This window comes from Aythya marila, assembly GCF_965140915.1.
Source record: "Aythya marila genome assembly, chromosome: 3".
NCBI classification, from domain to species: domain Eukaryota; kingdom Metazoa; phylum Chordata; class Aves; order Anseriformes; family Anatidae; genus Aythya; species Aythya marila.
Window position 1 is genome coordinate 4,861,620 of NC_139044.1, and position 234,623 is coordinate 5,096,242.

General features: G+C 37.5%; 5 protein-coding genes and 1 long non-coding RNA gene across 20 annotated transcripts; 2 read left to right on the forward strand and 4 right to left on the reverse strand.

The window, feature by feature from the left end:
* The first annotated feature begins 8,072 nt into the window (after positions 1-8,072).
* On the forward strand, positions 8,073-49,042 carry XPO1 (exportin 1). Of its 2 annotated transcripts, none has more exons than XM_082757153.1 (26): positions 8,073-8,210; positions 8,753-8,776; positions 12,253-12,384; positions 15,867-15,968; positions 19,839-19,911; positions 27,947-28,008; positions 28,086-28,130; positions 28,219-28,400; positions 28,865-28,913; positions 29,005-29,124; positions 29,218-29,346; positions 32,457-32,615; positions 35,136-35,333; positions 36,137-36,275; positions 37,434-37,615; positions 38,459-38,615; positions 38,728-38,891; positions 39,664-39,798; positions 40,338-40,521; positions 41,987-42,093; positions 42,502-42,696; positions 43,352-43,520; positions 44,574-44,708; positions 44,835-44,994; positions 45,077-45,173; positions 45,827-49,042. In XM_082757153.1, exons 3-26 carry the CDS (start codon positions 12,259-12,261, stop codon positions 45,971-45,973), a joined length of 3,216 nt encoding a protein of 1,071 aa, XP_082613279.1. In that variant the 5' UTR covers positions 8,073-8,210; positions 8,753-8,776; positions 12,253-12,258; the 3' UTR covers positions 45,974-49,042. The 2 variants fall into 2 exon arrangements, with proteins under 2 accessions (XP_082613279.1, XP_082613278.1); XM_082757152.1 differs by having other exon boundaries at positions 8,075-8,210; positions 8,706-8,776.
* A 5,068-nt stretch (positions 49,043-54,110) lies between these two features.
* On the forward strand, positions 54,111-181,208 carry USP34 (ubiquitin specific peptidase 34). 11 transcript variants are annotated; one of them, XM_082756720.1, is made up of 82 exons: positions 54,111-54,642; positions 73,853-73,940; positions 75,668-76,088; positions 76,349-76,390; positions 81,218-81,268; positions 81,485-81,634; positions 85,792-85,859; positions 92,777-92,969; positions 98,346-98,407; positions 106,398-106,479; positions 106,576-106,668; positions 108,366-108,491; positions 108,889-109,018; positions 109,607-109,642; positions 110,275-110,405; positions 110,909-111,525; positions 112,106-112,320; positions 114,117-114,232; positions 114,318-114,445; positions 115,343-115,432; positions 116,261-116,356; positions 117,104-117,186; positions 117,523-117,677; positions 118,527-118,640; positions 119,523-119,622; positions 119,766-119,925; positions 120,409-120,535; positions 120,632-120,779; positions 123,922-124,022; positions 125,463-125,672; positions 126,317-126,442; positions 127,266-127,388; positions 127,527-127,610; positions 127,831-127,917; positions 128,907-129,107; positions 130,445-130,527; positions 131,887-131,927; positions 132,869-132,993; positions 134,003-134,155; positions 135,303-135,407; positions 136,509-136,564; positions 136,668-136,788; positions 139,058-139,241; positions 144,743-144,906; positions 145,989-146,054; positions 147,198-147,344; positions 147,433-147,489; positions 147,586-147,663; positions 148,401-148,495; positions 149,505-149,677; positions 150,269-150,422; positions 151,767-151,845; positions 152,694-152,747; positions 152,843-152,938; positions 154,508-154,572; positions 154,666-154,741; positions 154,847-154,894; positions 155,630-155,761; positions 157,249-157,329; positions 158,606-158,691; positions 159,537-159,705; positions 159,790-159,864; positions 160,199-160,350; positions 160,810-160,858; positions 160,959-161,063; positions 161,185-161,229; positions 162,653-162,757; positions 165,188-165,335; positions 166,279-166,913; positions 168,280-168,437; positions 169,646-169,724; positions 172,460-172,586; positions 172,926-173,033; positions 174,129-174,233; positions 174,358-174,482; positions 175,543-175,695; positions 176,641-176,764; positions 177,971-178,050; positions 178,424-178,564; positions 178,690-178,836; positions 179,472-179,631; positions 179,946-181,208. In XM_082756720.1, the coding sequence occupies exons 1-82, from the start codon at positions 54,600-54,602 to the stop codon at positions 180,554-180,556; spliced, it is 10,917 nt and encodes a 3,638-aa protein (XP_082612846.1). In that variant the 5' UTR covers positions 54,111-54,599; the 3' UTR covers positions 180,557-181,208. The 11 variants fall into 11 exon arrangements, with proteins under 11 accessions (XP_082612846.1, XP_082612853.1, XP_082612849.1 ...); XM_082756727.1 differs by having other exon boundaries at positions 150,347-150,422; XM_082756723.1 differs by having other exon boundaries at positions 130,466-130,527.
* Positions 181,209-181,350: 142 nt separating this feature from the next.
* Positions 181,351-194,388, reverse strand: LOC309876451 (activator of 90 kDa heat shock protein ATPase homolog 2-like). Of its 4 annotated transcripts, none has more exons than XR_014317177.1 (10): positions 194,240-194,388; positions 193,937-194,127; positions 190,611-190,696; positions 189,875-189,989; positions 189,153-189,238; positions 188,515-188,637; positions 187,780-187,881; positions 186,954-187,005; positions 185,382-186,686; positions 181,351-184,808 (listed from the first exon to the last, which is right to left on the reverse strand). XR_014317177.1 is itself a non-coding variant. In XM_082756732.1 (9 exons), the coding sequence occupies exons 1-9, from the start codon at positions 194,317-194,319 to the stop codon at positions 186,511-186,513; spliced, it is 1,011 nt and encodes a 336-aa protein (XP_082612858.1). In that variant the 5' UTR covers positions 194,320-194,388; the 3' UTR covers positions 181,351-186,510. The 4 variants fall into 4 exon arrangements, 1 of the variants encoding a protein (XP_082612858.1); XR_014317178.1 differs by having other exon boundaries at positions 181,351-184,811; XR_014317179.1 differs by having other exon boundaries at positions 181,351-182,824; positions 184,548-186,686.
* Positions 194,389-194,597: 209 nt separating this feature from the next.
* LOC309877071 (cadherin EGF LAG seven-pass G-type receptor 1-like) lies at positions 194,598-209,858 on the reverse strand (the record flags this gene model as incomplete). The annotated part of the gene is made up of 16 exons (XM_082758150.1): positions 194,598-194,969; positions 195,418-195,589; positions 195,991-196,113; positions 197,406-197,603; positions 198,526-198,681; positions 200,073-200,167; positions 201,208-201,405; positions 202,069-202,205; positions 202,759-202,890; positions 203,598-203,707; positions 203,983-204,227; positions 206,267-206,410; positions 207,123-207,259; positions 208,594-208,813; positions 209,437-209,616; positions 209,793-209,858. The coding sequence occupies 16 exons, from the start codon at positions 209,856-209,858 to the stop codon at positions 194,826-194,828; spliced, it is 2,457 nt and encodes an 818-aa protein (XP_082614276.1). The 3' UTR covers positions 194,598-194,825.
* A 2,892-nt stretch (positions 209,859-212,750) lies between these two features.
* Positions 212,751-220,808, reverse strand: LOC309877072 (protocadherin-11 Y-linked-like; the record flags this gene model as incomplete). The annotated part of the gene is made up of 9 exons (XM_082758151.1): positions 220,589-220,808; positions 219,462-219,610; positions 218,324-218,631; positions 217,516-217,785; positions 216,632-216,769; positions 215,945-216,158; positions 214,732-214,890; positions 213,399-213,550; positions 212,751-212,783 (listed from the first exon to the last, which is right to left on the reverse strand). Exons 2-9 carry the CDS (start codon positions 219,604-219,606, stop codon positions 212,751-212,753), a joined length of 1,419 nt encoding a protein of 472 aa, XP_082614277.1. The 5' UTR covers positions 219,607-219,610; positions 220,589-220,808.
* A 9,617-nt stretch (positions 220,809-230,425) lies between these two features.
* Positions 230,426-231,758, reverse strand: LOC309876026. The gene is made up of 3 exons (XR_014317108.1): positions 231,662-231,758; positions 231,229-231,318; positions 230,426-230,487 (listed from the first exon to the last, which is right to left on the reverse strand). It is a non-coding gene; the product is annotated as an uncharacterized lncRNA (long non-coding RNA).
* Positions 231,759-234,623: the final 2,865 nt, after the last annotated feature.

Below are 234,623 nucleotides of genomic sequence, written 5' to 3' on the forward strand. Positions count from 1 at the left end.
CACATTTGTTTGTACAACAGAACTCACACCAGGCTGTTTTTTTAACACGAAATGTGCTAAGTTCATTCCTGCACTCCTTTTGGTGACAGTGAGATGCACAACCACAGCTGCTGAGCCTACATTACCCCTGCGAACCCAGTCCGTGCCCTAAAATCACCCCATCCATTCCCCACATACAGCAGAAGAGTGCTCCTTGCTCGATTAAAGCCTTCTCTCTCCTCTGTGCCAGGCAGCTGTGCCTGAAGCAGGCTGTGGGGCACAGAGATGCCGCAGAGAGCCGGACGCCCAGATACGTGGGAAACTCCCTTCATCCCCCAGAGGTCTTAGGGCAGGATAGGGGCTAGCCAGGGGTGCCTGAGGCAGCACCCTATGCCTTCAGAGCCCAGCCTGTCCCCTGCTGCCAGCCTGGGACCACACACTCAGAGGGGCTCCCTCAGAGGTGTGGAAAACAGATTCCACTATCAGTGAGATCGTACAGTAGGTATACTTACTGGGTGCTGGGCAGCACGGGGGGCAGTCCCACCAAAGTCATGCATGTCCCAACACGGCAACTCACCTTGGTTATATGCAGTAAAGAGTTACATGTGCATGAAGCTTCCCAATGCACCTATATATATGCATGACCTATCCCCGCTTCATATTAAAATTAGTTGCCAGAAGTCATTTCCATAAGCTCCTCCCATCTGTGTTTGAGCAGTGTCTCCTGGTGGTGGTCGCTGGGGATCGTGGGGATGAAGGTTGATGACTCTTTCATCACCTCCTGCCTTTGTGCAGACCCAGCTGCTCCTTGGCTCTTGTCCAAACCACAGGGTTGGCCTCAGATGGTTCTTGAGACAGGAACGTTTTTGTCAGGAACCATCCTTTGCGAGGGGCCCCAAGACTTCTTGTTTCAGTTAATTTGCGCAGTAGTTAGCAAAGACATTAAGCAACATCTACTAGTTCAGTACAACAATCTAGGTGTTCATTAATCAGCATCCTACCTACTAAGATTCTCTTAATTCCCCTCTCTTAGTCCCCCCTTTTCTAAGAAGTCAGTAAATTCTTTACTACCTCTAACCTTAACTCAGTGTTTCCCTATCTAATGCCCCTTCAAGATATTTGTTAGACTTAACTTTACATCTTAGTTGGTTCTTTTTTGATTCACTGTAGGAAACTCCTGTACTCTTAAAACACCATAAGGTACATCGGATCACCACGCAAAGAACCATGGACAAAACTATGACCACGATTATTATGATAAACAACTGCTTCATTTCATGATTGTGAAATCCTGTAGGCCTCATCACGAGAGGGTTATCCAGAGCCGTATGTGTTCTTCTTCATAAAGTTCGGACTATTCCTGGAGGCGGTCCAGCAAATATACCCCCTCGAGGACTGAGGTAGCCCCCTACACAGTGACCCTTCCAATCTGAGGGCCAGGTTTTTCTAGCAAGCCCATCTCCGCATAACCAACAGAATCCTATTTGTAACTTGCAGGTTTGCGTGAGAATATTGAGGCCATTAGATCCTGAGTTCATATTATCTTTTTTATCGAAGAGGAGGCTCAGGGGCGACCTTATCGCTCTCTATGGGTACCTCAAGGGAGGCTGTAGCAATGTGGGGGTTGGCCTGTTCTCCCACGTGCCTGGTGACAGGACGAGGGGGAATGGGCTTAAGTTGAGCCAGGGGAGTTTTAGGTTGGATCTTAGGAAGAACTTCTTCACTGAAAGGGTTGTGAGGCACTGGAACAGGCTGCCCAGGGAAGTGGTGGAGTCACCATCCCTGGAAGTCTTCAAAAGACGTTTAGATGTAGAGCTTAGGGATATGGTTTAGTGGGGACTGCTAGCGTTAGGTCAGAGGTTGGACTCGATGATCTTGAGGTCTCTTCCAACCTAGAAATTCTGTAATTCTGTGATTCTGTGATATCGTGACTTCTGCACCATAACCACCAATTTTAGTAAGATTAAAAGTTCCTACATATTCTGCCATATTGCAGTTGTCTGGTTCCTGGGCTAAATGGCTAAGTGGACCTGTACCTACGCATGGGGAGCTATCATTAAACATCTGGTGTATATGTTAACATTCTTGTGTGGGAGTAGTTCAGGTCTTTCCCCTAGATGTTGATGAATGTCATTGCCAAAAGGACAGGTTCCATTTCTTGGGTGCACAAAGCTCAGTGTTCAATCCATACTGGGTATACCCCATACTAGGAATTCTAGGTTGCCTTTAGGCAGCAGCATGCACACCCAACAGTCAGAAAGGTTGAAACTATCACTCGCTGCCTGGGTGAGTTTCACATAGGTATTGTGCTCCCACTGTCCTGGTTCCTTTATCAATGATACCAATAAGACCGTGAAAAATGTAACTTTCCTGGTTGCACCTGAGTAACCTTCCATGGAGCCTTGTGTGTCTTTTTCAGCCTGGTGTGATGGATCCAGGCATTCTGCTCCTTGATTCTGACCATTGTGAAAAAGGTTAGGAGTACCTGGAATGGTCCTTCCCACTGTGGTTCCAAAGTGTTTTTTTCTACAAGAGACTTTACATACACATAACCTCCAGGTTGTATATTGTGCACTAGTCCATCTCCAGCCCTCTACCCTGAGTCCCATTCACGTGCTTTCCAATCTTGTTGAGCTGTTTACCTAATGCCACCATATAGGAGGTCATAATTTCACCCCCAGCTTGCATGTACATTAATTTCTGTATTCTGTAAGGTCGTCCATACAAGATTTCAAAGGGGTTTAGTCCTTCCTTCGCCATTGGTCTAGTTCATGTACTGGTTCATTTTTTCTACTTGGCCACTCGACTGAGGTATGAAGATGCCAGTCTATACCCAGATGGTGGCTAATTTGTCGTACCACTTTTGAGATAAAGTGTGGTCCTCTGTTAGAGGATATAGCTACTGGAACCCCAAAATGTGGTATTATCTCTTGTAGTAATATTTTAGTTACCTCCCAAGCCTTGGATGTTCTGGCTGGGAATGCTTCTGGCCATCCTGAAAAGGTGTCAGTTAATACCAATAAATACCAATACTCCCCTTTTCTTGGGAGTTCTGTGAAATCAATCTGCCATTGTTGTCCAGGCCCATTACCTTTTCCAATTTGGCCTATTTATGACTTGGAGGTATTCTTGGGTTTAGTCTGGAGGCAAAGATCGCATTGCTGAGTTACCTGTCTCACTGTGGTGTATAAGTTTCTGGCCACAATTTCTGTGATTAGATGTTTATACAGGGCTTCTGCTCCCCAGTGCCTTTTCCTATGTTCTTCTCTTACAAAAGATTAGGCAGGAAGGAATAATTAGCTTTCCTTGTGGGGTGTGAGCCCACCCTTCTTTGTTATACAACCCTTCTCAATCCAAGATGAGTTTCTGACCCTCTTTAGTGTATTCTGGCTTACCTTCTAGGGAAATTCATCCATCAAGAATCAAAGCCCCTTCTATATTTACCCTGGTTTTAGCTACTTGTTTTGCCTTTCCATCTGCCAGCTCATTTCCTCTTTCCAATTCTGAGCTCACTCTCAGGTGTGCCTTCATGTGCATAATCACCACTTTCTCAGGGAGCTGGACTGCCTCTAACAGTTTCAGGACCTCCTCTGCATGCTTGATGTTTTTGCCCTGAGAGTTTAATAATCCTCTTTCCTTCCAGATTGCTCCATGTACGACCCTGAAGGCATACTTTGAGTCTGTATAGATGTTCACAGTTTTGCCTTGGGCCAATTCCAAGGCACGAGTCAGAGCAATTATTTCCACTTCCTGTGCAGAGGTATTCATGGGCAGAGGCTTTGACTCCATTATTTCTTGGCTGGTGGTCATGGCGTGTCCTGCATGCCTCCTACCACTCAGAACATAGCTGCTTCCATCCACAAACTAGTTCTACCCATCTTCCATAGGACTGTCTCTCAGGTCCAGACGGCTTGCATATGTTGCTTCAATAGTCTCTGAGCAGTCGTGATGCACTGGTTCTCCTGTGTTTCCGCTGAGGAAAGAAGCTGGGTTGACAATGTTAGTGACGATCTCCACATCGTCCTGTTCTACCAGTATCGCCTGATAACTCAGGAATCTTTGTGGAGATAGCCAATATCCACCTTTTGCTTTTAGTACTGAGGATACTGTGTGGGACACTAGTACAGTTGTCTTCTGGCCCAGGGTAAATTTTCAGGCTTCTTGTATGTTCAATATTACTGCTGCGACTGCTTGTAAGCATCCAGGCCAACCCTTTGCATCCAATTGCTTGGAAAAGTAGGCAACTGCTCAGCACAAGATCTGGGCCCATATCGACAACATTCCCAAAGCAATCCCCTGCTTCTCATGGGAGATAAAGAAAAATGGCTTACTCACATTGGGAAGCGCTAAGGCCAGGGCCGACACCAAAGCCTTCTTCAGTGACTCAAAGGCTTGCATGGTCTCCTTTTGTCCCATTTAAGGTGTTTCTGATCAGTGGTTGTTAGTGCATATAGTGGTTTAACAAGCAGTCTGTAGTTACAGATCTACAGTTGACACCACCCAGTCATTCCCAAGGAAGTCCGTAACTCCTTTACCATCTGGGGTCTCTGAATTTGGCACATTGCCTCTCTACGGGCCTGTCCCAAAGTTCTTTGTCCAGCACTAATTTCATAGCCCAAATAAATCACCTTACGCTGTATTACCTGAGCCTTCTTCCTGGATACTCGGTACCCTGGGAGTCCCAAGAAATTTAGCAGGCTCACCGTCCAGCCATACAGCCACCCTCCATCTCAGCAGCAATCAGGATATCGTCCACATATTGCAATAGCTTCCCTTCCTCAGACGGGGCTTCCCAAGATTCCAGGTCTTCTGTGAGTTGATTACCAAAGATGGTAGGGCTGTTCTTAAATCCTTGTGGCAACATCATCCAAGTGAACTGAGCCTTACGTCCACTTTTAGGATATTCCCATTCAAATGCAAATATCTTCTGGCTAGCTTCATGGAGAGGGAGGCATCCTTCAGGTCTAAAACAGTAAACCACGTTAGTTTGGGTGTCAATACAGTTAAGAAGGTATATGGATTTGCTACTACTGGGTGAAGGTCTTCAGTGATCTTATTTACAGCTCGTAGGTCCTGGACCACTTGATACCAGTCAAGTTTACGAACAGGTAATATGGGGGTGTTGAAATCAGACTCGCATTCTTTTAATAATCCAAATAGTAAAAATTGTTCTATTACTGGCTGAATTCCTTCCCTATCTTCCTTCTTTAGGGGGTATTGTTTAAATCTTACTGGTTGTTGACCTTCCTTGAGTTTAATCTCAAGAGGTGGAGCGTTCTTTGCCTTTCCGGGTACATCGGTGGCTCATACCCCAGGATATACTTGGTCTAGAATCTCTTCGCTGATTTTTCCTTCGGTAGGAAGACTAGTTATGGATAGACTCAGAATTTGAATGTACTGCTGATCTTTTACCTTCAGAGTAACTTCCCCTTTTTCAAAGGTAATCTTTGCACCCAGTTGTCTCAACAAATCTCTGCCTAGAAGGGCTTTTGGGGAGTTGGGCATAGACAAAAATTTGCGGTTGCCCCATTGTTTTCCCAATTGCTATTTTAGAGGCTCACAGAAATATTCCTTTCACTTTGGCCAGTTGCTCCTTTTGCCATGATATAATCATTTCCCAGAGGCATCAAGGCTTGATTCAAAACTGAATATGTTGCCCCCATGTCAATTAGAAATTCTACTACTTGTTGTTTCTTCCCTAGCTTTATTATAACCAGTGGATCTGGTAGGGTAGATTCCTGAGGTCCCCGCCAATCTTCCTTCACATGGACTACTATTCCCTCCATCTGGTGGCTTCATCCCCTTTATTTCTTGGACATTCCTTTTTCCAATGACCAAACTTTTTACACAGAGCACATTAATCCTTGACTAATCAGGACTGTTCTCATCTAGGCCTCCTTTCCTTCTCTTCCCTGAGAACCGCCACCAGTCTCCTTTGCCCTTGTCTATATCCTTCCTCTCTGTTACTAAATACTCTCCATGCTTCATCCCGAAACACTTCCAGATTTCTACTTTCTGTAGGACGCAACTTCTGGAGCTTGTGCCTGATGTTCCTTGTGGACTGACCCAGAAACAGAGAGACTAATGGTTGTATTCCTACCTCTGACCCAGGATCCTGCGGTGTGCTACAGTGCATTACAGCCCTCCGTTGATCCAGGAATTCAGATCGGGACTTGGAAGGACTCTGTTTAACTGCATATAAAGCTGACCAGTTTATGGTTTTTGGGATGGCCATCTCCATTCCCTTTGAAATCCAGCCTTGATACTCCTGCAATTTTTTCATATGCGCAGATTTATTAACTTCCCACTTTGGGTCTTGGAGAGGGAAGTATTCCTTAACGTCCCCTCCTGTAATCCAATAATGGTCTCCAGCCAAATTCCCTGCTGTTTTGAAAATCAGTTGCTTCTCTGTCTCAGTCATGTACTCATTAATAATAACTGTATGTCCTTCCAGTCAGGGTTATGCTGTTTTACAATGAAATGAAAATATTTGGTTATACGTACCGGATCACTCCTGTAATCCTTTGCAATCCTTTTCCATTCCCCTGAATGAGCAGTGGAAAAAGGTACTTTGATCAGCATTGTCCCACCATCAGGCCCGACTTACTGCCTTTTGGAGAGGTGTTTGTAAGGCTGCGGGGGCAGATTTCTTCCTCCTACGGGAAGATATAGGACTGTCCGGGTGAGCGGATGTTCCATCCAAGTCCACACCCTGTTCCTGTGGTCGAGGGGGAGGCTTAAACAGATACATTAGATCTTGCTCTGGTGCCTGATGAATTTTATCTGCTTTGGTACACCTTCATCCAATACTGCATGCCGAGCAACGCTGCCTCAGTTTACCTCCAAGCTCCTTCTCTAAGCCCTTCTCCTGTACGAGGACTATGCTGCATGCCAAACATCTCTGTGCGATTTACCAGCTGCCCTGGCCACACGTATGACTTACTTGCCCTTCTTATAACACATACCGCTGTATCCACGCCTTCAGGAGGTTGTTGTCTGTTCCCACAGCGAGCGGCTGGCTGCAGACCCTCCTCCGAGGAAAATGCTGGGGGGGCACCCAGGGGTGTCTGCTCTGTACTCGATCCCACGGTCAAGCAGAGAGCCTCCTGGCTGGTTTTATGCACTGATATGCAGAAAACAGACCCCACACCCAGTAAGGTCGTACAGTAGGGATGCTTGTTCACCACTGGGCAGCACGGAGGGCAGTCCCACCAAAGTCGTGTGCACTTCAGTGGGGCAACTCGCCTGGGTTATATGCAGTGAAGAGTTACATGTGCATGAAGCTTCCCAATGCACCTATACATATGCATGACCTATCCCCGCTTCATATTAAAATTAGCCTCCAGAAGTCATTTCCATAAGCTCCTCCCATCTGCGTTTGGGCAGTGTCTCCTGGTGGTGGTCGCCAGGGGTGGTGGGGATGAAGGCTGCTGACTCTTCCTCATCACCCCCTGCCTTTGTGCAGACCCAGCTGCTCCTCAGCTCTTGTCCAAACCACAGGGCCGGCCTCAGCCGCTCCTTGAGACAGGCTCCCCGCTTTTATCAGGAACCATCCTGAGGGGCCCCAAGACTTCTTGTGTCAGTTAATTCGCACAGGAGCAAGCAAAAGGCGTTAAACAGCACCTACTCGTTCGATACAACAACCTAGGTGTTCGTTAATCAGCATCCTACCTGCTAAGATTCCCTTAATTCCCTTAACTCCCCAACTCCCCCACTCCCCTCACAGGGACCCCCTCACAGGGCGCCCGCACCCCCTGAGGCGCGAACCCGCCGCCCAACGGCCGCTTCCTTTCCCCCCCCCTCAAGAAGCCCACGCGCCGCTCACGTCACGCCGAGCCGCCGCCCAATCACAGCGCGCCGGCACCTGCGCCCGCCGTTTGCGAAGCGGAGGCGGGCCCGGCGTTGAGCGACAGCTCGGCCCGGCCACTCAGCGCGCGGCGGCCCGCCCCCCTCTCCTTCCCCCCCCCCTCCGCGGCTCAGCGCCGGACGGACAGCCGCGCCAACCAATCAGCGCGGAGGCCGCTGGCGCGGCGGCCCGCCGGGCGGCCAATGGGAGCGGGCGCTGGGCGGAGGCCCGAGGTTTCCAAACGCTCCGCGGCGCCATGGGCCGCAAACTCAACCGAGATGGAATCTCCCGGTCTGAACCGGTTTGAGCCGGTTCCGCGCCTGTGGCACTAGGAGGGGGAGCCGCGCCGCGCTCAGTCCCTGCCGCCGCCGCCGCCTCGGCCGCCGTGCGTGCGACCTGCTCACAGGGGGAGCCCGCGGGGGAGCCCGCGGGGGGGAGCCGCCGGGGGGCGAAGTTCGCTGCGAGCCGGGGGGCGGGCGGCGGGGATGGGGCTGCCCTGAGCGCCCGCCGGGCTGAGGGGAGGGCGGCGGCGGCAGCGGGACGAGCGGCAGCCCCCGGCCGCCAGCAGCGCCGGCACTGCGGGGCCCGGGGCGGCCGGCGGCGGGGCAGGGAGCCGGAGCCGGCGGGGCCCCGCGGAAGGTAGAAGCGGCCCGGGGGGGCTCGGCGGCGGCGGGGCGCCCTCACGGCCCCTCACGGCCCCGGGGACCGAGCGGAGAGAGGCAGCCGCGCACCCTCCCCTTGATTTTTTTTTAATTCACTTCGGGGGTCGTCGTTCTTTTTTTTTTTTTTCATTATTTTTATTTTTATTTTTTATCGTCATTATTATTTCTTTTTTTTTTTTTTTTTTTTCTCCATTTTATTCCTTTCGGCGTGTGGTTAGAAACTTGGCTCACCTTCCCCCCCTCCCTCCCCCCTTACTTTCCGAAGGAGGAGGCTGCGAGGAACACGGAGGTGAGGGCGCGGAGCGGGCCGGGGGCGGGGGGAGGGCCCTGAGGAGCCCCCCGAGGGCTGGGGGCTGAAGGGAGGGGACGGGGGGGGGGCTTTGAGGCCCGGGGCTGCGAGCACCGGGGGGCCCCAGGCCGGGCACGGGGCCGCGGTGCTGGGCTCGGGGAGCTGGGGGGGGGCCCGGGGGGGCCTGAGGGGGCCTGGGGGGGGGGCCTCGGCCTCGGTACGAGGGGGGCGGTGGGGCCGGGGTTGGGTCCGCGCGGGGGGGAGAGCCGGGCCCTAATCTGTAAATTATTAGGAGTGGAAGTTTCCAGAAATATTTTTTGTGTGTCTGTGCAGCAGTATTGAAACGTCCGCCCGCGTCACGTGGGGGCCCTGTATAGAGCGCAGGGCTGGAGCGGAGGCAGGCAGGGAGAGAGGGAGGGAGGGAGAGAGGGAGGGAGGGGAGGCAGGCGGGGAGAGGGGGGCAGGAGGGGGAAGGAGGGGCCCCGCCGCCAGCCACCCGGCCCCCGGCCCCCACCGGGGCGAGCCCGGGGCTCGGCGGCCCCGCAGGAGGAGGATGGCGGGGCCTGGGCACAGCCTGGGCACCGCTGGGGGTAGATCCCCCCCCCCATGCCCTCTGTGGGGCAGGGAGGGAGGGGATGGGTGCTTGGCCATCCCCGCCGTGCCAGGTGCTCCGCTGAGCAGCGTGGGGCTGGAGGGACATCCGAAGGATGCGAGGCAATGGCTGGAGGAGGGTGGCTCCCTCCCCCCCCTCCGGCGCTGGGCTGGCGTGCGGAGGGCAGAGCGGCTCGCCCAGGGTGGCCTCATGGCTGCCCCCCGAAGCTCTGGGTGCCTGCGGTGGAGGTATGCCTCGGGCTTCCCTGGGAACGCTCTCAGTCTCGCTGCTGCGAATCAATGGTCTCGTTCCCGGGCACGACACGCTTAAATGAATCGGGTGTGTCTTAAGGAGCTAATGGTTGTTTCAAACTGAGGGTCCAGGGTCACGGAGAGTTGGGATAACTGTGTAAACAGTTCTCTGCAAATGCAGTTCTTTTGACCTTCGGTAGATGTCATGTTCTTGCTGTGTTGTAGTTTAGTTTTTTTTTTTAAACTTTCTGTTACCCCGCTTATTGCCAGTGTTGAAGAATTGGTGGTGGTGGTTAGAGGTGAGATTTAAAACTGCTCGCATTCAGGCATGACGGGGAAAGTGTAGGGGCATGGTATGCCAAAGGCTGTGAGCTTCGTGTGGGTACGGTGCTGGGAGCAGGAGATCAGGTTGGTTGCCGTTGGTATTGACCACAAAGCCGCCATTTCTGTCTTTCAATTTGCAAGCAGGCAGGTCATTTTGAAGATAATGCTGGGAGTGGCAAAGGGCCCTATTCAAAACATTTCCTTTTTGCCTCCATGTGGTTAATAACTTCTGCTTGTCACGTGGCTGCTCGTTTGTCTTCTTAGGACTGCGTAAAGACCACTGAAGGGGGCTCAGATCTAAACTGAGTGGCCCTACCCAAAGAATCACAGATTGAAAACGTTCCTCGTAGGCTGAGGGCTGCTTTCCCAGCTCCCGCTTCAGCCATGGAGGGCAGATGCGAAAGGAGAGGGGCGTGCCTGCGAGTACGCGCGGCTGGTGGGAGCGATCGTGCTCTGCGCTGCGCAGCGCATTAATTGGTTGGGTTTCCTCCTAGCAGCGCTGCTCGCTGCCCCTCTGCCAGGTGAAGTCTTGAAGTACCCTTTTAAGTTAGAAGAAGGAAATCATCTTTCCCTGCTGTTTTGTTCCTTGCTTCCGTATGTAGTGATTCCCAAAACTTTCCGAGCTGGGTGGAGGACAAATGCAGGGTTTAATTAATTTTGGTTTCTATTTGATGTTTATTTCCTCGTATTTTTCCAGGGAGATGCTGTAAAAAGCCTGACTGGATAATGCCATGGACCCCTCAAAATGATTACACTAGTGCAATAATACTAATTGCACGAGTTATTTATTCAAAATATTACTAAAATATTATTTTTTTCCCCAGTTAATATAATTCTAAATAGAAGCAGACAAAACTGCTTGATTCTACTTGCAAATGTACATTCTAAACAAAAGATTTTCCCTGTCTGCATGTTACTGTAGGACTTTCACTTAATTAGCAATTGCTTGGGTTGAGTCACAGGTTTGTCTTGCTCTTCACTTTTAAGCGTAAGACTTAAATATGTAAGGGATGAAATGAGTTCTTATTTCCCCATGAAGCTATCCAGTAAGAGCAGAACTTTTAGCTTGCCCTAAAGAAGGGGTGGGCTGGGTACGTTGATTTCTCTTGTTTTCCATGTGAATGCATGTGAATTTGTTTCCAGAAGAGATGGATTGTATTGCTTTGAACACGCTGATAGCGCTCCTGTAACTTTTTGAATGACCTTGCAGTTTTCCAAACTTCGGGGCATTTCTCAAAAGAGTGGTTCGGTGTGAAGTTTGTATCTATATGGAGGGCCCTGAACAGGAGGGGGAGAGAACTGTAGATAAGAGGGTAGGAATGTGTTACCGTTGCTGTGTGAAGAGGGGAATAAACTTAAGCTATTCCCAGCAGGGGTCTGGTTTAAAAGGAGTGGAGTGTAGCTTCTGATCCGCACTTCCTTGGGTTTTGGCTTGTCTTGTTTGGGGGTGCCTTCATCTTGTAGCAGTTTCTGGCTCGTAAGCATCTTAATGTGCACGGTCACACGTGCTCCATCTAATTTCCTTTGCAAAATGTTGAGGCTACTAGATCTAAGGCAAGGAGTTGGTGTGTTATGGGACCTGAAACCTCCAGAGGGCTTTTCCATTCCAGTGTGAAGTTCTCTGAGGTGGTGTGCTGAATTAACTGCCTCCTTACTTCATCTTGAAATGCCTTCAAACAGGCAACTGCCTTAATTTCAATGGCAATGGCTTGCTTGTATGTAGATAACATGTGAGCTCTACCAAGCATATGAAAAATGACCTCTGTGGCTAACTTCTTACCAAGTTTGTAGATTGTTTCACTTCCATAATGGGTTGTTTAAAAGCTTTCAGAGCCAGATGTGCATGTTGGCCTTGAAAGCTTAAAATCCTACTGAGATGAGTAGGATGGGTATGGGTCGTGTTCCAGAGTCACGGAATGGTTGCTACTGGGTATTTCTACCAGCAAACCTGGTAGTTTTTAAAAATTTGTACTGGTTAACAAATGTTCAGGGAACTGTAGGGGCTGCTGCCTGCTTGGAAAGAAGTTGCTCAACTTGCTTGATAATGTGGCCCATTGATTAGTCAAACTGCTATTATGGGTTGTGCCTGCTGAACACCCTGAGAATTCGGTTGGGGCAGTAATGTGTGAGTTTTAAGTATGGGTTTGTCCTTGTGTTTAACAACGGTGGGAGTTTTGTGTATTTAGTGCTGCCTAGTACTGCTAATGTAGCTCATCTCAATCAAATGAGATGTTTAACTTGAAGCAACTACTTTACAACTGCACCTAATAAGTTCCTATTAATTGATCAAAAAATTCTTTATTTTTCAGTAATCTATGCCAGCAATTATGACAATGTTAGCAGACCATGCAGCTCGTCAGCTGCTGGATTTTAACCAGAAACTGGATATCAATCTTTTGGACAATGTGGTGAACTGCTTGTACCATGGAGAAGGCGCACAGGTAATGTGGACTTTGAACCTATGTGTATGGACTGTGTTTGACCTTATAGCTAATCAGTTGAGCAAAATTAATTAACTTGAATAAAAATCAGTAATATTAACAGATTTACTTGGCTATTGACTAGAGTATCCATGGTGATTTATGTGCCCTTGTTTAAAGCAGGCCTTTATGCCCATTGAAATAACAGAAAAATGATAGTTTAATGTGTGTTTTCATTTCTATCATGCCTTTGGCTATTATAAGAGATGAGCAAGTACGACTTGGTGGGGGTGTTGTTGCTTGTAGCTCGTCTTCTAGGCCTTTGTTCATCAGGAAAGTCTGAGCTACTGTTCTGGACAGGATTGTGAAGCCATAAACTCAATATTGGCCACACTGAATGATTGCATTTAAGAGAAAAAAAGTGCCCTTAGAACATTTATACTTACAAAAAAGTATATGTATTAAGAGAAGATTTTGTCCTTTTATCTATTTTTTTTCCCATTACTGTTTTCTTCTGCATGGATTCTTCTTGTGCTCTTCTCAGGACTTAGTGCAAATTGTGAAATTTGAGTTCAAATCAGGGGAGTGTGTGTCTGTGAGCATATGTTGTCTTGAAAGTGAATTTTATATTGCTTTTATCTAGTTTCCAACTACTTGGGGAAAAAGGCTTAATGTTGAAAGCAAGTATTGCTACAAGGGTGTTGGCATAGATCCTCTTCTGGCGAGTTTTAATTGTCCATGCTTAAGAAATTGGGAGTTTCAGTGTCAGGCATCTTACTAAGATACTCTTGCACAACAATAAAAAGTGAATTAAAATGAGACAAAGTAGCTGATGCTTTTCTATTCCTTCCTTCCAACTATTGGAATAAAAAGAAAATACACTTCCTTGAACTCATTTTGTGTATCTAAAAAAAGTTTGTCACAAAGTGGCTTGTAGCTTTTGCCTTCGGTAGCATGGACTTCTGAGTGCTTGTGTTGTAAGTGATATGCTTGTTTACTGACTTACAGAATGGGCGCTGTTTGTAAAATTTTTTGGTCCGAATTGACCTTAAAACATAGGAAAGAGATATAAGGAGAGTAGAGGATTAACACTAAATGCAATGATCAAATGGCTATTGTTGTATTGGGAGAAATTTATTTCATATAAATCAGCTGGGGATAGTTTTGTGTATTTAGGAAATCAGTGCAACAAGAAACAAATGCAAGAGGAGGCTATTAACTGGCAAAAGGGGATCATGATATAAACTTACAAATAAATGGACTAATATTTTTCATGTAAACTTGGCCTGCTATTTTAGTATTTTCCCAAGGGTGTAGATGTTTTTCAGTGAATGTCTGTTAGCTTTTACCTCTTCCAAGAGAAGTTCAAAAGTTCCTGCAGGAAAAAGCACTTCATTGCAGAGTCTGCCAGTTCAGAACATGCTTTAAAAGGTGATGGGAGTAATAGAAATAGAGGAATCTAAATATTGGGATATTAACAGCATTGTGTCTGGAACAGGATATAGTAACATGGAAGAAAGATTCAGGATGCAGTCTGGCTAGCCCATGCTGAACTTACTTTCAAATTCACCTGACTTCTTCCCCATAATTCTTAGCTTGCCTCCTCCTGCTTAACTCTTATTGCAGCTTGCAAAACTATCTGCACATCTGTGTTAGGCAAGTAAGAAGCTTTGTTCTGTCCTCGACTTCTAGATTTTCTTCTGTTCTTAGCTTTTTTGGTGTACTTTCTGAAAAGAAAGAATGCCCCTAACAACTGAAGTAGCTTTGGGACAACTCAAATGGATGTTTAGCTGTATTCATCCCAGACTCTTTAATTCCATGGGTCTGTTAGGCAGTTGCATGTTCGGAAGCTTCGGTCTTGGTTAAGCATTACCGTTTGTATGAAACTATGGGAGCTGATGTCCAGCAGTGTAAGGCATTGGTGGGTATGAGAGTGAATTTCACAGGGCCTGGGAGAAGGATAGTGAGCATATGTGTATCTTCTTGGTATGTGTGTTTGATCCTGTGATCTGTTACTGGTATTAGAAGCACCAAGGCGGGTCAGTGTAAAAACGTACCCAAGTTCAGCATGGCTGTAACACAGTGATTCTTTCCCTCTTGAACGGAACTTTCAGCATAGAACTGCTGGATGTTTTAGCTCTGTGGTACTGTGAGAAAACGGTTATGCTGCCTTCTTAGGTCAATATAATACCCAGGTGGTACTGCTCCATGTGTAACCTACAGGGACTTGGTAGTCCAAGTCAGTAACAGACTGGGGAACATTCTGCTGCGCTCAGTTTTCTTCACTAGCGATGTCAGTATTGTATAGATGCCTTTAGATATCTTTTTTTATGTGCTCTCTTAGCTTTGGATTTTAATTCCATAAATTCCGTACACAATTTGGCTGTTGCTTGTGTTATATGTGTATTGACTTTGAGTCTTGATGGGGTTTCTGTCTTACCGAACAAGTGTGTTTTTTTTATACTAGTTGATAATTAGCTGAAGTATGTTCTTGTAGCCAACTAGGGGTCTGCATGGCTATAGTAGGGTGTAACTGGTGAAGTTAAAGCTTTATCTGCTTTGTAATTCCATTGAATTGGCTCTACAGTGCAGTGGGAGAATGAGTTAATCTATGCTAATCGCCGTGTAACTTTTTCTCATAACTTTGAATATGTTCATGCTGTTGAGAGAGAGCATCTGGTGCTTGTAGGTGATGCAATTTGCTGCAGGATTTGTCAGTACGCTGCATTTTTGGAAGTGGCTTACATCACTTGGCTTCTTAAAAAGATGTTTATGCACATCTAGGCCTGAAAAGGATACCTAAAATGAATTCACCTGTTTCAATGCATAATTGCTTCAGATGAGGAGTTTTGGCAAGTTATTGAAGCCATAGTACCTAGTATAATGATTGCTTGTGGCAGTCCCAAGGAGGAACAAACTGTTAATGTAACCAGCTGCCCTGCTGCCCCCCAGTAAGTAGTTACTGTTTTTGTAAGCTATTGGATATATCAAGGGATTCCTCACAAGCAGGGATTGGAGAACTTCAGTTCTGCTCTGTGATTCTTCAAAATAAAATCAAAAGTTCATATATCAAGAACTTTGCATCATGGTGCAGTACTCCTTAAAGCTGGCTGGTGTATTATATAAATGCTTCCAGTAAAAACTAGAAAGTTCGGGTACCCTAGAATAAAATTTTATCTAGAAGACTTCCTTGGATGGCAGAAAGCTTCTTGCCCTAGTGTGTTGTGTGCTTTTCTCACATCTTCACTGTTGGTCTAGAAGAACTATTCAGGATTGAAGAGGGAAGTAAGTCAATGACCATCTTGCACTAGTGTGTTCCTTGAATTTGATTGTTAAAAGACCTTAATTGACACACAGAAGGAGGTTTAAGTGACCTGTTGCTTCTGATTTAATTCTAATTTGTGGATACATGGTGACATAATACATGAATGTCTTAGCTGATAGTATGTTTTTTCTAAAATAACCCAATGCTAATGCTGTTTTTTTCCCAAACTTGTTTATAGCAAAGAATGGCTCAAGAAGTCTTGACTCACTTAAAAGAACATCCCGATGCATGGACAAGAGTTGATACTATTTTGGAGTTCTCTCAGAACATGAATACCAAAGTAAGCAAATCAACTTTTATTTATTTGGTTTTCCTCCTTCTTCCATTCATAAACTTTGAGGAAGGTATCTCATTTTTAGCCATAGTCTTTCTTGATTCAAACCACATTTTTTTATTGTCTTGTTCCCAAAGTTGGCTTTAGATGAGAACCATAAATGGACAAAATATTTAAATCTCCTCTTCCGTTGACAAGTTTTTTCTCCTAAAAAAAAAAATAAATAAATTGGAAATAGCATTTTTCTTTATTTTCTAAGCCACATACATGCATAATGCCAGTTCCAAAGATTGGTGTGTGTATACATCGAGTAATGGAAAGTCTCCTAGAGCCACATTTTGTCCTTGGGTAAGTGCTTGGCTGTCTTTGATGTTAATGAGAGCCATGTGCACGTAACTGAGGAGAGAATTTGTCCCTAGGTATATTGAAGACCAAATAGAAACCTTATTAGGCCAAGATTTTGAGCAGTCAATGAAAGTGAAGCACCCCAAACTCTTTGTATTATGAGATTAGTCTTGACTAATATGCAGAACGCATTTGCTTTGTACTGCTATTTAAAATCCATCCATCATGGTAGAGACTAAAGGGACAGCGTTCAGTATTGGTCTACCATTTTCAAGGCTTTACCAAGATTTCTGCAGTTTGAACAGAAAAGTTGATTGAAATGTATTTTCACTGTCTTAAGTTTGATGATTACCTTAAGTAATGGACATGCATGTTTTTCTGCTTGATACACATTGTGTTCGAACAGAAAATGATCATGGTTGGATGGTGTCTGAATTCAGGAGGTTTTCATGAAACCAGTTCAGTTCAAATTTTTTTAATGCTCTAAAGTTCAGGGGAAAACAGTTTAAAGAACTTCCTCAAAGTGCTAACCTATAAGTAACAGTGTTTGCCTGTTTGCTTGCCTGGTAAACTTTGCTTTTTATACTGACAGACATTACTAATGTTTAAGTTGATTTATCAACAGTATTTTTAAAAACTCAAATTTGTCTTGTGAAAAATGAGATGATTAGAGGAACAGAAAGAAAGCAACAGGTAAAGAATTCTTCAATTTACATAAATTGCAAATGATTTGGTGCTAAATTTATGCACTATGACATTTGGCTTTTATGCAATCATATTTTTTTCTTTAATTAAAGCTGTTAACACTACCTGATATTAATCATAATGTTCCATTATGTTGATTGCTTGTAATAGGAAGAAAAGGGGTGTCTTCCTGTGCAACTGACACAGCTAGGCTTTGACGGCAGGCCTCCACAAGGTCTACCCTTTTGATTCCCTTTAACTGAATTCTGTTCATCAATTGTTTTTGTTTCTTGGGAGGTGGGAGGGAGGGGATTTGGTGCATAGAATAAGTAATAAGGGTTCCATAGAAATTTCTACCATAGGGATCATTTCATGTTTTTTTTCAGTCTTTGCTGTTAACCTGTCCCTCATCTTCATAACTTGGCAGTGAATCGTTGTTAGATGATTAGAAATAAACCAAGAGCAAAATGCATATTGGAAAGACTTCTGTTTTGTGCTTGGTTTAAATGTGATAATGTGTGCTGTTTCACTACTAAATAAAAAGTACACCTCCAATACTTTAGATGGCAAAACTTACAATTGGCATCAGTGACTTTTTTGGACTTTGTGTATCTTTTTTTTTTTTTTTTTATCAGGGAAGTACCAAAAATAATTATAACCATGAAATCAAATAAAAGTTAAATGGAAAAAAAACAACATGGCCCCTTGCAGTATGTTCAGGCAGTCACACAAAACCTTAAAACAATGGTACGGCAAGAAAGATGCATAGGTAAAGACTGTATACAGTAACTTTATTACTGTTGCCATTTCATTTCACGTGCAAGTATTAGAGAAAAATGAATATTACTAGTGCTGAGGAAAAGATGAGATGAACACGAGGCTAGCAGAGGGCAGAACTGAGATTGCGTGTACCAAAGAATGAGTAGAAACCTAGACAAGATGAACCTCTATGGCTTAAGGTACATGAGTGCGTATGGGGGGTGTAGGTGTGGCAACTTGCATGCCAAGGTGTGTTGGGGGAGACTGAAGATGATTTCTGCCCATAGTTTCTGTCAAGGTTTTCCTCTAAGTTGTGTTTGGTCATCTGATGTTAAAATGAAATAAGGTTTGCCATTCTGATTTAGAGGCTGAGGAAGTTGACTTGGGGAGGGCTGGAGTGGGGGGGGAAAGCAATGTGGAAGCAAACATAACCTTTTCGGTTCGATGAAAAGGCTATTAATAGGTGTGCCTGTACAATCTGGAAATAAAACTATAGGAAACTTCCGGAAACTATAGGCTAACTTCAGGAAAGTTAGCACTGTCTGGTTATCAATGGCCATACTTCCAATGTTGTTAGAAGCTTTTCTAAGTATATTTAGTTTCATTAGCCTGGATCAGGTGCAGATGACATCTACAAATCTGTGGCAGTAAGTGAAATAGCTTCTTGTGAGGCATTTTACTTAAATCGTTTCCATACATTTTCCTGTATGAGCATCCCCCTTAATTTCTTTTAGTTTTTGTGTGAGATGACTATTGTAAATTTGTAGATTAAAATCTAGTTGATAAACTTTTACTGCTGATAATGAAGAAAAGAATACCCTGCCAATTTTCTGTTATTACATATTTTTTTTCCTCTGTACCCAAGACTTTGGAAGATGACGCTATTCTAAAGACACTATTTTGCAGATGCAGGATCCTCACGTGAAGCTGGTGGGAGCTTGGGTCACAGAGGGAAGCGAAGGGGGAGGGAATGTAGGTTATGTTAAGATGAGAACAGCAAAAATGGCATTAAAATGCAATGTAGTTTGGGACAGCCTACATTGTGTTCTTTTAATTAAGCTGAAGTTTATATGATCCCTTTGGTTGAAATGCTTATGATCCTACTTTGTATAACAACTAACCATTTTAAAGAAGAACTCTTATTCTCAGCCAAACTTTTAACTGTAAAAACGTGAGTTTACCTTTCAGGCATTGATATGATACTTTTTTCTTCTTCCTAGGCTGCTGCTGTTTAAAGCAAATGCAAAATTCCCTGTCCAATTTTCTCTGCTGTCTATTCATGCTAACGGGGTTTTACGTATTAAAGCTTTTTGATCACATCAAAACTTCTTTCCCTGTTACTTTGAGTTGGCAGTAGGGATAAATGGGCAGAGGGACTGGCCTTACTGATTACTTTGCATACGTAATGTTTTCAGTTAAGAAACTAGGAAGGAATTCCTGAAAGGTAAAAAGATTTCCAAGAACTTAGTCACATTTTTATTGTTCTTTGACTGAGCACAAAAGTTCATCTTTAAATAGTAGAAATAGCTGCCATATTGGGGTGGGTATTGAAATTGAATAAACCTGTGGGTTGTCTTGCTGTTCCTAAAGTAACACACCAGTGAAGTTTGGGAAGTACTTTCTAAAGAAAGTGTCAGAACATGTGATGCTAAGACAAGATTTTTTTTTTCCAGCTCTTAGAGGAACGATAGGAAGCTTGAGACCATCCAAGCTGCTAAATATTTTAGGAGCCTGGTTGTGGTAGTACTTGAACATGTGAGCAGTCATTTATGATGCAAATTCATATCTGGCTGCTACTTTCTCTTTTCCAGATAGCCAAAATTGTCTGCCAGAGGGCTTTTCTTTTTTCCTTTTTTTTTCCTCCTGGTGTGAGCATGATCAAACAGCAGGACTTAGTATAGCAAAAATAAAACAAGAAAAAATGCATGAAACCTCAGTAAATGGGTGAATAGACATGTTTAATAAATTTGTTAGTTTAATGTTCTTGAAGTCTTAGATATTAAGCGTGAATGTCTGATTGAATGAGAGTCCTGATCGTTAGGTAGTCCTACAGTAACGTACTCACATTTTGCTCTTCTCCAATTTCAGTATTATGGACTGCAAATCTTGGAAAATGTGATAAAAACAAGATGGAAGATTCTTCCGAGGAACCAGTGTGAAGGTAGGGAGAAAATTTTTGCCTTGTCTTCTAACATACGTATGCTAATTGAGATTTAGGCCATCAGTCCCCACGTAAATAACTTCCAAGTTCAGACACAATTAGGCTAGTAGCTTTTTGTAATAAGATGTCTGTGTTTCCAGATGATGTTTCCATGTCTTGCCCCTTTTGCCATAGTGGTTTCAGTAGAATGGCAAGCACCTGAAATTCTAAGTGTCATGGGAAGGTAAAAGGTGGACTGATACTTTTAAAACATCATCACTTAACATTGTATTGATTTGTAGGCCAAACTTAATCTGAAGAGGCTTCTGGGGCTGGCTTCTGGCTTTGAAGTGGAGATGTGGATTCTCTGTGCTTGGCAGTCTTCAGCCTGTCTGGGCTGTATATACAGCCCCACCAATACACGCTCATTTTTCTGATAGACTGCTGCCTCTTGTAGCATATGCAGATTTGACTCTTTTGAACTTGTAAGCAGTCAAAATTATTTTAAAATAGAAATGGTATGTAAGTAGAGTGTCCTGTTTGTTAATGGTCATTCATTCTTTAACGCAGTGAGGTACTATGAAGTCTTTTAATTTGTGTACGTGTATGTACAGGTAGACTGCAAATAAACTGCAGTGTAGGGCAAACTCCAGTCTTAGTCACTGCAATGAATTTGCAAGCCCTAAAACACAGGGTTCTTATTCTTTCTTCCCTTATGGCTTGCAATATGTGCTGAATTTTGGAGGTTTGTTAGTACAGTTACAGTAAACAGAGGTACCTCAGTAGTACAGAATTACTGCACGTTCACAAAGCTTTCTGTCAAGTCATGAAACTTAGCTTTCAGAGCAGTAAGTATAACCGCTTAAATTCTTGACATTTCAAAACTTGAATGTTGTCACCATTCTATACTTGTCTTTTTACTAAATACTGGCTTTGGAACTCATTAAAGTTATTCCAAATTTCCGTGTTCTGCTGCGAGCTATTTTTAAAGTGTGAAGCTGTGCTTTGAAGTTTTACTGCCAGTACTTAAGTTCTGAAACTATATTGATTAAAATGCACTTGTAAATGTTGATGAAAACAAATGTGGCGAGGGAGGTTTCCACATCTTTGCAGTTATTTTCCTTACCTCACCCCAGTAGGCTGACAGGTATAGCGTAGCTCTTGAAGTCAGTTTGGTTTTGCATTCATTCTTTTAGCGGCAGCATTAGACTTGTATGAAACAGCTTCAACTGAGGCTTAAATACAGCTTTGTCTTTTTAAGAAACAAGCCGAGGGGTCACCCTGAAGTTAAGTCTTCTGTGTGCGTTTAGCTCATATATCCACGTTCCTGACTAAGAGCACTTTGTTTCAGTGTTTGGAAGTTGTTCTCTAAGATTTTGGTGCAGGGCGGGAAGGCAGTAAGGAGTAAGTGGTTTTGAATTGGTTACAAACTCAGCTTACCTAATGTCTGCTGGTGGAAGAAGCTATAGTTGAGTAGGAGGAGTAAGAGGTAGACTTGCTTGGTAGTTTGGGGCTGGACAAGTGCCAAATAGAGAATATAATTCAATAATCACAAGTTGTAAAGATACTCAATGCATACACAATAATTGGTGGTAGTATGATGAGGATGCTGGCTGTGCTTTGGCACCTGCTATCCCATCTGTTCTTCAGGTGCCAAAGCACCTTTAGCAAAGTACCAAGGCTTTACACGACTTCAACAAATTCCGGAAGTGATATATTTGAGTTAGTGTTTTGTACTTTTATTTTGCTGTCTGCAGTCAAGGTAATATTGTTTGACTAGTTGCCCTCTGAGAAGATGGCAACATTAGATATGCTATATATAGTGTGTATATATATACTACACTATATACATGTATAATAGATACAGTACAATGGGAAAAAAAATTACTGTTTTTCTGCAATCATTCAATTATAATTTTAGGAATTCTGTTCTTACTTTGTCTGATTTTTGCCCTTCTGAAAATGGCAGAGGAAAAGATGATCCTTCATCCTAACAAATGAGTATCTTTAGTTCAACCTTTCAAAACATTTGTACTTGTACAGAGCCAAACTGAAATTGTGAAATTGACTTAATTTAGGGGAAATGAATCAGATGGCTTTTACTTGTCTGGTTTCTCCAGTGCATTGATGGAAGAGAAGCCAAGTGTGTACCATCTCATTTGATCCATCTCGGCCTCAATAGTAAAACTATTGGGGGGAAAAAAAGATAAAAGTAGCAATAAACCTATCTTGATGTTTCATTTCTGATCTGGTTTAATCTGGACTGTGGCCATAGTTGCAGCTGGCTGGTAAAGATTGGTGCTGGGTGGTACAAGAGAAGTTGCTCCTAAATTCCTTCCAGTGGTTTAATTACTTGGGAGCTGAGAAGACTGGTTCCATTGAGGATTCTGACCCCAGTATTCCCTGTTGTTGGCAGGAATTTCTTATTTAAAGTGTAACTACTAAAATACGGGTTCAGGGAACAGAAATGTAATATAACAAAGTAAAGCTTAGTAGCAAAGCTATTCATGCAGGTTACGTCAGTTGATTTCTAATTGTGCCTTTAAAAAACTTGTTATGCTTGATTTGTGTAACAGTCATAGCTGATGAACCTTACTTGCCTTATGAAGGAACTAAATCAATTTATTAGAAAAGACTGTTTTTCCCTTGTAGCAACAGCAGTGTTTAACAACTGAAGTCAAGAGTAGATCTAACTTGAGCATCGGTGAAATAAAAAGTTACTGAAGCAACCTGTCTGAAGGTTCTCAGACCAATAAACCAATGCCATAATTATGGAGCCTGAGCCGTAACCTTGCTTCTCAGATTTTTGTAGCTGTACTTGAAGTTGTGCATCAGAATGTCTTGCTGGGTCTTGAGGCTAGCCAGGGTTTATTGCTTCTGACTGTGTTTAGGAGGTTTTAGCTTCCAGCCTAGAATTCCAAATGCAAGAAGGGAAATGGGCTTTCTTCAGAAGATGTGTTCTTTGGATATGAACCTTAATTCCTAAACTTACTCTTATTTTTAAATAGCTTTTAGCTTTGAGCTCTTCTGGTCCTGTGGCCTTTTAACTTGTAAAAAGTTACTGTATTCCTCAGGTGTGTTTTTTAAGATTTAGAATTGTAATCACACAAGACGAACTCTCCAGAAATGTATACAAATGATGTGGTGTGTGGTTTTCCTTCAAACCTTATTGAGGCTGCTTCAGTATAAGAAAGCCAGGCATATTCCAGAACACCCGATAAGGTGGTGAACTTGTTTATTTCTGGACCATTTTACTATTAATCTACAGGAAAAAAAAAAATCAGTTTGAGGTGATGCTACACTGTTTTAAGCAGCGATACTCTGTAAAGTTGGTTGTTTAATAATGCTTTCAAAGGATGTCATTTGGTCAAAGTGCTATGGTCTTGATAGGATTTTCTCTTTCAGTGTGAAAACCTGCCTAGAAATAAAAGCTTCTTGGTCTTACAATTTGGAGATACGTTTCATTAATCCTGCAATGTGAAATGTAATTTTGTTCCTGTGAACAGAGAGAGCTTGTATGGAGTGTTTTGAGTTGGCATGGATAAGCACTTCCTCATTATGAAACCTGAATTGCTTGTACAACTTTTCTCATTTTCAAATGGAGGGGAAAAAACAAACCACTGAAGTGTTCAGAGAGATGCAGTTTTGTGGCTTGTAGGAAGGTCCTGGAGTTAAGTACACAGCTTTTGATGCAGTGGAAACTGATGTGGAAGAGATTTTTCGGTGGAGTGATTAGATACCTTAATGGAAATTTCTGGCATACTTACGAAGAGATGTTTTTTGATGGTGTCTGTGATGAAGGGGCAATTATATATATAGAACTTCTGAGGAGGGAGAACGGGCAAGATCTATCCTTTGTGCTTTTTTAAAGAATTTGAATCACTTTTTTTATACTTGTACTGAAAAAACAAATAGTGAACCCAAACAAAAACTGTTTGGGAAGGATGGCCTTTGGGACAGGAGAGGAATGCATTGTCAAAAGTAAAAATAAGATAGTGCTTAAGCTGCATAACTAGTCTTAGAACACTCAGTTAAATGTGAGCTTGTACACATACAAACCTCTCTGGAAGGAATAATCCAGCTTTATGATTTCAAGCTCTATTTGTGGTTGCAAGTTAGTTTTCATTGGACTGTCCACCTGTTCCACTTCGGTATTGTCTTATTTAAGCAAAAAATGTGCTCATTGTAGCAAAGTAGTGTAAACGCACATTTGCAGCACCAGCTATAGCAATTTTAAACACTTTGGAAATGTTGTTTGTGCTCCATAATTGGATAAAAGGATGTGCTTGTGCATCTTAAGTACAACGCATGGTTTTGTCTATAGGTGCGTACTTGCTGACTGTGTGCGCTCACGATAACATGCTGTAACTCTGTCATGATAGGAGCTGCTCTGAGAGCAGATTACATAGCTTAGATGAGATATAACTGCTTGTACAAGCACATGGAAAGATAAAGCTGAAGGATATTTCACACTTATCACTTTATACTGGCCACAGAACTTAGCGATGTTAGGGAATGTGATGTTCCTTTCTCCCCTGTCAGTGCTAACTTGTACAGATTGGGTGACCTATGAAAACATTTTTCCTTCAGGAAGTCTTGCGATTTCCCTTAAGTCTGTAGAAAATGAACTTCCACATAAGGACTACATGTAATGCTCGTCCAGAAGCTTTGTGAAAGGCCTTCAATCGGAGGAGTATGGTTGCAGTGTTCTGCTAGTGTCCTTGCTCTGTCTTCCTTCTGTGCGTTGCTTACCAGATAATTCTAACACCAGTTCTAGACCAGGCCTTCTGACAGCACCCTGGCTGGACAGTCTGTCAGTGAACTGGAATGTGGTCTGATGTTGGAGCTAGGCTGATGGTGTAGTTGTCTGCTGTGGGATACAGCTGAGAAGGAACTCCGGCTTTGAGCAAGTGCTGGTGCTTTCTGGCCCTTCAGCGAGCAGGGTTTGGGCAGCTAAGCTGGTGCTAAGATAGCTCAGTTTCAACATGGTTTTGAAACTTCATTGGTAGTTTTCTACTAGCTGAGCCTACAAACCGGTCTGTGAGCAGGAGCTCTGTCTGCCGGTGCCTTCCCATTGATGGTGGTGGAATGCAGAACAGGGACCTCCCCTTGGTCTGGGTTGTCATGAGATGAGTGTAGTTGTGATGTCAAATGGTCCTTGAAGGATGTTAAAGGAGGGGTCTGGACTTGGCCATTGTTCTTGCCATCTTCGGGCCTTGTTAAGAGCTGCTGTGATTGAAAGGGATCTCCTAGGCTTATGTGGCTTGTACACGTGCTTTCCTCAGGTCCTCAAAACACATTGATTTTAGCAAATACAAGGGACTGTTACCCTCAGTTTCTTGGACTCGTTCCACTGAAAAACGTCAACAAGCATATGTGTTGATTTCTGTAATGATATAAAGATAAATTACTCTTTCTTCTACTCAGAATTATTTCCTTTTTCCTATGGAATGGTTATAAAAACCAGAGCTATTAAATATAGAGTAGAAGCTATAGTACTTTTTTTCTTTGCAGAAAAAGGGTAATTATGGAGAAAATGCAACTTATGCCAAAAAAAGCATTAGAGAATTGGATGGCTGCTATGTTTGAGGGATTAAGAATGTGACTGTTCCCTGGATGGAAGACCTTAGAAGCTTGCAGCATGACATTTGAAAACTAGTGAGCTGTTCAGGTTGTCTGAGCTGTGGTCACTGTTTTTTCAATGGAGAAGGTTTGGAGCTGAGCAACTGCTTCCATTTGCAGATCTCACAGTGAGATCAACAGTAGCATGGCATTCAAGTTGCAACTGAACAGCCTAATTCTATCAATGCAGCAAGATAGAAAATAGACAGTTTGGAGTAAGAACAGTGTTCTTAAGAACAACATTCACTTTCTAGTTCTGTTTTTAGAATGAAAGGAATTGCAGCAATAGTCTTCCCTCAGTGGTTTGGCAGACAGTTAAAATAGTTTAGCTTCTGGCACTGCAAGCCTCTTTCCGTACTATTTTGGGGGCTTTAACATCTCACTTATGAATTACTGTAATGCTTCATCAAACTGTGGTATGTTTTTTTTTTTTTTTTTTTCTTTCTGAAAAGGCCTCAATTGTTAGGTCAGGGCAATGATGTCAGAGCAAGTCCGGTGCTTGATAATAACTCCAGTGGTTGACAGTGATATGCTTTGTTAATGAGCATGCTTCTAGAGTGGTGTGGGTTGATCCCAGCTGATAATGATGAAAACTTCAATTTGTAGTTGGAACTACCTGCAGGACAGCTACTGTGTACTATACATCTAATAGCTTAAAGTCCAGACCTACTACTTCCAAATTTCAGGAGAGTGCAATTAAAAAACTGAATGAGCTGTTCCTTTTGCTCAGGCTAGAAATGCAAAAAAAGGCTAATTTTGGCCAAGTAAGTCCTAAAAATGTTTTATAATTTAGTGTAGTGGCTGGGGGGAAAAGAAATGTCTTGAATATAAGGCCTTTGTTTTGCTTAAATGACAACTTAATTAAAAAAAAAAAACACGCTTCTAAGTATGCGTTGTGTCTGTATGCGTCAGTTGACTGTCTTGCTGAAGAAATGATTAAAAACAGATTTTGGTTCTGTTAAGCTTAATAGTAAAATATATACATGCTCTAAAACTCTTTCCTGTGGCAAGAGAATTCTTGTCTGGTTTGAAATGTTTAATCCCTGATACATTCAGTTTGATCATTGTGTCAAAGCTATAATGAAGTAGAACCATTAGTAGTGCTCATGTGGTTCATGACTCTAGATCCTCTGTACAAGCCTTTTCTTGAAGTTGGACACTGTAGAGGATGGATTTTAATATGTATATTGTGATGAAAAGTCACTCGGAAAGCCATTGTTCCCGTGTCTTCAGTGCTTGATAGGTTAGTGGTGGGGAGGGAATTGAGGATTAGGTGGTAAAATGGGACTGTAGGCAGTATAGCTTCCTATGGTCTTTTTTCTTGTGGTGAAGCTGAAAATTCAGGTTATTTTAAAACACTTTGTGGAAGTAATGCAGTTAAACAAATGATACAAATGCAGGCTGTTCCCAGTTGACATGATCTTAAGCAAAAAAGGCAAAAACAAGCTCCAGTTTAAAAAAAAAAGTGTTCTGTAATACATAATAACCTTGTGTGACAAAAAGAACATGGTATTCCAGATGCAAATGCAACAGGCTGCAGTGGTGAATACAATTCGAAGTAGTATTCTTGCAAAGCTGTGCAGGCAAAACTTTGTAAGCTGAGGCATGCTGTTCCACTGGAAGTGTGTTGTGTGAATTCCCGGTGTCAGAATGGATGTGTACGCCTAAGTACACTGGAGCATCTCAGAATCGTTACATACTGTAGAGGGGATGTCCCAGACATTGGCTGTAATTCTAGCCAAGTTGTTGAAACTGGAGACATGCTTAGAAAGCTCTTCTTATTCTTGGAGTTTGTTTTATTAATAAGGTGTTAGTCAGAGATGCTGGTGAAAGGACTATCTTATTGTAGTTTGTTTTGCCATTGGAAGCATTGGGCTAAAGCTGTAAGAATGTATTTGCCAACTTTGGAGTTGTTAGGTATGACCTCAAAGTGGTAATGGGGTAGAAATGCAGTTGGCTGAGGGAGCTCTACAACAGCACTTGTAAGAACTTACCACAACACGTGTTGTGACGGGACAGTGCTGAATGCCATCTTTCTGTCTTCAGCCTAATGCAGTGTTCTACAGTGCTACCGATGCAGGGTTCATTACATTTTCTTGCAGCCTTTGGGAAGCTGATAGGTTGATGGGGTGTCAATTACTATACTTATAAATCCAGGAACTTACTTTAGTCCTTAGTCTGATTTTCTTTTATGTCAAAATAGCTTAATCTGTAAACAATTTTGTACATCTGAAATTCTCTTGCAGAATTGATACAAAGGTGAGTTTTTGCTATATAGCATGCAAATCAAAAGCCATACACACTTATATATGAATATTTGTTCCTTAAAGGTGCTTATTTTTAAAGATGAGAGAAGAATTTCAATTCAGAAGTATTTATTATTACATTAATGTCATTCAGAATAGTTGAAAATAAATCCTCAATTCTTCTGCAGGTATAAAAAAGTATGTTGTCGGCCTAATTATCAAGACCTCTTCTGATCCAACGTGTGTAGAAGTAAGTGAAGTATTTTCAGGGGAGCAAAAGGGAGGCAAATGATTTGCATAATCTAACTTCTCTTTTCTGTTCTCCAGAAAGAGAAAGTGTACATTGGGAAACTGAATATGATTCTTGTTCAGGTAAGTTAGACTTCATGAAGTTTTGAATCTTGTCAAAAAGTATTTGCTTTTGCATAAGTACCTAATGTATGGGCGTTTCCCTTTTCAGATTCTGAAACAGGAATGGCCAAAGCACTGGCCAACTTTTATAAGTGATATTGTGGGAGCGAGCAGGACTAGTGAAAGCCTTTGTCAGAACAATATGGTGATCCTTAAACTATTGAGCGAAGAAGTGTTTGATTTTTCCAGTGGCCAGATAACTCAAGTGAAAGCTAAGCATTTGAAAGACAGGCAAGTATATATATATTTAGTCCCTCGTAAATAGTGTCTACTTTGTGCCTGCTGCCAAGTAGTTTTTCTCGCTGTGGGGTTTTCAGTAAACACCTACATCTGTCTAATTTTATTGCTGAGATTTGTAGAATACTGATTTTTCTTTTAAAGCAAGATTGTTGGGTGGTACCAAACTTCGTAAGTATATTCCTGCATTATTGCAAGTAGCCTCCTTTGACTGATGGTTCTAGCCTTTTAACAGAGATTTCAGTGTTTTGAAGACAGAATTTCTAGGCACAGATTTTGTACCACTTCAAAAATAGAAAGTGTTGTTCTCATCAAAACTTCTAAGAAGTTGGGTGGCTTGTGAATACCTCCATGGATGTAGGCCTTCAGAACCTGTTCTCTAAAAACAGACACTTTGGTTAAAATGGATTGTTTATGGAATGTGGAAATGATTAATTTTTGACTTTTGTTTCTTATAGTATGTGCAATGAGTTCTCTCAGATATTTCAACTGTGTCAGTTTGTGATGGTAAGTTTTATTTTTAATTTTTTAACCTTTCTTCCATTCCACCCCCTCTCCATCGTGCCGAGTAACACCAGACTTGAATGTGTTCTTACAGGAAAACTCCCAAAATGCTCCCTTAGTTCATGCAACGTTGGAAACCTTGCTACGATTTCTGAACTGGATTCCTTTGGGATATATATTTGAGACCAAGTTAATCAGCACACTAATATACAAGGTATTTATGTAATTATTGATGGTTCTCTAATTCAAAAGTTACAAGAATGCTGCATGCTAAGTTTTTTAAAATGCTTTTTTCTTTTCTCAATAGTTCTTAAATGTTCCCATGTTTCGGAACGTCTCTTTGAAGTGCCTCACAGAGATTGCAGGTGTCAGTGTAAGCCAGTATGAAGAACAGTTTGTAACACTTTTTACATTGACCATGATGCAGTTAAAACAGGTAAGGTTCTAGTGAATCTGTTTTCTTTTAACAAAATCAACTTCTGTAGAACCTACTTCAATTTATAAATTAATATTCATTATAGAGATCTTGATAGGAGAAATGTTTCTCTTCATTGTGTCCTTTAATAGTATTTTTTGCTTGATCAGAAGATGTTAAGTGTATTTTTTAGAACTCTAGATTACATCTGTATTTCTCATGGACCGTTTGATTTTGGTTAATTCAAGAGCTGCATTGAACACTTGGGTTGTCTGCTGAGGAAAGTTGAGAGAAATGCAGCAAACTTTGTTCTACATGACACACGAGGCCTAAACTGTCTTAACCTCTACAAGCTGCTGTTTTAGTGTTAGAAAGTGGTGGAAGTTTGTCACATAAATCCCTACTTCTAATTATATAACTTGCTAATTCCTCTGAGCAGTTCAGATTCTTCAGGTACACGAGGTTGTATCTAGTTGTATTTGCATCTGATGTGGACGGTTACAAGTGGGGTGTTCTGTTTTTTGTTGTTTTTTTTTGTGTGTCGGGGGGAGGAGGTAGGTTGAACTCGTCCATGGCAGTGTTAAATCGTCCTTTGATCTTTTTAAGCATCATATAGGACAGATACTGTCTTTCTAATTTCTATGAGAATGTTCATAATGTTAAAATTATGGATGTTTCTGAAGAACATTCTGAATAGTGTTAAAAAGCAGTTATTTTTGAACAAGTTCCCTATAAACATGTCTACTGATTTGAAGGCAAATTAGCTTGCTCTGAGAATAATTCATAGTAACGTATTATTTTGGGGATTAGTGGTATGCTTAATAGCTTAAATCATTTTATCATAAAAATGCTGCCTTCGAGACTGTGGCTTCACTTCAAATCTGAATGTTTGAATAACTTTGACTTCCAGTACTTTTATTCTGAAGATTACAATATTATGGTATTACTGTACTTCCTCTTCAATGATAAGTAGTATAGTTTTCCGTGTATCTGGTAAGGATGACTTATCTTAAATTTCAGAGTGGCTTGGACTATACAGCTTACCCTTTCTGGAGGGTGAGGACTGTTATGAGTGAAATTCTATGCTGTTCCATGTAAACAGTTTTTTACTTTAATGAAGTAACTGTTAGATTTGCTAGAGGATACAAATGTTTTGTAATCCAGTACTCTTTCAGGTGCTTTGCTTGATTAGCAAAGGTACCTGGCAGCTTTGTGTATTGACTTCAATCTCTGTTGAAATGTTCTTAAATACTGTATGTGACAAATGACGTGGAATTTATGAAGAAATGCTGTATTGTCACTTCCAAACCTGAAGAAAAGCAAGGCCATTTTAAGAGCTACATTTAATATTATGAAACTCATGCCTCTCAGCAACAGATGTACTGAATTCTTCAAAGAAGAAATTGAACTGTTACTTTATTAGTGATAACCACGGACTATAAGTGTGTTGCCACAATATAAATTTGTTTACTTCAATGTCAGAGAAACAGAAGTATAAAGATGAGTTTGTGATACAAATGAATCAACGTGTGCTTGATCCGCATTTTGGGGAATGTGTAAGAATGTGTTTCTTTGACCTCTTTTCCTTGATTTTGTCCAGTTCTTAATGTTCTGTTCAAAACCATGTTTCCCTGTAACTTCTTCAACAAATTCTGTCCCCTGAATTCTAAGTTTTAAGTCTTAAAGGTGCAGGAGTTAATTCTGCTGCCAGTGTTGCATGCCTTGTTTCTTTTGGCCTATTTCTGTTCTGGAATACTGGCTAATGAGGGGAACCATGATTATTTTCAACATGTCATTGGCTGCCCACAGATAAGTCTTCTAAGATGCAGGTAATTTTTGTCAGGAATACGACAGCAAGCTATAAGCAGACACTGGGCTCTAAAATTATCTCGTTTTCAGTTGTACCTTGCAAAAGGAGATTGACCAAGGGTAAAAAATAGTTCTTACAGAAAGTATTCTGTCATCCTGGGGTTACATATAAAAGCATTTATCTTTCTGAATCTGGAGAATTAGTAATTCAGTGGGCTAGCTGCTACCACTAGTTGCTTCTGAAGCCAGCAGTTTATTAGCAAATAGTACGCTAGGCAGGGGAGGTGCTGCTGTTGGCTCAGCACACATTAGTTAAGCTCAAGCAGATGCCACAAATTTGTACTAAGCTTTATTTTTGAGGATAGGGGGAATAGAACATGGTGCTTCACATTTGCCCATCTTAATGGAAGATATCTTCATGCCAAACGTTTTTTTGAGTGCTTCTTAACAATTAGGTTGTCTATTCTTTAACTGTCTATTTTTCCTGTATTTATAGTGTTAGTCCATCTCTGAAGTGCTTTAGGAAAGGCATATTGCTGTTCGTGTTGCATCTCTTTCCTGATCCCCCCTGCTAAAGACTTCAGCTGGAGCTATAGGTTTTTTATTTAGTTATAATTAGACTTAAAGGAAGATTTTTTTATGCAGACACACAAATTACTGTGTGTTAAGTGTTTGAACGCTGTCTTGTTTATTTTTTTAAAGATGATGCTCTTGATTCTAAATGCAAATACCCATGGCCTAACTTTTTTTCCTTAAAAGAAAAGTTGAATGCCATCTTGGGTATTTAGCATGTTTTGCAACTTGCAGGTTTTTAGTGTAATTGTTGCATCTGAATTTGAAGCAAACTTGCATTTTTTTTGCCTTAAAGAATCAGAACATTGAAAACTTGTTCTTTACCTCTGAAGAGGCCCACCAAATCTTGAATATTTTCCAAATCTTTCCTATTAATTTGTAAATATTATGGGAGAGGTCTTTCATGTTGTTTTAAAGTTATGACAATGTAATGTTACTGGGTATAGGTAACACACCATTTTGTGGAATGGCTTTGCCCAATGCCAGCAGAAAACGTCTCTGAATAGGGTAATATTACCCTTGTCTCTGCTCTTAGAAGGGGTAGCATGTTCAAGTATATGTTCATGTTTTCATCCTACTGTCCATTTTGGAGACAAGTATGAAGTGAAGGAGTAGGAAGACATTTGGAAGAGGGGCCTATAAAGGGGATGTTATGAAGGCTTTTTTTCCAAAACAGTGAAATAGTTGTTAATAAACAGTATTTCTACTTGCTTACAGGACATTATTGATCATGTCTATCTTTTTATTAGATGCTTCCTTTAAATACCAATATCCGACTTGCATACTCAAATGGGAAAGATGATGAACAGAACTTCATTCAGAATCTCAGTTTGTTTCTCTGCACGTTCCTCAAGGAGCATGGTCAACTTATAGAAAAAAGATTAAATCTGAGGGAAACATTAATGGAGGTAAGTTGCTTAGTTTATCCAGTTTATAAATGTAGTGTGTTCTCATACTCAAAGGATATGATGGTATAATCTCTCGATTTCCTTTGGGAGGAAAAAAAAAAATTTTATAATTAGTAAATCACATGAATACAAGAAAGTTTCCAAAAATTTTTCCCACTGTGCTTCAATGGTGTTCTAGTTTCAGTGATTCTATATTAGAAATTAAGCCTAAAAATCATAGGTTTTTCTTTCCTCCTTCTTAATTGCTCCTCCTTGAGAGTGTAAATACGTCTTTAAAATAAGTTGAGAAATACAGTGTATTCTTTTCCATGGGTCTTTACAGATGATATTTGTTTAGCACACATACACAGATAGTTGTTGCTACAACTTCTGACAGCTTGTGTGTGAAGTAAAGTAACACGCTTTCTCTTCATTCAACATCCAAACTTGTTTTCTAGGGTACAGCGCATGCCGTAGTTCAGCTCTCCTGTCTTGGTGTAGCTTCTTACCTAATTTGCCACTTCCCAAAGTTTGACTGAAATGCTTAGAATGTTGTCCTTGAGGATTACATTCAGTTCCTGTGCAATAAGCGTGACTGCTATACATTGCCTTCAGTGCCAGAGCTCTAGCAAATTGCTACTTACTGAGCACACTTTATTATAGTGTTACAGGTCTTGGCAGAGGACCCGTGATCCGTGATTATCAACTATCTTCCAGTTCCTGAGACTTAGTTATCCTTCCTTTCTGTTTTTCCCTTTCCTTTTTTTTTTTTTTTTTTTTAAACTGTGAATAAAAGATTTGCTGAGGATGAGCTGTTCTGTGGTGACTTCTTTGCTAGCTCCCTCCCACTACTGAGCTCCAAGGGGATGAAACTGGCTCCATAGCCCCTTGAAGCACCACTTCCAGTGTCCCAGAATTGAGCCTTCCGCAGGTATGGAGGCATAGGGTGAGGAACTGCCCTGACACATGTAGAAAAACAAAACCACAGTTTAAACCTGGAGACCAGGTGTCATTGGGAGGGTCCATCTTTTGCAGGTGCACTACTTCTAATCCATCTGAATTCTAGTCAATCTTCTATCTATAGTATTCTCAATACATTTCTCCTCCAGATAGTTCTCTACCCAAAAAAAAAAAAAAAAAGTTTATTCATAAGCTTGTTTAGGAAATAAACTAGAAGAGAATTCTTAGTCCATTAATGAAAAAAAAAAAAAAAAAAAACTGTTCCTGAATAATTGCTTAACTCAAACTTCACAAACTTTCACAAAATAGCTGTCAGTCAGGGACCACTGCTCAAGTTTTGGCCTGTGTTGAGGCTTTGTTAAGAAGATAGTGTAAACAGTTGAAGTTGTTGCATGTCCTGTGGAAGTGTTTGTAAGTTGTAGTGCAGTTTTTATATCTTGTCACCTGTCCTGTTCAGTGTGACCAAGTTAAAATGTTTAACATCTTTAAAATAGATGTCTACAAAATTCAGTTCTAAATGAGTTTGTGTCTTCTCTAGGATGTTAAAATGTTACACCAGAATTCTTAGGGTGGCTTGAAATTGTTGCAAATTTGACTCTTGTAACCCACGCTGTAACAGAACATAGTGAAAAAGCTTTTTAAGGTAGCTGTGTAATTCTAACCTATTTACTCTTGCACTGTGGAAGTAGCTGACCACCTATGAAACTGTTTCACAGAGTCATTGGTGCCTTGTAGACTAGTGAAGGAAGGTAGTTATTCAAAGTGAAATTGCCAAGAGAAATTGACCTGTATAGGGCTGATACAGGTCAATTTGAGTCCCTCTTTTGATGTAATCTGATTCAACATCTTTACCTACTATTACTATCTAAAGTGCTTTCAGTTGCTGTAGTGTCTGAGCTTTGACAATGTATTCAGATTTCATTGCTTCATTCTGTTTTGTTCACTGGTGGGGTATTGGTTTGTATTTTTCACCAGGGATTTAAAAATAAGCTGTGTTAAAAATGTTGGCATATGTAGTTGGTATCTCTTTCAGAACAGCATCCTTTTCAGTCTGCCTGGTGGCTGTTTTGTCAGTGAAGTAGAAAATGTTCTAATAGATCTCTTCCATAGAATGCAAATGAGTAGCGTGGCTTTGAAGGTTGTCTTCAGGATATAAGGATCTCCAGAATAAAGTAGCAGTAACAGTCTTGAGAGTAGCAGTTCTTGAAACTAGTAGTTGAGGGTTTTTTTAAGGCCTAAAACAAAAGGTCTTGCAGAAGCTCAGAGGGCATGATTTTGATAATACAGATAATGGGCTGATGTGGCTATTGCATTTTTTAGACATCTAGGCTATTTTAGGTTTAAGAATTGACGTATGATTTCCAAATAACAGCAGATGACATGGCGCTTTTTTTTGAGTTCTTCTGGTTGTTACTTGGACTCGTAAGTAGTGTCACTTACATGTAAATGCACCTTGTTCTAAAATTTTACACCAATTCAGCATTTCATCAGCACTTGGATAATTGAATTCAGAGCAATATGGTTTTGATATGATTCTGTGTTCAGAAATAATAATTAGGTGTTTGAAACACACTCTTCCAGGCTCTTCATTATATGTTACTGGTATCAGAAGTTGAAGAAACTGAAATTTTCAAGATTTGTCTTGAATATTGGAATCATTTAGCTGCTGAGCTCTACAGAGAGAGTCCATTTTCAACATCTGCTTCTCCATTGCTTTCGGGAAGTCAACACTTCGATGTTCCTCCAAGGAGGCAGCTTTATTTGCCTGTATTATCCAAGGTAATCTTTGCTGTAAAGATACTGTAAAGGTTTAGATACTGTTCCTAAATTTAGAAACTTCACTTTATGTAAGGAATGACTTCAGAAAACTTGTTAGTTGATTCAACTCCAGTTATTTAACATGGTGCCATTTCCAAAATTATTTTAGGATGACACCAGTAGATGACTGGAGTATTAATACAGAGTTAATTTGCTTTAGACACTGTGTATAAACATAAGACTAATTAATAAAAGAAAAGGAAAAAAGAATTTATTTAATGACTAACCCTGTTGTCTTCCATGAAAGCACTAAAGAACTTAATTTTTTGTAATAGACCTGCTATATAGGGTTTGCGTAGTAGGTTTACTAGATCCTACTGACAGTTTCTGTAATTACTGGTTTCCAGCATGGATCTTGGTGGGGTTGAGATTTCTCAACTAAGTAAATTTGTCATAGTATTAAAAAAGGAATTGGTTTTATAAGAGCTGACGTTAAAATTATTGAAGTCTTGAGTGTTGGAGTTGGAGGAAAAAATGTTTGTATTTAAAAGGTGCCTAATGCTACAAACACCTTTGAAGTTCTAGAAGGTATGGTACTTTAATTTGAAAAACAAACGAAAAACAAACAAACAAAAAAAAACCAAACAACTCTTGTTCGTGTAGAGAGGGAAATCAGCAGGCACTATTCTTAATGGCTTTTTAGTTAGCATTAGAATATCTCCTTCCAGGTTGCTGGTATATGAGGTGACCTCATGAAGTTCTGGTTGTACCCTTTATTTTCATGCTGCAGTGCAATTCAATTCAAACTGTTTTCTAACATGCAGGTTCGATTGCTAATGGTTAGCCGTATGGCTAAACCTGAAGAAGTGCTAGTTGTGGAAAATGATCAGGGGGAAGTAGTACGAGAATTCATGAAGGATACAGATTCCATAAACTTGTATAAAAATATGAGAGAAACATTGGGTAAGTGCACTAGCTGGTGTTCTTGTTCTGTAAGTCTGTGGAGCTGCACCAGCAGCATGTACGTGTCAGATGGATAGCTCAGGTAGATCTGAATTACATGGGGAGGAAAAGGATCATCAGTGAGTAGTAGTACATACACAAATTGGAATGGTAGAGGCAGCATTGGTCTGAGGCTTTCAGTTTTGAGCATGTAGTGCTCCTGTATGACTTCAGTAAGCAGTACTATACTACCCATTTTTTGTTGCTTGCCTTTTGCCATTGGAAAACCTTGGTTTCTTTGCCAAAATATGTCAGATCCTATGAAGCATGCATGTGCGTCTTGCATTTATGCACGCATATGTTCCCTTTGTTATCTTTTGAAGCCTCATGCTCAACTGTCGACCTTGTTAGCAGTGAATCAGTAGTCCGTATGTATTGTAGAGAACTTAGGGGTGTGTGTTTCTTTTAATTGTATTAAAATTGCTACCGCATGTCCTCATCCTTAATCATATTTCAGATACAGGTTGATATTTACAGGTTTAGTTAGTGTTTGATTTCTGGTGTTAATTATTGGTTACAGTGTATTAATCTTAATGGAAGATTCACTTTTTAAAAAGCAAGAGCGCAGTGAAACCTGCATTCTGAGGCATTGTAAAAATCTGTCGCCGAATATGACCTTAAACTGCTCTTGATTTCTGGGGATTTAGAATTTCATATTACAGAGCTGATGCAAGTGTATGAGTTGTGATACCTGAATCTTCCCATCCAGACTTGTTCAGGAGTACCATCTCCATTTTAATGGCAGATTTAATGACACAGGAAAATTGACTGACTACTTAACACAGCATAATGTCCCCAGTAGCTAACCAGTCCCGTATTTTCTATAGCCCACGAGTATGAATGTCTTTTGTTAATAATTCAATTTAGTAACTTTACTGATTGATACACAAGACCTTAGTTAACTTAAATTTTTGTATTGTTTCCATACCTTCTTTGAATAGGGTTTAAAAAAAAAATTGGGTTTAAAGTTCTAGTTTGTTCTGTCATAAGCTCACAATAGAAGCGTTATGCTTAAATAACATTTTCATTGTCTTTTTCTTAGAATACAGCTTTGCCTATGAAGATGTGATCTGGCTTGTTGTTTGAAAATGCACCTGCTTAATGTTAATTGTCTTTCAGTGTATCTTACGCATCTGGATTATGCAGACACAGAACGAATAATGACTGAAAAACTGCACAATCAAGTGAATGGGACAGAGTGGTCATGGAAAAATTTGAATACCCTATGTTGGGCTATAGGTTCAATCAGTGGAGCAATGCATGAAGAAGATGAAAAAAGATTCCTTGTTACAGTAATTAAGGTATCATGGTGCAGAACTAATAGCATTGTCACACTTACTTATTTCTTGAGCATAAACTACATTTAAAAAGATACTGCTTTAACATTTTAGCAAGCTACCTTGTATAGCAAACAAGTTAATTAGAAAAATGTAATGGGAAGTGTCATATCCCGAATTAAAGGCTGATATTTTTTTCAGTCATGAACAATGCCTTAGTCCGAAGTCCAAATAACCTTTTTCCCTGTGAAAATTGGAGGGAGAAGATTCATTCTGATGAAATCTTTGGTATTTCCAAAGCAAAACATAAGGAAAAGGATTAATATTGAAACGAGCGGCAAAATAACCCACGTTATTTTTGACCAACAAGAACCCTCCTTTTCTGCCGCTTTCTTGATACTCCTTGATCAAAGTGAATTTTAGGTAAATATGTGCATGAGAAGAGTGCAGGAAGAAAATGTTTTCTACAGGACTACCTTGCCTCACTCTTAACACGTCATACAAATTTGTACAGGGGATTTAGTTTCCTCTATTTGAAGTGTGGCATCTATATCTTTGTTAATATCAGCTGGCTGGCCAGTATTCAACACTGAGGGTTGCTGAAGTCTACCCTGCAGAAAGTATCAGTTACATCTAAAATGTGGATTTCATGGCTGAAAACATGGCGTTCCTGATTTAGTTAAAACTTAAATAACAGCTCCAGCTGTAAATTATTTTTTTAAATTTTTTGGGTTTTGAACTTGATAATGGAAACTACTTTCTTGTATCTTTGTTACAGCTCACTTCAGCCTTTTATACTTATCTTGTAGTGCTTTTAATTGAACTGGACAAGCCTGGGGAGGAAACTAATAATATGTTATATTGTAGGATCTCCTGGGACTCTGTGAACAAAAGCGAGGAAAAGACAATAAAGCCATTATCGCATCAAATATAATGTACATAGTAGGTCAATACCCACGGTTTCTGAGGGCTCACTGGAAATTTTTGAAGACAGTAGTCAACAAGCTATTTGAATTTATGCATGGTAATTATCTTTTTCATTTGCTCTTAACTTTTTAAAGAGAAAAAGTTGATGCTCATACATATGCATGTCTAGGGAAAAATACTAAACCAGTAATTGACTTGACTTAATTTAGAAACCCATGATGGCGTCCAGGATATGGCTTGTGATACCTTCATAAAAATAGCACAAAAATGCCGCCGACATTTTGTTCAGGTTCAAGTGGGAGAGGTCATGCCATTTATTGATGAAATCTTGAACAATATTAATACAATCATCTGTGACCTTCAGCCACAACAGGTATGTTGAATTCAGGAGTGTGGGTCAATTTCTAAAGCCCAATAAAAATTTACTTGACTGAAACCTAGGAATGGTTTTTCAGACTTGAACTGTATTGCTTATTTTTTTCATTACTGACAGTGCTATGATGTGAAGGGTACGTTTGGTTTACATTATTAATATCTTAATTAGGATTCTTGTAAGGAGAATGAAAGTGTTTAGTTAAAATCCTGTTTTCTAGAATGTTTTTACAAGTGAGTAACATGCTGAATCTAAGTTTGAGGTTCTGATTTGGGAAAGAAGAGTATCTGACTATAATAGATAGGTCTTGTATGTGCAGGAGTGAGGGGGTACTTCTAGGGAGGATGCACTCCTTTAAGAGAGCATAGTGCACACATGATGTATTTCAATGTACTGAAGCCTTTGGTAGAGTAGGCATTAAGTGTGAGCTTGCACATAAATATTATCTTAAGTTAGCCCAATGTAAAAGAAAGAAATTGAGATGTATCCTGAGAGTTAAAGGTATATGCTAGAGCTTCTTCACTTCAGGATATGGTGGCAAAATGAAGAAAGACTGCAGGATGTACGTAGTGACATTTGAAGGGACGGGAACGGAGCTTTGCTTTAAATGTGATGAAAGTAAGAAAAGAAGAGAGGTCCTGTAAACTCAAGTGGGAAGAAGGTGTTTGGACAGTGGAAACCCATTTTCAGTCTGTTACGTGCTAGTTGAGAACAATATAAACTCTTCTGCATTCTTTTAACCTTCCCCCTTTGACTTCCTTTTTCCAATCAGGTGCATACGTTCTATGAAGCAGTAGGATACATGATTGGGGCACAGACAGACCAGACTGTACAGGAACATCTGATAGAAAAGTACATGTTGCTCCCTAATCAAGTATGGGACAGCATAATTCAACAGGCAACAAAAGTAAGCCCATAAATTTTAAGTGCATTCTGTGTTGAGGTAAAGAAAACCTGCTGTTTTTTTCCCCTGCTATTAGGGTATACATAGCTGTGGTGGACTTCTAGAAAGCAATGGTGGTGACGTGATAGTAAAAGCGTTGTTTGGAGAGAGCATGTTAAATGACAATACTGAATTATATCTGATTTAAAGGACAATTTTTTATTACTTTACAGAACATGTTGCTTTGCATGTTCTGTAAAGGAGAAGGAGAATTTTGAGGAGAAGGGAATTCTATGCAAATGATTACTTCTCATCAGAAAAATGGCTTTTTTTTTCAAGACTCCCCTTTGCCTGGGCCACATGTTCAACTGAAGTTCTTATGAAATTAAAACTTTTATGAAATTAAAACCCTGAATTAAACAGCAGTACATATAGTGTGTAAATTTCAGTGATATGTTCTTCAATGCAGAGTAAGATAAGTTCTTTTAAAGTGATAGTTGTTGCACTAAAAGAAAAAAGGCATTCTTATTCATTAAACAAAATGAACTCCAATTTTTTGACAGAATGTTGATATTCTGAAGGATCCTGAAACTGTTAAGCAGCTTGGTAGCATTCTGAAAACCAATGTGAGAGCGTGTAAAGCAGTTGGCCACCCCTTTGTGATTCAACTTGGAAGAATTTATTTAGATATGCTGAATGTGTACAAGTGCCTAAGTGAAAATATTTCTGCAGCTATTCAGGCTAATGGTAAGAAATTCTACGTTGTTCTTGAAAATGGGACTGACAATGCATGTAATCAGGTTTCAAGTACGATACAAGGAGGCTAATTTACTGTGTGTTTTTAGTGTTTGGGCAAGTGGAGAATGGCTGAAAGTGTGCTTGCTTAGATGATTTTTTTGTTGTTGTTGTTCACTGAATGCTTTATTCAAATAAAGAAACTCTGTTTCTGGAGGGAGGAAGGCTATATGCAAGAAAGCTTGTGAAAGATGCAAAACACTGTAGGCGCTTGCTTAGAACTAATACCTGTCTTGCTGAGGCAAGTTGTAGCATGCATTCTTCTAGCTTATTCTGGTTTTTGAATACGAGGAAACTATCTTTGAGTTGAGTCTTAATGTTGGCAGAGTTATAGCCTGGTACTGCTACTAAATAGCTTTAGTACAGAAATGCAGTACATAGAACTACAGTGAAGATGCCTCAAAGTTGTCATAAAGCAGACCAGTAATCACTGAGAAGGAATTGTCAATTACCTGACCAGTTTTTGCTACATAAGCTCGGGCCTATGGTATCCAAGTAGAATGTGCTGCTACGATAGTTCTTGACAAGATTAAATGAGTCAGTTATTGGATTAGTCATCTGTGTTATGACCAATTTCCTTACCCATGCAGATGACGCTAGATGGAAGTGTGAATGTTAAGTAAGATTTTGTAAGTGAGCAGCTGGTTGACCTTGAAGGAGCTTCTCAGAGTTTGGAATAAAACTGGCTGTGAAATCAGTGTTTTGATTCTGCAGCTCTAATGGCCAGAACTTTTTTTTTTTAATATTATGAAGCAGTTGGTAGGACTTCTAGTATGGACATGCTCCTAGAGCAGCAACTACTGCGATTGTGCTTGCCTCAGCGTATGTTTTCACAATTGCCTCTATTTTGCCCATGATGTCTCTGGTGCCAGAAGCAATTCTACTTGTTTCCTTGGCTGCAGTCTTCCAGGGTTTCCCTTGGATGTACTGTAATGGTTGTATGGCTTTGCACTCAATCAGAACAGGTTTTACCGATGAGATTACATTGACTCAGTGTGAGAAACAACTAAGAATGAGGCTCCTTGTGTAAACATCAGTCTGAAGGATTAGGTCTGTCTGGGGAGAAACGAGGAGCTTGCTTTAGAACACTGCGTATTCCCCATGTCACTTAACGAGAACCAGATGTAAGCTTGGTCCAGATAGTAAGATGAATGTGCAAGACTCCTTTACTTAAAAAGTGAGTTGAAGCTTTGTTTTGGATCTGTGCAAGTAGGGTATTGCCTGTAGCACTTCTATAATGCGAAGTAGCAACTTGGACCTATGGAGCTAGAACAATGGGGAGGTAGTTCTTATCTGCAAAATATGTGTAAGTCTTCATGGGTATAACAATGAAGAATTCTGAGTTTATGGTATCAATTGAAGTGAAATCTGTTTGGTACGCTTTACCCAGATTAAGTGAAGCTTTAAAACTTTTCAGGTGAAATGGTGACAAAGCAGCCTTTGATTAGAAGTATGAGGACTGTAAAAAGGGAAACTTTAAAACTGATTTCTGGCTGGGTGAGCAGGTCCAATGATCCTCAGATGGTAAGTAAATTTATTTTATACAAATAGCTCATAAGACAAAACTAGTAAGAACCCTGTCCTTCTGTTGACTAAAGAGCAGTCAGCGTCAGCACTGTTCCTGTTCACAAGAACTTGTTTCAGGAGGACTGTAAAATACGGAGGATGAAGTGTGATCATACAGAGGTAGGCCTGAACTGTTCGAGATGCTTCAGTTAATTTTAGCTGAGGGTGATCCTAAGAGGGGAGCAAGGTTTAAGAGAATCGTCTTGCAACCACTGCTGGATGGATGCAGTGCGTGGGAAGTTTGTGTAACATATTCCTTTGTTAGGAAAGGTATCTCTGTAACTAAACAATTAAGCTATAAGCTGTTCACTTGAGACTCTGTGCAATAACTGCATTGTTATAACCATGGCTTGCTTTTCTATTTAGGTAGCTGAAAACTTTGTTCCTCCCTTGTTGGATGCAGTTCTCATTGACTACCAGAGAAATGTGCCGGCTGCTAGAGAACCCGAAGTACTTAGTACTATGGCTATCATCGTAAACAAGCTGGGTGGACACATTACTGCTGAAATACCTCAGATATTTGATGCTGTTTTTGAGTGCACATTAAATATGATAAATAAGGTATTTAAATTTAAATTTTGGATAAAGCACCCTCCCTAGAAACTGAAGGTAAAAAGTGGAGTTACAAGTTGCTTTTCTGTTCCAGGAACTTGGAATGTCATGCTTCTGGAAGCAGAAGTATACTTAGTGTAGGGCTAACTACTAAAATTAATAAAACTTTAACATTTATGAATATAAGTATTGATCAGCTCTTTGAGTGTTTCCTCACTGAATACCAAAGCTGATGCAAACTGTAGCATAAAAATTGCAATATGTACTTGCATAATACTTGAGTGCTACCAGCTGCTTTGCAATAGGGTGGAACCAGAAATTGTACCCCTGTAGTAACAGAGGTGCTTAACAAGCGTTGAGACCATCTGTCTTAAATCTGTGCAGCGAGTAGTGCTTAAGGTTGTGTACTGACAAAATGTAGCTCAGCCTGTCAGTGTTGTGTAATGCTAGAAGATGGTTTGATCAAGCTTGGGTCATGAAAGCAAGGGAGAAAAAATTATTCAGAATTGTAACCTTTGCTTTGTATTCAAAGTTATTTAAGCCAGGGGCCTAACTGCTGTTCCATATTGGGTATTGACTCTATCTTCTTAGCAGGAGATACCCTGATAGATCTTTCATCTGTTCAGGATTTTTCACTTTTTTTTTCCCTCATTATTTTTTCTAGGATTTTGAAGAATATCCTGAACATAGAACAAACTTCTTCTTGCTACTCCAGGCTGTAAATTCTCATTGCTTCCCAGCATTCCTGGCCATTCCACCTGCACAGTTCAAACTTGTTCTGGATTCTATTATTTGGGCTTTCAAACACACAATGAGAAATGTTGCAGATACAGGTAAGCTGAATTTTTAAGTATGAAATATGCAGACTTCGCTTGCAGTATCAGATGATATTTTGTGGTAGACTACGACTTCTCTGTATCTTTTTCTTTAGTCAAATACAGTGTTCTAGTTGCACAATGCTATATTGCATTTGTACAGAAATGGTATTTTCCTGTCTTGGTTTGAAGCTGACAATCAGGTATACATGGATGTGCTGGAAGTTGGAGGGGATTTCTCTCCCACAGCTGCAAGAGTGCCCTGGTAGAGTTTCTGCTTGCTGTCTCTTCCAGATGTGAGGGTTCTTCTTCTGAAATTGCTAAACTGACGCGACAACTAATTGCTGCTAAAGCTGGTGTTTTAGCTCTGCTTTTGTTGTGCTGCCTGTGATGTTTGACTTTTTACCTCAGTAAGACAGTTGCTGAGTAACCACTGAAAAACCCAACAGAAAAATAAACGCCTGGGGTGAACTCAGTCCGGGAGCCAGCTTTGGCAAATGGAAACACCTTAGATTGTGAAGAATGGTGCTTCCTTTGGACAACAGCAGGTTAAACTTGAGGTGAAGTTTCACTGAGCAGATGTATCAAGGGAGGCTAGGAGAAGCTGCGTGTATGTGCTCCATTCTAACAGCATCTTGACTACTGTATAAAAAAGTAGCTGTAAAGCCACCTAGTTTTCAAGTCAGTAGTAGAGTAGAAAGGATTGGAAGAAAAGATATCTTTTGAGTGTCATTTGAGCTAGTAAGCTATCTGTGTTCATGTAGTTTTCCTTTCTTAAATTTGAAAATACTTCTTTGCCACAGGGTTTTTCACTTCTGCTGGCACCAGTAGAGTGGTGCAGTTGTTTCTTTACGGTTCTGCTATCTAACAGTAAAAACGAAGTCAGTGCTGCATATGTAATGTGGCTACAGCCCTCTAGCGGCTACCCGAGAAAATCATTACATGTGTAATGCTTCTCAATGCCTATCAGAATTTCCTGGGACGTTTGCCCCGCTTCGGAAAGGCAGAAAGACACATGGAGACTTTAATCCTGTTTTGTTGGTCATCTTTGCTTTTACGCATATTTTCCAGGACTTCAAATACTTTATACTCTACTACAGAACGTTGCGCAAGAAGAGGCAGCTGCCCAGAGTTTCTATCAGACATATTTCTGTGATATCCTCCAGCACATTTTCTCAGTTGTAACAGATACTTCACATACTGCTGGTAAGAATGCATATATGTGAGCCGGTTGATAAAAAACAATCCTTTTAAGTGTCAAAACAATGTTACATAACCTGTTCTTGAATAATAGCAATAATAACAGCATATGTATAACTTTGATCCGTTCAGGTTTGACAATGCATGCATCAATCCTTGCATACATGTTCAACTTAGTAGAAGAGGGAAAAATAAGTACTCCATTAAACCCTGGAAATCCAGTGAACAACCAAATGTTTATTCAGGAGTACGTTGCTAACCTTCTCAAATCTGCATTTCCTCATCTGCAAGAGTAAGTGTGCTGTGGTTATTTTATCCTTTTGAGTGGTTTCTTATGTCCTGAAATGCTAACTGATGTGTTTGTTTACTGTTAGTGCCCAGGTTAAGCTGTTTGTAACAGGACTCTTCAGTTTAAACCAGGATATCCCTGCCTTCAAGGAGCACCTAAGGGATTTCCTGGTCCAAATCAAGGTACGTTCAGCATGCTTTATTTTAAGAGATTTAAAGAGATTATTCAGCAGGAAGCTGATCTTGGAAGTTACAGGACAGTGTTTTTTTGAGGAGATAAAAGTCTACTGCTATTTAAAATGTCAGGAGAAATCTCTTATGACTTGAGCATCAGTGGATGGTGGATCGTGCAATCTATTTCAGCATGACTTATGTGTATAAATTGGGATCAAATACTTGATACTGCTTGCACTTTGTGTATACAATTTGTCTAAAATGGCTGCAAAACAGATTGTTTCAATTCTGCTTGGGACTGGGGCATGTTTTGAAACATACCGTAGTAGTACTTTGCCTTTTGTTTTTCCAAAGATGCTAGAATTCAGGATGATTGTAGGAAAGCGCGTGTTGAAGTAGTGTCAAGACTACGGTAGTCAGGTAATTGAAAGTAGCAATGATGCTGTTCTAGTGACCATGTGCTTGAAAATCTGATGTGAGACGTGGTGAAAATCTTACAAAATTTTGCATTCCTTTATATTAATTCTGACCTTAAGAATGGAAGGCAAAGCAAGCAAAAAGTCTGACAGGGAACGTGAAGGGAAGGTGTTTCCTGCATTATTCTGGTATAGTCTTCCTAAAGCGCTTGACAATAAACTAATGATTTCATGTGAATTATACAGGAATTTGCAGGTGAAGACACATCAGATTTATTCTTGGAGGAAAGAGAAACAGCCCTTCGGCAGGCTCAAGAGGAGAAGCATAAACTTCAGATGTCTGTACCTGGCATCCTTAATCCACATGAAATTCCTGAGGAGATGTGTGATTAAAAAATAATAATAAAACAAGTTATGCAGTTTTCTTTCTGTACAGCTACTTTGTTGTGATAGAAGAAAACAGCACTTGGATATTTGTTGACCAAAATGATGCCAATTTGTAAATTAAAATGTCACCTAGTGGCCCTTTTTCTTATGTGTTTTTTGTATAAGAAATTTTCTGTGAAATATCCTTCCATTGTTTAAGCTTTTGTTTGGTCATCTTTATTTAGATTTGCATGAAGTTGAAAATTAATGCATTTTCAAAGTAATTACTTCATGCCCATTTTGTGGCTAAGGGGAAAATAGGCAAAACATAAGTTGTAAAAGACTATATTGCAAAATTATACAATTTCCTGTAAGAGTATCGATTTTTAATTTGGGATCACTTTCTTTCTAGCCTGCCCTGCAGCCTAGGAGAAAAGGTAATGAGTAAAACAGATTTAATTAATCGTTATGCAGAGGATTATAGTGCTGCATTTTTTTGATCAGTTAGCAGCTTTTTGGACTTGAGTGGTAAGGCTAGGCTACATGTATTTGCAAGTTGTATGGCAAGTTTGCAGCAAGATCATGTGCATATCATCCCATTGTAAAGCAACTTCTAAAGAGTATGGGAACACAGTACAGTTAGTTATTTTTACACAGTTCTTTTGTTTTTGTGTGTGTGCTGTCGCTTTGTCGACAACAGCTTTTTGTTTTCCTCAATGAGGAGTGTTGCTCATTTGTGAGCCTTCATTAACTCGAAGTGAAATGGTTAAAATATTTATCCTGTTAGAATAGGCTGCATCTTTTTAACAACTCATAAAAATAAAAAAAAAAAAAAACCTCTGGCTTTTGAGATGACTTATACTAATTTACATTGTTTACCATGCTGTAGTGCTTAAAGAACACTACTTAAAAGCAAAATAAACTTGGTTTACATTTATTTTTCTTTCTTCGGCTTATTCTTTCATTGGATGAAAATGCTGTGATCGTATCAAAGATTCCTATCCTGAAGGCATAGGAAAAGTTCTTTGAGGTCTGGATAGCTGTTGCTTCTGGCTTCCCTAATCTCAAGGACTTTGGCTATGCTCAAAAGTTAACACAAAATAAGTTGGGTTCTATTTGGAAGTACAGTAGCTGTTCTGACTTACCTCCATGACTAAAAATATTCCATACTACATTGCTATAAAATGCCATGAATAAGGTACTCTTGCTCTCTATATGGACTCTTTGTAATTTATTTCAAAGAGTTTCTGCACTGTATCTTGACTAAACAATTGATACTAGTACATATTAATAACACATATAGACAAGATCTGCAGTTATTTTTCTACCTAAAGTTTTGTAGTTAAATGATTTTCACAGATTTATGGATTACAGATAAGAAAAACAAGCAGTATGAACACTAAGATGGTGTACAGTCTTGGCTTCCCCATGTTTGTAACGTCTTTCCTCTGTTTTCTAACAGTTGACATTAAAGTCTCCCAGTTTTTTCCATTTCTTTGGTCTTGTAGTCTTAGGATTGTTACTGTGATGCAAAGTATAACTGTTCATGCAGAGCTGTACAACAAGGTTAGACAGATGTGGAGATGTTTTATGTAAGTTTGGATACTGTAGTTAATTTTGTACTGTACGTTCATTTTGAAGTAGAAGTGCATGAAGTAGCAGTGTTCATAGAGAATTTAGCTGTGACCAGAATGTTTCCAGCCTTATAGTACTGGTCTCATTCTGTTTGTGAACATCTCTCCATTGTTCAACTTAGCTGGCCTTAAAAAACCAAAGCTCCTACTGCTGGAACATCATTTATCACAAATACTGTGATTTGAAAGTGCTAAGCTGTAGAGAGAAGGTTCCTCAAACCCTTTATGACTAGGACTTAAAATATAGCCTACCAAAATTGTTAATTACTCTGCTAGATGCAAAATTCCATTTTTGTCATACTTGTGCTTTAAGCTTTTCCATGTCTTCCTGTCCCATTAAGTACGGCTTTCTGATCTCGTAAGGCAGTATGTACTTTAATAAGCAGTTTAAAATACTTGAAGTACTGTTGAAGGACACATTTGGAATGCCCGTTAAAATTGCTTCTGACCAGGCTGAGTCGCAGCATTATAGAGCTACAGATTATCAAAAGCTGTGCAGACCAGTAAGAAATTAAAATGGAAATGCCCCCAACAGTGTGACTTCAGAATGACCGTATCCCATGAGTCACAGAACAAGATTAGTTCTGACGTGCAGTGACATTAGCAGTACAGAGAAAAGAGCTTTTAATGAAAAATACACATACGCCTTTATGTACATCTTTAATGTTCAAGACTGAAGCAAGTCCATGAGGCTCATGGTCTGATGTTAACTAAAGGATTAAACCTGACCTACACCTCCAAACAACATCTTAAATGTGTTTTTAAAAAGGCGATTCAAATAAGAGTTGTTCCATTATTTTGATACCTTTTAGATCATCTAGTAACAAAATTTTAATGTTAGTTTTCACTTCCCTTTTAAATCTAAAAAAACTGTGGTGTTATCTTCAGAACTGGTGCCTTTTGCTGATCTCTGCAGATGCTATAAAAATTCAGCTTATGCAGAGCTCTTGATACCATTAAAGACTTGGGGGGGGGAAGGGTGTGTGCGTATTTCTAGTGAAGTTATCCTGAATGTGGAAAATAACTATAATGTACAACTAAGAAAGTTCCAGTTACTAGTTTGAATGCACACTCTGGAAATGAAAATAAATGGATAAAAAGCATGAACCCATCATATAAATAACTACAACTTGTAATTATATGTAAACCAATGTTTACTTTGTGCATATTTCTATACAGATTTTAAAAGAAAAACAATAATTCTATGTACTCTAGGTACACTCATTAACAAAAATATTACAGGGTGTTTTCTGTGTTTACATGACTTGATTGCCTGTTAGCTGATGAAGACACCCCCAAGTACTTGTTTTAGGCTACCATGTGTTTGCTACTGTAACTGAAGCAGATTATTTTCCAAAGCATTTTAGGTTAGTATTTTTTTTTTTAACTTGAATAATTTGGTGTGTGTTAATCTGATTGGTTAAGTGAACTATTTTCCAATAAAGTTAATATTTATGCAAAAAGCTTTAGAAATGCTCATCACTCAAGGAATGTTGAAGAGTTGCTTCCAATAGGTTTTAGCACCAGAAAGGCCATAAAACTGTGGGTTTCCTCATGGGGGGGAAATCAGGAAAAGATGCTGCGTTAGAATGTGTGGAGGTTGACTTACGTGAGGGACTCTCATCAGCGTTGTTTCTGCCTCAGAGCCCATATGTTCCTTTAGATAACTGATTATTGACACAGGTATTATTTATTTGGTGAAAGTATACCTAATTTTTTCCCTTTCTCTGTGCACGTGTCTTCAAATACAATAGAGCAAAACTATAGAAAAAAAAAATTGCCAAACTTGAGTAAAACAACATACCTCTCTTCCTTGCCCTTTATGAATGCACCTGTGTATTTCTTGGGACTGAAGTTATTTTTTGACTTTTACATTTAGGAGATCCTTGTTTCATTGTCCAAGGCTGACTAACCAACAACGTTCTCTTGGAAAAAAGCTTAGCTGTTCCAGTTGATGAGGGAATCATTTTTCACATGAAGTTTTTTAGGGATTTTAAGTATAATGCACCTTTATTACTTAAAGTACCTGAAGCCACTAATCATTTGAGTGTGGGGGGAAGATCCTGTTTATATTTTAAAAATGAAAAAAAATAATGAATACTTCTATTTTCAGCAGTGCAGATACTATAGAAGGAAATGGGTAATTTCAGATTTTTCTTCTTTCAAGCCTCTAAATGAACTATTTTATAGTTTGGGATCCTAATTGGTAGCGTTCAGAGAAAGATACTATGTAAGAATGATAATGAGTCAAAAAGCCTGGCGTTTCCTGGGGAAAACACATTACACAATTGACGCTTTGCTTCAGCTTAAACTTTGATGTTGGCCGGATGGCAGAAGACCTTTTCTACTACTGTTGCTATTGGAGAACAACAAAGATGAACAACTGAACAACAGCGTGGTCTTGGGAACAATTTTTAACTAGGTTAGGACTGTGTACCTTTCACCTGTTTCTTGCCATTCCCTGCTTTCAGTATTTAAAAATTTGGGTAAGATTACTTGGGCTGCCTGATGGAGCTGTTAGTGTGATGTAATAGATTGCCTTTATCAAGCTGGCATAGCAGCAGGCAGAAATGTATACTTTTTAAAAATAGAATGTAGCTAACTCAGCCTCTTTGCCAGCAGTCTCTTCAAGAACACTTTCTATCTTATCCAATTAGAACTTGTACCTGCAGTAGCATTTTTTGTCTGCATACATACCTGCACTGTGTCTGGTCTTGCACTGCTCTTGGTTTTCATATGTGTCTACCTGTGAGTGTTTCTTTATGCTGTAAGTGGGTAAAAGAAGATAGAGCACGTAAAAATAAAAATAATTAAAAAAAAATGTGGTTAAGGGAGGCACACATTCAAAATTACAAATACAAATGAGAATGACAGAAGTCAAGAAGCTCAAAGTGACACTCGTATTTTCATTTCATTAAGTTAAATAGCAATTTTTCAAGTCTCCCATCAGAATATGTAAAGGGGCCTACATTTTTTTTGAATACCATTTAAATCTTGCTCTTAAATATTGCCTCAATTTTTTTAATAATTCTTTGCAACTCTGCAGGCATTTGTGGATCTGTAATTTCATTAAAGACCATCAGGACCATCATTTCATTTCTATATTTAGTCTGTGAACTCCATCTCCAGAGCTCTACCTGTGAGCAGTTTGCTTCTTGAGTTAACTTCTTGCAACTGAGCAATCATTAAAACAGATTTCTACAAGGACAGTTACAAATGCATGCTTTACCAATGAAGAGTCCAAAAGAGGTCCAAATGTATGGAAAAGTTGTGCACATACTTTAGAGACTTCATTTAAAGCTGAAAGACAGTTCATTTACTGATAGCTCTTGTTCTCAGCATGAGTGAGAGTACTATCTGCTTACATTTGAATCGAAAGGATGATCAGTCACGTAACTACTATTTTATAGACCGAAATAATCAAAATAACAATTGAAACACGCTGAGAGATTATCCCAGAATGAGGCTGGGTACAATCCTCAGACTAAATGAAGGCTTAGAAATAGAGTGCACAAGGCAGGCTGGGAAAGGCTGAAGCACTCCAGAAAAAGAAGAGTGGCCATGATCAGCCTTACCACCTGAAACCCTAATCCACAGCATTTTGTTGTTTTTTTTTGGCAAATGGTTATCTTCATTTTTCCCCTGAAGAATGCCAGGATTACAGTATTAATCCAGTGTTGGTACACAGCAGGGCTCATTTTGGAGAGAACAGGTATGTTTGCAAACTCTCCATCCAGTCCCAAGTTTGGATATAGAGTTTTACTTTTGTTCAGGTCTTGCATTTGTCTTCAATTACTTTAGAAAAACTGTGCTGGCAGTTTACCAGAGGAAGTAGTTCCAGATGAAGAGCAGCAACACAGTCAAGGGAAGGAAAGTGGGCCTCCTGGGGTTCAAACAACCTTGCAAGGATGGCACACAGGGAATAAAGGCCAAGAGAAAATAAGCAATGAATAGATGAACCAGCAGCTGATGATCACTATCACCAACACTTACAGCTTCTGTTTGGAAGCTAGCATTTAATTTTCAAACTGCAATTTCATCTTTATTAAAAAAAAAAGTAAGACTCTTGTGTGCAGTAAGAAGTATTTGGCAATGTTCCAAGTCTGTACAAAAGTAGGAGACACTCAAGGTCACCCATATTCTGTTGAATTCACTGAACTTGGCATGTGATACCATGCTTCAAAAGGCCCCTTTCCTCGTGCTGACTGGTGTGCGTGGCTGTGCAATCAGATCAAAGAGATGATTTGTCAGAAAACGATCTTTTGAGATGTTTTAGCAGTTAATTTTTGCATCCGTGATCAAATGGACTGCAAGGTTTGTATAAGGAAGGAAGAGGGCAAAGAGAAATGCAAATTCAAATTAGATTATGCAGAGTGGAACTACATTTTCTATCAAAAATGTAATCCTTTTCCAGATGCAGAGGACTCACGTAGATTGAATAGCCATTGATTCATTCCATGCTAGCAGGAATACCCATGCAAAATGTTGCTAAACGTTAGGGAAGCAAATCAACATGATTTCTTTGAGATACGGTGTTCACAGTAGCTTGCTATGCCAAAGGTAAGATGCTTTATAAGCTTATCTTTGCACAGACCCAGCTTGTAATTACAATAACAAATTCCGATAATGGTAAGAAGTAAAAGGTATTCCAGCAAATACTGAAACTATTCAGCATATGACATATTTCAAAGAAAAATAATTGAAATAATGTCATAGACTCCTTAAGGGTAAGCTAGCACAGTACCAAGTGAAAAAAATTACATTATGCCTACACGTGACAAAAAGCCTCTGATCTACCTTTTCACAGATCTCAAGCTTTGAAAACTGTTTTAGAGAAGAAAGGTGGATGGTGATGCCTTACTTCAAGCATGGACAGAACGTGATTATTTTCAACTCTGGACTGCTCTTTGCCATTATACAAGCTTTTAGGCTACCTGAAGGAAATCACACAACCAAAAAAGCAGCCCTGCAGGGCTCAGTACCTCTAGGAACATTGACTACAAAAGCTCGTCTCATTTTGAAGCTAGTGCTGTTCTTCATTGTCTTTGCTTAAACTGAACTTGATCATTGTTAGGAGAGCATTCTGCATACGTGAGTGGGAGGTTACGTACACAAGCGCTAGCGTTGTTATCAGAACCCACATAAATATGTATATGGCAATCAAAAAATAACCGGATTTCAGCAATGACAGACACATATTTTGTATTTCCTCCATTTAAGTCAGTCACTGAGGAACACAAAACATCTACCCTTTTTTTTTTTTTTTTTTCCCCTAACTTGGAAATTTTGATTTATTTTACTATCTACCAAACTCTACCGCATCTGCATTGCAGCTATTAGTAGATTTGTTTCCCTAATCTTATGGACGAGTAGGTAGCACCGCCGAGAGCAGTGCACTGGCCCGCCGCGGGGCGGTACCACACCACCAGCAACCACCGTGATGCAGCTGCAAATTGCATGGATTCGGGAAGACGAGAGTGCGCGTGTGCACGATTTCGTGAGTTTAAAAAAAAAAAAAAAAAAAAGCTTTTTTTTTTTTTATTTTTACAGGAAACTGCCGCTCCAACAATTGTCTTTCGGAGGTCTGAAACGGCAACTCGGTGTGTCTGACAGACAGTTACATGGTAGTTGTAATCGGCATAAATTGTGAAATTTTGTTTAGAAAAGGAATAAGAAACTTACGTTATAGGATAATTTAAAAGCCTTTTCATGAAAATGGGGGTATTTTCAACCATCTATAGAAGCGGCACTTCCCATTAGACATCTATAATGCACTGTCTACCAAGGCAGCAAGCCCCTCTTTCACCAGGATCAAGAACTCCGCCGCACAGGAGGTAAAGAAAAACAAATTAAAACGCAGTTATTCGCACGTAACAATACCGTAGCACCTCAAGTATTTTATTTTCGGGATGCCGGGCTCGGAAGAGCCCCCCCGGCGCCTCCCGCCAGTCACCTCAGCAGCCGCCGCTCGGGCTCCCCTCAGCAGGGCTGGGCGGGAAGGAGATGGCCGCCGCGCCTTCCTTCCTCCCCTCGCCCCGCCAGAGGGAAACGCCACGAACACGTAAAAGACGAGGGACCTGCCGGCCATAGGCAGCCTTCTCGCGTCGCAGCGTGCCGACAAAGCGCTCGCTGGAGCCCGGCGCGACGCGGTAAGCGCTCCCTTCAGGCCGGAGGTCCCGAAGGGCCGCGGCCGCTCCCCTCCCGCCGCGCCTCCCTCTTCCTCCACCTCCCTCCCTCCCTCCCGGGCCGAAGAAGCGGCCCCCAGCCCGCCTCAAGAGTTTAATAACGGCGGGGGGAGCACGGAGCGAGCCCGGGGGGCTCGGCCGAGGCTGCCCGGAGCGGCGGGGCCGGGCCCGGCTCCCCCCTCACGGGAGGCGGGCGCGGCTCGGCGCTTCCCGCCCTGCCCGGGCCGCGCGAGGCGCCGCAACCGCCGCCGCCGCCATTTTAGCCCGGCGGCCCCGGCTGCCGGCCCGGCCCCTTCCTCCTCCTCCTCCTCCTCCTCCTCCTCCTCCTCCTCCTCCTCCTCCTCCTCCTCGGCCCGGGGGGAGGAAGGCGGGGCGAGAGGGACGGGAGGAGGGACCCGGCCGCCTTCGCCCGCTGCCTGGTCGGAAACTGCCGAGCTGAGCCCGAGCGCCCCGTCCTCCTCCTCCTCCTCCCCCCCCTCCCCTTCGCCGCCGTCCCCTCCTCCTCCTTCCCCCTCAGCAAAATGGCGGCGCGTGGAGCCACTGGGAGCCAGTGAGTGACTCGGCTTCTCCTCCCCGCCGCCGCCGCCGCCACAGGCTCATTTGCATTGATCAGCCGCCCCATCCCCCCCCTCCCCGATCCCACAGCGGCCCCGGCCTCTCCCCCCTCTCCCTGCCCGGCCCTGCCCTGCCCTGCCCTTCCCTTCCCGCCCCCTCCCTCCCCTCCCCCCGGCTGACCCCCGCCCCGGCCCCCATCAATCATCAATCAGCAGCACCGAGCGGATCAATCAATGGTCGGGAGGAGGCGGCGGCGGCGGCTGCTGCTGTTAATGAACAATGTGTGAGAGCTGCGCCGAGCTGCTGGAGGTGTTAAATGAGAGTAAGTGCGGCCGCCCTCCCCCGCTACCCTCCCCCCCGGCGCTCCCCGGCCCGGCCCGGGACCCCGCGGCCCCCGCAGGGGCTGGCTCACGGCCCCGCTTCGCCTCCTTCCTCCCTCCCGCCCTTCCTCCTCCTCCTCCTCCTCCTCCTCGCCGCCGCCAGGCTCGGGCCTCCCGGCCGCGGGGTGGCCGCCGAAGGGGCGACCTGCCCGCTGCGCGGCTCCCCCCTGCTCTTCTTCCTCCTCCTCCTCCTCCTCCCCGAGGCCTGTCCCCGCGTCCCCCCCGGTTTGGCCCAGGAGCCCCCCCAGGGGTGCGCGTGTGGGGCCGGGCGGGGACGGAGCCGCAGCGGGGCCTAGCTGGCTCCGGCTCGCTGAGGAGCTGCCCGCCAGCCGCTCCGGGGGCTGCTCGGCAGCTGGAGGCCGGGCCTGGGCCGGCCGCCTTTTAAAGAAGGCGGCTCCGAGCCCTCCTGCCTCCCCTCGGCAGCCCGAGGGGAAGGGACGAGGCTGGGAGCCGGCGCCCTGAGGAGAGCGGCCGGGCTCGGCGGGGGGCTCCGCCTCGGGGGTGCCCTCCTGCTGCCCACCCCCGAGCTTCCCCCTGCACAGGTGCCGGCTAAAAAAACGGGGAGGGCCGGGAGGGGGCCTGGCAGGTGGCCCCCCGGCGATCCCCGGCTCGTCTGGGGCACGAGATCGCCGAGATCCCCTCGCCCCCCCCCTGCAGTAGGCCTCGCGTGGCCCCTGCAAGCCGCTGGCGGCTCTCGGCGGGCTGTGAGGCACCTTCCTCCCTCCCCGGGCCGTCTGGGGAGCTGCTGCCTGAACAAAGACCCCCAAACGGTGTTTCTGGGAGATGCCGAGGGATTTAACCAACTTACCTCGTGAAGTTGGGGGTTAGCGGGAAGTTTGGCTATCTGAAATCTTCAGCGTAAATGTTTTCCTGGTCACACACCACAGTGGGTTTAGGAGCAAAGCAGCTTCCAATAAACTGAAACACAGAATGCTACCTAGAGCGGGACCCGGGTAGAGCTTGCCTTCTTTCTCTCCTCTTTTTATTAAAAAAAAAAAAAAAAAAACAAAACACTCTCGTGAGGTCTAATTGCATGTGGGATTCATTCTGTGCAAAGATCTATCAGTAGGTGCTATGATAGGTGAGAGTTGGCCTCTTACTTGCTGGGGAAATATGATATTCAGCAGCGGTCAGCATTTTATCTGGAAAGCAAAAACGTGTGTGTAAAACTAACTTTCAGGAGAGTCTGGAGATGGGGATAAATCGGATTCAAAGGTTAGTATCAGAGAACTGTTGGGTCCTTAAAATTGCTGGTTCAGTTTGCTAAGTTTGTAATTCTTATATCTGGTTTGGAACAATTGTTGGGATGTTTACTTAATTTAGCATGTGTATCTTATCTTTTTCAACTGCAGAGGTAAGGAATACTTTGGTATTATGGACTGAGTGCTTATTTAAACAGTAGGCTCGAAATAGGCCTAAATTATCAATGGTGCGCCGATGACAACTGTTTGCTGGAAAAGATAACTTCAGTTGGTTTTGATGGGCTGATACATAATCGTTGTTTAAACTTGATCAAGGTTGATATAACTAAATATAAAAAAAAAAATGCAGTGTTAAACTTGGTATTTCAAGAAATCTAGGAATTTCCTCTGTGAATTTATTTCTAGAACCGTTTCAAGGTAGTTGGGATGTAGGCATGTAGATATTCCCTTATAGATAAAGTAGTATCATAAATCACTACGATACTGGGGTTTTGATAAGCTATGGCCTAGATAATGTAATGGATAGTTCTGTGTAATTTAAAATACAAACTTGCTAGTTATGAAAAGAAAATTTGTCTTTTACAGCCAAATTTATTAGGGGAATTGTGCACCGTTGTTGTTGTATAATGAACTTCCAGAAATGCTGGTCAAATAGCACTGGATTTGGTCTTCCATTCAGAGGAACAAGGACGCTTTAAGAAAATATACATACTTTGTGTATGCCTTTGGATACTGAGACATATGATACGGTGCATCGTGCATGTCACCTGCATTCCTGCTATGAGCAGGATTTACAAGGGCGATATACTTTTCTTTTGTAACTTCAAGTTGTATTTTGTGTATTTCTTAACTGATATTTAATCTTAATGCACAAAAACAATGCCAGGCCTTGGTTTTTAAAGCATTGCAGCAAAAATGGAAAGTAGTAGTGAAGAATGAGGTCATGCCCAAAATGTGTGAGCCAGAGACTGCCAGCAGTTTCCTTTTCTGCCCGCTGAGCATTTGGGATTGCCTCTTCACTGAAACTACTAAAACAGTATTTTGAAAGAGGTCCAGGAAACATCCTCTACTTTGTTTTAGAAATTCCTTGCTAAACTAAATATTTTTACAGAGAGTACGTACTGCTCTTTATCTTCATTTGCCCTGATGTTTACAAAATAATTATTTGGTATCGGTTGTATGGCAGGTCACTTAGAAAGCGAATTGACTAACAACTCCTGAGGGATTGTGTGGAAAAGAACATGTGGGGAGCTCCAGTTTTCCTCAGAAGAAATGAGCAACTTAGGGAGGACAGAAGGATGGAACTTGGTGATTCTGCAAGCAGCTGGGCATATTTTTATAATGAACATGTTAGTCCCTGTAAACTTAAAATATTAACTCTGCACCCCATCACAGTGTGCAGAGCTGGAGCTTTTGTTTGTCAGACACCTTTGTGTAGGCCCGGGGTTGTCTTGCTGGAGCTCATTGCAAGATTCGAGGTCCGTAGGCCTGATTTCTAACAGGTAGCCAGTTGGTGGGCATACTTCTACAGCGTTTTGCAAGTGCCAGGTGAGTTCTTGTGGAGTTGGAAAACTAGTTTAAAAATGTATTTTGTATGACCAAAGGGGTGTGTGTGTATTCAGCACACAGTTTCATTACTATACCTAAGCATGACAAGCAGGCAGTATTGCGTTTTCTTGCAGCATCTTTACTGTCAGCAGTTAATCTAAGTATGAAACCCAGTAAGTTCCCTGATCTTGAGAATCTTTCCTGAGAAGTAGTAGCAGTTTCAAGTTATGATTTGATCCAGGGACTCCATGAAGCACAATGTCATCTATGAAATAGGCTTTAAAGCAGTTCTTGTACTGCAAGATCTGTTGCTCAGTTGAACGGTTTAATTCCTTGCTGAGCACTCTAGGTGCGTTAGCATCGCTTGGTTTTCCCAGGCAAGGTTTTAATAGAAGCAAAGTCTGTATAGAGGTTAGTCTGATTTCTGAATTAATCTTTCTCAACATAAACACTTAAGTAACCTTATTTTATTTTTATTTTTTAAGTTTAAGATAAGGACACTTACTTATAAAAGAACATACTCTCATGAGAAGGACTCCTTTAAATGTACTTGCTTTCTACAGGAAAAGCATGTAGAAGACATTATGTGCTCTTATGTTAATTTGAAGCATTCTGTATCCTAAAATGAACCCTGGTATCAATACGCTGTACATTCCTTGGTTTCTTTGGATGCCAGTTCTTGTTAGTCTAGGAGTGATTATATTGAGTTTCATTTGTTCTTCAGTAATATTTACATTGCTGTGCTGTCCAAAGGCCCTGATCAGGATAATTCTGTTTTGCTAGGTACTGTGCAGATACTCATATAATCATGAACTAATTATCAGTTAACTCAGAAAATACAAAAATTAACATAAACGTGTTTTTCTCTCTCAAGTCTCTCACACCACAGTATTTCAGGTCACTGTGTCGCACGGCGATGGTTTCCAGGAATCTGCAAAACTGTCCTATTGTTGGACACCTATACAGCCTTCACTTAAAGGTGTGGAGTACATGATGCTCCATGATATAGATGTTTAAGATTGCTGTTGTGTGCTTGGGACTGCCTCTTCTGCGCCTGAAGTGGAAATCTGTGGTTCTCATACTGGTCCTGAGTCAGCTGCGCTTGTAATCCTGGCTGTGACATGTCGCGGAGAGCCTTGGTTGCCTAAGAGGCTTCCCTGTGGGACCGCAGCGGGTGTTGATGTATGTTGACTTAAAACTCCATAGATGGTTTCAGTTTACATTTGTTTTGTTCTTTATGCTTGTTTTTTTTTCATAAAAGTTTTTTTTTTTTTTTTTTTAAAGAAAAACAAAACAGCCACCCACCAGAAAGAACACCAAACTTGGAAAATAGGTTTTAGTATAGAGTGGCAGTCACGGTTTTAGGTAACATTGGCAGGCCTAGGTTATTTGCAGTTCTTTGGTTCTGGAAACTAAGTGTTTATTCCCAGCGTTCTGTTTCTCTTTCTTCAGTGATTGCCTGTTTAGCCCAACTGTTTTTGTCTAGCAACACTGAAGCCTTATAAAATCAGTTCACGTTGATTAGTAGAGGCTTCTAGATATTATTCTGTTGCTCAAGCTTTGGGGCCATATTTGTTTTTTTCTTTAGTGTTTTATAAATAAATCATTAAAAAAACCACCACCAAACACAAGTGAGTTTACTTAAGTATGAGAGATGGATGTAGCACTGCACATGGATGTGCTACTGGAATGTACTACTACAGATTTTAGTCTTCTGTCCATCACTGTCAGCTAGGCTGCAGAACTCCTTCCAACATGATCAGGTCCATAAAAGACTTGAGATACTGGAGTGTATTTGTATAGTTCAGGATAACCCTTAATTGGGATGCTGAAGATGCTTGGCCTGACTTCTTGTCACGGAATCCTGGCATGTGGAGGGTACAAAGAAGAAACTTAAAGGAGGACTCCAGGTGTTCACCGTGAGGTAGAAAAGAAATAAATATATTCAGAACAGTGCATTGCTCAGCCTGGTATTTGGACTCTGGAGAGGATGAATATTTTATGTTGTAGATGCATGCATCACATATTATTTTAGGTAATACATATATTTTATAATAAGAATATCACACGTTGCGTTATCTGCATCACTCAGTCTGTAAGAGCTACTGTTGGGCAGGTGGCTGCCTGTAAGCTTTCATATCAATTATTTGACTACCTGTAGGTTTTTGTGCAGATCTAAAGTTTCATTGGACTATTTGACTATGCCTGTTCATCTTGTGCAAGACTTCAAGACAGTTGCCTCTGCTGCATCGTGCATTTATTTACTTCCTTAAATTCTAATTCCTCAATGTTTTTACATTCAGAACCTTTGCAGAGATTCCGCTGGGGAGTTATTGGGGTAATCGCCCAACTTTACGAAGCTAACCTAAATCTTTGCTTTCTTCCATTGAAGAAAAGCTTTATAAATTATTTATAAACTTTATGTTCACTGTCTTCCATGTTTACTTTTGTCTTTGACGCATTTAAGGGGATGAGCAACCAGACTTAGAGGAAAATGACAATAACTTTTTCTTCATAGCAGTATTTCCCAAATTGTAGTTATCATGGACTGTGGTGAAGTACTACTCCAAATAAATCAGAATAACCAGCAGAAAAAAATGAGAGGAGGAACTTAAATCTTTTTAACTGTGAACTGTTAAATCAAAAGGGAAGGTGATGCTAAGATAAAGTAGTTTTTACTTCTTGTTTGTAATTGCAAGGCAATTGAAAGATAAACTCTGACTTTCATAGCTGAAAGGCTTCTATTTTTAGCGAGATATTTCAGCTTTTGTTCTGTACAGTGATTTTGGTTCATGCTATTTGATGTGATTAAAAATGATTTTGTCCTGAAACTTTTCCTGTTCAGGCTGCCGAAGACTGGTTCTTTCTCATTGCTCAAGCCGCTTGATCACTGATGCTGAAGATTAGTTACGTAAATCCCATTCTGCTGAGTTTTGTTGTGAGTTATGGGCTGTTGACATGTATTTGCTGAGATTTTTCTCTTTGTGTATAGTGAAATCTTATCCTTAAAGCTTAGGGAAGCTGTAGAAATTGACTTCCTTACTTTTGTTACCATATCTCATATTAAGGAAATTCACTTGCTTGGTTATAGTAAAGGTTTGCAAGTTTTATGCTGTAGATGCTCCCCCCCCTTCCTACTAGTGGGCCTACACAGACTTTACAGTAATTCCTGCTTAGTTATGTGAGTAGCTTGAGCAAAATTCAAGAAAGAAAGGAAAACTCTTTCCATCTCTTACCATTTGACTTTTTAAAAAATATTTGAATAGTGGGGAACTTGAAGTCATTTTATTCCCTGTGAAAACTTCCCGTTACTTTTTCTTTCGTGTCTTTGGGTGCTGTATGGTGCTTCCTCTGCGAGGGTAGTTTTCAAGATGTGGAAATCCCAAGCAGTTACTGAGACATGTCCAAGGTGTTGTGTTGCAGTTTGTTCCAGATGTTTTCAGTGCCACTCCTTGGGGAGCCCAGCTGCTATAAGTGTCCTTAGATGCTCAGGTGACGGGGAGCGCAGCGGGACACTGCTGGTAAGAGGACGGTTGGGCAGGGAGCTGTGTGCTGTGCCTGGGGGGGCAGGACCTTGGAGAGCAGACGCTGGCCCTATTTCTTTTCGCTTGGCCTGCATGGAGGTGCTGTCTGGGTGTTTGGAGGACCAAAGGTTTTGTTTTCTCTTGCATAGAGGGATTTATATGGCCTCAGGGGGACTAGGAGACTTCCTTTTAATTTGTAGAATTCTTTTTTTATATTTTTCTGCCGTGTTAAATGGTAAGATACGTCCCTCCATTGTTAATGCCAATTTTTCTTTTTGCGACTTTTAATTCCTCACTGCTTTGATTTCTCCACCTCATCTGCAGTTTACTTCTCTCTTCTGTGTTCAAGTAAGGTTGAGTGAGAAGAGCAGATCTCGTGTCCTGCAGTTGTGTTCTGTAGACAAGTGACGAGCAGTTTGCAATTTGGCATCCTAGAAATGGGAAGGAGAAAGCAGTGTTTACCAGGCTCCTTCATGTTAGTCTTGTATTTTCTACTTTGAGTATTTAGTTTCACCTAAGTACTTGATAATATTCCTACTCTGTCCTGTGCCTCATCATTATTGCAACCCTTCTGTTAGCTGTCTTTCAAAGTTGTTCTTTTTCTGTCCTCATGATTTTTTCCATTTCTCACTTTTCCGTTCTGCTTATCTGCATCTCTTTCTGCTCTTCTCTGTCCTCCGCCTTGCTTTATTATCTTCAGTGTTGTTGTATACATAGAGTTTTGTCCCTTCATGTTTCACTGTTTCCTTTAACAGTGTTCCGTAATACATTTTTCCCCTTTCCTGTGTTCTCTTGACCACTGTCTGCTCAGGTCTGATCTGGAAAAGATGAGAAATATCAGTAAGAAGTTTCCTGTAGATGATGGCAGCGCTACAGTGGTGTCTTGGTGCTTCCAGCAAGTTCTGTCAAGTCTCCTGCTGTACAGAGCAGAGCTTGCTAGTGAGGGAGATACAGATTCTCAGTGTGCATGTGGAATGGTTTTTGTGATGTACTTATATTTAAAACAAACAAGAACAATAATAAAACACGAAGGAAAAATAGAAAAAGGAAGTTTGCTTACTTTGTTATATGCTTTGTTTTAGATTTGCCAGTGCAAGGAGCTAGTAAGTGAGGGTTTTTATAGGCTAAGCCATGCATTTATAGTTGTCAGGATGCAGGGACAACCTGAAAAGTAATCTTAACGCTCTTCAGAAGTGGTTGTGTTGATCATTGAATGCTGCATATACAAATGTCATGCTGCAATTAAATGTACTTGTGGCTATTTAATTTCTGTTGTTTAAGCATATGTTGTAACCTTTTTTTTCCATTTAGTGCAGCAAATTGGTGGCTTCTGTAATCTAAACTCTGAGAAGAGGTGAGAAGCCGTTCTTTTCACCCTGTGCTTTGTACAGAAATTGATTTGCAATCTGAATGCTGAACATGAACACACAACTGTCAGGAACTCCATTGTTCTCTTAACACTTCATTAAAATACCCAGATTATTTGTAGTTTTACAAAGCTTTACTTTGTGAATTTTCCAGATCTGGTGTGTTTGGTGGAAGGTGAGCTTCTTGGGGAGATCTGGTGCAAAGGAATTCCTGCTATTTGTGGATAATATTAGAAGAGGAAAGGCTTATCCTGTTTATCTATACGTACTTCCATGCATGTGTCTAGAACTCCTCTGGGAGATGCAACGCTTCATCAACTGGTTGAAGCTGAAGCTTGTTGGAATAAGTCCTTGTGGAAAAAAACACCTTTGAGTGTTGCTTTTTTAAAGCTAATTTGTAGGTCTGTAAATTACTTTGCCTGAATTGTCTTGTTTTCAATCTCTACATCTGCATCCACACAGCAGATTGGTTCCCATCTAGGAGTGGCAAAGTTTTAGTAGTTGCTGTTGTTTTTCCCTCGCACCATACTAGATCAATGTAGCCTCCAATTCATTGCAGTTTTATTAACTGACTTGCACTTGGAAATTTTTAATCTATGTAAATCTACAGAAACAGGCAAAACTTGTGTATGAAAACAAGTGAGGCAGGGCATTGTGATCTTAAATATGGTAGCCAAAAGGCTAGCTCTGTACATTGCTGTTAAGAACTGTATAGTTTCCTGGAGAACGTGCTATTTCCATACATGCTGTGCTAGTGAGCACGCAAGGATGATTTCTTGTAGCTGCCTTTTAGCAGGTTCATGAAGAATAACTGAAGCACTCAAGGTTTCTGCAGGCCTTGAGAAAGTTTTTTGTTCCAGCTATGGAAGCACATCACTTCTAATTTCTCGTTTTGTGTAAAACCAGCATCCTTGAAACTTGAAGTATTTCCCTACGTTCACAAGAGCAGATGTTCCACTTTTTAAGCCACAAGTGGATTTTTCTTGAAAAGGCAGTCTGTTAGCCACTGAAGTGTACCCCTGGACAAAAACCATGGTTCGAGAAGTCGTGTGAGATTAGCGTGAGTGCTTTATGCTGTGCTGTGCAGGGTTTGCTCTCTCAGGCTCTGTACTGTGCTTCCCAACCTATTTGAGGGAAAAGTAATAATTTTTCATGAGTGCTTAATTTAATTGTCAGGAAACAGTCAGTTGCCTGTTTTTCTGTGACGTATAACTATTAAACTGCTCTGAATTTGTTACAACACAAACCCCTTTATTCTTACCACTACTTAAATTGTTTTTTCATGTTCATGGTGTGGGGAGACTGGGCTGAAAAACTAGAGTTTTCCAGAGTTCTCTTCTGCTGGTTGTCTCAGTTTTTGGCAAATCTAGGGATCAGTTTACATTCTAAAATTCTTGAGCATCGAGAAAACTGACAGCGCTTTCTACTACCTCTGTTAGGAGGAGCTATGAACAGTGCTTGAAATGGGCACTGGCATGTCTGCACAGGAGGACAGCTCCAGAGAAGCAGTAGAAGGGCCAGGATATCAACATCTACTGCGGAATTTAGGAAATCATGTCTGGGAAAGGCTTGCATAATACGTTTTAAGCCACCCTTTTCCATCGCTTGGTATCACAGTCAGGAGGTGTATGGTGGAATTGCATCCCAGGCTGCCTGGCATCTGTTGACACAAGTCCGAGCAGATGTTTAATTTATTTAATTATTTTGCTTGAAAGTATTTGCTTGAAAGTATTGTAGGATAGTGCTGGGGAATGTAAGCTCAGAAACTCAATACAAGTAAGTTCTTTTTCTTAGTTAAGGATGGTCTGTGTTTTTGCTGCATTGATTGGTTTCTGGCTTCTTTCACAGGTAGGAATACCCTGCTTCTTAGTGTATAAAACAGTAGTTCTTTTCCTCTGAGACTTTTTTGTTGAAGTTTTTTATTAGTAATCTCTGCAATTGGGCTTACACCACAAAGCATTCTATATCATAAGTCTCAGTGCTCTGTCTGCTGATACACTATTTAAAACAGATAGTTCTGATCACATTGGGTTTTCATCGCTAACTGAAAGCTCACTGAGTCTTAACAGCAATATCAGTTTGAATCTTTCCAAAGTGGGTTGGCTTCTAGGTTGTGTGTAGCCACGGTTATAGATTTGACCTGTGTGCACTTGCTGATACTTGACTTGCAAAATACTTGATTATACCAAAATGACATCTGTAAGTATGTCTTCTGATGGGAGTGCATGCTTGTCGCGAAACTTAATGCGGTCTTGGAGATGTCTGTATAGACCACAGACATTGCTTTGAGCAATTTTTCATTTGTTTTGGCCTACTAGCTTTAAGAAAAAAAAATAATGCACTGCATTACCAATAAATTGCTGAATGTATGATGTTTGAGTGAATTATTAAGTACCGATTATTTAGTAAAAGTGACTAAAATTTGAGCATGTGTTTGAAAGTTGAGAGCAACTTTGGTGCTTGCCAATCCTTTCTCAGTATTTTATTTTCCTTTCTGATTGAGGGTTGCTTGTGTCTGTTTTGATGAAAACAAATAATGCCTTGGAGTTCAAATATTCAGCAAGCTGCTCTTGGGCTTTCTGGGGAACTGCCTGAAGCTCTGTTTAGTGTAATGACCCACTGCATGTTTATCATTCTTATCTTGTTGTTTAAGCAGGCTCAGATATACTTTGTAAGAAACAAATTAATATTTGTCTCTCAGATTTTGTCCTTAAAAGCTCAAAAACAGTTATGAGGTGCTTTTGTTATAAGTTGTTTGTAAACGGAGATGGATGCAGTTGTGGGCTCTGGCCTTTTTTTCTTTTTGTTGGGGGGGGAAGCAATTGTTGTTTTCTGTAACTGATTCATAGCGTGCCAAGGAGTACAGCTAAACTAATTTGCAAGGTTCCCTCTTGAAAATAGAATGCTTCCTGGAGTACTTCTTTTCATTTTTGCACTCCTTGTTACTTTTAATTAAGACTAATAGAAAGCCTCTTTAATTGCACGAACAAAGTTCCAAAAGCTACATTTTTGTTCTACTTGTAAAACAGTTTGATAAACTTTGAGATCAGTGCTTTCACTTTAAAGTATTTTTAAAAGTTTCAGAGCTGGGGTACATGAAGAGAAGTCGTTCAAAACCACAGTTGTTCAAGTTGTGATACTGTTTTCTAAAGTACTGCTATTAAAAAGAAAGAATGCAAGTAAGTACTTCCATTTTAAGCTGGAGGTAAGCAACAATTTACCAGAGCATTCATTTCAGCATTGTCAGTGTTAGCCCTAGCTTTGAAATTTATGTTGGAGTAATAAGTGATATGCTAGGAAAGTCTGGTTTTATGCAATAATTGTCCAATCCTGAATTGATTCCTTAAGAAACTTAAAGTGGGCATTGTCAAATATTTATGATGGGCAGTCTGACTCTCTGCGTGTAGTGTACGTTTAGGTGATGTAAAGCAGACCTGGTTGTATGGGAATACTGCTTTAACTGAGCTGATTTATTTTTTTTTTCTATTAAAAGAAGAGGAGTAACAACTTTAATTTGAAGATGTACTCTTCTCAGAATTGTAACATCTCATTTGAAGTTAAAGATAATTTATGACACTGAGTTAAAACAGGACTCTGGAATAAGACTAAAAGAAATGTAATTTTTTAAATAGCTTTTTTCCTTAGTAATGTATAACTTGCCTTTCCCTGGAGAAGCAGGGGCGTGATATCTTTGCAGATGAAAATCCTGAGATAGCAGAAGTACTAGGAAATACAGTGCACAGGTCTCTTCACAGACATCTCGTGTCTGACATGACCAACCGTTATATATGCTCATAAACCCTTCTGTACCCAGGCTTACCTGTGCTGTGCCACCAGGATATTGCTCCCCTCTCTTGGGCTTCCATGGAAATGTAAGAGCTTGGACGCTGCGCTGGGCCTCTGCAGGCTTTTGGCAGTGCCAGGGTTCTCCTGCTGCTGGCATAACCCAGCGTGAATTGGGGATTTCACAGTCCTACCTAGGCTGGGTCACGTTTCAATTGCTAGGTAGTGCTGTGTGGATGCAGCGTCTGGACTTTGAGCTATGGCTGACTCCGGGAACTGTGTGGGTTCACCACCACGTCGTGTCTTAAGCTTTGCTGTGGCTGAAAGATGCAGTGCTTCTCTGGGCCTGAGCTGACTGAAGCAGTACGGTTGTGTTCTGTGTTTCAGGTGGTATATCTAAGATAAGAGATTATCTAGGTGATAATTCATCCTCGCTGTTCTGGGTAGAACCAGTTACAGCGTTCCTGATAAATTATCCACTGATCATCAAACTTTGACTGCATTAAAAATAATTTCATGTGGAACTGTTCTCCTCAGAAGCAGTTGCTGTGGTATGTTTGCTTCAGGCAGGTGAAAGTCACATGCTGCTCTGAATAAAGACAACTGTTGGTTTTACTAAAAGTCCATGGCCGTTTTAAAGGGGCATTTTAACCCAGAGCAATCGTGACCTAGCACGTGGAAAGCTTCATGATGGCAACGCTTCTGAAAGATGAGAATTCTTTAATTTCTTCATACAGCTTTTCAGTGTCAGCTTCTGCTATTTTGCTCCAGACTGCCTTAGCATTTTACAGTAAAAGAAAAATACACGTTTGCTGGAGAGGGTGAGGGAGATGGAATGGAAAGGGAAATGTATGTTAAATGAAGAGAGTGAGATTCAAAGAGAGAATAACTTTGTGGTATTTGCAGGGAACCAGGGAGATGCCTAAAGATAGAAATTACCTAAGATCAGCTGATTCGCCCTGTTCTGGTGAAGCTGTGTCTTACAGGCGGTCTGTCTGATGAACATACCATGGCCAATGCTACTCTGTGTACCTATGCTGTTTGTTGGAGTATACAATTACAGTAAAACCCCTAAGGCCGTCTGAAGAAGGGCTGTGAGGAACCACACTGAATAACTGTGACTGCTTTTGGGGGTTGCTGGGGCACCAGCTCTAACTGCTTTTACCGAATGCTTTTGCACAGCTTCTGTATTTTCATTCAGAAGAACAGACTGCTTAGACTTGCAAAACTTTCTTGTATTTCTTGAAATTGCTTTTATGCTTAAAAGTATGAGCCTCTGACAGAGGCCAGTAACTTGGTCGTGGTTTGTTTTTCTAAGGAAATGAGACTTAAAAGGTTTGTTAATTCCTATCTTCAAGTATGTTGTCTCTGTAATACTTGCTTGTCATCTCTGTATACTTTGCTTGGAATTACAAGTTTGCAGGAAACAACTTAATGAAGTCGGAGCATTTATAAATCTAAGAAATTTAAAGTTAGATTTAGACTTAAAAGGAATTCAGGTACATTCTGGGATGGAAGTGGGTATAGTTACCAGTATGCTGTGCTGTAGTGGTATGATGAGGGTGGCCACTGACAGCTCAGTGTCATGAATACATCATAGAGGCACTTAGGAGCACCTTAACCATACATAATTTTATAACTGCAGTATTTTGAGTGACAGATCTGATTTTTCATGTATGAACCCTGGCACTCGAACAATATTTCTAATGCTGAAGAATTAACTGGCTATTTTTAGATAATAGTATATCCTGCATAGTGTTCCAGTACTTTCTGATTACGTATACCCAATCAATGTTCTGGGGAGGTTTTATTTTACGGAGACTCTGGAATGGAAAGAAGACTTTTTTTTTTTTTTTTTTCTCACTGAAAAGTTATGGGGAAGCACGGACAGTTAAACTATTCCTGTTGAACTTCAGATTGACACAGCTCTTTTATGTGCTCATCAGCAATGGCATTGTAAAGGTCTAGAAGAACTCTTATGAATAAATTTAAGGCAATCGTGAATCTTTTAATAAAAAAGGAGGAATTCCAATTGTCGAAGGAGAAAGGGAATGGGAGAGGCTAAGCTCTGGCTGTCGTCTGATTTACTATCAACCATAAACAAAACTCCAGCAAATAACGAAAAACATCTCAGTGCATGTATGTGTATAAAATATTTACTGGTTCAATTTGAATGATGGTAATTCTATACAAGGCTATGTATATATTTATTTTAAGATTAGCGTTGTTGTCCTAATAGTATTTTGCTTAGTGCGTGGCTCTCATTTCCTCTATTTAGTCAGTATCGGGAAACAATTTCTGAGAATAATGTCCATTTTGAAAGTGATCTATTCTTTCCCATGAGAAGCTGATATCAGATGAGGCCTGGGGGAAGGGAGCAGAATCTGTATACAACCAGAACGTGTTACAGGTTTGAATGCGTAGGAATTGTAATATTACTTAGTGTTCTCTGTCTACCTCCTCCTTTTTAGTTTTGTTTCTGAAAGTAGGGAAAATCACTTTTAAAAATGATTATTTTTACTTGCCATTCGGTTTTGTGCTTAGTGTGATAAGTGACCTTTGGATATAAGATATTCCTCACAAGTCTAGCATGGTGGTTGTCCTTGAGGTCTAATTACAGTCTGTTCCTCTAGCTCTGAAGTTCTTGCTAAAAATGCACTTATGACCGGAGCTTCATTAGTTCACAGTTGAAGTTACAAAAGCTGCAAAGAAGGGGACGATATATTTTTCTTGTCTACTGTAATGTTTTAGTAGCTTTATGAATGGACTTTTTCCTTGTTTAGGAGATCATGTTGTTTCTAGTACTGTAAAATACCTTTAACGAATCACCCTATCACATAGCACTCGTGTTTTAATTTAAGGCTCGCAAAGTGAAGTGAAAGTGAAGGGAAATGGAAACAAGGAGTTTCTTTTTTTCCTGGAATGTGTCAAATTTTTACTTTGACCATCATGGGTTTTCGCCTCTTGTGAACTACTTCAATAAACCATTACGTTTTAAGTATGTCTAATTTTTAAAAATGAAGTATTTGAAAACTATGCCCTAGAAGATAGTATTTTTTATTTAAAAAAAAAAAAAAGGAAACAAAAAAACCTAAGCAATTATTATTTTGGGTCAGTTAAGTAGCTCAGTTCATTCTAGTGTGGTGTTATGGTGGCAGAAAGGTCTCTGAACAGTCTTGCTGTGGAGTCAGTGAAATGAGATGACGCAGTTATGGAAAAAGTCCCCATTTCCTACACGGTAGTTGTAAAACATTTGGCTGGAATTTGCCTCCATACCAATCTTTCTCCTTTCTGCTGGTTAGCCTTCTCTCAGATGGATCTGTTTAAGGCCTTCAGAGTTCAGCTTTTTTCCGTGCTCTAATAGCAGCAGTATCCTCAGACTGTTCACCTTTTGACGGGCAGTTGCTCCGGGTGGGATAAGGCAAAGTTACCCTTCTGGTCACTGAAGGTGATTGCTTCCCTCAGTCTTGTCCTCATGCTTTCCTTCCCAGCACCTCCTGCTGATGAACTCCGAGGGTTCGGTGGTTTACAAAGCTGACAAAAAAAAAAAAAAAAAAAAAGAATGGTTTTTAGTTAGATTGGTGAGTTGGACTTGCTTGGTTCTCTGTTGGGTCTTTGGGTTCCTGCCGGAGGGGTGATGGATGTTGGGAGTAGTGGAAATGCACGGCCACGGATGCTGTGAGCGGTGTGGACCTGGGGACTGGGTTGTGCTGATTGTGAAACTGTATCTAGAGCAGGGAAAAGCTGTCTGTGTGGGGGCAAGATACAGGAAAAAGGAAGGACTGGAGGGTGAGAAGAAGGTCTAAAAGGCTTTGAGTGAGAAGAAAAATTTGCTGGAGCAGATTCAGGGAAGGAGCAGAAAGTTGAGCTCTGGGAGTAAATTAGAGAAGTTACCTCTAATGTTGCTGGCTTGCAAGAGCTTGGAGAAAGAAGCAGCCACTGGACACAGTGGGCAAAGAAGCTGAGCCTAGGAGCGGGGGGCCACTACTGAAAGAGGCACCAAGAGATCTTGGGAGGACCGGTTTTAAAGCTCTGGAGCCCATCTTGTTAATCCTTACTGAATTCTTAATTTGGGTCAGTGTAGGCAGTTTAGAGTCAGCCCTTGTATTCTCACAAGTCTTCCAATTCAATAGCAATAGAGGCTCGTTGTATTTTGATGTCTCCCTTTCAAGTGGGGAATTCATTAGGTCAGCATTTCCTAAAATTTTCATGTTCCAGGTGTGCTTGCTTTGGGTTAAAACAGGCTGCAGCAGGCAGTTTTCCCCAGTGTTTAGCCCAGGCAGAGGCTGCTTGCCTCATGACACAGCCGACACGTCCCACTGCTTGTTTCTCCTAGGCTGCAAAGGAGGGGGGTACTCAGGACAGATAGGAGCACCCTGGGCGCTACTCTGGCATGCTTCTGCTGCTCTCAAAGCACACAGGTATGCCCGCAGGAATCACTTCTGTACGTATGAAACTAGGAAACAAGGGAAGGTCCTAGCCACCAAATGAAGTTGCAGGAAAGGGGACTGTCAGAATAAAAGTTTTTCAGAAAGTTTGGTGATTTTTCAGTGCTGGGTTTGAAACACTGGAAGTGTGGGAGACAGGGGAGACAGCAGGTGTTGGAGGATGCTTGAATATGGGAGAGAAGAAGAGGACGTGCTCTATTTAAAAGCAGATGAGTCTGTTTTAACTATTGGCCCATTCAAGATAGATGAAAACGAGCTCGAAAGGTGAGAAAGATATCATTTGGAAGTGAAATCATATGCAGCAAGGGAGTCCTTACAGAACTGACTAACCCAAGAAACGCACAGGAGTGATGAGTGCAGTTGCTTTTATTGCTTTTCTATCTGCACTTCTTTCGATAAAAAATGGATAGAAATGCTTCATAAGCGATTTTTGCTGTATCAGAAGCTGCATGTGGCCCTAAAGGGAGGTGCTGTAAATCAATGGGTATCCCCAAAGTTGATATTCAGAATGAGCCAAGAACTACAAAGCCTAAGATTTAAGTTCTGGTAGTGCTAACATAAATCAGCTCAGCTGAAAAGTGTCATTTCTGCAGAGGGATAAAACAGCTTGAGGTAAGGCCCGGTAGGAGAAGCCCTGCTGGATGTGCCACTGCCCCTTTTGGTAAGGGCACCGACTGAGATCTGATGAAATCCACTGGGAGACTGCGGCCTCTGGTTGCTTCTGTTCTGAGCTTCCTGAGTACTTCCAGGAAAAAGAACAATGCTACAAAAGTACAAAAAAAAGTACAAAGCCAACCAAACAAAACACAAAACATGAAGTGTACAGGTTGCCACTCTATTAATTAGCAATGATTAATGAATAAGACCAGTTGAGGTTGATCTGTGTGTGAGATGTAGAATGTATAAGCTTTCTACAAATACCCAATTTCTCCTACTAGTGCACATGCTTTTTTATTATTATTATTATTATTTTGAGCCAGGGGCATAAGCTTCAGTGTTCCATAACTTTTAGCATCTGTACACTTCATGTGGCAATTCTAGCTGCTGCTTTGGAGGGACCAGTTTACTGAACTTCGTGTACCTTTCTTAAAAGGAGGGGGTTTGGAAGTGTTTCAAACTATCACACAGAAAAGGCTGCTCTGCAAGTTGGGTGTTCGTGACTTTTTAGAGCATATTTTTGAGTAGGGAAATGTTTTTATAGATGTAGTAATGTGTGTGCCAGACTGTCCAAGTTAGAAATCAGCTCACTGCTACTCAGTTATTGTCAGAGGTTTTTGTGTTAAGTTTAAAAGAACTCATCTTAATGAAAAAGTTAACAATGTTCAGAAAAAGTAGGTTTTATGAACTTACACCGAGTAAGGTGATGGTGGTTTTTGGTGCTACTTTTGTTTTGGTTTGTCTTTTTGTTGTAAGATTGACCTAAGTTGTTTGACAGAGTTGTTGACTTCTCCGGTGCTAAACTTTGGCCTTAAAGTCAAGTGTCTTGGTAATTTCTGGGGTTTAAAATAACAAAGTATTAAGGGATACCCATGTGGCTATCTGCTTGTCAGCTTCGTACCTTGCCCAAGTGTTACAAAGGGATCTTCAAGTGAGACAGAGGAGTGTCACTTGTAAGTATCCTCCTGAGACCGTTCTCAATATTTTTAAAAATTATCTATATATTTATATACACATATATGCACACACGTGCATATATAATATCCTTATTTCAAAAATAATATAATTATTTGTCTTGTGTGAATTTTCTGAAGTGGCGTTCTTCTTAAGTTTACTCTCTGATCTGTGTCAGCAGGATTTCATTAGCTTTAGTTTTTGGAAACCTCTACTGACAGTTCACATAGGACCTTGCAAGCCTGATGCTGGGAAGGAGGTGGAGGCAGGGGTTCTGCAGAGCTTGTTTTGTTAGAGAACCTTTCCCACAAAGCTTACTTGTGAAGGAGCTTTGTAAGCACGTAATACTTGAAATTTCATGTGAAAGGTGGAAATGAATAGATTATTATGAAGTGAAATGGTCAACTTAAAGAAGAACCCTAACATTCTCAATTTGTGTAGTAATTAGATAATTGTAGAACCACAGGGAAATCTAGGGCAAGGAGCAAATGGGAATTTTGTGTTGATAGCTGGGGAAGGGTATGTGGCCGGTAGGCAGAGCCCAGTGCTCAAATATATATAACTGGTGGATACAGAATTGGAAGGGTGAACTACTGATGTTTGACTTATTAGAGGGTGTAAACATTTTTTAGATGAAGGTGGAATACTTGATGATAACTCACTGAAAGTTTTCAGATTTGAATTCGGTACAAAACTGTTCTGGTATCTGGCTCTACTAAGTGTGGTAAATGTTTATCATTTTGCCAATTAGTCGTTTGGTACAGTTAAATTTCAGTAAAGCCATGTCTATATTTGAAAACAATAACCAACAGCTTAAGTAGTATGAACTGCTTTACATGTAGCTTGTACATCTGTTCTTATCTTGATAGTGTCTTTTTCCTGACCTTTATCTGATCAGGAAAAGGAAGTTAAGGTCTCATGGTCATCTCAAGATGCATACTTTTAAAATCTGGGAGAAAAAAAAGGCTAATGAGTGAAATTATTGAAGATTGATATTTGAAAATGCACATCAATCAGTAGCTCCCAGTGGGGCTTATGAAGAGTACTTTATGCTCAGCTGTCTTGTAAATTTAGCTATTTAGATTCTTATATAGATTAAAAAACCTTTCTCTGAGCATCCATTTCTGAAACACTTGTCTGTCCCTTTCAGCTAAAGAATGAGGCATTTTTAATCAAAAGTGTGTGATTAAGGAACATGAAACCTTTGTTTCTACAGTAGAGCTCTGTGGAATTATAAATCGCACAAGATGTCCCTGGTTACTATCACTTCTAAGTTTTCTGTGCTTGAAGAGGTTGCCATTAGCCATTAATACAGGGTATTGGATTAGAAGAAGGAAGGAGCTGTTCTGAATGACTAATTTTCACAGCCGTGTCCAATATTACCGCACAATATCTGTTTTAAAGTTAGTTGCATTGAAACTTCATTCCTGGTTACCGAAGGCAACAGGTAGGTTTGGAAACTTCAGTTTCCACTGAAAAACCTTTGACATAAAGTTACTGTAACTTGACTACTGGTGTTTATTACTACAAAGCATATTTAAAAAAAAAATAAATCTATCTATGTTTTGCTTTCTACTTAAATAACAAAGATGATTTGTAATTAAAATACAGCAATTACATGCTTTTTTTTTTTTTTTTTTAACACTAATATATTTTTGTTTTCCTTCAGTATCTGACATTGAAGGTGCTGATGGGTTGCAGCTCAGAAAGGAACATGCGCTCAAGATATTTGCTTACATCAATTCCTGGACACAAAGGTATTTTTTTTTTTTCATGAGTTTGAATATTGATGATAATGAATCTCAACTGTATGTTTCCCTTCATACAAAACTTACTGTACTGTGAACTAGAGCTCTTGTTTACTAGTACATCACAAGAATCTATTTTCAAATGGGTGAAGACACTCCACTTAAATGATATTAAAAGGCTTTTTCTTTCTACTTGGCACCAGAAGTTTTAGATACTTCCATCACTGTACCTGTGCTGAAAGTGGGGAATAATGAATATTAACTTTGTCTGAACCAATGAAAAAAAAAAACCTATATTCAAAATGTATATTCTTTAAGTCCTGTAGCTCAAGGCCATGTTTGTGTTCCCTCAAGAGAGGCAGCACCCTCTGCCTGTCATAGTTCTGAGTTCTTTGTCTCTTTTTTCTTCACAAGTTATTGTTTAAGCCAGGTTTCTAGATTAAATTCAGTTCTTTGTGGGAGAGGTTTTTTAATCTCTTCTTGATGCTTTCTTGCCCTTTCTTCTTTCTGCTTATTTTTTAGAAATGGAATGTACAATTTTTATATTACTGTAGTAGCTGAGAATTATATTTATGGACTGAGGTCTGTTGTGCTGCATGCAACAGGAGAAAGGCCTCAATTGGAAGACAGCTCCAGTTCTTATAGCAGTTGCATCATTTAGTAGAGTTTGAGTGAGAGAGTGATGAGTCCAACTCAAATACTGTTACAAGCATGTAACTTCTAATTTTTGTCTTCATAGAAGTCCCCATGCTTATTGATTGCTTTTTTTCCTCTACATTCTCCAGGATTTAGATCCTTGTAGGGGACTGTCATTCACCTTTTGTTTGGAATGTGGAGATTGCCTTGTTTGCATGGAAGAAGCAAATGTTCCTGTACAATAGGTTCTAGGGTACCTGTCTTGGATGTTCGTGCACCCAGAACATCTTTGGCATACCTAGTTATCCTTGCCCACAACTGAAGCTATAATACAGGCTTTTCTAATTTGATAAGTGGATTGACTTTCTTATTTTATTGATGGAGGAACAGTATGTAGTTTTCTCCTTGTTATTTTCAGTCTACGGTGTATTGGTAGATACTCGGAGGAATAAGCTCTGAGTCTATAAAGTGAAGAAAGTGGTGAAGACAATATTGTTTTTTCCCATCTGGGTAAAGGGTGCTGATGTGCATGGGGTTTCTATCCAAATGCAGATAGAGGACACGAGTTTAAATACTCAGTACAAATTAGAAATTATCTTGCTGACCTGTTGATTAAAAAAAATAATAATAAAATTAAAAATAAAAAATAGTTCTTACACAGCTAACAAGCCTACCAGGTGGTTTAGTGCAGCGGTATTGATAGAGAAATCCAGGTGAAGAAAGGGATTCAGGAACATACTCAAGAACACTATTTCGTTAGCAGTTCAATGACTTTACCTCTAAGATACCTTATGTGTATTTTAAACTGAAATAATTGGATGTTTACAGGGTTTAAGGAAGCCTTTGTGACTCCAACTTGCTGCTAGGAAGTGTCAGTTTTATTTAGACTTCTTGCTTTCATGACTGTCACATATTCTGTTGTTTGAGAAGTCTTCATGTGCAGAGTCCTTTTGGTTAGTCACCTATGTATTAGAATTTATCCTTGCTTTCTCTTTACTAACTTAATAGAGTCTAGCCTTACTGAATTTGTCATTCTAGCTGTTTTGGTTTTTAGCTACTTCAGGAATTCTTATTTATTTATTTTTTCTCTTTTCTTACAGACAATGTCTGTGCTGTTTCAAGGAGTATAAACATTTGGAGATCTTTAACCAAGTAGTATGTGCGCTTATTAACTTAGTGATTGCCCAAGTTCAAGCTCTGCGGGACCAGCTCTGTAAACATTGCACTATTAATATAGATTCAACATGGCAAGATCAGAGTAATCATGCTGATGAGCCCTTGAATGTAGAAAGAGAGTCTCATGAAGAAGAAAATGGAGAACGGCAAAAATCTATAGAGAAAAAAATAGAGTCTGCAAGAACTTGTGTCCTGACAGAGGAGGAGTCTGCAAAGAACACTGATGCTTTTAGCTTATGGAGCACTGATGAGAAGGAAAAGTTGTTGCTGTGTGTGGCAAAAATCTTTCAGATTCAGTTTCCTCTGTACACTGCTTATAAGCATAATACTCATCCCACAATAGAGGTATATCTTATCTTTATGTGTATATTTTTACTTTTGTGAAAGATTATTTGTTCTCACTAGACTGTGTTTGATGATAGTTCTTTCATACAGGATGGGCAAATTCAGCTCTCCTGTTGACTTCAGTAGATCTTTTCAGAGAAACTTTTAAAATGACACATACTCTTACACTTTCTTTAAAATATGCTTAATTGTTATAGGTAATATATTGATAAGTGTTGGATGGAACTGTACACTGAATTATTGTACTGTTTAAATAACAGGAAGGCAAAAAGGGGACTGTAGCGAAGCCTTTCTTCCAGAAGGTAACCCATTAATAGTTTACTAATTTCTTTTCATTACGATCTATGGCTCTAGAAGCAAAGCTTCATAAACTGAACTTTGTGCAAGACCAGACTTTCTTGTTAGAACAGCTGTTTAATTGATGGGAATAACTGATTTCAAAGCAAGTAGCTTTGTTCTGCGAGTCCGATTTTCTGTTATACTTGTTACGCCTACCACTCACACTTTCAATAATGCATTCTGAAAACAAAACAACAAAAAACAAAAACCACATTCAAAACTCCTACAAATATTTAACTCATGGTTTCCAAGATAAATATTACAGTGTTAACATTTCCTAGCTGAAACAACATAGTTCATGGAAAGCTTGCTTTTTATTTCAACTTGTGATGGCCTCTTAACATATAAACAGCTTATAAAATCTGTAAACAAAGAAGAGCTGTATAAAGAAAACTTCTATCCAACAAACTTCAGAGTAAGAATAGAGAATGAAACTGCAGTTAACTCATTTTTTTATTTTTTTAATTTTAGTTTCAGAGCTCCACTGGAGCTATGAGTAGTTGAGCTTGCATTTTAAACTTCAGTTCAAATTGAAAAGACGTCATCATGCATCACTTTTCATGTATGCTAGTGGGATCACAATATAATTAGTTGTTGAAGGGATCCTGCCACATTTAACAATAAATCTAGTTTAAAATATTGTAGGGTAGGGTGGGCAACAGCATTTTTTTTGAGTGGGCTGGATTTTGTTCTTATTTTTTCTGCCAAAACACATGGGCATAATTTAACATCGGTAGTTCCACAAATATGTATATAGAGAAATGACACACAGCTTAGGATCTGTGGATTTCAGTTTTCCCATCATTCATTTTGGTTTGCCTCTTAAGCTTTAACCATACGTAAATCTGTAGTTCTGCCTCTGCAAGCAGAAACTGAAGAGGGCTGATGTATCTCATTATTTAAAAAAAAAAAAAAAAAAAAAAAAAAAGAAAAGAAAATCAATGCCTGCTTAAGTGATTTAGCTTTTGTACTCCTCTGGGACGCCTACTGAAACTAGTTCCATAGGAATATGCAATGAACAATTCTGGAACAGGTTTTATATGTCTAAACACACTTCTTTTAAATGACATCTTCATGTGTTTTTTTTCTTCTCTTTCAATTTCACTTCCAAATGATAAAAAGAAAATATCAAAGTGCTTGGTGAGATTTCTTTTCCACTTGATGTGCAACCATAAAATGATTGGCCGCAGATATGCAGTAGATTGCTGCATTGTGAGTGACTATCACTGTAGAGAGTGTATGTGGTGCATTGATCATTTGAATTACTGAATATGTTCATTCGTTAGCTACGCTAAAAATATATAACTTGTGAGGGAAAAGTGTTTTTTCCCTTTCTGCTAGACTTTTTTGTGTGCCCAGGTATAGATTATGGATTATACTGGCTTGCCAAACTTGCTATGAATGTTATTCCTCTTTTTTATTGGGGTGGTTTTTATTTATTTAAAAGGTCCCGCCATCTACCATCAAGCTTTTTTATTTTTCTTCACAAAACGAGATTTTGTATATCTAAGAAGCCCTAGGGTTTATTCTAAAGTAATAGTGATAGCTATTTTAATGTCAAAACTTTTTGCTACTATAACTCGTTTCCTGAGATTGAGAATTTAATTTTGGATTTCAGTGTAGAGCATATCTTAGTTGAATTGGGACAAATTACTAGTCTCGGTAATGGGAGCATTTCTCGTTTTAAATCAGTCTTAGAATCAAAATAACAACAAATACCTGTTCTAAATGTACGATCAATACTTGTAAGCTAAATAGATTCCTGGACAGAACAAATCCACCAAGAATTTGTGTGAAAAGCCACTGTAGCTCTCCCTCCTCCTCTGCCTTGGAAAAGGAGAAAACTTCTGATGGAAAAATAGAGTATGCTCTCCACTTCAGAAATTCCTTGTTCCAGATTGCTGAGTTGAAGTTCTACAGGTTGATTCATCACGTCCAGTGAGGTTGCACTTTGCCTAGAAATGACCAACTAGGCTGTCATTTAAACACTTCCACTGCAAGGTTTTCACATGGTGTTGTCTTCTGGTAATGAGTAGTGGTCAATATTTACCGTTAGTCTTTGCATACACAACCAAAATCTTTTTTTTCATAATGACAGCAAACAGAATACAAGTCTTGAAGCCTAATCCAGGTGTCATTTTACACTTGACCAGATGGAGAAGAACTTTCATATGAAAGTAACAAGTTTTTCCTATTTTAGAAGTCCAAGCTTGCTTAAATAAAAAAGGAACAATAAACCAAGAGAAAAGGATATCAGCCCCTATGTCAGCCTGTAGACTCTGTCCTTAAATAGAACTGGTTAAGAGCTATTTTTGTCAGTTACACATTTATGACACTTCTGGAGAAAGTGAAGACCTTGTGAAATGAGAAGCAAAGACTGGTTGGTAGCCAGAGGGGCTGCATGCTAGCACCAGAAGCTTCCTTAAACAATTAAGTTCTGACAGCAAAGTGAACATGACCTTGCAGAGGGCAGAAATGTGCTGGATATGAGGACAGTGAAAGTATGTTACGTGGAAGTAAATCAAGCTTATGTTACCTGAGAACTGGCGAGTATATAGTCTTGACCTGCGTAGAATGAGTATGGGTCTGTATAGACAGAAAGCGTGCCTCAGCTTTTCTTAAACTGATCAGAAACATAAGGAAAAATGTCTTTCTACTAAGTTTGTGCTTTCAGAAGAGCAGAGCTGGTTGTAGTCCTTTAGAGGACAGCTCATCTCAGGGCATGAACACTGAAGAATAAAGCTTCAGTGAAGGTGAAGTCTGGAAACACACTGTTTATTCCTCTTGGAGTCTACCATTATTTTTGGTGCCCAGACAGAGAAATCTTTGCATTTTTTAAATGATAAAGAATAGACACACTCAGTATTTTTATAAATATGCTTGTGTTTTTGACAATTTAATATATTTTAAGAAATCTTGCATGCAGAACAGTTCAAAACTGTATACTCTGTTATTCAGTTTATACTTACTTTATGCAGCAGGTTTAATGGGCAATTCAGAGGGGAAAAAAGGTTTTGAAAATGGAGGCTCTTAAAATCCTGTAAAGAAAGAAGCAAAAAGATAAAATGCACTCCTGAACTTTGTACTGTCTTAAAATTCCTCTAGACAGGAATGAATAATGAATCTTAAGGGAGTAAGCCAACTGTTCAGCAGTTCTTGAAAGAAGGTGAAATTGAAAGAGGAAAAAATCAGTCATTTGGGTGTCTGTAGTCCTCTGGTTCTTTGGAATGTTGCCATCTATGCTTTTGTTTTTCAAGTAAATCTTTCTTTGGAAAATACCCCTAATTAAGTACCCTCCACCCAAAACTGTGTCTGTGGCAGACTTAAGTTAGCATAGTTCATCTGGAGTGGTGGTTGTTCATAGCATATTAGATTCCCGTGAGGAATTCTCTTATTTCCTCATAAAGGTGATCATCAGGATTTCTCGGTCTCTGACTGTTCTGTTTCACATCTGCAAGTACAGAAGTCACATTTCCAGACTCGGTCTTTCAACCGTGACGCTTTCAGTAAGCGCTTGCGCACCAAACTTCCATGAGTTGACTTCTGTATTCTAAGAACTGTAGTTTACCTGACAATAATTATTTCTTTATTTTATTCAAGAAAACTAATGAATTTTCTCACAGTATTTTTGCAGTTTTTGTGAGCATAGCACTGAACACCTTTTCTAGCTACTTGAAAACATACCACCTACTGGCTTCAGAGCTGTTTTAAAAATAGCTGTTACGGTGTCACGAGTTCAGGCATGACTTAGATTTCAGCAGGAGAAAAAGGAAAATAAATGCTTAGATATAATACAAGCATATTGAATAATTCAGAATGTTTGTATCACACTTAATCCCTCCAAAATCACTTGCCTCTGGCATCCTGTGCTATAGTGTACAGAAGCTTATTCCTACAGAGGTATTTGAAATGTATTCAGGAAACTTCATTAAGAAATTAACTTTATCTTAAACTTGCATTTGAATTGTGAATATGAGAACTGGGTGTTTGGTACGGAGAGATGGGAAGAAGAAGGTGTGCTGTAACTACCTACAAGTATCCATGGCAATGTTGTGGTTTTACAGTCGCATTTTATGATAGTTTGAGTGCCCTTTTGCTCCTAGCCACATGCAAGATACAGTATGTGTAACAACCCTAATAAAGAAAATTCCCGCTTTATGCTGCCCAACAAGTAGGTGTTGTGAACATTAAAAAGAAAAGTTATTTTTCCAAACTCTTTTCAGTTTAGTACTTCTGGAAAATATGTTTGTCATCATAGCAGATAGCTAACAGATTGATAAGGTGATACAATTCTTTTTTCCTCTTAAATTAGCTTTATCCTGTAAAGAGCATTAGGCACTAATTTTATATGAGGTGTTTCATTATATGTAAAATAATATAATAGTTGAAGTTAAGGAATTATATGCAGCCACTGCACCAGGCTGTATCCCCCTTTGCAGTATTTCTGTTGAAAAATTGCTATTGAGGGTGAAAAGGGAGGGTGGGTAGGTGGGGGGTGAAGAATGATGTTTTGATCCCAGCCATTGAGAGCCACTGCTGAGATGTTACCTTAAATGTGTGTTTGTGTACTTACAAATGCATTTCAACAATAGTAAACTCATAAATAAGAAAAATATGCTTTGGAGTGTGAAATTGGAGCAAAGCTTTAGCTTCTGGCTTCGTCTAATCTAGGTTTTTGATTTCTCTGTTAATTGACTATAATACTTGTTAATGATCAGTTGTGTTTTGTTCTACAAAAATGTTTTTATTGCTTCTATTAGTTAATTTTATTTTTTTTTCCTTTTAAACAGGATATTTCTGCTCAAGAAAGCAATATACTAGGGGCATTCTGTGACATGAATGTAAGTTGTCCATTTTTACATAGGTACATATCTCCTAGAAACTTACAATTTTATAATTATATAAATAATAATAGTAATATAAATTAGCTATGTTGCTTCCTCTGTATAGATTTGTGTTATGATATTTTTATTTTATTTTGTGTTTCCTGTATATCTGAATGGATCTAGCATTGATTGTTCGTATTCTTCTCCTTTTTTATTTTTTAATTTCTCTAGGATGTAGAAGTACCATTGCACTTGCTTCGCTATGTTTGTCTATTTTGTGGAAAAAATGGCCTTTCCCTCATGAAGGATTGTTTTGAATACGGAACTCCTGAGACACTGCCATTTCTTATAGCACATGCATTTATCACAGTGGTATCGAATGTAAGTGTTGTCTTTACATTTTTTTTTTACTATTAAACACATCATAACAAGTAAAAGGACTGAAGTCTGGAAGAACTGTAGGAGCAGGGAAGTTGTCCTTGTTGGGAATGTGAGGGCTGCTGCTCCACTGGGGCAGCATTTCACCATCCAAATCCTATATATCTCCTGTAGGCATGTAATTAATTTTGCCAGTTTGGATCATTTCATCATTCCTAGACATCAAGATTGTAGGAGCCTCAGAAAATACCTGTAAGGACAGTTTCAGATGTCGTTTTTGTTCCTGAAGTTGTGTCATGAAAATATTCTAAGCTGTCTTAGGCTACGTTAACTTTTTACCTATTTCCTGTATGGCACAGGGGATTTCTTTTCCTTTTGGTTTCCTGTGATTTTTTATCGTTATAAACATTTGCAGTGTAGAGAGAGCTGTCTTTTATTTTCAGTTAGTTTTAGAATCAATATTCTTCATTGTTTTTCCATTTTGGAATAATAGCTATTTTTTACTAGAAGAATTACAAATGGATTTTAGTGGAGGAGATTGGAAGAGAGAGATTGGTAATAGAAATTAAAACTTCTTTCTGAAGGACATATGAAGAGTTACAATAATGTGAATGTGAAGTCATGTCCTGTCCTGTTACGTACAGATGTAAATGAAATAAATAGCTTTATACGCCTTGTACAAAGTGAGTTTAACATCATTTTTATATTGGTTCATTGCAGTATTACATGTTTAAAATCAGATCCTTGCTTCCACACATCTTTGCTCCTTCCTTGTTCGGTTCCTGACCAGCCAGGATGATGTTCTAAATAAGTATTGAAACGTTTGCATAGAGGGAACCAATCACTGAAGTAAAGCTGGTGTTGGTGATCATATCGCTTCCTCCTGATCCTTTTAGTGTAATGGTTCTTCACTTGTAGGTCAGAGAACAAATGAGTAAGGCCATGATGTGCTCAGTAGTTGTAATCTTAGACAGGAGGTCTGCTGCAGCACCTCTTTATGTTAAACTGTAAAGATAGGTTTTCTGGCCCTTTCTGTAGGATCTGATGAGCTTTCAGGTGATGAGCTGATGGGCTTTTCATCTCTGGCTGTTCTCAGCACAACCTGCTGGTATCTCTTGCTCCAGTATATCAGCTGAGTTTCTGCTGTAATGTCCTGACTCAATTAAGTTAAAATGAGCAGAGAGACAAAGCAGCAAGTTGAACTGTTGTAGCTGATTTTCATGTTCTAAATGAAATAGATTCTGATACAAATAGTTTCTGATACAAACTTGTGAGCAGACCAATTGTTATGTGGTACCATCGAGCAAGGCAGGAACTAGTTTATGTTATCTGTTAAATACATTTTCACAGTAGCACCAACTCTTGAGAGCTGGTATTTCAATAGCCTTTATTTTAACGATTATTAGAGGTAGTAATGATGGAATTATTTAAAGTCATTGGGACAAATGAGTTTTTTAGCTACTACTTTAAATGTTTCAAAAAATATTTCAAAGTCTGTAGTGCAGATGGACTAATCACTTCTCATTAAAACGTTGGGCTTAGTAAGCTCCAGGAAGTGTAATAGATGAAGTTGGAAACAGTAAACCAAAGTCAAATCAATCATCTACTAACAAGCAGTAACATTCAACTTGGAAAGCATTTGCACTGTTTCTTTCACAAAGAATGGTGTATGTCTCATCAAGTGCACTGCAAAGGCTCATTTAAGAGAAGACCACTAGCACAAATCAGTAAATTGTTCAGGGCAACTGAGCTACTTATTATTAGTGGCGTTTCCTTTGTATAGAGGACAGAAAAATTATTGAAAAGATGTTTGCTTGAATTCTTGTATAGAGAAGATCTAGTTTGAGTAAATGCCTTCATCAGACAAGTTTATGTTTGTAATAAAGCCAGCAAATGTAATATAACACAATTTGCATCACCCAGGGAGTTGTCTAGTTGGCAGTCTTGGTTTTTCTCCAACTTGCTGCTCGGCAAGATGCTTTCTTAGCAACATTATTGTGGTAGGACTGTTCCTTCCTAAGAGTATTCCTTTGCTCCTTTTTTTAGTCATATACTTGGTTCCACCTTTCTTCCCATATTTCATATTCTGTGGTATTTGCTCAGCTTAACTACCTGACATTATGTTGGTCTCTTTAAAGAACTAACAGATGCAGAGAAATCCATGACCTCCAGCTTGTTCTGTGGAGGGTTTAAATATCCCTGGTAAAGTCTGTCGTTGCTTCATTCTGAACAATTTTAGTTTTTTGATGTTGTGGAGGAATTGTTGCCCCTCTCAGTGGAGAAGAATTAGTAGAAATAGGCTGACAACTTCAAAAATGTTCATTAAATTTTACTGTGTGAATCTTCATAAGTCAGAAGTACAAACTGTTAAGAGAGACACTCTTTTAGAAATGAATTATGTTATAAAAAACAGATGATAAAAAAGAACCTCTGAAGCTGGAGGATAGAACAGATGCAATAAATATTGTATCTTAAAAGCAGGTGGAAGCTTAAGAAGTCTAAGGAAAGTTGTGGATTTATTAAAAAAAAAAAAAAAAGTCAATATTAGATATTATTTCAATTTGTCATTTAATTTAGTATATTTAGGTTTAATTTCATGATAAAAATTACATTTTCCTTTGTTAACATAAAATTATCAATTAATTCAATTCTGAGGATGAAATTCATACGTAATGCAAACATCTAGATGAATGAAATGGCTTGAGAAGTTTGAATTAATACACAGCGAAAATTAAGACAAACAATGAAAGCTATGAAAACAAAATTATAAAACCCTTTTACTACTTTTATTCCATAAAAAAATATTTCCTTGTGGATTGCTGGCTCGCATATGGAAAACAGCAGATTGTTGTGTTCCAAATCAAATTGTTTGAATACAATACTATCTTTGTCATCATTGCAATTCCTTGTCAAAATGTTATTTAATTTTTGTTTCTAGCAAAAAATCTTCTAGTTACACTTCCCATATTTGGCATGCTAGACCCTTTTTTTTTTTTTCCTTCTTGAGACCAAGTAGAATCAGAAACTTATTCCAAATGTGGTATTTTTTTGCAATGTGCAGATTTGGCAGGTTTGTCTTGCAAAATAGGTTAGTATTGTTATTGTGTACTACCAGTCACAGAGTAAAAAGTCTGAAAATATTTTTTCCAGAACTGACTCAAAGCTATTTGGCTAATTCCACAAATGTTTAAAATAAATACTGGCCATACAGTTTTCCTACTGCCTAATATGTTTCTCTTCTAGCAAGAAGAATAATGTAGAATTTTCTGCATTTCATCCTTGAGTGATTGTTGGTGTTAGCTATTTGGAAGATATGTGTGCACGCATGATTAAAATTATGTCAGTAGTAACAGCTGCTAATGTTTCATCTGTGCTAGATCCCTTACCTGGCACGTAGTTGTCTTTCTGTAACAGGTTTAACAGGCTCAGCATTCCTTTTTGAAATGCAGATGGAACTTCTAACTTTGCCTGTGTAAGTAGTTTGGTTGGTCCTCTTTTCCTCACAGCAGTGCTAAATAGCTGTTTCAGGGTGTTTTTCTGTGCATACATTTTCGTAGTGCATACAGTTTTGCAAAAGTGGTAAAGGCAGTATGGTAAACATGGGAACGCAAATGTGGTAGTAAAAAAAACTTCTCTTAATCGCTGGTTATAAAACAGTTTTATTTTGTAGGGTATATAAATCATAAGAAGCAAAGCATCAATGTAAGTCAAATGATTTTACTTGATTTAGGAGAGATTTGTAAGGAACAAGATTCTTCATGGAGACTTGAAAAGAAGAAAGAAAAAGAAAAGAAAAAAGGAAAAAAAGGGGAAAAGAAACCCCACATGGCTGAGCAATGGGTTTTCCTACTTAAGAAACTACAGAAAATTCAGAAATGAGATGTCTGGACAGTATGATACTATTTATACAAAGTTCATATTTTCTGAATGACTAGAAGAAAAAATGCAACTCATGTTTCTAAGTCACAGACACATTCTTCAGCTAATGGCTTTGAAAGTGAGAAAATTAACAAGTTATTAAAATTAACATGAAAACAACAACAAAGCCTTTTTATAGAATGGGGTCACATATGTAAATATATCAACAATATTTCATTCTTAATATTCTTATTAAATGTCATTAATGATTTTTTTTATCTATTTATGTTTTTGCATTATAGATCAGAATATGGCTACACATCCCTGCTGTCATGCAGCACATTATACCCTTTAGGACTTACGTTATCAGGTAAATTTTTAATTTAATAATTTGTTCCTGGGAGGGCTTTTTGATAGCACCTATTTATAATTTCAGTTTACATACTTGCTAGTTGTTCAAGTTATTGCTCTGTCTGTATTATTTCAATGAGGAGAATGAAGGTAATACTTAGAGTTAGCTGAGGTAGCTCCTTCTATCTACCTAATCTCAGTATCAATCAGATCAATCTTAGGAATAGAATTTTTGATACAACATTCAGCCCCATTCTGATATGTCATGTCAGGATCAATTGTAATTATTTCTCTTATTGCAGTATCTTCATATAACTTCAGTGAAAATTTACACTGAGGTGATACAAGTAGAAGAGTACTAGGTAGTCACTGAAATTTCATCTACTGAGTTTTAACGCCGCTCTGCATTTTTATGTTCTGTATTTCCAGCTGGCATGAATTGAAGTGTGATCAAAAGTCTACTCGCACTTTTCTGTATCTAACTATATTCAGTCTCAATGATTTTCTTTATAAGCTGCCTATCATCAACACTTTAAAATTAAAGTACTTATAAAAATATTTAATTATACAGGGAGTTTATTTTTATTGCCTTTCCTAGGACGATAGCAAAAAATCTAATGAGTTGCTGATGAAATTATCTGGGGTTTGTATATCTGCTTGGATGTGGGTGGGGGCTGGTCACTGCTAGTAGCCCAAACTTAATTTTTTCTGGTGCAGACAACATAAAAAGCCACTGCTCTTGTATGTGCCCACAACTTCTCCAAGGCTTTGGGTTTCCTGTATCTGTACTATTAGAAACGTGCTTGAACTGGTCATAGTTTACTTCCCTGTTATCAGTAAACGTGCCCTTGCAGATTACATTAATTGTACCAGTGTAAAAGCGCACTTAAAAAATAATAATTACATTGGCAACAAAAACATACATCTAACAGTGAGGCTCAGAACTATGTTTCATACTTTAAAATGTTCTGGTTTTAATTGTAAATAAGTTTCACTGTGTAGAAATTATTTGCTTGGCTACAGGCCTATCCTGGTGTAACATGGTTTCTACCAAAATTATACCAGCAGGCAGGAGAGTATTCTGATCTTTTATTAAAATATATCACTCTTGAGTTACAGTCCAGCTGTGCACACTCCCTTAATGCTGATGTGTTATCTTTGAAGTCCTATAAAAGTAATTATTAATCATGAAACAGCCTGGAAAACAGCCACAGAGGGGCAAGCAGGGGATCTTCAAGTGCTCGTCCCAGTACATATTCAACCCGTAGTTGTTGATGTACTTGGGAATTTGGTTTGTGAGCCTTAACCGTCTTCTTGCAGTGTATGGAAAATAAACAGAGCATTGAAGGATCAACAATTAGAGATAGACTGGTAAGAAGGAACTTGAGTGAGACAGAACAAAGCACCCTGCAGATATTGCTGTTAATTCTCCCTTGCTTGGCATCATACTTTAAGCATGTTCTACTTTGTAGCTGTAGATGTAATTAGGGTCACTTGAATTAAAATGCTTTATTCTTCTGTTTTCCTCATCTCTTTAACTAGTGAAATATTTGCATCTAATTTAAAACATGCTTTGTCAGCACTTTCTTGTCATAAATGGATGTTTGATGTTATTACCAATACATTTGTGTCCATCAGAAGGGTAACATTGATACAGGATACACCTTTCAAAACCACCAGCAGTTTAGAGAAGGATGTTCTCTCAGTTTTCATTTTTTACAATGGAATGTTGATAGATCTGGGACTTCTCAACATTATGAAGTCCAAAACTTTGTGAAGATGCACTTACAAAGTGAGACATGAAGCTGGGAGGCCAAGTAACAAAATCTTTACTGCTGTATCTCTACAGGGGACAGAAGTTAACATAGATGCTTTCAGCAAAATATGGCTTATACAGCTCACCTCATTTGGTTGTCAAGCTTACAGATCTCTCCTCATTGGGTCTCAAGGTCTCCCTCTGCCTTCTACTTCCATATCTGAAAGCAAACATAACCCTGGGCACTGCAAGACAGCACTTTTAAAACAAGTTCTGCATTAGCTTCTGCTGCTCTGCAAAGACATTGAGAGAGCTTGGAGGGGGGGTTAGTCTAGAATGATCCCTTGGGGTTCTAATTAACTGCTCACACTTTGGAGTGGGCCTCCTGTGTGCTCTGGACCACACTGTGTGACCCTTCTCCCAGGGCAGGTGACAAATGGAGCAACAGTGCTGCAGAGGCATCTTTCACCATGCTGGAGTGAGGTGGATGTGTGGTCAGTGAGGATGTTATTGGTGTCAGCTGTTACACAGAGTATCTGAAAGAGATGGGTCCCTGCTAGAAACCTTCATAAGAAGATGATTACATCAAATACATGTTAAGTCATGGTCCTTGTGTTGATTGGAAATGGCCTGTTGTCTGCATGTTGGAAACCCCGCAACTAGAAACGCAGTTTACCGTGCATGCCCAGATGTTTCTCTTCACTGACATCTACCCTTTGTAGTTGATAATGGCCACATGGTAGATGCCTTCATGAGATGTCTCATCTAAAGGATACAAACTTTGTTAGTCCGAATTGCTGGACTAGCAAAGTTGTCATTGCTCCTGTTAAAACCAAGTCTAATAAATACTATTAATTAGAATAGAGCAATAGTATTCATATCCTGCCTCTGAAAACCCTATGCTTTTGAACAGTTTAGGAAAGAAATAAAAGATGTAAGTTAAAAAAGGCGTCTTTTAATAAGGAAGCAAAGTATTTCTGACTTCCTCAGAAGGAAGCTTTTATTGATCACAATAACTTACAGTTCTTCATTTCAAATTGCAAAACTCTCATGATAAAATTATCATATTATTTGTGATAAAAAGAAAGACAAGACTTAAAGATAGTTGATTCCAGCTGACTTCGCGTGAAGATCAGAGGTGAGAGATGTTCTACGTAATGCCAGATATGGGATGCTTCACGATAGCGGTAGTTATGAACAGTGTCATCTTGAGGACAACGTTTTTTTCATCAGCAAACTTCATTGAAACGTAGGGTCTCATGGATAGTTGTGCCCTTGAGAAGGAAACAGGCTATCAGTGCAGTCCATTTTCATAAGTAAGAGATAAACTTGTATGCCTGCTATTGTAAGTGCTTCTATAAACCACTAGAAAGTCTTGGATAGTATGAAGGGAAAGACCTAAAACTCCTCTTTCTTTGACTTCACAGGTGGTATCACCTACTAAATGTTCCTCTGGTAAAATCTGAGAGAGCTATGTGTAGCAACACTACTGATCGATATCATATTTAGTTCTAACCCCTTCTTTGCTCTTCCTTCTTCCTCTGTCCCTTTTTCAGACCGATCTTGAGATATTTTGTTTACAAAGGGTTTGTGTCTCTGCCCCAGTTAGGAAGAAGTGGGACGTTCTGTTCTAAAACACACTGAGAGGAAATTGCGTGTGGCAGTTTTCTCCAGCGTTAGCCTTTTAGTCTCAGAACAGGGCACAAGCACAGAGCTGGTGTATGCAGAGGGAGTGGAAGCTCCAAACGGAATTGTTGATCCATGGTGCTTTCTGTGCAATACAGCGAGACAGAATGGAGCTGAAAGAATTCAAATTACTGCTTAGAAGTATTTTTCTTAAGAATTTGAATTTTATGGAAGTACCCAAGACTACTCTTTGCTACTAAATGTCATGAAAAACTCTTGTAATAAGCCTGACGTTTTCAGTCAGGAGACAGTAGCTAGGCACTTAAGTTAATTCTTGGTAATGCTGAAGAGCCCTGACTCATTTGGCTTGATATACTTTTTGTAGCTGTGGTCCAAAGGAGTCATACTATGGGAAAAAAGATTATTTCACAGTTGTGTAGCTAAAGTCCTGATGCACGAGACATGATTGTACGCGTTACATAAAAATGGAAATACACATTTAAAACTGAACTCTATCCCCAAATACAGCAACTTTAAATAGTTTCAGCAGACTAAAACTTCTAAAAATTAATGTATATATGTGTATGTTTTGTTAATACCATTTCATAGAGGTAACAACAACTACTGAGGTGATAGAAAGGGTTACGAAGCAGGTAGACAAAAACTGTCATTAAGTGAAGAGGCAGTCTAGTGTGTTTTGTTTTTTTTTTTTTTTGGGACAAAAATGGCTGTTATATGAGTGATATGAAGACAACAATATGAAGATAATAGGGAATGATTATTCAGTTTTTCAAAAATGAAAAGAGGAGAACATCCACTGCAGTCATCAGGTTGCAGGCTTAACAGAAGTTTGTTTTTCATACAAACGCAATTGTGAAACTAATGGCCACAGGTTAATGAGAAATTTGAAAGTATAAAAGGAAGAGATAAATTAATTCACAGTAGTACATAGTTTCATCTTTTCTTTTTTTTTTTTTCTTGTAACATACGGGACAAATCTTTCATCTGCTTTTAGAGAGTCTATTTTGGGCTGACCAGGCCTTTTGTCTTGCTCCAGTGACACTGTTCTTGTGCAAAGCAGTGCAGTAAATTTACAGCTAGTCGGTGTAAGGAAAGATGTGTATTAATTGCCAGTACTAGCTAAAGATTTAATTTTTGTTAAAAATTAAGTTATACCAGTAAAAGCATAAAATGGACGCTGTTAACTGATAGAGACGGGCCTAGGCCACTGTATCCTTCCGCAACTAAAATGAAGCTTAGCATACTTTGCAAGTTTCAGCAGATTTAATCCTGGTAATAAAAATATGATCGTATTTAATTGATGACCAGCATAATAGTGCCAATAAACTTTCTAATGTAGATCCATTTATACTTGGAAAGGCAAGTATGGTATCTTCAAAAGCTATCTGGACATGGCCCTGGTTGAGAAGGGGGTGGACCAGGTGACCTCCTGAGGTCCCTTCCAACCTCAGCCATTCTGTGACTCTACATCTATACTGTGCTTAGCTCTTAGAATAACCTAGTAACATTAAAAAGGCTTAGAAACGGTGCAAATTAACAAACAAAAAGTGCTCTTTCTCTGTAGCTTTCTCTAGACCCCGGGCAAAGCAGATTGTACTGTTGGAGTACTTCTGTAGCTCTGAAAATGCACCTACAGTGTACGTTAAATTATAAAAGTAGAATTTTTTAAAAGCACCATCAATTATATACTACACAAAATACGACACAGGTCTGATATAAGCTTAGACTAAATACAATAAATAAATTAAAAGAACCTTAAAAATATTGCTGCGGTGTAAGTTTTATGAATAAAAGTGGGCTTACATTGATACTTGCATAGGAATCAAAACTTTCTTTAAATTAACTAGATCAACATAGTTGCTTCACCAAACTTTCTAGTGTAAGCAGGGTTTCAGATGATAGCCTTGTTAGTGAAATGCAGTGAAGCCTCAAAGCATCCTCCTTTCTGTGTAAATTGATCCATGCCCATTCCTGCCTGTTACACACATGCACTGTTTATCTGTTATATGTAGAGTGAGAATTTGTTAATTTCTTTTAACACCTTCAAGATCTTCTGAAATCCTGACAAAACAATCAAGTAGCACTTAATGTGCATTCTAAAATAAAACTGAATAGAATAGTTCAGTTGGAAGGGACCTGCAAAAATCATCTGGTCCAACTGCCTGACGGCTTCAGGGATAACCAAAAGTTAAAGCCTGTTACTGAGGACATCGTCCATATGTCTCTTGAACACTGACAGGCATGGGACATCAACCACTTCTCTAGGAAGCCTGTGCCAGTATTTAAGCAGAAATAAAGGCTTTGGTCGTACACGGGCTTTCCTTCAGTTGCAGTTTCACTTTGAGGTAGGGTCAAGTTTGACGTGCTTCCTCAGAAAGACGGCGTTTCCCATCTTGGAAAAAGACATTTCTTCCCCCATAGCTTAAATTATGACTGAAAACGTTTGGGAACCAGCACTGATTATAGTTTGCATGTAAAAATGTGGAGATAAAAAATGGGCCAAGATTACTGATATTTGAGATTATTACATTTTGTAACAGAGACCAATGAATTTTTTCATCAGTGTTTCTAATCCTCTCACCTGTCTGTAGATTAGAAATAGGTGATTAGGTTGGGTTTGCTGCTGAACTTTTTCAAATGAGTTATGCCTTTTCATTGCAGCTTTTTGTTTTGTTTAGAAATCATAGCACAGAAGCATTACTTCCTTGCCATTATCTGTTTTTCAGTGCTCAACATAAGAAAATAAATATTACAATTGATAACGGTGAGGAATCTGGTTACGATGGCCCCCAGTGGTCCTTCTCTTGTCCTCCTGTTACTTATCAGTGATTCCTGTCATAGATGCACAGTCTTTGATTATTTGCGCTGAAGTCTCTTTGCTGTGTTTGACAATGCTAAGTATCGTTGAAGTGTGTTTATTTTAAGGCCACTACACAAGAGCTGTGAAAAAGGGCCTCAGTCTAAATAAGAAGCAGGGCCTGTATTTTTTCTTTTCTTAATTTACTAATGTTTATACAATGCAAATGCAAAGGATTGGTGTATAAATCTAGTGAAGTGTAGTTTAATATCTCTTTTATATTTTAAAAGGTTCTTGCATATATTTGTCCAGTCTCCAAGGATAGATCCAGACTTAGGCTGTCAAACAAATGGATTTTTAACACATTTCTGCGTAGTTAAATCTAGGTTGGATGTAGCCGAAACTTCAGAATACTGAAGGCTTCCAATCTGCATTTCCAAAGAACTGTGTGGGATTCATGTCATTTTGTGGGTATCTGTTTTTTCAACAAAGAAATTTGAAGAGGATTAAAGTCAGAAATGTATTTCCTTTTTAATGTATTTTACATAATTCTGTTCTTTCCTGGTGTTTTTTTTTTCGTTGTTGTCAACTTCTGATATATTATTGATAGTGATATTTTAACTCGTTACTCCTACAGCTGTTGGAAACACATATTTGCTATAATCGAGATGGTGTTCTAGGATTGTTCTAGTTTGAATCATACTCTTTCTTTTCTTCCATTTGTAATTTATTCCAGGTATTTATGTAAACTGTCAGACCAGGAATTGAGACAAAGCGCAGCCCGGAACATGGCAGATTTAATGTGGAGCACAGTTAAAGAACCATTGGATACAGCCTTGTGTTTTGATAAAGAAAGTCTTGATCTTGCATTTAAATACTTTATGTCTCCAACTCTAACAATGCGATTGGCTGGGCTGAGTCAAATAACAGTAAGAACTTTTTAAAAATACAAATATTTAGAAAAATAATGTTTCTATTGTGTTTTACAATACTGACTTATTTGGGAGCATTTTTAATGTGTGAAACAAGAGAATCCTTGTATATGCAGTGTTAGGAAATTACAGTTGTGGTTCTGAATGTAAGGTGCACTGAGAGATATGACTAAGACATCTCTGTGTTCTGCAGTATGTGGAACTATAACACATTTCCTGAACAATTTACCATTCTAAACAAAACTGTATTATAACCATGTTTTGCAACAAGGTGTGTAAAATTAAGTCCATTGACATGGCTATAGTTGTTGCTTACAAACGCTTTCAGTCTGTTTGGATTTTTACCTTTACAGTGTCTTGACTGTAGTGTAGCCACTTCTTCAGACTGTAGATACCTCTTTTTCCTGTTTGTTTAGTATAGTCTGTTTCTCAAGAAAGTGCATCAATTAACAGAAGACCGAATTGAATAGGTAAATGTAAATAGTATTAAATAGAAATAGATTAAAACCAGAACCCCCACTCTTCCCTTTCCTATGGAAATGCTCCACATGGCACCAGCCAAGGTACATTGGGCATCCTTTGTCTGTCATTGTTTCCTACGTGCGCATTATAGTCACACAGGGATAGAAGTGAACTTTCAAACTTTTTTTTATTAACCTGAGCCTTTTCAATTTTGTGTTTTGCTGACACTCTTGTATTGAAGATTTATAGGTCATATTGTCATGTCTGCCTTAATGCACAAAATGATGAATAGGAACGAACTACACTAAAATGAATAAACATGTTCTGCTGAAGTTTTTTAGTCTTTTCTGAGCACATTTAACCATCTCTGACTAACAGATTACACAGTATCACTCAGTGATTCTCTTCATCACTGAGTGTCAGCAAATACAAGACAAGTTACCTGAATCCATCGTCCATTCAGTTTCGTATTTATATGAATGAAAACATAATGTACTTTGTCCAGCGTAGGCAAGCTGTAGAGAAATTTAATTTTTGGAAGAAATAGTGACAGCATGTATTTGTTACTCTATATGCAATTTATATACATTTTTATGACTTTACATAAGTGCTATATTTTGCACACTCAATGGCTGAATTCTAATTTTGTCGTAATTAATTAGTGTAAATTGAATTTTTGGACTTTTTTTGTGTAAGAAGATTTGAGTTGAGTTGATGAAGTCTAAGGTGGAAATATGGCATATATTTTTGTTTTGACTTTTCATTTCCATGTCCTTTATTATTTATACAGTTACAGATCTCTCATAATATCTGGTAGATGTATTTTAAAATACGTCCATTGATTGGACATAGAAATAATCCCTCCCTCCTCTTGTTACCATGTTACAACTTATAAATATGTTACAAACTTGCAATTTATAAATATTATGATATATAATGTAAAAATGATATTTTTAATAACAGGTATGTATTACCAAAAGCAATATTCTACAGTAGTTTTAGATAGAAGAAATAGGTTTCAGCTTGTAAAAACAACCAAAACACACACACACACACACACACACACACACACACACACACAAAAAGAATATTGTTTGTTAATAAGTTATTAATTTTTTGTATGAATAGTCTCTAAAACTACTCTGGAACTCTGAGGCAGTTCATTATTCTTTCTCATTCAAATAAAAAATTTCTCTTTTTTGGTTCTCTTTTTAAAGATCTCAGGAAGATGTCTTTGGAAGCATCATTTACTTTTTCTTGTTTGGCTTCTGAATTTTGCTCTACTTTGTTTGGTATGCTTTGCCTGGAACTATTTTGATTGCCAGATTTGTGCAACTTTGAGAGTGAAATTTGAACCAAAATTTTCAGAAAATTTGACTGCTTCTTTACTGAAGTTTTGCGTCCTCTTTGCAAGCAAGGATCTGCTTACAAATATGTAATGTAGGTCAGTTTAGTTAGGTAGCATTTTCAGACAACCTTATCTATTACTGATGTACTTTCATTACTACTTTTCTGATTTTTCTTCTGTTCATATCTTTGATGGCCAGAATTTGTTAAAGTAATTCCATTGAAGTGTTCTTCTCAATCAGCACAATTTCAGCCTCCTGTATGTATTTAAGACTTTAGAACCAAGATAACTGCAACTGGAAAATATTTTCATTTCCTGGACTTCCATTTGCCTAAAGTTGAGAATTTAGCCTTGAAGCAATTTGTCACTTCATTTCTCAAATAGATGTGAAGATTCAAAGAAAACTTGCAGCGCAGCTTTATGCAAAATATTCAAAAGTGTGAACTTTCAAATATACATTTTATTTCAAAGAAAAATATCTTCTCGTTATTTATATGGAAAATTGACTCGGATATGCATTTCTAACTTCACTCACAGGATCAAGAACAATACAGAGCTGGTCAAATAAGTTCTGTGGCATGTCTAATTATTCCTTTTGCAAGATAAAGATACTTTTGCCATCATTATGGAGAGGGAAATTTTTGACCGAAAACATAAATGAATCTAAACAGATGCATGTGTTCTAACATGGAGGTATTGATTTGTGTCTGCCAAGAGATTTTTTTTTCCTGCCTAACAGCTAACATGACCAGTCCTAAAATTAAACCTTTCAGTTTCGTGAAACCTCTTGAGACTCACAGAATATGTGCTGTATGGCATACAGGGATTATATTTGCTTACCACCAAATATAGACTTGCCTCTCTTGAGGGAGTAGTGTATACATAATGTGTCATATCATCTGACTTAAGTTCTTATTTACAAAACAAGGTTGAAGACAGACACATGTAGGTTAATTTTAGCAAAGTGGAAGCTTGACTAGGTTGAATATCAAGTTGGAAATAGCTACAGAAAACTACAGCAAAGTGTAAACCAAGATATACCTGGAGTTTTATTTTTGTTGTTACCTTGGTTCTTTTTGATTTCATCTCCCAGTCATCCATCAGTTGAGGAGATTCAGTTCTAAAATACCCTCTTCTCTCTACTATTGCATCACAGATGGGACTCTTTTTTTTTTTTTTTTTTTTTTTTTTTTTTTTTTTTTTTCATGCCCTTCCAGTTACAGATGAACTTGAATATGTGAAAATGAATTCTCATAGCCAATCTGGGCATCCTTCCTTTTTCAGGTTTTCAACACATTTTTATTTCTGTGAATTAGTGAAAATACAAAGGTAACATTGTAGGGTTTTCCCAGAATAAATTCAGTACAAACTTGCACACTGCTTGTTTATTCTTCCGATGTTGATTTCTAATGTAGAAAGTGTAATTTCTTTTGATGCCGGGGTCTGGAGACAAGAGTAGCTAGGGAGATTCCTTTTTGTTCTTTGCTGAAAACTTCATTCTTCTGTTGTACTTTTGCAAGGGTAAGGATTTTGTATTGGAAGCTTGGATCAACACATGGCCATAGATTTAAAATCAATAATGGTCATACTTTGATGCTCTTCCACTTTTTGATACCTTTGAAAACATTTTCAGGTGGGGCATGAGTCTTCAGAAATACCAGTGACCTTTCACTTCTTTATTTGACCCAATTCTAATGAGCCATAACAATTTGTTCATTAAGTTCTGTTCACATATTTTTTCCACTCCTAAATGTATTTCATTTGAAAATATCTATTAATAACTTATCTATAATAATGGTGTAATCAGGCTCTCGTGTCTCACTAATTTTAATTCATTTTCAATTTTACTTCTTCAAAAACATGTTTTCACTTTAAAATTTTTGAGGTTAGGCACAAATAAATCTTTCTGTACAGTCTGAAGGAGATTAACTCACCAGAATTGTAGAGCGTGTGAGCTTGAGATGTTTCAAGAAAGAAACAAATAACTTTTTTGAAGAAGTTATGCAACAACTTTAATTTGAATTTCAAAAACTTCATTCCTGTGTCTTTAATGTTTTTGATGACAAGATGACCAAAAAGTTTCATAATGTGATTTTAAATGTTTAAAAATATCATATACATTTAAAGAATTGGAAACGGTCATCTATATATCTGGAAAGTTGGTTCTGAGGGTTGAAATTAGTATTTTCCATAAAGACCCTTTAGGCTTACAGATGTGGAAGAAAACCGGTGTGATTTCAGCCAATTGTGTCAAGTTGCATAGTAGAGAGTTAAAACAGTTTCATGGTCTTTTTTGAGAGCACATCTCCAGAGAAAGTGCATATGGAAAGAAAGCCTTTCTAAGTACTAGAGAAATTCTAAATGTTTAAAGGTGCATATATTTTTTTTATGTTTTTTAAAATTTAGATCCTGTAGTTTAACAAAACGTGAATAAAATTTGTGCGTAGCTTTTATTTTAAAATCCCCAGTACTCCTTGTTTACTCTCACTCTCCTCCATCATAACCTTCAGGTATTCCATCGGTCCAAATTTCTCATGCTACCTTGACCAAAGTTTCAGATGATGATAAACATCTCACTTTTAAAGACATTTTTTTTATAAGTGGTGATGGAATCCCCACAAGCTATTCTGTCTCATATTATTTGAATCTGTTTTAGTTAACACTAGTAAATGATTGAAATAGCTGACAGTGAGATTAATAATTATTATTAATGCTAATGATATGTTTAAGTCACGTGGATTTCCAAAGCATGGAGTTCATACGCTAACATAGTAAATAAAGTTTCTTTCCTGTAAATAGAGTAAGGCACTGAATTTAACAAAAAACAACCAACCAATGAGCCAACACCTCCCCTCCACAAACACACACAGAGGAAAAAACACAACCACTATCAGCTACAGCTTTTCAAAATTTTGAATTTTCAAGGATATTAACAAGGAATTTTGGCAACCTAAACAAAATTCCAATTAGTATACAACCACAAAAATCTGGGGTTCATGAATTACTGAGGTGTTGTGTAAACATGGGATGATTAGTGTGCAAGATGTAATACTTTAATAGGCTTTTCATTTCTTTGTGACATAGTGAAAAAAGTTTCATTATATATACAGTCTTCTGTAATTTTCACTCTCCAATTTTATAGGCTTTCTTTTGTCACATTATCAGTATTGAAATCTTTGCTGTTGTAGTAAGCTTAACAGTACAACAATGGGGGACTCAACCCTACTCATTACTTTCCAGAGTGTGAGTTTCATGTCTCATAAAAACCTGTGTGCAGAGTTACTGCTAGATGCCTTGCTTTGATTTCCATAGAGGGCAGAGTTTCCTAACATTATTTAATTGGTTTAATGAAAGGAAGGTTGATTTAAAAAAAACAAACAAAAAAAATCCTTCTTGCCTACTAGAATGCCTGTTGTTTCAATTTCTGTCAAAGAGTTGTATTTAAAAGCATTGAAAGTATTAGGAAGAATGTTTACTGTCATTAATATTATTTATTAAAGAGAACTACCTCGCAAAATATTTAGATAAAATTTTAATTTTTTTTTTCCTTTTTCTAACTATAGAATCAACTTCATACCTTCAATGATGTGTGTAATAATGAGTCATTAGTTTCAGACACAGAAACGTAAGTAGGAACATTATTATGAATACTTTAAGTGCTCTGTCTGATTGTGGTTCTTTTGTATTGTTATGGATTTAACCCAGTGGGGAGTAGTGATAAGCTGGGGTGTTATCAGAAATATTCTAATTGGGGTGTAATAAATTGTTTTATAATGGTAACTTCAAAATATTTCTAAACGTTTCTGTTTTTTTTTACTGGTTTTTTTTTTTGATTGTTTTGTTTTTTAAAGATAAGGGATAAAGCAACCTTTAGAAAAATGTAGATTATGAAATAATGAACACATCAGTTATCATGTATAAATAAGAACTAGCTAACTCATATGCAAGTAGTATTTTTGCCACCTTAACAATGCTCCAAATAATTTATTTAAATAAAGCTTGCTTGGCCATCACTGGCACCTATCCCTGTTATTAGTTTTCATGAATTCTCTGAGGCTGTGCTTTTAGAACTGTGTGTTGTTTTTCTTCAAAATCTGTGTTTGTGTAATTCAGGTGTGTTTCACAATTCTAAAGAAGACTCCTATAAATCTTTGAAGCTTCATGTGTGGGATTGTATTCCAATGAGGAAATGTATTATTTTTGTAACAACTCTAAAATCAATGTTTGAACTGCTTAGGATTTAGACAAAATTATGTCTTTAGGAAGTTGAAATAACCATTCTTTTGAAATAATAGTCAAATTATCTAAAGGATACCAAGGATTTTATTTGTGATATGCTCTTTATGTTTATCTTGGGGGTTATAGCCACACGCATTATCTGTTTCACTGGAGACACACTCTCCTGTTGCAGCAGCAGTTGGCTTGCTTTTTATGTGGGTAGTTCTACTATAGATGGTTTTCTTTAACACCTGCTTGTTCAAATGTAGCAGCAGTCAAGACCGCAATGCTGTAGATTTCATGTAAATAGCAACTTGAATGTTTAAAGTGGTAATAGGTTGATATTTTTAAAATAAAGAATCAGAATGTAGCACACTTTTGCTTCCATAAAAATATGAAAATACCTTGAGAATACAGAACACATAACTGCTTGAAATCAATTTTTTCATGTCATTCATCATTAAGTCAATAGGTGAGCATGAGTCCATGCTATCCATTTATTTAAAAGTTAATTTTGATACATAGTATCCAAAAAAAAAAAAAAACAAAAAGAAACAAAAAAAAAGAATTCTCTGCAAGTATGATGGAAATATCTTATTATGATCTGGCGAGACCTGAATGTAATTTCATTAAGCTCCTGTATGCTTCCAAAGATTTGCATTACTAACAAAGATTATTATTTGTTCCCTGAGAGGTGTGTTTTTTTTTCCAAAGCCACTAGTTGTGTAGCAGTAGAAGTAAATATTAGAGGAGTATAACTAGCTTTTAGGCTATGCAAAATGAGCATTTTAAGAAGTGCATTGAATATGTGAGGTGGCTTGGTTAGCTGGGGTATTTTCAGTATTGTACTGCCAGTTGTGGTGTATTGTTACAGTGGTAACAGCCAAATCTCAGTTTTATCCATTTTTTCCCATCCTTCCTTTACGTTAAAACTCTGAAACTAGGGTGATTCTTGGTTAATTTATCTTCTGAAGTATAGTGTGAATGAAATTGTTTTTAACAAGTAGTAACTAATTAAGGAACACTAACAAGGAAAACACTAACAATGTACTATAAGTTCCCTGTAGAAGAGCAGATGTACTATGCAAAAAGATCAGAGTTATCTTAAAGCTGAAGGAAATTGTCAAGTCCTCATTTGAGATACTACTTTCTTGGCAAGGGCATCTGTAAACAGCCTGTCATTTGAAAGGAATGCATCACGAACAGGAGACCTTCTTTTGCACTTTTGTAGCATGTGATTTTTAAAATCTGAATTCCAGTCGTTCCGATGTTTTACCTGAAAAGTTGGGAACAAATCAATATCAAGTGTTGCTGCTTGTCTTCACGTGTCTTTTGCAATCAGTTATCCTGGTATTTTGCTGGCCAAATAATGGCAAAAGGCTGGTGCAGAAGGATGGGGAACATGTCTTACTTCTGCAGTTTGAACAAACTGCAGTACAAAGCTTCCTTCTCATTAGAGACTCTCTTCATGAGAAATTTTTGGATCAGAAAGCACTTACAGAGCTGGCAGTGATTGAATGAGCAGCAAAAGGAAAGCTTTTCATTCCTTTTTTTTTTTTTTTTTTTTTTTTACTTAGTCAAAGGAGAAAGGAAGTCTAAGATTTATTTTGTACCTTTGTAGCCTCTGCAGGTTTGTCAAAGGAAGATGTTTTCCATTATGTCTGGTCATCCCCATTATGTGTTTTGACTTTTCCAGATGCATTTGGAACTGTCAACCTTTGGGATTTCTGCTTCTGTATCTTGATAAGGTGGGTTTGCGGGAGGTATCTTTTTGTATTTTTTCTAAAAGAGCTATGAGTTAGTTCTAGCTCTTCCCTTTTGTTTAGAAGTATCATCAGAATTTTTTAGCAAATGTTTTGCAACAGTAGCTTCCCACTTTTATCTGCATGGGTTGCAAATTTTTCTGTGGAAAGGCAGCTAAAGCATTTTCTGTCTAGGAAAAACATTGGGTTTCACAACTTTTCATTTGAAAGCAGCAGAAAGCTAAGATAGGGAAATCTGTTCTCTAGCTGTAGGTATTTGCATGTCTTTTTAGATTTAGTTTACTTGACTGTCTTCTGCAGAGCTGAGGGTTTGTGCTGGCTTAGTAGGCATATTGTCCAGTTATGTGCAGTGTCATAGGGCTCAACTTCATAATATCACAGAGACAGATACCTTTAATTTAGCTGTTCCTGGCTCTTAAGTTTGGCATCAGAGCACTATCTAAGGTACTGAAGAGTATGAAATCTACTGAAGCTAAAAATAATGAGATTGAACAGAAGAGTCTTCAGGTCTTTGAACAGTGATTACTAAAACTATTTTCCCGATGTCAGTTAGTGAAAAATGATCATTCCTTTCATAGACAGAAAGATTTTTTGTGCTATTTAGACCATAAGAAGAAGAAATATTCTTTTTTCTTTAATGAGGAGACTGCCGGTCTGTGAAAATAACAGGTATGAAGAGAGATTTTGTTTTGCGTTTGCACTTGGCAGGCAGCCAAGTATTTGAGTTTCAGGATTCAGGTTGATGCTGAGATGACCTCCTTCCTCATTTGAGAACCTGGCTGCCCTCACTTAAAAGCTTTCTACAGAGTAATTTCAGGTGTCCAAAATTCCTTTCACCTGTGAACAAAAAGATCTAGGCTTTTCTTCTTTCTCTTCCCTCTCTTTCCTTGTATATTGAGATATTAAACTACAAGTTTTGTGTTGTTTTTTTTTTTTCTTTTTTTTTTTTTTTTTTTTTCCCTTCACCGCTGCTTTCTTAGCTCGTGTTAAGTCTTCCTTTCTCATATTTTGCCTTAGCTCACCAACTGAATTTATGGCAACACAATTTAAACATCCCTTCCCCTCTGTTTCCACGTTCCAGGAACCTTCTCAGATTTTCTCTGAAAAAAGTGCAGTATTTTTTGAAACACTAATTAAGACAAAATTGTTTTAGAAACACTAATGTTTCTTTCTAGTGGTATACAGCTATCTAGTGGCATAGGTAATTTAACAAATATGCAAGATGTTGTCTGATTGTTGTTTTTGGAACCTGTGGAGTGTCAAATAGGAAAGTGCAGGATGGTAAACAAAACCACGTGTTATGAATGTTTTTTGGAAGTTGTGTTGTGTTATCCTCTTTGTATTTCTGATCCTATATAATTAAGATCAGTGCTTCCCATGTGTAATTATTGTTGTAGACACTATTTCAGTGACTTGGTCAAGAAACGTTAGTGTTTGTCCTTTGCAAGGTGCTCCTTCTCTTGCTACATGCTTTGTTAAAGGTTTTACGTTATTTGTTTCAGTGACATTGCTGACTTGCTGTTGCATTTCATCCAGTACAGAACTAGTGTGTTTTTGTAGCTTCATGGTGAATTGTGCTGGGAATTGACTGGCTGGATAACAAAAGGTTTTATTTTGGGGGGTTATTTTGCTGTGGGATTGTTTCCTGGATCTGGGTGATCATGTGGCTACCAAGTATTGCGCCACAGCCTTAGATTAAAATGTTTCTAGGACTTTAACCCAGTCCTCCTTTAGGGAGACATTCTTGGAGCTACCAGGAAAATGTGCACACTGTAGTTTCCTTCTGGATAGTTTTATTTACAGTAATGAATGGAATTCAAGCTCTAACGCTCACCTTTCAAAAATGCAGTTCACAAACATCCAGTTATATCAGAAATTACATTGCTTCCCCTCCCAAAGTCTCATGGAATGCCTGGGGAAACTAATGTCAAAAATGCTTAAGTTTAATTTCTTGGATCTAAACCAGGTAGTTTTGAAATATGTGGATTGACTATGAATTCTATTAAAAGTATAGGGAGAAATGAATGAAGTCTGGAGACCATCTACCCTAATACGTTGTTTAGTTTTCCAGTATGAAAAGCATTTAGAGACAATTAAACTGGAGTGGCTGCTACCTTCACTTGTAGCACCTTCACACCTTCATAATGTGTGTCTTTCACTGTTTACCTTTGTATGAAGAGGAAAATTATTCTAAAACCTTTTCGAGAACTTTTTTAGAAGAAAATTTGAGCATCTTTTCACTGAAAATTTAGTTCCTGCTAAATTGCCTGACTCATAGAGTTATTGTATAGTAATAATCAGACAATAATTTGCAAATCGCTCTGAAAAGTACTTCTGAATTTTGAAGAATACAGACTTACATGAAAGGAATTCTAAAATAGCTGAAAGCCAGAATGAAACCATGTTGAACAATGCAGGAGATAATGCTTTAATTCTTGTAGTAAAAAGTAATTCTGGGTTGCCCTGCTTTTTTTGTCTGTGTGAAGTTCTGAAGCTGCTTGTGAGTTGAGATGTTCACTCTGAAGGTGAGGAAACATACTGAGGAAAACCAATAGATAAAAAAAACTTTTCCTGAAAAGGAAGTGTTCAGGAAGTCTGACATACAACATTTACACTGAAATGAGCTTTTCTTGGTAAATCCTTGATTCCGCTTTCATTAATATATTTCTCAGTATAGCAGAGAACAAAATAGTGCTGGTAGTAGCTTTGTCATTCAGAAACCCAGTATATTTAGTGATCGGTGTGCCTTCAGCAAAACTTTGTTGTAGGAACAATTCTTGCAGGGAAACACAAAAGCTGCATTCTGTCTTTCACAAGGATCTTCTTGTTCTTGGTCATCCTCAATAAATCTATATCAAATGGGTGTTTACTTTCAGAAATCTGAGATGTCATTTTAGCACAGTCTAGCTCACTAGTAAAATAAGAAATTTTTCTGCCTTTGAGAAGACGTGTTAAAAAAGGTACTCCTTCAGATGAATAATCCGTTATTTCTCAAAAGAAAAAATTTTGCTGATTAGAGATGAATTGTCATATGCATTTAATAAAATATGTAGGAGCTCACTCTGCATGGAAGTTTTTATTCTTTCTTTTAGAGTAGCCAAAATGCAACGTACAACTCCGGATACAATGTCTAATGGACATTGTGCCACTAGCAGGAGTATTCAGCTTAAATAGACCCCGAGTAGTATGTCCTTTCGTATTGGCAATGTGTGCTGAATCTAGAAGTGTTTATTTAGGATCAGTTCTCAAAGATTCAGGTTGGAAAATTCAGCTCCAAGTAGAAACTTAAGCGGTCCTGGAACAAAATTAAGACTTAAATTGGCTTATGACTGGTGTTAACATAGTTGCCTCTTATGGAGATGACATTTTTCACATATCCAGAAATGCCTCCATTCAGGTCTCCTGCATCTAGGCGGGTGTATGCTCAGTCATGTGGTCAGATCCGTACCTTTTCTATGAGCAACATGCAAACTCGGGTGCTTTCTGGCTATATCGTGGTCACGTAGCAGGAGCCCTTCTGCCCACAGCAGGGGAAGGCAATATCAAGCAAGAAGAATGAGCTGGGGGCAAACAGGCTGTAAGTGAGGGAATGTTTTTGCAAGCTCAATTCAGCTTTCAAGACTATGGGTTGGGAAATTGTAATTTAAGACAAATCGTAGTATTTGATGTTGGATTCCGTCACAGCTCTTTATGACTGCTTATACACTACAGGTTTATTACTTCCCAGAAGGTAATGTAATCCTTGTGGTGGTTGGCTCTGCTACCATGAAGACTGTATGTGAAACAGAGGAAAGAACATTTTCTTTCACAAAGAAATTAAACTGGTTGCTCACTTCTTGTAAATAAATCTATCTGTGAGCACTCCGTTTTCTTTTATCCCGACCTTGCAATTGATGCAAAGTCTACCAGCAGTCTGAAAAACTCCCTACCAGGGCAGTGCCACTATGGTAATTTCTGCATGGAGGCAGATGGAAAAGAGCATTGTTTAAAGCCATTTTGGTGTCTAAAGGAGACTGGTAGTATATATTCAAATGAATCACAACTTCAGCTGTAAAGTCTGCAGGATCACTACACCCACGTGAAAATGTGTTTCTTCAAATTTTGTTAGAAATCCAAGTTCTGAATGAGTACGTAAAATGTATACTCCAAAGTTTGGTTTGGAGTGGGTGTCTTTGAAGTGCTGGGGGTAGTAGTTATTTTTTCCTTTTTTTTTTTTTTTTTTTTTTTTTTTTTTTTTTTTTTGAAATGAGGCTGTAGGAAGTGAAATAGATCTTAATTTTGTGGAACAGACCTGGCTTATCTTTTTCATCCTTTTTGAGCAGATACCCATGCTGACTTTACAGTACAAGAACTTACTTATTATCAAATCATAAATGATACTGTTGGTAAATTGTTAGGTCTTGTAAACCAGTTACTTCTTAACTGTTGGGGATATTACTTTTTTTGAATAAGAACATTTGATTCCCTATGTCCTGGAGTAAGAACAGAAGTAGATAGTATAGGAATGGTGTTGAGTATAGGAACTTTGCTCTTGAGTTCATCTATAGTGATCAAGCACTTTAAAAGAACTGTAGAACTGTGCCCCAAAAAAGTGAATTCTGCTTGGATAACTTACAAAGGCAATCCCTTTTTACCTAAAGAATCCTGTTTTATTATTGTGGATAATAAAGTCTGGCAATCCTGACTATAATAGTGACCATAAATGCTGCACAGATAGTCGTGGTAAAAATATTCTTCCTGTAGTCCTCTAAGACACCCCTTCCCTCCCCTCCTCTCCTCCTTGTGAAACAGAGCACTTTTATTCCAGGGCCATTTAAACGAGAGGCTGTGCTTTAAATACTGAAATGTCCTCTAATTGCTTCTGGTGCCAAAATCTGGATAAACAAACGTTCGCTTGAAAGGAAGGAATAAAAAGGAGCTTATGCACTAGTTTCCAGACAGGGCAGCTATTTCTGGAAGTTCAACTTTTATTTTGGAAAATTCAGCTTCCTTGCCCTGCTCTGTTTGAATGTTTGGTTATGGATTTGGCAGTAGGTGAACTTCCCTTACTGCTGTGGCTGAAACAAAATGAAAATTTGGAAATATCTGTACGCTACATGTGAGTGAGTATGAGCATGTAACACATAAGTTTTTAAAACTATATGAATTGTTATTTACTCGAGAGAATTAAAAGTATTCAAGTGCTTTTCTTATAAAACCATTTCCGTCACTCTCAGCTTTCGCTACATTTACAAACTCAATACTTGTTTTGCGATTTCATGATAAACAGGTCAAATAGCAGTGTTTATCAAATCTTACCTCTGAGGTCTCTGGAAGTGGTCTGCAGGTGGTCTGTTGAACTGTATTCAATTGAAAAACAAAACAATCATAGTATTGTTGTTTACATGTTTGCTAACAATCCAGAGGGATAAGTGGGAACTGATGTTTGGCATTTGTCTTCCATTTGAACAAAAAAATACAGAGAACATTTAAATGACTGAATGCTTTGTGTTCCAAAAAGTTTGTGTATGTTTACCACAATTACAGATACTAATTTGAATTAATTTGAAATACATGCTGTACTAGGGAAAAATCCTGTATGTGCATTATAGAAATACAATTTTACATATATTTCTGCTCCTTTTTCATCTCTAGATCAATTGCAAAAGAGCTTGCAGACTGGCTTATCAGCAACAATGTAGTTGAGCACATTTTTGGACCAAATTTACATATTGAGGTTTGTATAAAATTATTCCTATTATTTTTACTATAAATGTGGAGGAGTAACTTCTTGTTCTAGTAAATCTTTCCTCAATATGTTCTCACTTTGCAGATCATCAAACAGTGCCAAGTGATTCTGAATTTTCTCGCAGCTGAAGGGAGACTCAGTACTCAACATATAGACTGTATTTGGGCTGCAGCACAGGTATATACTATACTTTTAAATGTAATTGCAGGAGTGGTACAAAAAACCTCAGAAAATGGCAAGTTAATTTTGTTTTAAATTCATAAAGTTGAGTTTCTTGCATTTTACTCTGTGTTTGTCTTAGTGTTTAGCTCACCAAATTGTGATCTTAGTAATTGACACAATTACTTTGTTTCATTAGTTGCAAAATTCTCCTAAGCTACTTCTATGCACGTAGCAAATGAAGTTGTTTATTGCAGATGCGGTGTTTTCACTAAGGATAGGGATGGAGATTCTAAAGTAGATGTAATTTTTTTTTACTGTTGTGGTAAATTGCTTTGCTCCTATGTAGTATAGATTCCTCTTCGGTTAGTGTTGGTGGGGACAAGGTAGTGAAAATTACAGCAGTGAATTTCATAGTTATGCTTTAGTGCCAGTGGTGATGTCTACAGAATGCACAAAGATTTTATTTTTCACATGGTAAACCTGGAAACTCTGATAGGCTTTTTTCCTTCAGAAAAATATATTTGTTTACTAATCTGAATGTGTATTTGTGACACTGTTTATTTTGGATTTTATTTTATTTTTTTCTTTAGAAGATTTGAATACAGTAGATACTTTGATTTCCTGCTGTGCAAATGTTTTCCTTGGTTTCATTCTGCCTTTATCATTCATTAAAAACAAACAAAACAGAAACAGGCCCATGTTGGAAAAGAAAGAAACCTCAAGGTTTCAGTGTCAGTTTTTCAGAAAAATTACACTCAAAATGAAGGTCAGCAAAATAAAATTGGTCTTTTTAAATAGGTGTAGGGAACAGACTTTTAAACAAGTTACAGTTTGAAAGGTTTTATTTCTCCTGTGTTCAATGGTGTTCGTCTCTAATTTGTTTCATTCAAATACTACTGTGAACATACTGAAAACTTTGTAGTCCATTGTCATTATAAAATGCAGCAGGAATGTTAATAAATGCTCATTTTAATAGCATTCACTCCAACAGGCTCAAAATATTTTCTTTATCAGATTAATAATTACTTCAGTTATATTTTTAAAGTGATCATTTATCTTCGTGGATGTTCTCACACTACAGTAGTTCACACTAGTGTTAGAGCTCTAAATTTTTCTCTTCTATACTATTAGAACTTAATTATCAAATGCGATATTTCTTTTACAGTTTGCATTCTTATTTTAATGTATGGATATTTTCAAAATTCATGTTTGATATCAGAATTAAGTACGTCCAGATTAATTCCTGTAAAGGGTTTAAACCTCTAATGTTGTTTAAAAGGGTGACATCTGCAGAATAAAAGGCCTCAATTTTTTTTTTTCCATTTTTTTAGCTAGCTTTTTGACAAAAAATTCTCTTCTCTGGATTGAAGTAGATATCTAAACTTCTGTAATATTCAAGGTGTTTTATTTACATTAAAACGCAAACTTAACTGTAGTTATTTTCACCAGATCTCCTAGAACTGGAACTAAAGAAAATATGTGGTAGTTGTAACATGATTTTACTGAACTTCACCTGCTTTTGAATGTAAAAATTCAGTTGAATCAAAATTGCAAATCTGATGTAGTTTAGAATTACTGGACAAATGTTTCCTCGTATTTTGTGGAAAGATGGTGCATAATTGCTGCAATTTTATCCATCTTTTTATCAAGAAAACTGTTATAACTAACTATTTTACTGTTCTTGTTATTTTCTGTTTGTTTGTGCTTTGTAGCTGAAGCATTGCAGTCGTTACATCCACGATTTATTTCCTTCCTTGATCAAAAACTTGGACCCTGTCCCACTTAGGCATCTTCTTAACCTCGTTTCAACTCTTCATCCAAGTGCTCACACGGAACAGGTAAAGATGAACAAAATCACTGCAAGAAATTGTTTTTGTATATTCATTGTTACGTGTTTGTCTTTCTAAAGGACTGCATACAAGTAGTATTCACTAATGCATAAAAGAGGAACATATATGAGTAAATTTGTAATGTTTCTTCAAGTAGGCCATTCTGGCTTTGGAATTAGTCTCTTTCTGAGGCTTTGGAGAACTGGATAACCACCATTAGAGTACTTTAATATTATTTCTGAAGTTAGTAAGTGTTCCACACAATATTTCTTCATTTTGTGCATGTTTATCTTGATGCATTTATTTTGATGAACTGTAGTATTGGCACACAGAAATATTAGCAGTGTACATTTGCATACAAAACCTACTGCTTCTTCATGGCACTGTTATCTGGTTTTGTTCACAGACATTGTATTTGGCATCAATGCTTATAAAAGCACTGTGGAATAATGCACTAGCAGCTAAGGCTCAGCTGTCAAAACAAAGCTCTTTTGCATCTTTACTCAGTACTAATCTACCAATGGGAAACAAAAAAGGTACGTATTTTTTCCAATTAATATGGTAGCTAAATTTTTAATTTTCATAGTCTCCTCGTTGACTTTAGACAATAAGGCTGTATAGAACCTTTTACTTAAAATATTTAAAAATACTTCATTTTTAAATGAAGGGTGTAATGCTGGCATATTTTTCAAACAGAACGTGAAATAAAGCAGCCTAAGGATGAAAGCACTAAAACTGTGAATGAGTTTGGAAAGCCTTATGTTTCAGAACAGTTCTCTTTGTATAAATTAGTATATATATATTTTTACTTTAATTCAAAGGATGATCTATTACTGATCAGTTAACTATTTCTGTTCTGATGAGCATCTATAATTTTATAGATACATAATATCATACAAAAATTTATCTATTTTTTACCCTGTTTATGGTATTACATGCTATTTCTATTTTGTTTTTGACTTAACTATGTATTTCCCCATGGTCATTACCAAAGGTGCTGCCAAGCCATTATACTGTAGTTCCCCTTCCTTTTCTTACTGCTGATTTTTATGAATCACGGACAACTATATGCTGGCAAAAAGAGTTTTAGTCACCTGTTTTTCCATCCTGTTTTATTCCTTTAGAAGAAGAAGAGCTCAGAAGAGCAGCCCCTTCACCTTGTAAGTATAGTTTTAGAAGTACACCACTATCTGATATGTTTGATATTAAAATATAGGGAAAAAACTACTACAAGTTTGAAATTATATTTTCATAGAATCACAGAATGGTTTGGGTTGGAAGGGACCTTAAAGATCATCTAATTTCAAACGTCTGCCCCAGAGCTTAAATGCAGAACTCCAGTGGGGTCTCAAAAGAGCAGAGAGAATCACCTCCCTCAGCCTGCTGGCCATGCTTCTTTTGATGCAGCCCAGGATATGGTTGACTTTCTGGGCTGCAGGCGCACATTGCTAGCTCATATTGAGCTTATTTATGAGAGCTGAGCCTTTTATGAGAGTTAAATTAAAATTATCCATTGGCTAGGTTCTATAATAAATATATATCTATGTTAGATACTGGCATAAAGAGACATCAGAACACAAATTTTATTGTACAATGAACAGTATTAAAAGAATTTTTAGTTTTGAAGTATTTGGGTTGTTTGAGTTGTATCCCTTATTCAACTGTTCACAGTTAGAATGCTGTCGAGCAGATGCATGTAACAAGTCAGATTTATGAGGCAGATGTATGTAATGCTGTTACATTCCAATTAATATATAGCACAAAGTAACTGGGAACTGTCATTTTGCATTAGGGTCACCAGCAGCTAGCCCTCAGAGTAGTGACAACAGCGACACCCATCAGAGTGGAGGCAGTGATATTGAAATGGAAGAACAGCTTATTAACAGAACAAAACATGTACAGCAACGACTTTCAGATACAGAGGTAAGAGTGTAAATCTTACTCTGTGAATTTTGTTACTGAGTTGTTTGATATTAGGTGTGGAATTTATTTTTTTTCCCATAATGGTTTCAAAAGCTGAACAGGTACATAACATGCATGCTTATCTGCAGCAGGACAGTGGATAGCTAGAATCTTTACTTCTGTTCCTCATTGTTTGTACAGACTGTATTGTACCTTGCCTATGAGCATGTGCTCTGTAAAAAAAAAAAAAAAAAAAAAAAAGTGGGGGTGGAGGGAATTCCTGGTTTTAATTGTGTTTAAGTGAGATTAATCTCATAAGGGATTCCGTGATGTATTGCTTGTGTCACAGTGTCACTCCATCTGTTTACATGCAAAGAGTATATCTGTTATCATAAAGGTAATACAAAAATTAAATTCTTAAATCCGTATCTTTCTTGGAGTATTTTGTTATTGACAACCAAACTGAGAGAAAGTGAATGAAAACTTGCATCGCTGACACATTTCCTTATAAACAAAAATTTCAGGAGTCCATGCAAGGAAGCTCTGATGAGACAGCAAACAGCGGTGAAGATGGCAGTAGTGGTCCTGGTAGTAGCAGTGGCCACAGTGATGGATCCAGTAATGAGGCCAACTCTAGTCATGCAAGCCAGTCTGCTGGAAGTCCTGGCAGTGAAGTGCAATCTGAAGACATTGCAGATATTGAAGCCCTCAAAGAAGAGGAGGATGAAGAGGAAGAGGATAGGAGTCATAATCCCCAAAAAAGCAGTAGGAGCACAGATCTACGGAGCAGGAAACTGGAATCTCAAACAGGCATTTGTCTGGGAGATTCACAAGGGGCATCAGAGAGGAGCGGTGCAAATAATGGGGCAGGAAAGGACCATGTTTTTAATACTGACTCTGTGACACCAGTGGATAATCGAATTAGAATGCTAGATGCCTGTTCCCATGCTGAGGATGCAGAGCATGACATGGCAGGGGAAATGAGCACTGCTCACATTTCACAAGGGTCTCAAGATTCTTGTATAACTCATACAGGGGACTTTCTGGGGGAAACTATTGGAAATGAATTATTTAACTGTCGGCAATTCATTGGTCCACAGCATCACCACCACCACCACCACCACCACCATCACCATGATGGGTAGGTAGCTTGACGTCTCCTCATTCCTCCTATAACAAAAATAAAACTGGTGGCAAAGTACTTGGTTTGATCAGAAATTTGTGTTCATGTTTTGGTATACTTGGGATAATTTTTCTTGACAGATAGTTCTCTCAAGTAACTATACAGTTATCTTTTTGGTTAATGTAATTAAAGTCTTTCTTTTTTTAAATTAAGTTTTTAGATTGAATCAGTATGATAATATTTAACAGTGTTAATGTTGCTTTGTAAAATGCTGTTCTTTAGCTTAAAGAAGTCAACACAGTTATCATGATAGTGAGACCTTCGGCTTATCTATAATTGTTTTTCAAATTGATATAAAGGTCTGTTGTTTAGACAAATGCTTCATCCCGACTTTAGCTTACAGAGGTGTGTGTTTATTTGGATTATATTAGCTGTGTATTGAAATACATGTATAAGCTACGCATTGAATAACTTGACTACATCGTAATGTTTCAGTTGTCTTATAGTAAAGGCTTTAACTCTCATTTATCAAATTAGTCCACTGTAAAAAAAAAAAGCTTTCTTTGATATTATCTGTTCTAATGTTCCTCTTTTACAGACATATGGTTGATGACATGTTAAGTGCAGATGATGTCAGTTGCAGTAGTTCTCAAGTCAGTGCAAAATCAGAGAAAAATATGGCAGATTTTGATGGGGAAGAGTCTGGCTGTGAAGAAGAGCTTGTACAGATTAATTCACATGCTGAGCTAACATCCCATCTCCAGCAGCATCTTCCTAACCTGGCCTCTATCTATCATGAACATCTTACTCAAGGTAAGAGTAATCAAAAGAAAGCAGAAAAACATTGTCTGTGCTTCTAACTCAGTTTCATGTAATTTTAAAGTATTCTTGAATGGAAGAGTAAATAAATAATAATAAATTGAATAATCAAATTACTTTAACCATACATGTGTGAAGTTGTATGTGAAAAAGTAGTTGTCCAAAGAAACCACAGTGACTAACTACTGAGATTTTACTGTTTCAAGTAATTAATTTCCAAGGCATTCATTTTGTATCACATTATATGTAACTGTGTTTACCTTTAAAAAAAAATAAAAATACTGGAGCTTTTAATACAAATTAAAGGCACTAAGAAGCCTAAGAAATGTTTTTGTTTGTTTATTTTTTCCAAATCAGTTAATTGGAATTAAGAGAAAAGTGCTACAGAAATGCTGGGTATTTTTTTCCCTGAAACCTTATGTGACTTTTCTTCTGGTGGGTGGATCTTACTGTGATTTCATACATTTATCATCTTAAATGAATTAACCATAATGGACCATGCAAAGGATAACTTCTGAAAAATGAGTTAAAATACAACTTGATATCTGAGGGAGCTTGCCTTAAAGGGCATCTTATGCAATTTTATCTTTCACTGCCAAATCTTCTACTTTTCTTCAGGGTGTAATTTAATATGCTATTGTAATGCTCCATAAGAATTATGGTATCTTTCCATATGCTGCTTTGGCAGCTTTGTTTTCTGTTTTATCCTCCTTTTAAATATAACAGGGTGTATGGTTAGTGAAGGGTTTCACGTTTTTCTTCACTGGTCCAGGAGAACCATGTTTGCTATCTTCCAGCAGACAGTAAAACCACTACTATTTATATATTTTCCTGAAACATGGTTTAGTGTTTGTTCTTCAGGCATAGTATTTCTTGTTATCTGAAACTGAATAATAATTTCAGCCTGACACTGAAAATTTGGAATGATGTATTTAAAAAGCTTTGTATTTAAAATATTTTGTAAATCAGCATCATTTTTCCATAGATATTATACATACATATATATATATATATATATATATATACATATTGTATAGAGAGATTGGAATTACTGTTTGAGCATGAGGCAAATTACTTTTGACACACCTAGTTTTGAATGTGCAAATGATTACAGTGTTCTGCACACATTCTAAAATTTTTACTTGACCTTGCTGCAGTATGAAAATAGTATCAAATAGTAGATAAATGAGTGGTGCCAGCTGTGACCACATGTAAGAAGGAAAACGTATATCCCTGTTCATGAAAATATGATGAGTTTCTAAAATCATGCACTTTAATACTCTATCATATGTAAAAATAGCGTTTGTTTTTCCTGGTTTTTGGTTAGATATAGAATATCATGCGGTATGAGAGGAATTTATTGAAATGTGCTTTTTACTTTCCAACCATTGTAATTAAAAAGATACCTCCCTTCAGTCCACAGTGCTAAGAATTATGTATAACTACATATATGTTTATATGAATTAAATCTAATTAAATGAAAAAGCAATTGCACCTGCATCTGCAATTCTTAGGTAGTGTTTTTTTTGCACTTGCAGCTAGCCAAAAACCATGCAAATATTACCTGAACTGTCCTGTCAAATTCTTGCATGGTTATAATGTTTTGTCTTTTGTTTTTAACGAAATCATATGCAGAAAAAATCTGCAACTGTAATGTTATTGTATGCACTTTAAAATAGCCAAATGTATAAGTAAAGCATGTTCTTCATGAACTGAGGGAATAATACTCAGATTAGCTTCTATTATTTAATCTTCTATTTATTTAATAACGGTCTTTATATTTTGTTCAGGACCAGCAGTTCATAAACATCAATATAATAGCAATGCGGTGACGGACATTAATTTGGATAATGTTTGTAAGAAAGGAAATACCCTTTTGTGGGATCTGGTCCAGGATGAAGATGCAGTAAGTTGAATACAAGAAAAGAATATTTTTTTAAAAGAAAATAAATTATATGCTATTCAGTGACCTTTCTTTCTACTTGCTGTAGATTCATCTCTCTGAAGGGTTAATAAATGAAGCAGAGAAGCTGCTCTGTTCTTTAGTATGCTGGTTCACTGACAGACAGATTCGAATGAGATTTATTGAAGGCTGCTTAGAAAATTTAGCAAACAACAGGTAACTTAAATTATCTGTTTTTACGTTCATCTTTTTTCAACATATAAGAAATCCAAGTTGAATATGCCAGTTACTTAATGTTACAGGAAGTCAATTTAAAACAGACAAAAGTTGAAGTATAAAAGCAGTTTTAAAAGTGCTATGGATGTGTCTGATGTTCCATTTTTCTTTTCTGTCAGCATCCTGAATTTCCCATCTTGTGCATTTGTCTTTTCTCCCTTCTGCCAGAGCTTGCTGCCCTCCCACCATTTGGTAAACTTGGGTTCACATCTTTCTTAAGCAGTTGAGTGCAAAGTCAAGTGCCTTAGCATAAGCATTTTGAGCTGAATATTTAGATTTTACCTTTAAGTGACTGAGAAACGGACAAGTTCTTACCCACCAAGTCTGTTGTGAGATTTAATTTCTATGAAGGAGCAGCTGGAGGATGAAGATGTACCCTGACTTTAGATAACTTTTAATACCAGCCAAAACTGTGAGATTGTACAGTTTGAAAATGGCAATATTGAGTCTATTTTGACAGTTTGAGATTGATTTCTGCTGTCTCATCTGTTTGCAGAAAAAAAAAAAGTACCCATTTTGGTGAAATTTCAAAAGATTATGAACATCAAAAATAAGAATGTATACGTATATAATTTAAATACTTTCACTTTAAATAAGTGAAGTGTATACTGTTTTATTTTGATACTTGTCAAACAGCTCTTTGTGAGAGGTATGATATGCAAATATTTTGATATATATGTAGTTCAATTTCAGAAAACTGATTAAACTTCACCCAGATGTATTCCAGTGCTTTCAGTTAGCATATCTGCTCATTGGCCAGGAGCTTCCCAAAGTAATTTTAAAACTGTTTTCATTTTCTAATGGTTGCATTTTAGTGATTCTTTCTTTTTCCTTTAGATCAGTAGTAGTTTCACTTCGTCTTCTTCCAAAGTTATTTGGTACGTTTCAACAGTTTGGGAGCAGTTACGATACGCATTGGATAACAATGTAAGTATATCCCCCCACAAACACACTAAACCAACAGAGGTGATGACATTTGGAGGACTGCTTTGAGCCTTGCTCTTCTACTGTGATCCAAATTAACAATGACCTAAGATTATCATGTCTGTTATCTGGTCTAGTTGTATGAATTTGCCTAATCACTCAGGCCTACTTTTAATCCTTATAAGCTCTGCTGTCGTAACTGAAGTGAAGACTAATTTTTTTTTAACTCTTTCCCCCCAAACCCTGTCAAAGACTTGACAGACAGTACTAGACATCCAGGAATAGTATATTGTAAAAGGTTGCAATAACTTGATCAGCATGCTTCTGTTCTGATTGTATATCAAATGCAGCTAGGTAATAAAATGGTTTGTAAGAAAACCTTTCCAATGTGAAAATACGTAGCATAGCATCGCTTACTAGAACAACCAACTTAGCTAGTTGATCTAACTGTAGAGAATTGGACTACTTGAATTTCTAGGAAAATTTACACTGCTTATTAGCAATCCTTCTTGTTCATTTTGACATGGCATTTAAATAAGAACCCAGTTCTGATTTTTGGCGTGGGTTTTTGCTAAATTAGGGCCTTTAGGAACAGCTTTCATGGGCTGCAAAGGGAAAGTTCTCTGTCAGTTGTGTGCCTGACCTCATAACTCTGTTATGGATGTAAATAAAGAAGAGAGTGCTGTACTGAAACTTGAATTTATGGTAGATGGAAAATGCAACATTTGATTTATTTTTGTGCATTTTCCTGTAATAGCTGTCTAATTCCTGTGGCTTTTCTGGCATTTTTAAACAAGTCCTAATGCTTTTTTGCTTTCTGAATTGAAACAGGTGGGCAGAAAAGGAACTTAACATGATGAAACTTTTCTTTGATAATTTGGTACACTACATCCAGGCAGTCAGGGAAGGACGACACAAACATACGTTGTAAGTGCACAACAGACTTTGACTGTTTGATACTTTATGTTTTTAAACATACCTTTTCTGCTTTTCTTCTGGTGCTTCTGATGCATAATTTTAAAGTAAATAATTTCTGTAATGGCATTACATGCTTAGAGAGAGAAAAGTCTATGAATGTAGTTGCATTTTAAATAGTTTACTTTTCCTTTAAAAAAACAAAACAACAAAAAAAAACAACAGTAACTTTTGTACTCTTGTGTCATTTTTGTTAGACATTGTTTTTCTAATTTTCTAATGAGAAACTACTTCCAAAGCTGTTTGAAAGTGGGGTGAACTGCTTTAAATTCAGGCAAGACAGTATACTGTTCCACTCCTTTAACCATTAAGCTTATAAATGGAAGTAAAGTCAATAGTTTTATGCAGGCTGTGAAAATATTTTTGTAAAGAAATTAGGAAAAAAATAAGTTCAGTTCCTGCAAGGTGCTAAGGACAAAATACTGCGTTTGACTGTATGAAAATAAAACACGCACAAAAAAAAAAGAAGTCTTAAACTCTTCACCTGATCTACTAATGACTGTTCTCTCATTTCACTTTTTTGATGTGGTTCTTTAATGTATATAACTGGAGTCTAGGCTATATACTGGACTGGATGTTCATAGAAAAGTTTATATGAAAAAATTACACTGTTGAGGGGCATATGCATTAATGAAAGAACAGAAATTAAATATTGCTAAGTTAAATAACTTTTCTTTTTTATACAAATTTAAATTTTAGATACAGTCACAGTGCAGAAGTTCAGGTTCGTCTTCAATTCCTGACATGCGTGTTTTCAACTCTAGGATCACCAGATCATTTCAGTAAGTATTTTAGGTTAACTTACCAGAGAAGCACCTCACAGTAAAACTTGCATACTTCTTAATAATCAGTGATATTTTAATTAAATATGTCATTTTTAAAATACACAATTCTAACGGACATCACTACCAAAAAACTCACTGATTGTCAGCTCTGAAAAGGGAAAAGTCTATGATTTCTCATTGGCAGATGATGCATTTTTCTTCTGCTGCTTCTGAAAACTTCTTGTCCTGACAAAACCTTTTCTAATTTCTCTGTGTGCATTCTTGGGTTTTGTAGAATATTGCCATGTATTTGATGATATACTGAAATAGCTAAAAATGCTTCCCTAACTTTAGGGTTGAGTTTAGAACAAGTGGACATATTGTGGCACTGCTTAGTAGAAGATTCTGAATGTTATGATGATGCACTACACTGGTTCTTGAATCAAGTACGAAGTAAAGATCAGCATGCTATGGGTATGGAGACTTACAAGCATCTTTTCTTGGAAAAGGTATGTAGATAGTAAATCACAACCTTAGTAATTCTAATGAGTTTCTTTACATACCAGCATAGTTTAAAATATTTAAAATTATTTCTATGAAGTGTATCTCTTCAGTACTCTGGGAGGACCCCACTTGCTCTGTAAATGATTTATTTTTTCTTCGTGGAGGGGTTAAGGGAAGGGATTGGCATGAATTCTTTTCACAAGAATGTTTACTCCAGTGCTTCTGTGCATATAGCCTGTGTGTTGTATCTGAAGCTATGTAGCACTTCATTTCAATTAAAAAAGCCAACCAAAACTATATTTTCCCAAGTGATACCCAATTACCTGCCAAAATGAAAAGAGAGAAAAAAGAAAAAAAAGACCTCACTTTGGGAGTACCATTTAAATCTCATCCATGTATCCACTGAAAATATGAATGTGCCACAGTAGAGCTTTTTACAAGGGGTCCCATTCATTTAAATAGACTATAGTATAGTATAGATAATGTTATTCAGTAAATTAAGCATTCTAGTTCTTTTTCAATATTACACAGTTGGTCTACTTTTTGTAAATGTATGAAGCTTTTGAACTGAAGTTTCATATGTGCCTGCACATTCTCTTGCTGTTTTAAGTTAGGTAACTAATGTTACAATACTAATTTTTATTCCTTCTGTATCATTACAGTCCAAATCAGTGGTAGAGGAAAGGGGATTGTTGAAGCTGATTATAGTAGATTATTTATATTGTGTATACAATTCAGTAATATTTTGCAAGAACAAATTTTATTTGTAATTTCTCTCTATTTGAAATTTGTAATTTCTACCTATTCCACCACTGAATTTTATTATTTTTGATACTAAAACATATTTTATTTAGATGCCACAGCTAAAACCTGAAACTATTAGTATGACTGGCCTCAACCTCTTCCAACATCTGTGCAATTTGGCTCGGCTGGCAACTAGTGCATATGATGGTGGCTCAAACTCAGAGGTAAGCCTACACTGTGTGCTCAAGTTCTTCTTTTTAAGGGAAAGGGAAAATTAAATTACTTACCTGCAACTGTATTTACCTTGAGAACATACTGATTTGAAAATCTCTCAAAAAGAGAGCTATCTATATTGAAAGTTTCAAATGTGGGATAGTAAAATGGAAGAGGCCTGCGAATCTCGACTTTTCCTCATGACTTTGGATGTCTTTTGTCTCTAGAGACAGAGATAGGAAACCATGAAGAAAGTGATACCTGTTGCCTGTGCTTCTATGTGTAGTTTATCATACTCTTTGCATAACTAAACTGTGTTAGCTGTTATGTTTAAAGAATAGGCTTATAACATTTACTTCTTTAAATGATAAGATTCAGACTACATGAAATTCTTTATGTAGAATTAGGTGTATTTCATTCTGACTACAAATTTGTTTTAAAATGTACCTCAGTTTACATATGTTGTGCTTTAGAAATTTTTTTCTGTAGTTTGTTTTTACTGGGAAACTGTCATAGAAATAAAGTGATAAGTAGGATATTTTCCTGTGAATTGATTTGAGGCAACGATTGATTAAAGATTTCTGTTCTTACAACGAATACCAATAATAGTTGTCATTTTAAGGCTTCATTTAAAATCATTCCTCTTTGTCAAAAATTAAATCTCACTCTTGAATTTTAACCAATTGTCCTAACACTTCAAAGTATGAACGTATTTCTGTCAGTGGTAGGATTTTACAATAATTGGTGTTTGCATTGACAAGAACCTGAGCAGAGGAGATACTTTTAGGATTTGGATCAAGAGGAAAATAAAAGCTCTCAGGTCAGAAAGGCTTTACTCCCAGTAAAATAATAAGGCAATGTTCTGTTTGTTTGTTTTCCTTTTGTCATAACAGTTGTGTGGCATGGACCAGTTCTGGGGTATTGCTTTAAGAGCACAGTCCGGTGATGTCAGTCGAGCAGCTATCCAGTATATCAACTCTTATTATATCAATGGTAGGAATTTTCATTTTATTTTATTTTTTTCTGTGTAGTATGTTCTAAAGAATATCTAACATTATCCTCCTTTTATTCTTAATATTAAAATGTGTAGTCTTAATTTTGCACTTATATAATTTACTTTAACATTGATATTACAGGTAAAACTGGTCTTGAAAAAGAACAGGAGTTTATTAGCAAGTGTATGGAGAGTCTGATGATAGCTTCTAGTAATCTTGAGCAAGATTCTCACTCAAGTCTGACAATTATTGAAAGAGGACTCTTAATGCTAAAGACACACCTGGAAGCTTTTAGGAGAAGGTAAATAGCTTCTTCGGTATATTTGGATGCAGAATTTCTTTCAATTTCTCTTATAGTAATGATGAATGAATTACGAGTTACAAAATTACTAATATAAATAATAGCTTCTTCACTTTTCTTTGTGTAAATTAAGGACAGCAGTGGATATTTTTGAAAGATAATCTGTGAGGTTTAAACAGTTACAAAAGCTGGCCATATAAAGTATAATGTTGTATGAAGTATAAAGTTGTATGGTTATGGTTCACATTTCTGCATCCGTCACAAAAGAAATATTTTTTTTCACATTTGTTCAAATCTATTTTTATTTTAAAAAATGAGAATACCAATAATCTCTTCTTACTTTGAAAAAAAAAAAAAAAAACCAAAAAAAAAAACAGAGAATAAGGGGCCAAGTTTTGCTTTTCCTGTAATTGTTTACTGACAATTTGTGTTAAATAGATTTTGACAAAAATACTTTGTGAATGTTTTTACCTGCTTCTTAAGGTTTGCGTATCATCTGAGACAGTGGCAGATTGAAGGTACTGGTATCAGCAGTCACTTGAAAGCCCTGAGTGACAAACAGTCACTACCATTAAGAATTGTATGTCAGCCAGCAGGACTTCCTGACAAGGTAGTTAAAAAGCCCTTTTACAACTACATCCTATGCTGTTAAATCCTAGTAAGTTCATTATGTGCTTCAAAAACCAAAATACATATTTAATTTCAGATGACTATAGAAATGTATCCCAGTGATCAGGTGGCAGATCTACGAGCAGAAGTCACCCATTGGTATGAAAATTTGCAGAAGGAGCAGATAAATCAACAAGCACAGCTTCAGGAGTTTGGCCAAAGCAGCCGCAAAGGGGATTTCCCTGGTAAGCTATAGTACTCATGCATGTATTTTTTGCCCATATGAGTGTTCATCCACTTACAGCTTAGAAGATCATCAGTTTTTCTTCCCCAGATATCCTCAGTAATCAAACATTATTATATGCTTTATTTTACCTGTAGTTACAGTTAGCATCATCCTCACTTAATTAATAGCATTTCTTCTTTAGTGCTATAATTTATTTGAAATTGCAGAGAAAATGTAGACCTGCCAAATGTCCTTAGATCTGGCCAAGATCCAACTCCTAATAGACTTACTTCTCCTGCATTGGATTTATTTTCATTGTTGTTTTAATTATGTAGTTTTCTGTATTTTAGAGATCCTTTTACATAGAACCTTATTCTATATTTTGTTATACGTACACTTTTCTGTCTATGCAATTGATTCATAATATGAATTAATAATTTAAAGTCCTAATTTATACCCTGCACATATGTATTCCAGTCAGGTGTTGTATTTTCCTTACTCCTGCAACTACTTTTTAATTTATGATCATCCTGTAGCTAAATTGATCATTCATCCTGTTTTTATATTCTTAATTTTGAAAGTCATCTTGTTCCTGAGATGGTCATTGCTTGTTTACAGCGTGATGAATAAGCTTCCTGTTGTTGTTCCCTTTCTTTATGTGTTTCTGAGTGATTTTTTTTTTAGTTTTATTTTTTAGTTTATCCTTTAGGAGAAGGACATTTTCTGAATCATATTGTTGCTATATATTGTAGCGTTCTCAGTGGCTATTGCTGTTTGTAATGTTCTTGTTCTCTGAATTATTTTTCCCTCAATATTTTCTTGTTTTCTTTCTAACTCATTATGAGCAAGAGTTAGTGTGCTGGGTATATTATCTGAACAAATTGTGTCCATTAACACATCTCTTTCCAACAACACTGACCATTAGGAAATGTGTAAATGTTAATCTGACTTTCTTTTTGTAGTTTTACAACTTAAAAAAATGTTTTAATGAGACACGGTGTCAGTATACCAGACTTTGAACACTAGACATCTTAATTGCCTTCTTGATGAAGTCTGCTTTCTAGCCACTTCTCAGAAGCTGTTTTAGTAAATAAATTTGTCTTGTTTTCTACCAGGTATGGCCAGATACCAGATTCTTTTAATTTTTTATTTCAAAATCCAGCAAATTCAGAATTGCAGCCCTACAGGAGCTGCAATTCAGCCTAGTTACAGGTACACAAAATACACAAAATTGACTGTTAGACTTAGAAACCTCAGTCATTCTGCATCACAAGAGACATCTTCTGTAAGGCACATGGTACACTCTTCTGTCTCAGTGATCTTAACCGTGTCTATTTAAATATACTAGTAGTGGCCAGTCTGTGACAAAAACAAACAAACAAGTTCCTGGTTAGGAACTTGAAATGGCTGTCATTCCATTAACATAGGTAGAAATCAAAACAGAATTAATCAAATTTCAGTAAGAATTAAAATCTTTTTGCTCAGGAGTACAAATTTTTCTCTCACCTTTTTCTTATAGAGCTAAATCTTCCTGTCCTTAATTAATTTTTGTTTTCTCAGGTGTGTTTTCATCTACCACAAAATTCTTTTGAGGTCCCCAAACCTCTTACAACATCTCTTGTTTATTTGAAATTTACAGTGCTGTGAGAAATGTGAGATTGGTTTTGGTTCTCGCTCAGGTTATTTCCTGTATTCTTTCTTCTGAAACCTGTTACTGGTTTGCTGAAGTGCAGAAGATGGTAGATCTCTGTATTATTTTTATGGATGATGTGTTTGCTCGCCTTTAGCTGTTTGAAATTATTTTGCCTGACTGCACTGATAAGTTTTCAAAGCAGCCTGCTGGGGACAATGAGAACAGTGAGAGATAAAATTTTATGCCCAACTCCATCTAAAACATTGATGGTTTTATTGTTCACTGACGTAACTTTGAAAGACTACCAAATACCAGTTTTCACAAGAACGTCTCACAAATATTTTGGGGTGCAGGATTTGAGGATCGTGTTTTTGTCTGAGATTTCCGTTTGTCTGACAGTCAAAGCTGCTGCGTTTACATCTGACTGCAGTGCTGTAGTATGGAAAAGTCAGCACGTGTGTGTGTGTCTGCTGTTTCTGGGAAGCATCACCTGAATGTATTGTGTGCACACAGCAGCAGTGGCTGTGGCTGCAGATCGCAGGTGATGTGCTTTCAGCAGCTACCAGAGGAAGAATGCTGACTGTGTATGTGCTACACTCTGCTTGTTCTTGAGGCAGGGAGAGAATAAAGTTTGATGGTTTTTTTTTGGTTTTAACCCATGTCTTTGAATACTATGTTTCTATAGGCAAATAACATACTGTTTGGAAGCATTTTCAGGCAGCACAACTCTGAGTACTTCCTAGGATCTCTGAAGGAGGATCAAAAACATAGGCTTTTCTGAAGGACCCTCTTTGAAAATCCAGTGCTGAAGTGTAGTGGCAGGGTAGGGCTGCTCTTCACTGGTGTGCAGGATCAGTGCCTAGGACTTTGCAGTGCAGGAAAAGCTCTGCAAATTTTAATCCACAACAAATATCTTTGTGCACTGTAATTGGTGATTAGAACTATACAAGTAGTCTGAGGTTATAAATTCATTGTAAAATGCACAATGAATGTGTATCTGTGGTAATAAGGTTTCTTGCTGGATTGTCTGCACCAAATTAAATTCTTGATCTTTTAATTGTTCAGATTTGTTCAGTGTTGAGAATTCTTTGAAGGGTATTCTGAGTTTCTACTTTCTGTAGTATGCAAGATCTTCAGTTCCAACTTACATTTGAGTAAGATTATTTATTTTGCCTTTGCTTTTGCTGTCTTTATCACAGGTGTGTGTTACAAAGCAATTTTGTTGATGGTCACAATCATTTTCCCACATTCTTCTGTGTGCCATAATATAACTTAGTACAAAACATGGAAGTCATGTTTTAATCTGTATTGTAGACACTTCTGTCTGCGAGATTGGGTGAACTCTTACTGAAAATGCTATTTTTAAATACATGCAAGGAAATTTAGTTTAATGTAATAAGCAGTTTTCGTAAGGAAATTGCATGGAGTTTTTGTCTGGTTTTAATTGCTGCTGAAGGATGTACTATTAAAAATGAGTCTTAACAACACTTTCATTAGAAAATGAAACTTTTTTTTTTTTAAATTGTAGGTGGCCTTATGGGACCTGTGAGAATGATTTCATCTGGGCATGAACTGACAACTGATTATGATGAAAAAACCCTTCACGAATTGGGTTTCAAGGATATGCAGGTATATAGTCACCAACAAAAGTTGCTTGATATGTTACCTTTTTTATGCTGCTGCTGTGTGGTGATGGTAGAGGGCACATTTTTCTTTGGGAGCATCCTACAGTTTTCTGCATCTGGTTGTTTCCTACTATCCAACATGTGCCTCCTGTAAGCTCAAAGTAGTACTACCTGTGCTTTCTGCTGTTGTCAGTCTTTAAAATGGTTAATAATTTTAAAAGCCTGATTCTGGTTATGGTAACTGGTCTGAAGACTCAAGGAGTAAAAGGAAAATTTCTTTTTTTTTTCATTCATCAAGGAGAATGAAGGACCAGTGAAAACAGCATTAAGTATCCACTTATTGTCTGAACTGTTGAAGATGAGTTCATTCCACAGTAGCAGTGACTAGCACTCTTTTTCCATGGGTTAAATCTGAAGCATGTTATAATGCTTATTTGTAATTCTTTATTTTTATTGAAGTTTACTGAAGACTACAGTTTGGAAAAGCCTAGTTTGATTTGTCAAGCCTAGTTTGATGTATGAATGACATTGTGACTGCCTTAGGGAGGTGGGACTGTAACAGATGCCAGCAGATCATCACATACCTTCTTTCTGTGTGAAGGAAAACTAAACTTATGCCGCAGAAGGATTATTGCTGACTGATACGCTTACATGTGCCATTGTTGGCTGTTAGCATTTGTAGCAGTTAATCTGTTTTAACTGTTGATGTTCCAAATTGGGTGATCTGTTGGACTACATCTTTGTTTTTTCACTTTGCTAAATAAATCGGGTTGATACAAAAATGAAAACAGACTTTAAAATACTTTTTCAGTGTTAACAAAGGTCACTTTACAGAATCAAACTATGTCACAGTCAGATGAATTCTTATCCTTGCAGAACTTGACGACACAGTAACATTCCATTTGCATGGCTGGGCATGGAGGTGGTAACTAGTCAGCATAAACATTTCATCTGAGAGTTGCTTTCTACTATGTAGTTATGCCAGCATGACAAATCTCAGCTTTTCCAACTATGCTGATATTTGTGCTGTTATACGCTCTAGCATACTTCTGGTCCTTTTAGACAATTTATCTTATTTTTCTTCTGGATTAGGTTTTGTGCTATTTTATTAGTTTACTGAGAAGTCAGACTGGTACTACAGGCTTGCCAGCCTGAGTAGCAAAATAAGGGATGGATGGGGGAAAAAGAAACAGCAGTATCTACTATAGCCAAAGCAGGCAGCATATGCAACTATATCCTAAATGTCTTAAGTGAAAGCAAAACCAAGCTTTAGTTATGGCAGTTGCTCAAAATGATGCCCAGTAAAAATTTGACAACACAGGTATTGATTTATCTTGATCATTACCATTAAGGTCTTAATTTAGATGCTGCTGAAAACATTGTGACTTTAGCATATGCATTTTTAAAGCTGCCTCTCTCTCTTCCTCACTGTTTCTGTTTCTAGATGGTGTTTGTATCCTTGGGAGCACCAAGGAGAGAACGTAAAGGTGAAGGCGTTCAGCTTCCAGCATCTTGCCTACCTCCTCCTCAAAAGGACAACATTCCAATGCTTTTACTATTGCAAGAACCTCATCTTACCACCCTTTTTGATTTGTTAGAGATGCTTGCCTCTTTTAAACCTCCTTCTGGAGAAGTGGCTATGGAGGATAGTGAGGTAATTTAGAGTAACTTCATTAGAATAATTACATTTAAGTCTTACTTAATTTATTTTTCCTATCTAGCTTATTTCTTGTCTTGTGTATGCAGTTGCCAGATATATGTGTTGTATTTATATGTGTATTCATTTTCATGTGTGTTATGGTCAGTCATTACCGTGATCTTTCAGATTTTCATAATGTTGTTATGATATCGTTCAGTGTATCCTAAATATTGTAGAAACTCTAAAGAAATAATTTTCACAAAAGAATACTGAGTATTTAATTATGGTGACTAATAATGTGAATTGGCTTGAAGAAAGGTTAGTAAAAGTTTTATTGCAAAAACTCAAATTATCAAAACTCAAATATCTCTTATGCCATCATTAGCTTGTGTGAAATCAAACAATCATTAGTATATTTTAACTGGTAAATTATTTTTAAGTTTTACTTACACTCAAAAAATTTCATAACATGTTATAGGCTATATAAAGATAATGCAACTCAGTTTCTTCCTGGTTGAGTGAGACTTCGTGGTCTGTTGATGGATTTACATTAGATAACTTCTCAATTAAGAATAAATAAATTTTTGGACTTTAAATCTCAGCTAGGTTATTTTCACTAAGAAATTCACAGTAAGCATAGTTATTTTATGATTTGTCAGAGTGCAAGATGTGAAGAACTCCATCTCCATGCAGAAAACTTATCCAGACGTGTTTGGGAACTGTTAATGCTTCTACCAACATGCCCTAATATGTTACAGGCATTCCAAAATATTTCAGATGAGCAGGTAAAACAGATTGCTTGTTTTATATTTTTATCTTTATTATACATGGATATTTTAGTGTTTAGTGTTTTAGTTGAATTTTCGTCAAAGAAGAAGAATGTTTAAAAGTATGTTAATACATTTAGACACAAATAAACCTAATAAGCAAACTTAATGATTCTTTCAAAATTAAATCAAACAGATATCATTTTAGTTCACAAAGTTTGTTTTTATGATTTCTTAAAAAAAAAAAAAAAAAAAAAGAAACTTAAATGAATAGTGAATGCTAGTTATCACAATCTTCTGGTTTGACTGAAAACAGTATGTTCTTCATCTGCTGCCTGGTGTGTATAAAATATTTAAAATGTACTGTTTCACTTTAACATCATGGGTGTTATGATAGCAATCCTTTTTGTGTGGTCTTTCTACAAGTTCAAAACATGGCCACTTACTTACTTGTTTTCTTGCCCAACAGAAGGAAAGTTTGCCTGTTTTAAAGTTCTTGAAATACCATATTATTGTTCTTAGGTATTATGTTTCTTAATAGATGCACTGAAATTTTGCTGGAAATTATAATTCATCCAAACAACATTTGGCTTCCTGTACTTTAAAATTGTGTATACCATAGTTTTTAGTAATGTCGGTGGTCTAATCAAATTTCACTGCTGCATTCACATTCAAATTGAAATCAGACTATTTAAAATATATTTCTATAAATGAATAACAAATAATAGATGCAGTTAAAAACTAAAGGACTTGTCCATTTACTTTAAAAACCCTTTCATTGCCTTTCTTAAGATCAGCATTAAGCTATGTTAATTGTTTTCTGTCTTCTTTATTTGCTAAGGGTAATGATGGCTTTAGCTGGAAGGATCTTCTGCGAATAAAAAGTGCCCATAAACTTTTGTACGCCCTGGAAATTATTGAAGCTCTGGGAAAGCCGAACAGAAGAATAAGACGTGAATCTACGGTAATAGGATTTCTTGCACAAAATATGTTTTTTCTATGAACCAAAGTATATATTGATAATTTGGTTTACAGTATTTTTAATCTTAAACTGTGTTTTTTTGTTTGTTTTTTTTTGTTACTTATACTTGTTTGTCTTTAGGGAAGTTACAGTGATCTTTACCCAGACTCAGATGATTCAAGTGAAGATCAAATAGAAAATAGTAAAAACACATGGAGCTGCAAGGTCTGATTTTCGTACAGTATTTTGTGATACATATTGTAGTTTTTCAAAAAAAAGATGTAAAATGAAAACCCATTTGAAACATTATCTAAGGGTTTCTGTTCTCAAATTTAAATAGAATATTTTAAAGTTTTTCTGTGTTACCAGACCTGTAGGTCTAACTGAAGTTGGTGATATTTCTGCATTTGCTTGTTCTTACATTGGTTCCATAATATACTTACAGTTTGTTGCTGCTGGAGGGCTCCAACAATTACTCGAAATTTTTAATTCTGGAATCTTAGAGCCTAAAGAACAGGAATCATGGACTGTGGTAGGTGATTATTCACCCTTTTACTCCAGAATAACATAGCTGTCCTTTATAAGACATATAAATATATATATATGTATGAAATTGGAAACAGTTTCTCAAATGCTGAAAAGACAGCAGGCATACCTTTTATTAAAAGGTTTTAAACAGATTTTTAGGTATTTATTCTAAAATATATTCAGTGTTAGAAACAAATTGTCATTCTTATTCTGTTTATATGCAAAAGATTGCATGATGACTTTTACTGTTCTGTCCAGAAAACTTGGACATCACCATGAAAATAATTACAAATTCCACAACTAAGTGCCTTGTACAGGTCACTGAACTTAAGCAGATCATTTACGTATGTAGGTGCTAGACAGTTATCTCCTCCATGTGTTGCTGTGAAATGGTGCTCTTTTTTTGTTGTTGTTAATTTTACTCTCAGACTGCAAGTTTTGCTGGTGGAGCTGACCATGTGCTGTACTTGGCCATAGCTACACAGCTGAGAGCCATGTAAACTGATCTCAAGGGTTACTAAATCAATCAGTGGGTTTTGTCTCTGCATGTGATATTACAATAGAAAATGTTATTTCTGAAGTACTATCTGCTGTCTCCTCGTGGTTAAGTGTATTCAACTTGAAAGCATTTCTGTATACCATACGTACTACATTGTGCTATAATTGAATGCAATGCAGGGAAAGCTATTAACTGTAGAGATTAACCTCCTATACTATTTCCTCTGTGGTATTTCATGCACACAATAACAGAATGTCTTGAAATGCACCTGTTAATAGGACTAGATAATAAAAATGTCCTTCTTGTAAAAAGTAATTTTTTTAATACCTTTCCTCTTTAGTGTCTATTCTTGTGAGGTTTTGCCAGTTAGAGTTCTAGTTGTTTATCCTTTGTAGCTTACTTAAGCTTTTCTTGTCAAATTCTGTAGTAGACATAGAATTATTTGTAAAATAAATCCTTGCAAAAAGAAAAATTCATTTCCTTTTTATTCACAGTGGCAGCTGGACTGCCTTGCTTGCTTGCTGAAGCTGATATGCCAGTTTGCAGTTGATCCTTCAGATCTGGATTTAGCTTACCACGATGTGTTTGCCTGGTCTGGTGTAGCAGAGAGTCACAGAAAAAGAACGTGGCCAGGCAAATCAAGGAAGACTGCAAGTGACCATGTGAAGGGCCTTCATATACCTCGTTTAACAGAGGTAAGAGATAAACAGTGCATCTGTTTTGTGAATTTAAATGACTCCTTTGTTGTGTGAAGCTTTTATTTTGGTAATAAAATAATATAGTGGCAAACTTACTAGTATTAATCTGTATGTTACATACTGTTCTCGAATATAGTTTGTTTTTAAACCTGCCAATTTTAAAAGCTGGAACTGAAAGGTATTTTGATGAATGTGAGCATGTGAAATGTGAATTTCAGAATTCCACTGTTTTATTCCTATTTCTTACATTTTGTTTTCCATATTATTAACGGTGTTTTTATAGTAACCTTTCGTAGTTGCTGTCCTCATCCTTGGCAAATACATTTTTGTGTCCTTTAGTGCACACTAAGTGTGAAGTAGTTTACTATACTAAGGATATCTGAGCAAGTCTATAAACATACCTAAACGCGTAAACCTTCCTTCCAGATTCTTGCCTGCTAATTTCCAAATATAGACCAAGCCTGATATTTAATCAATAGCATTTTGTCATCAGATGGCTAGAGATGCATTCACTGTAAATTGATTGCTCTTGGGCACAGGACCAGTTGTGATTGCAGGAAAGGGCAGATTTGAACTGTAAGCTGGAGCCAAACTTCCCATTTGTCATTGTTACACAAGGAAAGACCCTACCTGTTCTATAGGGATGAGGTATTTTTGACAAAACAGATTCCTAAATTGCCAAAGCTGATATGATACAGGGAAATTATTGAATGTATTAGCTTTTTTAATTGTCATCAATGAATATTTTTGATTGCAGTGGATTTGCTATCTAAATACTTTAAAAACTTCTTTGTAAGGTCTTTAAAGACTTTCTATTCAGACTTCTCGGATTTGAAAATTTTGTATAGCCTGTCAGAGGCTCTTTTTAAGATTAGTAATTTAAGTGAATGTGTAGTCAGTCAAATGTGTTAATCACAAAGATACAAGTGAAATTTACATATCCAACTTCACCCACAAAATTGTCCCCTCAAACGTATGATTTTAGAAACAAAGTTAATGTTTTTGGTTTTAAGAAATACACTGGTTTTTTTTTTTAGTAACAAGGTTGAGAAGATTATTGATTTTTCTATTCAGTTATGTTGCCTAAGAGGAATAGAATGAAATTTTAGCATCTAGATGTACTCAGTGAAACACAGGATTTTACATTTGCTTTAATAAAAAACAGAATATGACTGTTTCAACTGTAGAGATGTTATCATTTCTCTTTTGCTGTTCCTCCCTCTACACAGGTGGGTTTTTTTTAGATTCACACAGTGTGTATAATTTAAAAAACAATCAAAAAGCTTGTTGTTATATTAACTGGTCTTTTTTTCTTTTGACTTCAATTTTTAAAGGTGTTTCTTGTACTTGTCCAGGGAACCAGTTTGATTCAGCGACTTATGTCAGTTGCTTATACATATGACAACTTGGCACCTAGGTACAATGTCTTCTTATTTTTGTTATAAAGCTTATAAAGTGTGCACATTTTCCTTGGCTGTTTTAAATAGAATGAATAGCTCTTTCAGTTGTAGTTCCCATTAACATCCGTATCAGAAATTTAAGTATATAGGCATTAGATTTGCTTTTCTTAGTCACCTCTTTTTGTAGTTAATCCACACTTATGAATCATGGAGAGAACTCTCAGTGGTCATCAGCAATCAAGCAATCGCTGAACTAAACAAATTGCCCTAAATAGTAATAGTAAGAAATAAATAAAACAGAAACAACAACAACAAAACCTACATGTAAAGTAATTAATCACCATACAATCCCTTATATAACCAGTTGTTCTCCAAGGTATATGACGTGGAGCAACAAGATATGTACAGGATGCTGTCAGAAATTCTGGTACCAAAACTGATTCTTTGTCTCTTTGTAACAATTAGCATTGTCAATTTCAAGCGAATATAAAGGAAAATTTGAAATAAATTCATTTTTAAGCTGCTTATTTATCTGCTGTCTTTGACTTATTTTCCCCATCCTAATGACATTACTTTATTGCTATTGAAATTCCCCTTCTTTTTATAGTTAGTGTGCATGTACTGCAGGCAAAATTTTACTTCCAGAAAATGGTTATTAGTGATTTTTGTCCTTTTTGCCTTTTTTCCTGAGAAAAGCAATTCTGTGTAAGACTGTATAGTGACAGAGTTGGACTGATTCTGGGGAGGTCAATTTTTTGACACATTCAGTGTTGTAGAATTACTTGATTCCAAATAAGGTATAATGTGTTCTACCATATTTGTAAAAGATTGATAACGATATTTAGAGCATTTCTAGTCAGGTCTACAACTGTGCCTAAATGTAACCTCTAGCTGAGCTCCAAGAATGATTTTAATTATATACAATATATTTTCCATTTCATAAACTTCTGCCATTTTCAAAAAATGTAAGTAAATAAGTACAATCATTTACAGTAGGTACAGAGTTCGCAAAGATTTGTTTAAAGTGTGGTTCCCCATAACAAATGCTAGCTTTCTTCTGTATGCATCTGTTCTTGGTTCCATTTTATATCATCTCTTTCTTGGATAATATAAAGTGGTTGTGATTATTTTTTCTTTACTTTTTATCTTGTAGTCTGTAAAGCTTTAGGGGGGTGATTTGAAGTTCCTAATAGCTTTATAAATATTGCTAAATTTGAATACTGCAAGAAATGAATCTTTTTAGGATTACGGTATTAGTTTTCTTCATTGGTACTTAAGAATAACTTTGTTCTTACTGGCATGTGCTTTCATTTCTAAGTGGTAATCTGTTATGATCTGTGATAAAGTTCAAATGGCTTTATCTTCTTCCTGTTCAGGGTGTTGAAAGCTCAGTCAGATCACAGATCAAGACACGAAGGTCAGTGCTGCAAATTACTTGTATGCTATGAACTAATAATATTGAAAACATATTGAAGATAACAGGTTATTTGTTTGATTTATTCCACCTAAAACACAGAGAGGTCCTAAAAGACTTGCATGGCTTTCCTTTTCTGGTAATTATTTATATGATAGAAGTTTTGTATGCTAGTTATGCCTTCCTCTCCAGAATAGCTGTTTTTGGTAGGAAAACCAGCAGTATTCTTTTCTGAAGAGCAGAAGATACATGTAGCACCATAATATAGTCACCAACAGTCACCTTTATTCATGTTTACAAAAATAATTCTGGGCCCAGAATTCCTTGGAGATCCCCAGTCCAGCCTTCCTGGGGAGGATTCCTACAAAAGGTCTAAATGACCTGTGTCAGGTTAGGTTTGTATGAGAGTAACTGCCAAAAGTACAGCATAGGTGTGCATAAATATAGGTAGGTCTCCTAAGCTTGTACATTGCCTTTGTTTTTTTTTCCACTTTGTTCTGGCCTACAGATGTTCATGGCTATGAACCTGAATTCTCAGTATGCTGTGCGTCACATACGAAAGTCTTACTCTTGGCTGTTAAGAAGAAAAGAACTGATGTGCTAGTTAGTTCGGGGAAATGTTCATGTTAAGAGCTGATGCAACCCATCTCCAAAGTACCAGCTCACTACCTAAGAAGGAGAGATACAGGAAGGGGTTGTGCTCCAGATTTTGAGTATTTAGTCAAATTAAACTGTGATCAGTAGTACAATGATCAGTATTTAGTAAGCATATTGGTGAAATTCTGAGCTGAAGTAGTGGCTTATGTGCCAATAAGGACTTAGTCTTGTACATTAAGATAATTAAAGTAAATGTCGTTTGTGCTAGAACTATGCAACCCTTCAACCTAGAAACCTTATTCTGTTAGAATAATGATACGATTTACTCTCATCTCATTTCCTATTAGTTACTCATTATTCAATGTGGCTCTTGGTGAGTTGGGCTCACTGCTGTTCCTCGGTGAAATCCAGTCTGGCAGACAGTGATCATTTGCAAGACTGGCTAAAGAAGCTTACCCTTCTTATTCCAGAGGTATGTTAAAGAAGAGGTTGTTACTAATTTGTGCATAATAAGAAACAAGATTAACTTTGGTTTCAAGCTTCCATTGATTTCAAATCATGTTGTTTCCTGCTAAAATTAAGCAGGTTCTCACTCAGTTACTTGCAGTCCTGTTTAAGTAATCATTTTTAGTAAAAATACTGTGTAAGGTGGCACATTTGTGGTTGATTGCAAACCAGTTTATAAACTCCCATCTTTGTTCTTAGCTTTTGTTTGAAGGTAATTCTTTTGTTGTAATTTGTTGGAATTTCTGGATGATGCCCTCCAACATGGATTAATCTAAATATACTTCTGCCATTGTGTTATTTTTTCAGCCGTACTTTTTATCACAAAATGGGGTGAATAAGAGTTTAAATAAACATTTGTCATCAATGAATCTTTGTCTAGTTTTAAGTAATTTTTTGTCTAACATAAGACAAACTTGGAAATTGCATAATATGCACAATAGATTTATTTTTTTACTATCTATTGCTTAAAGGTGCAATATGGACACAATGAGGTGATAGTTATTATCAGCTAATTATTACTCAACCACAGAAAAAACATATGTACTGTCTCCATTTAAAAACACTGGAACTAAATGAGGGCAAACTTCTGAAGCTAAATTAGAGAGAGTCTAGATTTTTTTTTTCCTTAGGAATAAAAGAAGATAATTTTTCTAGTGAAATTAATTTAACCATATAGTTTCATATGCGTAAGTATAGGTTGCAGCATTACATATATGTTCATACTTTGCCCAGATGTGGTATTTTGGGAGCTGGCTGTACTCTTTACTATAGAAAATATGTAACTTGGGAGACAAGGCTTTTTTGTTACAAGGGTATCTTCAGCATAGGTGTTTTTAGACGTATTCTGCCTTGATAAGCTGGTAGATGTTATGAGAGGAACTTAATTATGTATATATGGAAGGAAAGTCAAAAGAGAAAAAAACAAACTTCTAAATAATGTGTGCAGTAATTTTATTTATTTATTTTTCACACAGACTGCCGTTCGCCATGAGTCATGCAATGGTTTATACAAGTTATCTCTGTCTGGTCTCGATGGGGGGGACTCAATTAATCGGTCCTTTCTGCTGCTGGCTGCATCAACATTACTAAAATTTCTTCCTGATGCTCAAGCTCTGAAACCTATCCGGGTAAGAACTTATAAAATTACAAGACTTTGTTAAAGATATATTTTAACTTATTTCTGTTAATATAAAAGGAGAAAAATGGTAGCATATGCCATCATTTTGTCTGACATACTGTTTCTGATCTTATTAAGACTAAGATATTAAGGTTTAGATGGTTCGAGAAGCTTCACAGAAGTTACAGCTGTGATGCTAAAGTAATTGATACCTTACCAGTGCTAGAAGAAAAATACAAAATAGCATTTTGAAAGTGTTGTGATTCTGGAATTTTAGCATCCACGTAAGATGCTGTTAAAGAATAACAGTTGTGTTTTCAGTAAATGCCCCATCTTCCCTTTTAAATGTAGGCAAGTCCATAAATAAATCAGTAAATAGTTTTATATTTTATAGGTGTCCTCTGTTGTTGCAGTTAAGTGTTACTGTTCCCCAGTCAATTGTTTCTGTTTTTCTTTTGGGGTATTATTGTCCTCACAGTTTCACTAAATAGAAGAGATTCTAGGGATGGTCCAAAGCTACTTTCACACTGTTAATGTATGGAGATTAATAGAGATGGTTTGAACTAATCTGGATGATTTTGCCTAAAGTCAATTAGGAATTGTAGACATACCAATGCATATCAGAGAAGGCTATGCTCACTTCAGCTGTGTAGATCTGAAGAAGACTACTTGTATGACTGTGAAATGTGAACCTTGATTCGGGGGAGATTCTGAGAAAAAAAAAAAAAAAGGTTGCATTAAAACAATCTGCAGAAGATTTGCATTATTTGACTAGTTTTCAGAAGAGTTCAAAGTGGGATTTTAACCAACACATGTCGAACTGATATTCATGCAAATTTTCTTCTGTTTTGCCCAGTCTAATATTGAAAATTTTGCAATTTGCAGTTCTGAGGACAGATTTAATATTACTGTAAGTTTAAGGCTCTGGCAGATCATCCTGACAGTCTTTCAAGAAAATGAATAAGTATTTCAGAAGAAAAGTAGAACATGCAGTGTTACCATTGTAAAATTCATTATTCTTGTAAGGACCTTATCTTAAATAGGGACATGTAGAAAGTAATATTCTTGTAACATTGCATTTATTGCACTGCTTTAATACAGTTATTATTACAGTTAACAAAAGAAATTTTTTCTTTTTTTTTTTTTTTTTTTCTCAGGTGGAGGATTATGAAGAAGAACCAGTGCTACGACCAGGTTGTAAGGAATATTTTTGGTTGCTGTGCAAACTGATTGATAACATACATGTCAAAGATGCAAGTCAGGTATGTTTTGCTTTGCAGTCATAAAAATGTTTTTGTTTTTAAATATTTGTATTCATATAACTTTTTTCATTGAATGTGATACAATTTTACTTAATATATAGTGAACTGCTACAAACTGCTCTCCAAGCATTCCATCTCTTGACTTCTGCTGCTGTTTGGTGTTTTTAGTAGCTCATGGTCAAAGGAAGCTTCAGATACACACCCTTTAGAGTCAAGAAGGGAGGGTGCATATAATGCACAAATAGTGTGGGCTATATGAAGTTAAGAGACATGAGTATTGGAATCATTTAGGAAAGAGTGACTCTTGGTAATTTCAGTGAAGGAGGAGGTGAGCAAATATCTGACATTAACTGAAAGAGACAAGAAAAAAAATCAGTTAGAAGCCAATTAGCACAGGTCAGAAAAAATACTCACTGTTTCGAAATATCCCAAAAGGTTTAAAATTAACTTTTTATGCACCTTCTGCAACTACCTCTGCTGGCTGGACATGCTACATAAGTATCTCTAATTTATTCTCAGTGCTCTGGCAGGAGTGTGGGAAGGGAAGGAAGATAAAGCTGTAAACCTTCTTTCTGTAGTGTTGAAAAAAATCTTGTCTCCTAACACCTGATGGTCCCAGTAGAGGCAAAAATTTTGGCCCGTCCATCTTTCTTCCACTCAGTTTCCTACCATTTCCATTGTATTAATTCAGTCTCTTAGCTAGGCTACAGTTCTGCATAGTTCTTCTGCATGTTGCTTTCAAACTTCTAATGACAAGCTTCTGTGTGTTCCTGTGAGAAATAACAGTTAAGTATTTAAAATAGTAGTATTCATTTTTTTCAACATGATAATATATTTTTGGGATCTGGAATTGAAAGAATAAGTATTACTTTATTTGAACTGTATATTATTGATTTTAAAAAACAGTTATATCACATTTATGAAAATGTATTAAAATACTGTTGCAAGAACATTAGAAAGAGTTTTAAATGTTCCTGTGTTTTTTGTGTACAATAGCAAATTTCCATCCAAAAGAATAACCATAGTTTCTGGCTGGACTTCTAATTCATGACGTACATAATTTTTTTCCATTTATATACCACTTTCTTTTTTTGTGATCAGACCACACTCCTTGATTTAGATGCACTAGCAAGACATCTTGCTGACTGCATTCGGAGGTAAGGTTTAGGAAAGTAATTTCATCTGTAAGTTGCGTTAAATTTATTGTTAGTGGGACAGACAGAGTTTTAACATTTCTTTTATATGTATGTGTATATATAGCAGAGAAATCCTTGACCATCAAGACGGTAATATAGAAGATGACGGACTTACAGGACTGCTTCGCCTTGCAACAAGTGTTATTAAGCACAAACCACCTTTTAAATTTTCTCGTGAAGGGCAGGTAAGAAAAGGACCCTGACAGAGATCAAGACAAGGTCATATCTTTTTACTGTACTTTCTTCATTACACCTTTTTACCTAATATTTTGACTGCAGGGCTCAGTACATGACAGTATGTCATATTTCTAGCTCTAGGTGATTGATGAAAACATGTCTCATTCCTTAATTAATAAGTAGTATGTACAGTCCTTCCCTTTCTAACTGTATTTGACTTCTGGATAAAGTTCTTACATCCTAGAGATTTTATTTATTTTCATTTTTTATGTCTGAATTTTTTCAGAACAGATCAGTATTAATTACTTAAAAAAAAAAAATTAACAACAGCTGCTTTTTGACTATCCTGGGACAGTTGTGATCTAAAAGTAGCTTTTAAGCTCTACACCTACCCAGTGGCAGACGCGTGTAAAAAGAATACTGCAGTTCACCCATCCACAAAAAGATACACATGATCTTTTTCTTCCCTGCTCCAACATGTCAGAATTCAATCAGATAGTGCAAATACAAGATTAAGAGTATTAATTGGAAAATGATAGATCCAGATCTCTGACATTACTTCTTTTCTAGTCTATGAGACTGCATTTTAGGGTGGCTGGTGTGCTAGGACACCTGTTTGAAAAAGGCTGCACCACCGCACTAGGCTGTAGCCCATAGCACAGTCCAAAACTCCACATACTGGATACAGCTGGTCTGCTGATGAGCTGTAACCATCACCTGGCAAATATGGTTAGGAATGGAAACCAGTCAGATTGCTGCCCCATGAGCACTTGTGGTGCAAAGTTACTACCAAGAAAGCAGGTATCCGTTTGTTTTTAATTTCATGCATAGTGGGATTAAAATATAACTCCAAAGCGTGGAGAAATCTGGAAGAGCTTTCGTTAACTATTTTGGCCAGGAGAAGACCCCTCAATACTATTCAGACATAAACATGTGACTGTATTTATAATATTTCGTACTAGTGCTACAGGAATTTCTCTATACATTGGAAAAAGACTTTTTTTATAGTGATTTTTTTGTTTGCTCTGCAGGAGGCTATCTTTGGAAACATTTAGATTTTATTTAGATTTTACTGCAGCCTGACCTTTTAACATAGGGAAATCCAAGAAGAACATTTCTTTAATTACAGTCTAGAAATTGCAGAACAAAATATAATAGTTGTATTGGTAGCTGTGCCTTGCAAATGGGAGAGAATTCTATCCCTAAAAAAAAACAATTGAAGAAGATATCATGTAGGGAAAAAAACAAATGAAGATTCTGTAGAGGTAAAGGATAGAGGGTTTATTGTCTGATCATGTAGACTACTACAATGATACACTACTAGTATGATTTAATTTCAATTTGTTAAGATTGCAGCCATTTTGTTGATGCAGTGAAGTGAAGGAAGTAGATTGTGTCATCGGCCCTGGGCATAAAGGTTTTGAATGAATTGCTGATTGTCTAAGGGATTTTGCTGAAATACCGCTTTCTAAATCAGTTAAATTTCTTCCTTCATGTTCTCTCATTATAGCACTCGGATGACTAATTAGTAATGTTCGCTTTAGTAGTTGAAAGGCTGAGGAAGGCCTTTCACCATCCTGTACTTCTTTGAACATATTATAGCTTCTGGAAGAATATGACTCCTTTTCCTACAGACCTAGACAGATTTTGATTTCTTGTTGTCTTAATATTTTACATTTGATACAATTTTATTGAATTAAGTTGACTAAGCAGGACAAAGGTACAGAATTTTAGACATATGCAACTCCACTTTTTAGTGTATTAATCTGGAAAGATAAATATAAATAACAATGTGTTACGGGTCTGTCATCCAAAGGCAGCATGACTCGGTACAGCTGTGCTTTATGCCTTTTATAGTTCAGTTAATATTCCAACAGAGTAGCAATGCCAAAACATACTTGCAGTACATATGATACGTAAATCAGTGCATGTTTTATGGTTAATTAGTGATTAGTAAAACTCAGACTAGTAGAGCGATTATGCACTATGAGAAACCAGCCTTAAATTTATTAAAAATAAATGTGTATGGTTTGTCAAGTTGAATTATCAGTCATGAATCAAGCATAATTTGCCATTCTTTTTCACTGGACATGTTTCTCTTTAGGTTGTAATATAAATAAAATTGTTGAAATTTGCAATTTAAAATGTGTATATGAGCCAGAAAGTTCTATACATGATAGAGGTCCAGAAAGTATACAGAAATTTCTAGAAGATTGGAAAAACATGACTGTCTCATGTGTTCAAACTGCTAAATCTGCTGACGGAATTGTTTTACAGGAGTTTCTGAGAGACATCTTCAATCTTCTGTTCTTGCTGCCAAGTTTAAAAGATAGACAGCAGCCAAAATGCAAGTCACATTCTTCAAGGGCTGCAGCATATGACTTGTTGGTAGAAATGGTGAAAGGGTCCGTGGAAAACTACAGGCTGCTCCACAACTGGGTTATGGCACAACATATGCAGTGTAAGAACCTTCGTTCATATGTAGCTTTTGAGTATTTTGTGGAAAATTAGTCCTTTTGTACCTTCTGTTCATTTTGGTTGTTTTGAATTTTTTGATTTATCAAGTTCAGTAAAGTAAATGGGAGGGTGGCCATTATATGGACTCCTCTTCTGAAGATTGCATGTTTGCGACAGGATTGCTAGCCACCATTGTGAACAGTACTGCCATCATGGAATTTGCTTTTCCTCCTGACAACTGAGACATTGGTCCCACTAACAGTACTTCTAAAATTCCCTTTGTAGCTCTGCTAGTTATCCAGCATCACTTAAAGAAGGATACAGCACTAGTACAATTTTGTTATGCCTCTTCGCTTTCATGCTTCCTGTTTTTTGGAAACTCAGTTCCTATGTAAAATATGTAAATTACCAAAATCTGAAGCCAGTTAGTATTTTCTCTTTGATTTGCAAATACTTACTATGCATTTTTAGCTTGATAGATTTCCTTTTATATGTCCAGCTTACATTCTGGTAACCTGAGGATTTGTAATTTATTATAATCAATGGAATTGATTTAGTGCCTTACAATTCAGGAAGCAAAAGAGAAATCTGATCTTAATGTTTTGAGTTCTGTAGTTGTATGCCTGAGGCTTTCTGAAAAGCCTCTAAAATGTCATATGCTTAGGGAAAATATTATAAAGAATATGATGTATGAAAATACCTGATATTTGTGTGTGCTCTGAGTGCATCTGCTGCTGCTGAGCCTGTCAGTATCTCTCTAGGTGCAATCATCCATTTTTTTACAGTTAGTATTTTTTAACTCCAAATCCCAGTAATTCAAGCTCCTGAAATTTTCTGTAACATTTACCAGTTGCTGCGTTCTTCCAAATATTCTTCTCTAGATTGTTTGTTCCTTTCTGAGTTCTCCAGAATCATGTGGTCCATGCTCCTTCTACATATTCAGTGTATTTCAGTTTCTTGAATGTTAATCTTAATACAACTGGCAGAGTGCCGTTGTCTCTTTATGTGCTATTGACCACAGGACTTCTGATACCTCACTTGTTTTAAAGACTTGTTAATCCATTGATGTGAATCAAAGACTCTTAAAAGTGGATTTTTCCTCATTGCTTATCTCTGTAATCTAACTAGTCTTTTAAAATCTTAGTCTTAGGCCTGTTGTGCCATTTTACGTAGGAGATGCATTAAGGAAGATGTTAGCAATTTCCATCTTCTCTTTGGTTTTAACATTTTGGTTTTGTGGTTCACTGGAGAAATTTTTGATCCTGCAACTTGTACTGTAGTCATCATCTAGTCTGACCAGTTGCTGTCTTTTCTACTCTACCCTTTTTTCTCACACCCCTAGCCGATTGAAGCCAGGATGCTCTTAAAAGATTGCTTTAATTTAGTGTAGCAATGTAAGGTACAGTTTTCAAAATGAAATCATATTTTAAAGGATATCTAGTGTATTTTCCTTGGGACAAAAGAAAGGATTTTAGGATTCTAAGTAAAAATGAGATGTTAAGACTCTATTCAGGTAGTCATATGAAAACATACTACTGTGTACTGTTCTTCAGACTTGAGCTAGTGTGAGTAATGTAAAATAGTTGTAGTAAAGTTTTAACTTCAGCAGCATTTTTTGGAAAGTTTCCAGTAGTGTAGCTGTCTTTGCTGATGGATGCAAAAAGATTAATGTGTGTGTTTTTTTCCTACTTGACAGCATTTACAGCCATATAGCATTTTTCTGTGTTGAACCAGGTGGTGAGATCTACCATTGTGTACATCATTCCCAAACATACAATTGTAAATTCATTTGCCTTTAACTTTTTGGCTTCTCTTTGTGAAGATCTGATGTCTTCTCTTTAGTATGCCGGTCCGGTTCTTTGAGTGAGGAAGAACATCTTAGCCACTACCGTTAGTGGCTTAAATACCTTTCTAGATAAGGTGCTGGCTTACATTGCCACCTGGCATGCAAGTATTGACCAGAAGGGATGTAATGTTCTACCAGCAATGTCCTTGTCCTCAGCAGAAGTGAGTTGTCCTGTAAGACCATGTCCATGATTTAAAAAAAAAAAAAAAAAAGGTTAGAATACATAAATTGATTGAAAGCAGGTGGAGGAAGAAACTTAGCTGTATAAAATGGGAAGGAAATGGTCTATAATTCAATGAAATGATGTCCCTCCTAAACCAGCACTCCTAAAGGAAACAATGCAGTGTCTTCATGGATTTTCAGCAATTTTCAGGAAATTAACTGCTAAGAAGCTGATGTCAGCTGACTTTTTTTGCTTTTCTCAACAGGGAGGGTTTACACTAAATGCGGACTTTGATCTTTTGGAGATGGGATTTAGATACCCTTAATTATTCATAAAATTTCTTGTAGGGTTTTGGGGTTTTGCTTTCTTTAAAGGCCAAAAATAATAAAAACATTCGGTTCAAGGGAGGGGAAAAAAGACCAGCTGCCTTGCTGGGAAATTCGTTAAGATAATATCTGACGTTATGTTTGGAGCAGAAGCATTATCAGAAGGTGGAATAGAGAAAAATGCACAGTCATTGAGGGGAGATAAATTAATTTTACTTAAAGTAGAATTTGACTGCTGCAACTTTGGTTACAAGTTCCACATTTCTTCCTGAGAAAAGGCAGTTTTCTGTAATGACAGAGATGAGTAATGAAGATAAGACATAAATGAGGCCAAATTTAACTTTCTAGTTAAGATCCATATGGAAAAAGAAAAGCATTTATTATCACAATGAAAGTAGTTGCTTAAAAGTCCCAGTAAAGAGAAAATAGGATCCTCCTGAGAAAATTATTGTAGAATTTTTGAAAGCCCTCTGTCATATATAAGTGGGAGGAAGATACTCCAGCTATTCTTGTGAAGTATAAAGAAGTTGTCTGATTTCTCTGTAATTAATACTTGATGAGCCATGAACAAAGCAATAGGTGTTGAGTCTTTCCATCAGGAAGGGTGAATGCAGATGCTGCAGTTTAAGGATTTTAGTTAGGTGAAGGAATTTTGTGTTCTTCTACCATGCCAATGACTTCTGCTGGGAGTTTAAACATTGAGAAGAGCTTTGTTTCAAGTGGCTGGTCAGGCCAATTTAACCAGGTAACGTTAGGTCATGCTACTGAGATTTGTTAAAACACGAGAATTAAAACTCTTTCCTTCCCTACTTGAAGCTGCAGGGCTAATGGTAGTTTTGATGCCAATGCCAAAATGAAGATTACAATAATTACTTGTTGTGCAACAGAACATCCTGTGGGTCTGGCATCTGAGGATCTGTTTAGAGGATGCCAGATAGTTCCTTGAAATTACAGCAGGTAGTATGAATTTAGAAGAATACTTAATAAACCTTTAATCTTTGACAAAGTAATTAAGGCTTTAAAAATTGAATCATGAGCCCACATAGCTTTCGTGGATTGTAAAAAAAAAAAAAAAAAAAATGAAAATATCACACCTTGACTACTCTTTTTTTCCCCCCCTTTTCTCTACATATCTGAACAGAGGTGCTGAATTACTTGTAGGTCGTTCTACATTTTTGGAGAATGACATCCTTGGGAATGAATAACTAAGTTATTGTAAGTTTTTGTGTCAAACCTCTTGCATACCAAGGAAGACAGGCAGCAGTGAATATCTTTGTATGCTAGATTAGCATCTCTCTGATTTAGTGCCTGTGTCATCTAGTTACTTCAGCAGGTCAAATAATTATTTTCTGATTCTATTCTCCTGTGTGAGATACGGAAAGGAAAGTCTGTCAGTGTCTAGAAGCAGTACGAATCACTAAAAAGTGGTTTGTGTAGTCTGGATACCATCTTCTTGAGTGGCAGGTGAGAACTTTCCCATTCTTCCCATTTCTTGGCAGCCATTTCAGAGCAAGGCTTACAGAGAAGAGTCTGTCAGACTTGCTTAACTTGTCTACTGCCATGCTGTTTATGAAATAGATTGTTACGTCTGTTGTAAAATTGAGAGGAAAAGAAAACTTACAGGAAAAGAAAATGTCTTTTCAGTCTGATTCTTTAGGCAATTTACTTCTTGCTTCTCCTATTTTTCTTACAGATTACAGATTTCTTTGGCTTTCAAGTGCAATAACAAACATTCCTTTACCTCCTGTAAAAGCTGTTCCCAAGTTTATTCAAGCTTATGTATGGCCAAGCACTCTTATCTCTGATAAGCATCTATCTGTCTTTGGTATTGGTCAAAAAGATCTTTTGCTAGCATGGCGTCCATTGTAGCAGATACCATTCTGAAACCAGCTGCTAAAAATGAAAGTCTTGCTTCATGTGGGGTTAGCTTTGATAGCAAATGTGTGTTTTGCTATGTGAAAAGAAGGCTCCCTAACTTAAATCTCTGGGTGCAGAGACTCTGTGTTACTTTCTTCCAGTGTGACACAGCAGTGCATGGGAATGGGTAGGGGAAATGGCAAGTGATTTTGTGTGCTGGGGGAATGACTGGGGTACATTTGGGAGCCTGTAAGTGTTGCACATTACCAGTTATCAGTACGTTGTCACTGCTCCTAGTGTTGTGCTAGTGTTGTGGGGGAAGGAGCGTTCACTATGGAGTTCACTAAAGAGCTTTGGTTCCATTTTAATTAAAGCTTTTGCACAATTGTGTAACAGTAGCACTTATTAACATGCATAACACAATGCATTTAATGGGAAAATAAGGTGGACATAAAGAGAATTGAATGAAAGATGAGGGAAGGAAGTCAGGCTAGAAGAAGAAAGATTTAGAATGGTTTGGGCTGGAAGGGGCCTTAAAGATCATCTAATTCCGACTCCATAGAATGAGTAGTCTCTTAAGAAAACTCAGTTCAGCAGAAAGCCTACTTTTTGAAACCTGTGCATCACTTTTCACATCACCTGTTAGCTGTCAGTGGTCAGAAGACAGAATTCTAGATAATAATGTAGATAATAGGGTTGCCATGAAGTTGCTACAGAACAAGAGTAATTTTTTTTAAATGCATTTCAGGTTAAAATATTATGAAAATAACTTTATTTATAAAAAATGTGTAGCAACCACTATTTAGAAAATGTGGATGCTCTTGATGTTCAGTTTTAATGAAGAGGCCAGAAGACCATTACTTCATGTGATACTACCCCTAGATCAACTGCAGGAGCTGCCACTTGCCACAAATAATGCACGTGAGAGCACAGCATACTCATGTAAAAGTACCAAATCATTGCAATCCAAAGTAGCGTGTGCTGCCACACTTTGTTATGCAGAGATTGGAGATGAAATGCATGGAACTGCGTTTCAGGGTACCACCTCTCACTTTCTCAGGGGTCTGTTTCACCTTTGTAGAGGCATCTAGAAAGGCTGGCTTATGTATCCAGATACTAAAAATGCTTTCTTGATGTACCCATAATGCATTTTCTTAAAGAGCAGGTACAGTCCGGCTCATGTTTGAAAATACAGAATGCAGAAACAAGATGTATTTCATTAATGTAGGCATAAAGCTTTGAAATTCATTTATGTCTTTGGAAGTTATTATTGGAATTGATTTTTTGTGCATGTGCTTACGTACTTCTTCCAGCTTCCCATGCACCTTACAAGTGGGATTATTGGCCCCATGATGATGTTCGAGCTGAATGTAGGTTTGTGGGTCTGACTAATCTTGGAGCAACTTGTTACTTGGCATCCACTATTCAGCAGCTCTATATGATACCAGAGGCCAGACAAGCAATCTTTACTGCAAAGGTATGGTTTGCAATCTTACATTCTTTATTTGTTATTTTGTAAAAGTTTATATTTCGTTTAAAAAAATAATAAGTGTAATTAAAAATAAAAAGTTTAAATTCATTTTTCCAATGAAAAGGTTAATAAAATATGGATTTACTTTTAGGGCTTGTTTCTGTGTAAAGAATATTTCTTCAGGACTTTAGTTTGCTCTGTGTTTGGTTAAATTCTTCTGCTGATGTCTAAAGTGATTTTTAAAAATACATATTTGTAATGCAGTATGTTCTTAAGGTGGCATTATAACAGCATGTTCTCAAACTCATATTTCTGTTGCTGTCAAATAGATTGATTCAGGTTTGGTTTTATATGACTTGTTTGTTGTTTCTTATCTCCTAATCTGTCATTTCATTAGAGTAAATGCCATCCTTCTTGAATGTTTGTAAAGTCCTTGAGCATGTTACTGGAAGTATTGCAAGTCTTGTAAATTATTCACTGGGTGTCTTTCAGAAATATTAATATTATTAATTCTAACTATTTATTGTAACAGAGAAAGCTTCATTTTGGTCCTTGATATCAGTAGTGTACATATAACATGTGAAACACCCTGACCGGCAGTGACCTCACTGTTTTTTATTGTCACTTAATTTCAAATAGAATATGCAAATCATGAATAAAAATAAAAAATAAAAAAGGAAGCTGCTGGTCTACAAGTGAAATACACTGTGTAGAGGATTGATCAGAACTCCCACCCTGTCTATTAAATAGAAAAAAGTATTCCAAAATTAGTACAGTCTTTTCTGATACTTCCCCAAAGTTCCTAGCTGCTGCACATTTTTAGAAAATAGTCACCTTTTGCCACAGGTTTAGTGTCAGGCCAAAAAATGAGCAGGAAGTGCTATGTATACATGCAAAATAGTGAGCGTGCTGTATATTCAACTATGCAATTATTTTTCTTAATTGTCCATAATAAAGGTAGATTTTTATAATTATAATTATTATTATTTTATTTAAAAAGATGATTACTTCATCTTCTGAAGCTCTGCTTTTGGAAAGTTACAAAGGTTAAAATCTTTTTTTTTTTTTTTTAAATGAATTTCTTCTAGTATTCAGAAGATATGAAACACAAGACCACTCTACTAGAACTCCAGAAAATGTTTACATACTTAATGGTAGGTGCTGGTTGGTGTGAAAGAGGATGTTTTATAATGTGCCCTATTTTTCTTTTTAAAAAGGGGGGGGGGGAACAAAATACAAGAAAAATGTAGATACCATTCTGTATGTGATTCTTGACGTTGTTCAAGACAGTTCAATGATGTTATAAATGTGAAATATTTCTGAAAAGGTGATGATCCTTGTTGGGTCCCTTCTGACTCAGGATACTGTATGATTTTTAGTATGATATAGGAAATGAAAAAGAAAACTGTGGAGAGCTGAGTGTTTTTGTTCTTGGCACCGGCTTTTGTCAAAGAAAATCATAACCACTTTGAAGACAAATAGAGAAAAGGAATTTAAGCATGTGGTGCCTGACATGAATCATAGGAAGAATAAATCTAGGTATTTATGTAAGAAAAAAACACAAAGGAATATAAAATAATACAAAGATCTATTATTATTAAAACCTTTAAGAATTACTTAATTCCAAACCAGATAACATTAACAGTGTCTTGTCACATATCATTAAAAGCAAATAGTATGTATATCATTGCTTAGAAGGACAAAGTTCCCTTTTGCTGTAAGTATGTTCTGCATCTCCAGTGTTAGCATTGGAATGGGTGATGTATTCTAAAGAAATGCAGTATATCGCAAGTTCCTTTCTCAGACTGAAACCTGCAATGGAGAACTAGACAGTGTCATTTTATACAATAGGGAAGTCTGAATGAGAATTAAGCACTTGTCAAGACCAACGTCATTACTGTTTAGAAATATATAAGGACAAACTGCTGTTTGTCATACCATATTTTGTATCTGAACATATATGCAAAAGCTGGCAAAAACTGGATGTGTCGCATCTTCAGCCAAGTTTTTAATACTGGTTCCTTTCATTAAGAATTATTTTTTTTTTGCTAATAATGTTTTATAATGAGTATTGTAATAATGATGGTTAAAAATTGCTTCACATTTCATCATTCATCATTAAGGCCCTTACACAACTTCATTGCCTGAAAGGCACGTGGAGATACTGTATGTGTATTTTTAAATAGACCTTTATATAGCTATGTTCTGTATATCTGTGTAACTTAAAAGTACAAGGATTTGTGGTTGATTTGTTTTGCTTATTTTTTATTCATTTATCTATTTATTTTTACCTAAAGGAAAGTGAATGTAAGGCATACAATCCAAGGCCTTTCTGTAAAACCTATACCATGGATAAGCAGCCACTGAACACCGGAGAGCAGAAAGATATGACTGAATTCTTCACTGACCTGATAACAAAAATAGAAGAAATGTCTCCTGAACTGGTGAGTTACTGAGAGGGAGCAAAAGGGAGCTTGAAAAGTTACGGATTTGCTCGAATATCCTTGACAGAATTTATTAATTCATTCACAGAAAAATACAGTGAAAAGTTTGTTCGGAGGTGTTATTACAAACAATGTTGTTTCTTTGGTAAGTATTCTTTCCTTATCCTTATCTTTTTAAGATACTTTTTAACCTCTCAAAACAGTTAGTTAATTGCTTTTCTCTTTCATTGCTGTGATTCAGGACTGTGAGCATGTAAGTCAGACTGCTGAAGAGTTCTATACAGTAAGGTGCCAGGTGGCAGATATGAAGAATATTTATGTAAGTACTGCCAGACTGGGGTAGATCAGATCACAACTGTAAAAGAAATAAGTCTTTTACATAAGAGACTATACTGTACAGTATTGTATATGCTGGTGCTTTTTGTATCTGTACTCTAGTTTTGGTGTATTTCTGTGATGATATTAATAGGTAATTCGGTTGAACTGATCTGTGTTTTCTATGCAACGTGTTTTCTATAGCAACATGCAATAGTTGTGGAATTGACTAAAAAGTTACAGACAGTAATCATTATTTAGTCCCTTCTGTGTTTAAAAAATGGTCATGTTTTATATGAGATTTGTAAATGTCAAAAGATTTATATACATACATGTATTACTAAATTAATTTAAAACTTCTATAAAATAATTTTAGGTTATCTTTTTAAAAAAATACTAATCCTCACATGTGGAATTTGGATTTAGAGCACATAAATTCTTTAGGACAGCTCAGAATATTGGGTACCATTTCTCTGAATTGGTTCCTGAAATTTGTGTTTGTTACAGAAAGACCAGTTTCTAGAACCCGATCTCAAACTCTTTTCTTAATTCAATTGCATGCTCTTTCTGCAAATTTTCTGGTAGTTTTGACCACCTTAGTTTCAAAGCTTACAGATAGGTATGTTGATTAAACGTGCTGTAAGACTTAGAGAGAGGGTCTTGTAAAGCAGGCTATGTAAGCACAAGATTTAAATATCTAACATAAACGTAAGCTCCTTCTGTATTGTTTGTGATATGTAGGAATCTCTTGATGAAGTAACTATTAAAGATACCTTGGAAGGTGATAACATGTATACATGTTCGCATTGTGGGAAGAAAGTGCGGGCTGAAAAAAGGTATGATTAAGAGGAATTAAGCATTCCTATTTTTTTTGTTGTTTTGTTTTTTGTAAATTACTGAAATCACTATTTGAATTAGAGTAATTCTTTAAATGAAACAGAACCATGGTTTCATTCAGTTCACTAATGTGAAGGCCTATGAGGATGTGATCCCTATACAAATGACCATATAACTAAATAATTGAATTTCCAAAACAAAGACTATAAAATATCTTAGGGAAAGATCACCTAGACAGCAACGTGTTCAAGACCTTTTTTATATAAACAAAAAAAAAATCAGAAATCAGTAACTTTTGAAATCTATTACTTTTCCAGTTTTTGAAAGAGCAAATTCTTTCAGAGTTTGTTCAGAATTTTTATTATTTATTATGCAGGATAATTGCTAAGGTTTCATGCATAGCCCTAAATTTCTTAGTCTAAAATTGGTAGTTCTGTAATTGGTTCCTTATTTTAAAAAGTCTATTAATAAATATAAAGATAAATTAAAATTTTGCATCATCTCTTTATTGTAACTAACATCATTCTTAAGAGATGAAAAACCTTGCAGTTGTTCTTATAGCTGTTATAAATAGCATGGGTGAAAGTAGCCTGTTAAAATAATTAATGTGAAGTTCATGAGATATAATACAAGATACGTTCTACATTGAAACTTGTCAGTTACAGGATAACAACTCCATCTAATGAGGAGATTTGCATTGGTAAATTCCTTCATGACTCATATTACTGTATCATTTTAGAAAGCTGTCACTCATGACAAGCAAATTTGGTCTCTCCTCCAAGGCATAGGGATACGATAAACGGAATTGTTCAGTCGGCTAAACCTGACCTTTCTGCTGCTGGTTACACTACCATACTCTAAGACATTTAGATTGCTGAATTTTATTTTTATGTGACTTTGTAACAGGTTTCCAATTTTATATTTGAATAAATGTCTTGAAAATTGTTGTGGAAACACAATTTAACCAACTAGGCTCTTCATAAATCACAACTATTTTTAATTCTTCAGGGCATGTTTTAAGAAACTACCTCGTATCTTAAGCTTCAACACAATGAGATATACTTTCAATATGGTAACCATGATGAAGGAGAAGGTCAATACTCATTTTTCATTCCCTCTGCGTTTGGATATGACACCTTACACTGAAGATTTCCTCATGGGAAAAAATGACAGAAAAGAAGGTATGCCTCATAGAATGAATTGCAAAGGGGTTTTCTCTTCCGTGTTTGTACCATTTTCTGTATATGTTATGTATGCAAACAAGTAATGATTTTTTAAAAGAAAATAAAATCACTTTTAATTGACTTATATTTCCAATTTCACATATTTTCTTTAATACAAGAAAATTGGCTAATTATTTTTGTTTTCCCTTGCAGTTCAGTTTGAATTATTCTTAAACTCGTTTTTAAAATATGGGAGATAACTAATAGTTGTATACAGCTTGTTACTAGCCTATTTTGATTTTGCTGAGTAATACTTGAAACGGAAAAGGGCTGACTGACTGCCATCATAAATAAGATGTGCTAACTTAGTTATTAGTTCTGATCTCTTCAGTAGAGATGCTTTGGAAAAAACTTAAGCTGTTTTACAAGAGTTGGGATTTCTGTGCCCTATGTTCTGAGTATGGACTTTCTGGCTCTCATTGTGCACCGATGAAAAGAAAAAATAGAAAATGTTTTAAGCGTAACTTTAGGTAATGTGTGTGTGAGACATACTAATGTTGAAACTCGTGTGTTTATGAAATAACTAAATACTGTATTAAATTACTTAAGGTTTTAAGGAAGATGGTGAATATTTGAAAGAAACCGAGAGTTACGAGTATGATCTGATAGGTGTAACGGTTCATACAGGAACTGCAGATGGTGGACATTACTACAGCTTTATCAGAGATATAGTCAATCCCCATGCTTACAAAAACAACAAATGGTGAGTTATACAAAGCAAAATTGTATCATTTTATATCTTTAAGTAACTAAAAACTGTTGACTTTGTCAATAACATAGAAGCTATGTGCTGTAGGTTCTCAAGAGCACAAGATTTTGGCATTTGCTAGGTATGCGTGTATCAATTTATACATCTGTTCTTGTCTGCTGTAGCGGTAATAATTGTGGAGAGCCTTGGACGCAGGCATCAGGAGAGTACCAGGCTCACCTTACAGTGCAGCAAATACTTGATTCTTGGCGTGAATATCAAATGCTATTATATTTCATATTTCAGTATATATGAACAGTAAGATTAAATAGATCATCCTTCATCATAAAATCAGGTTACCTTTGACAAGCATACAGCAGTATTAATGATTGTGGATTTCGATCCTTTTCATTTTCTCCATTTTCAGTTGTTTCAAGCAACAATTTGACTTCTTCCCTTTAAACTCAATGCATCCTGTGTGCCAGATAAGCTGTTACAATACGTAGGTTATCAAGATCTGTTCTTACTGTACTTTTTATATAGTGAATTGTATTCACATTTTAATTTTATCCAGCTAGTGATCTGTCTTGCTTTCTAAGCCACCCTTACATCACCACCACCCTTTTTTTTTTTTTTTAACCTACAACATTGCGCTTCTAATTTGGGAACTTTTGCATACATTGGACATACAGTGGTTGTGAGGAGGGAGAAAAAATGGGGAGAAGTAGCCTGAGAAAGGGATGAGACACAGGCATGGGAAGGAGGATGGTCTTCCCAGGTGATGAAACAGAGCAGAGAACTCTCTCTCCCATTCATATCTAGTTTCATATCTCAGATTCTCTGCTGAAGCCATGCATAGGAGATAAGATTTCTTCTTTTGTTCTCTGTAATATCTGCCTGGAACATTTTTGGAGCATTTTCAGCCAGTAGGCTAATCACTGGTCCGAAGGGAATCTTTAACAGCGTACAGTGTTCCTTTGCACCATTCCAGTTGAGTTCTACTGATACATGGGATGGATCTCCTCTTTTTAATTTTGATTACCACTTCACACAGATTGAAAAGCAAGAGGCAAATCTTCTTGGCTGCATTAGAACTTAATCTCTACCACAGTCATATTAGAAAAATGGGGAAAATAATGTTCCTTGAATAAAAAGATAATATGTTGTTAAAATGCTGACTTCCTGATTTTACTGAAAGAAAGTGACTTCTAGGATCACTTTTGAGTTTGCTGTGGTTCAAACAAAGCAATAGGAATTAAGATAAATACTTAATCTGAAGAACAATTTTAAATGCTTGTTAAACATTTGTTTGCCGTGAGAGACAAACAACAGTTCTTTTAAAAGCTTACTCTTTTACAGGTATCTTTTCAATGATGCTGAAGTTAAACCATTTGATTCTGCCCAGCTTGCTTCAGAATGTTTTGGTGGAGAAATGACTGTAAGTGATGACTCTTGTTTTTGTCATGTTCCACCATTCGAATATCTGTTTTGAAGACTTTCGTGAACAATTCCAAAGTGTTCACCTTTGGTTTTCCATCTGTTGTGAATGTATGAGAAACATATGCAAGTTTTAGATGACTCTTATTAAACTTTTGACATCTTTGTCGTGCAAGTGATACTTTATCTTATTTAGATCAGTCATTCTTCCACTACTGATCTGCTTGAAGAGTCCCCCACTCCTTAGGGGAAGAAAGACAGCAGAGTGCTTGCAGGCTGGTGATTCAAGCTGCCTAGTTTTTGTACGTTATCTGTAGGACAGAAGTTGATCCAACAAAGAAGGGTCCTAATTCTTTCCATACTGACTATTGTATTACTGAATTTGTGCATATGAATCCAAATGTTTATATGTGGTTTTGAAAGATAGGTGTCAGAAGCATAGCATAAGTACTATTAATGAATCAAAATGAATTAGTGTAGTCTATAGTGAAGTATAAAGGCAAAATGCTGAAATAAAAAAAAATAAAATAAAAAAAAAAACAACAAACTTTGGTTTGTTAAACAGATTACATATACTTAGGTGCCAAAAAGGAAGAGGTATCAGTGAGATAGACGAGACAGGAACTTGTGTGAGAAGGTCAAGATATGCTATAGCAATTCTGAAAAATCAGAATAGGTGACCATAGAAGAAGAAAAAGACTATTTTGAACAAGAAAGAAATTGTCAGCAACCTCTCTGCAACTAACTTGAAATAGTTCACATGCACGTTTACATCAAATTGTCAGTAAATCATTTTTAAAAAATCATTTAAAAAGGTCACAATTAATGGTGTTACTTTCTTCTTGACAGACAAAAACATATGATTCCGTTACTGATAAATTTATGGACTTCTCCTTTGAAAAGGTATTTCTCTTCTAAACACTTCCTATATGATGACATTTCTACTTTGATAATTTATCTCTCAAAGCAAAAATTATACAGATGTTTTTTTCTTCAAGACACACAGTGCTTACATGCTGTTTTATAAACGGATGGAACCAGAGGAGGAAAATGGCAAAGACTACAAATTTGATGTTTCATCAGAATTGCTGGAGGTACAAGTTGATTTGTTTTAACACATCTTAAAATACTATAGGAAATCCTAAACAAATCAGGAATCTGAGTAAACACAGGAAAACAAGTATAATTTGAATGAGTAGGATGATAATCCTTTAATTGAGAAGAATGTTGTTGATAGAAAGTAATTTAAAATCTCCATAGTACATAAATTTCAGACACTTTCTCATTCTGTCCTGTGATTTTTAGTTCACATATCTAAATAGCTTCATATTTGTAAAAATGGTAGATCGTTTGTTTTTATTTTTATGAGCACTTAGCAACATTTTCTTAATAGTTGCAGTAGTACAGGAAGTGTTCTCATTAACTGTCATCCTTTTTATCCTTCAGTTCCTCAGCAACTTAGTGCTTTCAGGAGGGATGTAAGTTAGTATAGTATACTATACACTAAGAGTAACTCCAGCTGCTTCTTTGCACTTCTCCTAGTGGGTTGCGAAATATAGTTAAACTGTGCTTATTACAAGGAAGCATCAGTCAAAAGAGGTTCCCTTCCTCCACATAGTCATGGAGAGAATAGCCTGAATATGAATAAAAGGAGTAGGAGGAAAAATAAAAGCCACTAATGAGAGAAAAAGAAAAAAAAAGACCACTTGTTCTCCCCAGTGTTGACTGCTCTGACTGAGGATACCTGGTTATTAATATAAAGATACCGTTTATCCTTGTATGGTCTGAGGAACTGGAAAAGACAATGTAGAGGAGCAGAGCATTATACTAGGGATCTCAATGTGCTAAACATATTCCCAGTATGGGACTCACAAGTGGTATCTCTCTTTTTATCATCTGAAAGGCCAGTCAGTTTCCCGGCCCCCTCTGGCCAGAAGTATTGCTTTATCATCTGTCACATGTTTGGTTCTTAACTTAAAAATATCCTTCATCATTAGCCAACAAATCAAATCGTGTTTTTTATCTTTCAGTCTTGAAAATAACAGATTTTATCAGATTTAAAATTTAAAACTATTTTTACAGAGGAATGAGAACCTAGTGTGAAATCCTCTTCTGGTTAATGGTGGAGAATGAAATTTTACTCTCTAAGAATTTAGCAAGAGGTTACAGAGCTTATCAGGCTTTGGGTGAAAATTTGAACTGTTAGACCTACCTAGCTAGCTAAGCTGCTGGCACATCTAATTGATCTCAATTAATGAAATGCTTAATGCTTAAAGAGATTTTATTTTGTTTATACTATTGTAGATATCAAAGTATTGTCTTGAACTGCATTTCTTTTTTTTTTTTTTTTTTTTTAAGAAATTAGACCAATTCTGAAAATTTCAGCCTGAAAATGTAATATAAGGCATGAGATCACGGCAAGAGGGGAAGGTTCAGAACATTGTTTAGCAGTCGTATGGCAGGCAAAACTATCATCTGCTATAGTATCAACAAAGCAACTTGGAGCTACGCCTTTAAAATAGAGGAAATGTTCCCAGAAATCATTTTTCATACAAAAAATGTTGGTTTCCTAGCCACAGCAAGCATTTAAGTATTCTTAAAATCATGCTTATGTAGTGAAATAAACTGCTTTCTTGTATCTGATGTTAGCATTTTTTCTTCAGTGGATATGGCATGATAACATGCAGTTTCTTCAAGACAAGAACATTTTTGAACATACGTATTTTGGGTAAGTTTCTTTAAAAATGTAAATTAATGCTTCTTTTCTTCTTGCAGATTTTCATGATTTATTTTAATTAACAAATAAAATTACTGACTCTAGGTTTATGTGGCAGTTGTGTAGTAGCATCCCAAGCACACTACCAGATCCAAAAGCAGTTTCCCTGATGACAGCAAAGGTAAATATTTCAAAAGTGTATTTTGCTTATCTTAAATGGACGTTTTAATTACATTGTAACTGAGGCATTCTGTGATTAATGGTGCTTTTTTTTTTCCCCCCTCAGTTAAGCACTTCCTTTGTGCTAGAGACATTTATTCATTCAAAGGAAAAGGTATTCTATTTACTTGTAAATTTTCATTAAGTAGCTGCATGAATATAGTGAAAAGTGTTTGTAGTTTTTCATTTCAAAAGTGTGATTTTGAGATGTAGTGAGTACAGTAGACAATACAAAAACGTTTGAAGAGTGTCCTTCAACACACTCGTAATAAACACCACACAATGGAAAAAATGTGGAGATTTTAGCTTACTTTGCAGAGCATTGGGAACAACATGTCTTGTGTTCTTTTCATTTGAAGATTGTTGGATGATTCAGGTTTTAGCAAGTACTTGTTAAGGTCTAATATAGAGGACATTGTTTACCACTGAGCAACAGTTGTGCTCACGAGTTTTAAGTTACAAACACCAGTGTGAAAAACAAGAAAATTTTATTCTATCTGACTATCTGTATTTTCAGTTGACTTTTACTTCTTTCTCATCAATGGTTCCTGTCCTGGTTTCAGCTAGGATAATACTACTAGTTCTAGAGTGCCTAGGATTAGCATGATTGCAGTTACAATCAAACAGAACTAAATGGATAACAATTAAATTTTATGTGTGACTTGCAGTAGTTTCAACAGAAGTACTGTTATTTTTGTGTAGATACAACACATTTCTAGTTCATAAAACATGCAGTGGTTTGTAGTAGCTATTATGCTTAATCTAACTGATCATATAGATTTTTTAAAAAGATTAAACCATCAATTATTATTTTAAGTTATAGTTTTTTTTTCTGTATTTCTTTTTACAGCCTACAATGCTTCAGTGGATTGAACTGTTAACAAAACAGTTTAATAACAGTCAGGCAGCTTGTGAAGTAAGTGACTTAGGAACTCAGCAAAGTACAAACCAACTTTCTATATATTGTTTAACTTTCCTGGAGGTTCGTATCCCTGGAATATTTTGGACTATGAACTACTGTATTTGGCATAATTGTGCTCTATGAGATGAAATTCATCCTCTCTGAATACTGCAGATTCTGGGGAATGACTTAACTTTTATTTTCAGAAATGCATGGTCAGACCACAGGTTGTAATCAATTTGTCACTGGAAAAAAAAAAAAAAAAAAAAAAAAAAAAAGACCCTGCGGCGTGAAAGCCTTTGTATTTGACTAATTATGCCATACTGATTTGTGTGATTAAGAGGTGTTGGAATGAAATTGGACCAGAGAATTGGAAAGACTGACTAAGGTTTAAGGATTGGAATGGAAGGGACTGCAGCTGAATCCAAGGGAAGAAAGAACAGTGTGCTAAAACGCTGTGGCATGATGAAGAGGCTTAGAAAGGGAGTTAAAAGCAGCTCATGTCTGACTTAGCTGGAAACAGATTCTTGCATCACCTTGCTTGTGAAGCTGAGAATCTTGAACCTCTGATGTGTAGAAAAACTGAAAACTCCTAAAAGGAGGAGGAAAATATGGAAGAATGTTTTTACATTAGGAAAATCAGGAATCTGCCTGAAGGGAGTCTGGGGAAAAAGTAAAAAGGGAAAAACTGAGAAACCCCAGACAAAGAATTTACTGTGGTGGTGGTAAAAACAGTTTTGGGATACTGAAGAAAAGTTTGTGGTAGACTTTCTATGACAGTTTGAATGTACAAGGATCCCAGTTGCATACTGCATCCTGCAGTAGACTTGATTAGATACAAATGAATAAAACTTATTGGTCTTCTACAAATGGATTCTATGTTTTTAAATCATTACATAACAGACGGGGATCGGGCGATAGTTTCATTGGTATGATGTAGTCTTAAGATGCTTAAAACGAGTGAAGGTATTTCCTGTAGTAAATAATACATTCAGTTAAATTAAAAAAGCAACTTGGATTCTTTAAACTTCTTTTCTTGTGAATAAAATAAAATTCTGGGAATCAGAATATTATTTGAAGAGTCTAATTATGAATGAGTCATTCTCTGTTGTTCCTACACATTTTCTGCCACTGGAGATAGTAAGACTTTTTAGTAAAGCTCCACATTTTAAAATGCAAAAGGGATCTAATTCAGGAGCTACATTCTTGTTTAAACCTGTCCCTGCTCTGCCAGATTCTTCAGCTGATGCTTCATTGTAAGCATCATTTGTTACTCTGTTGACATCACTTTTCAGGATAAATGTTTCCTTACAGATAATTGAATAATGGCCTGCAGAACACAGGGATAAGAAGATACTGGAAATAAATTTACATTAATGTTTATTGCTGTTGATCCTTATTCCTTTCTTCTCATGCACAGAAGACATTTATATTTCCCTTGGATTAATACTTCCTTATTCCTTAATAATAGTAACATCAATTTCTCTTCAGACTTTAGTATCATGCAAAAAGAAGATTGGACTAAAACAAGTTTGGAACAAAACTAACAAAGTATGTATCTTCTGCAGTGGTTTTTGGATCGTATGGCTGATGATGATTGGTGGCCAATGCAGATTCTAATAAAGTGTCCCAATCAGATTGTGAGACAGGTAAGAAAAGATGTTCCTATATAAATCAAGTGACTGCTTGACCAATGAACAGAAAAGGACAAATATTATGACGCATACAGTGATTCTGAAAGGTTACATTGATACCTTTAATTGTCCTATTCTTTTACATTTTTGCTTAGTGTTTAGAGAATATGCTTGTCCATGGGGGCATTATTGTTTGAAACAAAATCTGTTTTATTGCAGTGCCTTAGTTGTACAGGCAGGATCACAAAATAATACAGTAGATACATAGATACAATTTAAAGCTTATACAGCTCCCACATAATCTCTACAAATTCGAACATTCTACGTTAAAAATGCTTTTCTTTACCAGCTGGTTCAACAATGTTTGAAGATAATGCCTTCAGAAAATAAAAAGTAGTTAATTACGTATTTTCAGTGCTCCTAACGGAAAGCTTCAGTTCTAAACTTTTCTGCCTTTGTGTGTAGGTATCGTTTTAGGACATTATGCCACAAAGTTTTGTTAATACCCTTTTCTGGAAATGTTTAAAATTGGAAACAAAAAAAATAATAACCTATGTTAGTAGCATTTGAATATTTCCAGATATAAATACTATTAATAGTTTAACATATGTGTATATTTTCTTTGCAAGTTGTTCAATTAAAAACTAACTGTACCATTACTTTATCTCACTTGAACCCTCCAACTGGTTTAACTTCTTAAAGTACTAAGGTATTTTTTCCATTTAGAACCAGTCATTGTTTCTATATGCAGCACATCATTAAAGGAGCATATTTCGTGGGAAAACTATGCAAGATCTTAGGCAAAACTCTAATCCTTGATGAATTTTTCTAAATTTAATTTAATTTAATTTAATTTAATTAAAGAATGGCCTGAAGGAACTTGCTTAAATTTTTTTGGAAAACAAATCTCCTGATAGCCAGAGGCAAAATAAAAAGTTTGCCAGAACTATCTAAACATTCCTGAAAATAGAGATAGAAGAAAGAATAATGTTTATGAGCAGTGGTCCTAAGTCATGTTTCTGTAGTATACAGTGCACACCAATATTAAAACTTGTTTTTAGGGTTTTTCCATAAAATCTGTTCATAAAAAACAGGTTTGACTATTCTGTTGAAATACGTGGTGTCAGTACACTAATAAATGGAATGTGGATGTCTTAATCTCAGCTTTAACTTTGAATAATGTAGAGCTGGAAGTAGTACTAGGAGGCAGAATATTCTTTGCTGCAAGAATCTGTATTGGCATGTATGCAAAAGAATGAACACGTGGAGTTCATTTACTTATCATTTGCAGATGTTCCAGCGCTTGTGTATTCATGTGATTCAGAGACTGAGGCCAGTGCATGCACATCTTTATCTCCAGCCAGGAATGGAAGACTGGTAAAATAATAACACCTGAAAATTTATATATATTACATGAAGTACAGCAACCACTTTTGTCTAATGAATTACTCAAAATGGCCTTGTAAGCTTAAAATTGTACTGTTTTAATTATTTTTTATTATTCTACCCAAAATGCTCCCATTCATTTAAAATACTACATGTACTGTGGTTGGAGAAGACAGTGTCTGTAGGTCCAGTGTTTGAAGTATTTGTTCCCTTAGACTAGATTTTCTGCCTGGTTTTCCTTTCAGTATCACTGAAAAGCTGCAAGTGTAAGTTCCTCTGCTTACACGTGAGAATCTTGTACATTGGATCCAGAGGCATATAGGTGGCAGTTAAAATTCGTAAACCAGTACAAGAGGGAGGAGGTTAGAGTCCAGTCCTGTGTCGTATAACTGAATCACAGTTTTCAACACAAAACTACTGGATTTTATTTCATTCTGCTAATTACCAAGGAAACTGTCACTTTTAAAATATTTATTCTTTTGATACTTAATGGGAAGAAGAGAGTGTTTTTTCTTTCATGTCTTGGGTTAAGCTTGTGATCCTTACATGTATGATACCTTTTTCCGGAAAAAAAAAAATAAAAAATGGAGCTATACTGCCATAACAAAATTCAGGACATGAAAATACAGTTTTCATATCAAAATACAGAATTCAGTTTTCTCTGGAAGACTAAATTCTACGTCTAGGCTATATTTGGCATAAGAGAAAGTGTCAGAGATCTGAATATTATAGTAGGGAAGAGTGGAAAACGAAGTTTTTCTGGAAAAAAGGACAGGTTCAGATGATTTTATACTCCATGTATTGTGTGAAATGTCTAAATCTGATTACGTTTTCAGTTCGGATGACATGGATGGTCCTGTGGAAGACATCGGCAGTCGCTCTTGTGTAACACGTTTTGTGAAGACTCTCTTGTCAATTATGGAGCACGGTGTTAAGCCTCACAGTAAACATCTCACTGAATACTTTGCCTTTCTTTATGAATTTGCCAAAATGGGAGAAGAGGAAGTGAGTATAGCCTTAGATATACGTGTGCAATTTGTAAAACTACATGTCTGTATTTTCAAGTAACTCAATATGTACATATTTCAGAGCCAGTTCTTGCTCTCGTTGCAAGCCATATCAACAATGGTCCATTTCTACATGGGAACTAAAGGACCTGAAAATGTAAGTTTGAGTATCTTTTATAATGAGAACTAGTCTTTCCTATCTGTATATATGAGATCATTGATGCTATGTCTCATGAACTGTGTTTCAGCTGTTAAATTAAAATTGCTTTAATCATGCAGTATTCTCAATGTTCAGTTGAACATTATATATAAAAAAGATGCTGAATTGACTATTCTATAAACTACAGTTCTCTGTTTAGTACAAAAAGAGAAATTAGGCAGAAGCAATTAAAATTGCCATCATCACACTGTTAACAACTGATTGCATGTTCGTTTTGTACAAATTAAGCATTTAAACTTGTTTATATATATATTTCTTTTTTTTCCTTCAGCCACAGGTTGAAGTACTTTCTGAGGAAGAAGGGGAGGAAGAGGAGGAAGAGGAAGATATACTTTCTTTAGCAGAAGAAAAATACAGGCCTGCTGCACTTGAAAAGATGATTGCCCTGATTGCTCTTCTAGTGGAACAATCTCGCTCAGAAAGGCAAGAGCTTCTGAAAACACAAAAGCAAATTTTAATATAAGTTAGTTCAAAATGGGGATAGATGGTTTTGTTTTGTTTTGTTTTTTAATTGGTTTAAGCTTTTAACAACATAGATCAACTTGTACATGGGTCCTTTAAGCTGTTAACCATTTTAAGATAAATATTTTGTCACTGTTGACAAAACAAAAGATTGAGGCTAAAACACTGAATACATTCAGTTGCCCTGATTTGGATTTCCTTTTTTTTTTTTTTTTTTTTTTTTCTTTTTTTCTATTTTTTTTAATTTGGTCTGTCAAATTAGAAAATATTATTTTTATTTAGTTTTATGCCACTACTTGTATTTTTCTTGTATATCCTGATACTGAAGAGCATGAACTAGCATTCACAGTCCTGAATTTCTCCGTAACCTGACTTAATAATCTCTGAAGTAAAATGATGAAGGTTTTCTTGTATTTTTAGACATTTGACTTTATCACAGAATGACATGGCAGCATTAACAGGAGGAAAGGTAATTAATTTAAGTATGAATATATAAACCTCAAAAAAATGCACATTTGTGTACACAGGTAATTGTAGACAATATACTAATATCTTATTATTTGTTTTAGGGTTTTCCTTTTTTGTTTCAACATATCCGTGATGGAATCAACATCAGGCAAACTTGCAATCTCATTTTCAGTTTGTGTCGGTACAATAATCGACTTGCAGAACATGTAAGTATCAGCAGCTACAGCTATTTGTTGAAGATCTTATCTAATAAGTGTAATGGGATTATTTATTATTTTAACTGAAAAAGCACAAGTCTAAGTGAGTTTTGTTTGTTTTGTTTTTAAGATTGTGTCCATGCTTTTCACATCTATAGCAAAGTTGACTCCTGAGGTATGTAAACATACTACCTGTATATTAAATAATTTGTATTAATATTTTTTCTGTTTTAAATTACTTAAATAATCCTTTGCTAATCAAAAATCTTGCATGGAAGATGATCCATGAAAGTTTTTGTGACATAAAATAAGCTCTAACTGCGCTGTATATTAAGTTTTCTAAAGCAGAAATCTGGTATGCAGTTTCAGATGGAAGTTTTATTCAAAGCCAAACATGCTTCTAGATTCTCCACCTATGTTAATTAACTTAAAAAAAAATGGTAACAGCAAAATGTGTATGTTAGAATAAGTGGAGATAAGGAATTACCATCTGTTTGTTCAAGTTTTGGCTCACTATTCTGCAATTCTGTGCATGTAAACACATTTCTCAGTCAGAATAAATTCCTGCCCTGGTAATAACAAAATACTGAGAGTTCCAAATGGATTCCACATGGAAAAATATATACAGAGTGGAGAAGTGTATGCTCACACAAGGACATTCTTGTATACTGCTGTCAGAAAAGAAAAAACAATCAGGAAAAATTGAGGGCATGTCAAGCAGAGGTGACATGATTGTGGATGGAAAAGAAGCACATGCAAAATCATTCTCATGACAGCTTTGCTTTGTGTGATAGAATGGGCACTATCAGATGACAGTCTACTTCCCTCCTATCATGCTAACATTTGCTACATTTTTATGCTTTCTTTGCTTTGCACTTATACACATGCACAAGAGACATTTTTAGTGAGGTGCAAAATATAAAATAGTAATAATAACCACTTTACTAAAGCATTGTTAAAAGCTGGGTGACTTAGCAAACTTAAAAAAAATAATACTATATCACATTAGAGTGACCATGTTAGAGGAGACGTGTTGCTGTTTTCAGAGGGAAACTGTATGCCAGTAATAATGATCAGTGTCAACCCTCAGAAGCTGTGATGTTTTAGATAAATTTTTCAGGATCCATGTTACATGTTCCGCAAATGCTTAAAAATTATAAATTTCTAAGATAGTGATATTACACACACACATATATATAAAAACAGAGTCAGCTGTTGAATTCTTAAATGTTGCATAGCTTGATTTTTTTCCCATTGTTCAGAGTAATGTCTGGCTTAAAATACCTGTTGTTGTTCCCTTGTAACTATATATTTCTACTAGAGATCCTATCTAGTTTGATAATGTTGCCTTGCAGTAGCTATAATCAGTGGGTTAGTTCCATGCATAGCTGTAGTAGAAATAAGATATAGATACAGACAGATGGATTATTTACAGATTAAGTAATAAGGGATTAAAAGCAATTAAAATGTTCACATCTGAAGTTGGTAGATTTTTTTTTAAATCGAAATATTTTGGGATGCCTTTTTGAGTTTATAAAAGAATTAATAGAATAAATGAAATAGATTAAAATGTTTATTTTTATTTTTATGCGTTACAGGCAGCCAATCCTTTTTTCAAATTGCTGACTATGCTAATGGAATTTGCTGGTGGACCCCCAGGAATGCCCCCCTTTGCTTCTTACATTCTGCAGAGGATATGGGAGGTACAACACGTTAAAAAGAAAAACAATTAGAAGCTAAATTGTATTTCTCTTGTTCGCTTTTTTGTGTATATAAAAGGATTTTCCATTTCAGTGTCATCTTTGCTGCATCGATTCATGATCTTTTTTTAAAAAAACATTTCTTTTCCAAAGGAACAGCAATGGTTAATATATGTTAAAAGTTCTACTCTAGCTATTAATTCTATTTTAACAGCATTTTGGTTAACTGGTATTTCAGTTTAAATTTTAGTTTAATGAGAAATTAATTCAAAATAGGGGTCTAGAATGCTGCCTCTGGGCAAATTCTGCTGTTTTTTTCTGAGTTATCCTTTTGTGAGGACTGTAAACTGTTTCAAGGCCCTTCTTTGGTTATTTTATTTACCATTATGTACTAGTTAAGTGAATATTAGATTGATACTTTTTGTTCTCCGTAAAATGATCGCTAACATTTTAACCCATAAAATAGGTGCTAATTTCATTCTGTTGACTAATTGCTCTGGTGTAGGAGCGTTGTTACTTGCACTTCGAAAGAGAAAAAAAGACTTCTTAACCAAGTGGCACAGGGATACACTCCTTGATCTGAGAAGTAGATCAGGAGTTACACCTTTAGCTTCAGCTAACTGCTGTTTGAGTTCACGGTTCAGTTTATTGTATTTATTCCTGTCAAAGAACAGCATGTTCACCCTAAAGACTGATAAGGGTAAACCGTTGAACATCCTTTCCTGTTTAATACCCTTAAAAAAAAAAAAAAAAAAAAAAAGGACGGAGGGGTCACAGGAGGAAGTTTGTAAAACTTGTGCAGAATTCAGACCTGTGATAAAACAGAACTACTGAAGTGCTGTGGGATAGAATATGGAAGGCTAAGAGTATTTTTCTCCTGGGTAAGAGCAGTGATAGGATACAAACAGTCAGGTAATCTGGAAAAGCATATACCAGCTGGGTTTCTGATCTGCATATGAGTTAGCTGTAACTGCTGTACCTCATGTAAAAGGAGTTCAAACAGAGGATCTCAAGGTCAAGAATTATACCCAACTGTTCTCTGCGTACAAGGAAGTCATAGGTTATGAATTTCTCTTAGCAATAAGGAAACCTTTGCAAAAGAGTGTTTGGAATTAACCTACCTATAACAACAGACAAGTTTATGGCACGAAGTACATGTGCTTCGTGTTTCAATAAGTGGCCACAAAGTTTGTAAGTGGTTATGCAGTTCTCTTTTGTAGTTCCCTCCTCTTTCTCACAACACAAACTGAACTTAGAGAGGAAGCTATCAGTGATGGGTTTCTGTTGGAAAGCCAAATGTTAGGTGTAGATGTCATCAGTTTAGTTTCTGGTGTTGCCAGCATAATTATCCTCACCTTGTTGACACATTTGAAGGCTTAGAGAGAGAAATTGTGTAGGCAGGGACAAGAGGCACAGTAGTTAATGCACAGACAGACGGATTTAGGGCACAGAACCAACTTTTGCAGCCCTTCCAGTGTCTAGAAGCTGTTAAAAAAATAATTGATTGATGAAGATGGTGACCAGTGATAGTGTTTTTCTAACATGGAGGAAATCTGACAGATCATATTGTTATTTCTAAAAATGGGGGGCAATTGTTCTTGATGTGTTTATTTTTTAATGGAGATTAATATTTTATAAGCAGGGGTTTGATCATGTCAGCTTCTCATATTCTTCAGGTGTGTTATGGTAGTAGGGAGAAGCTTCAGCAATGCAGTTACTGCCTGCAGTTACCTATGCAGAGGGAGTTCCTTTCTAATTGTCAGGATACCTGCACTGTAAGGTTCATAGAAAGCAGATTAAAAAAACTACCAAATGAAAGAATTGTTGGTCTAGTAATATGTCAATAAATTTACAACCCCTCAGAACCAGAAAGTCACAATAACTTATGTTGAGTCTTGTAAGGTTTTCATAATTGTACGATAGCACTCCACAGGCTTTCCATTATCTTTGAAAAGCACGAGATGAATGTATTTTTGAAAATGATTAGTCAAAAAAAACACATGACAGCATGAAGCTATATCAACATATTCGCATACCATTTGTTTTCTTCTAACTTGTGTTAAAAACCCTAATTCAGTACTAAGGTTTTGTGTTAGCTTTGTTTGTAAAGACAAGGCAATTAAGTTTTAAAAGTGCTTAACGTTTTAATGCTTGAATATCTTAAAATATACAGAAAAGGACATGTAGAGTAACTTCCTAGACTTGTATTTTCAACAGTTTTGAACAAGATTCAGGAAAAAAAAAAAAAGCAAACTGAAATTTAACAAGTGTTTTTTTTTGTCTGCCATAACATTAGGGCCTTGCTTGTGCTTTGATAGCCCTATGTGATTTTCAAAATATATTTTGAAGGACTTGATAGTTATTTTTAGGTTAATGTAATCAGTAAATATTATCAAAGTTAATGTACTCTTTTTGATTTTTCCATTCTTTCAGGTCATTGAATACAACCCATCTCAGTGTCTGGATTGGCTGGCTGTGCAAACACCTCGAAATAAACTCGCTCACAGCTGGGTGCTGCAAAACATGGAAAACTGGGTTGAACGTTTTCTTCTGGCACATAACTATCCTAGAGTGAGAACTTGTAAGTTAATTTAAAATTTAAAAAATGATTTTGCTGTTGCAGCAAGTAATTGTGTATGGGGTATTCCTGTGACAATTGAAATACGTCTTGTGCTTGTATTTTCCTCCTTGTCCAGTTGTTCTAAGATTGCTATATTTTAAAATATCAACGTTTTACTACATAATATTTTAGATGGAAGCTATATTTTAATTTGATTACTGAAATGAGATGTTGGTAGGTTCTTTAATATATGTGGTTAATCTACGTGCTTCAGGAAAACCAAAAGAAGAAAAACAACTAATCCAAGCTGTTCTCCGTAGTTTTCATCCCATAGTTGCTTGTAGGTAGGAATAGTACTTGCTCTTCTTTCACCCATCACAGAGTAATCTTTAGTGAAGTCCTTTGAACCTGTGGATGAAGGAGAAGGAAGTCTGTGCTTCTGCCCAGCTCCAGCATATCCTTCCTCTGTAGTTTGTTCTGCCAGGAATCACATTGCCAGGCTATTGCCAAGTTCAGCCGTTCAGGCTTTCCTGTGTCTAAGTTGTGTTGTAAAGGAGATATGATAGCTATAGGCCACTCTGAGCTTTAATACAATATCTGTGGTAGAAAGATGCAGAAACTGGAGGGTCAGCTTTGTAACTAACTCCAGCTGTTAAACAGGGTTGAAGAGGTAGTGAGGTCTTGATCAAGCAGTAGACAATTCTGCCATAGAAAACATCTGTTCGTGTATTTTTGTTCTGGGATGCATGGTGTTACAGTAGTTAGAACCAAGCAGTAGACAGAAATACAGAGTGAATAGGCCTGAAAGCTAATCTTAACACCTCTTTTAACGAGCTTTGTGCTAGTCTTATCCACACAGTTATTTTAATTTCCAGTGTGAGTATAGTAATACCAGATTCTGTAAAATGCTTTGAAATCTGTATATGGAACAAATGTGTAACAAATTTGTTTTTATTATTTGAAGCTGCAGCCTATCTCTTGGTGTCGCTTATTCCAAGCAATTCCTTCCGTCAGATGTTCCGATCAACCCGTTCTTTGCACATCCCTACACGCGATCTGCCTCTCAGTCCCGATACCACCGTAGTTCTGCATCAAGTCTACAACGTGCTTCTTGGCCTTCTTTCAAGAGCTAAACTATATGTCGATGCTGCTGTTCATGGCACTACAAAACTTGTGCCCTACTTCAGTTTCATGACATACTGTTTGATCTCAAAAACTGAGAAACTCATGTTTTCTACCTACTTCATGGACTTATGGAACCTTTTCCAGCCCAAACTTTCTGAGCCAGCTATAGCCACCAACCACAACAAACAGGCTTTGCTGTCCTTTTGGTACAACGTCTGTGTCGACTGTCCAGAGAATGTACGCCTTATTGTACAGAATCCTGTGGTGACGAAGAACATTGCCTTCAATTACATCCTCGCAGACCACGACGATCAAGATGTGGTGCTCTTTAACCGTGGGATGCTGCCTGCCTACTACGGCATCTTGCGCCTCTGCTGTGAGCAGTCTCCTGCATTCACGAGGCAGTTGGCTTCTCACCAGAATATCCAGTGGGCCTTTAAGAATCTTACACCACATGCCAGCCAGTACCCAGGAGTAAGTAGATTGATACCCAGAAGTATGATTTTATCATCAGTATTTCCTCTTTTACTGGATTTGTCTTTTAATGAAAGGGATGAAAAGACCTATTGGATATATCCAGTGGAAAAAACATTTTATTTCCTGTTATAAGTAATTGATAATGTGTTTAGATCTGATTACTGTACTTTTGGGTAAGGATTTTTTCCCTTGCGGTATATAGCAGTTGGAGAGCAGATGTTTTTTTCTGGAAGCAGATGCTGATGATTCCACTATTCTTCAATATTCTGTACACCAGTCTAGTTCTATGAAGCAGGGAAAGAGCCTTTAATGGTCTTGCATTGTAACACATTGAGTTGGAGGAATTCCCAGTAAATTGCTTCTCTGCTTTCAGTTTCTGGAATAGGACCAAGATTTGATGGCCTCATGGTCCCTACTTGGGAACACCTGTGTACCTTTTGTAAAGTATTGGTACACTGGGAGTTCCACTGTCTCTGCAATAATATGTCACGGTAAAAATAGATACTAGTTAAAATTGCCCATGTGTAATGGTGAAAAATCAGGTTCACAAAGTTTTTAAGAGAAAAATCACAGAGATTTTTTGCCCTCTGTAGAGAAGGAGAGTATACAGTATATTCTACTTAGAACTCCAGTCTAGTTCAGCTCACAGATTAAATTTATACTGTGGAAGTTCTGGGAATAGTCCTGCTGCCTTAACTGTTTGCATCTGTCCTTGGAAGTCTCAGTCTGTGTCACAAGGGACTGCAGTTACTTTACTACGTGTTTTCCATGCCTGTAGGACTTCAGTGAGTTTTAGCCCAAGCAGCTTCCTGAATTCTGTTATTTAGAGTATGAGAGTATGAATAGTATCACCAGAGTATGTGCTTAATCGTGGTTAAAAAAAAACAAAACAATCAACACCTTCAACTCCCCAAGGAAAGACAGGAAGTTTGGGCACGTGGATCAGGATTTCCCAGATTCTTCTGTCTATGTATATGTAGCAATGAACTGCAGTGTTAGAAAGCACCAAAACATACATTTAAGGTTCAAAAGTATTATCTCAAATATCTGCCATAATCCACACAGTAGATATTAAAGGCTAAAAGCAAACCGCGCTGAAGATAGGTGAGGAATATCTGCACTTTCTTTGTCAGAATTTTATTTTTAGGAACTGTTTTAATTATTTAAGTTTAAAATGTCTTCTGATTTTATAACTTTACTACAAGGGTTAAAATGTTAGCCCATCTGAAGTTGCTTAATATGTTATGTTTTATATATTACTTAGTAGAAGTAATACAGAGGAGTAAATAAGAAGATACAAACCATAACTGAGAGATTTACGTAAATTTACGTAAAAATTACGTAAAATTTTTATGTGTTTCAGGCAGTAGAAGAGCTGTTTAACCTCATGCAACTGTTCGTAGCTCAGAGACCAGACATGAGAGAAGAAGAGATAGAAGACATAAAGCAATTTAAGAAAACAACCATAAGCTGTTACCTGCGCTGCTTGGATGGACGATCTTGTTGGACAACTTTAATAAGGTACGTTAGTAGTGAAGCTGCAGTGTAATAATTGAATTCTGTTTGAATAAGAACTGCATTTCATAGAATGTGAAGTATGATGAAAATTAGTGTTGTTCCAGAGTCAATTGGTTGCAAATATAATTTATTTTAGAAGGTTTCAGCATCTAAAAATTCAGAAGTTATGCAAAAAACAAGGTGTGAAACAAGATAAATATTGTCATGTTTCAAAATAAACACCATGACAAAACTGCTTTAGTAGAGTCCTTGGGAAAAACAAACAAACAAACAAAAAAAAAAAACAACAACAACAACAACAAAAAAAAAACATTTAAATGTACTAATTCAGCATTTAAGCTGAATGCCATTCTCAGCCTACCATGATTTATCTAGATTTGGCAAAGCAGTAATTTCAGCTATTGTTGTTGATATTTGTTATTCTTGGGCAGAAAACTTAGTTAGAAATTGTGCCTATGGAACATTTTTATTGCATCATATCTTCAAATAGTTTTTCATTTCTAGTGTATCTTAATAGCATATCTGAAACTGTTGCTTTTTTTTTTTTTTTTAGTGTAACTAGAAATTGCCTGTACACATAGGTCAGGTACTGGGATTTTAAAATGAACTGATGATGGACTGAAAGAGACTTGTGAGCAGGAGAACAGCCTGTGTCACTTGAAGGGTTTACATACAGTCATCTCTCGTAGAATGCAACCAGATTTTCCCATGTGCACTGGAAGTATTGCAGTGCTGAGATGAGTGGTTCATTTGCTATGCATAATCCTTTCTATTCTGCTATAAGCATAAAATGTTCTGATAGAAATGGTTTTACACATTTCAAAGTCCAAATATATGCTTAACTGGACCCATCTATTGAGATGCGTTATTTGAAAAGCATAAAGTTCTGTCTTTAGAAGTACATTTTAAAGTACTTCTTGAAGTACCTAGCTTTTAAACATTTTTGCAAATATTATTTGGGAAATATCTCCTTAAAAGCTATTTATAAGTTACTTTGGACAGCAGGTTGTTTAAAAAGGAAGTCGACATCAGATACGTCTTTAAATGAAAAAGTTTATAAAAAAAAAAAAAAAAAGAATAAGCATGTTATTTTTGGCCTTCTGTGATAATTTTTAAAATAATAGCATGAGCTTAAAAAATTTAAACATTGGTATGAATTATGAAAATACATGCATTTTTCAGTGTTCTCAATATTTGGATTTTTTTCCTAGTGCCTTCAGAATATTATTAGAATCAGATGAAGACAGACTTCTTGTTGTGTTTAACAGAGGATTGATTCTGATGACTGAGGTAAGTATTCTGCTATTTAATTTTAATGAACACCTCGCTTTCTTATTGCTTCATTGCTCCTTCCTGACAACATTTGCTTTAAATTGTTGTAATATTGTATCATTTAAAATAAATATATGAAATATGTGGATGAAGTACTGGCATATATGTAAAACATTAAAATCTTGAGGGTCATAGGAAGAAAAAAAGAAAAAGAAAAAAAAAAAAGAATTTACCAGACACGCCTGAACACTGATGTAGGAGTTTAAATGAATAAATTTGAGACAATAAAAATCTTCATACTGGATTAAGAAGAAAGCTTAATCGGTAACAGATTTGGTAGGATAACTGTAAAAGGATGTAGCTTAAATTGGAAACATGAGCAAGAAATAAATAGGTGATAGATCATTTTGTGTATCAAAGACAGGTACACTTGCTCTGAAGTTCATAATGGAGAGCAAATTAGGTCTACAGAAAGCTTGTAAATTATGAAAACATGGGAAAAAGATGATGGGAGATATTGTGGTTTACTCTACTATAGATCCCAAACCAAGAAAATGTGTGAGGTCTTTTATGATTTGGGAGTAATAAGAGATTGCAAGAACTTTGAGTTCTTTTGAGAAGAAACGCTTGGTAACATTTGTTCATCTGCTCTCGGGCATGATCATCACAGTTTTGTGATGCAGCAAGTGGGGAATGTGACTGGAGAGTTCTAAAGGATTCCAAGTCATGTAGGCACTGACTGAGAAGGTGCAGCTGGGAGGCAGTCAGTGAGCAGGAGCAGGAAATGAATCTCTTACTCTTAAGAATGGAAAGAGAGAAATCAGATGACCTTGATGCATTTAGAGAATTAGTTGGTAAGGTGCGATGGCAGCAAATCTGAGAAGAAAAATGTGCAGATACTCAAAGGGCAAAACTACCCACACGTGAAGAAAGGGTAGGAAGTCTAGTAGGAAATGAATTTAGATAAATCAGACACTCTTTGTTAGCATGAAGAAAAAGAAGAAAACACGCAAAGAGTGGAAAGAAAAGCAGATTTATAATACTGAACATAAAAGAACAAAAGAAGAATGTGAAGGATAAAATTAGAAAGATCTAAGCAGCAAACTGCAACTAGCAAGAGATGTTATGAGTTAGTAAGAAATTCTTAGTAAGAAAGTGACAGCACAAAATAGGAAGAAATGGAGGGAGGAAGGAAGGGAGGGATGTTGGGTGGTTTTGAGAGCAGGAATAACATTTAAGATGATCTAGATATGTTGGAGAAACTGAGTAAAAATAAGAAGAAAATCATTCTTGATATATGCAGATTGGTGTCACCACAGAGGGGATAATGAACTGGTACAAATCCATGGTACAAAATAACAGGGCAGGAGGTAGTTGTAGCTGTACAGTAAATGAGATAGTGGAATGGATTGCCTTAGAAGCTGTCAGCACAACTGGAAGTCTTCAGGAGTACTTTGAGCAAACATCTGTCATGGATATAGAGATATTTAGTTTGCCTTAAGGCATGTGGGTGGATTTGATGTTGCTTTGAGTTGATTCCAACCCTATTCTAATATGGTTTCTATTTAAAAAAAAAATATATATATATATTTAACTTTGTGATGTCAGTACTTTGTATTGTCTGGGACATAATGTGATAGAAAAGGCTGGAATTACAGAAACAGAAAAGATACAAATGATGACACTGCAGTACTGTGAAATTTGAGTTTTCATGAGCTTGTTATAAATATAAGCCTCTTAACTAGTTGCAGTTAGTTACTCCAGAATTCGTTGCTCTCTGTCTTGTAAATGCATACATTCCATAAACTCAAGCTAAAAAGTTAGGAACTTTTCAAGGCTTTATCACATCCAGAAAAGTTTTCCACATAGTGGGGATGGCCATGTATCTTTTATCTTCACTATAATTGAAAAAAGCACCGTGTTGAGATTGTGCTTTATAGGGAATGAGATTAATGTTTGTATATCTTTGAAATAGCCCAACAGATTAAATAACTTTTCTTAGGCCTTGTGCTAGAATTTTTATGGTGTTGGGAAATCAGTTGCTTTTCTTTTCTGATATTTCTATAAATCACAGGTGCCCACAAGATATTTTTATTAGAAAGGGAGAAATAATTCATCTGATATATGTACAATCATAATACACAAGTTCTTAAGCAGGACATTTTAAAAAAGAACTACTGTCTATGTCAATCGTATTTCCTCCCCTCCCCCCCTCATTTTTTGAGCAGAGCTGGGCAGTTACTTGTTATAGACATTATTGTTATAGTAAATCTTACAAATTCAGTTTCCTTCTGGTCTGCACGTGTGAAAAAATTCATGACTCTAGTTTTTGGATTAAGTGAGAAGAACACAAGGCAGACTTACATGACCAAATGCAGGTCTCAGTTTAACTTCCGTAGAAGATTACTTACTGTTCATTGTTATTGAAACTGTATGTTCAGGTCAACAGTTATATTTAGTTGCTGTAAAAGATACCTGGTGATTCATTCTCTATTTCCTTCTTTCTTCCTCTCTCCCCCACCTTTTTTCTTTTTAATCTCTCTCATAGTAAATATGCTAAGTGCATATACAAATTTATTCTCTTTTTAAAATGTCATTATCTTTTGTAACTTTGTGATTACATCTGGCACGGTATTCTTTTATACCTTTTTTTTTTTGTGTGCATAAAATAATGTAAAAGCGGTGTCTGTAGGATAGAAATGATAAAGTGTGTTAGGTGGCAACATAAAGTGTTGTGGGTTTTTTCTTCGTAGTCCTTTAACACGTTGCACATGATGTACCACGAGGCTACAGCTTGCCACGTGACTGGAGACCTGGTAGAACTTCTGTCTATATTCCTTTCAGTTCTTAAATCAACACGTCCATATCTTCAAAGAAAAGGTTTGATTATAACTCTTCAAAGGATTATTATGTCTGTTGTCTGTTAATTAATTTTCATGACCTAAAACTTAGTATTCTGTCTTGCTTATTATCTATGTTTACAAACTTTCAATGCAGTAGCAGATTATTTTTAAATTGTTACTTATTAAGTTCTTTTTTGGCATAATCTGACTAGATTAAGTACGTTTAATAGTAGTAGATCAATGAGATTGAATCTGGCTTTTAGATTGATAAAAAATGTTAGAGGAAAGAAGATTATTCAGCAGTAAAATTCTGGGCTTCATTTAAAGAGCTTTTGTGAAATTCACTAAGCAGATTTCTGTTTTTTTACCTTTGCAGATGTGAAGCAAGCTCTCATTCAGTGGCAGGAGCGAATTGAATTTGCCCATAAGCTTTTAACTTTGCTAAATTCCTATAGTCCTCCAGAACTTAGAAATGCTTGTATTGGTAAGTTGTAATTTTTAAACTGCAGTCAGGAAGGACCTGTTCTATGCAGGTATCTGATTTGCAATTCAAATTTCATTTTTACAAGTGCAAATACTTATTAGGTGCTCTGTAGATTGGGATTTTTGAAACTAATATTGTCAAATGTATCAATATGGCCATTGTTCCTATTATAAATAATTGTATTTTCATCATTTTAAAGTTAATATTCATATTTTGCTAGGCATGCAGACTGTGTGCACAAAAAGTCAGCCTGCATTTTGAGAGGCCGTTGTGCAATGTGGCTTATTAAAAATCAGAGGCATGGTTAAGGAATAAGTCATGAATTCAGGTGTCGGGTCAGTTTACAATCCAATCCCAAATCTTTCATTAAGATTCAAGTACTAGCAAATGCTCCGCTCAGATATATGCTGAGCAAATTCATTTGAATTAACAGCTTTTAGCATAATTTTTTATGATCTGTTTTCTAGAAAGTATAATAAAAATAAAGCTTAAAGAGCTTATGGAATTGAATACATTTGTATTTTTAAATTGTAGGCAAAGACTTTATACGTAATGTGTCTGTTTTGCACTAGAAAGGCCTATTCCAAAATCTTTTTCTAGTATAGTTTTTTTTTTTTTAAGAAAAATATTATTTTAATGGATATAATCTGAATTCTTACGCATGCTAATGAAGGCCTAAAACTTTGTCCACATGAAACCTTTTCTGTGTGATTTGCATGCATTTTCCTCTTATTTTGAGTGCCTTTCTCATTGTCCTCCTGACTGCTGCTGGTTACATTTTCCAGGCATCAAACCTGATATGTTAAAGAAGAAGGAAAGAGGGTAATTTTATTGAGCTTCTACTTCCTACGAGCTGGCACCCCTCTCATTGGTTGTAGATCTACCACTGAGCAGGTTTGCTGCCAGTGGCAGAGGTGAAGGGAACCTTGACCGATTCAGGTGTATTCACGTTGCGTGTTACTCACAGTAAGCCTACCTCCACAGTGCACCCTAGCAAAAGAGAGATGAGAGTTTGACAATGCATGAGCCATAAGTTAAACTGTCTTCTGTTAAGAAATAACAATTTGTAATAGCAAAAAAACTTTTTGTTTGTAGATGTCCTCAAGGAGCTTGTACTTTTAAGTCCTCATGATTTCCTACATACTCTGGTTCCATTTCTACAGCACAATCATTGTACATACCACCACAGTAATATCCCAAGTAGGTATTTCAGTGATTGTATTTTGAAGTTCTGTTATGCTATTATTACTCTGTCATGTTCCTTGCTGATGTCAAATATTGACCTTTTTAATATATCCCTGTTTTATCCTAACTTGTACTACAGTGTCTCTAGGACCTTATTTTCCATGTCGTGAAAATTTGAAATTAATAGGGGGAAAAAGCAATATTCGTCCTCCACGTCCTGAACTTAATATGTGCCTCTTGCCTACAATGGTGGAAGCCAGCAAGGTATGTAAACACATAGTCTTATCAATAGCTATTTCTCTGTTGTTTTCCCTTTTTATAGAACTATTGTAATAATCCAGTAGCAGAATATATTTACATTTTATTTGTAAACAAAGCATAATTCTTCTTCAAGATGTGTTGTCCTCATATACTCCATTCTAGATGTGCACTCCAGAAGCACCATTTCCCTGCCCTTGGTGATTACACAGCTTCATATTCTAGACATGATAAGTGTTTAAACCTTGTGCTCAGGGGAAAAAAAAAAAGCACACAAAAAATTCAACCAACCAACAACAAAAACACATTTTGATAATCTTCCAATCTGTTTGTAGCATTTATAAAAGAATATTCAGGAACCACCCTGGGATAATCCAAATGGGTTTCAAACAGTGTTTAGATTTATTAACATACAGTTAAGTCAAACTTCCAGGTTTCATTAGAGTCCGCTCCACCAGGACTCAGACACAATCTGCTCTTTGTTTCGGTGAAATGCCAATACCTGAAATACATAGGGCTATTTTGTAGGGCTTTAAGTCTTTTACTTTCTGTTTTCCCTTCCTGATGGGATGCCAGCTTTGGTGGGGCTACTTTGTAGTCACTTGCCATGTCCCATTATTACAGTACCACAGTGGTGGGATTCAACTCACATAACTTTGCCTATCTAGAAGGTCTATGCCCAGCCCTTCCTGTGGTTAATGGAGAGGAATCGGTACCCTCAGAAGGAGGCTGATCCTTCTTGCCTTAGTGATCCGAGTCTGGATCAGTGACACTTCCTCTGGAGGAGTCCCTCTCCATTGACAGCAGGGATTGCTCACACAAGTCGATGATAGATAGCTAAAGTCAGGTAAGATGAATCCCACCTTAACACGAATATGTGTGGACAATCATTCGACGAAGGAAAACTGGTTACTTGCTGTACAATAGCCGTGGTTCTTCAAGATGCTTTGTCCACACAGATTCTGCGGTGGTCCTCTTGTGCTAACGCAGAGCCCTGTCATGGGGGATTCTTATCGGTGAAGGAATTGAGTGGTGGTTGAAGCCGCCATACCCCTTATGCCCTCAGGTACAGTGGTCGCAAGGACACACTGGGTGCAGGCACAGCCCCAGTGGACACTGCTATTCAGAAAGAATCCAATCTCCTGCACATGGGGCCTATGTGCACATAGATGGGAATCTGTGTGGGCAACACATTTCGAAGAAGCACGGTTACTGTAGGGTAAGTAACCCTTCTTTTTTAAAGCTTTCAAAATGATGCTTTGTGTATTTGTGCACCATCAAATTTACTGTATGACCAAAGTTTAAATAAAAATGCCTAGAACCAGAAATTATCTATATTTTCCATCATGTATCCAGTGGTAATGGATGTGACACAAAATAATGTAAATATTTGAACTGAAAAGTCATATTATATGACACAGTACTTTACAATCTGTGATGAATTCATATACATTGGGAACCAGAAGATTTCAAAGCCTTCAAAACCCCATCCACAGTTATGTTTACCTGTGTTTTTGCATGCTTATTTTTCATTCATTTGTTTTATATAAGATGGCATTTTGTTTGCTTGAATTTTTGAGATTTCCTTTTGGCTATCTGGTTTACAGAAGCTGATGCCGTTTTGAGTGCATACATCCATAATATATTAAAATACTGGCATACAAGACCCTTGGCGTATGTTTATCATTTGCTTTGGGACATTCTTGAAAATACTGCTCTGAACGCCTGTGAAGCTTTGTCTTGATAAAATTCTGACTTGCACGGACAGTAACTTACATTATGATTTAAAAAGTAGTAGTGTGCCTGTTTACATATCTGCGTATGATTTAAAATTACTGCATTCTTTTCTCATCCTCTTCAAGATAAGCTATTCACATAACTTTGCATCTTCTCAGCCTGTTTATTCAGAATCCTACAACAGAGGAAAATAGAAAGTTTTACTGGTGGGGGAATTGACTTGCCATCCCTGCTCCGATATTTGTTGTGCTTAAGAAGGACAGAGTAGCAAAACACAGCTGGACTGGGTTAGACCTGGAAATCCCCATGATGTTTTCCTGTAGTATTTGATGAAATGTTTTAGGTGAAGAAGTGCAGGGATGCTTAGGAAATCTGGTAGCGGTCCAGTTGCTTATGTAGTTTAAATGAAGTTCTCTTAAATCTCCAGGGCAAAGATGATGTTTATGATCGTATGCTGCTAGACTACTTCTTTTCTTACCATCAGTTCATTCATCTACTATGCCGAGTTGCAATCAACTGTGAAAAATTTACTGAAACATTAGTTAAAATGAGTAAGTATGAAAGTTAAACAGCTTAAAGTTTGTGTTTTGTTTTGGTTTTTTTTTTTTCCTGTGGTAGTTGTGAGCACTTCTCCACCAAGTTTTATATTCAAGATTTGTAAGAAGAAGCAGTGCTTGTGAAAATCACTGCACTAATTGTTCTGGAAATTACTTTTCCTTAATTCACAGAACTTTGCAGTGTGTATAATGATGCACTGCCATCTTACCTACACGACTGTCAGGCTTCAGGCCTGTCCAGGAGGGACCTGCGGCAGCCAGTGAGAATTCAGTCTCCTTGCACACTTACAGTTTCATACAGGACTCACTGAAATTGGTTCTTTCGCCGACTAAACTAACTAAAAAGTTAGTTCTTTTTAAATGGCTTTGTGTCAGCTGTACATCATCTCTTAATGCCATTTCTGGCAAGTACTATTTATCTTCCCAGGAGCGTATGGACCATCTAGACAGCCGCTGATGGTGTTGATTCTGTTGTAAAACATGGATGTGTCTCACTCCATCTTCTGGGAACCCATCACAAATTAACCAAATCAGTAACCACCCAGTCACATAGTTTGTACCTGAAAACATAAATACTGTATCAGCTCACCATTAAGTACCACCAGTATTTGGGTTTCCTCCTGTCACAGTGTAAGCGTTGTTTTTCTGTTATGAGCAAGGCATTCCTGGGTTTATCTGGCTGCTCCGCTCATTCTGCCTGGTTCTCTGCAGGACAGCATCCTGCCTTGAGTTGCCCCATGAATTGCACGTCACTCTGAAGGCATATCATGGTGGTTGTTTTTTCCACCAAGGACTCAGAATAAACTGTTTTTCAGTGTGGTAGGCGCAGAGGCACAAACGTTGCAGTCACACAAATACAGCTGTTACAGAGATAAGCATTCTGGGAGCTGTCTCTTCAATTCAGTTCTTAAAATTCGGCATCTAGCCAGATTCTAATTACAGACCCAGAAGTAAAGCCAGCTCTTAGTTTTTTTACATTTCATAGCAATACTAAAGGGATACGTGTATTTATTAGAGGTACTGTAAAACTTCACAGACCATCAGTCTGATTATAAAAAATGTTTAGAATGTGGTCTTATCAAATGATATGGCACTTTGATACTGCTTGAGGACTGGTAACTGAATGAGGAAGTGAGTATCTGTCTCCAAGGAAGATTTTTCAATCATTCTCACTAAGTAACTACTATTTTCTCATAACAGGTGTCCTAGTTGCATATGAAGGTTTACCACTTCATCTTGCATTATTCCCCAAACTTTGGACTGAGCTTTGTCAGACTCAGGTAAGTCAGTGGGTTTGAGAACAGAATGGAAATACGGGCAAAAAACAGTAATCGGTACTAACCTGTGAATTTTAACCAGTGGGCATTGCTTAAACATTCAAAACATTAAATGTTAATTCTATTTTGAAAATACCTCTGCTTATGTTATCTTTGTGAAAGGAAAACATGAAATAATTAACAATACTTGATTTGTACAATTTACTAATAGCTGAATGATCTGAAATACTTTTATCATTCAGAACCATACGGTTTGAGTTAAAAATATCAGTGGGCCTGGACAGATTCCTCTGGCTGAGACAGCTGTTGCTGATGGTGTTAGCGCTGTGATGTAGTTCCAGTGATGACTCTGCAGTGTTCTTTCTTTCTTTACCAGTCTGCAATGTCAAAGAACTGTGTAAAGCTCCTCTGTGAAGATCCGGTTTTTGCAGAATATATAAAATGCATTCTAATGGATGAAAGGACCTTTCTTAACAACAACATTGTATACACCTTTCTGACCCATTTTCTTCTAAAGGTAGGTGGTTCTTTAGTGATAGTTTCTGTTCTAAGCAATGCAGTCAGGTCTGTTATTTCAGTTTAGGATACTGTTTTCACAATTCCATTTTTTTGTGGTTTAAAAAGAATCTACTCTTTGTGCAGGTTCAGGGGCAGGTGTTTTCTGAAGCAAACTGTGCCAACTTAATCAATACTCTAATTACAAATCTAATAAACCAATATCAAAGCCTAGAATCTGACTTCAGCAACCAGAGACTTGAAATCTCCAAAGCAAGCTCTACTTTAAATGGGGTAAGTCTTTTCTAAGCCGTTCAGTATCATCTAGGAGGCAGCTTAATTTCTGTGGAAGCTCTTCAGTGCTATGCGGCAGGTTCTAAAGAGGTGGGCATTGTTAGCTTAACTTCATGCTTAAGTGGGATTTCTGAGGAGAGCATGGGAGGCTACCTGAACTGTCTGGCTGGGAGTGTTCATCTCCATCAACGAGATAGTCATAAAGTTACGCAGCAGCAGTCTGAGCTCTCCAGAAGTTTCCATTCCACTTGCACACCTTCTCTCGGCACACACAGGATACATACTTGGGTCTCCAAGCAGACAGTGGGAACCACATGACTGGGGGCTGGCTTACTGTAGGAGGGGAAGCACCACAAAGTGCAGTGACCATTGGCATGCTCTAACCCAGCAAAAGATGTCGTTTTGCAGTGGGCAGCACGGTTTTGTTACCCACTTAGAACAGATAAACGCTAAGGTCAGCATGTGAGTAGAGACTTGGAAATTTTGGTAGTGTCATTGTATTTATAATTTGATCTTTTGGATGTCCAGAACACATGGAAGCCTCTAGTTACTGCACAGATGTCTCTGTGTGAAGCTCTTACCAGAAACAAACTGGAAATAAGGCTAGTTATGGTTGTTGACTCCTTTTTTTTTAGGACCTCCGAGCACTTGCCTTGCTGCTTTCAGTGCACACTCCCAAACAGCTCAATTCAGCCCTGATTCCAACTCTACAAGAGCTTTTAAACAAATGTAGAGCGTGTCAACAACAAAGGAACTCACTACAAGAGCAAGAAGCCAAAGAAAGAAAAACTAAAGGTTTGCCTTCTATCATGATTTCACTGCAATGCTAAAATTTTACGAACTTTTACAAATTAACCGAACACATTGTTTTCTTACCACAGAGTGTAAGCCATTTCTTGGTTCCAATCCCTAAAACTACACAAGAAATGCTGTTTTATTATGGAACTAAAATTTTAAACAATTACACGAATTGTCTCTAAGAAAATAAGTATTTCTTAAATTCATGTTTAATATGGAAGCAGATAAAAAATGTGAAAGAGATGGCCTGTTATGTGGATGTATGGCATGAAAACAATGCAGTTTTTATTAGTTTGGCTTTTTTCCTACAGACGATGAAGGAGCTACTCCTGTAAAAAGAAGACGGGTCAGCAGTGATGAGGAGCACACTGTAGATAGCTGCATCAGTGATATAAAAACTGAACCCCAGGAGGCACTGACCCCAACAAGCACTTCAGATAACGAGACACGGGACTCTTCGATCATTGATCCGGGCACTGAACAAGATCCTCCTTCCCCTGAAAACAGTTCTGTCAAAGAGTACAGAATGGAAGTTCCATCTTCGTTTTCAGAAGACATAATGCTAGCAACGAGGTCGCAACACACAGAAGAGCAGTCAGGAAATGGTAAATTTGAAGAATGCAAAGAATTTAAAGACCTGCAGACTTCCAAGGATTCCATTGTAGCTGAGGAGGACTCGGAGTTTCCTTCCACATCGATTTCAGCGGTTTTATCTGACCTTGCAGATTTGAGAAGCTGTGATGGTCAAGCCTTACCATCCCAGGACCCTGAAACTAGTTTATCAATCAGTTGTGGCCATTCCAGAGGACTTTTTAGTCATATGCAGCAGCATGACATTTTAGACATCCTGTGTAGGACCATTGAGTCTACGATTCATGTGGTCACAAGGATATCTGGAAAAGGAAACCAAGCTGCTTCTTGACATTAGATGGAGCATGTCTGCTTTTAAGTCTTTTTTTTTCCCCAAAAAATGCTGTTTGTATAAGTTTTGCTTATTTCTGTTTTGTGCTTCAGTTTGTCCAGTGCTCTCTGCTTGAATGGCAAGATAGATTTATATGCTTAATTCTTGGTCAGGCAGAACTCCAGATTTTTATTTTATTTTTTTGCATCTACCGTACACTTTCTTAAAGGGCAATCAGATAATGGATATGTTTTATGTAATTAAGAGTTCACTGTAGTGGCTTTCATTTAATATGGCTGTCTGGGAGAACAGGGCCTCCTTGCCCTGTATGATGTAATTTAAACTTATGGCATTTTTACTGTGTATAATATGGTGTCCTCTGTGCCAGTTTTGTACCTTATAATAGAGGCAGATTGCCTCAGATCGCTGTGGTTCTTATTATCAAAATTAAGTTTACTTGTATACTAAACAACCACAAGAAATTTGATTCTGTAAAGAATCCTCTTTAGCTGTGGCCTGGCAGTATATATATGGTGCTTTATTTAACAGAATACCTGTGGAGGAAATAAAGCACACTTGATGTAAAATTAATTGTTTTATTTTTATTGACATGATCAATTGCTATTCTGTGCACTTCATTAAACTGATTGTGATGACTTTTCATTTGTTTATATATGTTGCTTCAGTCTTTGGATTTTTCATCAAAGACAACTTGAAAACTGAAACAGGTGCAGAAAGAAACGATGCTCAATTGTATATAATTTATGTAAATCTTGCTCCTTCTTCGTTTTACTGTGCATGCATGTTCAGTCACACACTTGAGAGGGATTGGTTGTTTTTTACTATTTCTCCAGCATTTAGTAACAAAGTGGTGGAAGAAACCAGTAGACCTTTTCATTTCTTCCCTTAATTTTAACCCGTTAGACTATTCTCCCCTTTTTTCCTATGCTGTCATCTTTGACTTTCCTCTACCTGTGCTGCCTCTGGGGCCCACTCCCTCTGGCCATGATCCCACACTTTCTTGACACCTTCTCTGCCTCCTTAAATGCTGGGCTGACTTTATCATCTCTTCTCGTCACCTTTCCTCGTGTTATTTCTGACCAATATCCATTTTGTAGTTACCTCTCTGATTGTTGGTGATTTTGATTTTAACCTGATTAAACAATTTTTAGCTTCATTTTCCAGTATCTAAGGTCATTTGGGGTTTTATATCTTTATGACATGTCTTTTTCTTTTAACTTTCTTCATTCTGTCTACCATATAATGCAGTTTAGCGTCATTTACTTGTCCATGATTCTGTTGTGTGGTGCTTTTATGACTTCTCTTACTCTCTTTGAATTTATTCTTTCTTTTTTTAACCTTCTGTATTTTTTTAACCTTCCACAGTCATTTCTGTCTTCAGTTTATGCTTTATATTCCCTTTCATTAGCACTTTTATTCGTGTATTTACAACCATTAAATTAATGTTGGTGAGGTCTTAGGTTGGTCTCATCATTATTCAAATATTAATTACATTTTTACTCTCTTTAGGAATAACCTTATTACCTTCTCTGATCAACTTCTCCATAGATTGCAACGTCAGAGAAATGCTCAACAGTTTCTAGTCAGAACTTGTACATAATGACATCAGAATTCATCTATCAAGTCTACCACGCCTTGGAATTTGTGGTTAAGAACTTTGGGATCACACCTCAATTTAAGAGCTTCAAGAAATCAAATTATCCCTTTGGTGAGTAGTCTCTGTAATTAATTACTCTTATTAAAATGTGCATCAGAGTTTTGTTAATGTTGTTAGACTTCAGCTCTGCCTATGGCATTTTGTTGGGCTTTGGCTTCTCATACAGGATGAGGTCATACCATAATTGTCACTGGGGAGCGGGATTCTGTCTTGCGAGGGTTGTTTTTCCTGATGCTTTGAACGTCTTTTTTGAACCAAATATAGGTATTTTAGCAATTATTTCACATATGTGATACAAGTAATAGCATAGTTCTTCCCCTTTGGTGTGCAGCTCTGCAGTCTTCAGTTGGTCAATGACTGGGTCCTTTTAAGTTATTTTCGAGATGTTTGCCCCTACATATTTGTGTATGCGATTTGCAAATACTGTCAGTAGTAATTTTTGTATTTTATTATAATTTATTCTCCCAAAGACATAACTAGCCCTTTAGAATTCCACTGGAAGTCCATTTACTTGATAATCGTTTTTCATTAACAAGGCCTCTTGGAACTTTCAAGTTCAGACTGTTTCAGTGATGCTGTATTTTGGTTTTGGTAGCTCTTCAAGTAAATACCTTTAAATAGTAAAACACACATCCTACATAAGTTGTGTTATGCCAGCAGTTCCCCTTGTATCCCCTTCAAAAACCTAGATCGTATTTGTTTGATGCTTTATTAAAAAATGTTGATTAGCTTTAATTAGATGATGATTCTAAACTGACTGAATACTAGCTTTTCTATTATTTTGTTCAAAAATTGTCAAGATTACCCTTATGTTTACCTTTCCCTTTTTCCTTTTAAACTGAGTCTTCCTGCAATTTTACTGGTAATTTTTTCCAGTTTTCTTTCAGTTTCCTAAAAACTTAGTTTTGTACACAGTGTTGCCCTTCTTTTACTTGAAATCATTTTTCTAGTTTATGTTTCTTTGCCTTCAGTTTCCTAAAACAAAACTGTGGTACCTGCACTTGCCATCTCTTCCATATCTGTTTTGCCCTTTGAAGTTTGCACCCATTTCATTCATCTTCCTCTACTGTCCCTTATTTTCCATGTTCTTTAAGTCATTATTTTTTGCATAGTATTCCCCTCCTTTTACTTTAAATCATTTTTCTAGTTTGTACTTCTTTGCCTTCAAGAACACCATTGTTTTTGCCTGTCTTCAAAAAAAACCTCCAAGTGTCTTCCTCCCTCTCTTAAAGCTTTTATTCTCTTCCACAGCTCATCCCAACTCTGACTTAATTTGTTTGTATTTCCTCCTAGAGGTCCCGCCTCTCATTTAACCCCTTCAAAACTGAGATTTTAAAACTGTTTCTCCTTTCATTGTCCTCACTGTGCATAGTCTGTTACAGCTAGCCCCTGCCTCCTGGGCTCAAATTGTGAAGATCATTCTCTACACCTATTTTCGGCTGTCCTCTAACAACTCTTCCCTTTCACATTTAAATTATTTTTCCTTTCGGCCTTCTCAGAGATGAGGTTGGTTGTCTAGAAACTTACTCTGTTATGAAAGTGTTATATCGCAAACTATTTTCTTCTGTTCCTGCTTTGTCTCTTCATGCTGCTTGCTCTGCTTAGAATGCCTTCTGTGCTCCTGTGCCTTTTTGCAAACACACAAATTCCAATACGTTTTGTGATTGTTTTCCTCAAACGTTCTTTACCTGTCTCCACTCCTCTACTTTTCCACTTCTGTTATATTGGGAACTCTTAAACAAACATTAACTTATAAAACAAACTAAATTTATGCTACTAAACCATTTATCATTGTATTGTTACCAAATGATAAGTAATTTCTAACTTTGCTCCATCCAGCTCAAGGACTGAGGATAACAAATAATTTAACAGTCTTTGATTTTAAGTAAAGTCTTGGGGAATCTGTGAGAATAGGGAGTTTTAATACTCCAGAATAAATCGTTTTGCCTCTCTAAGATGGTGATTGCCCCCTTTATACTAGGTATGACTAGAAGTGCTAGAAAAGCACCACCTAGTACAAGTAAAACAAACACGCCTTCTAAATCCCAATATAATTGAATGCAGAACTTGAACTTTCAGGTCAGCAATACAACACTAATGTCAGCTAAGTTCCAGCACCTACAGTGAAGATGGGCAGGGTGCAGGAATGCTGGTGAAGCAAAACCAAAAAGACGTCCTTTTTTGCCCCTACGGACAGTCAAACAGAACTCCTCCTGGCTGTCAAAGCAGAGGAACTCATTGCCCAGTTCTTCTGCTGGGCCAGCCTAAAGCAATGAAGAGGTAGGTACTTCATGTCTTAAATTAAAGAAAGCTTATACATATTATCAAACTTACAGCTGCGCAGGCCTGAGGGAACAAGAAGAAGGCTAACCACAGGTCATCTCGAGTTCACTACACCTTGCGTTAAAGAGGAACGCAGAGCTGGCTGGGGCTGTTCCTCCTCGCACAGTCTCAGACCTCTCAGTGGCAGCAGCAGTTTCCTGTTTGTTTTGGCTGTCCCACATCTGGAAGTGAGTGGTGCAACACCCAGGAACACAAGTAAGTAATTTCTTTTTTTTACACTGGTGTTTTGCAATTGGTCCAGTTGGATTACTCCTGCTAGTGGAAGGAGATGAGAAAATTCAGGCCAGCAAATCATACAAGTGGACACTTATGACCCTAAAATGGAAGCTTTTGCTAACTGTAGGGAAAAGTGATATGAGGCATATTTCCAGAAACGTACTAGGGCTGCAGTATATACTGTTTGAAGAGACTTGCTATTATTTTTTGTGTTTTGGAGAATACTTTGGCTGTAAGTAAGTACTCTCAGATTGTAACAAAAATGGTCACAAAATCTCTTAGCCTATACTTAATTTAGGGATCTCAATTTTATAGCTAGATTTTCTACTTTTACCTAAAGGTTGCCCCTTCATCAACCAATATACTCTAAATGGAAATTGCAAGGTTAGGCAAATCTTCTTAAATATTTATGAAAAAAGGTACCTGTACTTTTAAAAAATTAGAAAGAGAGAAGCCTAATCTACTAAAACATGGCATTTTTCAAGAGGTTGTTCTCCACCCTCTGTATGGACACCTCCAACAAAAGTAATGCAACGTTTACTAAACAGTCTTTGTACATATATCCTATTGATGTTAGGTGTCTGCTCTTGTTAGTGCAACAAACCTCACCTAAGTGCAAAGGGGATAACCAACTGCAAACTTTTAAGGGAAGACCTCTCCTGCTGAAACAGCAGCACATCATTATCTTCTGCATCATTTAAGTTTGTATGATGAGGTTGTCATATGTTGGTGTCCTGTAAAATAAAATATATGGGACTTAACTCCTATACAAACTCAGTTAGACGTATCAGTTAATGGAGAAAGTAAACTGCATGAAAAATGATGCATTTTATTGAATCAACCATGTTTTCCATAGGGAGCTTGCCCTTTCTTGGTAAATTTGTTTGAAATTGCATACTTAAATCATTTGAGAATTAAGTTATTCTTGCTAACCTCAGTGTGGCTATAATTAAGAGTAACAGTTCCTTACTTTCAATTTCCCAACTACTTGCCTGTCAAATTTATCTAACAAACAGTTGTTTGCTAAAGAATTGCAAACAGTCATAAATTATTGGAGTGGAACATGTACAGAATTTCAAGAGGAAAAAATGAATACTGTTTCTTCCAAATTAAATTTCACACTGAGGTCAAGTAAGGCAGTACAGTGCATGCAGACTTAGCAGTGGTAAGCATCGTACCAACCAGATTAACATGGCATTTTTAATAATCTTTCCCTAAAACTGTCTACAGTGTTAGAAACAAATTCCGTTTGCAGTTAAACCAATCTCAAAAAAGGTATTTGAAGAGGCCGCAAACTATATTCTCCACGTTTCTTGAAAGATCTAATTTATCATCTGTTTTATAATCCCTTTCAGTTCACCTCTGATGAGTATCCCCTTTCCTAGGGAGACAATTTGCCACTTAATACAGTGGATGTTAGAGAACTGCAAATGCTTTCTACTGATTCATGTAGCTTACCTACCTCCGATGGTAGTATTTTACTGCAGTTGAATCATAATTGATCTCTCAAGTTAAGTTGTAGGTAAGTGCAAATGAGATCAATTTCCCCCAAGTAAACCTGTTTTATATACATAGTCTGACTTAGAGGCCACCTCATTCACTAAAAATCCATAAATAATGCTTAAATTATATACAGTATTATAGAAGTGGGTCTTTATTCTTCCCACAAATAAATTATACGAAAAAAAATTTAACAATGTATAAAAAGTAATGCCCTAACAAAACTACAGTGCTGTTATCATTCCATATTGTCTTTGGATTGCTGCAGTAAAATACGTATTTCTTCAAAATACTGCTTCTTCCAACATTGTCTTGTACTATCTTCGTTAGCGACAGGAACAGCTTTGCACTCTAACTGCAGTTCTGTTTCAGCAGCCATATCCTTGAAATTCAAGGTAACCGTTGCATAATGTTCTGAAGGAAGAAAAGATAACATTTCAATCAAGTGTTTTTCAATGGGTTAAATTAAAAGTATGGTAGCTAATTTCATCTACTTTTGCCTGCATCTGAGTGAAGCCTGTTTTCACAGATGATAATTTCTGTGGACATCAAGCTGTTCTCCAAAAAAAACACAGACTAAGCAAGCTTCCAGTTAGCAAGGCTGTTAACTGTCATGTTATTGTTTGTGTTTTTTTTCCATGCAAAGTGTAGCCTCTGTTAGGGGTCCTCAGAAAGACTCACCATCAGGCCAGTTTCTGCACCTCCACTTCAAGACAATTCTTTGGCTTGGGACCTGGATGAAAAGAAGAAGATTCCTCCCATTAGCATGTTCTCTGCTTTCGGGATAATTCACACTGCAACTACTGAATGCTAATTCTTCCCTGAAAAGTAAGGAGAGAAACATTATCTTGCATAAGCAAAAACACCACTGCAAACAGTATGGAAATTGCTTTTTGTCTGTCTGTTTGTAAATAAACTGTTTTCATTAAACTCTCAGCTTGCTACATTCCATTATTTTCGTCTCTCTATGGAAAGGTCATGCTGATTAAATACTAGTGTAAAATATCGGTTTTATTGCAGACCTTGAAATGGGGGCAAATCATGCTTTCACCCCTGCACTTTACTCCCTGTCATCTGGATAGCCACTGTGCACATGGTTTTCAGAGGTTTCAAAAACAGAGCTGAGCTCTAATCACCACTTTTTTTTTTTTGGTATTTGCAAGAGCACTCAGTTGGAGACAGTGAAATATATGCCCTGAACAGCAGAGAGATCACTTCTCCAGTTACATGAAGAATAGATTTGGGAGATAAGACTTAAACCTGCTTTCTAATACCTCTTAATCTATTAATTAAAAAAAAAAGAGAGAAAGATGGTGCTCAGTTCCCTCCCCCAGTGCAGGTCATTAAAGTATAACCGATCCCTGTTCTTTTGCTGTAGAGGAGCTTTTCTTATGTCTGTTCAGTTCATGTCAGAAACTTAACTTAAGGTACTTTTTAACTCAAAGAAAAAAATGAACCATCTCCACCCCTATTTTTTAAGTACAAAATAGGTTTTGTTTGTTCTTACCAATTCTGCGTATTCACCACTGACACAGCCATCAAACATCTGGAGTTTCCCTCCTTTCTCAGCTTCAATCACAGCAGGACACTTGGAAAACTTCTGTACCAACTAGGAAGAAAAAAATACAGCACAAGTCAGTCACCTACAACCATACACTAATAAATAATGCACCATATTATGAGACAAGGGAGGTTTGTATATAAATTATATAAAGCTGCAATTTTATTTTGTGAATTTGGCAGCTTTTCTTCCTATTAAGTTGAGGACTAAAAAAGGTCTAAGCCACCCTAATAAGCTCCCATTAAACATGTAAAGCAGAATGCTCCTCCTGCCACCTTATAGAGCTTTCTGCTTGCTATCTCACGAACTTGACAACTAGGTCAGAGAGCTAGCTTTTGTTCAGTGGTAGGATGCCATCGACCTGACACACTACCTCAGCATCTGTCAACTGTTTTCCATTTTCTCCACTAAAATTCCTCAGTCATTATTTGTTAAGTTTTGCTGAAAAGATTCATGTTTTAAGCCACTATCAGAATTATAAATACTTAGTGAAGTTACAAGAAAACGACAGCTCACTAATTTCTGGATGATTACCTCTCTCATTCCATTTAATGTACCTAGAGAAAATTATCTTGACACTACGAACGTTACACATTTTATCACTTACACAACTATTCAGATGTAATGAATGCCTCCTTCCTCGTACAACCCTTAAGCTCTTCTACTGAAAGCATCACTTACTTCCTTAGTTGTGAAGACGCTGTAAAGCTCATCTGCTGGAGAGCTGAATATTTCTCTCATAACGATCTTCACGGTTGGAATTTTTACACCAACTATATCCGAAGAATGTGGCGAAACAGAAGCCTGTAAAGCAAACAATATTCACATGAATGACAGCAAAATCAGGCAATTCTAAGTTCTGAACATTCAACCTTACACATGCTGTGTTGCGAGTATACAGTAACTATACAATGTACTTCCACATTTTTTACAGTAATATTAATCAAGCATCCACTAATTGAAGTGACACAATGACAAGTAATTCACACCAAAGACATCTGTAAGACAAAGACAGCTAACTTCAGACTGTGGGAAGTGACCAGTGCTGGTGAACTCCACCCTCACCTTGCAGAAGCTCCCAGCCTTACAGAACACCAATACAGATACACGTTGGTATCCCCACCCAGCAGACCCACACCCGGGTTCTGTGACAGGCATCTCGGTGTCACATGCCCTGATCACAGCAATGAGCAGGCAGTGCCACCCCAAAGACTTCCACGTTTGCAGGAAACCACAGGGATACTTGTTACCACAGCAAAATCTGCAGGGACTGCATTTATGACAGTATTAAATGTGTCTGACACTTGAAGCCAGCATACCTGCACAGCGTTCCCACTTAGTTTTCTCTCAGCAGCCACATCCTGACCAGCAGCTTTCGTTGGCAGAATCATTCCCAAGGTAAACTCTGCAGTGAAGAAGAGCACTGTTCAGCACAACATTTGAGCCGTACAACCGCCCTGACACTGTGCTGTGTCATGAAGACTGCTGGCCAAAACTGCAGAATGGGGAAAACCACTGGGATGCACAAAATGAGACATTAAAGATGGGAGCACAGAATAGGCCATACAGTTCCAATCTGGTTTCCACCCCTAACCCATGTGTCTTTATTACCCATAGAGTCAAAAAGCAATTTCCACCAAAAATACAGGCTTTTCAAAAATACCTGACCCCAAATTAGTAAGATTTGCCCATTAAGGCATACACCATCTCCATTAACTTCTCAACTATCAGCGAAAGGACAAAGAGGGTAGAGCCCTGTTCTGCTAGCCAACCAGGCAGCCTGCAGGTCTTGCAGTGATCTCTGTGGTCAGCACGTGACCACAAAAATATAGCCTGGATCACTACAGAAGCTTCTGGACACTACACAATTGACAACAACAAAGATCTTGACTACAAGGACTAACATTTTTACCTCAGCTGATGACAGTCAGAAAGAAAGAAAAAAAAAAGAAAAACCCACCAAGGACTTGCCAGTGTGTCACCCATCTCTTGGAAAAAGAAGACTGCATAAAAACATACGCAGCACGCTGCCTTACATTACCTGTTTTAAGTGCTTTCAGATAATCTCTGAGGGCCTCTCTGACTTTTGTGGTTCCTTCAGTTCTCATAAGGTCCTTCAGAACATCGCCTTCCCCTTTCTTTTTGCTAACATTTATCTAGAAAAAGAACAATGACAAAGTCTAAGACGCATCTAAACATTAGCTTTTTGGATTCTGGCAATATAAGAGAATATTTTGTTTACTATACTCAGGGGACAGCTGCAGTTTCAAGTTCATTATATTCTCCATTTATCCTACCTTTGCTAGAAAAACATCCTTTTGGGTTTTCACTTAAATAAATACAGTATCTCATTTCCAGATCAGCTTATTCAAGATCAAGTATAAATGGTTGTCTAATACACAGCAAAGCTGAGGAATCTGTAGAAGCCAGAGTGTCAACTACTATACAACAACCAACTAGGAGAATCCTTAAGTTTTAGGTTGTTTTTTCTTTAGGATTTTAACAATCAGAGCTCTTCTCAAATGTGTAGTTAGTATACAGTCACAAACGATAATTAGCAAAGAAAACCGTGCACATTCCTAGTAGGTAAATTTGAGAACAGAGATAAGTGTAAGATTCCAAATATGAAAATGAAAACAAGAAGAGCAAAATAAACTATCCAAGTGCAATTATCCCACTTAATCAGAGCATAAATCAAAATATGATGCCTATATATTGATTAACGCTTTACTTAAGAATTCTGAACCTATATAGCCATATCAGTATTTCACACCTACCTCTGTATCATCTACCTCATTTTCTTCTGACAGGTTAGGAATTTCAACAGATCCCTTATGTTTCTCACCAGACTCTTTCACTGTACCTGTATTAACATAACGAATTCTTAAATGCATTATTAAAAACTATTTCCCCCATCACAAGAGCTTGGAAATCAGTTGTTCAAAACTGTTACTTGAAGCAAGTTGCCTAGAGTCCAATTTAAAGGAACTAAATAGCATCAAAAAGTCTCAAATGTGTCACAATGCTTGCACAGTAAACTGTTCTCAGAACTGTATTTCCTGCACAGGGCAGTCAGTGGGTACACATACACGCACACAGGTACACCCTCTCATTAAGCTCATTTCACACTACCGTTCTGCTCTCATCTTCAGTTGTCAGCTGTTCTAATACTCTCCACTTTCAAAGACATGTCTGCCATCACAGAACATGAATCTAAAAAGGGGGCAGGGGAGAAAAACAAACTTCCTCCTCCCCTAAATTTCTCTGCCCATTAATTAGAAGCTCCCTGGAATGCCAGCTGTTCCTCCTTGAGTGCCTCGAAAGCTCCTACCATACAGAAACATGACCATCAAACACACATACGTGTGACAGACAGGTGGATGACTGAAACACAGAATAGGAAACTCCACTTGTGAACGTTTGAGAACAATCCTTCTGCTCTTCGCAGTTGTACTGCCGCTAATACTGCACCCGTCAGACAGACCGTGCGGGACCAGAGAACACGCTCTGCTCCTGCGTCTGTCTGGGCAAAGGCCCACGGTCACTTACCTCCAGGGCTATAAAGCTCTATGAGCTCGATACACGGGTTCTGGAGCAGGAACCCTGTCCCGTGCTTCCTTGCTTTAGACCTTTCTGTGGAAGGATTTAATGCAAGGTCTAAGGTAAGGAATGATCTAATGTAAAGTTTTCATTCCAGTGGAGACCCCCTTGCCTTACAAAAGCATTTAGTTATTTAAATTTGTTCACCATTTAGATCATGTTAAAATTTCTTCAGAGAGCAATAGCAGAAGCATGCACTTCTGCCCCAAATCCAGTTATCTTCATGCTGTTCTATCAGCAAGACTAAAATCCAAACAACCCAGTGTTAAGCATGACTGCAAAAGGGGAGTTACCATCAAGGCCAGCATTGTATTTATTTGGATTCTCTCACCTTCAAAGGAGCTAGCTAAATACCGACTCCCCTTCATTGCCCACACCCCGAAACAATCGCCAGTCTACGGGGCGGCACGAAGCGCAGATACAGCCTCCTGGCTAAAGGTCAAGGCCACAGTGAAGTACACAAAGGAAACACTCAGACATCTCTCAGCCAGAAGAGCGAACGGTGGTTAGTAACGGGAAGTGGAGTGTGCTGCAAAGGTTCCATCCCTGTCAGGCACAATTCGATGAAGCACAGCATGGGATGCAGGCAGTTAGTCCAGAAGGATAGCCACATCTGCACAGCAAAAGGTGAGCTACAGGACCTCCCTCAGGCTTCTCAGCTTCTCCCAGGAGAACCCGTTAGCTCAAGTAGGAAGCCAGGTGAACGACTTAATTACCCCGTTACTACGCTTCAGAACCCAACACACCTCCCATGCAGCCTCCTCAGTTTTCTCTCTACCGTGTCCTTCCAGTTCCAGGATGAGCACCAACAAAAATACTGTGCACTGTTTCTGCACACGTTAAAGCAAATCTTATGTTCAGCTACTCTCCCCCAAAATAAGTGCAAGCATGCAGGAAGAATTTTTTAGGAGCAAAATACAACCTTGACTTCTATCCATTCTGCTAATTTTATTACCAACGTTAAGAACTCTTAAAATACAGATTCCCTGGTAACACAGGCCAGGATGACAAATTTAGGTTTATATAAAAACAGTGAACAGACTTTCTCTCCTTTGAAAAATGGTTGTCCAAGGGACTGATGCAGATGTTATCTGTGCTGGACAGTAGAGTCCCACCAGTTAACAAAGTTGGTTCAACATTATGTAGGTACAGCTGTGGTACGGCTTCACAATTTTACTATCACTGTAATCTAAGCAAAATTATTACCTTTTACGAAAATAAAATACAAATACTACAGTAGCAGAGCTACTATTAAAAAAAAATATATGATTATTTGGTTTGTTTTCTGACAATTCACTATTTTAGAAAATTAACAGTAAAAGCATGCTTCCCTACTTATAAAACCACCGTTGCAATACATGCTTAAAAGGACATACACCAGTCCTCATAAAGCTTCCATCACCACGTAGAAGGATCCATTAAAATACTCATTACATCCTCAAAACGTGAAAGAGGGAACAGCCATTTTGCTCAATTACAGTGCCATTAAGTACTGTCAGTTCATCACTTTCTTGGTGCTCTGTAATCCTAATTGCTAAGGGGCATATTTTTCTTCCCAAATTGGACTTTCCAAACTGGCTGCAAATTTCAGGGGTTACATCTTTTTGTTCTTAGGTATCCACATTTTAACTATTGCTTGAATTCCTAGTTATCCTGGAAGACATGCAGAAGGAAATAATTACAGAAACTGTTGTTTTCGCAGTTCGGTCTTAACTCTCATTTCTAATTAAGAGCTCTCAGGAAACACACAAGGTGGTGGCTAGCAAATAAAGATTAAACAGCCTCAGCTTACTGCAGAATTTCACCGTGTAGTAGCAAACTCCTTCAAAACGAACCTCACACATCACCTAGCCCACTGTTAGCTGTCTGTACTGAAGGGCACGAAGATCTCACACGGAAAATATTGTATGAGGAATTTGTCTAGAAATGTAAACAACAAAACACTGCATATCCGCCTATTTCTAAGCTTTAGACACTGAAATAAAACAATCAAAAAGAAGACCAAAACTATTTAAAACTTTGATAATTTGAGCTTATTTAAAAGACGGATTAGAAGTATTTACATTGCGTTGATACAAAGCATACCTCCCGTGGTGGTTTTTTTTTTTTATGTTTGCCTTCCTTTGTGTTAAGATTTAGACCGCAGGTGTAACTATTTCCTTGGTTCATAACACATTTATAACGTAGTTAGCTACCGAGGTGAACCCAAACTTAGCCCAGGTACTTCTTTACGCCTCCTCGCCTCAGTTCCGAGTTCGTTCAGCCAGGAGCACCACCCTCACCAAACCAAACGCTGGAGTCGCGCTCAGCCAAACCAAAGCGGAAAAAAATTAAATAAATAAAGCGACCAACAGCCGAACCGTGCCGGACACGGCCCCACAAGAGGCAGCGCAGCCAGCAGCGGCCGCAGCCCCTGTCAGCAGGGCTCGGCCGCTGCCCGCGCCGCCCGCGACCGCCTCAGAGCCGGCGCCACGCGAGGCCCCCCCGCCCGCCGCCCCCGCACCTCTCCAGGCGAGCCGCAGGTTCCACTCGTAGAAGAAGATGAGCTTCCCCTTCCGGCTGCTGCAGGACGCCTCGCCCTCGGCCTGCTTCAGCTCGCTGATCTCGCAGCGCCCGGCCTCGCCCTCCACCGCCAGCCCCACCAGCACCTCCTTCAGCTTGCTCTTGGACCAGCCGGTCGCGTCCCGCTCCGTCCTGCGGCGGCACAGCGGCGCCGTCAGCGCCCGCCGGCCCCCGCTCCGCTTCCCCGTTCCCCGTTCCCCTTCTCCCCTTCCCCCCCGGCCCCTCGCGGCCGCCCCCGGCCCACCAGTGCCAGTTGTTGACGTTGGTGGCGTCCGCGCGCTCCTCCACGATCCAGCGCGGGTCCCCCTGCCCCCACTTGGCCATGGCGCTGCCCCGCCGCCCGCGGCCCGCCCGCGCCGCCGGACAGAAGGTGCCAGAAGCCGCCCCTCCCCCGAGGCGGCGCTGAGGCGGCCCCGCGCGGCTCCCGGCCCCTCAGGAGGCGCCGCGGCACGAAACGCGCCCGCACCACCCCTGTGCGAGGGCGAAAAGAACAGGAAAAGGGGGACGAAGGCTCGAGAAACGCCTCGTCCGGCCCTAAGGGAAAGGCAGCGCAGCGGGGAGCTGGCTGGTTTTTTTTTGCGTTTTGCTTTTGTCTCCTTTTATTCATAACAGACAGAATTAAATAGCCCGTAAGACGTCCTGGGAAAGTAACTGCATCACAACCGTGCCACAGCTCTACCGCTTGTTTTCTTTCTTGTCCATCTCTTACAGCACAAACAGGAGTAGCAAGCATTAGAAGGCGGATAGCGTCCCCCTATTATTACACATTTAATTTTGTATTGTTACAGCAGTCTTGTGGCTTTCATAAAAGTTCTCTTCGCCAAGCACAGCTACTGAGGAAAGCTGTCCTCATCGGAGTCATTGAGTTCGGATTCTGTATCCAAAATAATGGCCGCTTCTGAAAATTTTACTCCTTTTATTCCTTTGTCAGGGGCAGGTGTAAGTGAAGGAGCTGAGTCATGCTTTGAGGCGTCCTGCAAGAAAACAAAGAACACAGCTGAGGCAAAGCGACCGATGGTAGAGTGGACAAAATCAAAGCACCAGAAGTTGCATCACTTTAATGTGTATTCTGCCTCTGAAGCCTGCAGTGAAAGCATCATCTTCAAGGCTGCAAGCTTCAGGAGCAGCAACACATGAGAACCCTGTCCTGTACATGTTCTGCAAAAGATGGAAGAGAACCACCCTTCTTTTCTGCTTCACAAAATCATCCTCCTCCACCCTCCTAAGCAGAGACAAGCAGCCCCTCCTCAAAGATGGTCATTACTCAAGATTTTTTTTTTTTTTCCATGGATGAGTTCAGTCACAAGTTTACAGTTTTTTAATAATTATTTCAGTAATTTGAAACAACTTTCACTCCATTCATTGCAACTGAAAAGCCATTTGCCTGTTTTGTTGTGATTTTGGCAGTGGCTTGGCACTTACATTTCTAGGTGGAGCAGCATTTTCAGAAGCTACCTTTTTTTCTTGTTCACTGCTGATATCTAATAGCAGTGTCTCAAGGTAATTGCACTTTTCATCAGCCTGAAGTGCGTCTTTGTCAGCATTGCCTTCTTTGGTATCCTGCAGGTTGCTAAATGCTATGGTTTCAGTTTTTCTGAAAGAGAGTTAAGAGAATTCATAACACCTTCATCTTGCAAATCGTTACATGAAAATAATCTTGGCTTGTCTGAAACAGAGAAATATGTATGCTGATTTCAAAATTACTGGGATTTTACCCAGTTGAATGATATGTAGCTTCTTGTAGCCTGAAAGCTTTTTTCCTGGATAAGGCTTAACAATAATGATTTGTGATACAAGATTAAGAGGTATTAGCTCCCTCAAAGCATAGATACTATAGCCTATTACTGTAACAGTTCTTAGAAATCAACATACATGCTATTGAAAGATGCAAGGAAAATCATATGTTACCAGAATAACCAAGAAACACATCTTTTGATATGTTTTTTTTTTTTTTTTTTTTTTTTAATAAATTTATGGTATCAGCATTCTACTTACACTTCCTTTGTGTCCTCTGGTTTCACTAGGCTGTTCAGACTTCCATTTTTGTCAACTAAATTCGGATTATCAATACCCTCCACTTCATGTAGCTTCTTCAACAAGTATTGTTGGTCATACATTCTGAAAATGATAAATGCATTAAAATTAAATTGCTCATTCGTTTTAAAGACTGGCTTTACAATTGTTTTCCAAATAGAATGTGAAATTACTGGTACCATAATTTTAATACACAGCATCTATTTTCTGTATTATTCTGGCAATTAGTTTTGAGTATTGCCTATTTTTCGATTATATCACAGAATCACAGAATTTCTAGGTTGGAAGAGACCTCAAGATCATCAAGTCCAACCTCTGACCTAACGCTAACAGTCCCCACTAAACCATATCCCTAAGCTCTACATCTAAACATCTTTTGAAGACTTCCAGGGATGGTGACTCCACCACTTCCCTGGGCAGCCTGTTCCAGTGCCTCACAACCCTTTCAGTAAAGAAGTTCTTCCTAACATCTAACCTAAAACTCCCCTGGCGCAACTTAAGCCCATTCCCCCTCGTCCTGTCACCAGGCACGTGGGAGAACAGACCAACCCCCACCTCGCTACAGCCTCCCTTGAGGTACCTGTAGAGAGCGATAAGGTCGCCCCTGAGCCTCCTCTTCTCCAGGCTGAACAGGCCCAGCTCCCTCAGCCGCTCCTCGTAGGACTTGTTCTCCAGGCCCCTCACCAGCTTCGTCGCCCTTCTCTGGACCCGCTCAAGCACCTCCATGTCCTTCTTGTAGCGAGGGGCCCAAAGCTGAACACAGTACTCGAGGTGCGGCCTCACCAGAGCCGAGTACAGGGGGACGATCACCTCCCTAGCCCTGCTGGTCACACTGCTTCTTATGCAAGCCAGGATGCCGTTGGCCTTCTTGGCCACCTGAGCACACTGCTGGCTCATATTCAGCCGACTATCAACTATCAACTATATATTAATTGTATCAGTGTAAATATGAGCTAACCTCTTGAAAACATTTCTTCCTCATCTACATAGTCCTACAGGCATTGAAGTCAGCAACAAAATGTCCCTTGACTTCAGTACACAAGTTAATGTGGTTAGACTTAACACGTGTATATTACAGCTACTTATGGCCCCCTTCACAGCCAGAATATTCTGCTATCCATATTTCTCTGTTTTTAAAAGTATTTGTTTCTGCTGTTGCTTTGTGCCAAACACAAAAGAAAACAACTTTAAGTTATCTATATTGAGAGGTGCCTAATACCTAGAGTAAAAAGCCTATTTTGATAGACAGCAAATCTCAGGCAATGCTTGATCCAAATATGAACAATTTATCAGATTAGTCTTTTTTCAAGTTGGCATTTAAAGTAAACTAACAGTTGTCAGTCTAAACTACGTTGTTAAAGTAAAAATATGCATACCTTTTCCTTTTTATAGAAATAACCACATATACCAGGAAGGCTATGAGGGTACAGGCTAGCAGAACACTGAGAACAATAGTTGCAATGAGTTCAGGACTTGTCGAGTCAGCAGAAGGCTCTTCTACGGCAGCGGTAACAGTTGTTGAAAATATCTTCTCAAGTTCCTTCTCAATGTTTGCCTTCTGCTCCCTAAGTTTTCTGTAGACAGAAAATTAAAATGCTAATGATTTGTCAAACCCTCATTTAAGCTTGCAGAGTACTAAAGAAAATAACAGAATTTCACACCCTGGTCTGCCAAGATTGTCTTGTCATGTCTTCCATTCAGGAAAAATTCCATTTTCTAGCAACCAGTCCTGGTGCTTATGAATTAAAATGATGTAAAACTTGGAAAACTGAACTTGAGAGGTCAGTATCCTTTAAATCCAGATCAAGGCAGCCACGTATAAACAGTTTAGAGACACCGAGAGTGCTTTCTTCAGCGAAAAGGGATCACAGAATCACAGAACCAATTAAGGTTGGAAAAGACCTCCAAGACCATTTGGTCCAGCCATCCCCCAACCACCACTATCACCCACTGAACCTTGTCCCTAAGATCATCCATGCAGAGTGCTTCCTATGACCACAGGCTCTTTTAGTTGTTTCAACCACAACCCATTTCTAGTTATGCAGAGATGCTGAGTCTAGAAATCATTTGCTTTTAAACAGCAGCTCCCCTTAATAGTACGTTTGCGTGAGCATGCGTTCATACCACTATAAGGTTATGAAACAAATGTAAAATACAACTGATATTTAAGTTTTTAACCAAAATTCTGCAATTCAGAAGTGAAGGCAATATCTATTTTAGTGACATTATTTCTGCCTCCATTTTCTGTAAAACTGACTTATAAAATTTATTTTGCACAATTAAACAGCCATATTCATGCTCTCACCAGACTCTGGATATTACCTTTGAATAAATAATGTAGGCTTTCTGAATTCTAAAAATTCAGTTTGAGCTTTTAGGTAAGTGGCAGATAAACTGTTATGTCATCAAAACTCATCCAGTTGAGACATTAATAATGTTAAGGGAAACACAACCTAGCTGTATAGATGTGATACCCGGAAGATCGACTGTACAAACCTTTTTACATCTTCTGCAGGTATTTCCTCATTTGCCTCATCAACAGCAATGATTTTCATGTAGGTTACATCAGTGCTTTCTGTTGTTCTACTTTGAAACTCATTGGAATAAACATCAACAATGTATATATTCCATGCAAGTATATCTTCAATGACCCTGCCATCATATTAAGAGAACATTGTTAATTAACTGGGCAATGACAAATTCTTTTAACACTGGAAATTAAATGATAGAAAAGTAGTACTTAATACAATATTTTGCAGATATTTAGCATTTTAATCTAAGGATGTCAAAATGCAGGATTATCATCAGCAAAGGAATTAATCTTTTTGCCCAATATCATTGGGTGACTGAGTAGCAGAGAAAAATAATATCCGGTCCTTGTCTCTGAATATTAAACAAAAGTATATTTCATTAGTAGATGCTATACAACTTTTTTTACATAGCCAGAAAATTCTTAGCTAGGTGCCATTAGCATAACTGAACAATTAGAGAAAAGAAGGATTAACAAACTCTTAATACCTAGATTTCATAACCAATATTGCATAGCATATCGTATCTTTAGTCATGCTTTTCAAAGGGACATACGCTCCATTTCATACTTGACTTTTTATGATAAATACAAGTGGTGATACCTATGGCGTACCATGAACAGTAAAGGTGGGGAGAGGGGAAATTTGTTCTCATAATCCTTATTGTTTTCTCCCAATTCTTTAATAAAGAGATTTTCTTGCTGGATCAGACCATTGGTGCCGTTAATCCATCATTCTGATAGAAGTTAGTACCAGCTGCTTCCAAGAAATGAGGAGCTCTAGGGCTTCTGTTTAATTTTTACCAACAAGAAATTGGTGGCATAATAAATCAAACTCCTTTTTCCACTCTTCAAAGCTATTTCCCCTCAAAAGCACAGGACTTGATATTTCCAGTGCTTATGTATAATCAAAGTACTCTGTGTCTTCATTAACAACACAAAAAGGCCAAAATGTGTTTTTTATTTTACTCTGGCCATCCACACACTGCTCACTAATCCCCTAGGGCTGTAGGAGCTGAGACCTTGAAAAGCACTGCTGCTGTGCCGCAAGGGGGATTTTCTCATTTGTAGTAAGTGATTTTGTTTTGACTTGTCTTAGGATGCTTGTCAAAGAATGAAAGATTAGTACATCCTCATCCTATCAGTGTCCACATGTATACACATTGGGCCTACACTCCATGTAAAATTAAGTGAGTAAAAAAACCCTTCTTCCTAGGCTGTTGAAAATTAGAGAAGCATTGAGGTAGGAATCGTCTCTTGGAATCGTCTAGTCCTACAACACTTGGACATTTGTCAGTTCAGGCCAAAGCCTTACAGGTAAGAACTGCCATATCTTTTTGATGGATTCCTGTGAATTCCCTCAAATTACTCTGCACTACATCAATTTGAAGGCTTAGCTTTTCATGAGGGCTGGCTGTGTCAGCTCCCCTGTAGGCTGTCAGACCCCTATCTCAAAGGAGCTCTACATTTGTCACCAGATATTAGATCAGAATAAGGTTCACAGTTTCATAAATACCTTTCTACTTCATTAATGCTTTTTTCAACAACATTGATCTTCTGATTAAGAACCAGTACCACAATGTTTCTACTGGAGCTGGAATCAACAATTACCTAAGAAATAAAAAAAAAAAATAAAATTGCCTGTAATGTTTTCTAAAGCATTTACATCTCTCTCCAAGATTGACTTTCAAAAAAAAAAAAAAAAAGACTGATGGTGATGCTAAGAATGAGAGATCATAACTTTTTATGTCAGCAATTTCAATAGAAATAAGTTTTAAGATAGCATTCTAGGCGATTCAAAAGTTGAAGAACTTACTAAATTGTAAATGAACCAATAGAGAACTCTACTATGCCTGTGAGCAGGGTTTCAGGGAAAAGTTTGCCAGATTTTCATATCTTGCATTCTCTTTTCATGCATGCAATTTCAAGAAACAGATTTCCAAAATTAGGTATGGATAAATAAATCTGGATTTCTCTGTACAATCAGTTATACCTGTCAGTGATCTGCATGCACAAGTTAGTATAAATGCAGTATTTAAAGGATGCTTATCTAATTTTATGTTTCAAATCTTCATTGGAGTGGCTGAGACTTGTTGTAAAATATAACTGCTGTGCATCTACATGGAGGTTCTTGCACTAATAAAGAGGATATCCTAGGGAAATTGCACCGAGGAGGAAGTGATATCAAATTGATAACAACTCTTAAGTCAAGGTAAATCTTTCTTTCCAGGGAAGAATAACTCAAGAGTAAATTTATCCCAGAAATAGGTTAGCTCCTTCCTCCTGTTCCTGTGCTCAGTGATTGCCAAATGGTTCTCTCCAGACTTATCCCAACCTCCCTCATCTCAAAGCCGCTTTGTTAATGTAGCCATGGCCTGAGTTAGTTAACAGATTAATTTGTTCCATAAGCAGATAATTGTCCTTTAAAAGTCAATTTTCATGTCAATAGATTTTTATCTGTTAAAGGAAACAGCAACCTTATAATTCTGGCCTGAAGATATGTAGTAGATACTGGTATTACCAACAATCTCACTGCATGGTATTACTTTTTTTTGTTTGTTTGTTTTTGGTCATTACCAAACCTAGTCCTTCTTGTATACACAGCTTTGACATGGAAGCAAATCAATACTATAAATAGCAATCTTTCTTACGTTGACGTTTGTCCGGGCTGTGAGTCCTTTTCCACCTTGGTCTGCAGCCTGGACTTCCAGATAAAATGTTCCAACCTTTCCTGCTACAGAAACTGTAAAAATCTGCCCTGTATTTTCATCGATGTCAAATTCATTTGTTTGATGATTCACTAAGCTGTACAGCAGAAGCCCATTGTCTCCTGAGTCTGGATCTGTGGCCTGGGTTAAAAAAAAAAAAAAGATTATGAGACTCAGCATGTGTCTTTTGGGCTGTTCATTACCCTTCAGTCATAAAGCTGCAGTTTTTATTCGTAAGACTGGACTATTCTAGGAAAAAGCTGTCATAAATTTTCCCTTTGCACTAACAAAATGGGACACAGGCTATCAGAATCAAACCATGGGTATGAAAGGGGAAATAAATTTCCCATGAAGTCTAGGATGATTCTACACCTGCAAGCGTAAAGGAAGCAGAGTATAGGAACTGAGAAACCTCAGACTTAGAAAGAAAAATATAAGAATTGCTCCATTTTGTAGCTCATTTCATATTTGGTTTTGATAGTAACAAAGCAATTAATAACACCAAAGAGAGAACAGTAGTCTGTGCAGTATGTAATACTTGAGGCACCACACACTTAGGCAGTGCCAGGAGTCAGAACAGACTGCACACTCTTCTGACAGAAGCACTGGTAGGACAGGTATGGGCCAGTTCCCTAAACACCCCATCCTTCACCTGCATTATGATAAACCTGGATGGTGGGCAGAATTTGCCTCAAGCATTTGAGAGCAGATTTAACAGCTCTTTTAGCCTAATTCAAATGCGAAAGAAATTCAAATCTTTCAAAAGATTTCTGTCCTTGTGAAGAGTACAGACAGATACTCTACCTGAACTGTTATAACCGGGTACTTGTATGACACAGAGTTCGGTATCCGAGCAGAGTAGACACTTTGCAAAAATGCTGGCTCTTCGTTTACATCCTGCACTGAGATTGTCAGCATTGCCACATTTGAATCAAACAGGCCTGTTAAACAAACACAGGTTATCTCGGGTGCTGCTCAGCCTCGTGTCTGCAACAACAAACATCAGCAAGGTGCAACTTTCAGAGGCTGGAACAGGCTGTGGCTTTACAGCAGTATCTCTGCTGCATGTGAGGATGACGGAGAAGGAAGCGAATGCAGCTGGGACGTGCCCAGAGGAGCTCTGTTTGACTTCTGGGACCCTGGGGAGAACAGGCAGTGCAAGGCAAAAGGTGACAGCACTGCTTCTCTGTCAGCCCTCTACAGCTGGCTGTGCTGTATCGGGAAAAGGAGAGCCAGGTTCCTCCAGTTCCTGCTATGGAGTTCAATGTCCAGGTATTACATTCTTTTCTGAGACCACAGTAAGACCCTGTGAGAGCTTGCACCCTTGGAGGAAGGCTACTGCTTTTCTCTGCACAACCTTGACCTTCAGCTGCTTGTCTTTCACACCAGACTTTTCAGTTAAAGAGAATCTTGATTGCAAATACAGAAGGCAAAGAAATATCCTGCGTTCATTGCCCCTGTTTCAAGTCGGAAAGCCCTTCACAGGAAAGTTACCTGAAGACCTGACTGCAGCAGATGAGACATTTACATTTGCTTCAGTTAAAATCACATACTGAGAAGTCTCCTCATAGTTCAAATTAATTCCTGTTCTCAGCTCACCACTTTCTGGATCCAACCTAAAATGACCTGTAAGGAAAAACATGCACCTCCGTTGTTATAGCTGCCATTTCACCTGTAGGTCTCTAACCTTTTGTGTCTCATTTTCTCTTAGGATGCTTCCATGGGCCCTCTCCTCTTACAAACATGAAATGCTTCACTACCACTGGCTAAGCAGTGGACGCACCACAGCTTGGGGGGCATCCCAGGCCAAACAAGCCTTAAACATGTAAAGGAGCAGCTAATTTGGAAAATAAAACTGCAGCCTCTTGTTGCACACATTTTCCAAGTTTTCTATCAGTTTTTAATTACTCCTGTTTTTTTGTGTGCAAATGGAGTTACATCAGAGCTGCAAAAGCTGAAGAATGCCAAATGCCCTGACAAAGGTGTGAGTGTAAGGAAATGATAGACTAAAAGAGATTGGCAAGGAGGAAGCTGCTTGTGTATGAGAACTTCATCTTGGCTTCCTTAACCCCCAAATTACCCTAACTTATGACCACCACAACCCACTGGCAAGTTATAACCACAACTTTAGCCAAAGGAGATTAACAAACTCTCATGCTGAAGAGCTCTGAAGGAAGTTCTTTCTGTGCTTTTATTTTTTTCTCCAAAGAAATGACACACGTTTTTATCCTTGCTCTCCATCTCCTCATTTAAATACAGTGGCATCTACCACACAAAAGACAGGTTAGCCTGTTATCTTAGCTATTTCAAGTCCTAAGGGAAATAGTACTCACCTTTTTCGTTGCCAGATACAACTGTATAAACAATCTGTTTTCCTAAAGTTTCAGCCACAGCAAAAGTGTAAATTAAATGATCCACTCCCGTGTTTTCCAACACTGAAATGCTAATATAGAAAACAAATGATAAAACATGATAAATTTCCCAGCAGTTGTTGTGCTGACAGCCTTCAAGATTTAACTCCTTAAGAATAAGTTATATGTGGAAAACTCTGCCCCATCCCCTCTAGTTGTTTGCCAGAGCTCAAAACAACAACAAAAACTAATGTCCTTTTGTGCACATCAAAAGGGACAGAAATGCTATGATAATTATCTTCAACTTTCAGCTTTACTTTTTCCACTACCTGACAAATATGTACCAGTTACATTATGAAAGCCTCACCTGATTTGGCTCTCATTAAACTGAGGAACAAATGGACGGTTGTCGAACACATTAAGAGTAATCACAGCAGTGCTGTTTAAAGACGGAGAGCCTTTGTCCTCAGCCATCACTGTTAACCGGATCTCTTCAGAACTGGGCAGGTTTCCAGTTGTTACTATTTTCCCCTCGCTCCTATCTTCTATCAGGAAGAATGCGCTGAAGTTTATATCTGGGAGGATGTAGTATTTGATAAGGCCATTTTGTCCCTGCCATGAAAGGGAGACAGCTTAAATTGACAAAAATTGACAAAATGCCAGAGGCATTTTACCTAACTAGACAGAATCAGGACTCACAGCTACTTCATGCTGAAATTGTAACACTAGAGCAGCAGCCGCCAATGGACAGAGTCATCGTCGTGTTCCCCCCATCCCCGAAAATTAATTTTCATGCTTTCATGCTTCATGTATGGCCCCGAGACCCATATATATTTATAGTCTAAAAAAATACAAGCTTCTATAACAGTGCATTTAGGGAGATTTTATGTCCACAATGACCTTGAGCTTTGCACAAACTTTTAGACTACCGTAGCTCATACAAAAACTCAATAGTTTTGAAATCAAAGTTCATAAATTAGAATATATAAAATGGATTTTTCAGAGAGAGGGCTGAAGAGCAGGATATTGCTAAGTGAAGTGAAGATTTCTTTTTCTGCTAGACTCCCCATGTGACTTTGGACAATGCGCTTCAGATTCCTCATCTGTCAGAGTGAGTTAGAAATAACTGTTCACTTTCCATGGGTGCTATAAAGCTTTGCCCACACTGTAAAATGTACAGAGAACTGTATTTTGATAGTGATATCAGTAGTAATAATGAATTTCCAGGATAAGAAATCCCATTAAAGTACTAAATAAAACTACATGCACTGGGAGTACATGTTGAAGGATAGGATGAACACTGAAACAAGAAACGTAAAAATGTCGAAATGAAAATTTGGGATTGTCTATGGTAGGATGGGTGCTGATGAAAACACAAAGCAGAAGAAAACTCAGAAGTAGTTTGTGAGTTACACAGCAAAAATGGGGAAAAAAAAAAAAGTCTTTTAAAAAAAATGAAGTTTAGACGTGTAGATGGGGGTACTTAGCCTAGCAAGAGAGTAGCCTAAAGGAGCAATGTCAATAAGAATAAGCTAAAGTCCCTTGGGTCTTTGTGGCACCTTGAGGAGAAGTGCAGCCTCCCCACTGCTGTGAGTGTAAGCCATGTTCCTGCCTGCCTACACCCACATCGCTTTCCTGAGACAAGCCTTAGGGTTTACCCTATCACTCTTTGCTCCGTATTTCTGAAAAACGTTATATTCTCTTCTTCCATGGCTCCGCAGAAGCAGGATCAAACCCTGCCATGAGCATCTATTGTCAGTATGTAATCTATAAATTTATGATTATCCCAGGAATAGGGAGGAATAGAAACAAAGTCTAATATCTTCAGAGCTGGACTGTGCCCCACAATCCTGACAGGGTGCAGAGCAGACGACCAGACATGTCTGAAGGATGACAATTTCATTAGGTCTCCATGAAGCACTCTCAGTCTAGCAACATTCATAAAACTTTTTTTTTTTTTTTTATAGATATAAAATAATAGCAAATACAACAAAAAGGGCCTTTCAATTATTTGCAACAATCTATCTCAACTGCAGCTATTATAACCAAAGTGTTGCATGAAATATTAGGAAGACACCTGATATTCATGCTTTGTTGTCACTTCCAGATGTTTCATCTTTTAAATTGTATAATTAATATTGATTTTGTCATGGTGATCTGACTGACTGATATCTCTCCTGGTGCCTGGACATTACCTGGTGTGGGTGCAGTATGGATAAATCAATCAGTCAAATAAAATTACTTTTAAAAGTGGAAACAGAATTAACTGGGGTATAGAGGCATTTGGTGAGAAGACATTTCTATGTTCAAGCCAGCTACATGATGCTTAGTTTTTACAGAATCCTCCATTTCAGAAGTTCAAAAAATTTCACAGTCTCTAAATTACTTGAGTTCTTATATATGTCCGAAAGATATATACAAGTACAAATCCAAATACTAAGGGGAATAATTAAGGCAAATGTAGCTGAAAAAAAAATGCCTGAAGTACGTTAGTGTCAGAGCAGAAACAATAAAATTCCTAATTTCCAGTTCACAGTGCTGCTAGTCAGTCACAATTCACTTTCTGCTACCGTTGGTGTTTCACATCCACAGAACAAAGTATATTTGGGCTGCAGCTTAAAGCAATGTCAAAACCAAACAGGAGTAGTTACCTGATCTTTGTCGGTAGCATGCACAGTTATGACGTGAGCACCTACAGGATTAATCATGTTTATAGAAGCGGAATAGGAATTCTGATCAAACACTGGAGCATTATCATTCACATCAATCACTAGAACAGTGACAGTGGTGGTTGCCTAGAAAGAAAAGATTTATTTATTAAATAAAATAATTTTAGAATATTTAGGATGTCTTATTTATTTCTTAGTTTTGTTATTTGCATATGCAACAAGAAGTATAAATCAGAATTTGAAAATGGTGTAGTAAAAGACTGCATTAGATTTAACTTTGTGAACTCAACATCAAAGATCTCTACAGGATTTTAATACAAAAGAGGCAGGAATTTAAATTTGCATTAGGATTCTGCTTCTTGAAAGGCTTCAGAATGGTTAAGAATAGGATGTGTTTAGGAAACCATATGTCCCACTACTGCTGCTAGATGCAGGGAACTAGGGATGTTCTACTACTGTTAAATAAGTGTATAATACCTTTTCAAATAAAAGAAATATAGCAGGATTAGAACAATCTACTGAAAATTACTTTTGCTGCTATGAAATATTAACACGGTATTTATAGTACTAACTAAAAGCATCAGGCAAGAATTCCTGCACCCCCGCAGAGGTTAGTCAGCAAACACTTCAGGGATAAATTCTACCATGCATGATTATAAAGTATTTCAACTATTTATGGAAGATAATATTCCTCAGCATGACACCAAGGGCAAGAATCTGACCCTAACCATGATTAGGAGACTAACTTATGTTGCACAATAACTGTCTTTGATAGACCTACCTCCCACTAGTTCAAATCTACTCCAAAGTGTCACTGTTCATTACAAAGCTCTTTTACCTGATGGAAAGGGGCAGATTTGTTGTTGACTGCATTCACTGTCAGGTTGTACTTATTCATGGTTTTGTAGTCTGGAGAATTCTTTATCTTAATGTTCCCAAGTAATTCATCTATTTCAAATATATTTCCTCCACCATCTGAGATACAATCAAAGTTTTATCAGTGAATACATCTTTGAAACACAAAATTAACTACACTTTTAAACTTTATGTTTACTTGTATCTTGAGCTCATCAAAACCAGTCTTTAACATCATATAGATAATGTAGAAGAAAACCAGAAAAGATTGAGTGGACGAGCATTTGAAATGTGAGCCAACAGAACGGGTCAAAAAATTCTGCAGATTCATGTCTCGCTCATAAATTAATAATGCTTGAGTCATGTAAACGATGATGGACTGCACATCGGAGTTGTGGGGTAAATCTCAAGAAACAAGTTCCTCCTAGTCTACACACTCTGTGAGGCTAGAGGAGACCAGAGGTGTTCCTAGGCACTTTTACAGTCCTCTGACCTTCTGTATGTTCAGTCTCATTTGCTGGTTGCAGCAGTTATGAACATTGTAACAAGACAGTGCTCCTGCAAAGATCTCTAAGATGACGTGTCGCTGAATTTATTCTGGCTCTACTGAAGATAGAAGTGGCACAAAGATCTAAAGAGAAATCAATGTGACTGCTGAAAGACATGGCAGTGTCCTTTACAGTCTTTGGCTTCCCTGGACAAAACCACCCTAAAGTCTGTATGCCTGTTGTAAATAAAGGACACTGAAATATACATAAACGTTATATACATTGCTCTTGATGGTACAAAAACAAATATTTCAATGCCTACAGGCTTTGGTGACGGCAGCTCTAAATCTCCATCTGTCAGATTTAGAGGCAGTGGCAAAAGGGGTGCTCTTCCCAACTGTAATTCCATCAGCTACCACAGATAAATGTGACAGAAAGCACAAACCAGAGCTCTCAGTCACTGCAGTTCACAATCTGTCATGTTAATGTAAAATGAAGTTAAAGGTCCTTTACATTAGTAGCCTGGGCAGAGATCTGAGGTACCATAGTACACAACCTGCTGCCTGTTGTGCCACTTCTGCTGCAGAGGTAAAGTTGTCCAGCACGAGGGTGAAGAAAGCAGCTCTCTAACAACCCATGATAGTGTTTCAGGTCCCTGACACACTTGTGATACCATTTACATCTGATCTTTGTAGCTGTAAAATGATCACAGTTGACAAGCTGAGGGGAGGCTTAGTTTAGTAGTATTTAAAACAGTTGTAGGTTCTGCAAAAGAAGCTGCTACTCAATCATTGTGAAAGTTATACGAGCATAAATTAGTAAAATACTAAGTCAGGTGAAAGTGAACCTTATCGGCTTATGTGGAACAGAGTTAGGAGATAACTCACATAATGCTATTTATGCTCATAACAGTGTAACACAACAAAGTAATAGTTGTTCCAGTGCAGTAAGTGAATCTCTTGTTACCTGTAAGGCTGTAACGAATAAAGGCATTGTCTCCTGTGTCTCTGTCGGTTGCTGTGACTTTTCCAACTATGAATCCCACAGCCACGTTTTCATTAACACTGAATGGAGTCACCAGGTCAAACACAGGTGGCCAGTCATTAACATCAATGATGTGTATGACAACTGTGCAGTAACCCCTTTTCTTCTCAGGGATTCCATCATCTTCAGCATATATCACAATCTGAAATTACGTAATTATTTGAAAGGAGAAATCATATAAACAGGTATTTGCACTAGGATTAAAAAACTGTGTGAATTTTAAACTTCAGTGGATTCTTAGAAATGTAAACTCAAGTTCTGAATTCACTTCAAAATAGTTAATGACAACTTCAGGAATATTTGATTAACAACAAAAAAAAGTCTTTACATACAATCAACAAATTCAGCATTTTTGCTTGAAGCAAAATAAAATCATAAAAAGTGTTCAGCAGTAACAGCAACAGTAAAAAGGATAAAATGGTCATCTTATCTCCAAGATCTCAGTCTGGTACAGATTCAAGCAAATAGACAACACTGAATACATGAGCTGTCATTGGGTAGTTAGTTATTCATGTGTTAAAGTGTTTGAGGGCTTGCAAGATTGGTGAACTATGAGCCTTGCTTGAATTTCAGGTTAGGCATAATACTCTACAGGCAGCATCTTGCTTTAATAATGCACCACATCTTGAGATACTCATATTCTAAAAGTATGCATAAAATGTTAAAGCAATAGCAAGCTAAATCAAAACAAAAATGTCACCAATTATCCAAGGAGAAGAGAAAAAGTTCTGAATAAATAACAGGTTTCAGAAATTTAAAGCAAACCTGATACTCTGTAGGTTCCTCTTCATAATCAATGGAGACGGTGGAATAAAGAATTCCAGTTGCTTCATCTATCCGGAATTTTAGTGTGTCCCCACTGAGAATGCCATATGTTAGTAAACCATTTCTACCTGTATCATTATCCTGAGCTTTCAGCTGGACAATCTCAGTAGCAGGTAAATTCTGTCAATGAAAAGCAGATTGAGACTGTGACAGAGTTTGGTTAGCTGCAATTTCTTGAATTATGTGATGGGGGGAGGTAGACACGGCATACACTTATAATAGTGTAGACACTTTAAAATCAAAATTATACAATTCATTCAGCATAGTGAGAGAATCTCTTGTTTTCTTGAATTTACAGAACACAACTCTTTCCCCTCCATGTCACTACCTATGGCAGTGATCTTCAGAAATAAAATCACCATGTTTAATAACTGGTCAAATGTTAATCTCAAGTGTCTGACTTTCTGTTAAGGAATTATTCATAATTAATAGCCTGTACTCCTCTGAAATTAAAGAGATGTTCTCAACTTCAGAATCATATTTCTGTCTGAACATTATTTGGCTAATAATTATTCTTTTAAAAATACATAATCTATTTCTTCTGTTAAAATGTTATTTGCATTCATATTGCCAGTAAGCATCAGCATTTCACTTGCATGGCTATTTGAGACCTATCTCAAGTTATTTGATCCAACTTGGTGTCTAACAACTAATTCTGTGTAAACATTTCACACGGAAATCAATTTTTAAGGTTGGGAGATGCAACAATAAATCTTCTCAATTCGACTAACTGGCAACATTAAAAATAGGTGTAATAATTAAAAATATATTTAGCTCAATGTCAGAAATGGACTAGTTTTCAAGTTAGTTGTAGCTGTTAAGAAAGTTCATGAATCAGCTGTTAAACTCAAAGGTGTGGTATACAAAACATAAACATCATCAATGTGTTTTGTTATTTTTAAAGTAACAAGCAGATTAAAGCATGCATAGTGCTGAAAAGTGAAATGTTACCTAGATCCTGTTGCATAATTAAATGCTGTGGCTTCCATTGCAGGCTATTGTAACATAATAGCCACAGACTGAAAATTGGCTTGTTTTCTGCCACCAATTACTTAGTGGCAAGGAGTCACAGCATGTAGTGTTTGAACAAGAGAAGCATGCTAATTTAGAGAGGACTTGTTTCTGCTAATTCTCTGCATAAAGCTCCTTTACAAAACACAAAGCGATTCTGTCTGTGAATGTACTTGAAGATGCTCTGTGAACAGAAACGCAACATAGGAGTGGCTACTTTTCCTTTCATGGAGCCCTGTATTAGCAAAAGATTCGCTTTTCCTTCAATAAGTCTACACTTCTAGACCATTCTCTATGTATTGGGATTTTCAGGTTGAAATAAAACCTAAAATATCACATGGCAGAACAGAAAGTCTGTCTGGTTTCAGTATATTTACTTGTATACTCAACGTAAGCCCTCCCAGCCTTTTTTTTGGTAATTATTATTTGAGGGTACATTATTGTGATTCAGTTTGGATGACTTTTTTTTTTTTTTTTTTTTTACCTCTTCCAATCTTTGTTCTAGCAGAGAGGATGGGAAAACTGGAGGGAAATCATTTTCATCAATGACGTCCACATGCACAGAAACTTCATTGAATATGCTGGCGTTGGATGAGTCTGTTGCTCTCACTTTTAAAATAATTGGGAAATCTTCCACTGTCAATTTCTTTTCTGTTCTTATGATCCCAGTGGATGAATTAATAACAAAATACCCTAGTTAAAAAACAACAGAAAAAGAAGTTATTGTGTTTATGATTTTATTAGTTAAAACTGAAGATATGAAGACTTCAATGCAAGCTACATATCATTTATATGAGTATCGCATGCTACAGTTTTCTGCAAAGAATAAAATAAAATTCAACATGGATTTTCAAGAATGTCAGACATATCCAGGGCTACAATTAACAAAAACAAATAACCAAGAAGGTCAGAATGGGAAAACCAATGAGAAGTTCATTCCACCACTCTCTGTTCAGCTGGTCTTTTTTCCTGTTTCAGTAAGCCATTATTTTATTTCCTATGAAGTCCTGTTCTGACTGAAGATGCTGCGGATAACTTCTACGAGACCACAACTTCAAACAAAACATTTTTCATAAAGAGAAGTGCAAACTGACTACATTTGATGACTCAGTAATATTAGCTTTATGAGTTTAACATTAGTCTGAAAAATAAAAATAAAACACATGACACAAAGCACTGATACACTTGTCCCATGTATACTCATGGTACACATTTGTGTTTAAGAAAACGTTGCTGAATTAGGAGTTGGTTTGTTTGTTTGTTATGTTTATTTGTTTTTTAACCAACAGTTTTTATGCTGATTTAGGTATTCTTTCTCCAGTCACTGTAACTTTTTGCCTGATCAAGTACTACCTGATCTTTCTGCAGCAGACAAAAAAGCACATACAGCCAGTGTAGTCAGATCTGTATCATGTTGCTCTAATCTGACAGAAATTCAATCATGTGCCTGCACTTGATCCATATCAAATTTGTAAATCTGGTTGATACATACCCAGTATTTATGGCTGTAGAACTGAGATAAGAGCAAAAGAAAAGAGACAAGAAGCAATCCAAAAGCTAAATTGTCTGCAATAGTAGTTCTTTAACATACCATGTTCCTTGTTAGTTCACTTAAAGAGCTTACCCTTTTCATTTCCAGACACGATGCTGTATATCACAGGGACTTTATACAACACACTGATCTCAACAACAAATGAATCTGGCAGTATCTTCTCACTCAGAGGTGTAGGCTGATAGATTGCTTCAGAGAACACTGGGAATGAAATGTTGATGGGAGCTATGGTTACTGATACCTGCAGAGAAAAGAACATGACCACAAGGGTTGTATTTTCATGTTAAGCAGAAGTTTCTTGAGGTATGCAACAGCAGAAGTCTGAAACTTTTTCAGTAAGAAAAAGCCTAGGATTGCTGCATGCTGAGTTTGACACTTTAATATCTTGAGGGTAGCAAAGGTTAGTTTAAAAGAAAAAAAAAAAGTCATCAACCTCACTAATTTATGTTCAGATGTATTTTTCCTAAATATACAGAGGGGTTGTTTCCAATTCCTCCCATTACTTCTCTGGCTAAACAGCTCTCAGAAGGAGGATCTATATTTGTAACAAATTATTCCACTGGAGTATGTATGACTAGAGGAGATTGTAAGTACAATATTTTTAAATGGTTATAACTGATTTTATAGTGGAAAAATTGTGTCAGGCAGTAAATAAATAATGCCTACTACTTCTTAAAAATACAATTTCTTTCTAAATGTTGCCAGCCAGCTGTGGTCTGATGTTCTGAAGAACAATGTTTTTATAACTCTATATTCAACAGGACCTTAAAATGAGATTTTCTATGTTTATCCCTATGCATTTCTACTCTCTTTTCCTGAATTATGCTAACCTGTGATATTTAGTGGCAAAACACCACAGCCTATAAAAAACACTGTAAAAATATTTTCATTATCATATTTCAATTTCTTACTCTTCAATTTATAATTTTTTTCCTTGTCTCATAGGGAAGTAAGAACAACTGTCTACTGTTTATTGTATCACATACTTTCATTATGTCCCCTCTGACTGTCCCACTCTTTGACTTTGCACAGAAGTCTCCATTCCTATAAAATTCCTCCCTCACAGTTCAGAGCTTCTCTCTTTCTTGGATCTTTTCTTAAATGGGATGATCAAAACAATAACAAGTGATGTACTGAGCAGTTGCTACAGCAGCATAACTTCGTAGATATTATCATCTGGTATCCTGTTCCCGAAACAGAACTGAGACTGACATTCCCACTCCCATTTTGCACAGTTTTGCCTCAGTAAAACCCATTGCCTGTTGCTGTTACACTCAGTTTAGAATAAAACAGTGGTGAATAAACTGTATAAGTAGACACTAAAGAAAAAATGTAGTACCTTTACAGAAGTTGAAAGCGGTGGCAGACCTGAATCCGTCGCCGTGATTGTCAAGGAGTAACGCAGGAGAACAGCCTGGCTTTGTAAGTCTCTTGTTAATTTGAGCTCTCCTGTGGTACTGGAGAGACTAAAGAGGCCTTCTGAGTTTCCATCTAAAGAGAGAAAACCAAGTGTTGGAAATGTTCAACAGAGTCAGCAGAGACAAGTGACTGAATTATATGCCCAAAATTAGAGAGACGTGGGTTGAAAGGCTACTCTGTATGTGATTTGAAGCAAGACAAAGCATTTGAAGCAATATCAAGCCCCTCTTGATACTACATCTGTGTCACAGCATCCTTTGGGCCTTTAAAGGGCCTGTGAAGAGCCCTTGAGGCCTCTAGTCCAACCTCGTACTCAAAGCAGGATAATCAATGAAATCAGAGTAAGTTGCTCAGGGCTTTGTCCAGTCTGGTGCTGAAAATCTCTAAGGTATCTCTCAGGACAGCTTGTTCCAGTGCTTAGTTATCTTCATAGAGGATTTTTTTCCTCCCTTATATTCACAGTGGAGGTTTTTTCCCCCTAATGACAGTCAGAACCTTCCATTTCAACTTATGACTATTATGTTTAACTCTTCTGTCATGCTGCTCAGTGCAGAGCTTAGCTCCGTCTTCTCAGTAACCTCCTCTTAGGTATTGGATGAGGAATCTGAGACACAGTCTTCAGCAATCGCTGGTACTTGCTATCCTCCTTGAATCCTGTATCCAGTCCCAAAGGCCTGGAATACCTTATCAGTGTTGTGGTGATGTGAGCTGAGCATCAATTAGGCATTGAGTCTTCCAGGCGTTTGGTTAAGGACTACAACACATCCTTGATGCATGACAGCTATAGAAACCATACAAGTATGGTAGATGCAGATGCAGTTATCCAGTGTAACTGTTGGAGCTCAGATACACTGTTGTGTTAATTCCACCCAAATGTACCTGCTGTATCCTGTGTTTCATTAGGTTTCATATTAAAGGCAGTGTTTAAGTGAAACCCAAAATTCCCAATCTCTTCTGTAGGACGAGGATTTCCTACTGTATCTCTATAGTACTCGCTCACTGGATGTCATTCTGATCAGAATTTTTGTATAATACTATAATATAATTTCTCCAAAAAAAAGTCAGCTTCATGCATAGATGATTTAAAACACTGTACTTCCACACTTGTATCCATCGGTTTTGAATGGGATTGTTCCAAATCAGTTTTGTTGTACTTGACTTTTTCAAGGTCTTCATTTTGCGAAAGCAGTTAATAGCTTAGCAGCATACAACTACAACAGTAATAAACACCCATGAGATTTTTTCAAACGTACCTGTAATATTGTAGAAAATGCCTTCATCATAACCTTTGTTTTCATCTCTTGCATTGATATCTACTATCAGTGTGTTAGCTGTAGAATTGTCTAGGAGGATCTGGAAATACGAGGGCTTTTCAAATACAGGTCCTTCTTCATTAACGTCTTCCACGATAACTAAGAAAAGAAGGTCCATGAATGTAAATATGAATTTACATATGTAAATATGATTTTCGCCTAAGCAGTTACAGGCTTTTGTTTCAGCTAATATAAACCTGCACAGGCCCTGAGAATTGAGTGGGAACTCTTTCAATCTAAAGAAGATGGCAACCTTATTTTCTTTATTTCAAAACTCCTGCCTTTGTGGATTAAATTATTTACTGCTCAAGCAATAGTTTCCTCACAATGACTGCACTTCTGGCTAGCATGCTGTCACTACTATCTGTCACGAATATCATCACCTTATTGTTTCCTTGTGCTCCCTTCTATGTCCATAATCTTCTGGTATTTCTCATCTTTGGAGGATTCAACTGCAAGCATTGTGAGTCAGGATTGATTAGTTTTATGCTTGTATGTGACCTGGGACAATAGGGTCATGGACCACAATCAGTGAAGCAGGTCCTATGGTAATATAGATGAGACAGAACAACAGGTTCTGCCAAACAAAACCAGGGCTGCCCAGAAACTTGGGTAACAACGTCACAGAAATCTTTTATGTTGTTTTCTATTTTACATAGTTTGAAAAAAAAAAAAAAGTTGCTTGTGTGTTTGTTTTTTTTAACCCCCAAATGACCAAGAAAATAGCATTATTTAACAATATTTTTATAACACTAAAAATCAGCCTTTTTTTCACCAATCAAGAAGTAGACTGCCAGTAAACATGTAGAAAAAGAAGTGAATGATAATTCTGGAAACCTTTCCAATCAAACAGTCAAACAGGTACTCTACAAACAACATAGAAATATTTGTGAGAATATTGAAGTAAGTGATGCCAGTTAGTGTGGAAACCCTTCATTTTTAACAGAGCAGCCAAACATTTCTAGAGGAAAATTTAATCTGGCCATAATCAAAGGTCACATAATCATTTATATATGTTACTACTGAGGGCTTTCTTCATGCCTTACAATTATGTATACTAAAATAGTCCCTAAGAGAAATTAAAGGTTTTTTTTTCTTTTGTTTTGTTTTTGTTTGCTTGTTTGTTTGCGTTTCTGCAGTAAACTTGAGATACCTGTAATGTTTGCTGTGTCTTGCAGATTTGTCTCTCCAGGATCGAAAGCTTTCAGAGTAAAGGTATACTGGGCACGGCTTTCATAGTCCAAAGGTTGAAGAGTCGTAATAGCTCCAGAGAGTTCTCCGACATAAAATGAAGTCTCTCCAATTATGGTGTAATGAATAATGGCATTGTACCCTATGTCCTTATCTGTGGCTGTTGCATTCAAAATCTAAATGAAAAAAAAAATAACAACAAAACAAACATTCAGAACCAAGAGGATGGCAAAACATCCACAAAATACTGGTATTTAACTGTATAGTGTTTACTGCCTCAGTTACTTATACAGCCATTAATCACACATATAACTAGGGGAAGACAGAACACCTTAAGAACAGGGGGATGCTGGACACATTACATAGAGGAGGCTTATAACACACTGCCTGTAGGTCCTCTGAAAACTAGATCTATACAGCACCAGGAAGCAGGGAGAGCAGCACAAAGAGAGCTTAAGAAAAACTCAGTGGGACAGACACTCTGCTGTTGTATAAAATGAGCACATTGTGTGTTTTTACAGGCTCCACAGAGTCAAAAAAAAAAAATACATTCACCAATGCACAATCATGATAGATCAGTGTCACTTCCAAGTTTATGTAAAGAAAACAATTGCAGAAGAACAACCTATTTACTCTTAATGCCACATACCACGTGTGGAGGCTCATTCTCTTTTACAGTCACAGAGTATGACTTCTGGGGGAACACAGGTGGGTTGTCATTCTTGTCTTCTACAGTGATGCTTAGAACTAAGCTTCCAGATAGCGGTGGTCTGCCAGAGTCAGTGGCCTGTGAAGAACCAAGCTGTCATTAAACACAGCACTACATTGATGCAAACTTGTTTCACCTTTGTTCCTAAGTTTTGAAAAGAATCTTTGTCTCAGAAGACTTTCTTCTGGACTACTTATTGTCCAATTACATTGCTTTAACCCTGTGCTTGCTTTCCAAGAGCTCCTTGTCCTGCTAAATATCTTAGTCAGCAGTAGAGATCTCCTTAAAATACACTCATACGTTATGGCTGGTGCTGGACCAATTATTTGCATGCACAAACCTTAATTTAACTGATTAATAGCAGTAAAATCAATGGAATCAGCTACAACAACTAGATGCTTACAGAATGAATATACTTGGATTAAACTTTTACATTTTTAACATGGAAATATAAATATTACTCAGATATTTTAAATATAAGTACATATGTTTTAAAAGGTAGAAAAAATGATGGAAATTAACAACATTATGGACAGGCAAAGCAGTAAAAGAAATACAGTGGTGGCAGCCTTACAATCTAAAATGGGCTGAGGAATACTTTGCAGACTTCACAGTAAGCTATCATCTGACTATGATCCTTAAGATCTGATGTTCATGGGTCGTTTATTCACTAATACCAATTCACACGGCAGAAAAGCTTCTGGGTACAAAACATAACATTAATGAATTCTAGTGGAATTCACTAAGACTGAGATTTTCTTGTAATGATTCAGTATTTTTTTCTCTGTTTTATATTGAGATTTTTTTCAAATTTGTCAACTTACAATTATTTTCAGTTCATAAGTGTCCGTCGTTTCTCTGTCTAAGGATTTTGTTGTCATCAGCTTGCCCGTGGAACTGTCAATATGGAACACTCCAGCAAAATCATCTTGTAAAGAATAGCTTATCAGTGCATTATCTCCTATATCCATATCAGTAGCAGAAAATGTGCCCAACTCTAGACTATCTACATTCTCAGGAAAAGATAGTTTTGTTTGAATCAGTGTTGAGAAAACTGGAGGATTGTCATTGATGTCATTTATTCTCACTGTTACCTGTATTAAAAAAAAAAAAAAAGACATTCTTGAGCTGTAGAAACAGTATTCAAAGGAGAACTTAAATTCCTTTTAGTCTACAGAAGTCCACAGGGGAAAAACACCACCACCATCACAAAGGGATACATAACCAGCAATTTTCAACGTTTGAACATTTTCACACCTACAGCATCTCAACAACTTATGTATTTATTTTTAATTCTCAGTTGTTACAAGCAAGATAAACTATCATTTCATTGGAAAAAAATTAGCAGGATTAATAATTTATGGCTTTGGGGCAGAATGCACAGAGTCAGTTCCAGTGTTAATAAGTTTCTCTGTTTATGGTTTGTTCATAGAGGAACTCTCAGGAAGTGATGCAATTTGTGAGGTTGACAATATTTAAAAATTGTAATATGTCTTCAGGAAAAATAGAAATTAAATTTGACAAGGCTCTCAAAATATTCATGCTTACATAGTCATTACACTTATCTGTATTTTTTTCTTTTAATGTTATAAGCCTTTTTTAAAATAAATAAATAAATGCAGTATACTATACCAAAGCAACAGCTGTGTTGGGTGGCACCACAGAATCAACAGCTTCTACAAGGATGCTATATAGGTCATCATCTTCTCGATCTAGCCTGGCAAGAGTCACAATGTCTCCTTGGTCATCAACAGAGAACTTGTCAGTATGTGATTTCAGAGAGTATGCTACTTGTATGGCTATGCTTCCAGTCAAAGCTTTTACAGAGCCAACAGCAGTCCTAGCTGGTTCCTCTTCAGGAATGCTGAACACGTAGGTGGAGCTTTCAAAAGTCAGTCCGAAGCCAGTGTCATTTACCAGCAAGTAGAGAGTGACCGAAACTAACGAGAGAAAAATATTAAAATATTAAAAATACTAAAATAGCAAAGTTGCTGGTGAAATAATCATGACCCATGCCCTATTTCCCTAGATTTTTGAGGAAGTAATAGAAATTGACAGAAACTGGCACATGGGAAAGAGGAACAAGAACGAGAAGAAAAAAAAAAAAAAAGGCAGCAATGATGAATAATATAAAGGGCATGACTTCTAGACCTAACCATTTATACCTAAGTGGGGTTCCACAGTAAGCCCACTTCACTGATTACAGCAGCGTTGCTTCAATACAATAGGACAGCAAGGGTCACCAATTTAAAGTTAGCAGGATTTCCTTTTTTTTTTTTTTTTTTTTCCCTTCTCTTACGCTAAATTATTTTGTAACAAAAGAGAAGGGATATCCATAAAACCTCATGATTTCATATTCTATCAGGGCCTTTCATCCTACTTTATCAACATCAGTTGTTGTTACTGTTCATGAGAAATCAAAACTCTCTCTTAAAAAATACATTAAAAAAAAAAGACAATTACATCCATGTTACCGAATATTTTTTAAAAGAACTAAAATGTGTTTGGAAGGCAATTCACTATTTGTTTAAACATTTCTAAATCTACGGAAATACAGGAAAAAGGAACACACTTCATCTGACTTATTTTAATATATCCTTCTAGAATGGCTCCTACCACAAAGTACATTGAGCACTTTTACTGTAACATGAATTCTAGCTCTAATTTGTTTTGACTGGACAGTGATAGGATTCATTTCAAATTTCAACATTTGTAAACGTTACGTTTCTGTGGGAAGGAAAAAAAAAAAAAAGTGAAATGAATAGTTTACCATTTGATGTAAGCTGAGGGACTCCATGATCAGCAGCAATAACTATTAGTGTAACAACCGTGTCAGCTGTGATATGGGCCAAGTTACTGCTGAGGATGATTTCTCCAGTACGGTTATTTATATGGAAATCATCAGAACGGTTCATCAGGCTATATGAAAGAGAAATCAGTATAACATTCATATTAATGACACAGAAAGAATCCTCTACTTCCTGTCACTTCTGTAACAAGCAACAAATTAGTATTTGCCTATTTCTAAAGAATGGCTAAGCAAAATGTTTTAGTAACATTAGCCTAAATATATCAGCCTTTTTTATTTCCTAGCATATCTTCCATACTGACAGCAAAAAAGACAGCATTCATGCTTTCCATTCCCATTAGATCTCAAGCCTTTGATCTTCCCATGAACAGAAGGCAGCTACTGCACACTCAATGCATATTCAGCAATATCAGAAATAGAGGTGATTTTATATGAAGGTTGCAGACCTGCTAATTCCTACTTTCTGCCCACTCTCACAGATAACTGAATAACTCACAAGAAAAAGTAATATGTTTAAGGTAGAATGTCATTTCACAGTTAAAAACACTATCCTTCAAGGCATTATTTTTAAACACCCACAGTTTTCTGACTGATTCATCTGTCCTTTTCAATCCATACTTTTCATGTCAATGTGTATTTTCAACGATCCAAGAATCTTCCTCAATTAATATTTTATGCATAGCTCATTATGGAAGTTACTGTTTCTTGAACTCCTCCTCCCAGAAAACAGAAGCCATATGAAAAGATAGCCCTTCCTGGAGATTTATCTGTTTTCTACTCAGAAATTCCAACAAGTCTATACAAAATTACAGAAATTAAAACAAACCTTGGCTTTCAGTTCTTGTTGTTATCATTTGATTGCATTCACTTTTTTTTTTTTAATGGTGTAATCATAATTTGATAAACTTTAAAACACTGAGTAATTGCTGTCCTCTTTCCTAAGTTTAAAAATCATTACTGGTTACAAGTTCATCACAGCACTTGTAAAATATCTACAAACAGGTCTTATCTTGTCGCCAGTAAAAATACTTTGTGACAAATAAAAAGACTCTTCTGTTTCTTTAACAATAGATACTTATTAACCTCACCTGTATGAAATGATAGAATTGTTCCCAATGTCAAGGTCAGTAGCAGACACTGACAGCACAGACGCTCCTTCTTTTGCTGTTGCTACACGTACACTGGCAGAGTATTGTGCCTTTGTGAACTGAGGAGCGTTATCATTCACATCTAATACTTGAATGCTGACGTATGTGAAATTCTGGCATGGTGACAGGAGAAAATCATGACTCAGAAAATGTACAAATGATTAAATTTTTCAATAAAAGCAAGTTGCAATGAAGAATAATGTGATCCTCTGTATTACCTGCCTTTGAGGAATTCCGTTGTCAGATGCCACCAACAGCAGCTCATACTTCTCTTTGGCTTCTCGGTCTATATAGCCACTAGCCAAAATGGTTCCGTTCTAGAGAAGGTAATACAGTTTAACACTGATCATTTTGATAACTTCTGTAAACCAAGTTCTCTAAAAAGATGAAGAACTTACATTCTCTGTTCTCCTTTGGAGGAAAGTGATATCTGACCAGTACGTCTTAGCTTTTGGACCTGGATTTATATTCCCAAATTAGTTTGTGTGCTGATTTTGATTTCATGTCTACTCAAATAGCTACTTCCTATTCTTTTTATCCAGTGAGAATAACCATGCCAAGTAACCTGCTGAAAAGCAGTATCTAAATACCTTTTTCAGAATATTCAAACCCTTACCTGTTGGATGCTACATGGATTATCCCCATCCTCAGCTGATAAGTAATAAGTAATTCGTGCATTCTCTCCCTCATCCAAATCAGTAGCAGTTACATGGCCAACTACAGCAGGAGCAGCCAACCTGTGATCTCCCTCCAGAACTGCAAAACTGTATGGCTGCATCTGGAACTCAGGGTTATTGTCATTGACATCCAGAACTGTGATGTGGAACAAAGCACTTGAACTACGTCCACCCACTTCATCAACTGCCCACACCTGCCAAAGGAAACAAAATTAGTTGATTGCATTGTCATTTTAACCAGCTGATGAAGATACAAAAAGAGGAGAAGAGAATGAATTAGAAATGAGCTAAAACTGCAAAGTCAGTCCTCAAATTTACTTGCAAAGTGAATCCAGATGTAGTCTCCCTGTCCAGTTCTGTGTCATTCCTTAATGAAAGTACTCCGGGGAAATCCACAGTAAATGAAGTACTGTTATGAATAAAGTATCCCTGAGAAAATCCAGCCTAAAAGGAAAACATAGTTTATTTAAGATTAAAATAATCAATATTTTTAAAAAATGCGTTTTTTATCAAAATATTAATACCTGACATTTCTATAGGACTTAAAGAAGTGGAAGTGCTTTGCAAGGTTTAATAAATGAAACTTTCCAACCTGACCTATGGGAATAATGGATTTAGGCAAATAGAAACTGGGATAGTAGGAAGCCTCTGTGGGCTTCTCTATTGGGAGCTACCCATTCCCTCCCTAAAGCTCTCTAAGGCCAATCCCCATGATGCAAGGAGCAGCAGCACAGTTTAGTGGGGTCTGAACTGGGAGGAACATTTATGCTTCTTTAAATTACAGCAAACCAGAAATCTTTTCCTCCAAACCAGTTCACTAGCACCATTGGTTGTATATGCAATTTCTTTATAAAGCAAGGAGAGAAAGAAACAACTTTTAATAAAGCGGAGTGAAATTGTGTCATTTACTACTAAAGAAAAACAACCTATACCAGTTATACAACAGATACCTACCTCGTCCTCATCAGTAACACTAAATGAGTAGATAGGACTGCCCTTTTGTATGTTTTCAGGCACAGATACGTCATAAACTGCCTTATCAAATTTTGGTGGGTTATCGTTGACATCTAGTATGTGGACAACAACAAGTGTCTTGGTGCTGAGACTTGGCTGCCCTCCATCTGATGCCTCCACTTCTACATCAAATTGCTTTGTGGTTTCATAATCCAGCTGCTGGCTCAGGGAGAGCTGGCCTGTGGCCGAATTGACAAGAAACATTGGCGAGGAGGTTGGAGGCTGCTGGTTAACAATTCTGTACGTCACGAGAGCATTGGCCCCAGCATCCAAATCTGTAGCAGATACTGTCAGGAGTTCACTTCCAATTGCTTTGTCTTCAGGGACGCTCACTTCATATCTACTTGATGAGAAGACTGGAGGGTTATCATTCACATCATCAATGACGACTCTTAAATTGAGAGCTGTAGAAAGCATGGGTTGGCCTTGGTCACTGGCAATCACCGTTAAATTATAGAAGTCTTGTATTTCTCTGTCCAATTCCTTTTTCAGCAAAATTAATCCTGAAGAGTCAATATCCATTTTTTCCTCTGTACCTCTCAGAGCATAAGTCACTAATCCATTAAAACCACTGTCTGCATCAGTAGCCAACACTGTGGTGACAGAAGTTCCAGCAGGCATATTCTCCAGAATATTAAGGGTAGTGTCGACTACACCAAACACAGGATGGTTATCATTGACATCTGTAACTTTGATGAACACGGTAGCATAGTCAGTAGTACTTCCATCTGACAAGGAAACATTTAGTGTGTAACTATTCTGGGATTCGTAGTCCAGTTTAGTTTTTGTCCAGATGACACCATTGACATCGACATCAAATGTAGCTGATTCTGTCAGTACTTTCAGTGTAACTGGTATATGAGGATTTAGAGATTCATATTTTACCTGTGTAAGATATAGAATATTATCCATAAATTAATTTAAACCAATAAACGACTGCCTAAAAAGAATAGTTTTAACTATGCCCAAACTCGTCTTATAATTTTAATCATTAAGAGTAAGAATCAAGCCACAACGTACACAAAAATACAGCTGGAGAGGACTGCTTCTTATTGGAACACTATAAAAACAGAAATGTAAATACATATAATACATAATAAAACTATCAGACCACAATTTAACCTTTGGTTCTGCCTTCCTTTACAAATAATAATAGTAATAATAATACAGAAAAAAAAAATTAAGTAACTCAGGCAGACAATAAATCAAAACACTAAAACACATTATGTTCTTTCCAATTTGGTGTTAGACCTCCCTTCTGTCTTCAGAACTGCATCTAAGAAGGAGCTATCACAGTACACTGTAGTAGCCAGCTTGCCTAAGTATTTTTTAATTAAAACAGGAGCAAGTTCTAGAGTCCTCTTTGAAAATACCTTTATGAAAGTTCTCTAATGGGAAGTCTCCATTCCATAGCTAAATTGAAAACCCCACGACATGATATATCACCAACAAATGAGACAATATTGCTTATCCTGGCCGAAAGGATAAGAAAAAAAATAATCTGATATTGCTTATCCTGGCCTTTTGGCCAGGATAAAGTAAAGAATAGTCATTCTTACTCTTGTTACTTCAACAGGACTGGCTCTCTCTTCTTCCACAGATGCATTATACATTTTTGGAATAAACTGGGGTTTGGAATCTCCAACTGCAGTGATGTGTACTGGCACTGATGAACTTCTTGGAATTACCCCACCTGGAACAAAAAGAAAATGATCTCTCAACAAATGCACAAAATATCTTCTGCCTAATATATATATATATATACACACACATATATACATACATACTTTTCCACTTGTACTGATATTTTTATTTCATCCTTACTGCTACTACTGTGGTACTGCTGAGAGGTCCTACCCAAGATCTGAGTTTCATTTATTGGATGTTACCCTTCTAGTACATGTGCTTGGATACACACCACAAGACATACTACCTATTTAGTACAGACAAACACAGGATGCAGCATGCATCCATTGTGTAACTGTGTTCCCTCCAGCACCCATTTTACCCAAACAGCCATGCTTAAAAGACACAAAGCTCATAATGATCAAATCAGATAGATGAAAATCAGAAGGCTGAAAAAAACTTTGGATGTTCATGTTAGCAGCAGTGGGATACCCTTCCTAGGTTATATTTATCTCTGTCCTTATTCAGATCATGAATGTTCACTGATTTCTCTGTTATTCTTTTAAACCAAAGAAACCCTCAATCCCTCAATAAATATGTCTAAGGAATGGTTTTGCCATCTCCTTAGTTTTTCTACACATACATGGATGTGAAAACACAGAGCAATATTTTAGTTTTGTTTGATTCCCTGTTGATGGATGACTGAATTATAAACTCCTAGCTTGTGCCTGAATCTCATAATACTATCCTGTGCAACACCAGTCAACAATTAAGCTAAAGGAAGGTGTGAGACTTATGTTATTTTGCAGGTTCCCATAGCCACCAAGCAAAGTGAGAATTGATAGCATCAGCAGGAAACAGAATTTTACCAGACATGGAGATATTACTTCGGATGAGTAAAACAGCAACCTTCTCATCGTCAGGAAAAAAGAGCAAGTATTTTTAAAGTAAAGTCTAGGAGCCTATTTTGACAGCATTCCTTCAAGACAACAAAACAAAAACAACCAAAAACCAACCAACCACCAACAACAAAAATTCCCAAAGAAAACAAACCCCTTCACTTGAGGGTAGTTGTGTGGATCTGTACTAAAATCTTGTCTTACCATCAGTAGCTGTTATCCACAAGACAAAGTCCTTAGACTCATTGACTCCTAGTAGGATTACTGTTTTTAAACTGATTCGTCCTGTGGATGTATCCAAATCAAAGTATCCATCATCATTGCCACCAGCTAAGGTAAAGCTTATCTGTCCATTTATACCATCATCTGGATCAGTAGCAGCAACCTGTAGGGAAAAACTAATTTTATTCTAGTTTCTTATGCTATTATAAAGGAACACATAATTCCTTATTCCTGTGTAGTCTGCAGAGAAAATTATTTATGTAGCAGATACTTACAAATTAGTATCATTTTTTTCTTATTCCCTGATTTATAGTAAAAAATATATATATATATATATATACATACATACATAAACAAACAAGTAAAACCAGCAGAAAATAGCAATATTAATATTCGCTTATGCCTTTATCTATTTCCTGTGTGATCGGTGGGTTAAAACTCACAAAGAAAGTTTGCTCTTTGATGCACACCCACTGTCGTTCCAGCAGCAAGAGTGAAATCTTGCACGTATGAAATTTATATGAATGACACCAGGCTTATACTTCAGAAGGTCTGCTTCATAGCAATTCTAAAGTCACTGGAGGTAGATTGCTCAAGAGATTACATCAGGTGCCATTAAGTCAGTATACTTGGGTATGACTTTTGATACTGACTCTCTACACATCTCACCTCTTGAAATCTTTTTAATCTTGGTTTCCCCTGTTTTGCTTGGTTAGCTAATTTACCCTCTTACAAAAAGTAGATTGTATCTACAAATTATCTACAATGCTTCAGCATTAAGCTGCCTTTCAACAAATTTTACAATTATATCATCTTCTGTACTTCAGTCACATTCAGTTTTCATTAAACACATTGTAAACACCCAAGTCCAAGATTAATATTTTCTGTCTCATGTTTGTGGAATTCAGAATCTAATATATAAAAAAAAGTCCTTTATCATTCATTCCCTAACCTCATATATGATAAAAGCATCCAGGACACTGAGCTTACAAAACACCAAAATATGTAAGTTTTTAAATTAAAGGTAGACTGTTTTTAAACTCAGAGGAGTTCAGAAAAGATCCCTTATTCAAAAGGACCAGAATACAAATTGACGCAAGGATTTGTGCATACATTCAACTTAAACAAAAACGACATTTTTATTTAGTACTTCTAGTACCTGAAGAATGGACATTCCCGCAGTCATATTGATGAAAATAACTTGCTTATATGGTGTGCCTGTAAAGGTCGGGGTGTTGTCATTTTCATCTAGCAAGATGATGCTGATTGTAGACTGTGTGTTATTGTATGGTGGCAAATGATCTGTAGCAGTGACCTTGAAAATGACGCAGGAAAATTATTGCTTTGTTCAAACACATTTTCTAAAAATAGTAAGAAAGACGAACAGCAATTATAAGCCACATAAACTGCATCACTGTACTGGTATTTCCTTCCAGATAATTCTAATGTCAAAGTCCAGATTTGATTCTTCAAACAAGCTGCTGATTCACTTTAGTGAGAGTCAGCCTTTTTGCATGACAGATTAGATACCACTTGCTTGCTTCAGCTTGCTTTGGAAAGGAGGAGGCTTATTTTTAATACCTGTAGATGAAAAGATGGTGTTTTCTCCCTATCCAACAGTGTGGAGTTCCTCACAGTTAGGACCCCATCACGACTTAGCTGGAATGGACTGTCAGCTGGAGTAAGACTGAATGTTCCCTGGAAGCCTCCCTGGAAACAGAAATGGTATTTGTTATTAAACAGGACAACCATTTAGAATATTTTCTTCTTATTTTCCAGGTGGAGAGCATTTAACCTTCTGATTTAATTGAGTTTTTTGGCTCCACAAAAAGAGGAGTAGGCAACTTGGAAGAAATGCATCACCAAGGCTGGGGGCCACTTGCAGTTTTGTGTCCACTTTGCACTTCCGTACTTTCATATTTGGGACCTTATGCAAACCAGAGGAGTTTCATTCCCTAACCAGACAAAATTTACTCTTTGGATGCATTACTCTCCCTCTCAGGGAAGTTAAATTTAGTTTGTTATGGTTAAACATACTGAGATAGTCAGAAGTAATATCTATAGCACTATTCACTATACCTATACAGTGCATTTTATGGTATATTTCAGAAGTACAGGATTTGTAGCAACCATAACTATGCTGTCATTTTACCTCATCTTTGTCAGAAGCTGTTACTTCGAGAACTTGAGTCCCATCTGGCAAATTTTCTGGAATTGAGACACTGTAGCTTGACTTTGAGAATTCTGGAGGATTGTCATTTTCATCTTCAATAGTAACCAGCACTATTGCATCAGCTGTTTTGAGGTTATTGTCCTGCTGAGCTGCCTAGAAAACAGGGCTTGTAGCTGTTAGTTCCATACCCAGATAACATTGAGCCATTCCACCTTACTACAAAGAGATCATATATGTTCAGTGAACGAAGGCACCCTTTATCCTATGTTTTAAATGACATGTGTAATGAAGCCTTGATGCCAACTGCCCCTTAACATTACCATGTTATACACTATTAACAGCAACATGGATTCTGATACTAGTTTATATATGAAATGGAGACTCATTATTAACATAGTGAACTGTAAAACAATAATTACCGTAATGCCCACAACAAGAGAGGGACATTGTTCTCTGTCAACTGCAGTCTTTACTTCCAATACTCCACTATCAGCATTGATTGAAAAGCTCTTGTCATAGGCTGGGGGTTTCACTGAAAAGCAACAAAATACTGTGGGTTAATGAGAATGAACTACAACAGTAAGTCCAATCTGTTCCTTCTCTGTCTGTTATCTTCTCAACCATAGCAAAAATGAGCAAACATTCCAGGCTTTTGTTTTTTTCCCCCTTCAAACGCTCTGTCCAATTTAAGAAATTCACTTATACTTCAAGAGTCTCAAATTTAAGTATCTCATAAGCTTTTAACAGTTCTGTCAGAAGGAAAATGTCCCTATGAAATTGATATTTCTAGATGGTCTCAAATGGAAATTCTGAATAGAAGCATCTAAGTTGACTTACACTTTGAATCAGGAATTGTTTACTGGCAGGATGTAAAGAACATCTAAACATTTTTGAACAGCTAGACCTTGCTATAATGACTGAAATTAAGCTAACTCAGCTTTCAGAGCAGAAATATCTAGAGTTCTTTCAGAGCAGACATATCTTCAGAATATCTAGATGAAAAGAAAAGCTCTTACCTAATTTGATGCTGTAAACCACTGTTTCATTTATACCTAAGTCTCCATCTGCAGCAAATATCTGCTCTGGGAGAATAGCCACAAGACCCACCTAGAAAACATACACAGCTGATTAACTAAAAATAATACACAGAAACTTAAATGTGTTCATTAATTAAGTCACAATTTTGATTTAAGAAAGTCAGGTTGGATGGGGCTTTGAGCAACCTGATCAGATTAGACTGGATGATCTTTGATGGCCCCTTCCAACCCAAGCTATTTCTATGATTCTATGATTTAATCACTGGGATCCAGAAAAAAATAAACAAATCTGTCTGTCATACACGTTTTACCAAGTGAAATGATGAGCAAAATACTTGATGGATATACCATGTTTGCTTTAAGAAGCACCAGACTTTGTAGCAGTAGTCACTGATGGCATTCATGTTAGCAACACTCAGTGTCTCAATTCCACTGCTCTCTGGGAAAACAATATGCGAGTCTACACTATAGCCCTAATAAAAGCAACAGTTTGTTTTAAAGATAAAACCATTTTAGAAGGTCCAAAAGGATTCTTTTCAGATAATTAAAGATGAACTTCCAGCAAAAGGGTCACCAAAGGTATAACACCAAAAGCATTTGTGGTTTAAAATAGATTAACATGAAGATAATGATAAAGAAATAATACAAATAATAATGATCTATTTTAATTTTAGTGTATTACTTTGATAATGCTGCACTGTGATTTTGTTTTGTTAATATATACAGAAGCATGAATTAATCAAATACATTCCAAATAGAAATTACAACATTCCCTATATAGAAAAAAAAATACAATATAATCTAAACCTCAGCTTACAATTCAGATTCTTATTTTGCTTACTTGATTGTAATAAAGTATGAGGGAATTACATTATCTAAAACTGAAACCAGGCAGCTAACTCCAGGACTGATGGGTAGTCAATCACCCTTCCAAGTTTACAGTACAAGCCCTGTCGCGACTTCTGTTATTTATTTATTTTTCCCTCCACAGAAGAATCTGTTTCTGTGGAAGAAAATTTGATACTTCATTTAATATGTAGGCTCTCTACTTGGTACTTGGAGGCCTACTGTTGATGGGACTCACCAGTTGGTACAAATCAAAGCAGCCTTCCATTAACCCTCAATCTTAAGCAGCTCAAAGAGAAACTTTCCTTGAGAGAAAAACTCTGTGTTCTCTCTAAATAAATCTATTTACATTTGCAGCATTCAGTGAAAAGCTTTTACCTTGTTTTCTTTGATTGTTCCATTGTACATTGATTGTCTGAAATAGGGGTTCAATGTGTCATAATCCTGTACATTAATTATTACTGAGACATTATCACTGTTAGTTCCAAATTTTTCCTACATTCCAAGAGAAAGAAGAAAATAAGAAACATTGCGATGAAAGAGCAATTTTTCAGTGGAAACTACAGCAGAATATTAATACTTGTGCTTTGTAATGCCTACATTCCTATTACAAGAACTCTCACTTCATCAAATTCTTCCAATTATATTAATAATACTATCAAAAGGTAATTGTTCTTAGGTATTAATTTTGTATCGGGAATGTATTACAGAATAGTACTTAGGATGTAGTAACAGTACATGTACTGCAGCTGTACCATTTCCTAGACAATGATTTTTTGTTGACTTATTTCTTTTTTACTCCTAAAAGGCATTGAAGGCAAATGCATATTTAAATCTCAAAAAGACACAGAAAAAGGCTGTAGATGGTAAGCTACAGCAGTAACAGGATGTTAGATGTGCCAGAGTGACCAGGTGAATATACGATAGAATAGCAAAGAATAAATGTACTTAGACACATACTTAAAGAAATGGACATAGAAGGAAACTCGGGCTGATATTTAAGGGGAGATTCAAGGGGGGCTTAAATATTTAAGAACGTGCTACTTTGCCTGCAGTATGAGCCAAAACGAAGACAGAACTTTTGGTTTAGAAACTCCCTAAGCTGTAGATTTATAGAAACCAGGATGTTATAACAACAGAAATATCACTATATTATATATATTAGATAATATATTGGTTCGTTTTTTGTTGTTTTATTTTATTTCATTTTATTTTATTTTATTTTAGAACATACCTTTGCTTGGACTGTTAAATTGAAATGGTTGATCTTGTTGTAATCTAAAGTTTTATTCACCATGATGTTTCCATCTCCTTCCCTTATATAAAAGTAATCAGAGTTTGGTCCCTGAAAAATGAATCAATCACACGTTTTACACGATTAATAATGAAATACATTTTCTTTTCTCTTCCCACCTTTATTATTGGAGTATCCTTTAAGAAAAGGGGGGGGGGGGGGGGGGGGGGAACACGACACACCAGAGATTCTGCCTAACACCACCTCTAAAATATGCAGACCCTCTTCAACACATTCTATTGCCTCTCCCCTCAGTGCCATTAGAATTTTTATCCGATTTATCACATCCTATGGTCAGGAACTCAAGATCAGATAAATGGCATCATAAACTATAAAAGAAGCAGAAACAGCAAGCTCGGATGCAGAGAACTCCACAGCAGATACCTGAAGTTGGTTGAGATAATCTTTTTTTTTAATGGTTTACATTTATACCTCATCAGGATTGAAGATCAACAAGAAATCTTGTTGGCACAAAATTCAGAAAGAGGGGAAACCGTTTCACTCCTGTTTCTAAGAAGTACCACAATGTTCCTTAGCTGTAGCTGGATAGTACCACAAAACATTTCTCAAACTTTAATATACAGATTCAGGGCTCACTGCATGCTATGCTGGTCTTGCGGTACAAGTTATTGTGGTCATCACACTATCCTAATTTTAAGTGGTCTTTCTGATGACAGAATTTTGCTGATCTGTAATAATAACATTACAGTACAAGATGCTATACTTGAATCAGGTACCAGGCTATAAATGTAGCCTGGTGTTCACAGTCTCAGATAAACAAAGGATACTCACCCAAAGACTGTAAGTAATAAGGCTGAAATCAGATGAGAAATCTTTATCCCGAGCTTCCACTTTTATAACCGTGAAATTTATTGCAGATACCTAGAAATAAAGATCATCAAGTGTTTGGTCACAACTCCCTTTTGCTATCCCTCCTAACTTCCATCAGGAAAACTTAGCCACCCCTCAGCACATGCAAATTACTTCCAATTTCCACTTTAGATCAGATAGCTGAATGTTCCTTCTTCACCCAGTTCCTCCAAGTAAGAGTGCACGCAGCCCAGCCTTTCTGTTCCACACTCATATGAAGGTATAGGAAAGTCACATGAGTATGCAGATAATTATTAAACATCTATGTGGTTGCATTAGAACCTTACATGTTTTGGCCCCAGAAAGTAATTTCAAAACACCACATGAAAAATTATTAACAGGTGCTGTAACCCACCTCGGATACTGAAGTGTTATACTGACTTTTCAGAAATTCTGGAGAATGGTCATTAATATCTTGTAATGATACATCCCGTGCATTCACTACCTCAGACTTCATAATGGAAACAAAAGACACATTAGAAGTGACAGCAATAAGGCAGCAGCATACAACTAATATTTAACTTCATCATATAAAGTGAGACCTTCAAAGAGACAATCCCTCAGTTTTAAAAACTCTGTAATGAAAGAGTCAGACTACCACTTCTAACAGTGCAGTAGAAACTTTGTGAAATACTTTGAAATTAACTTTTTTTTTTTTTTTAATTTACCTGAGAACAAAAACACTCATTCCAATTGGCAACTTTAAAAAACATATCTTCTATAAGATGTTCTTAACTCCCTGCATGATACCTTTAAATGAAATAGTATTTCAGAAAATAATAGTTTGGATTAAACTTAGACAAAAAATACTGTTGATTACAAAACTTTTACTTACCATTCCAGTTCTTTGGCAAACAACAGCGTAAAAGAGATTGGCACTCTAAAAATTAACAAACGAGCAAATGAATAATATCATCAATTAATTCCTAATACGTTTGTCAAAGAATCTTTATGTCAACATATACATTGTAAAGTTATACAAAACCACTTCTAGTACTTGAATCTTCAGACATGCCATGCTGAGTTGACAGTGAATTGTTCATCTGATTCTGTTACATGAGCATACTTTAACTGAGGTTTACATTTCAATATGCTGTACCAAAACCAATTGTTTATAATATACTGCAAGTTCATTACAGATTATTAATTGTAATGTTTAACTGGCTGCCATTCATCTACATGTACTACTGGCATTTGTCCATGCAGATCTCACCAGCCATATCCTGGCTATTCTCCCTAATAGAAAATTGACAGGGAAATGGACAATATTCATAACAAGCATAAAAAGTGTCATAAAGTTGTCAAGAAAATGTTTTAGTCCATTTAGAAAAATATCCAAATGAGCAATGAAAGTGTTAATATTGTAATATATTTTCATCAATTAGAAATCTCAATTGTAATGCTGTTTTTTTAAAACTGTGGGTTTTGTATGGTTGAATCCTGCCAAGTCCAGTGCTGGTCTGAAATAATACTTGTACAAAAAGCAGCCTCGGGTTACTCTGCAGAACTATACAAGTTTCATGTTCAGAGGCAAATTCACTGAGGAAAAAACATTAGTATTACTTTATAGATCACTGGTAGTCCTACAGAGCAAGCATGGCCTAGGAAGAAGGGGACTGATTCCTTTTGCACATCAGCCAACAGAGGCCAATCGATCTATTTTTGTGTGCAGTTAAATGTTTATATAAATATTCATAGGATTAAGGATTGCCTTTTACCAAATTATATCTGATTTGTCCCACTTTGATCAAATAATTCGTGTTACTAGGAGATAAATATTAGGAAAAATGACACCTATCTTAACCGAGTATTTACAACTTTTATTACAAAATTCTCTTAAAGAACCATCTTGACTGTCAGATCCTACTGAGATTTACGGCTACAGGAAATTGAAGGAATTTAACATAGATATTACTGAGAAGTAGGCACTGAAGTCTATGTTGTTATTTCAGATGAGTAATTTTTTGGAACAACCACCAGTATCATGAAAGAACGAATACGTAAGATTTATGCCTTAGACTGCTTTTCTCACCTGTAGAGAAAACATTTGTATCTAGATTTTACATGCAGAGAAAGGATTACCTCAAGAACATCAACATCCAGTGGCTGACGAGTCTTCACTGTTGCATTAGTAGAACCAGGAACGTGCACTAGCTCCACATACGGTAAGTGTTCGGGGAACAAATATTCTCCTAATCTCAAATTTACGTTGGGTGGAATATTTGTAATCCATTCTATATCACCTATAAGAGAAAATGTAATAAATTAGATTGCTATCTAATTAGTGAGATCAATTTATTTCCGTCTAGCAAGCAGACAGAATCCAGCGTGAATCTGGATTCAGGCTTGTTGTTTAAAGGTTGATTTTGATTCAGAATAGTAAGTATATGTCTTCTCCTTTAATCTATTCTTATATGTACAAAATACTGAAACATTGAATACCACAACCTTTGAATCACTTTAAATGCAATTTTTCTACAACCAAACATTTCTTGTCTTGAAAATATTAGAATTTGTTATTTGTAATTATCATGACTCAGATTAAACTCCCTATTGTTTTGGTAGCGAGTATGTTACTTGCTTTGTTAAAGAGATCTTTGTTAAAGAGATGTTTGAAAGTGTGTTTCAAATGAATTCTTGTAAACGATCCAGTGTGGTGTTACTGTATTTTATTAAAGTTATCCTCCTCGTATTTATCAAGACATTTTTGTTTATGAAATAATACCTGTCTTCTCAAAGAATATGTGATCTGGATTGAAAAAAAAAAAAAAAAAATCCCTCTCCTCTCCCAAATCTTTCCTGACATCTCAAATATCTTCTGTGATCTTCAGGAAACTTGCTAGTTAAGTTTTTCTCACTCCATTATTTTTGTACTTCATCATTACCAGTTTAGGCCAGCAATGTTACTGTAGCAGCCCCATCTCTAACCCCCACATGCAAACTCGTTATCCTGCTCTGCAAGGAAGGAAACAAACAGCTCGTCTTCCTCCAACAGCAGGGAGTGCCTGGAACATTCTCGGGTACCAGCCCAAAGATACTGGGCTATAACTGCATGCAAGGATAAAGTCCAGCCAGATGACAATAAGCACAGAACACAATTGGGCTGTGTCTCAGGAGCATTGCAGTGGTGCAATGTATCACGTTCTTGTGTGCAGTTTTGTTGAAATTGTTGGAAGAAATAGTTCTTTGAAAACAAAACCTCTCTTAGCTTGGTGACATACTGTCTAATCTTCCATCCAGAGTTGCATACATTTAGACAAGAAACATCAAGTAGCTGCCTCACAAATAGCATTCTGTCCAGAAAAAAGACTGCCACA

Excerpts from the sequence above, each read along its gene's own strand:
- XPO1 (XM_082757153.1), top strand. The coding sequence starts at position 12,259 with ATGCCAGCAATTATGACAATGTTAGCAGACCATGCAGCTCGTCAGCTG. Across the intron at positions 29,125-29,217 it reads TCAGCACACTAATATACAAG|TTCTTAAATGTTCCCATGTT; the intron begins GTATTTATGTAA and ends TTTTCTCAATAG. Across the intron at positions 38,892-39,663 it reads GTGACCTTCAGCCACAACAG|GTGCATACGTTCTATGAAGC; the intron begins GTATGTTGAATT and ends TTTTCCAATCAG.
- USP34 (XM_082756720.1), top strand. The coding sequence starts at position 54,600 with ATGTGTGAGAGCTGCGCCGAGCTGCTGGAGGTGTTAAATGAGA. Across the intron at positions 81,269-81,484 it reads GGGCATTCTGTGACATGAAT|GATGTAGAAGTACCATTGCA; the intron begins GTAAGTTGTCCA and ends TAATTTCTCTAG. Across the intron at positions 120,536-120,631 it reads CAGCAGGACTTCCTGACAAG|ATGACTATAGAAATGTATCC; the intron begins GTAGTTAAAAAG and ends ATTTAATTTCAG.
- LOC309876451 (XM_082756732.1), bottom strand. The coding sequence starts at position 194,319 with ATGGCCAAGTGGGGGCAGGGGGACCCGCGCTGGATCGTGGAGGAGCGC. Across the intron at positions 189,990-190,610 it reads ATGAGGTAGATGATACAGAG|ATAAATGTTAGCAAAAAGAA; the intron begins GTAGGTGTGAAA and ends TTCTTTTTCTAG. Across the intron at positions 187,006-187,779 it reads GTGGTGAATACGCAGAATTG|GTCCCAAGCCAAAGAATTGT; the intron begins GTAAGAACAAAC and ends CTTTTCATCCAG.